Source organism: Crocodylus siamensis, chromosome 13, assembly GCF_052110815.1.
Source record: "Crocodylus siamensis isolate JL-2025a chromosome 13, ASM5211081v1, whole genome shotgun sequence".
NCBI classification, from domain to species: domain Eukaryota; kingdom Metazoa; phylum Chordata; order Crocodylia; family Crocodylidae; genus Crocodylus; species Crocodylus siamensis.
Window position 1 is genome coordinate 38,055,222 of NC_143407.1, and position 275,135 is coordinate 38,330,356.

At 51.6% G+C, this 275,135-nt stretch overlaps 13 protein-coding genes and 1 pseudogene across 26 annotated transcripts in view; 9 read left to right on the forward strand and 5 right to left on the reverse strand.

Annotated features, from left to right (window-relative positions):
- Positions 1-10,015: 10,015 nt before the first annotated feature.
- Positions 10,016-34,486, reverse strand: RPA1 (replication protein A1). The gene is made up of 17 exons (XM_090026625.1): positions 34,358-34,486; positions 33,903-33,950; positions 33,518-33,596; positions 32,919-33,027; positions 32,147-32,235; positions 28,035-28,127; positions 26,527-26,656; positions 25,588-25,690; positions 24,359-24,427; positions 24,023-24,215; positions 22,864-23,003; positions 21,025-21,173; positions 18,282-18,414; positions 17,379-17,555; positions 14,672-14,779; positions 11,466-11,552; positions 10,016-11,075 (listed from the first exon to the last, which is right to left on the reverse strand). The coding sequence occupies exons 1-17, from the start codon at positions 34,388-34,390 to the stop codon at positions 10,968-10,970; spliced, it is 1,848 nt and encodes a 615-aa protein (XP_089882751.1). The 5' UTR covers positions 34,391-34,486; the 3' UTR covers positions 10,016-10,967.
- Positions 34,487-34,537: 51 nt separating this feature from the next.
- On the forward strand, positions 34,538-42,200 carry SMYD4 (SET and MYND domain containing 4). 2 transcript variants are annotated; one of them, XM_090026624.1, is made up of 10 exons: positions 34,538-34,670; positions 34,769-34,913; positions 34,989-35,078; positions 35,202-36,366; positions 36,917-37,099; positions 37,390-37,559; positions 38,560-38,692; positions 39,150-39,266; positions 40,764-40,887; positions 41,531-42,200. In XM_090026624.1, the coding sequence occupies exons 1-10, from the start codon at positions 34,549-34,551 to the stop codon at positions 41,688-41,690; spliced, it is 2,409 nt and encodes an 802-aa protein (XP_089882750.1). In that variant the 5' UTR covers positions 34,538-34,548; the 3' UTR covers positions 41,691-42,200. The 2 variants fall into 2 exon arrangements, 1 of the variants encoding a protein (XP_089882750.1); XR_016439046.1 differs by lacking the exons at positions 38,560-38,692; positions 41,531-42,200.
- Positions 42,201-42,352: 152 nt separating this feature from the next.
- On the reverse strand, positions 42,353-49,696 carry SERPINF1 (serpin family F member 1). The gene is made up of 8 exons (XM_090026630.1): positions 49,558-49,696; positions 46,990-47,075; positions 46,348-46,549; positions 46,107-46,262; positions 45,068-45,271; positions 43,981-44,123; positions 43,141-43,351; positions 42,353-42,762 (listed from the first exon to the last, which is right to left on the reverse strand). The coding sequence occupies exons 2-8, from the start codon at positions 47,065-47,067 to the stop codon at positions 42,503-42,505; spliced, it is 1,254 nt and encodes a 417-aa protein (XP_089882756.1). The 5' UTR covers positions 47,068-47,075; positions 49,558-49,696; the 3' UTR covers positions 42,353-42,502.
- Positions 49,697-52,951: 3,255 nt separating this feature from the next.
- Positions 52,952-62,420, reverse strand: SERPINF2 (serpin family F member 2). Of its 2 annotated transcripts, XM_090026627.1 has the most exons (9): positions 62,321-62,420; positions 61,170-61,327; positions 60,278-60,340; positions 57,687-58,149; positions 57,245-57,388; positions 56,824-57,027; positions 55,809-55,951; positions 55,192-55,396; positions 52,952-54,144 (listed from the first exon to the last, which is right to left on the reverse strand). In XM_090026627.1, the coding sequence occupies exons 2-9, from the start codon at positions 61,230-61,232 to the stop codon at positions 53,819-53,821; spliced, it is 1,611 nt and encodes a 536-aa protein (XP_089882753.1). In that variant the 5' UTR covers positions 61,233-61,327; positions 62,321-62,420; the 3' UTR covers positions 52,952-53,818. The 2 variants fall into 2 exon arrangements, with proteins under 2 accessions (XP_089882753.1, XP_089882754.1); XM_090026628.1 differs by lacking the exon at positions 60,278-60,340.
- Positions 62,421-63,275: 855 nt separating this feature from the next.
- WDR81 (WD repeat domain 81) lies at positions 63,276-76,745 on the reverse strand. Of its 2 annotated transcripts, none has more exons than XM_090026621.1 (10): positions 76,631-76,745; positions 71,143-71,250; positions 70,761-70,951; positions 68,814-69,004; positions 68,398-68,563; positions 68,145-68,310; positions 67,111-67,809; positions 66,514-66,659; positions 66,173-66,352; positions 63,276-65,143 (listed from the first exon to the last, which is right to left on the reverse strand). In XM_090026621.1, exons 2-10 carry the CDS (start codon positions 71,234-71,236, stop codon positions 64,817-64,819), a joined length of 2,160 nt encoding a protein of 719 aa, XP_089882747.1. In that variant the 5' UTR covers positions 71,237-71,250; positions 76,631-76,745; the 3' UTR covers positions 63,276-64,816. The 2 variants fall into 2 exon arrangements, with proteins under 2 accessions (XP_089882747.1, XP_089882746.1); XM_090026620.1 differs by lacking the exon at positions 76,631-76,745 and adding an exon at positions 71,593-75,352.
- On the forward strand, positions 75,353-77,761 carry ABHD15 (abhydrolase domain containing 15). Its single transcript, XM_090026629.1, has 3 exons — positions 75,353-75,991; positions 76,665-77,017; positions 77,180-77,761. Exons 1-3 carry the CDS (start codon positions 75,575-75,577, stop codon positions 77,676-77,678), a joined length of 1,269 nt encoding a protein of 422 aa, XP_089882755.1. The 5' UTR covers positions 75,353-75,574; the 3' UTR covers positions 77,679-77,761.
- Positions 77,762-80,669: 2,908 nt separating this feature from the next.
- On the reverse strand, positions 80,670-87,890 carry LOC149854382 (apoptosis-inducing factor 3-like). Of its 2 annotated transcripts, XM_090026623.1 has the most exons (21): positions 87,427-87,560; positions 86,745-87,310; positions 85,703-86,027; positions 85,537-85,611; positions 85,334-85,443; positions 85,113-85,222; positions 84,740-84,784; positions 84,567-84,648; positions 84,333-84,445; positions 83,977-84,063; positions 83,587-83,678; positions 83,316-83,446; positions 82,911-83,026; positions 82,634-82,705; positions 82,455-82,518; positions 82,144-82,220; positions 81,951-82,068; positions 81,701-81,799; positions 81,323-81,398; positions 80,993-81,097; positions 80,670-80,890 (listed from the first exon to the last, which is right to left on the reverse strand). In XM_090026623.1, exons 2-21 carry the CDS (start codon positions 87,205-87,207, stop codon positions 80,824-80,826), a joined length of 2,427 nt encoding a protein of 808 aa, XP_089882749.1. In that variant the 5' UTR covers positions 87,208-87,310; positions 87,427-87,560; the 3' UTR covers positions 80,670-80,823. The 2 variants fall into 2 exon arrangements, with proteins under 2 accessions (XP_089882749.1, XP_089882748.1); XM_090026622.1 differs by having other exon boundaries at positions 86,745-87,890.
- A 131-nt stretch (positions 87,891-88,021) lies between these two features.
- On the forward strand, positions 88,022-107,762 carry PRPF8 (pre-mRNA processing factor 8). Its single transcript, XM_090026619.1, has 42 exons — positions 88,022-88,192; positions 88,272-88,440; positions 88,598-88,762; positions 88,854-89,072; positions 89,734-89,946; positions 90,239-90,364; positions 90,447-90,552; positions 91,453-91,643; positions 91,883-92,002; positions 92,082-92,271; positions 92,698-92,817; positions 93,187-93,321; positions 93,428-93,557; positions 93,954-94,150; positions 94,254-94,460; positions 94,544-94,707; positions 95,082-95,208; positions 95,346-95,538; positions 95,913-96,100; positions 96,248-96,486; positions 97,007-97,153; positions 97,442-97,652; positions 98,233-98,349; positions 98,431-98,678; positions 98,924-99,103; positions 99,737-99,872; positions 100,063-100,232; positions 100,596-100,725; positions 100,951-101,097; positions 101,372-101,532; positions 102,045-102,236; positions 102,547-102,784; positions 102,960-103,088; positions 103,744-103,857; positions 104,109-104,282; positions 104,574-104,767; positions 105,119-105,358; positions 105,445-105,586; positions 105,925-106,065; positions 106,392-106,531; positions 106,819-107,021; positions 107,381-107,762. Exons 1-42 carry the CDS (start codon positions 88,093-88,095, stop codon positions 107,533-107,535), a joined length of 7,008 nt encoding a protein of 2,335 aa, XP_089882745.1. The 5' UTR covers positions 88,022-88,092; the 3' UTR covers positions 107,536-107,762.
- Positions 107,763-108,011: 249 nt separating this feature from the next.
- Positions 108,012-122,943, forward strand: LOC149854384 (scavenger receptor class F member 1-like). 2 transcript variants are annotated; one of them, XM_090026669.1, is made up of 18 exons: positions 108,012-108,322; positions 108,408-108,529; positions 108,613-108,786; positions 109,155-109,318; positions 109,596-109,718; positions 111,996-112,094; positions 112,481-112,626; positions 114,023-114,224; positions 115,059-115,120; positions 115,278-115,379; positions 115,599-116,124; positions 117,168-117,386; positions 117,760-117,888; positions 117,964-118,067; positions 118,631-118,745; positions 119,206-119,330; positions 119,572-119,715; positions 120,291-122,943. In XM_090026669.1, exons 1-18 carry the CDS (start codon positions 108,025-108,027, stop codon positions 121,295-121,297), a joined length of 3,861 nt encoding a protein of 1,286 aa, XP_089882795.1. In that variant the 5' UTR covers positions 108,012-108,024; the 3' UTR covers positions 121,298-122,943. The 2 variants fall into 2 exon arrangements, with proteins under 2 accessions (XP_089882795.1, XP_089882796.1); XM_090026670.1 differs by lacking the exon at positions 111,996-112,094.
- Positions 122,944-123,084: 141 nt separating this feature from the next.
- On the forward strand, positions 123,085-150,835 carry SLC43A2 (solute carrier family 43 member 2). Its single transcript, XM_090026671.1, has 13 exons — positions 123,085-123,386; positions 128,232-128,436; positions 129,402-129,457; positions 129,781-129,857; positions 135,591-135,683; positions 136,582-136,715; positions 137,190-137,392; positions 138,025-138,171; positions 141,494-141,632; positions 142,701-142,833; positions 144,799-144,872; positions 146,355-146,478; positions 148,021-150,835. The coding sequence occupies exons 1-13, from the start codon at positions 123,227-123,229 to the stop codon at positions 148,180-148,182; spliced, it is 1,707 nt and encodes a 568-aa protein (XP_089882797.1). The 5' UTR covers positions 123,085-123,226; the 3' UTR covers positions 148,183-150,835.
- On the forward strand, positions 143,942-144,114 carry LOC149854386 (U2 spliceosomal RNA; annotated as a pseudogene).
- A 578-nt stretch (positions 150,836-151,413) lies between the features above and the next one.
- On the forward strand, positions 151,414-181,192 carry PITPNA (phosphatidylinositol transfer protein alpha). Its single transcript, XM_090026416.1, has 12 exons — positions 151,414-151,526; positions 154,615-154,645; positions 162,650-162,795; positions 163,705-163,800; positions 164,948-164,951; positions 168,747-168,821; positions 169,743-169,826; positions 173,022-173,099; positions 173,359-173,469; positions 176,320-176,442; positions 177,165-177,234; positions 179,475-181,192. The coding sequence occupies exons 1-11, from the start codon at positions 151,507-151,509 to the stop codon at positions 177,210-177,212; spliced, it is 816 nt and encodes a 271-aa protein (XP_089882542.1). The 5' UTR covers positions 151,414-151,506; the 3' UTR covers positions 177,213-177,234; positions 179,475-181,192.
- Positions 181,193-181,332: 140 nt separating this feature from the next.
- Positions 181,333-210,239, forward strand: INPP5K (inositol polyphosphate-5-phosphatase K). 5 transcript variants are annotated; one of them, XR_016439028.1, is made up of 15 exons: positions 181,333-181,532; positions 183,436-183,543; positions 184,575-184,683; positions 187,104-187,220; positions 189,290-189,465; positions 192,969-193,080; positions 193,773-193,882; positions 195,444-195,482; positions 195,606-195,632; positions 197,947-198,139; positions 198,851-198,988; positions 199,544-199,627; positions 200,779-200,883; positions 201,597-201,819; positions 208,965-210,239. XR_016439028.1 is itself a non-coding variant. In XM_090026413.1 (14 exons), exons 1-14 carry the CDS (start codon positions 181,492-181,494, stop codon positions 201,693-201,695), a joined length of 1,458 nt encoding a protein of 485 aa, XP_089882539.1. In that variant the 5' UTR covers positions 181,333-181,491; the 3' UTR covers positions 201,696-202,740. The 5 variants fall into 5 exon arrangements, 3 of the variants coding, with proteins under 3 accessions (XP_089882539.1, XP_089882540.1, XP_089882541.1); XR_016439029.1 differs by lacking the exon at positions 208,965-210,239 and having other exon boundaries at positions 199,544-199,651; positions 201,597-201,633; XM_090026413.1 differs by lacking the exon at positions 208,965-210,239 and having other exon boundaries at positions 201,597-202,740.
- Positions 210,240-219,120: 8,881 nt separating this feature from the next.
- The window catches only part of MYO1C (myosin IC), an 87,283-nt gene continuing 31,268 nt past the window's right edge, over positions 219,121-275,135 (forward strand). The window contains exons 1-8 of one of the 5 annotated variants that reach the window (XM_090024945.1): positions 219,121-219,295; positions 268,317-268,472; positions 269,007-269,122; positions 271,337-271,535; positions 272,467-272,547; positions 273,861-274,040; positions 274,401-274,499; positions 274,731-274,844. In XM_090024945.1, the coding sequence (XP_089881071.1) occupies positions 219,221-219,295; positions 268,317-268,472; positions 269,007-269,122; positions 271,337-271,535; positions 272,467-272,547; positions 273,861-274,040; positions 274,401-274,499; positions 274,731-274,844 (1,020 nt within the window). In that variant the 5' untranslated portion in view covers positions 219,121-219,220. Of the gene's footprint in view, positions 219,296-224,334; positions 224,454-224,479; positions 224,863-255,696; positions 255,824-265,024; positions 265,155-268,316; positions 268,473-269,006; positions 269,123-271,336; positions 271,536-272,466; positions 272,548-273,860; positions 274,041-274,400; positions 274,500-274,730; positions 274,845-275,135 lie in introns of those variants that run through there. The other 4 variants (XM_090024947.1, XM_090024943.1, XM_090024946.1 and 1 more) reach the window with 4 other exon arrangements.

Genomic DNA, 275,135 nt, shown 5'->3' on the forward strand with positions numbered 1-275,135 from the left:
ATTTTTAACGCAGATGTACGCCAACATTTTGTTTGATTTAGGCTTCTTTAGCTACTTGGGCAGCCCCTAGATTGTGATACTCTTTTGAAAGCAGAAAGGCGTACGTTTACCTTGCTTGCTTATTTAAACCTACCTGATTGCAGAGCTCCCTTCAAAGACCAAACCAAGATACCCTGGGCGTGCACAGAGCAGCCGGGGACAACGGGGTAGGGCAGGAAGGAGATCCTTGTATTTACTGGCGAGAACTGACCTTTTGCACATTAACCACTTATTTAATTTTTACTCTGCTGCTGTCTGAGCCATAAGAAAATGCCTCATAAACCAAGGGGATTGCGTGGAGATGCAGTAGCTGAGCCAGGCATATTTTAAAACTGGTACAAAATTACTATAACCTCCCTGGACAGGCAGCTCCTATCAGACAGCTAAAACAGGAAAGGTTTATGGCCTAAACCCCATTTCCAGAGGTTATTCCAGTGGCTGCACTTCTGGATCACCTTCAGCAACAGCTGAAGCCTAGGGCTGATCTGTCCTACTCATTCAGCCTAGAGACACTAACTGCTTTATGGAAAATTCAAACCAAGCTGCACGGTACTGTTTACTAAATCCTAGGTTGATCATTTAAATGTTTAAAATATGCACATGGTAATTCAGAGCTAATTACCCTGAGCACATTTGAAACATTTATGCCATCTTCTCTGGATCTTGTCTATTGATTGTGCACTGCTGCTACACTCTAGTGTTTATAAAAACTGCTTCAGTGAATTTACCTTCCTGTCGAAATCAGGTAGGCTCTGCCTCCTGCTGCTGGCTGGCACAGAGGACCCTCTTCCCTGCTCCCCGACATCGCGTGCCCATGCTTCGATCCGGCTTTTTACAGAGCTGGTGTCATGAGCAGGTAGCACTGCATGCAATTTCTTTTGGCTTCTTTATTCTTCCTGCCAGTTTAAAATCTCGACTGGCATATCCCTCTGAATTAAGGTCCTGGTGGTAGGATCCCACCCGCCCCTTTTCCTCAATCCCTGCAAATTTGCATTACTTTACAGAAGACTCTTGAAAATTCAGATTGTGTAGACTAACTTTTCCAAGTGTATAGCACCTCCAAAGAACCCAATAGAAATAAAAGGGCGAGGCTCCCGCAGCAACCTGAACGAGTAAGTAAGAACTTGGTAGATATGTAAACTGTCAGAGATTGAGACTCTTGAGCTTATGGGTTGGGACATGGGTATGAGACACACCCTCCCACTCTCCACTCCAATAAATTACCTCCAACCTGCCTTCGACTCACGGGTCAGGCACTGGCTCTCTGGAAAGACCTATAGCCAGTAAGTCTGGAAGTGGCTGAAGCAAAGGAGGACTGACATTGCTTCTCCAAATTATAAATTCGACTTCCCAATCTATCTGAATGGATTAACCTCAGACGTGAGATCCGGAATTTACAGATTCAGAATTCAGAAGCTATTATGAGTCAAGAGAAGGAATTAGCATTTGAGTTATAAATATGCTCCAGCAAGCTGACAGAGGTTGGCTTGCTACTCCCTTGCTTTTTGAAGACGGTGGCAATAGGCTTCCGGCACCAAGAGATACAAACCCAGGAAGGATTTCCACAGCCCCGCTGAAGTTTGATAGCAATATTAGCTGAAAGAACATTCCTCGTCCTCCTCCTCCCGAAGATAACTTACATAAGCCATCTGCCAAGGGAGAGTTTTCACTCTAATAATGCAAGAGATGGTCTTTGTCCAAATCAGATGATTATTCAGGGCCTTCTGAGGCGCTGTGTATCAGTTATTCCAATATTATCCCCTGCAGGATCTCCGCATCCAGTTGGATAAAAGCAGACAGGACCACCAGAAAGCAGACACGATATCTATGCACGGCTCAGTGGGGTAAACAGACACCAAATGCTCAAGCCAGTAAGTAGTGAAGGTACTAAATAATGGTACCAGCTATTCAGATTTTCTGCCAAGCAGTCACTGATTTAACTGGTAACAAGAGGCCTCGTACAATGAGAGACTTTCTTTGAGTGCTGACTTGAAAGCTCAAGTTTGGCAGGAGGCTATGCATGAAGGATGGGAAGACGGAAAAGCCAGTTTTACCTGGTAATCTGCTATGCTATTCCTGTCCTGTCTGGACTATGTTTCACGCATTAGGAGTATGTTGCATTCTCCCTGTTCGCTCTAGCTCTTTGATAACATAGGAGCTAATGGGGTCCATTATAGGCATGTGCAGAAGGTGGCTGTGGCATGCACATCAGTCTGTGAAAGACGTTAGCTTTCTAAACCGCCTAAACACCTTAATTCTTGAGCAAATTGGAAGGGCTGCATAGCTTTCCAGCCCCCTCCTGATGTGACAGCCGTGTGAGTGACAGGGCTCCACGCTAAAAGCCGGCACGTGCTCCTGCTGTAAACAGTACTGCTTTAGAAAAGGCAGCCTAGCAGGCTTGCACAAAGTGAGGCCGTTAGAATTTCTCTAATGAGGATTTCCAAGCACAAAAAAATCTATACAAATATTCTTACTACAGAAAAACTGCAAAAATCAACAGCTGCAGAAGTGAAATACGAGGTTACAACCCTCTCCAATTCAAGAGAAGATTATTAAAACAGCTATAAAGATGGTGTTGGCATCTCTTGAAATGAGTTTGTTAGATTCAGAAGAGGCAGTTACACATGACAAACCATTTTCTGTTTAATTAGAGGGTTCTGTGTGGAGCTCTTCCAGGCGGAGGAGGGGAGCAGATTGCGATACAGCATCGCCATTATGGGACGGCACCTTAATATTCAACTCGGTTCATATTCTTAACGGACCACGAAAAGAAAGAGAAGGTGGGCCTGTTTAGCAGGCTCTGGGGCTAAAAGTGCTCTTCAGAAGCCCTCTGAATAGGAACCAAGCAAGCGCCAGGCTTTGTGTGAGCGGCAGGACTGCAGGCGCTCATTCTCTCCAAAAAGCATGGCCTTCACGACCGTTTGACAACACAAGCAAACCTCTCCGAGGCGACGATGCCGGGAGATGAGTGAGGCCAGCTCTGCCCTTGCTTGGGAGCTTGCAGTTTTAACGAGGGGCGCAGGCGCTGGGTGCTCAGCCAGACAAGGACCTTGCTATTCACACCAAGACTCGGAAATAAGGGACCCCTGAAAAGAAACTCTAGCTAATACAAGTTAAATATAGGTTATGTGAGCTGCATTTTCAAGCACTAGGCGCGTTATTGGAGAAAGCTGTCATTTTTAATGACAGCACAAGCTCCAATTACCGGATCGCTGATACACTCGGGAGTTGGAAGAATTTTTTTTAAATTGCTTGAAATCTAAAAAAAAAAAAAACCCTTCGTTATCTGCTTCTGAATTGGATGTAAATAACTTTACCTGGTCTTAAGAAGTTTAACATTTGCACAGCGCACAAACAGCTTAAATCCATTTATAAAACGGAGCTTCAATTTCCTGGCAAATTATAGGTGGGTTATGATAATTTAACAATGGGAGAGAGTATGGAAAAGGGCAACAGGGAGTGGGGCTGAGGGTGGGCACCTGGATCAGAGGGAGACACCTGAGAGTGGCCTGGCAGTTTCTGGGTTAGCGTGTTATCTGAATCAAGCTCAGCAGAGACCACCCTCGAAGGACGAGACATTTGGGCGAGCGTTAGATCATGTCATGTCGTGACGGTGTCACGGCACCCAGGGAACGGCAGGCGGGTGCACCGGCAGCAAGACGGCATTGCTCTTCCGTGGCCCTCAGCCTTCTTTCCCGGAAGAAGAAAAGACCGCGGTGGCTTGACCCAAAGCTGCGCCACACTTCAAACCCAAGTCAGACCGTTTGGAATATAAGCGCGGCCTCCGCGCCCCGGTCTGCTGTAAAAATGGCAGAAGCGGTTATGCTGATGGAAGTCTCTTCGTAGTCATTTCCTTTCAGGGCTATCAAGATGTCTTTTGGATTTCCCTTGTTTTCTTCTCTGACTGACATCACCAAGGAGTAACAGTTCATGTAAAGCATAGCTCTGTCTGCAAATCTGTTTATAACAAATGGAAAGCTGTCTGGAGAGCTCTGATCTCTCAGTGAAAACATTTGAAGAGACCCAGACGCTAACAGGAGCAGCTTTGTGCTAAAAGCTTGTACAATAGGTGGAAAAGACAAATGCTGGAAATGTTAGTCCCCCACAGATAAATGAATGCCTGAGAGTCAGTAAGAGGAATAGCAGCTTCCTAGTTTGTTGCAAAGTGGGATTCGATCATTACCTGAAGAGGAACCCGTTTCTTTTTCTATAAATACAACTTCCAAGGCACATTGCCAAAACAACACAAAGTCAATATAGTTTTTCTATATGTGCTGCCAAACTTCACTTTTAGACAGTATATTAATTACATAGTCAATAATTGTGGGTTTCATTAGTGTATTAAATACCTCGATCAATAATATTTATACTTTGCAGAGACAGTCCTCAAAAGAAGGGCCCATTTTTGAACCTGCAGTTCAAAAAGTCAGTGCAACACACCAGAGACTCGCAGGGCTTTTAACAGAAAGCAGAAAACGTTGGAAATAGACAGAAATCACATTATCATCTTATTTTTTTTTCCTTTTGCATGAAGAGACACGAGGGAATTCAAGAACTATTTAAATTGAAGGGGAAACAATTAGGTTTTTTCTTAATTGCTTAACCATGATGTCACAGTGGACGTGACAGAAACATTAATCTCGTTCACTTATAGATCAGATCAGATAGAAGAGACGAGTAAAAAGGCAGATTGTGCTACTTCAAAGAGGAAGGTGAGATCTGAGGGTCAGAGTCTAGTTAGCAAACCCCTGGGAACACACTCGCGCTTGCTCCCTATTTGGCAGTCCACAAATGTGCAGCTCTGGAGCTGGCTTCTTTGTGGGATCGCTGCAGTCAAATACTGCAACACGACTGGTGTGCAAGAGCAATCGGCCTCTTCCTCCTTCAACCTGAGGCCTGGCATATTCTACAAAGGCTTAGTGATCAACTTTGCTATTCTTCCCCACAAGCACAGTGTCATCTCTCATGTGTGTCCTGGAAGTGCCTCTGCCCCTCCAAGCAACTTTTGTTGCCAGGTGCAGCGACAGCTATGAAAACGACAGACCTAGGTATAGCACGAAACCTGCCTGGGAAAGAAGTCTAACTTCCTCAGCCTTTGAGAACAGGGAGCATGTGGATAAAGAATATATACGATGAGAGAATCCACAGCTGCGGCCTGAAAGGCACAGACGACACGACCGTGTGAAAAGAAGCAGTTCTGGGCTGCGTCCCGGACCTACCGCCACCACGCCAGCCTGGATGGTACACAGCACCCCCTTGCAAGCAGCAACGAATACCTTCCTGGACCTCAGAGCCCCTCGTCAAACCAAACCCAGAGCTGCCAAGACAAAACTCACTAATGACAGGAGAGCTCAGGCAGACACCAGTACTAGCTTGGAAAAAAAAAAAAAGAAAAGATAAAAGTTGTTCAAGAGACTCAAATGTTGTTCCCCCTCTACAAACAGCAGTATGGAAGAAGCAGAAGAATTGCCTTTTGAAGAGATTGCTTTATAATGCTTTCTCTTTTGCCTATGACTGCCAATGTATGTTATTAAAATAAATCAATCTAGAAAGTGTCCCAAACGTATATTTTTGGCAGGACTAGCAAACAGAATTTCTAGCAACAAATCAATGCACTGCAAACAGAAAAAAGAAACAGATACCCAAGCATTCAAATGAAATACATAAACAATTTCAAATAATCTTTGCAAACAATCCAGTAACTGGTCATTTAAGCTAAATGCCTTTTACGAACAGTTTAAACTAAACATGGAAACATTAAGAACAAAAAAATCTGGGTTTTCCAGTCCACGTCCAAAACAAATTTTCTGGGCTGCTGGCACCCATCCCCCGCCTTGCCGTCACCCAGGGACAATATCAGCTAGCATCTCCATGACCAGCAGTGTTTAGCAATATTTACTGCATCATCCCTATGCTTACTGCCCTGTGCCTGACACCCCGCTCCTGCTCTCAGTCACAGGCTTTGAAAAGTGACCCAATATATTCACCATGCTGGGAGCTGCTGAACTGTCACAAAGCAGATCTTGTCCACTTCATATATTTATACATCTATTGATGGAAAAATGTAAGGAAGTTGTCACTTATCTTTCCTGTCTGAGAACCACTTAAACCAAACACCATCCGTCTGGCTGTCTACAGTGGCCTTGGCAGGGCTACCCTCACACCCCCTCCATACCTGTTGAAAAGCTGACCTTGATCAGGAGGGGGGGGCGGGAAAAAAACAAACTGTTCTCAGGCCTGCTGAATGGAGGGCAAGCCAGCTGGAGCAATGCAGGAGGCTAAAAGGTGCACAATGAGGAGCATCAAGATGCTCTGCACCTCCTGAGACAGCAACTGCTTCGTATCCTTTTGATGCAAAACCCCAGAGCACAGTCGCCATCGCACTGCACGGGCAATCCTCTCCATACGACCTGGGCCCTGGCAGGGCACTGGGCACAGCACAGCGCAGCATCCCGTCCCCTTGACTTGGGCATCAAACACGGCGAGTTACAAGTACATATGTGGGCCTGAGATCCAGCACATTTATTCTGGTTTTCTAGGTATGGCTTTAAATGTTTTAGAAGGTTCTGGTTTTATTACTGTTCAGCATTTTATCTCTGTGAAAACCACAACAGACTGTCATGACAAAAATCTGATTTCCTCTCCCACCCCTGCCAAAATCTCTAGATTCATACGTGTTGATGACTTATTTAACATCCATGGACACGTGCACGCAGCTCATTCACAGTCACAGCTTGTAACACGCAGCAGCCCACTGGAGCATACCGTCACAATGTGTTCTTAGGATTCCCTTTGCCTCGATGTCTACTTGTGCATTTTTCTCGTATCCAGTCGCTTGGCACTTTCTCTGCTTCCCCCTTTGCTTTACAGGTGCGCAAAGCAAAACATCAACAGTAGGAATTAGCGAGCTCTCCCAGATCAGCCTAGTCATGAATGTCCTTCCAGTCCACAGAACGCATATCCAGTCATCCCGCTCTTGGTCAGACAAGTTAAATCTTTCCAATCCGCTGTTCAGGTTACAGCTGTATGGCCAGGAAAACAAAGGATAAAGCTGGGTCTTTGAGAATTACAAATGGCATTGCATCCCCACAACTGTGAGTGTGCCAGTCCAGGAAAAACGGCCATCCTGCAGCTTTCTGATAAGTCCCATTTCCCCTAACGATGCAAGCATCATTTATCTGCTTTTGCTACCCTATATTAATGATGAGTGAGCTATCTATGGCGATCTGCCAAGACTTGCATTGCCATGGAAGAGAACCTCTTTATGCCCATGCACTCAGGAGTAAGGAGAGAGACAGATCAGGGAAATGGATCCCTGGCACAAAGGTGCAAAGGGTTGGAAGGGACCTTCTGGCTCAGGGAACCCGATCTCTCAAAGACTAACACATAACATAAGCCTGCTCGCATAGGGATCCAACTCCAGCTTTGAAGTCATTAGGTTTCTCTGTCCTCATTACTCTTATTTGGAGGCCGTTCGAGGAACTTCACTGCTGTGCTAATTAGAAAGCATCTATTCCCAGACTACACATATTTATGGCCAGTTTAGAACCCTTTCAATTCTTGTGCCAGAGTTGTATTTAAATGGCTTGTATATCAACTGTACATTTAGCCTCCAGCACATTCGCAGGCAAAAGTCATACTCCTTCTCAGTCTTGTCTGGCTAAGCTAAACAGGCCAACATTGTTTACTTTCCTCTTGGAAGAAATCCTTTCTTCTGACTGGACTTCTAACCCATCTTGGTACTTGTTCACATTAAGAAAGATGAATTCCAAGTTGTGAGACCAGATCGGTACTCCGAGATTGTCCTGAGCATGGCGTTAATGCACCCTGGTCTGTCCAGGAAACACCTTTGCTGAGATAGGTTATGATCACGTTCACTTTTTCACAGCTGCACCACACCAGTGGCTTATGGTCCCCTCTGATCAACAAGTACATCCAGTCACTTCTCCTCCTCACTAGTTCCCCATGGAGGAGCTCCCAACTTATAGCACCAATTGTTTAGTCCCTAAATGTATCGTCCTGCACATGGCACTAGCAAATTTCTTTCCATTTCTATTTCTCCACCCCTTAATGCCACTCCAGTTCTTCTTGTTTCCCAGTCTTCCGCTGTGTTCATCCTTTCCCACTGCACGCTAAGTTGCTAAATCCCTCCTTCTGAACATTGCCCAGAGACGACTCCCGGCAGTAAAACACACTACACATTGCTCCAGGCACCTGACTGACAATCACCCCTCTGCAGACCTTCCAGCACCAAACTCATTGCCCACTGACCCGTAACAGCCTGGACCATGAGCTTCCAGAGCACAACTGCCAGGCCTTTCTCCAATTTCAAATCAACTCCCTGCGATGAGCTCGGCGCACAGCTCTAGGACTGTGGCTTTTTGCCCCTTCTTCAAAAGTTCTGCCCAGGTTTGCCTTGTGAGGCCATCCCACTCCCCAGCGCTCACTTCGTAGTCCCACAAGTACCCATGAACAAATGGACAATGAATTTCTGCAGCACCTGGCAACTTTGCTTCACTGTCTGCATCATCCAGTCACCTTAAATTCTCATTTTCACTGCGGCACAACCAGCTGCTTGTGGAAGTCGCTGAAGTCCCCACAAATAGAGAACCAGACACTGGAAAAGAGACGCAAAAACTCCGCCGATCTGCACAGCATCTGCACTTGTGGCACGGAAAAGCGGATTATAGGATGCTGCTGAAGGAGCATGGGTATTTAAAAAAAAATCAGTGGAAGAAAGGCAGGTTATGCAAAAAATTGTGGGATACAACATTTCTCCTAAAAGTAGGCGTATCGGGTCAAGTTCCCACAATGCTCTACAAAAATCTTCCGCAGAGCGGCAGGCTGTACGGTGTTATGAGAATGCTGGAATACTGTTCCATGTTCAGCCCCTTTTTCTGGGGAACTTCTGGGGAAGTTGGACAGACGTCCAACTTCACTGGCATGTGCAATGTCAGAAGCGAGCACATGGTACTGTAAAACGCTCCAGCGTGGATGCAGCTGAACAGTGAGAGAAGTGGCCTAAAAGACTCGCTACACGGGAAAGCGTCATACTGTATTAACACCTTGTTTTCAGTAATCTCAGCTCAGGAGGGAAAGGAAGGGAATGGAAGGGAAGAGCAAAACTAAAAGACTAGTTGACAGAGTAGGTAGATAGATTATCACTCCTAACCCACAATTTGTCAATCCCAAGCAGTGTTGAAGACCATAATTTTCTAGTCAACACTATATAAACAAGGTCAGAGGGAAAAAGTGCTTCCATAAAAATTCTGAGGCATCAGCAAAAGAACCAATGCAACCCACTCACTATCTTCACAGTCCAGGAAGCAAAAAGGGGCTGCTCATACAGTTAATGGCCCTGGATTGATGCCCTTCACATCCATCAGAAACAGCACGTTTAGGTCCTAAATTAAAAGGGCACCTGAACTAACAAGACAAGCAGGATCTCTCCGGAGGTAGAGTGCACGGGATGAACGCACAAGACACCTCGGCATTATAGTGCCCAAAATAAAATTCAGTTTTGCTACCACACCAAGTGCAATACTGCCTGGTTGCTTGGAGCTGCGCAGCAAATGCCACGCTGTGAGCTGCAGCCGGGGAACACATAATTAATGTGATTAGGAGCACACAGAGCTAGCATGCTCTGCTGACTGAAAAGCCCAGTAGCATAATTACTGTTTTCTGTACTAGCTCACTGTCTGTACAAATCTCAAAGCCTGGTTAGTTTTAGACTGCTGTGTAAACGTCAATAAAAATCCCAGAAGTGCCAAATCATCAGCATTCTCAGGCACAGAAACGGTGAAAATATCACTGCATTTCCATGCTGCCAACATTAGGCAGATCTCCATTCCTCAGTCTAACCTTAGAGTTCGTAATAAGGTAACATCTTCCCCAAGTGAATGCTTATTATGGAAGCTAATTAATTGCTTTCCAGTAATGAGAAGTCTTTGGTGTTCAAAGAAAGCAGAATACACTATGCAGAAACTAAATACTGTTTATTGAAACAAAGCTGTAAAATAAAGCTCCCCCCCATTTAAAGACATGTTTCCGATTAACAGTAACAAACAAAACCAAAGAAACTGCGTACACAAACATAAGAAATATGTATAGGTAGGGAGCGTGAGCTATCAGCAGCCAAGAACACAATATTAATTGAAGTGAAAACTAAAGCAATGCTTTGTAGTTGCCTAGATTTCCCTGGGGGATGGAGAGTCAATGCTTATCAGCCTTCCTCAGAAGAGACAATTTTGATTAATATCAGACCCATCTGACTCAGACTATTAAGCCCTGAAGGAAGGATATTCTTCAGATATAAGAGATACGTCTTTGATTAATAATTCTACCATATTGCCATTCCAAGCATTAACAACTCCATGGCACCTGTGGAAAGAGAAAAGCCTTTGAATTCTAGGGAAGAGGACTGCCTCGTGCTAATAGACCTGTTCTCCGTGGTCTACATCACAAAGCTGCACGACACTCTCCCTCCTACCCTCTGCAGAACAAGTCAAAGTGCCATGGTTGTCACAAGTGTCTTGCATGTAAAACATACTGGTTATGTAATCTGGCTTTAAATCTATGAAGAAGAAAAAGTTACTTCAGACATGTGTACGCCTTGTCTAAAGGTAATGAAATCTTAACAGGTCAGTATGCCTATAGGAGCCAATGCTGTTTTGTCTAGACATTCCTCTTCAGCTCCATCATAGTTTAATAGTCAATGCTGGCATGGCCATTTGTTGCAGTTACACTAGTAGCATAACTGCACGAGGGAATCCATGAAATCATTTAGCCCACTAGACAGACTCCTATGCGCTGTGTAACTAATGCCAAACTGCCACGTAAATTGATTTTTTAAATCACCCCAAGTCCAGCTCTTTAGTTATTCTGTTAATGTTCTAGCTCCAGCTCGATCACCACCACCCTTCCTTCTTTCATGCTTGCTGCGCATTTTTTCTGATGCTCGTGATCAACCTCTTGCAGTGTTCTTTGTAGCTCACAGGCTTCACGTCTATCGCGGTAGCTTTAATCCGGGACTCGTCCTTTGAAAGAGAAAAGTGGTACGTAAGAGCAGAGGAGGGTTCTGTGCCCGAGGCCCTTTGTTCTAGGCTCTCCTTGTTCCATGTGGCTTCATTACCCTTGACAGAGTCAATTCAAGCATGAAGTTCTGGCTCCCAGACTTTATATCACATGAAAACAAAGCAACAAGCTAGATTTTGTTTATCACAGAAAGAAGTAGCGTCACAAAGTGACTCTGGCCCTTCTTTCCTTCCACGCTCCCATACTCAGGACAAATAGTGCTGAATGTCAGTGGAAACCCCTGGAGGCTGATCTTTCCCCATAAATAATGTAAAAGGAGGAAGCCATTTCCTATGAAGACTGATCTAGATGTTGCAAGCTATATGCCCTGTCTGCCTGGTGGGGGTACTTACGTTGTAAGTCTCCAGCTTGACTCGAATCTTGAACTCAAATGTGTTGAAGAGGGCATTTTGGAGCACTTCATCAAATGCCTGCTCATTCTGTGAGGATAAAGACAAAGGCATGAGTTGATGGCATTGCAAGTTTCCAGCTCCACCATCCACTCTCAGAATGACTCGGGTTTTGTAGAGCTTGAGGTAAAATTGAAACAGACTAGGTAAGTCAATGGAAAAATAAGAGTTCAGTAAAAGTATTTGGGGTGTTTGGAGGACTAGTCTTCCAGCAGATTGTTTTGGGCTCCGAAATTGTTGCTGAATTTTAATTTTTAAAATATGAAGTTTTTAGTCCAAAAGGAGAGAACTCTGGATTGGCCACGTGATGCGATACACAGCTGTCCTTGGTTTGCCCGAACCAATATGAAGTTCCCTTGGTGCTTCTTACCCGGGGTTAGATGTGATGCTTAATTACAGTGACTGAAGTGCCAACAGCTCGCCAGCCATTTCACTACTCAGTCTTAGACGTATTCAGTTTCTGTGTTTATCTAATGAGTCTGCATTCAGCCTGCACATCTCTGCGTTTTAGGACGTTTGAAAGGGAACTGCACAAGTGATGCATATTCTGCATCATTCAAAGACTCTTAAAATGACAAGACAAAGCACCCAACAGCAACAACAACAAAAAAGTACAGAGATTTCTTTAAATCCCATAGCCCCTGTGTGATATCAGTAAATAGGTATGAATGTCTTCATTATGCAGAAAGCATGCAATTGTCAGACCCAGGAGTTGAACCTACATCTTGCAGCTTGTAGGTCAAGGCTTTGCCCGTTCCCTCAAACTGCTGCTGCACCATGCATTCCCTATTTGTGTCTCAGTACTTCAGGAAGCACTACCCCACACCTGCCTGGCTCCTTCCATGGTCACTTGCAGAAAGGTAACATAGGTGGCAAGCAGGAGCCCAGTTCTACAGGCTGCACAATTAGGCACATCCATTCCTCAAGTGATTCTTTTCCTAACTGTCTCCAGGGCCTAAAGGATGAGATGCTACTCTCACCACACTCAAGACCTAGACTGCACTTCCAGCTTAATCAGTAGGACAAAAGAGAATGCTGCCATTACTGGACCAGTTGCCTCTTTAGACAGGGCCCTGCGTTTCCCCAAAAGCTTTGGCAACAAGGCCTGGACACAGCAGATCAGATGAAAGAGCCTGCAGAATAAGTGCAAAATGGCCTTTCCTGCCGTCATCCAATGCCCACCAAAATTAACTGAAAGACTTCCACTGACTCCAGAGGGTATCGTACTAGGCCCTCCAGGGAAAGAGGCCAGACCAGAAAGTACTGCAAGCATACCAAGCAAAATTTTGAAGGCCCATAAAACTGTCAAATCAAAACCAGTTTTCTGTGGAACACAGAGATATTTCTCCACCAAGCTACACTTCAGCTTTTTACCCTTAGCCCTTTCCACTAAACAGCTCTTCAGAAAAAGCACTGCAAGTTGTTTCTTTGGTAATTAATTCACTCCCTGCAATTCTCCTTGGACTCAAAAATGGCCAAAGCAGTCTTGCTCAGACTCAGGCAGAGACTAAGCATGGCTGACAAATGAGAGTTAGGATAACTGAAAACAGGGAGTTAAAATGAAAAAAAAAACAAAAAAAACCAACTACGCAAATTTAATCATGATAATGACCATCAACACACCTCACGGGGAACAGGTGAGTCACTCGCTACTCTGCTTCCAAAATAATCAGATAATTTATATAGCTGACAGCTAAAAATATGTTGGCTGGCCTGTACAGCAGGATTTATATCAGAGATGGGGTCCGGCAGGAGCTAACGTAGGTCAGTTTTGAATATACTTGGCTTAATAATGACCTGCCTGGTGTTTCAGACTGACACCCAACCATTTCAAAGGGAAATGAGCTGTGGTAGAAAAGAGGCACAAATAAATGGAAGAATATGCTGTCTTTTTTACTGAAGTTTAAATGGTTTATAGCCTACCCTAAAACTGTTCTGATCTGATGGGAAAGACTTTTAAAACTCCTCTCAGCAAACGATCCATTTAAAAAACTATTATTTTTGTAGGGCTCGCAAAAATTCATTCTGCTAAGCAGCGTCAGTAAAATTGGCCGTGGAAATGATCCAATGCTAAGGCGAACAACCAAACAGACAGCAAGGTTTCTGGCTTAGTCGCAACCTAGGTTATTTAGTCAGCTTTGCTTTAAACAAGCTTTTAAGAACACACTTGACATTTCTTCATATCGAGAAACATGAACAAAACTCTTCAAGACTCCTGAATGCTTAGTTGGGTGCAACAACGTAAATCCAGCCGCTCCTTTTACGGTACTCAGAGAATGTCATGCTTTTGACTGTTCAAGGACAGTTGGACACCAGTGCCTCCTGCAACTAATCAGCAGCCTCCCAGCTAAGGCTGTGAAGCCAGGGCTCACTAAGCAGCTGGAATATCTGCTGGTCCTCATGACAGCAAGGAAAATCTCAGCTGTTAGACATAGCAGGTTGGGGAAAAAGAATGCAGTCTACAGACAATGCTCAGACAGAGAATAATCCTGCAGGGGACAGACAACAAGAGCAGAGAACCCTGCCCTGACTCCTGGGCAGATACAATCCACCCCTGTAGAAGACAGCAGGTCAGGGAGAAGGGACATGACTGACGTGAACTTAGGCTGTTTTGAAGAAAAAGCTAAACGCCTAAAGAGACTCAACTCCTCAGGCTGGACAGCTTCACTGGTACTCCCTACCAGTTCAGCAAGGGTTAAAAAAAAAAAAAATGTCAAATTCCTGCAAACAGGTCTGAAGTTTCTCAGATACACCCTGCACATTCATTTTAACAAAGGAAGCACTGCCCTCAACAGGGGCTGTGCACACAGTAGTAAATGCCACTCTCCACTGCCATTAGCGGTACTGTGTGTGGATGTTACAGGATTAGGGCTAAGTGATTCAAAAACCCACAGAGAATCACAGGGTTGGAAGGGACCTCAAGTAGCATCTAAATCCAACACTGTTCCTAAACCAGCCCAGACAAATGCTTATTCACACACATTTCACACCATCTTTAAAATTACCTGTTACAGAGATGCCTCCTAAATAGGGGATCTGGAGAGGCAACAGGCCTTCATAAAGTAGCAACGTTTGCTATTATGGCTACCCGGTGGAAATAGAACCTCATATTCTAGATGTTTTTTAAAGGAGGAAGCTAATTGACTGACCTTTTCTTTTAGCTCTCCAAGGAAAGCAGTGTTTTGCCCAAGAATGACTTCTGCTGACTCCTGGAAACAAGTCACCCACTGAGTCTCCAGACAGTCTGCAATGATCACCTTAAGGAAAAAAAAAAGCCACAGACACTTCATCCAGATGCTTTTTATTCATGGAGATTCTCTTTAAAATTGAAGAGAGCTTTAAATTTTCAGTAAGTACATGTATTGCAGCTCCACGCATACCGCTTTTGTGAAGGCTTCTATTCAATGGTGACTGAAGTGCAAAAACCCTTTCGTGACTGTAATGACACAGTAGCACACTTCAACAGTAACTTGTGTTCAGTTACAAATCAGGGTCCAGGAAGGAGCCACCAAGATGATAAAACCAGGTACTCTGTGACTGCACACTGGGCATGGCTATGAAATACTAATGAAAATGTCACTCCAACAAACCCTTAGTTTCATAGTTAGTAGGGTCGGAAGGGACCCGAGCGGATCATCTAGTCCGACGCCCTGCCATGGCAGGAAAGAATACTGGGGTCAAACGACCCCAGCAAGGTGTTCATCTAACCTCCTCTTAAAGCCCCCCAGGGTAGGAGCCAGCACCACTTCACTTGGAAGATGGTTCCAGATCCTAGCCGCCCTGACCGTGAAGCAGCGCCTCCTGATGTCTAGTCTGAATCTCCCCTCTGCCAGCTTGTGACCATTATTCCTGATCACTCCTGGCGGTGCTCGGGGGAACAGGGACTCCCCCAATGCCTGCTGGTCCCCCCTGACTAGTTTGTAACAGGCCACTAGGTCCCCCCTCAGCCTTCTCTTGTGGAGGCTGAACAGGTTCAGGTCAAGGTGCGGCTGGCCTTCCTGACTGCATCCCCATGCTGCCGGCCCACGTTCATCTTGGAGACAATGATGACTCCAAGATCCTTTACTGCCTCTGCGCTGACGAGAAGGGAGTCCCCAGCCTGTAGGTATGGTCCTGGTTCTTCCTCCCAGGTGCAGCACCTTGCACTTGTCAGTGTTGAATCCCATCCTATTCTCGTCCGCCCACCCCTGTAACCTGTCCAGATCCAATTGCAGCCTACTCCTCCCTTCTAGCGTGCCCACATCCCCGCACATCTTAGTGTCATCAGCAAATGTGAACAGGTGCTTTTTACCCCCTTGTCCAAGTCACTGATGAAGACATTGAACAGTGCAGGCCCAAGGACCGAGCCCTGGGGGACCCACTGCCTACATCCCTCCAGGTCAAAAATGACCCGTCCACCACCGCTCTCTGGGTGCGGCCCTCCAGCCAGTTGGCGACACATCTGACTGTGTGGGTGCTGACACCACAGTTTCTTAATGAGAACGGGGTGAGAGACAGTGTCGAAGGACTTCCGAAAGTCCAGAAATACTATGTCCGCTGCTACCCCAGTGCAGCATGGCAATGAATGAGGTTAACAGCAAGAGGCACTGTGCCTTTTTTCATTCTGCTTAAAGAGCAGCAGAGGAGATGACTGACAACAGCCACACTGCACTCAGGCAGAAAAGGATGCATGTAGGAGCTTAGCATACCTACCTCATCTGGAAACTGAGACCGGCAATGGCAAACGTTCAAGATTTTTTGCTTGGGGTAACATACATGGTACCTTAAGCAGAACACTATGGGCGTCTCTAACTCAGATGCCCTACTTACGTATAAGAATAGACAGTCCAAGTGCTCTGCTTGGTGCTTTACCTGCCATCCACATCACCACCGCATATTCAAGAAATCATTCAAATCCAATTAAGGTGCACTGCCTCCATCTCAAACTACATTTTGCTCTGACACCTGGGCAGGAACAGCATGTAAAAAACTCATACTACCTCAAGAGCCCTGCAATAGCCAAGGACAATACAGGGGGAGGTAAAGATCAAGGACCAGTCTTTTGTGAATCTCTGGCTTCCGACAATAGGGCATTTGAAAACGGGAGACAAGTGGTCTGCAGTTCAGGAGTACCCTTCCCGCGTCCTTCCTACTCTCCACATAAGAGATTCTAATCCACAGGGTAGCTTGTACATCTCTAGATTTTCAGATGTAATTCCTGTTTGGAAGCACTGTTCATTTAATCCTATGTTAGCCGAAGTAATACTGCAATGATAGTTTTCCCTCCCTAAACAGACCCCCTGCACAGCACTTCTAAAAGCAAAGAAAACCTCTAATTTTCAGGCACTTTATAATGCAAAAGCTGAAAGACGGTTCAATGCTAGTGGTGCAAGCACACATCATGATAACGATTCGCAGACACAGTACGCTGAAGTAGGCTGCATTAATGCATGAGAGACAGAACAATACCTACAAAAGAATGAACTAAATATAGGTATCAGCTGTAAGAGTGCAATTACTGCTCTCCAGAAATGCCATTTTACATTAGTTTATCTTCATAACTGAAGAGGCGTGGGCCATCTGTACTTTGCACTGCATGCTACACTTAGAAACCAAAATCAACTCAGTTAGCTTGAAACTTTTTGGCAAAAAGAAAAGCTTAATTGATGCACAAAGAAACAAACTGCTAATCAGCTCAATGAAACCCTCCTTACATACTTGGTTACAGCCTATATGCTATTTACTGGCTATTTATCTGCAGGGACCATACATCGGAGCAGCTCTGATGCCCCAGTCTCACAAATAAAAGGGTTTGATTCGGTTTGTCCAAGGCATATAGTCGGCGAGCAACAGTATTTCAGCTAATCCTTTACTTACAAAGAGGATCATGCGATACTTGAAGTTGGGGAACTCGCGATTACATTTTTCACAGCGGTACAGTCCATTCTGTTGGTCTATCACTTTCTTATTGCAATCTTGAGCTGGGCAAGCCTGGTACATGCAGTTCTCTTTGCGCAGTTGTACCACTGTGGCCACACAGCTAAAATAATCCGCCTGCAAGAATGAGCATAATATAAAACGCAAACCACTGGGATCATTTCAATTCTGAATTCTGAACTAATTGGCAAGCATGTAGCCCCCTAGCTGGATTTTGATGACTAATAGGCTTAACAGGTACAGGTCACTGGGACGTGCAACTCAAGTCTTCTGTTGCCACTGCTCTTAGGCTCCATTAAGTTAAATGAAGCCCCTAAGGCAAGAATATTTTTAAATCTTCATTGAACCATGTTCTCAATCACTAGTTGATTAGACTGACTGAGTATATTTGCTTTCCCACCATACCTATTCAAACTGTGGAGCTAAGTGTACCATTCATTCTCTCATAAGATCTTGTTTTCATCCTCTCATCTTTTTGGGGGACTAACGTTACAAAAGGCAGAGAAAGATCCCTGCATTTGTGTTACAGTGAAACACTTGATCTGACTGCAGCTTGCAAGACAAAAGCCACAAGAATGGCCAGGCCAATGGTTCAAGGCCTCTCCTCTGACAATGGCCAGGACCACACTTCAAAAGAACGAGGTACTTCAAAATAGACAGTTAGGAAATAACCTGCCTATCACGATGCCATGACTCAGTATCTTGATTAACCCCTATGTAAACTTAATGAGACCAGACATCCTAGGAGGTTCATTAGATAACCTTCTAACAAACACCGTACCTTGGTAAAACCCAGTTCATTTTCTATGCAGAATACACAGATAGTGTCTAACTCTACTTTACCTTATCTCCTTGCCCTAAGTTCTCAGATTTAGATTCATACAGAGTTTTCCAAATGGCACTTCCTCCACCTGTTGATCCACCTCTCAGATCAGAGATTGAAGTACATTCCAAAGCCTGCCCTTCCGAGTCAAACCTGAAAAGACACACAAATTCCTCCTGTTTTGGAAAGCAGACCATATGAACTTACCCAAAGCTTATATTTAGTTTTGCGTGCTTAATAGAAGAGGGGGTTTTATCAATGACTTGCACAGGAAACAATTACAGTAACCTGTGTATACTGCACACTAAAATAGCATTTCAGGATAAGTTAATATTCTGTTTTAATTAGCACAGTATTTTATAACCTTAGAAAGGGGGGCAAATTCTGCTTTTCGTGACCACGACGGGTGTGCCAGCTAGCGGTCAAATGAGGCACTACATTCCTCTTAGAAGCAGCCAGATAACAAGATTTAAGGGCAACAGCACACTTGTATAATTAGAATTTAATTACATGATACTATTATTTTTGCTGCAGCTTTGAAAGAAAAGGAAAGATTGAGTTTAACCAATCATATTTCCTGTGTTAAAATAAGGATCTGTCCATCAGTGAGGCTGGTGCCACAAACCCTGCCCAGACGCTTTGTGATTTCAGTGGAGGAGCACATCTTTTGCAGCAGAAAGCTCATTTCAGCCATTTCAACCCTTCCACAGATCACCATCCATGAACAAATAGCCTACTTTTGAATGCAAATGTAGTTATCTTCCTGAAATACGCTGTTAAATAGGCTGCCGAGTGCATGTGTGTACGGCTAACAGTTTCAGAACCAAAAGCAGGCAGAGCAAAGGCAAGGGCTTTATAGGAAGATTAGTCTTGATCCATGTACGTTTTGTATGATGTTGAGGGAGACCCATGAGGAGAACTCATGGAAGGAAGGACTCCAGCTTGGCAACTGTCAAAACAGAACTAGGATTTGCAGAGGGAGGATAAAAAGCACACGCATTCTTCTAATGAAATCTGGTTTCAATGTCAACAGCTCTCAAGGCCCCAAGCTTGTCTCCCAACTCCTTTCTGACTGTGCCCAGTGGTGAATGAAAGGCTGAATTATGACCCTGTCTGTTCCCCGTTCCCAGATCAGAAAAGCCTGGGGCCACGTGGTGGGGGACAGACAAAACACCCTCCAACAGCTCAGTGACAAATCACACTGATAGTCTTACCAAATAGCTCTGTTGACCCATCTTCCAAAGGATGGAAGGTCAGTCATTATGAACCTGAACAAAACCCTGATACCTTTAAAGACTAAAGCAGAAGATCCCAAAGATCAAAGTGATTACTGATGCCCATCTCTCACTTCACTGAGGACGCAGAGAACCCGGTTTCACAGTGTTTGTTTAGCTTTCCCTAGGGTGGATTTGCAGTTCCTTTGGGAAGCTATGCACTGCTCCTCCCTACTGCCTCCACTGTATTCATATGCAGAACACCTTCAATTGATCAAAGGTTTGTGCATGTAAAGTCATCACTGGAATTCTACCTCAACTGTTGCTGGAGAATAACTCTAACTGCCACAAAGGTCTCAATTATAACCTGGATTAACTTGCTGAACAGTAGCTGCAAGCAGCCTGAAACACAATAATCAACAGAATTCCTCCCCATGTTAGTTACCCAGTTCATTCTGTATTATGTTGCAGTCTGCAGCTTTTTCTTTGTAACTTAATCCCAAATTCCTAGGAGAGTTAAACTCTCATCCTCATCTTTGAGACTATACACATCTGCTCTTATCTTTGATCTCATACACAAACACAGGACTGGAAGGAATCTCTCCCCACTCATCTTCCACCACACTCCTTCAGTTTCTTCCACAAGGCACCCTATACCAGGCCCTCCTCACCCCATTCAGGTCTCTTTTCAGACCGCACCTATTTTGCAGAGACCAAGCCTACACGTAGAAAAACAAACAAAAATGTTATAAGGAGCCCAGTGTATATATAAAACCCATAATCACTCATGATTTTTTATCCTCAAAACCTAGGAGGTATGGAACAACTATACCCATTTAACAGATCGAGAACACAGGCACTATTGCATTTCCAGATATGACTTGCCAGAGTTACAGAACAACCTGACTGCAGCAGGAACTGAATTCAGGACTCAAGTCCTAGTTCAGTGCCTTATCCACTAGACCTTCCTTCTCCTCTGGGAGTGCTGTACCTTACTGGAAGGACCTGGAATCTAGCAGCACTAACAGGCACCTCTGGAATCATACTATTTTGCTAATAAAATGTTCTTTTGCTATTAAACCACAAAGATTACCTGAGAAAGCAACAAGGGAGACACCGATACTTCAAGAAAGCTTTAAAAGCCAGAAAACAATACCCCCAACCCATACTAACTGAATCCATAAGATCTAGCAAAACACAAAGTCCACGGGAAAAAAAAATGTTCTCAGCTAAAACCCATAGAAGCAGAGTTGCTAAAAGTCTGATTTTATGCTGCCTTCCAAGGATCTGGGTCAGCACACACTGCTGCCACTCTAATTGCTTCTACTCCAATTCTTCAAGGTTTGTCATGGGATTAGAGGTTTGTCAGTTTAACAACTTTAAAACCAACCTCTCAGGACATGATGCCTCCAAGAGAAATAAAAATGCTTTTTCCTAGCCTCCAACCTTCTCTCCTCCTCTACTGCTCTGTAGACTGTTCTTTTGTAGGTTACGGAGGTAAGGGAAGTGAGAACAGTCAGAGTAAAGCAACACAAGCACATGGCCGTACCATCCTCGGAGTTTGAAAGCCTCTGGACTATCCGGGTTCATCACAAGCGTGCTTGAGCTCAAGACAGAGAGACTCCGGCCACCAAAATCAGAGACTCTGGCTCCTCTGATCGCCATGACAGGCTGTCTAGAACCATCAAATCTTTCAGCCTGTGAAGAGACAGAAAATATTAGTGGCATACTATGCAGTGGGTCGGGCCTGTGCCCATAATTCACAGATTGTGACAAAAAGACCAAAATTGCATCAGACTGCCTGGCTGTACTTAGCAGGTGCTATATCTAAGGTATGTCAGTGAGCCCTTGAAAGACAGTTATTAAATCACTGTTAAAGTGTTTTTAAGACATTGTTCTCCCATCTAATGGAGAGTCCCGGAGTCCTCAAATCCTACCATGTTTACAGTTAACTGGAGAACTAGTTTGGAAAGGGGGCGACTTCCGTCGAGAACAAAGGGCTTGAAAATGAATTTGTGGGAGACTTGCTAGGCAGCATCAACACATCGACTGGAGAACTTCAGTGGTCAGAGAGAAAATGCTGCTTTCAGGAGAGACAACCTTCTCATTTCTTTTACTCTCTAAGCCGAGTGCGCCTTATGCAGTTTTGTTTATGAAAAGCAAATGTATAACCAACATGTTTTTCTCTTTTTTTTTTTAATAAAATTTTGTTTCTATAAAATTCCTGTCCTCTGGGCATTTTCATGCAGATATTCCCAAGGAAGAAAGAGAGCCATGACCTCTCAAGAGAAGTTTGAAAGGAAAATAGTTTCTGAATAGCCATCAGATACAGGGTTTTATTCCGAGCAAGTTGTGCTGTCATTAGGCTGCAGCAAGTGAAGACAAGGGAAAATGTCAAAAAGTTTAAGAAAGAATATGGGCTGCCAGTGGTACTGGTAGCCCACATGGCCCAGAAAAAACATGGCAATGTGGTCTAGCACTTACAGCACCAATACCTGGATTCCTATCTTGCTTCTCCCAATAGCCAGCTGTGTGACCCTGGGAAAGTCACTTCCCCTCCAGGCCTCAGTTTCCCCATCTGTAAAACTGAGAGACTGGTATTGACCAACTTTGTGAAATGTGGAAATCCACCTGCAAACTGCAGTAGGCAGGAGCAAGGTAGCAGAGCCCTCCCCTACTCAGTGGTGAAGACTGAAGAACATGGCCAAGATTAAACACAGCAAGGGCCAATGTTTACGTTCAAGAAGTCTGGAGAGAGAGTACATCACCATGATCTCTCCTTGTGGCAGCAGACCAGTAATTCACTACCCAAACACTCTTCCCTGTAGCTTACTCGTCTTGTTATTGGGGGTAATGAGCTTCAAACTGAAATACTGATACCTGCAAAGGGTTAATTTAGCTCTTTATCACACTGTCTATTAGAAAATTTCACAAGTTTGTGAACACTTAGTTGCACAGCTTCTCTCCCCATTTTGCCACCTCCACCAAACACTGGCTTGGGTCAGGGTTCCAAGGAACCTGCCTTACAGATGAAGCTTGTCCCTGCCGGGCAGCTTTAGCCATTAGACTCTACGAATCAAAGAGCAACTCTTAACGCAATGCTGATGATCCTTCCTGAATCAGAAAGCTGTTTATCATCAACCTCTGCATTTGAGAGGCAGTGAATAGCAATGCTCACAACACACCAGACCAGCCACTGATAAACACAATTATTTGGATAAATATATAAAAAAAAACAGCCCGACTCATCTGGCTGAAGCCAAATAAGTCTCTTGCACCTCCCTAAATACTCAGGAGCTGCACTTCCTTGCCACCTGCCTCAATGACATCATATATCCAGTCCTCTTTCAATATAACTGAAGGCTGAAAACGGTAACAAAGCACATACCTCATCTCCCCATAGAGTTGTCGTCACCATCTTTCCAGATGTATCTATCAGATACACATTCCTCTTAGACACCTCCCTATTGGTAGATTTCACTGTAATTTTAGTGACATCATCATAGCTCTTACAGATTCCAATTATATCTGAAAAGTAGACATCATTCAGTTAGGACTGCTTGAAGGTCACAGCAGGAAAAGATAAGAAGACTAGAAAGGAATACTCAGTGTCAGATTATATCCTACAAGATCCTAAATTCCTATTTTAAAAAAAATCTTATATGTAAAATACAGGAAATATGCATATTAAAGTGAAAAGGTTCTTAGGGAAGAAATAGGTTTTGATTTTTATTCTGTTGATGAATTCTGCATTCACAAAAAAGTGTCACAAAAATTAAATCGATCAAGGTACTGCGCAATCTTCTAGCATTACACTTTGTGGAAACCCTTCATCTTGACCCTCCGGCACCACCTACTGTTCCAGCAGAAGTTTCTCAAGCAAGGTATTACAAATTGCTTATAACAAAGCTAGCCATCTGCTAGGAACAATGATGAGGGCAAAGACTCGCTTGTGATTCAAATTCACTTGAAAGGTAAGAGGCCAGTATACTCCTACCTGTATACGGCACTAACTGCTAACAAACCTATTGTTAAATCTCCTAATCAAACGCTTCTGAATCAACAGATTTCTCTCACATGCACACAAGTAATAATTTCTGCCTCACCAGTCTTCCATGTCATTTTTTCTAGTGTGATCTTCCCAAGTTAGAGGAAAAACTTCAGAGCTTCCAGCAAAGCAAACCAAAACTTGCATCCAAATGCCAGGATTTATGCCACAATCATTGCAGAGATAATTAGATGAGAAAGGTATGCATGCAGAATGAAAAACCAGTCTTCCTCTGTGCCTTGCTTGGAAAACTGATGATTGCAATACACGTACCTTCTTTCACTCTCTTTAATTTACAGTGCAAGTTGGCAGATAGAGTGCACGCTGTTCATACAAAAGGACCCAAACTCCCTCGTGGAGAAGCTACCAGAGGCATTCCTAAGGGCATGACCACTGAAGCAACATCTCAGTCCCACTGTGCTATGGATTATCCATCTCCTGTCCAGGTTCTTGGTGCCACAGGACCCATTTTAAGCCCCATCTTACCACATAGACTCACCTACAATTGAGTCTTTGCTTCTGTTCTCTAACTCAGAGATTGGTACAAAATCGAACTGAACAGAGGGAAGATGTTGGGAATCCTCACAGGGCAAAACCGAAGTCTCACTATTGAATGTAATCTCATAGTCATTCTTCACAGCTGAAAACTGCTTGTTAGCTGTCTTCAAATGTCCTTTGGTGAAGAAATACACCTGCAGGAGGAAACGATGAAATAGAAGAGACCCTCACTATTAGACACTGCACATGGCTAACATTTGCCACTAAACATCCGGGGTACTGCATAAACAGCTCTTTACTAGCTCATATCCGACTCTGAAAATAAATAATACTGTACCTTGTTCAATTCAATGATGGGAAAGAACTTGTCCACTTGATCACCGAACGCAGTAGCTCGAATCTCACCCTGAAAGAAAATGTGACAGCTGGTCAGAAATGAAATTCAGCATGCACATCTTTCCAATGCAGAATGGCACCATGCTTATAGCTGTGGAATATTCTGCAGGGCTAGCTCTAGGCACACAAGAAACAAACACTAAATGTCATACATTTGTAGGTATAGCTAGGATGACAACCTCTGTGGTTGACCACCAAATCTTATCTCCAAGTCCTGTTAAACCACATAAAACTCCTGAATATGGTTCAGTAATGAGTACAGTATATCATACTGTAACACAGAAACAGCTCCATACACATACATTCAAAGCCTGCAGCATTATGCTACCGATTAGGCAATATTTTTAGATATGTCATTTACCTCCACAAGTTAGAGGATGACACCAGACGTGAACAAAGCCTTTCCCCAAGTGATACTTAATGACAGAGTTGGATTTCTACTAGATAAGATGTTTGTGCAATAGAAATATTAAAAATTAAAACAACAACTACCAGTCAAAATTTAACAGCATGCAGAAAAGCGAAAGAAATGGCTGAGGACCAATGTGTCAGAGAAACTACGAACCACACATTTGGTACTAAAAATAATTTCACATACACAAACAACATTTTATGCAATGGGGAGGCTATAAATTTAATCAAGAGGTCTGAATGACAGATTAACCAGATCTTGGTCCCCTAAATACACCAGAGAAGGAATTTCCTTGTCATTCATTCATATACATTCCAATTTCCTAATTAAGATGAGTTTATTTGAAGTGTGCGTCTCCTTTGGACATCACATGGGTTATATAACAGCAATAGGATTTGTCTGCCAATCCAAGGGAGAGCACTGCAAAGCAGACATTACATTGTCTATTGATGGAGATACCAGATGCTGGCACTGTAATCATCTTCGCCGCATACCAATATCGGACAGTGCTGATAAAAGGTCACTTAAATGCCATGTTTATCACTCATTTTATATTAAATGAGCTAGATGGAAAAAGCAATGCATTTTACAGCTATGAGTGAATGAATGTGGAACTGTAAGATACATTTACATCCTGTAAAATACCCTTTTCACGTAAAAGATCTGCTCATTTCCTGTTCTCTGTCTTCACAAAAACATGAACTTTCTGCTCCAAACACTGCAGTACTTTGAGCCTACTGTAACAGATCAGCACTCACACTTTGATCAACTAGCTCTATGGAGAACAGCTTTCCTTCACCACGGGAATTGCTCCAGGTGCGGATCTGGCTTTTTTGGGTGACTCGAGCACATATGGTCCACCTAGAAACACAACAGTAAGAAACAGTGTCCCATGTCCTTTTTCAGAAGAGCCTGTTATCTCAGAAACTACAGACTTTAACACCTAAACATAAAACCTCACTTTCCATTGTAATTCAGTGATTCTTTAAAAAGGGTGTCTAGTCTGGCCCATGGAGACGGAATGCAGTTCTATAGAAGCAACGAGAGTTAAGAAAACAAGGCCCATAGGTAAACCATACAGAATGATAAAGCACTGAATGATTCTCCCACTTTAGAAACAAGCTTTTAATATTTCATTCGTCTCAGAACTATTCCCAAAGCAGCAGTTTGTCCTTAGTGAAAGGCCACGCTCAAACTCAAGAGCCCAATTTTAAGGTTCATAGTTTATCAGCTGTTAAGAACCAACACATCAGCTCATATAATTTAAGCTTCTGCCATTTCCAAAATGCTTTTAAACAGGACAGCATTTCTGCCGTAGCCAAGGGTGAAGGAGTTTATGGTAAAGCAAGTTAGCAGACTACGGAAAGGAAGCTTATAGTTAAACTTGTCAGTTGATTTTAAACCAATATACAAAGACCTCAATTTCAGCAGGGCCAGAAGACTTGGGAATCGTTTTACATGAGACAATCCAGAGTCTAAGCACAGAACACCAAAAAACAAAGGAACAAAGGGTAAGTACAAAATAACCCAGCACTGCTGCTTCTGAGAGTTGCTGGTACCAAGTGAATAATATTTAAAGAAGAATTATTCGACACATTTAACACAGTTTTTGGGAAGCAGAAATGTAACTTTAGGCAGAAATGTAGCTTCATGCATACACTATCTTTTGAACATAACTGATAAAGAGGATAACTCACTTGGATTGGTATGGGTTCAGACTGGCAATTGGTACCACCTTGGACTGTGATCCACCAGGCGTATTAAATAAGCTGGTACCAGTCGATTTACCAGACTCCTTTGAAGGTGCATAGTACTTAACAGTAGGACCTAGAAAGGAACACAAAAGTTCAGTTATGTTACCCGAGACAAAAATATGCGACTGTCCACCTTTGCCGTCTACGTATAAAAAAATAAGAGGAGAATATTGCCATGTGGTGGTGCCAAGCTTAGTACCACTATTAAACTACAGCAGAAGCTCTCACTAGGCTACAGGAAGATGCCCACAAATAGAAGTTTTGCCTAAATCTGTGTGGGCATTTTACTCTGGTATGTAGGCAGCAAATAAGAATATTAAAATTAATTCACTGCTCTAGAGTATTTCTACCATGTCACAAACAGCATCTGGTTTGTTACTGAAAACCATGCCAAAAGAGGAATGCTGCTCAACTCTTTTATGACTTTTACATCACAAGTGGACTAAGAATTGCAGCTATGGAGAAGGTGATCAGTTAAAGACATCAGCTAAGCATCCACTGATTAATCAGCAGTGACAAATCAGCATCACTCAGATCCGGCAAGCATAGCTTCAGCCCTGTATCTTCTCAGAGAACCACCAAGGAACAATGCCTCTTAACCAAATATGCTACTTTTCTGATTTTAGGTGCAGCTGCTAAATCTATATATCCTCTTTTATATACATATAATCTGTCACACTCAAAACCAAATTTACTTTAAAATTCTCTCATTTCAGCATCTCTCAAATATTTAAGTCGAGCTCAAGACAGGTCCAAGTCTTATTCAAAGCACAAACTCTGACTGAAAGAGGTTTTTTTTTATTTTAAAAATAAGTCTGCAGCTAGGCAGACAACTGAGATGCCAGTGTCAGCCCAGCATTATTTAAAATCTTCACCAGAAACTGGTATTTATAGAATCTCAACTAAATCTCAGTCCTGCAATATATGTTCGGCCTCAATAACTCAGCACTGATAACACACCCTTTTAGTCAGGTTGGAACCACAGCTTGTTTAGTTGTCTAGAGGGCATCATGGGGTTTCAAGTAATGATAAGGCATCACATAGGATGGATGTGCAACTTGTACAACTTCCCAAATGAGGTCCAGACTTTTTACTATGTTTTTTTCCTCAGACATTTTAAGATGCTCTCCACATTTGTCTCTGAAAGGAAGTTCTTTTGAAAAAAGATGTAACCTTTTGCTGCAAAAACTGAGATTCCAAAGATTTCTGTTCAGGGTTTTTCTCATAAATGAACGAGTGGGAAGCCATTATTTCTTTGTTGCTAAATATTTTTCCATCTTCTAGTTTACAGCTTTGTCTCTTTTCCTTGATATTTCTGAAGTGCTGTCCTGAAGCTGCCTCTACTCCTTGCTAAATGGGATTATCTAACTGGTTTTATTCTTAGTTGTAGACAAGTCAGACAACTCAATTCAACACTGCTAGTCAATAGTTAAAATACAGAAGTCCCTTACCTCCTGCTGCTGAGCTCCCATTCTGCTGCTGTGGTTTGCTGGGTGCTGTGTTGGCTGCTGAAGCTGAGGAACGCTGCTGCTGCTGTCCCTGGCCTGGTAATAAAAGGGGGAAATATCACTTAGTGCAGGAAACTTGAGATCAAAGCAATTAAAACTACCCTCACATACCTTTATGAGAACTCATTTTGTTGTCACAGGAGCACAACAGCACAGAACGTTCACTATCCTTTAAGCGTATCACAAGACTTGACAATAGTGAACCACCCTGACAAGGGACACAGCATGTAGGAAACTAGAAGAGGTCTCCAACGAGCAACAGCTTTCTGTTGTTATTTTAGAATAGCGATTCTCTGCCAGAGTTCTGCGGTACCATGGGATGCCATGAGATCCTTTTAAAGCACCATGGGATGGCCTAAAAATAAGAGCCCTGTCAAGTTTGCAAACACCTACACGATTCACAAATTAAAACCAGAGATTTCAAACAGAAGTCCATAGCGTCAAAAACATTCTGATCTCTTGTGGTCTTTCTGAGTTCTTTTCAACAGCATTGCCCTATTGTTTTTCTGTAGTCAAAAAAACCCAAGTAAAAGCTGAGACCTGACGTTTTTATGGGACGTTTTAAGTCTGAAAAGGTTGAGAACCACTGTTTACTGTTTCTACACACCTCTCCTTCTCTCAGAAGGACTTTTGTGCCATTCCATAACACATCACATGCAACCTCGTACAAACCTCCCTCTTGAAATGTAAAGAAAATGCCAAAAGTAGTACTGGATGAAGATCAACACAAGCCATAAAGAAACCTATGATATCTGGCTTTTAATATACCAGATATAGGAGGCACTTAGTTAGGGATGTTGGCCAGTATATCTGAGAATTCACTGCATTTCAGCTGCATGAAATGCCAGTCAACTGTAACTGTCTTATAGTTTTTAGCAAAGACTTTATATTATTGTCTCTTTTTTTTGTGTAACTGCCGCGCGGCACTCTCACATTTATGTAACCTTGAAGTGGACTGTTAATCAAAATGAATGCTTTGTACTTTTCTCCACTGGCATTAAGCTACACATGCGCATTCTGTAAATTTCATTTCTTATCTAAAAGTGTCATTTTTGCAGAAATGAAACTTATGTAGAAAATCTGCCTAGCAATAATTATGTAAAAGAAAATTATCCTATCTGTATACTATAGTTAGTGTCATAGAGGCAGTCCAACAAACATTTATAAAAGAGGCAAAAAGCAGGAAGCAGCAGAGACGACAACTGGAAAACTCTGTGGGCCTGATCACCCCGCAGACCGGTTCTCAGCCTCCCCGCCTGGGCGTATCCCAGCGAAGATAAAGGCCTCAGAAATCCGACAACTGACAACGATTCACTGTGTTACAGTATTGCTTTGTGTTTCCCAATTATGAGCCGTTGACCAGTTCTGGGACTTAAGGAGCCGGCAGCTGCACCTAGCTTTGGACTTGTTCCACTGTTGGAACGCAAGGGCTGGCTCTGGAACCTCGTGAACCAACGGACACCCTATAGAATATCCCATTCATGAGCTGTTGACCAGTTCTGGGACTACGGAGTCGGCAGCTGCTGGCTCTGGAACCCCGTGAACCAAGAGACCCCTTTAGTATCCGGCATACTGTAACTGAAGAAACATCGGAGACTCCGCTTCTCGACTGCCTCTCATCGTAGCTTAGACAGCATATCTACGCTCGCTATACTTGTATTTACTGCAACTTCGTTCCAACCGGCCTCCCCTCTTACTTGTAAGAGGGTGAGGCCAGGTGAGTGAATAAATCTTTTTATTTTACTCTATATCTACTCCGTAATAACTTTTATGACTAACATTCCATATCAATGAGCCGTTGACCAGTTCTGGGACTTAAGGAGTCGGCAGCCGCACCTAGCTTTGGACTTGTTCCACTGTTGGAACGCAAGGGCTGGCTCTGGAACCTCGTGAACCAACGGACACCCTATAGATTAAGAGACACTAACTACTTACTCTAAGTCGTCTACTTGTGCCAAGTCGGCGAACCTCGAGGGCGGCTAAGAGCTACCTCAATTCCGCCCCACAAGCCGCGCGCTCGCACAACTCCGCAAAGCCCGCGGCTCCCCTAAGCGGTGCCGGAGCCGCTAGCCCGGCATTTCGCCACATCAACCACAGGCACAAAAGTGGAATGTATAAGAAACAAGAAGCAGGAAATGATGTGTGCACAGAGCCGCCGGCACAGAGGGGAGGATAGAAACATAGCAGCCTAGAAACAGTGGGGTAGGAGGAGGGCACACAAGAAACTTGGTGGGGGGAACAGAGAAAAGCAAGCAGCCCTCGGGGCATGCAACATACTCAGCTTGTGGAAACAAAGCACCATCCTACCCCTAGTTTATTTTTAATCCCAACAAGGCTTTTACATAAAGGAAAACTGCTCGGTTAAGTGGTTACCACAGTATAGTCACAATGGTGAGCTGGTGACAGTTGTTTCCCTGGCAATAGACTGACGTCAAAATAGATCATGTATTTAGCTCCAAGATCCACTAGATGGAGAAGCTGGGCTTCACCCTTTACACCCAAAGTTTAGTTGTGTCAAATGCTCAAATTTCCAAATGAAAAAAATGCTCAGTTGTGGCCCTTATTCAGGGACCCAAATTCTTTCTGCACAGGAGACTCCTATGCCTATGAAATAAGAAAGCGTGCTAGGAAAAGGAAATACCTAAGGAATCTAAGATTACAAAGGATTCGGTATTAAATGAAGAGGTTTCTGAAAATTTGAGAAATATCACAAAGCTTTTCTTACTACTTATGCCTTTCTAATCTCTCATTAGCATTTTCACAAGAAAAACAGGCATATGTAGCTTTCAAAACTAAATCTAGAAAGCTGTGAAATGACCCACTGTCTCTAAGCAACAACATAACAACACCGAAACAGACAACCGCTCACAAGAAACATGCTATCATGTCACACAGGCAACTGGGAACACGTCAGCTGTGTACACAAGTCTGCGCAGTAAACACTGGTGTCTACAGCGATTCTACAATTCAGCAACATCTGAAAGTTTTTGAAGTAGTGATTAACTTTGTAACTGTCAAAAGGCAATTACATTGTTCAACTCACGTTCATGGGATATACGCTTCTTCCCCAAAATAAAGAGCAATAGAGAAGAATGGTCCACCTGGCACGAAGTGGGATCTTACAGCAACTAGTAAACTAGTTTTCTAGTCAGTGCAGCAGCTTGCTTGTCAATATGGGGGGTTTTTTCAGTCCTGCTACACAGGGTAGGCAAGTGTTACTCCTACAAACTACCAGGCAGGACAGTAACAATGGAAACAGAGTCTGTACATCTTTACCCTCTATTCTCTAAAAGGGACTATTCCTCCCATGCCACTGTGCCCCTCTCAGATTTCAACCTTTTATCTTCATAAATGTCAAGGACATCTGTTCAAAGAATATTCAGGCTTGTGTTTAAAATAACACACAATGTACTTCTCTCTACCCAATTTTGTTTTTTAATAACTGAATTTTTTTGTCTCAACTTTCAGACCCCCCAAGGGAAAAGCATACAAGCTGGAAAAAATATCCCACCTGAATGCTGCAGAGATCAAAACAAAAGATTAAAATGGAATCATGTAGGCAAAATTGTATCAGGATTCTACACCACACCCCCCAGTATGATAATTAGCTGTTTCTTTTTAATGGAGTAGTAACATCATGAAAATTCAAGACCTCCCCATACCAGATGGAGACAGAAACTGACCACTCAGCTTTGGGTTTGTATATTAAAGGGAGACACTATACAAAGGTTCCATGCACAGAACAGAGATTAAGGAACTGGAAATCATAGCTCTGGACAAGACAATTAGAGCCATGCAACTTAGGCATACAGTAGCAGTATGTCTAAAAAGACCAGAGGTTTGCGTGCTTGGATGACGCCAGGGCCCCTCTTAATTTTGGGATGGTTTAGACAATGACAACCCTCTCCAAAGGAGAGAGTAGATTAGATGACCAGCCCTGTTTTTCTATCACTTGAAATTTGACTCCCCTTTTTCATCAGAGTACACAGTTGAAAGACCAGCACAGCAGCAAGTCTCCAAAACAACAAAATGCCTTTGTGTGTAAAGTTACCTACCTTCATTGTATGGCACTGGATCACCAATATTTCCACGAACCACGTCAGCAGTGTGCAGAACCTCTAACTCCATCAATATAACCACTCTCCTAAAAACAGAACAGTTGGCAAGATACTCTATGGTTATCTGTCTTTGTCTGTCATAGGTTGCAAGTTTCATTTCTGCATATATAAAGGCACTACAATCACTATAGAATAGGTTCCCTGGGGAAAGTAATGTCGGGAGGAAACAGCTTCATTACCCACCAGTTTACAACATTCAGTAAATGCAAGCAGAAATGGTGTGGACTGAAACAAAACAACCTGAACAGTGCACGTGACACAGAGATGGGATAACAATTATTGCTATTTGCAAAGCCCTAAAAAACTGTGCCAGATTCCTTATATACTACCTGTCTTAAAAGTGCAGACTAAGTACAACTACGCATGCAATACAAAAGGCAACTTGAGGGAGAAGAGAAGGGTGGCAATAGAAGTTACCAAGATTTTGCACCTGCCTGAATTGCAAGTAATTTTGAAGGTTTTGTTACTTCGTCACAGACTGCAGTGGGGTGTTGGCGGAGAAAGCAGTCCCTTAGGTACGTCGGGCCCAGACAAATTGGTGAAAACTTTGAATTGCTCCCAGAAAACTATAAGGGAGCCAGTGCATACACTATGAGAACTGCCCTGGATACACCTATTTACTTCCCCCCCAAAGGCGCTTGAGCTCCTCTCTTCTACCCACTCATTCAGCCAATTCCGTGAACATAAATATTGAAACAAACATGAATACCTTCCATCTTTCAGGCTGTTAACAATGAACCTGTTCACCTGGCAGACACAGTGGGCAGACAAGCGCTCCTCTTCAACTAGAGAGTTCAGCTGTGTTGCCAACATAAAAGCTGCAAAAGAAAACAAAAACCCTTGGAAAGCTGCTAGCAGGTGACAGTCCTAAAATGGCTAATTGCAACTCCTATACTCAGATGAGTGGCACTGAATAGACCTAAGGTGTGCACATTATCACATATGCCAGCAAGTCATTTCTTGGCCATAAGCTGCATGTCAGCCACCCAAAGCTGGAGAACAGACTACAGCGTTCAGGCAGTGATTAACATAATCAGATGTGTAACAGCATGAAAAATGATTAAACCAAGCCGCTAATTCCTCTCAGATCTCAGCACATTTAGAAGACTCTGCTGATGATGGAACTGGTACCCACAGTTAACAAACATTTCAGGCGGTCCATGACAAGACATCAGAAAAAAGATGACCAACCCCAGAATGGAAACTGACAGCCTGCACCCACGCCCCTAACACCCCAGGGCCCTGCGCAGAAGCCTGGTGTCGACTCTGCCGCCGAGACAGGCACACTGACCCGCGCATTACACTTACAGGAGAGCGTGTTCACCCCATCGCTCATCAGCACGCGGTAGCGCGGAGGGCCGCTGCCTGTAGCAATAGCACGCGTGTTCTGCAAGGGAAAAGCAGGTGTCCTTAGGCCTTGCCCCACATTATTTGTGAAACAAACGGCAAGATGACACTTCTTCTGAAGACATGAATGGTAGAGTACTTTTTTTTTTTTTTTTTTTTTGGCTTTGCCAGCAACTAAAATGCATCATTATAGGCCAGGACCTCAGGAGCTTTGCACATGCAATCTGTTCCCCTGCCCAGCCTCCCCCCGCCCACTCGAGTCATGCCTCCGTGTGCACCCAGCCGACCCGCCCGCGCACGGAGCTGCGGCGACTGGGAGCAAGAAGACGCTTGTGCGAATACTCACAATGACTTGCAGCACAGGCTTGTTAACGGGCTCCCCCTGCATGATGGCCTGGAGAGGGGGGAAGAGAAAGGAGAAGGTCAGACTTGGCGCTGCTGGGGCAGGAATGGATGTGGGGAGAGAGACTGCAACTCCTTTCTCCCCTGCGGCCTCCAGCGTCTCTCAACCCGTCGTGAACGGGTCGTGAACGTGGTTTATACGCGGGTTTCCTTTCCTAGGGGTTTGGGTGGGAAGGGCCCTCAGCGGGTCCGAGCGCTGGGGGCACGCGGCCGGCGGCGAGGGCTGCTCGGCCCCCCGCACCCAGGGGCTGGGGCTGGGCGGGGCGGGGCGGGCCCTGGCCCGAGGGAAGGGCACCCGCCGGGTACACGGCCCCTGGCACGCTCCTGCCCGTGAAAGAGGAGCCGCCGCCGCCACGAGCCGGGCCGGCCGCGAGGAGCGGGAAACCCGAGAGCCCTCACCGCAATAGCGCCCGCGCTCAGACGCACAGCCATGGCGACACCAGCCCGCTCCCGCCGCGCCAAATCCCCCCGGAACGTGACCGGAAGTGCCGCACCGCGATTGACTGAGGTGCCGGAAGCGCCGGTGCCGTAGGACGGAAGTGCTGGGCTGTTATTGGTTGGGGCGTGGTCAGGCGGCCGTTGGGGGGGCCATGGGGCTGCCCGCGGAGCCGTGGCGGGCGCAGGTGGCGCGGCGCTGGGCGGCCCTGGAGCCGGCGCAGCGGGCGCAGGTCTCGGGCGCGGGCCCGCTACGGTGCTGCTGGCGGCTGCTGAGGTGGGCGGTGGGTCGGGGGCGGCGGCGATGGGGCGGCCCTCCCCTTTCCCTCCCCTCCCCTCCCCTCCTCTCCTCTCCTCTGATGCGCTGTCTCGCAGGCCCGAGGACGAGGCGTTGCTGCGGGCGCTATGTAGGCGGCGGGGTGCGGGCAAGGAGGCGGCGGCTGCTTCCTTCTACCGCCAGGCCGGCAACGCGCGGTTCCGCCGGGGCGACTTCGCGGCCGCCGCCGCGCTCTATTCCAAGGTAGGCCGCGCCACACCCACCCCCACCCCCAGGCCCTGTCCGGCCCGGCCCTGACTGCCGTCCCGCTGCCCGCAGGCCGTATCGCACGCAGCGCCCGGCAGCCCCGAGCTGCCCCTGTGCTTCGCCAACCGCTCAGCCGCGCTCTTCCGTCTGCAGCACCTGCAGGTGAGTCGTGCGCCCCGGCCTGGCCACCACATGCCGGGTGTGTGGGTAGTCTTCAGCTGTGCGGGCAGGGGTGGATGGTTGGATATTCCTCCCCTACTTTAAAGGCCTTGTTTTCTGCCCCAGGTTTGCTTGGAAGACATCGAGAGGGCTCTCGCCCAAGGCTACCCTGCCAGGCTGCAACCTAAGGTCCTGCTCCGGAAAGCGGAGTGCCTGCTGCTGCTGGGGCGGTCAGGGGACGCGGCGGAGGCCCTTGGTGTGGTGGAGAGTCAGGTCGCTGGGGACAAGGGTCTGATGGGTGCTGCATGCCACACCCTGCTGAGCCAGATTGAGCAGCTCCGAGCGCAAGCCCATGAGCAGGAGAGCGACCCGGCGCCAGTGTCTGTGGCACTTGACAAGGCCTGGGAAGGCTGGGTGTCCCTGGAACAGAATAGCCACCTCCCAGGTGCATCTTTGTCCGTGAGGCTGAGCTTTGATGCTTCCAGGGGACGTCACCTGGTGGCTGCCCAGGATATCCTGCCGGGGGAGAGCCTGTTGAACGAGGAGGCCTTTGTAAGCGTGCTTAACCCGGGGGAGCAAGTGCTGCCACCGGACAGTGTTGAAACCACATGGGATACCAGCATCACTAATGAGGACCTTTACTGTCACCACTGCTTAAAGCAGCTCTTGGCCTCTGTGCCCTGCAGAGGCTGTAGCTATGCGAAGTACTGCAGCCAGGAGTGTGCACAGCTGGCATGGGAGCGCTACCACAGGGTAGAGTGCTCCCTGGGGGCACTGCTGCTCACACTGGGGGTCTTCTGCCATGTTGCCCTAAGGACAGTTCTAGTGGCTGGATTTGCAGAGGTTAGCAGGTTGGTGAAGCAGGCTTACGGAAATGACCAGGAATTTCACACCGCTGAGACTGGCAGGGAATATGCTGATGAGACGCCAAACTCCAGATCTGGTACTGAGGGACCATGTGAGAAAGGGGAGTCCCCGATTCCTGGTTGTGATGGCCGTGGGCAGTACCAGAGTTCTTACCAAGCTGTCTTCCATCTTGTACCACATGCTGAAAAGCACAGCCCTGAGCACAAATTTCTTTGCTGCCTGAGCGTAGTAGCACTGTGCAAGAAACTGCAAGAAGCTGATCTGGAGGCCACCTTCCTTGGGCAGGACTCACCTGAGAGCCAGCACAAGGGGAAAGTGTGTGAGACGGTGTCCGCTGAGCTGGAGATTCTGGGAGAGGCCATGCTGAGGCATATGTTACAGCTACAGTGTAATGCACAAGCTGTGACTGGAATCCAGGAGTCAGGTTGGTGAGAAGCCTTAGGTTCTTTTCCCCTCCTGTCTTCGTTAGACTGTCCTGTGGGAGGAATGCACCTCCTTTAAAGAGTTCCCATTACCCTTGGCTAAGCGTCCCATTTCCTTAAAGCGCTGCAATCACTTTCACAGGGAAACATCTGTTTCACATCTCTAGGCCTAGCACAATATAGGGCTTGGAGACTGCTCCTTGCCTGCATGTGGAGGCTAAACATATGCTTCTCTAAATAAATGTATGTTTTAATACATGGCCAGTAACAAGCAAAACAAGATGTTTACAACTGTGTCCAGAAGGATGGAGTTTAGGAAATCTCTGATTCATCTTTGAATTTAAATAGGGAGCTGATTGTTGAAGATAAATGCTGTGTTGTTGGACTGTGAGGGTGGGAATTGCCAAATTTAGTTGAACAATTTTTTGTTATATTAGGTCTTCTTTACTATCAACTCTTTAAGACTAAGTGTAGTAACTGGCATAAAAGCACTGTAGGTTTGCTTTGTTGCATTTCCTGATCTGTTGCCGCTTTTTGTGTTTGTGTACCTAGGGTCTGGAGATGGTACTGTAGTAAACAGGGAGCAAGTACGTCTGGCCACAGCTTTCTTTCCTGTGCTCAGCCTTCTTAACCATTCCTGCAACCCCAGCACTAGTGTGATGTTCAGTGGGACAGCTGTCACAGTCAGAGCTTCACAGCCAATTCCAAGAGGGCAGGAGATTTTCCATTGCTATGGTATGTTATGGTCTCGCTTTTTCTGTACTACTTTCCTGGAATAATATGTAGAGTACATGAGTCGCCTTTCAACTATGACTTCCTTCCAGGATCCCAGTTCTAAATGATATTTATACACATGCACGCATGTAAGCACACACATCCCCCTCTCTTTCCCTCCTTCCCCACCTTATGGTCAGTGTATTTTATTTCTCTCATATTTTGACAAAGGTGGGGGTGGTTTTAGCTGGTAGTCGGGTACCTAGCTTCATGGTTTACATAATGCACTCTACTTTTATTTTCTTTTGCAGGGCCTCACAGATGCAGAATGGGGGCTGCTGAGAGACGGCAGCGACTTCTTTCTCAGTATTTCTTTGTGTGTCAATGCCAGGCCTGCCAAGAGGAGTTAGGGTCTGATATCACCTGCATACCATCCACAACAGACGCATTCTGCTGTCCCCACTGCCAAGCTTCAATGCAGGTAACTGTTCCAGAATGAAAACTTATGCAACTCTTTAAGTTTGTTGCATCCTGATTGCAAAATAACAGTGGAAAGTGGGAGTCTGAGTCTAGGACTTATGCTTCTGTGGCCTGTAGTGGTGCCGAATTTGAGGAAGTCCTCATTGTTCTCAAAGAAACCCCTCTGAAAGATTCTGGCTCGGACTCTTCCAGAATTTCCTGGGGGCATGTTTGCCAAGATCCTTGAGATGTTCCCAGGGTCTAGAACTAAGGAGAGGGTATTCACACAGAGACTGTCTAAGTTAGGTATAGCATATTCTGTGCAAAGGTGACTTAAAAAATAAGGTGGAGCTGTTGAGTCAGGCAGGAATAAGCACTGCAGGGTTGTATTATCTGGAGATTAGGTGGGTGTCTAACATCTCACTTTGCCTTGATCAGAATTGACTCAGTCTGGAAGCCTTGGTGGGACTGTGCCTACAGCTTCCTCTCTGTTGTCTGGGGAATGTGACACTTCAAAGGGACAGGTGCTTTTGTTTTAATGTGCAGCTGGGAAGCAGCAGTGCAATGGCCTTGTAAAGCAATTCAGGGGTGCAGAGGTAGAAAACTTAAAATTGCAGCATAGTCCACCTTCAGTGCACAGCCTCCAGACTGGAAAAGGCAATGTGCTTACCCAGCGGATACACTTAGCAAAATATAATATAAACAGTGCTCTTGAAGTACTGAGTGCTGGTAGTGGTTTGATGTTAGCTGCCATGAAACTTTTGTTCCCTTCGCTGGCTCCCCTTGTTGTTGAGACTACTAAGTTTCAGGATGGCATTTCTAAGCCCTCGGATGGCAAGCACGCCATCAGCTTCAAAGCTTCTAATAACAGCCTTTTTAGGTCTGCTAAGTGGTTCATATATGTACCTAACACTTGTTACAATGTAAGCAGTAGGCAACAGATCACTGCTGACTATAGTGCAACTGAGTGAATTCTGCTTATCCTCTGTGTGTGCGCAGAAGTGACTGACTGACTTCCACAGGGGGAAGACCTGCTCCAATGTTCCACTGAAGCCTGTGCACTTGCTGTCAGCAGGGATCGTCTCTCGGGGCGGTTACGGGACCTTCAGGGGCGAGTCGGGAGAGCATTGGAACTGCTCAAAGACAACAAGCTCGGTAGTAGTGGGCCCATCTGCTTTTGTGCTCATAATGAGCTGACCGGGGTCCAGAGTACGGATCCCAGCCATCAGATGGCAGTGTTGCCTGCACAGTTGGGTATTCCTGATAGGAAGCCAGAGCCTGCGGGTGGGGTAGAGGCTGTGCAAGTACTAGACTGTGAACAGTCTGATCTGTGGCAGGCTAAATGACCCATCTGGTACAGCAAGAGAGCCTGAGGAAATGTTTAAAGGTCAGGATCCCAGACCCTATTTTTCTTCTGGGTCCTAGCCCTGGTGACTTTGCATTAGGATAAAAGGCCTCCATGTCGATTGAAACAGAACTCTTACCTAATTCTGCAAGCCCAGCGTACAAAGTCAAGCCTGGAGGTGATGGGGAGAGTGTGGCTAGCTATGAGCTAGCACCTAGGATGGATTTGTATCTCTTATTAAAGTGCTTGTATATATTGAATTTACAGAGCAAGCTGTAGAGCTGCTGCTGATGTGCCTGATGGATGCCGAGCACTTCCTGTCCCCAAAGCATATGCTGATGGGAGAAATTGAGGATCATCTGGCTCGGGGTTATGCCAGCCTTGGTACAGTGCCCTTCTCATCTACAGTCTTGTGCAGGGTTGTGTGTGTGAGTGCACATGAACTCACATGCGCTTGGGCAGCTTGTGCATTTTGATATGATGGGGAGATGGTTCCCTGATTAGTCTATTTACTTTTCCTTCCTCCTGTCTCTTACTCTTATTGTATTTTGCAAATCTTGACAGCTCATTTTCCAGCAGCTGGAGACTGGCTCTGTGACTTTGAGCACCTCTGTTTCCCCCTCCTGTACAAGGAAGACGAGAACCCTTCTTCACATGTTTCGTAGTTGGTCGGGTCGGAAGGGACCCGAGCAGATCATCTAGTCCAACCCCCTGCCATGGCAGGAAAGAGTACTGGGGTCAAACGACCCCAGCAAGGTGTTCATCTAGCCTCCTCTTAAACACCCCCAGGGTAGGAGCCAGCACCACTTCTCTTAGAAGTTGGTTCCAGATCCTGGTTGCCCTGACAGTGAAGTAGCACCTCGTGAGGTCTAATCTGAATTTACCCTCTGCCAGCTTGTGACCGTTATTTCTAGTCACTCCTGACAGTGCTCGGGGGAGCAGGGACTCCCCCAATGCCTGCCGGTCCCCCTGACCGGTTCGTAAACGGCCATCGGATCCCCCCTCAGCCTTCTCTTGTGGAGGCTGAACAGGTTCAGGTCCCGTAGCCTCTCCTCGTAGGGCCTGCCCTGCTGCCCCCGATCATGGAGAGGGTCCAGAGGAGGCCACTCACATGTTGTCCACATCCCTCCTGAAGTGCGGCGCCCAGAACTGGACGCAGTACTCCAGCTGTGGCCTGACCAGAGTCATATAAAGCGGGAGGATCACCTCCTTGGACCTGCTCGAGATGCATCTGTAGATGCATGACAAGGAACAGTTGGCCTTCCTGACAGCTTTCCCATGCTATCGGCCCACGTTCATTTTGGCATCAATGATAACTCCAAGATCCTTCTCTGCCTCTGCACTGACGAGAAGGGAGTTCCCCAGCCTGTAGGTATGCTGCTGGTTCTTCCTCCCATGTGCAGTACCTTGCGCTTGTCAGTGTTGAAACCCATCCTATTCTCATCCACCCACCCCTGTAACCTGTCTAGGTCTGATTGCAGCCTATTCCTCCCTTCCAGCGTGCCCACTTCCCCCCACATCTTAGTGTCATCTGCGAATTTGAACAGGGGGCTTTTTACCCCCTCGTCCAAGTCACTGATGAAGATGTTGAACAGTGCAGGCCCAAGGACTGTAAATGGGAGAGGAACACTGGAAAAACCCTGGTTATACCCTGTTCACTCCCTTTCAGTATCAGCTCTGCCACTGTGTGACACAGGAGATTGGGAAAGATGGACTTATGGTCTGACCTAGTAAACGGAAGTTTTTATGTTCCCTGGGAGGTGGAGGGAAGGGGGACATGATCCTATGGGGCCTGGCTGCTAAAGGTTTGTAAAGTCCTTTTGAGTGTCTTTGGTAGGCGCTCTAGAAAGGGAGCTACAGTGATCCTTTTTTTCGTGACAGGGAAGTGGCAGGAAGCAGCCAGACACCTACGGAGCAGTATTCGGGTTGTGGAAGCATGTCATGGTTCATCCAGTGTGGAAATGGGTCACGAGCTCTTTAAGCTGGCACAGATCCTTTTCAATGGGTGAGAACCCAATTTCCTATCCATTCCTTGCGCTAGTTCACGTGCTTTATGTTTCTGAAATGGTGATGGGTCACGCAATCCTTGCCATGCGTATCTGAAATGGTGATGGGTCACGCAGTCCTTGACAGGGTTGGCTCGGTTGCAGGCTGCCTTCCAGGACTCCGAGAATCTGGCAGAGGGGCAACAGTTGTCCCTGACTCAATCAAATGCAAGCTGCCTTCAGTGGGCTGCTGGGGTCCATCACCACCAAATATTTTTGGCTCCCTTCAGGCTTCTTTTGTTCCCTTTGCTGTTGCAGCTGACACCCTTTTAAAGTGGTAGCACCACAGTTTATTTCCCTCTTATCATTCTCTTATTACCCAAGCAGCATTTCCTTGATTTTCCTGGCAGAGCCCCTCCCAACAGTTGACCTGACTGGACAGTCTCCCACCCTAACTGAGCACAGGTCACTTACCTGGCTTTGAAAGGGTGAGACTGGGTCTGTCCCCTACAAGCAGGCAAGTTAGTTGTTTGTCCTAGAGAACGTGAAGAAGAGTCTGATCTGGACTTCACCATTCCCCCCCCCACCTCATCCTTAGGTCAAGGAGATTGAGTGAATGGTTTAATTGAGTATATCATGCTCTCCTTCCTTCTCCATATTCAGGTTTGCAGTGTCAGAAGCTCTGAGCACAATTCAAAGAGCAGAGGAGGTTTTATCTGTGCACTGTGGCTCTGGGAGTGCCCAGGTCCAGGAACTGAAAGAGATGAAAGCCTGTTTGCTGGAGCTGCCCAGAAACCTCCTTCCCAGGACTGAAAATCCATAATGAGGGGAGCTGCAGTACTGAGCTCTCACCAGGGAACTGAGTTCTATGTGGTAAGGCGACCATGCAGCACCACCTGGGGACATGGAGCCTGGCTACAGGCTGGATGAATGCTGAATTGCACTCAAGTGAGAGCCAGAGTGAATGAAGTTGAACAGTGCTGAAATGGGAAAGGGTCTCCATGCGGCATTGGTGGAAGGGATGTCTTGGATGCTGCTGTATAATTTCCTAATGTTCTCTTGAGGCAAACACTTGAGATCCCATTATACAACTTCCTGAAGTTGATTCTTCCCTGTGGGTTGAATGTTATCCCCTGCCAACATGCCCTATTACGTGTTTTCAGCCACAGCAACACCACCTGCTGCTTGGCACGTTCATTCCCAAAAACGTGATTCACTGTGGGCTGAAGTGAGGGAGGCAGCGTGTTGGGAAATGCCACCTTAAATGCCACAAGAATTGGGGTCAAAACTGTGGGGCTTACTAGGGGGGGAGAGGGGAGATGTGCTGGAGGAACTAAGTACGAGGACTGGAGTTACGCTATAAGATGATGCAGGGGGAATCCAGTATGTACTGCACCACAGCTCAAAGCACAGGACACACGTTTACGTAACACTCTGGGGAACATGGCTGTGAGGGGCCCAATACAAACGAGATCAAGCTTGCCCTTTAAGGAAAGACTGGCACTCTGGGATCAATGCCAGAAGCTTTTATTGCAGCATGTAGGCATTCAATTTGCAAGTTTGGCCCCTGCAGCAGAGCGAGGAGCCAGCTTTCTTTCTAGTTACCACCTTCCTTGCAGGCTACTGTCAGAGGAGCTAAATGTTCCGGGGGTCCAGGATTTTGCCAATAAAGAATAGGGTTCCTGTGGCGTCATCTCGCAACACAAATAGGAAGGGTCTGTTCAGATGGTAGTCGAGGGGGAAGGTCAGGCGAGCAGCATTCACTCCAGGGTTTGGCGTAGAATTTGCACCATCTTCACTCAGTTCCAGAACCGTCTTGTGATGCACGTGAGAGAGCTTAATGGGTTTAGCAGACATCTTGCTAAAGTCAGGTGATATAAAGAGCTGCTGCAGCCCTGTAAGGAAGGAGAGAAGGGTCCATTAGCTGAAAGACTGCACTTTGTGGGAGAGGAGGTACAGTGCTTCAGTAAGGGGAAGATAGGGCCCCAGGTGGAGCTTTTGGAGGGAAAGGGAAATGGAAATGGTCCTTGCCTAGCTGAGAGGCAAGGGCCCCATGCACTTATTGAAGAAGTTGTATAAAGGCAGAAGAGGGAAGGAACTATTGGGAAGGGGAGGCTCTGTGCATGCAGGAGCTCAAAAGTGCTGGTGCAGTCTGTGTGCACAGCAACAGGCCTAACTGGTAACCAGTTGCTCCTTGTTCTCACTGAGCAGAAGCAGAGCTGCCCACTGCTCTGAGCCCCAGTTGCCTGCAGAGGGCAATGTTGTGTACGCACTCATTTCCTGCAGCGTGCTTCCCAGCGATTCCTCAAAGCTCAGCTTCAGCTTGGGCACACTTAGCACAGCATGGACAGTCTTCAGCTCCTTGTCTATGTCATGGACAAATTCAGAGGAGAGGCTTTCCTCAATCAGGGTGAGGTTCTGGGTCACCTTCAGTGGCAGGAAGAACATGGCACTAACACCCCCCGTCAGTGGCAGCTGAGCAATCTGGAAGAGCAGTTATAAAAGGCTCGGAGTTATGTCTGTGCTTGGCAGTAGAACTTCCCCAGTGCCAAGCTGCAAGCTCTGTACCTTATCTGGCTGCCCAGCTACTCCACACACATCTGCCTCCTGCCCTGCTTACCTGTTGCATAATAGGGTCCACCACATGCTCTGCAGTTCAAGCTTTTGCCTCTACCCTGAATCTCTCTGTGTGCCCTGACAGGGGACAGTGCTATTCCATAGTAAGTGAGAGGCTGTCTGCTGGAAGCCCTTCTCTTGAGTACCATGCATGGCATAGCATGAGCACAGTGGATGCTTTTCCACTTTCTAGAAGCAGCACTGAGTCTAGAAGCCTTGTGAGGAGCCAGCCAGCCCTACCCTGCTCTCCTTGTGTAGTCTGTGTACAGCTGAGCTGCTTATCACATGGTCACTGCAGATGGGGAGCTCTCGGAGCAAATGAAAGGCTGCTTGCTCTAGTTTAAAACCAGGGTCACAAGCATAGCAGTTATGGAGAGTCTGGTGGGAGGGACAGAGCTCTGACTCGCTAGAAGGGGCTGGGCATTGAGGGAAGATGCATCTTTCCTTAGACCTTCTACCCACATTAGCACTGGAGCTGCTTTCTGTCTTTGTCTGACCTTGCAGTTGAGTTCTGAGTCGAAGCCGTATCGCAGTATGGCCTTGGGGTCTGACATCATGGGCACCTTCACGGTTCTGTCTTCTTCCAGGTAGAAATCCTGCAGGGTAGTCTTGCTGGGGTCAAATTTAGCTGCCCAGTGCCCTAGTTTTAAAAATAAGCCAGAGAAGTTTGGAAATAAAGTAAATGAACGGGGGCTATTGCATATGCAGCTAATAGGAATGGTTCAGTGCTTCATGCATAAAAGGACTCCTGCTTCCAAGGCTCTGCTTTAGAAACTGGAGCATGATGGAGGCTATCAATAGCCAATTCCAGTCACGGGCTGTCTCAGCTTGGGCTTGTTGTGGCCAATTGTTCCCTTCCCTCCCATCTGAGCTTTGGCCAGATTGAAAGCAAGAAATCAGCCAACATGGGTGGAGGGGCAGCTGGGGTGAGCAGATGTTTGACTTGCGTAATTACAAAACTATTTTAAGTAGTATCAATTATTCATGCACAGAGAGAGTGTCTCTCCACACCCTTCATGTGTTTCTTGTTGTCTTGGACTGTCAGTTGGAACAAGGACTGCCTACCTCTCCTGGGGAGTTGCTCAGTTCAGCTTGGAACTGAACAAGGCCTCTGGACTCTGATTTTGTGAGCTACAAATCTGATTCCTTATCTGTACCATGCCAGGCAAAATTTTTACAGCTGTCACCTCCCTGTCTGAGCTTTCTTAGCTTTCTTTAGGTGAGAAGTTTGATTTAGGTGGTCTACAAGGTGCAAATCTACCCTGCGTTTTGCATGACTTCAGACGTACACAGCTGACTACCTCTCTTTATCTGCAGCAGCTATGCTGACAAGCTTTCATTTTCCTCCTTTTCTGGTCCCTTGTAAGTGGGTCAGACTATTTCCTGAGAACAGGAATGCCTTCCCTGAAAAATCTCTTCCTGTGTTCATCCAGCATGTGTCCCTTCTGCTTTGTGGAATTGTGTTCTGAGACATTTTCTGTTGCTCTGTCTTTCTGGCTATTTGGTGTGCTGTCCAGCACGAGACCCTTCCCTGTACTGGCATGCACTAAAGAAACCCTTTAATGCCATGCAGTAAAATCTTGCCTTTGAAATAAGCTGCTCCAGCAAGGAAGATGCTGACGTCTGTGGGCATGTTCTTCAGGAACCTTAAAATCTTCCCTTTGGTCTGCTGCCTTACCCAGTTGTTGAGCTCTTGGAGGTCTGCCTGGGGGTTGCCAGTCAGGATCTTGAGTCGTATTCTGTAGGCCTTCTCCAGCTGGCTTGGGAACCCAACCTTCATCCGTAGCTCTGAGGGGCAGAATAATTATTACAGCAGCTCCTTCCTCTATCGGAGAGTAGCCCATTGGCAATAGGGTGCAGCAAGCATCCCTCCTGAAATGAGTGCAGATCTGTGAGCCCTGGTCTGTGTGCTTTTTTTGCCACAAATGTACAAGCATTTGCAGAGCTGGACTGAGGCTGCATGAGAGAGATCCACTCCTTTCAGCCATGTCCTGTGGTGCTGTGCAGCAAAGCCCTTAACTAACTAGTAAAGATGTGGGATAGGAACAGAGAGCCTGCCACACAGCAGTATCTATCTTTAGCCCTCCCCACAGGCTTAAGTGTACTAAGAAGCTCAGATCCTTGGAACTGCCAAACTAATTGGGGGCAGAGGGGTTAGTGCAATCTTCAAAATGGCATTTCAGCTGGCTCCATAACTCCTATGTGACTGACCAGTCCTTAGTCAAGAGGACCATTAGCCTAAAACAAGGGGTATAATTGCATTGTCTGAGCAAAAATAGTTCTTGGGATGGGTAGGAGCATCTGCTGTGAGCTGAAGCAACCCAGTAGAATTGCCACAGCAAGTTCTTCCCAGGATCTTTGGGCTGCATCTCCCAGATACCCTGGTGTTAATGCATGCTTTCCAAAAACAGATCTAGGGAGTCATCCTGCCGTTGGAAGGTACAGTGCAATGATTACTGGCCAGAAGCAACCATTGGTATTGTGCTCAGCTCCATGGCATAGCCAGTGTCATCAGCGCTTGCTAACATTACCTTGACACTGTTCATCTGCCTGTTGCTTAGAGACACAGGCAAGGTTAAATCTGGCAGGCAAATTTTACGGAAAGGTGAAGAGGGGATTTTACTTCTCTCCAGGATAATGCGGAAGACACTTCTGAAGCCCTTCTCTGGAGCAGAGATGCTTGTCAGCAGTTCCTTGTAGGTGTTGTGGACTTCACCCTTGTTAAGCAGGTCATAGTAGAGAGCGCGAGAAATCAGGTCTTCTGTCCGCTGCCCAGCACCTACCGACCACAGGCAAAACAGCATGAGGCCCCTCCAATTGAACAGCTTGTAAAAGGAGGAGCGGCACCAGGATCAGGAACTTACCAAGGGAGAGACCAGAAAGTGCTGTAGCCACGCTGAATGGGGACAGCAGTACATTGGCAGTAGCAGTTTTGCCAGATTGCTGGCGATACAAGTCATAACCAAAGTTGGAGACTGCAGCTGCCAGTTTGTTCACTGGGGTCTTGTAGAAGGGATCTTCCTCTTCAGCTTCCCCTGTGTTGCCCTCATCAGGAGTTGCTGAGTCCTGGCAGAGGCAAGAAGCCTTTGTTTAGAGTTGCAGCTCAACAGGGTAGTCAAAGGGCTGGTTTGCCCTTGAAGTTCTCTGTGGATGTTCTTCTGTCAGCTAGGGCAGTATTGGCCTCATCTGACTGATGACAGGTGATGGGGGGTACTTTGCTTTGGGGATGTGACAGGAAGTTTTAGGCAGAGCTTGAAATAAACCCAACAGCAATTGTGTTCATCCCTCTTCTCCCTCCCCCTTTTGTTAACTGCAGGAGAGTCCACTGTGTCTTTGTCCTAGGCAGAGCAGGAATTCTTGTCCCACTTTACTGCTAAATATAGTCCAAGGTTGCACCTGGCAGAGCTAGAGGCTGGCACTTAATGTTCCTATTAAGAGTTTTAATTTGGAAACTTGCATGCTCCCAGTGTCTCCCATAGCTCTATGCTATTGTGTGTTCTACTCACCTGCTCGTTGGCGGAGTTCTGGGGACTGCCAGGGGAGGCCAAGAGGCCCAGGAGCAGGAAAACCAGTAGAGTCTGCATGCTAGAACCTAGAAGGAGAGCACGACAAGCACTTTAGCACCACTCATTCTGCCTAATAATTTGCCCCACCCAGCTCTGTCACCACTCTCTGCTGCGCCTAGGAAGGCTTATGCAAGGGGCCTGAAGCATTCACCTGATTAGCTGGGTTTTCTTTTCCTGTGTAGCCAAAGAGCCTCATCCTTTGCCTTCTTCAGCTAGGTCACCCACACCTGCTTTGAGCCTCTCCTGACCCCGGTGCACATGTGCATAAAGCAGGCTTATACATGTTTGTGATCCGAACCACATGAACTTGGATACCAAACTCCAAGGTCCTGCTGGGCACCAAGTCAGATCTGTATCCAGAAATTCATCTGTGTATTTTACAAGTGCAGTGCTTCAGTACTTCCAGAAACCAGCAAACAGAATCAGGATGGAGAAGAGATTCTTTAGTTCAGTTTCCTGCTTTCTCTCCACTTAGGTGTATGCTTAGATGATGGCAGAGCCTGCCTATGCACCTTACATCAAGTACCAGCATTGGAGGACCTCGGAGAGAATCTCGCTATGCAATATAGTGCATGGGGCAAAGCAGAGAAAAGGCAGGGTTTACTCAAGTTTCCTCATGGAAAGTAAGCTTCCCAGAGCTGACAGTCCTGTTCTGCAGAAATCTGATTTAACCTTTTCTCTGTCATTCCAGGCAGGCTCTGTACACTACTGTTTGGTTCAAAGGGCAGACTTTCACGCTAGGCACATGAGCATTACTGCAGAGCTATTCTGCCCTTCTGAACAGGCACCGTGGTGCCTGGGCGGAAACAGTGTTTATATAAAATCCCAGAAATTAAAGGAAGGGAGTTTATATTTAACTATGCTCTGTGATCCAAGGCAGCCAGTAAAGTAGGAGACTGCACATATGTTTCAAATTAAGTGCAGCTATAAAGCAAATATGGCTGTTGGTAGAAAGCACACTCTTAAAGCCACATGGCCACCACATCCATGACTTCAGAACAGCCTGTTCAGGCAGAACACTTCCCTCCAAGAGCGAGGCAGCTCCTCCAAACCCTTGCATCCCAAGATCTACCTCACCGTGGTAGCAGTTCTCCTTGAGAGAGACATGAAGACTCAACCCTGCTCCCACCAGTGCAGAGTAAACTTCAAGCTGGCCCCATGGTCTGATTTACAGATGATAGGTGTTTGTATCCATAGGCCTACCCACCTTGCCATCCTCCTCTGTCCAGCAGACTGGCATTCAGAGTGTCTAGTGCAGAAGATTGGCATCAAGTGGAGCTATACTATGATGTGATGCAGGAACTGCTTGGGAAGGGTGATGTGCTGGAGCGGAGATGGGAGGGAACCCCACATGCTGCATCTACACTAAGTAATTATACCATAGGGATCTTATAGGAGGCCTGCCCACGTGATTCAAGTGGGGAGAGAGGTGTGCTGGAGGGTGGCTGCCCCAAGCAGATTCCCCAATGCTTCATTTATGCCCAAAGTGAGAGATTTAGCTAGGGCTAGTCCTGAGAGTTGAGTTTTCCATAGCTGCTCTTTGAGAAAGGCTCTATATGCCTTCTGCTCCCAGCTATGCCATGCTCTTGGGAGCATTAGACTGAAGATTGGATTTCCAGATTGAATCAGCTCTGCCAAGATTGTCACCAGCTTAACATTTCTCAGACTTTGCCAAGAAAATGATTTCCACTTTAAAAAGACACGACCTCTGAGCTTGAATGGGCCTGAACATCTGGATTCTATTTACATGTTTCTGAAGTGCACAGACAAAGATGCAGATAGAAAAGGGCCTCATTGGTGCAGGGCTGGGGTGGGGTGGGCTGGGTTCTAGCATGACTTGAAAATCTATAGCTGGCTTTAAAAAGCAGGGGAAAGAGCAAGAGCAAGCAGTGTGTGTTGTTGGACTTGGACTGCTGGGAAACGAGCTGAGAAGATGCTTTCAGGCTGAGTGTCATCCCTTTCCCAAAACCCTGCAGGTGCAAAACAGTCTCATTCTTCCATTTTTTGGTGCCAGCAGTTACCAGCCTTCAAAGCAGATCACACTTTGGGGTGTCCTGCACCATCCTACTCATCGGGACCCCCTTACTCTGCCTGGGACTCCCCCAGTCACCCCACCCTGCAAGTCTGACTTCTGCAGCACCTTGCAGCCACCTCATCTCGATCAGCTTTCTGCTAGATTTGGTTTCTGCTGCCAGGAAACATCTTCCCAATGGCAGTATGGGCTCTAATTGGTGCCACACTCTGGCCCCTCCATGGTTGAATCTCAGACTGTTCAGGACCCTAGCAGACTTCTGTCACTCCAGTCTTCCAAGAGGAGCCCTGTGATGCCAGCTGGCCCCAGACCCTCTGTGAAGAGTCCCTCCTTCCAAAAAATTTTCACTTCCCAGACCCTCACTCCCATTTCCCAGACCCTGCAAGAGAGGCACCACCCTCTGCCCCACATTCTTGTGCCCTTCGCATCCTTCTGAATACTCCCCTTGCTTCTGGTTACAGGCAGTTGCTTCTTACCTCGGGCTCCTCTGGGCCAGTGCTGTCCTAAGTTACCAACCCTGGTGAGAGAGAAAGAGAAGTGGGGCAGTGCAGTTTATAACAGCCACATCTGCTATTTCGCTGCCTCCCAGCAGACTGCCCCAGCCCAGCCTTCAGCGAGCTTCAGGTTACAGCTTCCCAGGACTCTCTTAAAGTGGTCTGCTCTTGTTTTTGGTTTTGTGCTTGTGTCACTGGATTTTATTGGCTTTAACCCTGCCCTTTCTCCAGCTTCTGAAGCAAACGCCCCCTGTTTGCTCTGGACTGAGAACCAGCTACTCCCAGCTCTGGCACAAGTTCCCTGAATGACTTTGGGCAAGCTGTTTCCCCCTTGGTGCCTCAGATCTTCCTTCCCTATCTTGCAAGGGGTGTGAGCCTTTTTGTAAATAGCTTTGAGGTCCCTATCTGGAATGTGCTATAGCAGCAATAATAGAGCAGCAGCTTTAACTCAGCAAGAGGCTGGCAAATCAATAGCAGCATCCAGGAACTGGTTTGAAGCCATTAAGGGGCTGTATCCAGGAGTGATGAAGACAGACCTAACAAGAATAGCTTGATATGCTTAGTGAACAGGGGGCAGCCAGGACTGCCCTAAGTGTCTTACCAGCAGTTCTCTGCACAGCCCCTTGACAGGGGGGAAATGCTGCGAGGGTATTGGAGGCTGCTGTACCAGACCACATAATCTGGGGTTGCCCTGGCATTTCTCCCTGGTGGGCTGCAGACCTTATTCCTGAAGCAGTGAGAAGTATAGCACTGGCTTTTGTAAACGTGCAGTGTTCTCTACAGCCCCTCAGCTAATGGAAAGAAGAGGTGACTTAGAGAACAGGGGGCTCTGATCTGGAAAAGCAAATCAATGACTCCCCATTTCTTGTGGTTCACTGCTTCTTCCCCGGTCACGCCCAAAGGGGAGACGACCCCCTTGCTGAGCAGCGATGAGATGAGCAGCTGTGGCCTTCTGGGAAACTGTAAGTAGAGATCTGTGGAGATGACCTTGTATTTTTTGCCCGTTATGCCCACATGAGGCTGAGCAGTGTTGGTCATTAAAAAGTAAAATTCCTCTTCCCATGTCATTGTTTCGTTTTCTTCAGTATTTGCATTTGGCACCGAAATACTTCCTGTGGCAGGCCCTGGGGTAATTCTTCCTAAAGCTTAGTCTATACAAGAAAGTGGTACCAGTTCAAGTACATCTTGGTTTTAAACCAGTTCAGTTAAACCTGGATTAAGAGCTGCAAATATCCTTCTATTGGCTTAATCCAGGCTTATTTTGGCAGAGTATAAATTAATCGGGGCTTGTCTACATACAGAGTTGCGGCAGCTTAGCGAAAGGCCGAACTTTAAATAAATGTAGCTAACACCATGCAAACCACCATGTTGTCATCTGAAGGTCTCAGGCCATGCGGCTTAGGCAGTGTTTGGCTTTATATCATGGACATTCAGTATATCACTCCTGAGCTTACTTTGGTGAGCAAGTTCAATGACATTTCCAGTTATGAAGTTAGCAAGAAATATTTCTGTAATCACTGCACCCTCTGGGAAGATTGCTGCACAGAGCAGAGGCCTAGCTGTCTAACATGGAGTCAGGGGCCAACACAGTACTAAGTGGTGCAAGATCATTGACCTGAGATGAGAGGGCTTGAGCCTGGATATCATTATTACTTCCCACTCTCCTCTTGAGACCCTCAAAGCCCTGTGCAGAATCTCATGGTTTATATTGCTGTAGTCAATTGTTTGTTAACTGCATGTGGTACAATCAGAGCAGGGGGTGGTCACTGGAATAGTGTGAAGACAATGGGGGGGAGGATGCACAGGAGGAAAGCAAGAGAGTTTGGCAAAGTGAATGGGAGTAGGAAGGAAGAAAACCAAATTGCACAGGGTGTTGAGGATGAAGAAGCGCTTGCCTTCTACAGACAGTTTGCTGGAGTGCAGAGGTGTGAAAGGGAAAGAAGTGACCTTAACTTGGTCTGGAGTACAGCAAGGTGGGACTCCAGGAGGCTGGAGAGCAGGAGGGTGCTATAGCCAAGGCAGGAACTACCTTAAGCGTGGACAAGTGCCTCTAAGTGAAGGGCATAATTCAGATGAAATGTTCCCTGTGGACTGGTGCTCGACCCTAGTAATAGGTTTGGTTTCGTGTGGGTTTACTTGTTACTTACATAGTCCGGTAATTATACCCTCTTATTGAAGAGTAAAGGCCAGCACATGGGTCACAGGACTAGGAATTATTCTTAGATGTTTTCCCCCCTTAGACTTGGAGTCTGCATAAAACATGCATGGGTCTGTTGGTAATTGCAGGGTTGGGCTAGCTGCCTTTTTATGTACTCCCCTATGTCCACAGAGTTCATAGTCGGTGAATCCATCTGCCTCATCCTGTACACGATCAAAACTGTGGGACATTCAGTGAGGAAGATTTCCCCAGGCACCCTCCTCTTGCAGTATGGCTGAGGCACGACTTGTCAGGAACAGTTACTATGTGAACAGGGAAATGTTGAGAAAGTGGCACTGCGGCTTTGTAGCTACCATTGTGCAAAAAGATAATGGCAGGAATTCTTCCTAAAAGCCGGATGAGATGTGGCACAGGCTCTACCATGAACAACAGTAAGTGGGTTTGAGGAACCCCCTGGAGCAGCAAGGCTGAAGTAATTCAGACTTTGCTGCTTTGGTAGCAATTGCTGTTTCTACAAAACATGAATCTTAGGCTGCAGCATTCATCAAACACGTGAACTTTTTCAGAGTAGGGATCCAATGAGCTGCCCCAACTTCAGACAGAAGTGAAGTTCTAGGTAGATTGTGCTCAGACTGGCTAAAGGCAGCGTGATTCAGTACAAAGAGAGACACCCTTCTCCTGAAAAGCGTTATGGGCATGTAGCATTGTTCTGCATGCCCAGAAGCACCCTATATGGTGGATAAATCACACACAGGCTGTACCACACCCGATTATACACCTTGCCCCATTATATTCAGTAACCCGCCACTAGCCAGTACTAATTCCCACCCTACTGCACCTGGTCAGCTGTGCACTGCAGCTTACGGGTGAAGTGCCTCAGACTTGTGCAGTGTTTGGTCCATGCTGACTGATGTCAGGGTGCTTCTCCCTCCCTTTGGGCCACCTACAGCACTAGACTCTCTACGTGCTGCAGCTGAGAGTCCCACAGGTGAGCAGGAAGCATCTGTACTTACTGGCCATTAACCTTATTCCATGGCCTGTTGCTCTGATGATGTGTGCTGGGTAAGCGAAAGGGTCCAGCCGGTTCTCATGCACTCCTCATAACCTTACCCCCTTCATCAAGCCCAGCCAGCCCTCTTCTTCCTTCTGTTTTCAGTCCTCTGCTCATTTGCTGTCCTCCCCTTCCCCTTTCCTCTACCTGTTGGGTCTCTCAGGGTGACACCTCAGCCAGATAACATCTGCTTCACATGTTTATTAGTCTGCTAACATAAAATTACTAAAAAACACTTTACAAAAGATGCCTCAAAAATCCAGTGTGGCCTAAGTCCCCCAGAGACAGAAGCGTTTTCTCAGACAGGAGGCTGGTGGTGGGAATAGAAGGAAAGTTGCCTGCTTGCCGTCCCACGCCAAGGCCCCATCCAACAGGGCCAGGGCAGGGTTGCTCAAAGAAACCTCAGCCTGGGACGTGGCTGTGACTCGCTCCCAGGGAGAATACTGCTTGCTGCTAACTCATCTGACGTAGCTGCTGTTTGGCTCGCTTGTGACTGATGAGCAAGTGCATATGTTACTGACTGCCCTGAGAGAAGAGGAAGTGGGGGGCTCGGGGAGAGGCAGCCTTGCTCTCTCTGTTGTCCTGGTTGTCAGAATGAGTCTAGACCTTGCAGGTACCAGGGCTGCTGCTTGAGAGCAGTGCTGAAGGGCAGGCCTGCGCAGCGGGGGCACGCGGGCAGAAGTAAAGCAAGGAGAGGCAAGTCCCCTGGGTCAGCCCTGTAAGGGTGGCCAAGAGAGGCCTCCTAGCAGGGATGCTAAGTAAGTGGTCCGCTGAAGCAAAGGCTCAGTCCCTTCAGCACTGAGGCCTCTGGAAAGTGAATCTAAGCAGACCGAGCTTCTCAGGCTGGCATGGAGGGCTCAGTGGAGGGGCCTGTCAGGGCTGGCACAGGGGACTGCTAGAGGGGTCTATAAAGAAACCAGGAAAGGGCTGCCTCCAAGGACCAGTGCAGAGAAGGCCCTTAGAGGAAGCCCCAACAGGAGAGGCCTCCCTTGGCTAGTACAGAGGGTCAAAGAGGCGGCAGTCCCAGGAGTCCCTTATTTGGGGGGGGAGTCTTTGAGGCCAGATTTCACATCAGACACGTCTTCTGGCTCTTTCCTTTGCTGGGCAGCACTGGGGTTGGGGTTCTGGATTTTGCCCACAAAGAGAGGGATGCCCGTTATCTCCTCAAAGATGATGAAGAGAAAGGGTCGGTCAAGGCTAAAAGTGGACAGTGACCGTGACAGCATAACGCTGGTGGCAGCTGATGCCTCCACCCCTTCCTCTGCCAGCTCCAAGGTAGACTGGTGCTGGATGCTTGACACCAGGAGAGGCTCATCGGTGATTTTCTGTAGATCGGGGGCTGAAAATAGTTCCTTGAGGCCTGAAATTAAACCAAACTGGAGTCAAACGGAAACCCATCTGCTGTCCAGCTCCGTGTCACGGCATGCCATTAGCTCAGACATTCCCTTTATCCCTGGAGTGGAAGAGGAAGCAGCAGCCTGACCAAACAGTTACTGTGGAGTTACACAACACCAGGGTCTGGACAGTGAATCATAGCAGACTCCAGAGAAGAGAAGAGGCAGGCAGGGAAAGCAAACATAAATCTCTAGCCAGATTCACCAGTCCCTCCCTGTTGGGAGAGGCAAACAAACAGTTTTCATGCAGACTATATAGCCATCTGGAGGATTTAATGCTCTTGCCTGCACCTTAGTACCTGACCATTTGTCAAATGAAATCAGTAGCAATTCTAAAAGTTCCAGATGGACTTCATGCAGTTGCTGACACTCTTCTTTTCGGGGGGAAGAAGCTCTGCTTGGAGTATTTTTTTTGTTTGTTGGTAGGTGTTGCTCGTTTTCAAATCGGTCATTTGGGTAGAATGAGGACACACACTGCAAATCTCATTCTTGCTATACTGAAAGTGTTTTTCTAAACAGGAAGGTTTCCCAGTATTTCATAAAGATATTCAGCTTCTGTTTTTAATCTCATCTGGAAGTTGATTCCACACCCAGATCCCTTCAACAAAGAGCACACTCTGCCCTGGTTTCACACACTGTCTTGGCCTTTGTGACCTACATCGCCTTGGCAGTTCATACATCCCAACCACTGAGTTAATAAAGGTACAAAGTAGGCAAGGGAAAGTGTTGGTCTTTGATGAGGTTGAAAGTGTGATGGGAAATAAGAGCGGGGAGATCAGGAGACTAACAGATGTCATGACTTGCACAGTTGGTGCAAAAAAGGAGAGCTACTTTTTTGCACCAACTGTGGCTGCACCTTGTTGGGGAATAAGGAAAAGACAGTTGCTAACAGGTAGAGGAATGCAGAAATGAATGTCATTGAGGCTGCCTGGAGCAAGTTTGGTGGTGGGGATTGACATAGGGATGGTGGTTTTGAGTTTTGGTGCACAGATGATAAGTGGGAGTGACCTTACCTAGCCGGCTGAGGACTTGGTTGAGCTCCAGCTTGTAATCTACATGCATTTTGGGCATCTTCACCAGGGTGGGCTTCTCTTTGGGGAAGCGGCCACGAAGCTTGTCATGGCTGATGTTCTCCAGCACGTCCGAGACATTCCACCCAAACTGGTTTGGGACAATGGCTACAAAACTCATGTTGCCCTTAAAGGGAAACCTGGCCACCTGGAAACAAGCCAAGCCAAAGAATGGGTAGAACAGGAAACAAGCAAGCAAAGGCCCTGAGCACCTCCATCATATCCTCAATAGGTTCTTATGTTCTTACACTTGCAGTGGCCCTGCTCCACAGGGATCCTCCTGCTCCCAGTTCCCTTGAGGGGATTCAGTCTCCCTGGTCCTCCCAGACCTGCAGATGCACAAGCCTCATTAGGTCCCATCTAGTATGTGCCCATGGGGTATTTTCCCAGTAGCTTTGAGAGGATAGATTTTACATCCTTTCTGAGGACAGGCTCAAAGAAGGTGTCCTACACCTGTGAGCAGGTGCTGTCTTCTCAGAGCAAGTGGATGCAGCAGAAGAATGGCAGTGATAGTGGGGCACTGGTACAGCAGCCTTGCCGCACCCCCGACAGATGCTCACCTGCATTTCCAGGGAGTCCAATGTAAACCAACTCAGGGAGTATTTCTGGGCTTTCATCATCTCCACAGAGACCATGAACTTGTCATTAAGGTGGAACATATCTGGACCTGTCAGGCTGGCATCAAACTTGTTCCTCCAAAATCCTGTCCAGAAACATGTAGAAATCAGTAAAGCCAGGCTAGAATGGAAAACCAAGAGAGAGGCCTGCCTGTGCTCCTTTCACCCTGCCATCAGCGCTCAGGTCTGTGGACATTGCTGTGCAGGGACAAAATAAACCCTGCCATGCAGAGAGAACCATGACCGCAGGGTGTCCTTATCTTCAGGAGAGACTGCATGGAGTAGAGGGGTGAGACCGGGCCTGATCAGCCCTGCCCCACCTCAGCTTGGGGAGAAAGCTGCACACTGTGGGATGAAGCAGTGAATGTCTGTGGACTGCTATGAAAATAAAGAGCCTGGGGTCCAAGCTGCATGCTCGTATGAGGGACTCCCCTTGCATGATGGGCAAGCTCAAGTTAGCTATTGAGGAAAAGGCAGAAACCTGAAGTAGCAGCTAGCAACACGGGGACGGAGGAGAGAGGCCAGCGGCAGTGACCCAAGCACTGTGTCTGCAGGAGTGGCAGTGGGTTTCTGTGCGAGTTGAAGAATGCTCCTAGCAGCAAAGTACATCCAGCCTGCAGGGATTTGGGGGAGGATCTGGGTGGACCTGGCCAGGGCTCAGCAGAAGTCACCTGAAGGAATCCTGGTTGGCACCTGCTGGAATATGCACACCCCGCCTCTGGTGTGCGTATTCATCTAATTCTGAGCATGGGTAGGAAGACAGGAGTCTTCACTGTAGTGCTCTGACTGAGAAGGGGAGCTGCAACCGTGGAGGGGGAGGAAGAGACATCTAGCCAAGTGAGAAAGAGATGAAAGAAGAGCCGCTCAGACCCACAGAACTGCTGCATCTGGAGACAGCCAGTGGAGCCATAGCGCTTCTCTAGGATGGAGAGGCCTTGGGGAGCATGCTAGCACACACCTCGGAAGTAGACAGCGTTGAGCAAGAGCATCACCATGCTATCGGGGAGCTGAGACAGGAAGGAGGAGATATGCCCCTTTGTCACCTCCTTTACCCATTTGTTTATGGCTATGAGATCATCCTCCTTGTTTCCAGACAGGGTCACAGGCTTCGCTCCATAGAATCTCTCCGAGTTCTCCAGAAATTTCTCTTTAACCTCAAGTCCTGTGGGAGAAGAACTGGACATGAGGTCACCAGGCCCTGATGAAACTCAGCAAAATCAGCCAGACCAGGTGCAGCCCAGCTCCCTCAGCAGACAGGAAGGGCATCCCCAAGGACTGCTTCAGGAAGCAGACACGTCTCCCTTTGCCGTTGGCATGCCTGTGTGTATGTGCAAGTGTCACAGACCTCCCAGCGTGAAGGTGCTTTTCCCTGCTCTCACCTTTCTGCAGATACAGCTGGGAAGCCACGCTGAGCATGGACTCTGTGAGCACTCTGCGGATGCTGCTCAGCGTGTGGTGGAGGCAGGGCACTGACTTCAGGTGCATTGCCTCCAGCAGATGCTTCTCTGTCTGGTTTTCTGCTCCTGAAAGGCAAGGTCAGGTTCCAGTTCACAGTGCTGTCTGGAAGGGATGGATGCCCCTTCATGACTGGATGGCTTGTGTCCTCCCAAGAAGCATTGGTGGCACTCAGCATGGGATAGCGAGACCAGCTTCAAGTGAGGGCAGCCCAGGTGTTCTGGTTAAAGCAAGCCACAGGATCAAGCTCTGGGGCAGAGGATGCTGTGCTGAACATCTGCATTTTTGGATGCCGACTACCAGTGCTTCTTTGAGAAGGAGCACCGTGGAGCATGAGAGCTCAACTGTTTAAAATGAAGGCATTACCTAGTGCCAGGTGGGAAAGCGCCAGAGTGATGCTGAGGGGAGAGAGGACCACATTGGGTTGGCTGTTCTCCAGCTCGACCTCTTGCAGGAGATCAGCGGTGAATTTCATCAAGCCATCTGCTAGCTTCCTTATTCTTTGCTGAGATATGTTGCAGTTTCTCTCTTCATCCTCTTCCTCCTCGTCAGAGGAATCCATTTCTTGTCCTTCCAGCACTTGTTCATGACTTCCCCCTGTCCCAGGCACAGGTTCGCCCTCTGGGCTTGTGAAGTTGTCTCTACACACTGTGGTGGTGGTGGTAGTAGTGGGTGTGAGTGGTGATGTGGGTCCATGAATGTCCTCCCAGGTGTCACTGGTAGAGTCTGACACTGCAGCGTTTGGCAGGGTTGACACAGCTGCAGGCAAAGTAACGCTGGTGGGAGTGGGCTGCAGGTCCTGCCCTGAGGTTCCAGTCACTTCATGCCCCTGGGAAGGAACAGGAGAATTGCACTGAGAGAAAGCAGAAGAATGGAGCTGGGTCCTTTGATGCTTTCATGGACCTAGCAAGCAGCTCGACCTGGCTGGGAGGCAAATGGTCCCAGTGTGTGGTGGTGAGGAAGCCATGGCATGTGGTTAGCAGGCTCAGGCTCCTGACTCTGTTGTTAAATGTAAGAGAGGGCAGGAGCTGGAGCAGCCACCTGAGAGGTCACCAACACCCTCAGCTGTGATACGGGCTACAGGGAAGAGCAGAGGGACCATCTGGTGAAACCATTGCTGCCTCTGAGGTGACATGGAATTAGGAACCTGCACGCGGCCCCTGCACCTACTGACTACGACATGTAGACATTGCCTTGGGTGGCACCTGCTCTGGTCTGCCTAATGCTCACAGCCTGGCCCTGGCCAGTCCTTGCCTCTGCCCTGCTGTCAGGTCATGGGTCACGCGGAGGGGCCCTTCTCTGGGCAGTGTGCGTGGTGCAGGGTTTACCACTATGCCCTGCAGGGATAAAGCAGCTATTTCAGATGCCTTGGCACAGGCTTGGAAAAACAGGACATAGCTTATTCCCAAGAAAGTCCAGGAGAAGCAGAGACATCCAGCACATTCACTAGCTCCTCCCTGCCCACACTCAGGGCGTCAAACACCAAGTGAACACGTGGCTGCATCTCAGCTTCCTTCAGTTAAATGCCTCAGGCAAACATGCTTCTCCTGGGCAGGACGAGTCTTCTGGGCCCAGTCCTCTTTCTTCACATAAGCTTCCCCTGTGCCTCCGCTGCTTTGCAGTCCTAGTCTCCTCAGACACAAACTCACCTTTTTTCCATGCTTCTTAGGATGGCAGCCATCCCTGCTGGTGTCACAGGCTCACCCCCTCTCTGCAGAAATATCCCCCCCAGCATCTATCCCCTATCACCTTGTCTATTCTGCTTCAACCCCTTTTTCTCCTATCCCCTCCCATCCTGGTTGTGGCGTGTGCAGAATACTGCTCCCCCCCTGCTCACACAGATGTATGTAGTCACATCATCGCTTCCCCAGCCCCTCTCAGCTAGTTCTGTATTCAGCTCAGCACCCAGTTCAAATCTTAAACTGGTGTGGATTTGTTCCAACCGATGTCACAGTTCCCGTTAGAGGACCTCCTTCCCTCTCCTTTCCATGCCGTGTCAGCAGCCTGGTCTGCAGCCGTGGCAGTCTGCAGCTGCTTCTCTGAATGTCTGTGTTCTTTTGGCCTTCTGCTTCTGCAGCCCTGCTCACTTTTTGGAGAGAGTCTGCCCTCACTAGCTGTGCACGACAAACCTTCCCTTCAGAACAGCAGGAGGTGAAAGAGGAAGTCCTGGGACCTTCTTGCAGAGATCAGTCTCTCAGCCAAGACTGCTTCTTGAATCCTCATGTACTCTCAGCATCGCTCCTCTGCCCTGAGCGTCATGGACAAAGGGGAACCTGAGTTCTGGGCAACTACTGTGCCCATGAAAGCCAGTCGCCAGTAGTGGTGCTTGCAACTACTCACCTAAATGACTGGGGCCCCATCTGTCAAGCACTGAATGCGTATGCTTAGCCTTTCCTGTGGGAGTTGTCCCTCTGCACACCCTAGGATTGCTCCCTGCAGAACAGCAGCATTCTCCCCGAATGCCTTGCAGGAGCTCAGCCTGGCACCCAGCAACTGCAGGATCAGGAGCAAGGTCGGAGCAATGGGGTGGCCTTAGATACAGGCCTTTCCTGCCCTTGCCTGCAGCGGGTAATTCTCCCCACCCTCTCCTGCTGGGCTGCGACTGGGGGCTTAGTTCACCAGTCAGTCCCTTCACACACCAGCTTCCATCACAGATGCCACCTCCTGCCCACTTGCTTTAGGCTGGTTTTTTCAAACAGCATGAGAAGCGAGATGTCCAGGTCCCATTAGTCAGTGGGATCTGGGCACCTGGCTCCCAGAGACACCTTGGAGCATCTCAGCCTGAGCAGCTCTGGGACACAGTGGGCAGAGAGGACTTGGCACGCTGTAGCTGGGCCTGCTCTTTGCCGCAGGTGTGTGCAGGTGTCACTGGCAGGGCCCACCCTACACTAAGATGAGCTGGGGGAGATTTGGAAATACCCTGCAATAACCTCATTTGGGAGCCAGTCCTGTCTTACCTGAGAGCTGTCCTGGTGAAGTGAAGGGGTAAAATCCATCTCTAGGGCATATGCCAAAGGGCACTGCAAGAGAAAACCCAGAGGCAAAGCTGAAGGGAAAGGGAAGGGGCCTGGATTTGGGCGAAAGACACACCCTCTGGCCCACCTCCTGCCACATCCCCTAGGATCATAGGGAAGTTGGTCTGGAAGAGACCTCACAAGGTCATCTAGTTCAGCCCCTTCTCCCAGGCTAGGTCAGAGGCTGCTCTTTCCTCTTTTCTTCCCCCCGCATGGCACCCATAGCTTTCTGGAGCATGGATAGATCTTTCCAGCAAACAGCAGCAGCAGAAGGGTCTGTGGGTGGGTGATGAAAATGTTCAGAGGCCTGCAGAGAGCCCCATGGCAGGAGAATGCAAGACTGAGCCCGTTTAGGTTGGAGGGGGACAAAACAGGTCCAAGTGTGACTCAGGCACTCCTGTATACCTGCCATCTCAATACACAACTGGGTGGCAGATTTAAAATGGGTAGAAGGAACTTTGTTTACACAGTGCCCCACTAACCCCTGCAGGTCGTGGCCACGAGACGTCACCAGAGCCTAGGCCCCAGGGAACCGGGGTGTAAATCTCTGGGTACCAGGAATGCCTGCGGCCTCACAGAACGGAGGAGAGGGAAGGAGGACTAGACAGCCTCCTGCTCAGCGCATGAGCCAGCCCCCGTCCAAATGGGCCAGACAGAAGTGTGGCTCCATCATTGTCCTTTCTGGGGTTTCTTCTTCAGAGCCTTTCACTGCTGGCTGCACATGGAGAGTGGACCCTGCCCTGAGTCCACTGGAGTCTGTGCGCCCCGTTCCTTGCACTGCCCCAGCACAGGCAGAGGAGATGCCCGGCAGGACAGGAGAAGGGCAGCAACTTACCCATGGGCGGTGGTGCAGAGCAGACAGGCAGAGCAGCAGCAGACCCCGGAGCAGCACCGCCATCCTTCCAGGATGCCAGAGGCAGCAGAGGTACGCGAAGGCACTCCCAGGCCCCCCTACCGCTTGTCAACTGTGAGCAGAGCCTGCCCGGTTCCCTTCTGCAAACAGCAGGAAGCAATTAGCCCAGGGGTGGGGATCAAACTCAGGAGCCAGGGGGAGAAGCAGGGGCTACAGACAAGCTGCTAGGAAGGCCACCCTGGGCGGCAGCAGCAGGCAAGGGGAGCAGGCGTGAGGCAGCACTGGAGCCCGGGGGGCACTGCTGGACAGTCTGCCCCGGCCCGTTGCCAGCCCCTCTCACCCCAGCCCGGCCGGACGGGAATCTACAGCCTCCAAATGCTCCCAAATGAAATCTGCCCCCAAGGGCAAAGGGAGAGATGAGGAGCCCCCTTCAACCCCTTGTACACTGCACTGGGGTAGGGAACAGGACTCTCCGATGGTGCGAGATGGGAACCCAGGCAGCCCTGCCCCTGTCCCAGCCTGGGCCATCTCCTCTCTGTAGCCTCCTTTGGCACGGCAGCACTGACCTGCCTCCCCGGGGCCGCAGAGAGCCCTGGGGCTTTGCTGACAGGCAGTGCAGGGACCTCCCCTTCCCCGCACTCGCTGCATGTTGTCTCCTTACTGGAAAGCACAGCTTCTCCCCTCCCACGCTCTGTTCCTGTCCCCTGGGGGCCTGCCAGTGCTGCTGGCATGGCCCACCCTTGCCTCTACCCGAGCTTGGCCCCATCCTGGCCCTGGGGCAGTTTTCCTCCCCTGTGCTTGCAACGGCTCCCCATACCGGGTACTGAGCCCACATCGCCCCCACAACACAGCCAACTTCCTGCAGTTTGGCTTCTGCTTGCTGGGCCCTCCATGGCCCAGGCAGAAATGCTGGGCTGCAGCTGTGCAGGGTGACTGACAGGTGGAGGGAGAAGAGCTAGATGCCACTTCAGCCCCCAACATCTAACAGGTTCCCCTGCCCATGCAACCCTGTGTGTCCCTCCAGCCCCTGGCCAAACTTGCCCTCCCTGAGCCAGTCACACACACAGGGGTCCTCTTCACTGGAGAAGCCCCCCAGCTTGCTGGTGAATCCCCCCAGCCCAGGTACTCCGTACCTCGGGTTCCTCGACGTCCACCTCACTGCCAGCACTCGCTCTAGCCCAGCCAGGAGCTCTGCAGGGGCGAATGCAGCCCCTGGTCCAGCCCACATCTGCCCCGCCTGGTGAGAGGCATGGCCATCAGTACCACCCCCTTATTTGAGGATTTTTTCTCCTTTCAGCAAATATTGACCTACTGCATCCGGCTAAACATTTGTTCTAGGATTGGGAGCGTATGCGTGTTTTTTGCAGTGGGGGGGTCCAGGCTGCTGCACCCTAAACACAGGGGACCCCACATTTTCCAGCTTGTGCTACCCCAGAAAGTTCCTGGAGCAGAAGGGACCAGTGGAGTCTCTTGCTTCTAAGTGAGAGCTGCCCTCTCCAAGGGGTCTGTGCCCAGGCTGGCAGCTCAGCCCCTGGTGCCTGGCCTCCAAGCAGAGGCACAGGCCAACATTGTGTGGCATCACAGTCTCTCCCCCCTGTTAGGACTCTGCAGGGAAGTCCAGCTTTCTCCAATGGGTGTCCAGCTTGCTCCTATTCCTGCTGCAGGACAGATAGGACTCTGGCCCGTCTCATGGCAAGGACCCAGGTGGCCGTTGCAGCGCATCCAAGCAGGAAGTAGAGAGGCTTCAGCCTGTGGTTGCAGTGCTCAGCCTAAGTGGCTCAGAGGAGGCTGGGTTTTCTGTACAGGAAGCACTTAACCCTCAATTCAGCACAGTGTGAGGCAGCTGCCTGCCAGGGAAAGGAAAGCAGGGCTAGCCCATGCACACCCGGGTGTAGGTGCAAACCCCAGCCCAGGGCCGGGAGCCCCACCTCTGCGCTAGGCAGACTCTTTCTGCAGGAGGCCTGAAAGTATGGGCTCTAAAGGCACCCAGAGCAACCAGCCTGGCGTGCTGCACAGCTCACACCCCACCCTGCTGTGCTCAGCCTGCAGCAGGCCTCTTGCCCCAGCCCACAGAAAAGCTCCTCTGTCTCTCTTTCAAAGGGTTTATTAGAATAAATATTTACATCTATTGCAAATGGTTAATAGACAACAAGGGACTGAGAGCTCCCTCCAAAGTGGAAGGACAGCAAGGGACCCAGCACTACCTCCCCTTCCGTGCAAGCACAGGACAGCCAGGGTTTGGGGTTTCCCCAACAGCAGGCAGCTCAGGGGCTTGCAAGCAGCACCCACATGCCCCCACAGCAGCTGGAGGTACCCAGCTGCTGCTAGTTACCCCCTACCAGGCACACAGGCCTTTCAGCCCCACATTCAGGCCCTCAGCAGGGGCTTGATCAGCTCAAAGGGCTGCAGCTGAACCAAGCTGCGGGGCTGGGTAGGCAGCTACCCTTGGCAGTGGCCCTAGGGGGTTTTCTACCCCTTCCTTGGGCATTTACCTTCATAGGCACTGCTGCCTGGAGGGCCTGCTCCAGCCCCTGTCCCAGAGAAGTGGGGGCAGGAGACAGAGCTCTGGGGAGGGTAGCAGAGGCACAGGGCAGGCTGGGTCCACACTATCCTGGTCCTAACCCTGTCAGGACAGGGAGGGAGCCCTGACAAGCAGGGGTACTGGGACTCCCAGGACAGTGATTAAACTCCACCTCCCTCAGCAGAAGGTGCCTGCACCACTTTGTTCCACAGCAAACCCCCATCAGGCCCCAGGGCCCCCAGAGCCCAACAGTGCATGAAAGGAGCCAGCAGCAGCAAGGTGTCCACACCTGCTACCCCAGGAGGCAATGCCTAGAGCCCGGGCCTGAATCCCTACACACAGGTCTGCCTTCCGGCTTCCCTTGACAGAGGGGACTGCCCCACTTCCCAGGGCAGCCCCCACTGCAGGTGCATTTCCAGACAGAGCAGGGCAGTGTCAGGGGTTTGAGACTCGGGTGAAGAGCTGGCTCCAATACCCTCCTCCTCCTAGTCAGGGAGAAGCCTCAGTGGGTGTCACGAAGGGTCCCAGGGGAGGGGGGAAAGGGGGGAAGTGAACAGAACTGCAGCAGAGCATAAAGCTGTTCCTCTGAGCCTTCCAGGCACTGGGCTTGCATTTTGCTGCCCTGCACACCCCAGAGGGAAGTGGTGGTGGTTCCCAGGCCCAGCTCACACCAGCCCTGGGCAGGTGTCCAGAGACCCTGAGCTGGAGTGTGCAGGGGCAGTGCACTTCTCTCACCAAGGGCTGCCTCTCACCCCCCCTCCTGGGGGGAGGAGAGAGGATGCCCCGGTCCACTTGGTCTAGAGAGCAGCTCAGTCCCCAGGGAGTCAGGCACATGCGGTGTGGGAGGCTCCAGGCCTCGACAGGGGCAGTGACCTACAGTGCCCAGCAGTAGCGGAGGTTTCTCCATTATGGCTTTTCTGGAGGCAGGCAGGGGTTGGGAGTAATCTGCCGAGCACTCATGAACAAGAGCCTTTCCCTGCATCTCATAAGCACGGCTTCTCGCCCAGCCCCCAGGAGCAGACGCTGCCCCTTGACTTCTACTGCTGGAGTTGTCAGGACTGGGCGCAGGCTCCTGACAGGGCGCCGGGCAGGCAGCCCGCGGCGGTTGCTATGCCAGGAGACGTATCACGCCGTTATCAGAGCCCAGGAGCAGGTGGCATTTGGTGGGCAGCACGGCCAGGCTGGTGAGGGTGCCGCGGAAGTTCTCGGAGCTCAGCTTGGTGGTGCTGACTGGCAGGGCCAAGGGCTCCAACATGGAGTAAACGCCAATCTTGTTGGCCACGGTGCCGGTCACCACCTCGCTGCCATAGAGGTCGAACGCGTGCACGGGGTCGGAGGCCGACTTGTACTGGTGCAGAGGCTTCTGCTCCAGCTCCTTCCAGACGATCAGGGAGTGGTCAGAGGAGGAGCTGATGAGCATGTTGCCCTCCGCAGCCTGTGGGAGAGGATGAGAAGGGGCAGTGAGCAAGGCTTCTGCACAAAATTGCAGCCCTAGCCCGAGAGAACTGGCACCAGTCAGCAGAAGCCGACCCTGCCAACAAGCCCAGCAGCGGCTCCCTCAGGCAGCCTGCCAGCTGCATCTGCCATGGGCCCTTTGTACCGTCCCCTTTTCTCCCAGCACAGGCACTCAGGACGGTACCAGCCTCACCAGCACCGAGCCACCTGTCCTCAGATGTTCCCAAGCCGAGCACAGCAGGGCCACGGGTCACTCCAGCAGCTGGCACCCCCCCAACGGTGCGGCCTGCTCATTTGGGGCCTGGGGCACCAGGGCTTTGCCTCCCCTCTCCCCCGCCCCAGGAGACCTGAAGACATCCTGGGTTATCCCTTCCTCAGAGCACCCCAGCCCCTGACTGAGCTGCCCCTTGGGAGACACCACATGCCTGAATTACCCCTCCCACCCAGGGTGCAGGGGTGGGGGGGCCTCATCCTGGCTGTGGGACGCCCAGCGCCCAGGACAGCAGAGAGCTGCGGCTTTGTACTCCAGCGAGAGATTAAAACAGCCCACGCAGCCAAACTTTGCTTAACCCACGCTAGGTCAAGGACACCACCCCCAGCCTGCTGCCCCAGGGTGGGTAAATATGGACAAGAGTTACTCATTAGAACGAGGCCCTGGGATGGGGAGGAGGGGCAGCCCCCTGCCTTCCCTAGGTCACACATGGCTTCCAGGCAGCACATGGCCCAGCTGGAGCAGGGGCAAGAGCCCCTGGCAACCCCAGCCCTATGGGTCCAGCTGGGGAAGGAGGCAGGAGCAGCCCCCCGAGAACCATCCACCAGGGATAGGAGCCGCAAGGGTGGAGAGAGGAGGAGACTGCCTGGTGTACCTACCCCCTCCTCCCTGCTCCAGCACCAGAGAGGCCACAAGCTCCAGCCTGAGCCACTATGGTGCGCCCATACTGCTGCCGTACACATCCCACAAACCCTGGGACATGGGCAGCCCGGCCCCTGCCCAGCCCCAGCCTCTCACCTTTATCTGCAGGATATCTCCCTCGTGGGCAGGCCACCCCCGCAGGATGAGCCCCGTCCTGGTGTCCAGCAACACGACAAACCCGGATGAAAAGCCAGCCACAACGCTGCGGCCGCTGGGGCTGACGGCCAGGCAGCGGATGAGCCCAGCGCTCGCCCCGCTGGCCAGGCGGAACTCGTGCTGCGGAGACAGAGCCACGAGCACAGATCATCACCAGTCGCTGGGACATGGTGGGGACAGGGCGCCTGGGCTCAGCAGCCCCATCTCAGGCAAACCCCAGCACGTACGACCCGAGGCAGCAACAACAGCAGCCCCCGTGTACGTGAGAGAGCGCCCGCTACCTGTATCCCTGGCTTCCTGTGGTCGAAGAAGCGCAGCACAGAGTCTGCGCTGGCCACGGAGATGCTGCTGTGCGGGGGTGGCATAGTAGTCATGGCTGTGATGGGGACCTTGCTGTCCAGTGCATCGAAGGTCCGGACGAGCTTGCCTTTGGGAAGGATAAGAGGCCATGAGTGTGGTGGGAGGTGCTGGACCCTGCCCTGCAGCTGGGCAGACTTCACAACCTGCCCAGGCTGGTAGCCCCCGGCACCTGAGCGCAAGTCCAGGCCTTCCCCAAGGCTCACCCTGGGGCCAGCAAGGAGGGGAGAGAGGAAAGGAAGCCCCCCACCCATTCCCAGCACAGGCTGCAAGGGAACAGGCTTGGACCCATGATGTGGGACCCTCGCAGTCTAGCTTCCTGCCTTCAGTAGTGGCTGTGTAGCCTGCTACTTCCCCAGGATGCCTGGTAAGAGGCATCAACCACCTCCTTCTCCAGAGATGGAGTAAGACTTCCCGAGGAAGGCCCCAGGCTCGCTCCCCTCCACGCAGCTGACCAGCATGCCCCAGCTTGCTGCCCTGGCTCAGCCTTCTCCTCCCTCCCACCCCACCCCACGCCTTACCCGTGAACTGGTCCCAGATGTGGACGGTGCCGTCACAGCTCACCACCTGCTGTGCGGCCTCCAGCTGGCCCACAAAGAAGACCGACTTTTTGTGCTGCGTATATGTGAGCCGCGGCTCAACCTCACTAGTGCCGTCTCCACAGTTGTAGAGGGGCCACAAGCGGACTGTCTTGTCCTTGCTGCCACTCAGGAAGAAGTCCTCAGTGCCCAGCGGGGCCACACACTTGATGGCCCCCAGATGGCCCGAGAAGCTCTGCAGCTTGATCTGGTGGAAGTGGAAGCGGGAGTCGTGCTGACTCACGCCGATCTCATACTGCCAGTAGGCCAGCCAGTTCCCACACAGCATGTGGGCACTGCGTGGCAGGTCCTGCTTCAGGGCGTTCTCCTCGCTAGCCGAGCTGGGAGCGAAGCCGCCCACCCGGGTGCAAAAGCCCAGCGAGCCAGCGCCATCGTGCTGTGGCTCCACGGGGACCTGGATGCGGTTCCCCACCAGCACGCTCCCAAAGGTGCCTGAGCGACTGTCTTCTGGGTGGCCAGAGAAGGGGTCAAGGCCTCGAGTATCTGTGTCTGCACAGACTGTGTTCACTGCCGGCTCCTGGCTGGCCAGGTGTAGGCTCTTTGGGTTCATGCTCTCCAGGTAGAGGCCAGCCAGCCGCTCGATCAGCACATGGTTGGGAACAATCGTCTGGATGACATCCCCTGGAAAACACAGGTCAGGACCCCAAGCTAAGGAATCTCTTCTCCAGCCTCACGCCCTCTCCCACAGGAGCAGACCTGGGGCCAGCACAGGGCCCACGCAGGATCCAGGGTTCTGGCCAGACAACCAGCCATGGCCAGGGGCCCAGCACAAGAGGCACGGACAGCGTCCCTTCCCCTGCACATACGGGGAGACCTACGGCACCCAAGGGGTTGCTCCCATCAGCCAGCCTTGCCTGCAGCTGGGGTGCACAGGCCCCAGAGCAGGCAGGCATGCAGCGTGCCAGGCAAGGAGCCCCGGCATGAAGTCCTTGCTACACAGAGCAGCGGCACCATACCAAGCAGGCAGGAGAAGGGGATGTATGTGGTGTAGGCCATCTCGGGGTTGAAGACTGTCTGCAGCTCTGCCAGCACAGCCGGGTCCAGAGGCAGCAGCCCCCTATCAGAAGGAGATGTCTCCAGGCTGGGGTTCTTCCCGCGGCTCAGTGACTCCAGCATCAGGCCCTGAACGAGAGGAAGCCAGAGGATATTCAGGGAGTTCGGGCGCTCCCACTCACTGCCCTCCATGCAAAGGCCAAGGAAGTCACTTACCTGATCTGGAAGCTCCTGAAGCAGCGAGAAGGCCCCAAAGAAGGTTCCTACCGTGTCACTGAGGTGCTGCTGCACCATCTCCTGCCCAATCCGTAAGCAGATCAGGGCAATGAGGCTGATGGTCTTGATGCACAGGACAACGCGGGCCTGAGCCCCGCTGGGGAACCTGTGGAGGACACCAGTCATCACCCTGCCCCGGGTCACCGCCTCTTGCCCACTCCGTGCTTCCGACGCTGCAGGAGGCAGCGTCAAAGGGCAGTTGAGGAGGAGCCCTGTACACAGCAGACGCAGACCCCGGGGAGCATGTGGATTGGGGTGGGACAGCCCCACACCCCTGTTCGGAGATCAACCAGCGAGTGCCCATGTCTTCGTTGGAGCCAGGCCTGGCCCTGGGAGCAGAGGCTTCCTGCACTTACCCAATGGCAGGGGAGGTAAGGAAGCCCAGCACGGGCAGCAGCACCTCCTGGCTGATCTTAGGGAGGATGTCCATCAGGGTGGTGTCCGAAAGGCACACAATGATCTTCTGGGTCAGGGTCATGGCTGCCAGGAGCCCAGCCTCCTTCCGGCTGTTCAGTCGGCTAGCACCCGACCCGCTGCTGGGGGCAACCTGCAACAGCAGACAGGAACTGAGGGCCCCAGGGTGATCTCTGTTTCCCCTTCATTGCACAGGGGGTGCCACTGGGAGCTGCCCCTGCACCCATAAAACCTGTGCCTGGGACAGCCAGGTTTATGCCTCCTGCTTCTCCCCTTGCAGAGACCAACAAAGGACCTGGAGACCTTGGCAGCTGGAATATCCCAGGAACTGACTCCAGACAGCCATGTACACAAGTCATATCAGGATCCAGCTCCAGCTCGTGGCCCATTCCAAGGAACCTCTGCAGCTGCTGAGGAGCTGGAAGGACAGCCCGTGGCCAGAACTGCAGAGGTGAGGCTGGGAATGCAAGTAACCGTGTGCCTAGAGAGCTCAGAGCAAGAGGACAGTAACTGCAGCCTGGGCATCCTCCACACTGGCTGCAGCAATGCTGAAAAGCATCATCTGTGCTCGCTGTAGAGGCAGGACATGCCCTCTGTAGAGCAACCCTGTTCATTTACACTCCCAGCCAAGACAAACTTCTGCCAAAACCCTGGAGTTTGTACTGAAAGCTGAACACTTCTCAGCTACTGCTTCTACTCAGGCAAGATATTTCTGTGCACCCTTCTCCTCTTCCAGGTCCATTCAAGGTACTGCACGCATCTTTGTTATCCCTCAAAAAAACTTAAACCAACACAAAAAAACCCAACCCTCTTGAGGCCAAGCACCTGCACGGGTGGCCAGAGTGTTTATTCCATCTGCAGCTTCAAAGTTTCATCACTTTGACACCAAGTTGCCAAAAACTGCTCTGCAACAATGGGGCCAACTGTTCTGTCCCCCGCACCCCGATGCACTATTTGGAGTTATAAAAAAGCCTCCCCCTAAGCTAAAGCTGAACATTCATCAGCTTTCATAGCTAGAAGCTGCAGTCACCAATCCTCAGCTGGGTGCAGAAGCCGAAAATCCCTCCAGTGCAGAATAGTCACAAGGCAGGGACAGGATATGCTCTAAGATGCCCCTGTGCAAGCCACCAGCCACTTCAGTGGTTGAAAGCTGTCCAAAGACATGGCTGAAATCACACTTTGATACACCTTTCCCCCACAAACGGCATCAGTGTCACTGCAGTTCATCAGGAACGACCGTCTTTGCTACCTCAAGCTTTCTGAACGACATGAAAACAAGGCTAGCAAAATCATTACCAGCACTCTTCACGTAGCCAGAAATGGCACGCAGGAAACAGACATCACTAACCAGTAGGGGGAAAACACGGGAAAGGATTCTCGTCCTCTTCCCCCTGCCAAACATATCAGACTGCAATTCTGGTTCGGCCGTGCGCGCCACCTGCACAGATGGCAAACAGCAGAGCCTGGAAGTCTTGCCACTGGTTGGTATGCAGATGAAAGGCAGACTCCTCCAGCCCCTCCTTGGCCTGTACACAGCACAGAGCTCCGAAGCATCAGCCCTGGGATAACTAAAGGCTTCTCAGCAGAGTGGTCCCGAGGACCAAAAGAAAGCAAACGCCAGCTCCCGGGAGTGGGAGCGTTTGCTCTGGTCTCAGGAAAGCGCTCTCTCTGCCATCTCCCAGCCACAAAGCAGCACAGTGGGCCCTGCTCAGCCACCCTGGCCAAGGGTCAAAAGCAGCCGAGGCGCACGCCCCTAAGAGCAGAGGGTTTCGCACAGGAGGCACAAGACAAGCGAGTGTGCAGCAGACTGGCCTCCCACACGCTTGCAGCACTAGTGCTCTTCCTCTCCCCCACCCTGGAAGGCAGGAGGTGAAGCAAGCCCCACTGACCAGGTAGCTGATGTAGGGCAGGTACTGGTAGGTGAGAACGGGCTCTCCATACAGGTGCGCCACACACATGAGGCAGGCCAGGACCGGCTTGGACACCTGGTCCCCCAGCACTGGCCGCTTCTGGTAGATGTTCCCTCCGTTCAGGGGACCGTTTTCATCAGTGTTCGGTGCAAACTGCTGTCTGGCTGGACCTGCCAGGGGAAAGAGAAAGGGCCAGCGAGTCAAGCCACTGCTTTGCCCCCGATGCTCCAGCCCGTGGCCTGCTTTGCCCAGTCGTGCACGCCAGGCAGGCACCCACACCCTCCCGGTGCAGGGCAGCATCCGCAGCAGGCAACCCGGAGACAAGGCCCTCCAGCCGCTGCCCAGGAGGGGTGGGCCGTACCGATATAGCAGGACGTGAGCAGGCGGAGCAGGTTCCTGGCAATGTACCGCGATGTCACCGTAGGGCCCAGCCTGGCCGAGAGCCACCGCACCATCTTACAGGCCGTGTCTGCAAGCAAACGCACAATTGCAAGTGCACAGCGTGGGACAGAGAGATTAGCTATCACTCAAACGCAAGGCAGCCAGGGCCCCAGGGCGCAGTCTGATGGAGAACCCCTCCAGAGCTCCCCGCCCACTAACTCCAGAGCTACAGCCCAGCTCCTTCCACCCACCGCCCAGCCCAGCCCAGCCCAGCCCAGCCCAGCAGTACCACACGGGCACTGCCCACCACCACTTTCTGAAAGACTAGTCTGTCCAGGGCCAGACACGCCCCAGTCACCTTCCCCAGGCTCCAGGTGCCCCTGGGACGGCACCCGTTTCCCCTCTCACCCCCTCACCAGGGGGCCCTTACCCAGGAGGATTGTCTGCTCTTTGTCTTCCAAATGATCCTGCAGCTCCTGCTCTGGCTCCGGCTCCGGCTCCTGCTCCTCCCCTGGCTCACTGTGGTCATCAGCCAGGGCAGCGTCCACAGAGCTGCCAGTGTCTTCAGGCAGGCTCAGCTCAGCAACCACCGTGGCATCATCGTGCTCTTCTTCTTCCTCCTCCTCCTCCTCCTGCTGCTGCTGCTCCTCCTCCTCCTCCTCCTCCTCCTCGTCTTCGCTCTGCTTCAGGTCTTGGCTGCTGCCCATGGACTTCAGGCTGCTCTTATCCTTCTGGGAATCCCCATCAGCAGGCCGGTCCTCTCCCAGCGAGACCTCACTGGCGCTGCTCTTGTCACTCAGCCGCCCGAGGCTGAGCAGCTCCTGCTCCTGGGGCTGCAGCGACTCGCCCACATAGAGGCCACTCTGGAAGTCCTCACCCTCGGGCAGGTAGGCCTGGTCATGGAAGCTGACACCCGACGTGTAATCCAGGAGGTCGAGCGTCACAGAGCCATGATCTACGTCCATTTTGATCTCCTCCCCAAAAGCACAAGACACTGGGCTGCCCCCTCCACTGTCTTCATCCTCTGCGGCTCCCAGCAGGGCCTTGCTTTCCTCCTGGGAGCTCTCAATGCCCACGAGAACCTGCAGGATGTGGGGCAGCAGGTTGGAGAGGAAGGACTGCAGCCCCAAGCGCACGATTAGCTGGGCCACGAAGCAGTCCGTGTACAGGTAGAAGCGGCCGTGCAGGTAGCAGGGGTTCTCGTACGCACCGATCAAGGGCTTGAGCAGATACTTATTTGTATTCTTTGGGCCCAAAGCTTTGGCAATGGGCTCGAAGAGATACCACGCAGTGTAGACTGCCGCGTTCTCCTCGGACATCAGGGACAGGATGAAGGGCAGCAGGATCTCCAGGCCCTCGGGAGTGATTTCACAGAGAATCTCTTCCAGCTGCTGCCACAGCCGGAAGACAAGCTCACGGCCCTGACCTTCATCCTCCACCTTCCTGGACTGGTAGGTGAAAATGAACCTGTGCAAAGCAGGGAAGTAGGGTGGGAAGGGAACGATTGAGCTAAAGGGGCTAAGGAGCTGCAAGGGGCAGGGCGGCGGGAGGCCTTGGGACACAGGCTCGTATTCAAACAGCTGGACCCTGCTCCTGGCCCCCGGGCTTTTCAGCAGCCTCCCCACAGGCACGCTCAGCTGCAGCAAGACACCCAGCACGTGCTGGAGCGGCGCCGGGACTTCCTTTGGATAGTACCGGCAGAGGTTGCGGACCATCAGGAACCGCTCCAGCAGCGACGCATCTGGCTTCAAGGCGCGAATCCTTGGGGCGAACACCAGCTCAGCAACCAGGACCCCCAGTGCCTGCATGTCTCTCTGGAACAGGTCTGAGAGGCCCAAGGGCGGCTCCACCTCCAGCTGCTCCATGAGCTCTATCTCGCTGTTCAGGCCTCTGACCAGGAAGTTGTCCAGCTTCTCCAGCTCCTCCAGGGCCTGCAGCGGATTGAACCCTTCTGGAAGCGCAATCTTCATCTCACCCCTGTCAGTCTGGTCCATGCCGCCGGGCTTGCTCCTTTGAGTCGGCCGGGTGCTGGGAGCTTTGCCCTCTGCAGCCGTGGCGGGGAGGCCGGGGGGGTGAGCTGAAGGGGTGCCGGGGCAGGACTGGTCAGCTGCTCTGCCTGCGGCAGGAATGGACTCCAGAGCCTCGGTGCCCTGCTCCAAGTCGTCCTCGGTGCTGACAGCCTTGTCTCCAGACCAGCTGGTCTCACTGGGGACGGCCTCCATGACCAGCCCATCAGGCCCCTCGGCTGCCTGGGCCTGGGAATCCTCCGGGGCCAGCGCCTCTCCGATGTTCTGGACGAGAGGCCGAGCAATGACCGGTGCAACGGCAGGCGTATAGACAGGTCCCGCCATGCGCCGGGGGTGCGGCTGGTCGAAGAGCTGCACCACCCCGTAGGTGGTCAGGTGCGTGTGGTTGTCCACCAGGTGCAGGCAGACGTTCTTCTCCTTGACGGCATCCTTCCCCTGCAGCTTGTAGCCGAACGTGAGGTCGATCCAGTGGTGGAGGTCCTGGGAGACCTCCCGACTCTCCAGCAGCGCGCGGTGCACGTCCACAAACTCCTCGCAGGAGCCGCACCAGGCCGGCACGTCCAGGTCAGGCATGTCGGGATGGATGGACTTGAAGATGGTGGGGTCTGTGAAGAACTCGGGGATGCACTCGTCAGGGGTCCAGCTCTGCATGCGCTCCATGCTGGCCGGGTACTCGTTGGGCTCCCACTGGGACCGCACGTGGCAGCACAGCACGGCCTTGGGCGTCCTGCGGGCAGTGTACACGTAGTAGGTGATGTCTGAGAGCACGTCAGAGATGTGGTGGGGCACGTGGAGCTGCTCCCCGCTCAGCCCGCCCGCCACAAATGCCTGTTTGGTCATCTCGTAGGTGAAGTCCAGCTGCTTGTCGCCCTTGTTGAGGCGGAACTTGGACTTCCTGAGGTCCCGGAACTTGCCGTTGCGGCTGGTGAAGTCCACCACCCAGGGCAGGACGGGATGGTAGTTGGGGTCCCCCAGCCGGCGCCCAGCCAGGCGGTTCAGCTGCATAAGGTAGTGGAAATTGCTAATGCGCCCGTGCACCCAGTCCAGCACCAGGTCCCTGAGCTCCTGCTGGCAGGCCACGCACCTGGCCGCCTGCCCCGCTTGTGGCACGGGCCTGCCCTTCCCAGCCCCCTGCTCCTCACCAGCTCTCGAGGAGCCCTCCGTCTCCAGCGGCCTCTCGTACCCACCGAGGCGGACCCTCAGGCGGCTGCACAGCTTCTCGTCCACGGCCACGTCGCGCAGGGAGAAGGGGCCGCAGGCCAGCCCCGCCTGGTGACAGGCCTTCATGGCCTGCAGCACGTGGAAGAGGAGGAAGAGGACCTTGGCGTGGCTGTTGGCGAGCTTGGCGGGGCTGAAGGTGACGATGTCGTGCAAGCAGAACTGCACGTAGGGGTGGATGACGTACAGCGTGTCAGCGGACTCGAGGAGGGCCTCGGCGCGCAGGAGGCTGGGGCAGGCGGCGGGCTCCCGGGCAGCGGCAGCGGCCTCCCTGGCCGGAGACGCGCCCCGGCCCAGCTGCAGCAGCGGGCAGCCGTAGAGCCTCTGCAGCGCGGCGCGGAGCGCGTCCAGGGCCGGCACGGCGGGCGGCGCGGGCGCGGGGCAGTAGGGCGGCACGTGCCGGCGGTGCGCCCGGCGCCACAGGTCGCGGCAGTTCTGGGCGGCGACGCGCCGCAGGAACCCGTGCAGCGTCTCGGGCCGCTCGTCCGGGCCGCCCTGCGGCAGGGCCAGGGGGTAGGCCAGCCGCTCCTTCCTCAGCCCGTGGATCTCCACCCGGGTCCAGCCGGGCGGCAGCTTCCGCACGGAGTGCTGCAGCAGCGTGCGCACCTCCAGCTCGCCCAGCCCCTCGGGCCGCGGGCACGGCCCCGGCAGCGCGCGGCGCTCCCGCAGGCTGCCCACCCAGCGCGCCGGCACCAGGGCGACGACGTGCGGGCCCTGCCCGGCGGCGCCCAGCTGCCGGCGGTCGAGGCCCAGGTCCCTCTCCACCCTGCGCAGGAAGTCCTCCGTGCCGGCCGCATCGCGCCCCATGCCGCCCGGGCGGCGGCGGAAGCGGCCCCGAGCCCGAGCCCTTGGCGGCGGCGGCGGCGGGCCCGGCCACGGCGGATCAGCTGACGCCGGTCACATGAGCGCGCGCCGGCACCGCCGCTCCACGTGCCGCCGCCCCCGGGCGGGGCGGGGCCCCCCGGGCCGAGCCCGGCCCCCGGGAGACGCTGCCCGCTGCACGGGGCAGGGCCGCGGGGCGCCCGGGCAGCCCTCGGCACAGCCCGGCCCTGCTCCCCGCGGGCCCCCGGCCCGCGCCGCGGGAGGGAGCGCCAGCCCGCGGCTGTGGGGGCTCAGCGCCGCGCAGCCCCTGGGGGAGCCGGCCCGGCAGCAGGCTCTGTGCCGGCCATGCTGGCCTGGGCCGGCGTGCTGGGCCTCCTGCTGCTCCTGCTGTGGGGGGCTTGGGCGCAGCTCGGGCAGGGGGCCGGCCCCCGCGGCTCTGGCCTGCAGCTGGTCTGCAAGCCCTCGGCACTCGCCACCCACCTGGAGACCCGCTGCCGGAGCCTGAGAGGCTCCTGGGGAGCCCACTGGGCATGGAGGGCCCTGCCTTCCCTGCAGAGCCTGGCCAGCCTGGCGGGGCCCGTGGACGGCCAGGTGCATTTCGTGCGGAACCACCTGCAGCTGCACGACGAGGGCTTGGTGGCCCTGGACTGGGTGGTGGGACCGTGCCCCCAGCCCAGGAGACAGGTGTCCAGCGCCCGCGGCACCCCGGTCCTGCTGCTGGTCCCCAACTCCTTTGGGAAGATCACACGCAATGTCAGCAAGGTAAGAGCATGCGTGGGGCAGCAGCGACGCGGGGCAGCGCCCTGTGCGCCAGGCCGGCTGTGGCACCAGCTCGTGCGGGGACCAAAGGTCGGGTGCTCTCCCTTGCACCTGCACCACGGGGACAGGGACGTTGGCTTCTGGCTGCAGCCCCGGGCAAGGGGCATGGAGGGCTGGCCAGGCTCTTCTGGCACCTTGTGGAGAGAGACATGCCCGGCAGGGCAGGGCTAGAGCAGGGGGAGGCAGATGAGCAGGCACTCACTGACGTGACAGCTGCCAGTGCTGCCTGTGGGGGCACGGGTCTGAGCACCTTGGGAACCAGACCCAAGGAGTGTTTGGGGGGCCCCTGGGCTGCGGTGCCCAGCAGCGAGCCCACGGTGGCTCAGGTAGCCAAAGAGGGGCCGTGAAGCTCTTTCCTGGGGCTGGGGAGGGGCCCCAAAGGCAAGGACTAGCCGAACCTGCGCGGCCACGAGGCTACAGCTGTCGGGTGGAGGTCGGTCTGCGCCCCGTGTCCTTTGAACGCCCCCCGGACTGACAGCAGGAGGCTGAGACCTGCCTGCAGGGGCAGGGGCAGGGGCAGGGCTGCGGCCCCGCGGGATCCTGAGGGCTTCTCCCCTGCGGTACGGTAGGTAGCGACTCTACCTCCCAGCACTGCCCCGTGCTCTGTTGCTTCCAGCTCTGCCACCTGGCACTGCTTCGAGGCTACCGCCCCGTCGTCTTCAACCGCCGCGGCCACAACGGCTGCCCGCTGAGCACCGCCCGGCTGCAGGCCTACGGGGATGCCGCTGACCTCCGGGAAGCCATCCAGTACATCCGCTACCGCTGCCCTGAGGCCCAGCTCTTTGCGGTGGGGGAGAGCACGGGCGCAGGCCTCCTGTTCTCCTACCTGGGGGAGTGCGGTTCTTCCAGCAGCGTGACGGCAGCTGCCTGCATCTCCCCCATCCTCAGCCCTCGGGAGTGGATGGAGGCCCGGTGTCCCTGGCCCTGGCAGCAACTCCTGCTCTGCTACCAGAAGGTTTGGCTTAGCCGGTGAGTGCCGGCAGCTCGCGGTGTCCGGGGTGGGCAGGAGCAGCCCGGGCTCCGCGGGTAGGGGCTCCTTCCTGCGCTGGAGCAGGGGCTCAGCCCCGGGCACCGGTGCGTCCGGCTCTGTGACTTGATGGCGGAGCTGATGGCCCCGTCTGTCCCCGCCAGGTTTGCCACGGTGCTGGCCGAGGCCGTGCGGCCGGGGAGCGTCTCCCGGAGCCGATCGCTGCGGGAGCTGGAAGAGGCCGTGTTCTGCCAGGCCCAGTCCTGGGACTCGTACTGGGAGAGGAATGAGCCTCTGCGGGACGTGGATGAGGTGGCCACCCCGGTGCTGTGCATCTGCAGCCAGGATGACCCGGTGTGCGGGGGCCCCGGGGGCGCGCCGCCCCGCGAGCTGTTCGAGACCAACCCCTACCTCTTCCTCGCGCTCGCCCCGGGCGGAGGCCACTGCGGCTTCTTCCGGGACGGCCTGTGCAGCTCCTTCTGGAGCCACGAGCTGCTGCTGGACTTCTTCCAGGCCACCGTGGACTTCCTCCTCCCGGAGAAGCCGAGCAGCCAGGCCAGGAGGAGAGGGGCGCGAGCCGCCCCCGGCCCCTGCGGGCCGGACTCCTGTCGCCCCCGGGGCCGCGGCAGCCCGCGCGGCCGGCAGCGCTCCTACACCCGCTGAGAGCCCTGCCCGCACCCGCGCGCGGGGTGGCCCGGCCGCGGCCCCCGCCTTGTAAGCACCAAACAGCGAGTCAGTGCCCTGAGCCCCGTGGTCCGAGCGGTGTTGCGGCAGGGGCTAGGCTGGGCTGGGGGGCGCGGAGGAGCGCGCATGGCTGCGGGGCCCGGGGCTCCCCGTGCGGGGGTCTCGGGCGGGGCGGGGAGGCGGAAGCGGCGCGGGGCTTTCCCGCGGGTCGGGACCCCGGCTCGGGCGCTGCCCCCTAAACAAGCGGGGGGGATGACGTTGCCGCGATCAGCTGGTGGCGCGCTGACGTCACTGTGACGTCAAGGCGGCCCGGGGCTCAGCTGCGGCGGCGATCCGCTACGCGGCACGGCTGAGGCACCGGCTAGAGGAGGCTCCTTCTTGCCCGGGGGTCGCTGGGGCCGGGGCCGAGGCCGCAGGAAGGGGGGGAGGCTCTTGCCCTTTAACACCCCCCCTGCCGCGTCACTCTGGAAAATGCCAACTCACAGCGCGCGGGGCAGGTCGGGAGCGCGGCCCCCGAACTACGCCCCCCACAATGCTCCGCGGCGGGGTGACGCCAAATGGTTCTGGGCCGCCGGCGCTCCTGATTGGGTGAGGCCAGCGCCAGGGAGAGGGCGGGCCAGGGCTCGGGGTGTGCTTCGCTATTGGTGAGGGCACCGGCTGCTGGGCGGGGTCCCCCCGCTCCTCGGCCTTCTGGCTGGCTGTTAGCAGTGTCCGTCAAGGGGCGAGGCGGGCGCGGCGACCGCGGGGCGAGGCCCTGCCGGAGGGCGTTGGGCGCTGATTGGCCGCGGCCGCAGCCGGTGGGTGGCTGCGTCACGGCTCCGCCAGCTGATCACACCCGGAGCCGGCGAGTGCGGGCGCGGGGCCGGGCGGGGCGCAGGACTTGCAGCGACACGGGGGCGGCTGGGCTCCGGCGGTGTCGGGACTGGGGCCGTCCGAGGGTGGCGGTGGCGGGGCTGGGGCTGGGGCCGGGGCCGGGGCCGGGGCTGGGGCTGGGGCTGGGGCGGGCCGGGCCGTCCGAAGGTGGCGGGGCCGCGGCCGGGCGGGTCAAGAACTTCCAGCGCGCCCGCATCCTGCGGGCGGCCCTGGGGCGGCGGGGGAAGGTGACCTTTTCTGCCCGGCCCGGCCCGGCCCGGCCCGTGCCCCGGCCCGTCTGACGCGGGTCCGCCGCAGGGCGCGGCGCGGAGCTCCCCGAGCCTTGCGCGGGCGGGCCCTGGCCCGTGTGCCCCGGCAGCACCCCGAGGGCCGCGCCGCGCCGCGCCGGGGCACACGGGGCCGGGCCGAAGTTCCTGCTGACTCACGCTGGAGCCGCGCGGGGCGGGCGGGGGTGGGGCTCGGCTCGGCTCGGCTCCGGCGCTGGAACAAAGTTGCGGCGGGGCCCGGGGCCGGGGCCGGGGCCGCAGACGCCGGAATGCGGAGCAGCTGGGCCCGGCACGCGGGGAATGCTCGGCATCCGCCCGCCTGGACCCGCGCCCGCGCTCCTCCGCCGGTAAGTGCGGGCCGGGGGGCAGCCGCGCGCGGCCTTGGTGCGGCGGCGGGAATGAGTCGGCGAATCTGCCCGACGCCAAGGCCCCCGGCTCCGCCGCGCTGCCACGTGCCCGGGGCGAGGCGCCGCCGGGCCGGGCGTGCGAGTCGGTGCCCCCAGCCCCGTGCCCGCTCTGACTCTGCTTCCTCTGCAGCGCCCGCCCGCCCGCCCGTGCCCTGGCCGCCCCGCAGCAGTTCTTCAGTGGCATGCTTTACGTCCTGTGCCAGCTAAAGCTGCCAGTTGAAGAACTGTTGACCGTGGCCACTCTCTGCTCGGCCCCGGGCTGTGGGAGGCAGCCAGACCCAGCGCTGGGAGCGCCAGACGGGTGAGTCTGCTCTTCCCCGCGTTCTCTTGTGGGCCCTGGGGCGGCTCTGCCCAACTTCCGAGGGAAGTGGTGCTGGCTCCTACCCTGGGGGGCTTTGAGAAGAGGCTGGATGCCTACCTGGCTGGACTCATTTGAGTCTAGTATTTTCTCCCGCCCAGGCGGGGGGCCGGACTTGAAGATCTACAAGGTCCCTTTGACCCAACTTCTATGGTTCTGGGACTCTGTGCCCGTGGGCGCATGGACCCCCGTGGGGCCACACTGGCCCCAGGGAGCTGGTGCTGCTCTGGCTCCCCGCTGTGCTGTGGCCAGGTGATGCTGGGGCGGCTTGCAGGGAAGAAGAGACGGAGGCCAGACTGGCCGCGGGGCAGGGCGAGCTGCCAGCCCCCGAGCTGGGTCTGGAGCGGCGGGAGGGGCGTGGGCTCCGTGTGGGCCCAGCCCTGCTCTGGCGCAGGGTGACTCAGCAGCTCCCTCTGCCGCAGCTGCCTGGGGCCGGCTGCGCTGGAGGCAGCGAGCAGTGCCAGCCCGGCCTGGCCCCTGCCCCGGTCAAGGCTTGGCAGGCGCGGGCGTCCGTGGGCCACGAGTCCCCTTGGCGCAGCTGGAAGCAAGTGGCGCAGCCCCGGGCTCTGGTGCTGCCTCCTGCTCGGTCAGGCCCAGCGGCCATGCCTGGGGCTGGGTGCCAGGCAGGATGAGCCCGAGGGGCAGGGCTGCACTCCTGCCCCTGTTCAGGCCAGGCACGGGGGAAGCTGGGCTCCATGCCAGGGCTGTCGGGGAGCTCCCTGGCTGCTTGTGCCACCTGCTGCCGGCCAGGCTCCCTCAGTGCTGGGCCAGGTTCCTGGCTGGACGCAGGGGGAGAGCTCAGCCGCAGCACCCCCTACTCCCAAGGCTGGGTCTGTGCTGGAGTGGAGGGGAGGAAGGCCCTGACCCAGTGTGGGGGGCTAGGGCACGGGGTATCTGTGGCGTTCGGCCCCTGCCTGTCTGTGTTTCTGCTTCCTCGGTGTAGGAGCTGCTGCCACCTTGGGAAGGGCCTGCCTGGCCCTGAGGAGGGAGAGCCCGTGTTGCACCCCTCACCCTGGCCCAGCCGGTGCTGTGAGCTGTAGCAGCCCTGTCCTGCGGGTGGGCTGTGGGGGCAAGCGCAGGGCCCCTCCTGGGCCTGGGCTGGGCGCTGGCTCTTGCCCCCGCACGCAGAGATGGAGGCGGCACCGGTTGCTCAGTTGGTTTTTGGTCTTTATTTGTCCCAGACCCTGCGGCAATGGGGGTGGGAGGGCTGCAGTACAGGACTAGGAGCCTCTCTCGGCCGTGGCGCTCTCGGGCTGGGACCTCTCCAGCCAGGCGGCCCAGGAGCACCTGCAAGAAAGACACGAGGAAGTGCGGGGCCTGGGCTTGGCCAGAGGCTGCAGGACCAGCCCTCGCACCGCGGGCAGGGGCTGACACGAGTTGGCTACTTACTCGGCCTCCTCCTTAGAAATGATTTTCCCGGCATAGAGGGCCTCTGCCACCATGGCCACCATGGGGTCGCACTTCAGGCTGGCAGCTGCAGTCACGTAACCATCCCTGAAGGAGGGAGGTGTCAAGGAGGAGGCCCTGTACCACCCCCTTTCCCCCAGGGGTGCGTGCCCACGTGCCGCTGGCCCCAGGGCCTGGGTCTGCCCTGCCCGGGGTGACGGTGGCAGAGAGCCAGAGTGCCCAGGGCCTCGGGGGCAGTGAGGGCACAAGCTCCTGGCTGCTCCCAGCTGGGGCCCCCCCCGGAGCCAGCCCGTGCAGCTGCCCAGCGCTTACTTGATGTAGAAGATCACAAACTTCTGCTTCTCCAGGCTTCCCTTCACCACTGTCTCCGTGAAGCCTTTCCCAGAGCCTGAGGACAAGGAGAAGGGTGAGGGCAGGGCCTGGCCTGCCTGTGGGCGGCTGCCACCCAGGGTCAGCCACTGAGGATGGGCAGGGAAGGCAGGGCAGGCTGCCGGGTGCCCCCAAGCCCGGAGCTGGGGCCCTGCCAAGCAGCCAGAGTCCTGACGCTGGTTCCCCCGCTGCCGAGGGGCAGGGGGCAGGTCCTCCAGCCCAGCCCAGAGCAGGGCCAGGGCAGGGGGTCTGCACCATGCCCCCAGAACCTGCAAACAGGTGGAACGAGGGTGTGGGGCTGTGCCCACGTGGCCTCCCCACCTGCATAGCGGATGCTCGTCCCAAGCAGCACGGTCCAGAAGAAGGGCACGGTGTGCAGGGGCGACTGCTTCTTCAGCATGTTCAGTGCAGCCACGTGACCTGCAACATGCCCCAGCCGGGCAGCCGTTCACTCTTGCCCATGCTGGGCAGGAGGCCTTGGCCTCCAGGCTCCTGGCCCGGTGCGGGCTGCGGCTTGAGCCTGGGCATTGGAGTTTGCCCCACTGCCCTGTCCCGTGCTCTGACCCCTCACCGTGCGCTTGAGCCACCTGCCAGTGGTAGATGCTGGTTCTCTCTCCACCCAGCAGTGCGACCGGGAAGGCGACCACGTCCCCTGCTGCGAAGACGTTCAGGATGTTGGTCTTCATGAGCTGTGAGGGGACAGGAGCAGTCAGGGGGTGCAGGCAGGAACAAGCGTGGCACAGCTGCAACCTCGGCACACGCACCAGGTCCACCAGGACGGCACCGCGGGCGTCCAGGGCAACTGGGCTGCCCTTCAGGAACTCGGAGGCCGGGGAGACGCCTGGGGCAGATAGAAGAGGGTGAGTGGAGGGAGCTGGTCCCGGTGCCCAGAGCTGAGTGCGGAGCCCGTGCCTCGCTTGGAGCAGCAGGTCCCCCGTGGCCCCTGGGGAGGGGCCTGGGGCAGGACAGTGACGGCCGAGCATGCCTGGGGCAGCCTGTGGGCTGGTGTCCAGCCAGCGCTGCCTAGGGGCCAGGCTGCAGCCCTGGGACAAGGGGAATGGGGGGCATCGCTTACCTATTCCTACCACCACCACGTCAGCCGGCAGCTTCTTCCCGCTGTCCAGGATGGCCTCTGTGACCTGGGAAGAGGCCGCAGCCAGCTGAGGCCCTGCCCAGCCCCCAGCAATCCCCACCCCAGTGTCACGAGAGCCGTGGTGCCCTTGGAGATGCTGGGCATGGGCGGCCGGGACTGACCTTCCCATCCTCTCCGCGCAGCTCCCAGACTTGGCTCTTCATGTAGAACTTCACCCCGCGGCCCTGCAGCATCTGCAGGGAGAGCAGTGACCAGGCCGTGCCCCTCCTCCAGGCGCCACACACCGGGGAGCGCTGGCCCGAGGGCTGCCCGCCCATGGCTTGGGACACGGCCCCGGGGAGTGGGTGGGCCAGGGTGTCCCTCGCGTGGGCAGGCTGGCACAGAGCAGCCGTGTGCTTGTGAGGGGTGGGTGCCGCAACGGAGCGAGGAGACTCTCACCTTCATGGCAACTTGCCCGACCTGGGGTCCCAGTGCCTCCTGGAACGGGACCGCCTCCCTCTCCACCACAGAGATGGTGCTGGCCTTGTCCGAGAGGAAGGAAGCCACCTCCATCCCTGTGAGCGGGGATGCCCTGGGGTGACGCCCACCCCTGGCCCCGGGGAACCCTCTACCTCCGGGCTCCTCCAGCTGCTTTGGGCCCCCCTCCCTGCCCCCACCAGCCCTGTGCGGGAGTGGCGGGAGGGAAGGAGCTGCTCGTGTTCCCTGGCTGCAGCTGCCATCAGGCCCGCTCGCGGGCAAAGTCACCCCACAGCTGCTGGCAGCACTTGCCAGGGCCCTGGCCCAGCCATGCCACAGCCAGGGCAGGGCTCCACCAACACACCCTCCCCCAGGGCCCGTGCCCACCAATGAACGACGCGCCCACGATCACCAGCCTCTTGCCAGTAGCCAGCTCCAAAATCTGGTTGGCATCTTCTATGGTCTGGAGGAAGCGCACGTTGTGCAGGTCTGCGCCTGGGCACTTGAGCGGCTTGGGGCTGGAAGGGGGGGACAGGGCGGCCTGTTCGCACTCTGCCACGTGCACCGAAGGGCAGGGCCGTGGGCGCTGGGTGACCCCCGGTCCTGCGCTCCCAGGTAAGGAGGCCGTGCCCCCCCCACACGGTGTCTGCCTACTCACCGGCTGCCCGTGGCAATCAGGAGCTGGTCGTACCGCTGGGAGGACCCATCCTTGAACTGGGCCTTCTGCCCCTTTGTGTCAATGGACACTGCCTGCAGGCATGGGCCCTGCTCCCTTAGGGTCTACCACTGGGGCACGGGCTGTACAGGCCTCCCTCCAAAGTGCCCCAGTCCCCCCTCCCTCCATGCCCCCCACGCAGGGGCCAGGTGCTGTCCAGGCAGCAACCCCAGAGCTGGGACCAGCCTGCACCCGGGCACCCCCACGCGCACAGCTGCTCGTGCTGTTCGTGTGCATGCCCAGGCAGAGTTGCACATGGCCCCACCGCCCCTGCCCCGGGGGGGATGCTGGCTTCAAGCCAGCTGCTGCTGAGCACCCGTCTCACTCCGTCACCTCCTTCTCCGTCCAGACTTCGATGTCATGCGCCGTGAAGAACTCCGGCGCCCGCAGGTAGATTCTCTCAGCCCTGACCCCCATATCCTGGGAGCAGACAGAGCAGAGGCACAGGCAGGAGCGAGGGGTCGTCCCCACGCTCCCGCCATCCTGATAGCAAGGGCTAGATGGGGTCACCACCCTGGGGCATTTCTTGCATCTGCCTCTCAGGGTGGCAGTTCCCCCCATCTGCAGAAAGCGCCGGGCCCAGCCTGCAGGGCTTGGCTGAGGCTGCAGCACAGGCCTGCGTGCCTGGAGGGCGCAGAGCCAGGCCCTTGGGGCTCTGCCCTGTCCTCATGGCCCCTCCATGCATGCACCTTGCTCAGCCGGGTCCTGTCGTAAGGCACGTGCCTTTCCTTGGTCACCAGGATGATCCTGCCTGTGAACCCCTCCTGCCGCAGCGTTTCCGCACAGACCAGCGAGGCTGGGCCTGAGGGAGGAAGGGTCTGAGGCCTGCCCTGCTGCCCGGGCAGGCAGGAGAAGGGTCCAGCGTGGCTGGGGAGCGCCGAGGCCGGGGTCCCAGTGGGGTGCAGTGGCCCTGCCCTGCGCACCTCCGCCCAGCAGCAGTGCCGTGGTCTGGTTGAGCCTGCAGCGCTTGCTCATGTCCTTCAGCCACCGGCTGCTCTCCAGGTCCTGGAAGAAAGGGGGTCAGGGAAGGCGAGCAGTGGCCCTTGCCCCACGCAGGGCTGCGGCTGCAGGAGGTGGGGGGCAGTGAGGCGGGTACCTTTTTCCTGGCTGTAATAAACACCTTCCCATCTTCCACTTTCACCTGCAGGACGGGAGGAGAGCCGGAGGTCAGAGCTGCGCTGGTGTCCGGTGGGCCAAGGCGCTGGGCAGGGGCTGGCCAGGGCAGGCTCTGCAGTGGTACCCTGACGGCCGGCGCTTCCCCTGGGGCCATGGGCTTGTTTTGTGTGGGAAAGGTAGCTTTGTGCATTGTCCCCCTGCGTGGGCTTTGGCATGGACACCTGGGGCCAGGCCAGGCGCCCCCCGGGGAGCAGAGCAGCCCCACAGCTACAGGATCTAACACAGAGCCGGGCCAGGCGTCCGGACAGCTGGGGCTGGGACAAGGTGGAGGCCGGGGCAGCGCCCGCAGTCACCTGGAAGGAGGGCAGGCAGTCCAGAGTCGGGTACTCCTCGATGTCCCCGGTCTTGATGTCAAAGCAGGCCCCGTGCCAGGGGCAGCGCAGCCTGTCGCCCTTCAGGACTCCTGCAAGGCGGCCGCCAGGCGGGCGTGAGCTGTGGGAGCCGGCTGGCCCCGCGTCCCTGCCACGAGGGCAGGAGCTGCGCTCTGCTGCAGGCGCCGGCCACCGCTCCTCACCTTGGCACAGGGGCGCTCCGGCGTGCGGGCAGCGGCTGCCCAGGGCCCAGAGCCGCGTCCCGCTCCGCACCAGCAGCGCCGGGAAGCCCGCCACCTCCACCTCCCGCAGCCTGCGGCACGGCGGGGGCGCTGAGCAGGGCCTGGGCGCGGCGGGGAGCCCCCGCCTGGGCCCCGTCCCCGTCCCCGTCCCGGCGGGCACTCACTCGCCGTCGCGCACGTCGCCCTCGTGGCACACCTCCTGCGTGACCGTGTCGCCGGCGCCGGCGGCTGCCTGCGGGCTGAGCGTGGGGCAGGGCGCGGTGAGCGCGGGGCGCGCGCGGCCAGACCCGCCCCGCCGGCGCCCGCATCCGCGCGGCCGGGGCTACTCACCTGCTCCCGCGCTGCGCCGCTGTCTCCATCGCCGCGCCTGCCGGGGGCGGCCGGGCCGGCGCTACTTGTAGCCGCCGCCGCCGCCCACGGCGCGTCGCGTTGCACAAGGTGCGGGGCGGGCCGGCGCGCCCGCCCCCCTGGCCATCACGTGCGGAGCTCCCGGCAGGACCGGCTGCGCACGCAGGCGCCCCGCACCCCGCCGCCCGGCGCACCTCCGCTCCCGCACGGGGCTCGGGCGGCTCCTGCCCCGGGCCAGGGACGCTGGCGCCGCGCGGGGCTTGTTGCCACCCTCCTGCGGGTCCCCGAGGGCAGGAGCTTGCTGACTCTGCCAGAGAAGTTGCTTAGCTGCAGAGAAAGCAGCAGCACGACTGGTTCTCCAACAGGCGCTGTTGTTTACTTATTTAATTTGTATCCCAGCCAAATCTGCCGAAACTCATTCTAAATCCCGGAGTCCAAACCTGCGAGTGGCCCTGCTACCCACAGGCATCCTCCTTCCACACCTGGGGCTTCAGATGTTTCCAAAACCTTTGGCGGCCATCCTACTTGCAGGTCCGAGCCCAGGGATTTGGGGCTTGCATGCCCCCAAGTTTTCCTTCCCTCGGCCATAAGACCCCAGGAGCAAGCAAGGGAGGAGACCCCCATTCTCATGAACTGGGCTTAAAGCTGCCGCTCCTCAGTGGGCGTTGAACCACCCCAGAAGAGCAGTTCTCCCGTGGTGCGGTTCAGGCAAACTGCCTTCTTGGACACCGCTACATGGTATTTCCCCTGCCCGGTTAAGCATCACCATGCTTGTCCTGAGCCTTCCAGAGGCCGAGACACGCAACAAGGTGCAAACCGGAGGCGTAAATCAGAGACATAGGAGCTGTGGGGATCAGGACCCCAACTAAGACAAAGGCATTGTCTGTCCAGCCACCCTGGCTGAGCGTCTGTCCAGCTACTGGCTGGGGACAGCACACGCTTTGGGCACTACTGGAGGGATGTGGTAGCCAGGATGGTCCAGAGCACATGAGAGCAGCAAAGATACTTTAGGGTGATCTCTTACTGGATAAAAGATCCAGCGAGAGAGACCCCCAGCAAAACTCCAGGTCTCTTGAGTGTCCTTCAGCATGGCAGGGGAAGGAGGGCTGCACCTCGTCGGGGACGGTGTGAGGCAAGGCCGGACGCGGGACATGGGACGAGCTGACGGCCGGAGCTCCAGAAGGAGCAGCAGGCAGAGGCAAGTGTGGCAGCCTCCTCCCGCTCCTGCTCCTGCTGCCTGGTGCGCGGGCCCTCCTCCAGCCTTGGCCAAGGTGTTTGAGTCCCCTCTTCCTCCAGGGTCGCGGGCTCTCAAATGCTTCCCCGTGCCTGTGAGCTGGGCTAATAAAAGGTATGGTCTCTGAACCAAGAGCTCTAGTTTTGCATTCCCAATCCTGGAGAAGCTGCAGAAACGCGGTCGCCAGGAGCGAGCTGGTCTCTGAGGAGCACGCGGGGTCGCACCGCGGCTTTGCTCCGCAGCGGGTGCACATCCGCCGCAGTGGGCCCAAGGGGAGCCGACGACCTCCGCTGCTCCGTGTGCCAAGCTGAGACGCCCTGCGCTGCCCGCAGGCTCCCGACGCCAGTTCACGGGCTCTAAAGCCGAGAGCTTGTTTTGAGCAGAGCCGGGATAAAAAACCTGGGCCTTTGCCTGATTCAGCCGGCTCCTGCTTGCCTGCAGAGAGGGCCAGGGGAGCGGGGCGGTGACTCACGGGCGTGTGGAAATAAACTGGCTGGAGCTGACTTCTGAAACGCGGGTGAAGGCGGGTGTGAGATGCCCGGCAGGCGAGCCGCTCGCTGGGCTTCACCCGTGCAGATGTGAGCGGGGCGTGCGACCGGACGGCTGCGCGCGGGGCCGGGGCCCTGCCTGCGGGGCTGCCCCTCTGCCTGCGTTTCGGGGACGGTGCCGGCTCGTGGCCCCGGTCGATGCCGAGCGAGGCCTGCTGCGCACGGCGGAGAGCGGCAACGGGGCTGAGCCTGGTGGCTGCAGGCGGAGCGGGGGCCCGGAATATCAGCGGCAGCCCTGTCTCTTCCCCGCCCGCGTGCAGCCGTGCAGGGCACGAGTCCGAGTACCCCCGGCCCCTCGCACCCCGGCCGCACGTGGCAGGCGACATCCGCCCACACCCACCGATCAGGAAGAGCCCAACGGTGCTTAGGGCTATCCCGGAAGTATATCCTAATGTGTGACCCCCCCCGCCCTCCTCTTCCGCCCAGGGTGCCCGCCTCCTCCCCGCGCGAGTGCTCTGATAGGCTGTCTTTCCTCTCCGTCTCGGAACCCGAGACCTCACTGGTGCAGGCGCTGCCCCGCCCCCTGGCTGCGTCCGGGTGGCTGTCGCGGGCCGCCATTGCGGAGCGGAGCGGGGTGGGCAAGCGGGGTCATGGCCGCCGTGTTCCCGTACCGCGCGGGCTGCGCGCCCGTGCCTAGCCCGCTGGCGCCGCTGCCCGACTACATGTCAGAGGAGAAGCTGCAGGAGAAAGGTGCGTGGCGGGGCCGGGGGGGAGAGGGAGGTGCGTGGCCGGGGCGATCGGGCCTAACTCGGTTCCCGCGTGTCCGCAGCCCGCAAGTGGCAGCAGCTGCAGGCGAAGCGCTACGCGGAGAAGAGGAAGTTCGGGTTCGTGGACGCGCAGAAGGAGGATATGCCGCCCGAGCACGTCCGTAAGATCATCCGCGACCACGGCGACATGACCAACAGGAAGTTCCGGCACGACAAGCGGGTCTACCTGGGGTGAGTGCGCGCCCAACGGCCCTGCACCGCACAGCACCGCTTGGTGCGTCGCGGGGCGCTGCCGCCTGCGGGAGGCACGCCCCAGTCCTGGGAGCTGTCGTGGGGTGGTTGTGGCCGCAGGAGCAGCGGTTCCTAGCAGGAGCGATTCTGTCCACAGGGCCCTCAAGTACATGCCTCACGCCGTGCTGAAGCTGCTGGAGAACATGCCAATGCCGTGGGAGCAGATCCGCGACGTGCCGGTGCTGTACCACATCACGGGCGCCATCTCCTTCGTGAATGAGATCCCGTGGGTCATCGAGCCCGTGTACATCGCGCAGTGGGGGTGAGCTGCTGCGGCCCTTGGCCCTGGGGGGGCTGGGGGTTGTCTTGAACTGGCAGGATGGGCCAGGTCTAATGGTGGCGGGTTGTGCCAGGTCCATGTGGATCATGATGAGACGCGAGAAGAGAGACCGGCGTCACTTCAAAAGGATGCGGTTCCCTCCCTTTGACGATGAGGAGCCGCCTCTCGACTATGCTGACAACATCCTGGATGTGGAGCCGCTGGAAGCCATTCAGCTGGAGCTGGACCCAGAGGAAGATGCTCCTGTCCTGGACTGGTTCTATGACCACCAGCCCCTGAAAGACAACAGGAAGTGAGTGCCCTTTCTCAGTACGTTTTATTGCAGTGTCATGCGGCACTGCCAAAATGTTTAGCCGTAGGGAGGAGAGCAGCAGGGTGCACGGGGGAGCATGCTGCTCTGGGGAAATCGGAGTGTGAAAGTTGTCCTGGGACCTTCCGTGTCCATGGAGAGCACACGGGACCCGGGTATTTTGGAGTTCTTTCTGGCCAGATTTCTGCAATGAGATGAAACTCAGCGTATCTTCCAGGCAAGCACAAAGGACTGAAACTGGAGTCAGAGCAGTGTTTCTAGAGAATTTCATGTATGCTATTTAGAGAGCATTGTCTGCTGCGAACAGGCCGGCTGCATTATGCTTTGGCCAGCCAAACCTCCTGGGGAAAATTGCGTTGGCACATTGTGCTGTCTGGGAGGTTGCTGGCTATGGTCCCAAGTGTTAACATCTAAATCTTGGGTATGGGGCAAACAGGGGAGTTTGCTCAGTAGCAGGTGGAAGTGTGCTGTTGTCTGGAGGGGGCTGGAATAAACACGCAATCTTCCCTTTTTTTGCGGAGGGAACGGTGAGATAATTCGCTTTCCCATTTCCGGTAAATGGGATAGGGCAGAGAAGGTGTTTGAAGGGTTCAGTTGCCTTCTGGCTTGGCAGTGACTGGTCAGTGCGGTGCTTTCCTTGCAGGTATGTGAATGGTTCCACATACCAGCGCTGGCAGTTCACTCTCCCCATGATGTCCACCTTATACCGCCTAGCCAATCAGCTGCTGACGGATCTTGTGGACGACAACTACTTCTATCTGTTTGACCTGAAGGCCTTCTTCACTTCCAAGGCCTTGAACATGGCTATTCCCGGGGGTCCAAAGTTTGAGCCTCTTGTTCGAGACATTAACCTGCAGTAAGTGCTGAGCTGGGGACAGGAGGGAAGATGGGTGCTGCCTGGACTGGGAGCAGACTCCTCAGTGTGCTGCGTGATTTGTCCCAGGCCGAATGCTGTTGGGCGGCTCCTGGCAGCAAGGTAGTCGTGCATTTGGGTAGATGCTTGTTTCTTTAGAGGCTGAATCGGTATTCAAGTGGGGGAGGAGGTGGAATGTGAGGACACTGCAAATGCTGACTCTGCTGTTTTGGTCCCTGACCTTTGCTTGCACTGCACTCTGCATTCTCACCAAATGGCCTCTTTCTTGTCAAAGGGATGAAGACTGGAACGAATTCAACGACATCAACAAAATCATCATTAGGCAGCCCATCAGGACAGAGTACAAAATTGCTTTCCCGTACCTATACAACAACCTGCCACATCACGTGCATCTGACCTGGTAAGTACTGCCCTGTCTGCTGTCTGGGGTATATGGGGGGTTTGTACAGGCAAGATGCACTAACGCTTTGCACGTGTTGCAGGTATCATACGCCAAATGTGGTCTTCATTAAAACGGAAGATCCGGACTTACCAGCTTTCTACTTTGATCCATTGATCAATCCAATCTCTCACAGGCACTCTGTCAAGGTGAGTTACTGCCTGTGAGCCAGGGGGGCACTGGACTGGGAGAAAGGAGCCCTGGTTTGGAGCCTCGTGTTGAGGGAAGGGGCTTTGGCATAGCGTAATGACTTTGCCTCATGTGGTAGCCAACGCAAAGTGCCAGGGAAAATGATACGCCTGTTTGTAAAAGCCTTGATCTTCAGTCCTGTCTACAAAGGGGTGTGATCCTTCCTGACCCCAACCAGCGAACAAGGGCATGACTCCAAGCAGTAGGATGATCATCTCTCCGGCACTGCAAACGAGTCTAGTTCATGTACAAATCTCTGATCTCTTTTGAGCTCCGCTAATATGCTTCTGCCTTCGCAGTGTGCACCTGTGACTTCGAGAGTGTAGTTATAGCATTAGCTTTGTCTCCATACCTGCTCTTGGCATCCTGTCAATCACCGAATGTAGGAATAGGACCCCATACGTATACTATTTTGCTGACATATAAAATAGAGGATTCTATTTTCTCTTTTTGTTCTTGTCATTAAGATAATTTAGTTCGGAATGTTCTGTTGCCATTCCCTACTAACTTTTCTGCTTTATCCAGTACCTATTCTCCGCTTGAGTTGACCACAAACTGTCCTCGCTATTCAGTCTTAGGAGTGTTATTTTTACATAACAACTATTCTTTAGCCTCTTTATAATGCATTTCAGCATTTTATTCACAACGTTGCTTTAAAGAGTGGTGGGACAGGCATCAACTGCATTAAGTCCAGAGGTCAATGCTGATTCGTAGCTGTTGGCATGTAGAAGCTTTTGCAAAGTGATCCCCAGTATTCAGTGCTGTTTCTCTTGCATTTCTTGCTCCACTGTGTAGTTAGGACTTCTGTGGGGCTGAGCTGAAGCAGCTTCAGGACTGATTCTCTCTGGTACGTGTTTTAGAGCCAGGAGCCATTGCCTGATGATGATGAAGAGTTTGAGTTACCAGAATTTGTGGAACCTTTCCTGAAAGACACACCACTGTATACAGACAACACGGCCAATGGCATTGCACTGCTGTGGGCCCCTCGGCCCTTCAACCTGAGATCTGGCAGGACACGCAGAGCTCTTGACATCCCGCTGGTCAAGAACTGGTAATGTTTCTTTATGGGATGTTAGTGTCTGTGATGTTGGAGGGGGTTCCACCCCAGCTTGCTGGTGAACCTGACTCAGTTGGGCTCAAGGTACTGAGGCAGTGCTGCTTCTGCTCAGCCTGTCTGGAGACTTTGCAAAGCTTCTGCAGCGTAGTCTGTCTCTGGGGAAACTGTTTCCACTGTGGGGAGTGGAAATAAGCATTACCTGGAGTCATGAAGCATGTGTCTTTTGTGCTCAGGTATCGGGAGCATTGCCCAGCTGGGCAGCCAGTGAAAGTGAGGGTCTCCTACCAGAAACTGCTGAAGTACTATGTTCTGAATGCGCTCAAGCACAGACCCCCTAAAGCTCAGAAGAAGAGGTAAGTGGTGGTCTGTTCCTCTGGAAACTTCCCCAACTCCTTTTGGGATGCAGCTGATTCTGTTCTCTCCTCTCTCCAGGTACCTGTTTCGCTCCTTCAAGGCCACAAAATTCTTCCAGTCAACAAAGCTGGACTGGGTAGAAGTAGGGCTGCAGGTTTGCCGCCAGGGATACAACATGCTGAACTTGCTGATCCACAGAAAGAACCTCAACTATCTCCATCTGGACTACAACTTCAATCTCAAACCAGTCAAGACCCTCACCACCAAGGTACTAGTCCATTCCCGGCTTCAGCAGTGTTGCTAGCTCAGATGCATCTGTTTGGTTCTGCAGTAATCTACCAAGAAGGTCTTGGATGGCTAACATAACGACCTCAGGTGTCCATTCTCGATTCTGCACTGGCCATCAGGATCAACCTCTTTGGTGACTTGCATAGGTTCCTGAGCCAATGCTCCATTCCCAGGGAGGCACTGGGGAGAATTGGTTGTGTGATGAATGCCGGGTCTGTAGCAATGCTGTGAAGCTTACCTTGTGCTGATCAGTTCAGTTAGTAACTGACAGAGAAGGGGTTTGCAAAAGCTGCTGCTGCTGATCCTGAGAGGTGCACTTTGCAAACTGGGTGAACGAGTGGAAGCTGCCTGGCCATTACATAGCAATACATTCTCTAAACCCTGCTCTTGCTATCTCTCTTGACAGGAAAGGAAGAAGTCTCGTTTTGGTAATGCTTTCCATCTGTGCAGAGAGGTGCTGCGTCTGACCAAATTGGTGGTGGATAGCCATGTCCAGTACAGACTGGGAAACGTGGATGCGTTCCAGGTATGCCTAATTCGGTAACAGAAGGAGCTGGGAGGGCCAGGCTGTTTAACTTTTGGGGTACGTGAATGCTACTGGCAGTTGTAAGCGTGAAGGGGAAGGGGAGCAGGAAAAATGTGCGTGCATCTTTTATTGCCTGATTGGAATACATGGCATAACAGCATACAGCACAGTTAGGGGTTGTCTCAGGCAGAGACACTGCTCAGTCAGAAACCTCTGCCATTGCTGGCCCAGCTATGTGGGTGGGGGGCCAAGAGGCCTGTAGGGGTTTTGCTCTTAATAGCGCACTCTGCTCCCAAAAGAGAAATCATTGTGGCTTTGGGAGTGATGTGGCATGCATTGCCATCCCTTGTCGTGGTTCTTGTATTTCAGCTGGCTGACGGCTTGCAGTATATCTTTGCCCATGTGGGACAGCTGACAGGGATGTACAGATACAAGTACAAACTGATGAGGCAGATTCGTATGTGCAAGGACCTGAAGCATCTCATTTACTACAGGTTTAATACGGTGAGTGGTGCTTCCCTCCAGCAGGGCCTCTCACAGCGCAGTGACATGAGAAGGGAGGGTTTCTGGGGCGTCACTAGATAACCTGTGGGAATTGTTTTATCTTTAGGGGCCTGTGGGGAAGGGTCCTGGCTGTGGCTTCTGGGCCCCAGGCTGGCGGGTATGGCTGTTCTTCATGAGAGGCATCACTCCACTGTTGGAGCGGTGGCTGGGGAACCTGCTGGCCAGGCAGTTTGAGGGTGAGTACAATACTGGTGCTTGTGCACTGAAAGTGAATGCCTTCATTCGTGAGCTCTGACCCCAGCCTTCTACTCCTTGGAAAGTATATAATACTTTGTGCCCAGCTTTCCTTTTAATGCTAACAGCAATTTCTTACCGCAGCAGGAAACATTAGCTTTGTAACAACCCAAAAGATGCTCCAGGTATAACTGGAATGTTCTGGTTAATGGCAATCCATGGGGCTCTGGCCTGGGAACTATATCAGCGCTGTGGCCTTGATCATGGGAAGTTTCACTTCAGCTGGGTCTTGTGCTATGGAAGTTTTGCATGTCTTTGGATGTGGCTTCCATACTGGGAGGAAAAGGGGTGCAGTCCCCAGTGCTCTCCACACTCATGAGAGGTGTCCTCTCTCCCAGGTCGTCACTCAAAGGGCGTTGCAAAGACCGTCACCAAGCAGCGTGTGGAGTCCCACTTTGACCTGGAGCTGAGAGCCGCAGTTATGCATGACATCCTGGACATGATGCCAGAAGGGATCAAGCAGAACAAAGCTAGGACCATCTTGCAGCACTTGAGCGAAGCCTGGCGCTGCTGGAAGGCCAACATCCCTTGGAAGGTCTGTCCCTTGCCTGGCCCCGCTCTCCAGTACACTGGAGTCAGTCAGGGCAAGATCTGTGCTTATTGAGGCTTACACCCCTAACCCTAGTGCTCTTCTGTAGGTCCCTGGGCTGCCAACTCCCATTGAAAACATGATCCTGAGATATGTGAAGGCAAAGGCTGACTGGTGGACTAACACTGCACACTACAATCGAGAGCGGATCCGCCGGGGTGCCACCGTGGACAAGACTGTGTGCAAGAAGAACCTGGGCCGGCTGACCAGGCTGTACCTGAAAGCTGAGCAGGAGAGGCAGCATAACTACCTGAAGGTAGGGTGGGGGACTGCTAGCCCTTGGGACTGCCTGGTGGGGTGCGGCTGGGCATTGAGATTGCTGCCTTGACTTGTTTGCAGGATGGTCCCTACATCACTGCGGAGGAGGCAGTTGCTGTGTATACCACCACAGTGCACTGGCTGGAAAGTAGGAGATTTTCACCCATTCCATTCCCCCCGCTCTCCTACAAGCATGACACCAAGCTGCTCATCCTGGCCCTGGAGAGGCTGAAGGAAGCCTACAGGTAAAGAGAAGAGACGCTGCTGATGGCTGAGGGTCTGACATCTGCCTTTGGAAAGGTTATTGGGCCACGTGGCTGTCAATTCTTCCTACCGTTGAAGACCAAGGGAAGTTTTTCTTGATGGACTAGTAAACCTTACAGCATTGAGGTTTTTTTGGTGTGGCTCTTCTGGAGTTTTCCCCAAGGCTCCGCTAAGAGGGTGGGAACATGTTTCCATCTCTCTGGAGGTTGCTGGGCAGCTTGGGGACATGGAAGAGAAGTGGTTACAGGACCCATTGCTCTAGTTACATTGTAGAGAATCTGCCCTTCCTGGAGTGCAGCAGCGAATGGTCCATCACCCTGTGCCCAGACCTACAAGCTGTTTCCTTTGTTTTCAGTGTGAAATCCCGTCTGAATCAGTCACAGAGAGAGGAGCTGGGTCTGATCGAACAGGCCTACGATAACCCCCATGAAGCTCTGTCCAGAATCAAGCGACACCTTCTCACCCAGAGAGCTTTCAAAGAGGTAAGTGCCTTGGCGAGACCTAGTTCATCAAGAGTTACCTTCCTTCCTTGAGACCAGATTGTACTTAGAATTGGTCCTGGACAGACTCTACTTGCTAGTCTGTATTGTGAACAGTCGCTTTGTCTGTTCTTGACTAGGTGGGCATTGAGTTCATGGACCTCTACAGCCACTTGGTTCCTGTGTACGATGTTGAGCCCCTGGAGAAGATTACAGATGCCTATCTGGATCAGTACTTGTGGTATGAGGCTGACAAGCGAAGACTCTTCCCTCCGTGGATCAAACCAGCTGACACTGAACCTCCCCCACTGTTGGTGTACAAGTGGTGCCAAGGTGAGCAAGGACACTTGTGCACACATGAGTTCTGCATGGTGATCAGCCACTTGTGCCTAGAAAGCAGCTGAAATTGTATATTCTGGGTCCCTGTAGCTTGTCAGCACTGGAGTTGGTCGTTCTGTTGCTGCTGGAGGGTGGGCTCAGTAAGATAAAAATGACATGGAAATGAAGCTCCTGTCTCGAGCCCCACAGGCCCCCAAGGACTCGTGACTAAGAAGAGTCCCTGTTTTTCTGCAGATATCTCCATAAAGGATTAGAGGGTCTAAAGGAGGGAGCAGGGACCCTTGAAAGTGTACAGGGGTCTAGGAGGAAGCTACTGCAGCATCGGTAGTATCATTTCTAATCCTGCTGACTTGTTCGTGTTGCTTCAGGCATTAACAATCTGCAGGATGTCTGGGAAACGAGCGAGGGTGAATGTAACGTGATGCTGGAGTCTCGATTTGAGAAGATGTATGAGAAGATTGACTTGACACTGCTCAACAGGCTCCTGCGTCTCATTGTTGATCATAACATTGCTGACTACATGACAGCCAAGAACAACGTGGTGATCAACTACAAGGTGGCGCCTGGTCATTGATTATGGAGGGGGCAAGTGGTGGCAGGAGGAGTGGGGACAAGGCTGGTGGGAGGAGAGAGGTTCTGTTTGTATGAGGGCTCGGAGTGCTTGGCAAAGTCAGATGCTCACAGTTCCCTTCTGTTTCCTCAGGACATGAATCACACCAATTCCTACGGGATTATTCGGGGCCTGCAGTTTGCTTCCTTTATTGTTCAGTATTATGGGCTGGTGATGGACCTCCTGGTGCTGGGGCTTCACCGAGCTAGTGAGATGGCCGGCCCACCCCAGATGCCAAATGACTTCCTCAGCTTCCAAGACATTGCCACAGAGGTGGCCCATCCCATCCGCCTCTTCTGCAGATACATTGACCGAATTCACATCTTTTTCAGGTATGAGGCCTCCCCTGGGCTTCTGTGACTTCCTTCTGCGTGCCCTAGCATGTGCCCCCAGGGAAGGCATGGCCAGGATGGCAGGGGCATGCCAGGTGATGGTTCAGAAGCCTGCCATTTCTTTCCTAGCTGGCTGAGTCGTGGAAGGAGTGGTGCAGTAACACAGCTATAATGTGTGGGGTTACCTCCAGACTGAGGCCTTGAAAGAGCAGAGCAGGGGCTGGGAGCACCAAGGGCTCTCTCAGACACTGCACGATTCAGCACCACCCTGCCCTGCCCACAGGCCTCCAGGGCACGGGGTCCAACTGAGAGACATGAAGCATTTGCCTGTCTTTGTAAAACTGATCCGGTCCCCATTGATTTCTGCTGGTCTTGACTTGCAATAACCAATCTGGCCTCTTGAGCTTGTCTCGACTGTTCCACAGTGCTAAGTGAGGAGTTCACAAATATGCTTCTGCTACTTGCTGTCTTGGGGATGTCCAGGTGTCCAGTGCAGTCATCCTGTGCTGTGTGTTTCCAGGTTTACGGCAGATGAGGCGAGGGACTTGATCCAGCGCTACCTGACCGAGCATCCTGACCCCAACAATGAGAACATTGTGGGTTACAACAACAAGAAGTGCTGGCCCCGTGACGCCCGCATGAGGCTTATGAAGCATGATGTGAATCTGTAAGTCATTGGGTGGGATGAGGGACTGGATTTGGGTGTAGGGCACTGGCTCTGCTGGAGACGTCTTGCACTACAGCATGGCCTTGAGCTGGCACAGCACAGCGCTCTCTCAGTGGAGCAATGGTTTAAGGCTTGTGCCATAGTCCTGGATTTGGGACTGTGAGTGGTGGGTGTTAAGGATATGCTGCTGGGAGGGACCAGGAATTGAAGGCCTGGCCAAGGTCTGTATTTTGCCTCAGAGTGGGCTTGGCCAGTCGTTCTAGAGACTAATTGTTCTTTGCTTTCCAGGGGCCGTGCTGTGTTCTGGGACATCAAGAACCGCCTGCCTCGCTCAGTCACTACCGTGCAGTGGGAGAACAGCTTTGTTTCAGTCTATAGCAAAGACAACCCCAATCTTCTGTTTAACATGTGCGGCTTTGAGTGCCGAATCCTGCCCAAATGCCGCACCAGCTACGAGGAGTTCACGCACAAGGACGGCGTGTGGAACTTACAGAATGAGGTACGGGCATGCTGCTGGCAGGCTTATGGTGGTACTCCATGTGGCGAGTGGTAGCAGCGATCTGTGCTGGCATCAAAACAGGGCTCTATTTTATTGCTCTAGAGTAGGGCTAAGGTGCTTTCGTGCCCATAGAGGTTGGTGCACCCTAGAGATGGGCAGCTAGGCTTTCCTGTGTTAGAGTGCATGCTAGAGTCAAGAGGCTGGCTGGGTTCAGCCTTCTCCAAAAGATGCTGAAGCTATGAATGGGGCTGAGCATGGGCTGGAGCTGGGAAGATCGAGAAATGAGGAAGCCTGTGCTGACACCAAGAAAAGTCCTGAACCACTGTGTGGGTGCAGAAAAGGAGGGGGCCTCCTGTGTGCTGTGTGCGTCCTTCTCCCAGAAAGCAAGTGTCCATCTCGAGGCAGTTCTTCTAGAATCATTGGGTTGGAAAGGCACCTCAGGGGTTATTGGGTTTAATCCTCTGCAGGAACATTACCCCTGCTACTCTTGGCCTCAGAGAAGGTGTCCCACCATGAGGTGCTGGTCGCTGGGGGACAGCTCCTCGTGTGGCTGAACCAGTTGTCCTCATGCCTATTCCAGGTGACCAAGGAACGCACTGCTCAGTGCTTCCTGCGTGTGGATGATGAGTCGATGCAGAGGTTTCACAACCGTGTGCGGCAGATCCTCATGGCTTCCGGCTCCACGACCTTCACTAAGGTAAGGAGGGGGACGGCTGAGCTGGCTTTCCTCAGGCACCAGAGAACGTCCAGGGACCTGACCCCTTGCTCCTGTCTGTAGATCGTGAACAAATGGAACACGGCCCTGATCGGCCTGATGACCTATTTCCGGGAGGCTGTTGTGAACACTCAGGAGCTGCTTGACCTGCTGGTGAAGTGTGAGAACAAGATTCAGACCCGGATCAAGATCGGCCTGAACTCCAAGATGCCGAGCCGCTTCCCCCCTGTGGTGTTCTACACCCCCAAGGAGCTGGGCGGGCTGGGCATGCTGTCCATGGGCCACGTCCTCATCCCCCAGTCTGACCTGAGGTTTGTTGCACTGCTGTACCCCAGGCCCCAAGAAGGGAAGGGAAACAGCTGTTCTGGAAGTGCTGCTTACATCTTGGTCTGTGGGAGAATTTGCAGGGTTTATCAGGGCCTTCCAGCCTGGCGGAGTGCTGGGGAATTGCCTTGCTACAGGGCCACATCTTCCATCACAGGCACTGGTAGTGTACTCTTGTCAGGACAGTCTTGCCAGCTTTCTCACTTGATGCCTCTGCCTCTTTTTGCTGCAGGTGGTCCAAGCAGACAGACGTGGGCATCACTCACTTCCGCTCAGGAATGAGCCATGAGGAGGACCAGCTGATTCCAAATCTGTACCGCTACATCCAGCCATGGGAGAGCGAGTTCATTGATTCACAGAGGGTGTGGGCAGAATATGCACTCAAGAGGCAGGAAGCTATTGCCCAGAACAGGTTTGTTTCCACTGGTGTTCAGAGATGCAGCTCTTGTAGAGGAGGGACTGGGAATATCATGATGACACCTGACACCTTGCTGGGGCCTAAAGGGTTCTGTAGATCCCTATCCTTATCTCCCAGCGTAGGTGGAGCCAGCCCCTGCAGAGCTAAAAAGGGCACGGGTTACAGTTTGCAGTGTAGAGGAGGTTCACTGTGTTAGTCTGACTTTGGGCAGAAGGCACTTGAGATTAACTGGTTCTGGGAGGCATGAGGTTCTGTAGGCATCTAAAGTGTTCTGGTGTGTTGTGCAAGGACTGCCCTAAGTCCATGTCTTCTCTTAGCGACATGCAGGATAAGGACAAATCAGTGTTACACGTGTAAAGGCAGCTTTTCCTTTTGGCTCTTTGCTTCCACGGAAAGCAGATTTCAGCCTAAGGCATGTGCCTTTGTTCAGAGCAGTTTGAGCCTGTGAATGCTTCTAACTGCAAAGCCTCTGTCCCCTACTAGAAGCCCTGGGGCTTGGATGTTGCTGATCAGTTGGAAAGTTTTGACCTAAATGCAGTATTATGGACTTGGAGGGTAACAAAACCAGTCAATTTCTCTCTCTCTCTCTCTCTCTCTCTCTCTCTCTCTCTCTCTCTTTCCCCCAAGGCGTCTGACACTGGAGGATCTGGAGGACTCGTGGGACAGGGGAATTCCTCGCATTAACACTCTTTTCCAGAAAGACCGTCACACACTAGCTTATGATAAAGGCTGGAGGGTCAGGACAGACTTCAAACAGTACCAGGTGCCAAGTGGGACTTGCTCTGAGGGGTTGGAGCAGTGGATGGGAGGGAGTAGTTGGTCATCTGACTTAGTGCCATCAGCACTGTGGTGACCTGTGGTGCTGCTGTTCTAAGTGGTGGGCCTGAGCAGGGATCCTCTTCTGACACTAGTCTGGGGCTAATTGGCTGACATCCTGCTTCTGTCATGCCCAGGTCCTGAAACAGAACCCGTTTTGGTGGACTCATCAGCGCCATGACGGGAAGCTTTGGAACTTGAACAACTACCGCACAGACATGATCCAGGCACTGGGCGGAGTGGAGGGGATCCTGGAGCACACCCTCTTCAAGGGGACCTACTTCCCCACCTGGGAGGGTCTTTTCTGGTAAGGGGAGGCCCTGCTCTGGTGGGAGGTGCCTGCAAGCAGGCTCTTGCTGCGCATCGTGGGAGTCCTGGCTTGCACTGTAATGCTTTAGGTGAAGTTCATCCAGCTGCTTTCCAGTAGGCCACCTGGCCCAAGTGTAGCTCTGCTGTGAGGTCGCATAGGAAGCCTGTGGGTGGGATGTTGCTTGAATTCCTTTGTAATCCCCTGGAGGGTGCTTGCAGAAAGCTCTCTGCCACTCATCGTGTTAATGCTTCCCCACTTCTTCTTTCCTTGTACATGGCTCTTGCTTCATGGGCATACTGTTGTGTCCTGCCCTGGGAAGAAGGACTTTCTTGCAGAGCTGATGAACTCTTTTCCTTCTAGGGAGAAGGCCAGTGGCTTTGAGGAGTCCATGAAGTGGAAGAAGCTGACGAATGCCCAAAGATCGGGTTTGAACCAGATCCCCAACAGAAGATTCACCTTGTGGTGGTCTCCCACCATTAACAGAGCTAACGTAAGCCTCCCCAGCCTGCCTCCACGGACGCCTGTGTCACGCTAGAGAGAAGTGAAGTGAGCTGTGGGGAGGAGGCTGTTTAACTGTCTTTAGAGCCCTCTAAATGACAGCTGCACATTTGGATATCAGTGAAAGTGTGTACTAGCAGCAGCAGCAGCTAGCTTGATCAGACCTGGGCCTCAGCCATGCCTCTTCTCACTTTCATGTGACGCTTTCTCTTGCCAGGTCTATGTCGGTTTCCAGGTGCAGCTGGATTTGACTGGAATCTTCATGCATGGCAAGATCCCCACGCTGAAGATTTCCCTCATTCAGATCTTCCGAGCCCACTTGTGGCAGAAGATCCATGAGAGCATTGTGATGGATTTGTGTCAAGTACGTGGGGATGGGGGAAGTACAGGTATCTGTGGTGCTGAGGGAGGGTCCTTGTTGACCCAGCAGGAAGCTGATGAAGGAAGCCCTTTTCAGTTTCCTGATACCCTGGGAGTGGAATTCATTGACCCCTGCAGCTGCTGGTTGCATCTCTGGGAATGGAAGAAAGTGAGGTTGTCTGTATCCCCTGGGGCTTTGCCTGGAGCTCTGTGTGGAGGTGTTCCCCTGCTCCCCTTGTGCTTAGTGCTCCCAACTCTTCCAACTGCTTTCTCCCCAGGTGTTTGATCAGGAGCTGGATGCCCTTGAGATTGAGACTGTGCAGAAGGAGACCATCCACCCCAGGAAGTCCTATAAGATGAACTCCTCCTGTGCAGATATCCTCCTCTTCGCCTCCTACAAATGGAACGTGTCACGGCCATCACTGCTCGCAGACTCCAAGTAGGTGCTCTCTGTTCTCCCCTCCCTGCCAGTTTTGGGGCACGGGTGAGCGGCCATCCTGAGCAGCAGTTCAAGGGGCCCGTCTTGAAGCGCGGCACTTGTACTGCGCACAGCATGAACCACCATGCTGTCTGTGACCTGCTGGGTCACCACTTAATGTTGTGGGGTCTCAAGACTGGACAGAGTGGACCAGAGTGGTTCTTTGCCGTGCTGTGCGCACTGGGTGTCATTCTTCTCGGTCCTGATTGGAGGCTTCCCTCAGGGCAGATGTATTCTGTCAAGAAAAAATAGCAGAGTTGGGCAATCTGGTGCTGAACCCCTCAGCTGGGGAATTCTTCCCCTTCTCCCATCAGGCATCTCTGCGCTCAGCTGGCTAAGCAAAGTCTCCTCACACTTGGGTTGTGCTTTCATGTGTTTAGTGATGGCTTCAGTGCTCAGACTGCAGTAACTGCTCTGCCAGTGCAGGAGGGCCCTGGTGAGGTAGGAGGGAGTGACTTGTTTGTCTCCTGCAGGGATGTGATGGACAGCACCACCACTCAGAAATACTGGATTGACATCCAGCTGCGCTGGGGAGATTATGACTCCCATGATATCGAGCGCTATGCGAGAGCCAAGTTCTTGGATTACACCACAGACAACATGAGTATCTACCCTTCTCCCACTGGCGTGCTTATTGCCATTGACTTGGCCTACAACCTGCACAGGTGAGACCTTTCACCCCTCTGCTCTAAAGCCTGTCTTGTGAAAGCTGTTTTGTCAGGCCTCTGAGCCTCGGTGCACAGAGCAGTCCCTGCTATGAGGCACCTGTATTCCATTAGCCAAGCGGAGGGGGTGAGGCAGGAAGGATGAAGTGAACAGGGAGGGAGCCACACACGCCTGTGAAGTGAGGGACCAGGCTCTGGGTTGCTTCTCTGAAAAGAGGCCTGTATGTGACTGTTGCTGCCGCTCTGGTCCCCACCCAAAGAGGCAGAGGCCCTTGCTGATGCAGTGCTGCTTGTGTCTTTTTCTTTTCAGTGCTTATGGAAACTGGTTCCCCGGGAGCAAGCCCCTGATCCAGCAGGCCATGGCCAAGATCATGAAGGCCAACCCTGCCCTGTACGTGCTGAGAGAGCGAATCCGGAAGGGGCTGCAGCTGTACTCCTCAGAGCCCACGGAGCCCTACCTCTCCTCCCAGAACTATGGGGAACTCTTCTCTAACCAGATCATCTGGTTTGTGGATGACACCAATGTGTACAGAGTCACTATCCACAAAGTGAGTGTGGGACAGTGGGGCTCCAAGGTCTGGGTAGTTCTGGGGTATAGAGGATAGGCTCTGGGGTCATGGAGGGCACTGGCATGGCAGCCTGCAGTGCTTATGCAGACTCTCTTGTGCTGTATGTGTGGGTTTGTGGCTCAGTGCAGAGTTTTCCCCGGCTTGTTTTTCACAGACCTTTGAAGGAAACTTGACCACAAAGCCCATCAACGGGGCCATTTTCATCTTCAACCCCAGGACAGGGCAGCTCTTCCTGAAGATCATTCACACCTCTGTATGGGCAGGACAGAAGCGTCTGGGCCAGGTGAGGGCCAGGTGGCCTGCCGGAGTCGGGGAGACAGTTGCATCCTGCTTCTGGGCGTCCATGTGAGAGGATGGATCCATGTGGCATACTGCCGGGTCTGGGGAACCAGCATCCCTAGCCAAGCCTGGAGCACTGTTCCAACACAGAGATCCAGCCTTGTCCACCAGGACACCTTCACTTCTGTGTTAAAATGGGCATTGGTGGGGCTCTGAGGGCTGCATCCCTAAGGAGGGTCCCTGGGCTGGGCGTCTCACCATGGTCTCATCATGCAGCAGCAGGGCTTGGGACACAGGACGGTTGTGGAGGGCTGACAGCATCTGCCGCTGCTGAAGGGTTATCTGGCCCTCCCAGACGGTGCTGTTGATGCTACATGATGAGAGGGCAGGGCAGGCTGGGTCAAGCCTAGGGGCACTGATTGCCAGCTGCCTCTAGAGGCAAGCTAATGGCTGGGAGGTGGGGATGGAGCTGAGCGAGATGCTCCTGCTCACTCTTGTGACTGCCCTGCCTGATCAGCCACAGAGGGGGGGCCATAGGGTCGCCGCACACTTCTCGGCTCAAGCTGTGGTGTTTGCTGTTAACAACCTAGGTGAAAGGCCAGAAAAGAGTGTGTGTGGCGGGGGTGGTGCGTGTGCTCTAACTCTGCTTTCCTCTGCAGCTGGCAAAGTGGAAGACTGCTGAAGAAGTGGCTGCCCTGATTCGCTCCCTCCCTGTGGAGGAACAGCCCAAGCAGATCATCGTCACCAGGAAGGGCATGCTGGACCCTCTTGAGGTAAAGGATCCGATATGGTAGTGATGGGCACTTCTGTGGAGTTGCTCTGGTGGAGGGTAGGGCTTACCTGCCATGCTGCAAAGTGCCGCAGGCAAGGATGAGGTCTGCATATGTGATGTATCAGCAATGCAGCCCTCAGGCAGCCCCACACTGAGCCCTGGTGCTGGGTTCTGCAGTCCCCACCTGGGAGAGAAGCAGGTGGTGACTGGGCAAGGCTGGCGTGGGCTCATTCCTGCCCTCTGTGGCTCCAGGTGCACTTGCTAGACTTCCCCAACATTGTGATCAAAGGCTCGGAGCTGCAGCTGCCCTTCCAGGCCTGCCTGAAAGTGGAGAAGTTTGGGGACCTCATCTTGAAGGCTACTGAGCCGCAGATGGTTCTGTTCAACCTCTATGACGACTGGCTGAAAACAATCTCCTCCTACACGGTAAGGGCATCACTGTGAGTGCTGTGCCTGCACTGCCAGCTCACAAAGAGCATGTAGCCCATTGAGGGCAGAGCCTGGGGTCCCCTTTGTGCCTGCTGCAGGCTGAACTAGTGTTGTCAGGCAGTCCCGGTCGTGTGTGGGTTTCCTGTCTAGCGAGCATCAGGTCGCTTCATGTCCTGCCCGTTGCACCTGGAGCCACAGGTGTTGTGTCTCCTGGAGTGGGAGCACGGTGCCAGGCTCCTACACACTGGGCTCTCCTTGCTGAGCAGCTGCATGTTTCTTCTCCTGCAGGCCTTCTCACGTTTGATTCTGATTCTCCGGGCACTGCATGTGAACAACGACCGAGCCAAAGTGATCCTGAAGCCAGACAAGACCACCATAACAGAGCCGCATCACATATGGCCCACCCTGACAGACGAGGAGTGGATCAAGGTGGAGGTGCAGCTCAAGGACCTGATCCTTGCAGACTATGGCAAGAAAAACAAGTAAGTGTCCGAGATTGCCAGGAATGGGTCTAGTCACCAGCCTGTGGGCCTCTTCTCTGCCCCAGGGACTAGGCTGCAGGGAGGAGGAGAGGCCTGCTGGGAACCTTGGCCTTGCCTGCTTTCTCACCTGAAGCTAGGGGTCAGCAGGGAAGCTAACTCTTGCTGTTAGTTGGACCCCATGTCCTGGAGGCCTGTAGGCAGGGCGGGGTGGTGCTGAATCGTGCAGTGTCTGAGAGCCCTTGGTGCTCTCAGCACCTGCTCTGCTCCTGCAGGCAGGTGTTCTGAGCCTGCCATGGGGTGTGCGTCTGCAGGGAGTGTTTTGGAGATGCTGACACGGGAAATCTCTTTCAGTGTGAATGTGGCGTCCCTGACACAGTCAGAAATTCGAGATATCATCCTTGGCATGGAGATCTCTGCCCCCTCTCAGCAGCGGCAGCAGATTGCGGAGATTGAGAAGCAGACCAAAGAACAGTCGCAGCTCACAGCCACGCAGACCCGCACTGTTAACAAGCATGGCGACGAGATCATCACTTCCACGACCAGCAACTACGAAACCCAGACCTTCTCCTCCAAGACAGAGTGGCGAGTCAGGTGGGTAGAGGGGCAGGTGGGGCTTGCTGTCCTGTGGGGCAGGCAGAGATCTCTTCAGCTGCTGGATAACCCCCTCCCTTTCGCAGAGCGATCTCTGCTGCCAATCTCCACTTGAGAACAAACCACATCTATGTCTCCTCTGATGACATCAAGGAAACAGGCTACACCTACATCCTCCCCAAGAACGTGCTGAAGAAGTTCATCTGCATCTCTGACCTGCGGGCCCAGGTGAGTCTTAGGCAGTGAACCTGTGCTCAGTGGCTCGCTCCAGCTGCTGGCGTCAGGGCAGTCGAGTCAGGGGGGCTGCATCCACCTCATTCTCCCAAGGCCAGGCTGGAAGAGCTGTGGCCTGCTGCTGTCTGCCCAGTTCCCTGAGCGGAAGCAGGAGTTTGGATAAGGCTATACACAGCCCCTGGGTTCCAGCTGTGCTCCTGCGGCTGCATGTTGCCACTCTCCAGCTTGGGACAGTGCTCAGACAGAGGGCTGTTAGTCTTGGGAGTGGAGGCTGGGGTGGCTGGCCCAGTCCCCCAGGGGCATCAAAGTACTCATTGTGTGTGTGTTCCTAGATTGCGGGGTACCTGTATGGAGTGAGCCCTCCAGATAACCCCCAAGTGAAGGAGATCCGGTGCATCGTGATGGTGCCCCAGTGGGGAACTCACCAGACTGTGCACCTCCCTGGCCAGCTGCCACAGCACGAGTACCTCAAGGTGAGTCTGACTGCTCTGGGCCTCGCAGGGGGCTGGGAGGCACCTTCAGTAGCCTCGTAGCAAAGGCCTGAGCATAGAGAATGAGATCTTGCCTGTATGCTTGCGTTGCAGGCTGCATGGGGGCCTCTTCCCCAGGGTCGGTGCTCTCCTACTACTTGGTGGGTGCTGGACTCTGAGGACAGAGGCTCAGGTCCCCCTCGCACCCCTGGACTCTGGTTATCCTCTCTGGGAGGGAGAGTTCATTTGCAGTCATGCTTTGTTCTGTGGTGGAATCGGGCTGTGGCTGGGGGGAACTCACAGCATCTAATGCCTCCTTCCTTCATTAGGAAATGGAGCCCCTTGGGTGGATTCACACTCAGCCAAACGAGTCGCCTCAGCTCTCCCCACAGGACGTCACCACCCACGCCAAGGTCATGGCTGACAACCCCTCTTGGGATGGGGAGAAGACCATCATCATTACCTGCAGGTAAGGCATGTGGCCAGAGCTACCAGAAGTGCTGCCTGGGTCTGGCACCTGCAGCCTGCCTGCCCCAGGCACAGACCAGAGCTGGAGCCCCTGCTGCTGGCAGTGGAGGGCACGGGCTGCTCCGGAGAACTTGGGGCTTCAGTCTGTATGTGCTGAACCAGCGGCTCTCACCTGGAGCTAAAGGGAGAGCTCTGCTGGCTGGTGTGGTGTGAGCAAGGAGGCGGAGGCCCGGCTTCTCCAGGCACATTGTCTCCTGGCTGCTCACTGCTGTCCCTCCTGCTCTGCAGCTTCACCCCCGGTTCCTGCACGCTGACGGCCTACAAGCTGACTCCCAGCGGCTACGAGTGGGGCAGGCAGAACACGGACAAGGGCAACAACCCCAAGGGCTACCTGCCTTCCCACTACGAGCGGGTGCAGATGCTGCTATCGGACCGCTTCCTCGGCTTCTTCATGGTGCCAGCGCAGGGCTCCTGGAACTACAACTTCATGGGTGAGGCAGCCGGCAGGGACCTCGGCGCGGGGAGGGGAAGGGGCGGGGAGGGAAGGAGCTGTCCAGCGCAGCAGCGGTGCTGCTCTCAGCCCCTTGCCGGCCGTGCTGGCTGCTGCCTTGAGCCTGCTCGTGCATCGTGGAGACGGGTCAGTTCACGGGAGGCCAGCTTGCCTGTGGCACTGGGGTTACAGCAAGCCCTTGCAGCAGAAGGGCTGGGCAGGGGCTGCAGGAGGCCTGGGGAGAAAGGAGGGAAGCCCGGGGCTGATGGCAGCTCTTGCCTTTGAGCAAACTCGAAGGCTAAGGGGGGGGCAGCAGGGCTGCAAGCTCAGGCCTGGGACTAAAGCACTGCCTGCTTCCAGGTGTCCGTCACGACCCCAACATGAAGTACGAGCTGCAGCTGGCAAACCCCAAGGAGTTCTACCACGAGGTCCATCGCCCCTCGCACTTCCTCAACTTCGCCCTGCTGCAGGAAGGGGAGGTCTACTCGGCAGACAGAGAGGATCTCTACGCGTAGCCCCCAGCCCTGCAGAGACTCGGTGCTGTTGATATTCAACAGCGTGTTCCAGGCCCCGGGGCACTGGCTGTCGGGGGGCCCCCTCATCTCGTGTAGCTTGTGTTTGCTGCTTTTTAGATGCTTCTGTGTCCAGTCCCTGATGGCAGCGTGCGTGCAACGTGTGTACCAGTTTTGGATGTTCTTTGTAGTTTCAGAGAATAGCTCAATAAATTTTATATCCATAGGAACCAGCCCTGTCTGTGTCCTGGGGGGAGGAGGCTTGTCCCTCTCTGTCTGTGCTGCACTGCCTGCCGGGGCCGGGAGCAGGGCTCCCCCCGGGGCGCCGGTGCTGCGGCGCCGAGCCGGGCAGATGCGGGGCGGCAGTGAAGGCCGAGCCCTGGGGGGCGGGGCGGGGCGGGGCGGGGGGGGGCCGCGCGGGCGGGGCGGGGCCGCGCAGGCGCGGCTTTAACCGCGGGGGGGGGGCGCGGCGGGGCGGGGCCGCTGTGGGGCATGGCGGAGCCGCTGTGGCGCACGCCAGCCGCGCGCCTGGCGCCGGGCCACGTGTACCGCATGGCGGGGGCGCTGGGCGCCGAGCTGCAGCGCCTGTCGGGCCGCTTCGGCGCGGAGGCGGTGGCCGGGCTGGTGCCGCAGGTGGTCCGGCTGCTGGAGCTGCTCGAGGCGCTGGTGGGCGCGGCGGGGGCCCAGCCCGAGGCGGAGCCGGCGGCGGCGGCGGCGCTGCGGGCGCGGCTGGCCGAGCTGCAGGACGAGAGCCGGGAGCTGCGGGCGCGGCTGGCCCGGGCGCACGAGGGTAGGCAGGCGGGCGGGGCGGGGCGGGGCGGGGGTGCCTGAGCGGCCGCGGCCGCAGCTCAGGCGCGCTCTGGCCCCCGGTGCAGACGGCGCGGCGTGCCAGGAGCGGGAAGTCATGCTGCGCTTGAAGGAGGTGGTGGACAAGCAGCGGGACGAGATTCGCGCGCAGTCCCACGAGATCCTCCGCAGGAGCCGGGACACCGAAGCGGTAAGAGGCGCCGGCCGGCGCGGGGCGCGGCTGCAGGCACGCCTGCCCTGGCGCCTCACGCCCGGCTGCGCCCGGCTTTCCAGCTGCAGGAGCAGCTCGCCCGCTTCATGTCCATGAACGAGGACCTGCGCGGCAAGCTGGCTGTGACGCAGGCCCAGCTCCGGGGCGCGCTGGACAAGAGCGGCAACCCGGAGACCGCCGCGCCGCCCAGCCAGCGGGAGCAGGAGCAGCCGGCGGGCGCCCCCGGGCCCAGCGCGGTGAGTGGCTGGGGCGGAGCGAGGCCCCTGCTGCGTTCTGCGCGGAGTCCGGCGCCCTGGCCCCAGGGCTGCAGGGAGGGGCTGACCCAGCCCCGTGTCGGAGCCGGGCTGGAGCCACCGCGATCTCCTCTGGGGGCGGTTGGGCCCAGGGCTCCCTCCCGCAGCACGTGCCTGTTCGGGGAGGGGGCGCGGGAGGATCCCAGGTGCGTGGCCTCCCCGGCAGCCACAGCGGCCAGGAGCTGAGCTAAGCCTTGGCTCGAATCCCCCGGCTAGGGCGCAGCCTAAGGCTCGGTGCAGGGGCTGGGAATCGGCCACCTGGCCCCGCTCTGCCTTCGCCGCCTGCTCAGCTCTCCCTTTTTCGGTCCTAGGCCGGGATCACCTTGCCTGGGGAGGAGCTGCAGCCGTGCGACCGAGCCACCAGCTCTGCTGACGCAGGCTTCTCCAAGGAGGAGCTGCAGCAGATCCTGCAGGAGAGGAACGAACTCAAGACCAGCCTGTTCCTGGTGCAGGAGGAGCTGGCCTACTACCAGCGGTGAGTCGGGCTGCGGCCCTGCCTGCCCGGTCCAGGGCACGGCACGCACCCTGGGAGCGCTGGGGAGGGCAGGTGCCGTGTGGCTTGTGCCCGATGGTCACTTCCCTTGCGCAGCTGAGCCCTTGGCTTGGGGTGGTCGGTGCCATGCTAACCCCCAGGTCCTGCCCTGAGGGGAGCGCAGCTCTGGGCGACCCTTTCCTCTGCTTCTGGCTCTGTATGGCCTTGCGAGGCCTTCAGCCCAGCCTGGCCCTGAGTGCTGCCTGCCCCGTTCCTGCAGGGAGCTGTTGAACCAAGAGCACGTCCCTGGGCTGCTGCTGGACGCCATGAAGTCTGTTGTCAAGAGACAGAAGAAAAAAATCCGAGCCAAGATGCTGGGGACAGCGGAGGAGCCGGCGAGCAGGTGAGTCCGGCCGGCGGCGGGGCTGGGCACCGGGGCTGGGGCAGCTCTGGCTCCAGCTCCGCCCGCGCCTGGACGGACTCTGGCTCGGCCCGGCCTGTGACGCGCTGCCTGCTGCAGCGCTGAAGGACTGGGCTGAGGGGCCGCCGGGGCAGGCATGCCCTGCCTTGCCCTGCTGCCCCCGGACGGGCCCGCTCCAGCCTGCGGGTGGACTTCGTAAGCTGCTCACGGCTGGCGCTGCGCGGCTCGCCGAGGAACTCTGCTCAGCTTGTCACCCCACCGTGGGGCCACGCTGCTGGATACTGCTCATCACTGCCACGGGGCTTGGCCCCGCGGGGGGGGCTGTGGCAGCCCCAAGCGCCGTGTGGCACTGGCCATGTGCAGGCCCCTGCCCCGGCTGTCGGAGGCCCCGGCGGGCGCCACTGAGGACAGCCGTGAAGAGCTCCCAGGACAGTGGGATCCATGGGTGGTGCTGGCAGGTCTGCAGGGAAGGGCTTGCTTGTGCTTGCTGCTTGGGGACCGCTTATGCGGGGGGCCAGGTCCCCGGCACGCTCTCCGCTGCACGCACGGGGCTGCATGTGCTCAGGGCTGCATGCACTGCAGGGGCGCGGGGTGGGGCTGTCTGGTGTGCATGTTGCTGGCTTTTAAGTGCCTAATAAAGGGGCCCAGCTTTTCTACAAGGCTTTCCTCCTGCTGCTGCTTCCTGCGGGTCGGGGAGGGGAAGGAAGCAATCCACCCTGTCAAGGGTGAGGGACCAGCACCCCCTCCCAGGGCTCCTGTTTCTGGCCCCCTGGACTGGGCAGGTGGAGGGGAAGCCTTACCTGGGGGGCAGCCACGTTGTTTGGGGCCCTGCGTCTGGCAGGAGGTGGGCAGCCCTCTAGAGCTGGCACGGCAGGCCTGGACAGCCCAGAGGGCACTGTCTCGGGGCCCCGCCCTGGTGCTGCTGCAGCCCTCCAGCAGCCCCCTGCCCTGCTGTGCCCTGCCTTGCCCTGGCAGCGTGACCTCCCCAGCTCTGGGCAAGCTACATGCTGCAGGAGCTGAGTGCTCTGGGATGATGTGTGCACTCTGCCCGGCTCTCCTGTACAGGGGGTATCTTGCCCTGCCCTGCTCACCAAGCAGCCCCCAGCCTGCCGTCAGGGGCAGGGTGCTCTGGCTCCTGTGTCGTGGCCTTGTGCTCTCAGGGGCTGCAGCTGCCTCAGCTGCTGCCCATGTGGCTCTGTCCCTCCTGGCCATGGGGAGCGCCTTGTCCTTTATCTGCCAGCTGCTCAGGCTTTGTCTTCCCCAGCCCCGTCCTGGGCATCGCAGGCTGGCTACACTGACCAGACGCTGGGCCAAGAGCCGCGTGCGGCTGTGGTGCAGCCAAGGGCAGGTGACCTCCCCACCCTGGTGACCCAAGTGCCAGGCTGTCGCCCCTCTCAGGCAAGCAGCCAGGCTTGTGCCTCGGCCCTGCCGAAGCTCTCCTAGAGCTGGGTCCTTGCACAGGTTCTTCCCTGGGCCCAAAGCTATCCTGGCTGCAGCTACTGAGCGTAGCTGCCTTCCTCACTGTGCCTGGCCTCAAGGCTTGGCCGGGCCCTGCTAGCACAGGCCCCACGCCCCAGGCACATGTACTGTGTTCGGCCCCTGCCTTGCAGCATCTGCGACACTGGGGTCTCCATACAGGGACGGCGCCCTCAGGCAGGGCTGGAGCCTGTCTGTGCTGGGGCTGCCATGCAATAACCTCTGGGGACAGACTCTGCCGCCAGCAAGGGAGGGCTTGCCCTGCCCCCCCGGGATGGACAGACGGCAAACAACTCGCCCCTGGAGCCATGTTGGCTAGCTGGAGATGGGGGCAGAGGCACTGCTTGGGGAGGACTGGGCAGCGGGAGAGCCCTGGCTGCAGGAGCTCTCGCTTGGGTCGTGGGAGTGTCCCTCGCACTCCATGAATCTGCCCTGGGCTGAAAGGGCACGTGCAAATGTGTGCGTGGCTTCCAGCAGCATGTGCTGCGCAACAGAAAGAGCAGCACGTGTGCCCAGCTAGTGGCAGGAAAGGAGCCTGGGGGCATATCTGCTGACTGAGATGCGGGTGCTCCCTGGCCGTGAGGACCGTGGGGCTCAGCAGTCTCCAGATGTGGCAGGGACGCCCGTCGCTGCAGAGAGGGCTGCGACCCCAGGGGCTGTTTCTAGCTCAGCGGCCACGGCGGCCACTCCGTGCCCTGGGACAGGAGGCAGCAGCCCCGTGGCCTCAGTCTCTTCCCTGCTCGGGGTCTTGGCCCCAGGTCTGACTTCTCCTTTGCACGCTAGTGGTGATGATGATGAAGATGATGACAAGGGCTCATGGCTCCCGGCACCCGAAGCACGCGGTGTGGGCTCTCAGACCCCTGGCTCCAAAATAAGAAGCTTGTAAGTCTCTCCCGAGACTGCGGCTGTGGGGGCACAAAGGCGGGTGGCCTGGGGCCAGGGTGGGGAGGAGCTCCATGGCAGCGGGAGGAAGGAGCGCCCTGAGGCACCAGCTGCGGTGGCAGTACCAGCCTGGGCTGTTCCTGCGCACGTGCCTGTGCGGCACAGGGCCTGGCAGTGGAGCTGCCGGTAGATGGTGCCCACGGCGCAGCACGGCCCGTGTCAGAGCTGCCCCGGTGCCAGACGGCTGCTCCGGGCACTTGGCCGGTGCCTCCCAGGCGGTGACAGGGCAGCTCTCGCCACTGCTTGGCTCAGCTCCAGCACCTGCACCTCGGGCCCCTGGGAGCCTGCCCCCCACTCACCCATGGGCTCTCCTGGTTTTCCTGCAGCTTTGGCCTGTGGTATCGTGGCAGCAGCAGCTCGGACGCTTCCAGGCCAGGCAGCGCTGGAGTGTGGGAAATCATTGACTCGCAGGATATGTGCGGGGAGCAGGATAGACGTGAGCCTGTAGCTAGTGCCCCCGGCGAGCCAGCGAGTGAGTGACCGGGGACCTGGCCTGGCCCAGCTGCGGCCCTCTCCCTCCACCCGGTGCCCAGGACGCGCTCCCGGACAACACGGTGGCCTCGGCTGTGCTTGGGGCGTTGCTCTCCATGTCGCAGAGCCCATTCCCACCGTGGCTGCAGAGGCAGCGTTGGAGCAAGTTCCAGCATGGGGCATCCTCACCACTGCTCTGATGGTGCTGGGCAGCAACTCGCAGCCCAGTGTCCCCATGCTGCGCATCCCCACCTGTTCCCGTCGCCAGCCCGGACACATCCAGCTGCCGGACGACTGCCTTGGCTTTGTGCCCTCTGTGCCAGTGCTGTGCCTTGTGTCCCAGGAGCAGGACGAGGCGCGTTCCCCACGGCAGCAGGTTGGCTCAGCCGTGCAGGCAGTGTGGGACGTGGATGTGTTGCCAGGCCTTGGGGTCCAGCCTGTTGGCTGACGAGATTGTGGCCAGGATGCTGCTTTCTTGCTGTGGGCCTGGGATCAGCCCCAGAAATAAACCCGTCGGGTGCTGCGCTGTGCCCGGCATCCCGAGCTGTGCCCGTGTTCTCGGTGGCTGGCCGTGCCCGCGGCTGGCGGGGAGGCTGTCGACGCCCCGGCAGGTCGTGCCGGCAGCAAGGGCCGTCTTGTTACGGAGTCACCTCTGGCTGCCCCGTGCCTGGCTGCTCCCTGCGGTGCCAGCTGAGGGTCCAGCCTTCACCTTGGCCCCAGAAGGCTGTTACCTGGGCACCTGCTGGGCACATGGCAGAGCCCCCTCCCCAGTGCTGGCAGGGAGCTGCCTTGTCTGGTCGGTGTTTGCTGCTCTTGTGGCTCCAGTCCCGGAGGGGTTGCAGCCCAGAAAGTGCCTGGGGGTGCCGCCGGCCCGGTGGCCCCCGACCTGCTCCACGTCATGCTCACGGGGCAGGAAAAAGATGTTTCCTGTGCATCCGCTGCTGTGGCGCCAGGAGAGGTGGCTGAACGGTGGGGGCTGGAGACATGCCAGCCCGGTCCGTGCAGCTCGTGCTGGCTTCCAGGGGGGTGAGGCTGGTGGAGGCCTAGGCCTTTCCCACAGCTCCATCGTGCCCCAGAGGCCGGATGCACGAGGCCGTGTTGTGCCTGCCTGGCCCTTGGGGGTGGCAGCACCCAGGGCTGTGCCCAGGGTGAGGGAAAAGGTATGAGGCGCATGGAGGAGCCAGGCGGCGCAAGGCCTCCCTTGTGCCCGGCTCAGCGCAGCAGGGTGCAGGCTCAGGCTGAGGCACTGGGAAGCTCTGGCCTCTGTCTGTCGTGCGGGCATCTGGCTTGGGCCAGCAGTGAGGCAAAGGCCTGGGGAAAGCCCGTGTGAGCCCAGCCTGCCTCCCTGCCCCCTTGGCGCGGGGCTTTCTCACCTCCTCCCTCCCGCGTTTCCTCAGGAAGCAGAAAGGAGGAAACTCAAAGCCAGGGAGAGGAAGCAGGCGAACCGGAGGAGACGGGCAGGCTGGACGGCGAGCACTGCGCTGGGCAGCCCGGCATGGCGCGGCTGCGGGTGCTGTTCTGCCTCCAGCTCCTGCCCTGGGCCTGGGGCTCCGCGCAGGAGCTGGACGCAGCCGGGAGGAACGTGTGCGCGGACGAGAGGTAGGACGATGGCCGGGCGGTGGGACGCGGGGAGGGGAATGCGCCCTTGGCCGTGGCACAGGATGGGCGAGGGTGGGAGGCAGCCGCACTCGTGGGGTGGGGAAGGGGCCTGGTACCACAGGTCATGCGGGGGGGCAGAGCAGCTGACCGGTGCCTGGGCGATGGACTTGTACTGGTCAGGAGTGGAGCAGGACGCTTGTAGGTGTTGCATAGCCCAGGCCCGGGCATAGGCCCGGCGATACTGTGTGGCCACTGGCTCCCCACGGTGCTACGTGGCGCCTGTGCAGAGCCAGGCAGCCCCGTCCCTCAGAGCCACCCTGGGCACGTGGGATCTGAGGGGGGGGTCTCGTGTCCTTGCCCAGCCCCATGCAGGGGCTGGGCGGCCGTGTCTCTGGCCCAGGCTCTTGGAGGCTGGGGATCCCTGCAGGTGCCGGCTCTGACCTGCCCTCGGGCCCTCGTCGCCCATCCCGCCTGTGGCGGCAGAGCCCTGTGCTGCTCCCGCCTCGCCAGGGAGCTGTTCGCGGGGCCGAGGCTGTGGAGCCCCAGTGCCTGGCGGGGGCGGGCCGCGGGCCGTGGTGCCACGCAGGCAGGGCTTGGCCACCGGGCCAGGCACCCCCACCCCCAGCTTCCCGCCTGCGCTGGCTCCCTGCCCGGGGCCCTGCCTCCACGCGCTCCCGTCCTCCGCTTGCCCCAGGGCCCGGCCTCGGCCTCGGCCTCCTTCCGGCCCAAGCCCTGTGGATTTCCAGGCTGCACCATCTCCGGGCAGCGTGTGGCTCCCTACAGCAGCCCTGCGGCCTGCACCCGGCTGGGGCTCACGATGTGCTCTCCCTGCAGTGTCCTCACGGGCCTGGCGTGCTGCCCCGGCTGGAGGCAGGAAGGCAGGGAGTGCCCGGCTGGTGAGTGACCAGGCTTCAGCCCTGCAGGGTGCCCAGTGGGGCTGGCGGGCTGCCAGCTCTCGGGGACGGGGTTACGGCAGGCCAGGGGTGCCTGGCTGGGATGGACGGGGCTGGGCGTGGGAGTGCTGCGCTGAGCTGCCCGTTGCTGCTGTGACAGCACTGTGCGAGGGTGAGGACGCCTGCGCGGCCGACGAGGTGTGTGTGAAGCCGGGGGTCTGCCGCTGCAAGCCTGGCTTCTTCGGGGCCCACTGCAGCTCCCGTGAGTACGGCGGGGCCGGAGGAAGGGGTTGGGGGATGGGCCCACCTCCTCCCCGCCCCACAGGCGCAGACAGATGGGCGCAGCCGTTCCCATTGCCCGACGGCCTCGGTGGCGGGCAGCTCCTGTCCTGTGCCTCTCCCGTGGTGCAGGGGCCCTGTGGAGCTGCCCACTGGCCCTGGCGCAGCCCCGGCTCCAGCTGCTTTCCTCTTCCCTTCGCAGGCTGCCCTGACCAGTACTGGGGCCCTGACTGCAAGCAGAGCTGTCTGTGCCACCCGCACGGGAAGTGCAACCCTGCCACCGGCCACTGCACGTGCTATGCCAATCGCTGGGGATCTCTCTGCCAGTTCCCATGCCCGTGCGGGCCTCACGGTCGCTGCCACCCCCTCACCGGAGCTTGCCTGTGCGAGCCGGGCTGGTGGGCACCGACCTGCAAGCGGCAGTGTCAGTGCAACCTGTCTGGCTCCCGCTGCGACCCCGCCACCGGGCAGTGCCTCTGTGCCCAAGGCTGGTGGGGCAGGCGGTGCAGCTTTCCGTGCTCCTGCCACCTCTCCCCGTGCGCCCAGGACTCGGGGAAGTGCGAGTGCAAGGTGGGGTCCTGGGGCACGTCATGCCAGCACCAGTGTGACTGCCTGCACGGGAGCTGCAGCCCTCTCACTGGGTCCTGTACCTGCAGCCCTGGCTACCAGGGCAGGAGCTGCAGGGACCCCTGCCCAGCCGGGCACTATGGACTGCAGTGCAGGCACAGGTAAGAGCAGCGCTGCTCTGCACCGGCTCCCGGGAGGGGCTGCCCAAGAGCCCCACAGCCCAGCCACGCTGGGGGAGGTCAGTGCTGGGACCTGAGCCTGGCTCTTGCCCAGGAAGGAGCGAGAGGAAGCTGTGCCGGGGTTGGGAGGCAGGCTGAACAACCGCACGTGCCCCTGGGGAGTCCTTGTCGTGGACTGTTGGCCAGGGTGGAGGAACAGGCGGCTCAGTTCTCCATGGGGCAGCCCCATAGGGTAACTGCCTGACCCGAATTGGGCTGGACAGTCCCGAAATGGGCGCATAAAGTTGTGATCCCAGGCTGCGGGACAGCATGTGACCCAGACTGGCGGTATTGTGCAGGGATCAGGGTTTTCCGTTCGCAGCGGGATATGTTGCCCCTGCAGGCGGGTAGTTCCAGCAGTGCGGGGCTGCCCGGGGTGCAGGGGGAGTGGGGTGCAGGGGCACCGCGTGTGTGCACGCACACGCGCATGTGGCAGCCAGGCAGCGTGGAGAGCAGCTTTGCAGGTAGGCTGGGGGTGGGGGCGCAAATTGAGGCCCCCACCGTGAAGGAGGGAGTGGGGCTGGGGCTGGGGCTGGGGGTGCTAACCGCTGGGGCAGCGATGCAGGGACATGGGGCTGGCCAGAGCGGGGTCCCGTGGGACTTGGAGCCCCGAGTCCACAGCCGGCAGCCAGGGGGGAGAGGAGGCGGGCATGCGTCCTGCCTTCCTGTTGTGACACGGTGCTGTCGCCCCACGGCTCTGCCGCGTGCTGGCTCCGCCGGCCCAGGGAGGTCTCGTCGGGCCGCTGCTGCCAACCCCAGGGACTGCACGGGGCATTGCCCGCGGGGTGGAGCTGTGTGCTGGCGGCGCGGGGGAGGCTGTGGGGGGTTCCCGGAGGCACGTGGCAAGGTGGTCCCGGCTCCAGTGTCGGGTCATCGATGGCTGGGGTGCTGCTGCGTGGGGCAGAGGACTGGGGCCTCCGCTGCCTCCTGGTCCAGCCCCGCTACCTGCCGCACTGATCACCCCCTTCCCGCTGATCACCCGGCAGCTGCGGGCGCTGCAAGCAGAGCCAGCCCTGCTCGCCCACGGATGGGTTGTGCCTGGCGTGCGAGCCGGGCTGGAACGGGACCCTGTGCAACCAGCCCTGCCTGCCTGGACGCTACGGGGAGAACTGTTCCCAGGCCTGTCCCCAGTGCCGGGGTGGGGAGACCTGCCACCCGGAGACCGGCACCTGCCAGGACTGCGATCCCGGCTGGACAGGACCCAGGTACAGGCCCTGCGCGGGGCAGGACGGGGCCGCCAGCTCCTTTCTGGTCTCAGGCGTGTGCAGGGAGCATGTGGGAGCTCCCCCTCCCCCCCCAGAGACCCGACTCTGGCCCTGCTAGTCGCCCACAAAACCGTGATCGCTGGTGCCCTCAGGCAAGGGGAGCAGAGGCAGTCCTGCACCCTGTGAGGCCCTTATACTAGTATCCTCGTGCCCGCAGGCTCTCCCGGTCTCCCAGCTCCTCGGTGCTGTCGGCGTCTGTGCTCCCAGAGGGGTGGGATGGGGCAGGCTGTGCTGTGAGCCCGTCAAACCGGGTGCAGAGCAGGGTGCATCCCAGCCTTGGTCTGCTTGCCAGTCCTGTCTGATCTCCCCGCAGGTGCGATGCACCCTGCCCGGATGGCATGTTTGGGGACAGGTGCCAGGTCCCGTGCCCAGTGTGCCTCAATGGGCGCTGCGACCCGGTGTCTGGGGAGTGCGTCTGCCAGGCTGGCTACTGGGGCAGCAGGTAAGAGCAAGGGGCTCATGGGGCAGAGCCAGCCCGTTCCCACAGGGCCTCTCCCATCTCTCTCTGTCCCCACAGCTGCAATGAGACCTGCCGGGACGGGTTCTTTGGCATGAACTGCTCGTCCCCCTGCCTGTGTGTGGGGGGCCCCTGCCACCCGCTCTCCGGGGACTGTGCATTCGGTGAGTGACGCCCTGCCCTGCCCTGCCCGCACCACTTCCCTCGTTTCCCGGAACCAGCAGCTCCTGCTCCTCGGCCTCTGTTCCCACCTCCGTGGCTTTGGCTTCCTGCCGCAGCCCCCTCCCCGTGGGCCAGATGGATGTGCCTGGCACGCCAGGCTCTGCGCTGGGGGAGAGAAGGGCCCACTTCTGCAGAGCTTTACCTGGACTGCAGCCCTTGCTCTGTTGCCGGGTCTGTGCCCAGCCTGCGGGCAGGCAGCGCTGTCATCCAGAGCGTGTGAGCAAGGGCAGGGCCACCCGCCCGCTTCTGCGGCAGAGTTGTTCCTCCAAGCCCGCCCCAGCGATGAGAGGGACCCAGGCTTGACGCTCCCTGGCCATCAGCGGGGCGCATTGCTCTGCCTGTTGCGGGGGCCAAGGCCAGTGCTGGGCAGGGGTCCCAAACTGTGCTGGCCCCGTCCCAGGGGCCTGGTGCTGCTTGGCACTTGCTGGGCTGCAGCTGCTGTCGCTTGGCCCTGCTGCGCTGGCAGTCCAGGACCTCACCCCGGGCTGCCTGGCCTCTCCTGCAGGGTCTCGCCACCAGGGCGCCCTGATCGCAGGCGTGCTCGTCCCACTGCTGCTCCTGCTGCTCTGCATCGCCTGCTGCTGCTGCTGCGGGACCGGCCCAGCGGAGGCGAGGGACAGGTACCTGGAGGAGCTGCCTGGGGCAGGGAGGGGAGCGGCTACGGGCTCTGGGCTGGCCCGGGCCAAGCAGAGCCACCCGAGGCATGAAGAGGAGCGGTAGCGGCTCCCCCTGAGCCGAGGCCTGGGGGACTTGTGTGCTCCCGCTGAAGCCCATTGTACTGCGCTGCGCCTCCCTGAGTTGCCCGCTCGTCCTCCTGGGTAAGTCGGCCCAGGGCCCCAGCACTCGAGCCTGGGCAGAGCCGGGGTGTCTCAGCTCTGGGCTGTGGGAACGTGCGGACCCATCGGCATCCCCCGTAGCATCCAGATCTGGGCCGCTTCCTGCAGTGACCTGCAGATGTGCAGACGGGCCCCCCGGGACTCGCGCAAGGGGCAGAGGTGGGGTTGCTGCCTGGGGGCAGGGAGCTCCCCCCCGCCAGGAGCCGGGCTTCTCCACCTGCTCTGCTCTGTTCCTGCTCCCCAGGGCAGCCGCAGCTGACGCAGACGTGCTGTCCCGAATGAAGCACCACGTGCAGGGTGTGCTGGGCAACCTCAGCTCCATGCTGCCTTGCTTCTCGCTGGGGGGCTACAAGCTCCCCCGGGTCACAGGTAAGAGCAGGCTGTGGGCTCTGCCTTGCCTTGTCGGGCCTTCGCAGCCGGGGTGGAGCCGCCTCCTGGCACGCGGGGGCTGGGCTGGGCTGGGCGCACCCCGAGCTTTGCCCACCCCTTTCAACCAGCACCACCATGCGCGAGCGAGCGACTGCCCCAGAGGTGGTGCAGCCCGTGGGCAGCGGGGAGGTGGCAGCCAGCCTGGCGCGGCGTCCCGATGGGGTTGCTCCTTCCCTTGCAGTCTCGCACCACGACGCCGAGATGCCCTTCAACCCCAGCTTCATCGAGCCGCCCTCTGCGGCCTGGGCCTCGGACAGCTCCTTCTCCTCCTTCGACTCGGATGACGACGGCCCGGCCTACTGCGTCCCTGCCCTTGCCGTGGAAGGTAATGTTGCCGTGCTTGGGCGCTCTCTCCGACCCCTGGGCGAGTCTCCCTGCGGCAGTCGGTCCCCTGGCGCACAGGCCTTTGTGCGGGGTGACTTTTGCTGCCTGCACACATGGGGTTGGGCTGGGGGGTCAGCCCTGGGAAATGGCACTTGCTGGGTCTCCTGCTACGTGAAGCTCCAAATTTTTCTGTCTCTGCACAGTCTGCTCAGGGCTGCTGCAGTGGGTGTCCGAGCTGTGCACCCCCAGACGCTGTTGATCTCGAAAGCTGCTCTCTGGAGCCAGCTCGGGGCACCTGGGCATCCACAGCAGCCCCGCGTTAGGCCTGCGTTGGGCCCCCCATGGATGTGTGGGAGCCTTCCGGCCCAGCGCCTTCCCCTCCACCCTGCCCCATAAACCCAGAGCCTGTCGGTGGGTGAAGGAGATGTGACCCCAGTAGCTCTTGTGCTGGGAGCTACGGCCCCCTGGAGCCCTGCCTGTGGCCAGGAGCAGATGGCCACGTGATGTGACCTTGACCCCGTGGCAGGGGGTCCCGTCATGTGCTGGGAGCCTTCACCCCCCCTTCCTTGTCCTCAGACGTGCCAGCAGGCTCTGAGCCTCAGGAAGGCGGCTCCCCAAGGAGCGAGTTGCCCGACGCAATGGCCTTTAACTCGGAAGAGGTCTCCCAGCCGTTCATCATCCCCCGCACGTCCAGCATTGCCAAGGCCAAGAGGCCCTCGGTGTCGTTTGCTGAAGGCACGAAGTTTGGCCCTCAGTGTAGAAGCGGCTCTGTGGAGATGCCCAGCGCCTCCCGGAAGCCCAAGGCCTCTTGGGGTCTCCCCAAGGCCCCCCCGGCCGACGCGGAGGAGAGTGCCCAGCCAGGTGGGCAGCCCAACGACTACGAAAACGCAGAGCCCATTGCCACGGGTGAAGACAGCCACCGGCCCTCGCCCCGGAGCACCCCAGGGGGCCGGAGGAGGGTGGTGTCCAGCACCCGGCATGTGGCCCAGAGGGTGGAGGCCCTCGAGGCAGCGTCGAAGCTGGAGCAGAACGTCACGACGATTTACATGACGGTGGGCACGGCGAGGAGGGGCACCCGGCACAGCGGGGGCAGCCGAGGGAGCGGAGAGGGGCCAGTGCAGGCGGTTCTCAAACGGCTGGGCAGTTTCCAGAGAGGGAAGAGGGCCTCCAAGGAGGAGCCCAAAGTGCGCAGAGGCCCCGAGAGCATCCAGAAGCCTCCCCGCCGGGCCCGGGGCCAGGAGAGGGACTCCACCCCCACCTCTCCCCAGCAGAGAGAGGGCACCAAGAGCCTAGGCCCCGGCACCACTGAGCCCCCCGCAGAGCCACAGCAGCACCGTCCTGGGCAGAGGCCATCTCCTGTCCCCGCAACGCCTGGGGTTTGGGACGCGGAGGCCCAGGGGGAAGACGAGGCCGAGCGGAGCGAGGGTCCCAAGCGCGCTGGAAAGCTGGAAGCAGACGGAGAGGCGGCAGCTGAGGAAGAGGAGCCGAAGTACGAGAACGTGACTCCCTATCGCAGCACCCTGCCGAGCAGCCCCTCGGGCGAGCCCCAGGCCGCCACCGCAGAACATGAGGCCAGCCCCTGAGACCCGCGGGGCCAAACCCTGCCCTGCTGCTGCCCTCAGCCTCCCGCAGCAGAGCCCGAGCCAGAGCCGGGCGGGCCTGCAGCTCCTCCGCCCCCAGACTTCCCTGCCGGACACGCTGCGCTAGCTGGATCCGCGCCTCGTGCCTCCCTTGAGCCCGTGCCCCAGGTCAGGGGCCGCGTTGTGCTCCCAGCAGGCAGCCTGCCCAGCACAGCACTGGCCCCTGCTGCGCCACGGTGACCTACGTGTGCAGGGGGCTCATTGCCAGGCACGGGCGCTGGTCAGACATGACTGCACCGCAACTGCGTGGAAAGCCTGGGCGCTGACCTTGGTTCAGCTGCTCCTGGGCTTCCCCCTGCGCGGGGGATGCCCAGGCTTCCCAGGCCGCCACCTCGGCTCTGCAGGTGGGAGGGTGGTTTGGCTCCCCCGGGCTTGCTGCAGCTGGCAAGGTGCAGCTTCTCCAGGCATCCCGCTGCCTGCCAGGGCTGCCCCTGCTCCCCGGGCCCTGGGAGCCTAGCCCCTGGCCTCCACAGCTCCCCCGTCTGGGGCTGCCTCGCTGCCTGCAACTTCTGCTGCCTCGGGGGTGCGGGCAGGACCTGCTGCATGGGCCCATTTAGGAGTGGCCCCCTGGGCCCGCGTGCTGTGAGCTCCGGGACGGGACTGGTTCAAGGGCGCACGTGCCACCGCAACGGCTGGTCGGGGCCCGCAGCCACGTACCCGGCCCGCCGTCCTGGGGAGGCTTGCGGGAACGGGAGTGCTGGCGTGGAGGGGGGCTTTTTGGTTCACTGTGCTGCCTGGGGATGGAAGCAGCCCGGCAACGGTTAATGTTAGCTGCGGCAACGCGGGCTCCCGCGGGTCTCCCGAGCCGCAGTGCACTCGTGCCCCAGTCCCTCTAGCTCCAGCCCCTGTGAAACGTGGTGCTGCTGTGGCACCCGGGCCCTGGGGCTGGGCTTGCCCGCGTGTAAGGGGGCTGCATGCTGTGAGCAAGAGGGGGACTCCTGTCCATCGGGGCCTGGGTCCAGCGCCACCCAGCCACGGCGCTGTCCTGCAGTGCAGCGCTGCTGGCGCCACGAGGCTCGGGGCCCCGGGCAGCGGCCTCGCTCCCGCCCTGGGGCTTCGTGCCGCGCTGTCCTGGCGGTCGGGATTCAGCGCGTGTGACTGCAGCCGCGAGCGGCGGGGCTGGGAATGCCTGGGGGCGAGGACGCTCCTGCCGTGGGCAGTAATCCTGTGCTGAGGGTGCTGGATCGTGTCTGAGGGCGGCCAGGTTCAAGCCCTCCCCGCTCCGCCCGGCATGCAGCGCGGCTCCGGCGCCGCGGCCGCGGCGGCTGCTTCCCGGCCGGGGCCGCGGCGGTGCCGGGCAGGGGATTTCCTGTTTTGCAGTCGCGGTGGGCGCGAGACCTGCCCTGGGCCCAGGCTGCGGCGTGCGCCCAGCCCCCGGGCCCGCCGCCTTCTCTTTGGCGGATACTTTACTGCAGGGGCCGGGAAGCAGCCTGTTTCTGAGGAGCCGGCGTGCCTCCGAGCCGCCGGCCCCGGGTGACGACTGCCCCTGTGCGCCCGGGCTCGGGGCCGGCGGCAGCGCGCTGGCCTCCCGCCGGCAGGAGCACGGCCCCGCCGAGGAGATCTTCACCCTGATTAAAATGTCTTCTGTGCCCGCGGCTGCCGTTTGCTCCGCGTTTCCCGGCGCGGGGGGCGGGCGCTGCGGCCGGCAGGCGGCGCCGGGTGCGGGGGATGCGCGGGGCGGGGCGGGAGCGGCGCGGATTGGCGGGAGCCTGTTTCTAGCCCCGCCGCAGCCAATCCGCGCCCGCCGCTGTTTTCTGGCAGGGCCGGATAAAAGCACCGGCTGCGGCCGCGCGCCGCGAGCCCGGCGGTGCGTCTCCGCGCCCACAGGCCCGGCCGGCCCGAGACGAGACGAGCGCCGCCCGCCCGCCCGCCATGGCCCCCACGCTGGCCGCGGCGCACCGGCGCCGCTGGTGGATGGCCTGCACGGCCGTGCTGGAGAACCTGCTCTTCTCCGCCGTGCTGCTGGGCTGGGGCTCGCTGCTCATCATGCTCAAGTCCGAGGGGTTTTACTCCTACCTGTGTCACGAGCCAGGTAAGGACGGCCCGGCCTGGGCCGGAATCGGGGCCCCGCCATCACCCCCGCAGCGGCGGCCTGAAGGCGCTGCGCCAGGCCCGCCATCGCTCTGGCGCTTGTGGCCCCTCTCCCGGGCCTCGGGCCGCGACGTAGCCACGGCCCCCAGGCTTCCCGGCGCCGCCCACTGCAGGGGGCTAAAGTGCTATTTGTGCAGCACTCGGATGGGGCCCGTGAAACTCTTTCCAAGCCTCGCGGAAGGGCCGAGTTAATTATTTGAGGGGACCACCGGGAAGCCTGACAGCTGGCACGGCCAGCGCTGCTTGGCCTGCTTGCCGTCAGCTGAGCCTCAGCAGAGCCAGGTGGAAGGGACCTGTCGGCTCCTCCTTGCGCCAGAGCTGGGGTGGGGGTGGCTCCGGCCTGGGCCCTCGTGCACCCAGACGAGGTTTTGAGAGCTCAGCAGAAGCCGCTGGCCAGGTGAGGCTCTTGCGCGGGGGGCCGGAGCTCCTGGACGAGCGCTTCGCCTGCGTAGGGGATGCACTTTGGACGCTGAGTCAGTCTTTGACTCAAGCTCTCCTCTTCTGCTCAGGGCAGGGCAACTTGAGTCCTGCTCAGCATAAAGGGTGCCTGGGTGGCGAGAGCCGGAGGAGCCGGGCAGGTGATGCTGCACGTTCCCTCTGCTTTTTGAGGCTGCCCCTTCATGTGGCCTGGGCCAGTCCTGCTGCTTCCTCAAGCCCCACTCTTTATTTGCACCTGCTCAGCTATGTCCTGGGGGCAACTGAACACTGAAGGTGGGTGGGGGTCTCCACAACACAGCCAAGCTTCTGGCCACTTTCTGCCTCCTCTGTAGTTTCCCTAGCACTGCCACAGCATGGGGGGACTCGTAAGAGCCACCTCGGGCACCTGTCCGTTGACCTGGGGACTGTGGTACAGGCGGACCTCCGTGAAGACGGGAGCACATCGCCCTTCCCAGCACAGCGAGCAGCCAGGGAGGAATGGAGATTGTGGGAGCCATAAACCTAGGCTGTGACCTTTCAGCGTTTGCCACTAGTTCATGCCGATCACAAATGAATGTTTCCTAATGAGCTCAGGGTTACTGGCTGGGCTTTCCCCTTCATCAGCAAAAGTGTGTTCCTTGCGATGGTACCTTCAGACCTTGCCCCTGCCACTGCCTTCTTGCTGGAGGTTTCAACATCTGGGCTGTCGTCCAGAAGGGGTGGGTGCAGCCTGGGCTCTGCCCAGCTGTGCTGCCAGCGAGGGCAATGCTGGGTGCCCGAGGGACCTGGAGCGTCGGGGGGGCCGGTGGTGGGTGACGTGAGCGCTGCAGCAGGGCCTGTGCCAAGGACCCGATGTCCTGGCTGGGCGCCTCTCCAGCCCGTGCTCTGGGAAGTGCCATGTGTAGGAGTCTGAGTGCTGCCCTTTGCTCCCACCTTTAATTGTAGTATCGGTCGCCCTTCGACCTGTTGAACCAGCATCTTCTGCTCCGAGCAAGTGCTGATTTTGCACGTGTTATCTGGGCACGCAGCCCTTATCAGCCACTTCTGGGGCACTGGAACCCGACGGGGGGAGGCAGGGATCTCCTGCTGCCTCCATGCTGCTGCCACGGCTGGCAGGCTCAAGGTCAAGGCCTCTGCAAGGCAGGTCATAAAGTCCTTGAACTTGGCATGGTGCTTGTGAGGAGCAGAGAGGAACGGGCAGCGAGCCAGACAGCCCGGTTGGTATGCTGCAGTGGGGCAGCAAGGAGCTAGGTAGCCGCCAGGCTGCAGGACTGCCCAGGAGCCCTACAGACCCGGAGTGGGAGGAAGTGGGAGGAAAAGGCCAGCTGTGGCCGGTTGGCTCATTCAGTGCCAAACTACAGGCCGTGGCTGTGGGGCCCGGCTGAGTCCTCAGCTGGGAGGATGCAGCCTGGGTGCGCTGCCAGCAGGAGGTCCAGCCCGGGCCTTGACATGAGCAGAGCCAACCTGCGGCGGGCTCGGGTGGGTGGCCAGGAGCTTTCCCGTGTGCTGTGACCGGGCTCCGCGTGGGCGGGTGGCTGGGCTGGTTCTCCCGGCTGCTGTCCGGTGACCACGCTGGTGCCACCTGCTGCGAGTGACTCAGCCGCGCGCCGGCCTCGTCACCAGCCGGTGCTCCCGGCTGCACTTGCGTGCCCCACATATGCGTGCCCCACATACGGTGCCGCAGCCTAGCAGCGAGGGGCAGGGCCCTGGCCCAGCCGCCTCCGCCACCTGCTGCCGGATCCTCCCTGGTGCCTCAGGGCAAGCTCTGCTTTCTCTGGCGTGGTGTTTTGTCTGCCCAGCGCCGCACTTGGGCGGCTCCTCGGGGTTGGGAATCACCTGCGAGCAGATGACTTGCAGGGCCACTGTGGCTCCATGCCCAGGGCTCTGCCGAGTGCCCTGTCAGCCCCGCGGTGGGGGGCCGTCTCCCTGCACCAGTTTCGTTCCCGAGGCTGAGCCCCACGTGGCCTCCCCCGCTTGGCTTCTGCCCCTCGCGCTGCTCTCTCTGCTTGTCCAGCCCATGTAACCTGCACGCTCATGCTAAAGGGCAATTCAGGCCTGGCCTGTGACCTGCTCATCTTTCAGCCCCTTCCTGAGGGGAGCTGCCCCTCTGCTTCATGTGCGCGGCCAGAAGGACAAGGCTGCTGTTGCTGAGCCTCCTTATCCCCCCAGCCCAGCCCAGCCCAGCCCTGTGGCTCTCTCTGGAGTGCTGACACGGGGATTTGCTGCTGTTTTGTCTAATGTTGCCTTGTTTGGCCGAGTCCAGCCTTTCTCCCACATCTGTTTCCTGAGACTGCGTCTCTGTGGATAGCCCCCAAGTGCTGACGCTCCTGCTGAAGTGGCCCCTTGATCCTTGGCTTGCCACGAGGGACTTGCAAGGGTTCACTCACATCTACAAATGACTTCTACAAGGGACGGTGGACTGGGGTGGCAGGGGACAGAAGCCCTGGGGCTGGAGCTGAAACCCCCTTGTGAAAGGGACGTGGTCCAGTGAAGGTGGGGTAGGGAATGACCTCTGTCATCCAGCCCAGTGTGGGGATCCTCTTGGGCTGCAGGAACAAATGCCTGGATGTGACTATATGGGGGGAGGCAGTGGAGGGGACGGGGAAAAGGCCAGGCCAGGTACTGGAGGGGACAACAGAGTCAACCTGCTGGCTGCTTGCCAAGGCGATCAGGACCTATTAGGAGAGGTGTTAACAGAGGAAACCCAGATGACACTGGTGTGGGTTCTCCAACGCGGGGCATCCTGCAGGCACGTGGCCACTGGAAAGCCACTAGGCAGGTGCACGGACCTCGGCATCGCTGACCTTTCCCAGGCAGCTGGAGCGGGAGCAGACTCCACGTTTATGCGCGGATCGGTCCAGCCCGGCCCCGCAGCGGTAAGCCAAGATGCACAGCTGTAACTGGAGGGGGTGGTGCTCTCACCCTGCCTGCCTGGCGAGGGGCTGGGCAGCAGGACTGCAGAGAAGGGCTAGATGAGAGGGATGGGCAATGACTTGTCCAGCCATTAGCGCGATGTGCCCCAAAGGCAGGTGACCGTCTTGGCCATTGCTTGCATGGTGGTTCCATCTCCTCTTGGCACCGGTCAGACGCTGCTGGGAGCATGTTCGGCCGTGGGCACTCTTCTCATCCCGCGTGGAGCCTGGGCGTGCTCCTGCTGCCGGGCTCGCTGGTTAGCAGTCTGGTGCAAACCGGGGCTGTTTCCGTTCTGAGCTCTGCCTTTGAAAGAGCTGGTTTGCTCCGGCAGCAGAAAGACCAGGTCCCTCGTCAGGCCAGGCAAGCTTACGTGAATCCAAAGTAAAGCCTGGGAAAAGGCGTGCGTCAGCAGCTCGTGGATAATGGGAACTGCACAACGCTCTTCTTTCTGCTTGAGAGCTTCGAAGCTTTCTGGGCTGTGCCAGAGCCCAAAAGCCTGACAAGAGGCAGTGAAACGTCTGCTGCTGGGAAGGGGGAAATAGGCTGGCTGTGGACTCTTGCCAGCTGCCCTGACTCTGCAGTCGCTGGGCTGACCGAGGTGAACACCGGTGGCGTGTCCCATGGGAGTTTGCCCCGGTGTCCTTTATCCCAAGGCAGAAACAGAAGGAGATGGGACGGACAGTTTGGGCAGTGTGGCTGGGTCGGTTGTCTGCAGCGTAAGCAGCGGTGTCGGCAGCAGGAGGCAGCTGCCAGGTTTAGAGCGAGGACGGCAGATAGCGAGCGGGAGGCTGGCTCAGGCAGGCTGGGGACAGCTGTCATGGGGACGAGCTGGGAATTTGGCTTTTCGGCCGTCCATTGAGATTGGCTGCTGCTCCGTGGCCCCTGCCGCAGGGCAGGGAGTTGTGCAAAAGTGGCCGGCAGGAAGGGAGGTCCCTTCAGGTGACCGGGGCTGGTCTGCATGGTGGCCAAGGCAGCGGTTGCCGAATGGCCGATAGCTCACATTGCCGCTTGTTTTTGTGCCGGCCCTTGTGTAGCAGCCCCCGGGTCTGGACCAACTGGCACGTGGGGCCGGCAGGGATGCCCTGGGCAGGCCCCTGCTGTCAGCACCATCCCTTTTGTAACCCGGACAAGCTCCACCCTAAAAGCAGTGCTTCCTCTGCTCTTCTCCCGCTGCCCCTTTGGGGAGGCTGTTCCAGGACCCCACTGCTTAGGCGAGGTCAAAAACCCTGCTCCGCTTCCTAGCCTGTGTTTATTCCTGCACAGCGGGTGTCTGCTTGTTCTGGGCCAGTGCTCTTTGTTCACTTCTTTTCAGCCGGGGCATGTGAGGCAATCGCAGTCTACCTGCAGTCGTGTGACAGGGTCCTGTGGGCTGCCCTGCTCACCCCTGCACGGTGCCCATCTCGGCGCTGCCTTTCCCCCCGTGCCTTCTGACCCTGCTTCATTTTGTCCCGTCTAGAGAATGCCACCAACAGCTTGGCACCCGACAACAGCACGAAGCAGGAGCACGTGCTCCGGATGAATGGGTGGCTGAGCTGCACGGAGCAGGATGAAATGCTGAACCTGGCCTTTACTGTGGGGTCCTTCTTGCTGAGTGCCATCACGCTGCCCCTGGGGATCGTCATGGACAAGTATGGCCCTCGCAAGCTGCGTCTGCTTGGCAGGTGAGTGTCCCAGGACCTGGCTGCTGGTGCAGCGCTACAGCTTGTACCTGGCTCTCGGACTGCACCTGTTGGTCTGGGGCACCGCTGCCAGCTGCTGCAGGATGGGGCTGGAAGCCTCCCTGGCCCTGCCAGTGGTGTGAGGGTGGTGCTAGGGTGGGGTGGCCTCATTCAGCAGGTAAGTGTGCACGCTGTGCTGTGCTGCAGAGGGAAGGGACCAGGCCTCCGGTCTGTGCTCCCAGCATCTCTGTTGTCTCTGCTTCCTGGCAATGAAGGCCTTGGGGAGAGCAGGGCAATCCCAGTAGCCCCAAGGCCGCCCCAAGTTGACGGACCAGCCTGGTGCTGCCAAAGGTGCCGTATCCCAGGAGACATACCAAGGGCGGGCTGGCCTGATGTCTGGCACATCTGGCAAGGGCCAGGGGGCTCGTGCCAGGGGCAGGTGTCTCCTGCTTGCCTGACTTCCCCTGTGCTTCCAAGGGCAAAGGGAGGGAGTGCATGCACCCCCATTCATCCTGGGCCAGTGGTGCTTGTGCTGACAGCAACTGCGATAAGACCCGGGGCAGGGGAGGGGGTGACCGTGTTTCCGTTGGGGTAAACAGGTCTCGGGCAAAGGTCCTCACTTCTTGAGTCATACCTGGAGCCAGGCCAGTAGCTGGGCAGTGCTGTTCAGGAGGTGGCCAGCAGCTGCCTGGCAGCCGTAGGACGGGAAAGGGGCCAGGGCTGTGCCCAGGTCGGAGGGGAAGGGCTGCACCTTCCAGTCACCTCGGGTGAGGGATGGGAATTACCCTAAAGGACACTGCCAGGGGCACAGCCTCCACCCATTGCTCTGAGCATCTCCAAAGCAACCTCTCTTCCCTCTTCCCCAGCTTCTGCTAGTCTTGGGCGAGCCCAGAGGAAGCCAGGGCAGCATCGTTCGTCTGTGATGCGGGGGGTCTGGCATGTGACTGTTGGTGTTGTTTCTCTTTCAGCGCCTGCTTTGCCGTGTCCTGTCTGCTGATTGCATATGGAGCCAGCAACCCGCAGTGTAAGTGCCTGGCTGGGCTGGCGTGACCTCGGGGGCTCAGGTGCACAGAAGGCAGGGGGTCAGATGGGCTTTAAGACCATGGCATGTGGCCAGGCCATAGCACCCACCAGGAGCTGCAGAGACCTGCCTGGGCTGCCGCATCCCCGAGGCAGCAGCCTTGTGGGCCTGCAAGCACCCCAACCTGACCGAGTCCCTGTCCTGCCAACCAGCTGTGAGCCCGGGCTAGGGGGCACGTGTGCAGCTAGCACAAGCCACGTTGCTCCTGGGATGGGATCTGGGGCTGTGGGAGCTCGGGCAGTCAGTGCTCTTGTCTTCCCCTGTAGCGCTGTCAGTGCTGATCTTCATCGCGCTGGCCCTGAACGGCTTCGGCGGGATGTGCATGACCTTCACCTCCCTCACCGTAAGTGCAGACAGCCTTGCCCCGGCCGCCACCCCCGGCAGGGCGCTGTGGGCAGGGGTCTTGTCCTTCTGATCGGTGGGTCGGTGAGCCGAGACGTGGCCCAGGCAAGCAAAGGGGTCCTCAGCCCTGGCTGCCTGGAGCGGATTCACGCTCCTTCCTACTGGGGTGTGGCCAGGTGGTTGCCTTTGGCTCTGGACCTAGAAGGCCTGGTGTTGACCGGCTGTCCCTGGGCCACTGCTGGCCACACGTGTGGCGGCACCAGGTGTGGGTCTGGCTGGGGCAGGAGCACGGGGTCCTGCAGGCAGGCGGGCGCTGTGGGGGAAGGCGAATCTCCCGGCTAGAGAGCAGCTCTGTTGCTGCACAGCTGGCTGATGTGGCCGCTGCCGCAGTTGCAGGAGGGTTGCTGCCATGAGCCTTTGGCCCTAGGCTTCGTCCTCGCCTAGGGGCGAGTCCCTCTGCGGTGCTGACAGTGTGCAGAAGAGCCGTGTTGCCCAACGCCCGGCTCCATCTGTGCTGCCGGCGTGGGGCTGTTGACTTAGCCCATTGATCGGCGCAGAGACGCAGTTGGTGGCTTCTGCGTTCGAGGCTCGTGTTGCTTGGAGATGGAAGCAGACTCGTTCTCAAAGCATTTTCCACCTCATTACCCTGATCCTTGTCAGTGCAGCTGGAGCTGGAGAGCAATCCCAGCAGCTCGGGGAACAGAACAGATTCCCACAGCGGTGGTGGAAAATGTCTCGGGGGGGCTGGGCCCAGGTTGTCCTTGTGCTGCCGCCGAGCTGGTCTCTCTGGGTGTGGGGTGGGCACGGACGGAGCCGCAGGCAGCGGTGGGCAAAGGCAGGGCGAGGCTGCGTGCAGCCTGCGCTTGGAGCTGCCACGCAGCCCTTACAGCTGTGGAGCCAAAGCCTTTCAATAATGCATGTACATAGATGGGCTCTAACCTCAGCCCTGGCCCCTGCTCCACAGAGTTGTGGGAAGTGGAGGATGAGGCGGGGAGGAAAGCTGTGGCCATGGGGGAGAGGAGCCTGTGGCCAGAGCAGCGACAGGACGAGCAGAGAGCAACGAGCAAGGAGATGTGAAGGAGATGGGGTTGATGTGGAGGGGCTCACGGGGGATCCTGGACGTGGAAAGAGTAAGAAAGCCAGAGGGGAGCGGGGGGCGTTTGCGCCCTGAGCTGCCTTTGTCCCCTGCCAGGGGCCGAGGGCCTGGGTAGCAGTTACGCTGGTTACGGATGGGTGCTGCCTCTGCGAATGCCACAAAGGGCGCAGGGTGGAAACCTTGTCTGACTCTGGCTGCAAGTGCTGGAGGCGTTGCTGAGTCTCGAGCCATCTACGAGACGGGCAGCGAGCAAGAACAGCAGCTGGGGGCCCAGGGGCAGAGCCTCAGGGCTAATGGTTGTGGGGGGAGCTACACACGGAGCAGTGCCCGAGCAGCAGCCCCCGGGGCTCCTCTGCACAACGGCCCGTCTTAGCAGGAGCCCGGGAGCGTGGCTGCGGGCCCCGCGCTCCAGACCAGGCCCTGGCATCGCTCGTGTCCTCAGGCCTGCGAGGCTGGCTCCTTGCATGCCCAGGAACTCAGCAGCGGTCTGAGCAGGAAATCTCTCCCACGCAAAGGCAGGAGAGAGCCGGTGCGGGGCCCTCCCAGCTGCGGCTCCGGGGGAGAGAGAAGCGGGAGCGAATGCTCTGGAGGCAGCTGCGATCCTCCCAGCAATGCCCGCAGGTCGGGCGTGGTGGGAACCTTGCACCCTTCGGAGGTGCCCGAAGCAGCGGGGAGGGAGACGCAGAGGCAGGAGGAAGCGAGCGCGCAGGAAGGAGACGTGAAGGTCTCCAGCACTGCTCAGTGCCTGGCCAGGTGCTGCAGCTCGGCTCCCAGCTGGAGCAAGCTCGACGTGCCCAGAGGAGTCTGTTCTGGGCCAGGCAGGCACCGACTGCCCGTGCACTCGCTCGCAGGTCCTGGAGCGCAGACAAGGTGACCTCCCTGCCAGCTGCGGCGACCAGCCCAGCTGCCGGGCTGTTCCCCCGCCCCACGACCGGTTTTGTGTGGTCAGAACTTGCTGCGTCTGGGCAGGATGGCCGCGGAGGGGAGGCCGGCTCTTGCTCAGGCTCGAGGCAGGGGTGCCCTGTGGCTGCTCGGGGAGCGCAGGCCGTGTGGGGGCTGCGTGGCTACTACGCTGGCTGGTCCTGGCGGGTGTGGAGCAGGGGCTGGTGGGGTCAGATGCCCCGGGGCTGGGGAAGGGGAAACAGTGGCAGCAGCATGAGAGGCTGGGGGTGGAGGGGCAGGATCTGGCGCAGCGTGGGTGCAGTTCTGTGCCGCTCACCTTCCCGGGGTGCGATGAAGGAGAGGGCAGCTGCCCAGGGACTCCGGAGGGCCAAGGCTGGAGCAGGCTTGGGGGTGCCGCCTGGGGGGTGGGGCGGGGTTTGGTGCTTCAGCATGGGAGAGGTTCCCGGGAGTGCCCTGCGCTTCGCTCACGTACACGCAGACTTGTAAGAGCAAGTGGATCGGGGCTGGTGGCTGAAGCCAGACAGCTTTGTGGAGGGGAATAAATGTGTGATAAATGGCCACAAAGAGCCTTTCATGGGTCGCAGCCGGCAGCATTGGGGAGCCAGGGAAAAGCAGCTGCGTGTTTTCAAGGCGAGCGAGGTGGAAGGCACGCCGGTGCCCTCGGCAGCCCCTCTGCAGCGCGTGGCTGCGCTGGGAAACGCGGCAGCCTGGCGCTCCTGCGGGAGCGGAGCCGAGGCCCGTGGCCGGCCCCGCCGCCTGCGCGGGAGGATGTTCCTGCGGCGAGTCTGTGCTAGGCGGCTGCTTTCAGGAGACGGCAGGGTTGCGACACTCGCAGAACGAAAAACTTCTCTATGGCTACAGCTTTGTGGGGCTTCCTCCTGGAGCCTGGTGCTCCCGGTAGCCTGGGCTCGTCTGTCTCTGTTTTAAAACCAGCTCTTCCCTGCAGAAGTCCCGGTGTTGTAGCCCCAAGCTCTCAGCAGGCTTCCAGCGGGGTTTCTCCATTGCAAGCCCCCACGCAGAGTGGGGATTGCGTCTGGAAGGGTGGGGAGACAGCGAGGAATGACTCGGGGCTGCAGAGGCCCCTTGCGAGGTGAGAGACCAGGGAAGCTGAATCCTCTTCTCAGGGCCGAGATCCCCCTGCGGGGCTGTGCCTCTGGGGCTGGAGGCTCTTCAGTCTCTCACGCTCCAGATCTCCGGAGGCAGCAGCTGGGGCTGAGGCAGGACAAAGTCTGTCAGCCCGGAAGCGCAGGTGACCCCGGCGGTTGCTGGCCAGCAGCAGCGCTTGGGAAGCTGGGTCGGACGTTTGCAGGGGACCTGCTCAGGCTCTGCCGCCTGTTCTGAGCTGGATGCGGGAGGTCAGATCCGAGCGCTGCGGCAGCTCCTGGTCTCGCCCCCCGTGGAAGAGCGGTGCGTTGGGCGCCTGCGTGTCCTTGGGCTTTCTGTGCCTTCTGTTGAGCTCTTCCTCCACCTGCAAGACCTGAAAAAATGACCTCCCATTCAGCTGCAAAAGCCAAGGTCCTTGCATGATCCCTGCGCATGTTTGCGTGCAGAGCCAGATGCCATGAGCCGGCAGCCCCGGGGTCAGCAGAGCCTCTGAGGAAGCTGGATGTGAATTCCTGGCTCCTTGGGGGGGGCGGTTCCTCCTAGGAGCAGACTTCTTTCAAATGGCCTCGGATGCAGGTGCTTGGCCAGGGCTGGCCATGCTGTGGGAGCTCTTCTGACCACACCCACTGGGTGCCCAGCTCTTCAGCTGCTGGCTTGCTACTGACACGGGCTGGGGCATCTGGGCTTTCCCAAAACGGGGCCCTCGTGCAGAGGGGGCAGGGGTCCTGCCCTCGCTCTCGGGGCAGGGCTGCAGCTCTGCCACCAGACACCTCGCCAGCCCTGGCTGGAAGGTCACCTGGCTGCAGATCTGGCTCCCTGCGGTGTGAAGGGCCCTTTGTGGCCTCCGGAGAGAGCCGAGCTGCAGCAGCTGTGTGTGTGGGGAGCCCTGGCTTCGGTTCCACTGCAGCAGCTGCTGTTGTGGCTGTTACGGAGGATTTAGTTGGGATCCGGCTGTTTCTGAAGCTGGGTAAACAGCTGAACTCTGCCTGGTGATAAGGACCAGCCCCTTAGAGCAGCGTGTGGGGGTTACGGCGGGGCAGGCGCCGTGCCAGCATGTGTGTGTGGGTTGCTGCATGCAAAGGGGGCAGCTCTGCCTGGTCAGACCCCCGTCTGCTGCCGTGCGAGGCATCTTGGCCGCCAGCCTGGGTGCAGATATCGGGTTTGGGTTTGCCTGGCTGCTGCCCGGCTCCCTCGGGATTCCCCAGAAGACTTGCCGGTCTCCACACGTCATCGCTGCTGCTTTTGCTTCTGCTTCTGCCTCTGCTCCGGGGTTATTTGAGGACCTGGAGGCTGTGCCGCATGTGGAGCTCGGCTCTGCAGAGAGGCAGCAGTGATTAAGCCGAGCCAGGCAAAGTGGGCGCTCCTGCCGGAGGCGCGTGTACCACAACGCTGCAGAGCAGAAACGTGCTGCCCCAGTTCCCAGCCCCACCGTGCCTGGCATGCCGTCTTGAGGCAATGCTGGTCATCTCTCCATTAGTCTGACTTGCTTGTGAGAGCGCCAGGCAGCGGGTGAAGGGGGTGCGGCACTCGGTCTTTGCCATAGGAGCTGCGGGGTCTGCTGCAGGCACGGCCATTAGACCCGAGCTGGCTCACAGCTGCATGTGGAGGCAGCGTTTTGCCCTGCACAGGCTCCTGCAGGCGCTGGTTTCAGTGACTCCTGCAGCCCCGACCCCGACGGCTCCCTTGAGAACCTGCCCGCACAGACTAGCGGGCACGGGCAGCGTCCCTCTGCTTGACACGAGGGCTGGGGCCTTCCCGCTGTGGGCTGCGCTCTGCGCAGGCCCCTCTGAGCGGAGGGCAGCTGGCCAGCCTCGGCCTGGCCCGTGACCTGCGCCTCGGGTGCCGGGGTAGCAGTGGCGGGCCGTCGGACATCCGTGCAACTTGCTAAGTGAGGCAGGTCTCCCTTGCACCTGAAGTGCTGGGGGCGGGAGCCAGGCCTGGGCAGACACCTCTGCCCTGCACATCCGGCCTGTCCTGAGTTCACCTCTATGGCACCTTTGCTTTCCCACGTGGACTGGGTGACATGTGAGGCTTGTCTCCCTCCCCTAAGTCTGGGAGCAGGACCCAGGCAGGGAATGGTGTGTCCCATGGGTGGGGACGGGCTATTCTGCCAGCAGGCATCTGTGAACTGGAAAAGGGGCGACTGCTGCAGATAGGATGGGCCTGTAGTGTTCGGTGGGGGGTAAAGGAAAGCTGGTGGTCACAGCCATGGGGCGGGGCCAGCGGGGGTGTGGTGGCAAGGCTCACATGCTGCTACCTGGAAGGTAACTTACAGCCAAAGGCAAGTTAAGGGCCGAGCCTGCTCTATGGGGCAACCGCGGTGGGGAGACCACTTGCATGCTCCTTTCGTGGGCAAGGGTCCCCTTTCTGCTGCAATACATGACCAGTCGGTCCTCTGACCACTTGGGTAAGGGGCCCGTGTAGAGGGTGCTGGGAGGGAGAGCCGCGCGGCAGAGCAGAGCTGAGCTGAGCCTCCCTGCGGCCCAGGGGCTGGGGTGCAAAGCCAGGTGGTTTGCAGCAGCAGGCGGCTTCTGCCACTGCCGAGATGCAGAGGCTGAAATCTGGGGGCCGGGGCCACGCGCAGCTTCCCACCTGCTCTGGCCTTCAGCCAGCTCTTTCTCTTCCCTGCAGCTGCCCAACATGTTTGGCGACCTGCGCTCCACGTTCATCGCGTTGATGATTGGCTCCTACGCTTCGTCTGCTGTTACGTTTCCAGGGATTAAGGTGAGGATGTGGACTGCCTTCCAATCAGGTGGCCACGTCTTGGGCTCCTGCAGTGGGAAAGCAGTAGGAGCACTTAGCCCTGGTTGCACGGGACCGGCTGCACTTTGCCATCGAGTCACCGTGAGATGGTTGTGGCAGCCCCCCACTGCCTCCTGAGGCATAGAGGCCACGTGGGCTAAAGCCATGTTGTGATGACGAGGGCTCCAGCAACGCCTTCAGCTGGGAGCCCTAAAGCTTGCCCAGGTGCTCTGTGTAAGCTGTGAGGTGGCTGCAGTGCAAAATCTCCAAGTCGTGGGATCGCTGTGTTCACAGTTATTCCCCCTCCTCTCGTGTGACAAGGAATTCCCTCCTGCCCACCCTTGTCCCCTGAGTCACAAAAACAGACCAGCAGTAATCCGGCAGCTGCTGGGAGTGTAGCACAGCTGCAGCCTGGGCTCCAGCCGGGCAGGCCAGAGCCTTGTGGAGAGCCCCTGGCTTCCTGCTCACGTGTGCATGTGGGCGCTACAGTGCAAGGCTCCCACGGCGGTGATGGGGACAGGGACTCCTGCAGTCCCAGGCTGTGGTGGGATCCAGTGATGCTCTCCAGCCCTGCCGGAAAATTTTAGCAGGCCGCTCTTGGAAGGCTGCCTTGCTGCTGACCCTGCCGGGCATTGGTTGCAGCAGGGGCTGCTCCTGCTGTAGCTGAGGGGGAAGATGTGTGCGCAAACTCATGCAAAGCGTAGCTGGGGTCACAGGCTGCATTGTCAAATCCCTCCACCCTCCTCCTGGGTATGTCCTTCGTCACCGTGCAACCCTGTCCTGAAGTCCCCCGCCCCAGCCGTTCCCTTCAGATTCTCTTTCAGAGCATGAAAGGATCCAGTCGTTCTGTCTTCTGATGACGATCTTCTTGTTTCTCTAGGTTATATACGACTTCGGCTTCTCCTTCATCCTTATCCTGACAGTTTGGGCATGCTGTGCTGGGCTGGTGTTCTTCAACTGCTTCTTCAACTGGCCCCTGGAGCCCTTCCCAGGGCCAGAAGACATGGACTACACGTAAGTGCCACCATCCTGTGCTTGTAGTCATTGCTAGACTGGACCCAGCCAGAGACCCATGCAGGTCTTTATCCCCTCTAGCGAGTGCCAGCACCAGCCACTCCAGAGGACAGGAACTGCTGGCTGACTTCCCATCTGAGAAGCGAGGGTGGTATCTGTGAGGGGTCTGTCCCGGGGAGTGTGACTGGCTGGTCAAGGCAAGGCCTCTCCTGGAGTCCAGGGCTTCTTGAGGAAGGTCCCTGCCAGGCAAAGCCCCGGTTCTGTGGTTCCTGCTGAGCATCGCTGCTGATCTGGCGGTGGCAGAGGGTGTGGTGTGTCCCGGACCAGGTGCTTGGGGTTCCTTAGGTCTCTGCCTCTCCTTACAAATCCACCGAGTGCTCTCTGGGAAGCCTCCCATGACTGCGGTGCCTTAAGTGTGCCTGCAAACCTCAGCCCCATGTTGCAGCGCTCTCCCTCCTTCCTGTCGCCAAACAGGGTGAAGATCAAGTTCAGCTGGCTGGGATTTGACCACAAAATCACAGGAAAACAGTTCTACAAGCAGGTGACTACGGTGGGGCGTCGGCTCAGCGTGGGGAGCTCCATGAAGAGCCCCAAAGAGCTGGCAGCCTTGCAAGATGGTAACAAGCTCTGCCTGTCGACAGTGGACCTGGAAGTGAAGTGTCAGCCAGATAATGCAGGTACCGTCCCCCAGGTCTACATATGGGACACTCCTCACCGGGCAGGGGCCACCCCAGGATCAGTGTATGGCTTGCGTGTCCCTTGGGCCCTGGAACAGGAGCTATGCATGTGCATGGCGTGTGATGCCCCTCTGCAGGGGGACGTACCTGCCTGTGTGCCCCCACAAGTGTCCAGTAAGTGTAGGTCGAGTGACCTTGGGCACACGCAGGTGCTCAGTGGTTGGCTCTGCGTGGGAGCCCGCAGGCCAGAAAGACCTGGCGTAGGAACAGGTTTTGCTGAAGCAGGCTGCCGCAGCTGCGAGCAGCTGGGCAGACTCCCCGGGAACTGGGTCAAGGCCAGTGACTCAGGTTCCCTCCTGCCTTGTTGTTGATGCCCTGGATTCACCCGGGCTTCTCCGGTAACCGGAGTGGGGCCTGCTCAGCGCTGACAGGCGCTTGTTTTCTTCCCCTCTGCTGAGATTCAAGAGGCCGAAATGCACTGGTTAGCTGCTGGCTCTGGCCCCATGGGCTGTTGTGCTGGGTATGGGGTAGCAGCAGACGGTTGTGAGGGCATCCTGGTGCGAGGGGGAGGGCAGTCGGGAGCCTGCCCCAGCACAGACTCACGGCCCTGGCCCTGGCCCTGTCTCCTGCAGCCTCCCCGTCATTCATGCACAGCGTCTTCAGCCCTATCCTGCTGCTCAGCCTCATCACCATGTGCGTCACTCAGCTGCGACTCATCTTCTACATGGGCGCCATGAACAACATCCTGGAGTTCCTCGTGGATGGAGACCAGGAGCAAGGTAGGCTACCACGGAGACTTGTTGCTGCTTCCCTGGGAGCGCAGGCAGGGCTGGCTCCTCCGCTTCTCGGGCTGCTTGTTAGTCTGCAGGCGCCAGCCTGTTCCTGGCCTTGCTCAGGCTGGCTGGTCAGGCGGTCGCTGACGGCCACCAGCAGCTGCTGTCATGGTCTGGTGGGTGGCCGAGACCTGCCAAAAGCAGAGGGGCAGCAAGGTGAACACTTGAATGTCAAGCTAATTATAATGAGGCTTCTGTTAATGCTGTCCCACATTGTGTCCCCAGACAGGGGTGACTGAGTTTGGCAGGTCAGGGAGGGCCATGCTAATGCAATACTCTTCCATGGGGAAACCTGTTCCCGCGTTATCCGTGTTCTTTATCTCGAGCGCAGAAGGGAGAGCAGCTGACTTCAGCTGCTGGGGGTCAAGGGCCGGACTTTGCAGTAACTCGGCTGAAAGCACGGAGGGGAAATGATGTCATGGCAGTCTTGCGCTGTTGCTGTGCGTCTAGGAGGCTGAGTGGCAGCCTCTGCCTGTATTTATAGCTCCTGATTCAGTGAACAAAGCAAACAGGAAAGAGTACATTAGTTTGCTGCTTGAAAATACCCTGAATTGCAAAACAAGGCAAAGCCCATTTCTGAGTAGTGAGATCCAGTTCAGACTTGTTAAATCTGGATTGCGTGAGGCTGATAAATCAAGAAGCCTCTCTGGAAAACAAGAGCAGGCGCTGGAGGAGGCGGGGCGCCTGCCCCGGCACTCCAGGGATCACTTTGTTCCTCTTGTCAAGTGCTTGACAGCCCCACGCTCGGCCCTTTATCTCCCGGGTCAAGAGGCCAGTCTGAAGCAGTAAACAGGACGAGCCCCAGGGTGGGAGCCTTGCCCAGCTGGGGTCTGGTCCTCTCCTCACCACTATCTTACCCTTCTGCTGTCCTCCACCTTGCCGCCATTTGGCTCTGGGCTTGTTCTGGTTTTGTTCTCTGCTGCGGTTAGTGTTGGGGACCGTTCTTGTTCTCTTGCTATGACTCGGACCAGCACCCGCGATGGCTGGAGTGATGAGCTCGGGCTCAAACAGGCTGGCATCTATTTCTAGATTTTCCCCCCGTGCAGCTGGGGCTTGCTGTACTAGGCTCTGCCTTAGTTTCCATGGTATCGGGGAAGCAGAAGAATGGTCTCAAGTCTTGGCGCTCTGGGCTGCGTTGCTTTTGTCTGCATGCAGACCGGCAGAAATCTGCTTTGAACGGGCGGAGGGAAGGGTCGTGCCTTTGCCCTTGCTCTGAACCCTTTGATGGGCTGCTCCGTTCTGGGGCTGCTCCCTGGCACCACTCTCCCCAGCACTGAGCTGGGTAAGGAGAGGGCTGTGTGGCTCTCGCCATGTTGTCGGGGGCACGGGGAACATAAAGGTTTCTTTGGGACTAGAGCAGGCGAAGGGGGTGGCAGAGGGAAGCTGGAACAGGAGAGCAGTCTTTGGGCTGTGGTGCCTGGTTCCCAGAGGGCTGGGTAGGTGTGTGTACTACTGGGATCCAGGCCTGGCCCTGGTGGGACAAAGCTGAGGATTGACACTGCTTACCTTTAAAAGATAAGTGCTTCCAGGAGGTCTTTACATATTAAAGGACTGCCTAATCCTGCTGTCCACTCTCCATGCTGCCTCCCTCCCCACCCCCCCAGGGTGTTTGCCTGTGCCTCGCCTTCCAGTCCTGTGGAAGAAGCAGGCTTCTTCTGGCAAACCCTATTATTTGGGTAGCTGGGAGAGAGGTGCCAAAAATCTTGTCTGACATCTTTTGCAACTGGGTAGGTGATCCCATAAATGGCATTGCCAAACAAAGTCTGCTGCTTGTTTACTCTCTGGGTTGTCTGCCTACAAGACCCAGGCCACGGCAGCATCTTGGGCACCAGCCAGGATCAGGTCCCTTGGCACGGGGTGCCAAACAGGTACCGATGTGCATGTTCCCTGCCCTAGGGAGCTTGCAGCTAAAGGAGGCAACACTGGAAGCGTGCAGGTATGTGTGTGTGTGCACCTCCTGTTTGTGTGCACCTCCAAAGACCTCTGCCACCCCACCCCACCCCGAAGCATTGCTCTGCCTACTGGGAGCCTCCCTGTAGAGGAGGAGGGAGGAGGTCATGAGATGGGAGAGGGCATATTTTCAAGCCAGGGGCCAGTCTGTCTGCCTGCGTGGCCCTGCGTTTGCTGTGGAGAACAAGGTCTTGCCCCCTCCTCAGTTTATCTTCACTCTTGATCCAAACTCCATGGGCAGCGAGGATTAGGGGTGCTATGGGCTTGTTTCCTGCTGCATTACAGACGCACGGGAGAGATGAGGAAGGACGGGACCAGGTCCTTCTCAGTCCTGTTCTGCTTGCGGTGGTGCAAGCGTGTGGGCTCAGTGCTGAGACGAGCAGTTTCAGAGGCACATTCTCATTCCAGACTTGCATTGCTTGGACTCTGATTCACTCCCCCCACTTGCGCTCAGGCACAAACCCACATCATGTGAGATGAGAGGGGAAGTGGAAAATGCGTTGAGAAGAAGTCTGACACGCCAGTTTTTGGGGCGGCAGCATTTCCACCCCGGCACTGCCCAGCTCTCCCACAGGCAGCAGGGAGCTCCACCATGGTGGGGGGGTGGGGGACGTGGAGCTGGTGGCAGCTCTGTGGGCTGCATGCAGCCTGCCTTGGTCTGTCTTGGCGTTCCCGCTGCTAACCTCTGCTTTCTCTTACTTGCTTTCTTGCTGCTCTGCTGTCTTGCCTTCCTGGTACAGTGATGGCCACTGGTAAGCCGGGAGTCTTGCATGTCTAACGTTCCCGTTGTCTCTGCAGCCCGACTGACTGCTGCAGAGTGGCTGCGCAATACATGTGTGAAGCTACCTGTCTCAGGGTGGGGGAAGGCTGTGGTAGCAGTGCTAAGGGCATGGGTCCCTGTCAGGAGCACCGATTGACCCTTTGCTGGTTCAGTGCCCTCCCCTCCTTAACTGTGTTGCTGACACCAGCGTGGGTGACTGAGCAGAGCAGGAGCTGCCAGGCCCTGCTGATTGCTGTTGTTGTGACTCGCCTGAGAGGAGGCCCTGAGGGATCCTCCCCCGCACTAGGTGCCATCCCTCCGGGGCCTGGTGCCTGCTGGCCTGATGCTCGGTGCTGGAGCAGCACCATGGCTGGTGCAGACTTGAGTCACGCATTTGCCCCAGTCCTGCTGTATGCTAGGACTGAAGTCGGAAGGGGCCTCCGTCCTTGCCTTGCCTTGACCAGGTCACTGAGCAGCCTCACCAGGGAGGAAGTGACCGGCTGACGGCTGGCCCTGCTCTGGGCCCCTTTGGCACTGACATACTCTTTTCCTCTGCAGTGAGTCTCTACACCTCCATCTTCGGGGTTTTGCAGCTGCTCTGCTTGATGACAGCCCCCGTGATCGGATACATCATGGACTGGAAGCTGAAGGAGTGTGACGATAGCCCTGAAGGGAACGAGGAGACTGATGCAAAGCTGTACGTAGCGCAGATGGCAGGTTCAGTCGCGAGGCTGTGGAGCTGAGCTCAGTTAATGTTGACCCTTTCCAACTTGCACTGAGTGAGCCCGCGCGGACCTTAGAACCGTTGACAATGAGGGTGGAAGGGACCTCAGGGGGTCCCATCCAGTCCAAACCCTGCTCCAAGCAGGACCAGCCCCAACTGCATCATCCCGGCCAGAGCTTTGTCTAGCCGGGTCTTCAAAACCTCCAAGGATGGAGACTCCACCACTGCTCCGGGTAACTTGTTCCAGTGCTTTACTACCCTCCTAGTGAGAGTGCATTCCTAATATCTAAGCTCAACTTCCCTTGCTGCAGTTTGAGCCCATGGCTCCTTGTCTTGTCATCTGCCCCCACTGAGAACAGCCCAGCTCCGTCCTCTTTGCAGCCCCCCTGCAGGGAATTGAAGGCTGCTTTCAAATCCCGCTGCAGTCTTCCCTTCTCCAAACTAAATCAGCCCAGTTCCTCTCATCTTTCCTTGCAAGTTACGTCCCCCAGCCCCTGAACCATTTTCGTTGCCCTCTGCTGGACTCTCTCCAATGTGTCCACATCCTTTCTGTAGTGGGGGCCCACAACTGGACACAGGACTCCAGATGTGGCCTCCCCAGTGCTGAATAGAGGGGAAGAATCACTTTCCTTGCTCTGCTGACAACGCTCCTACCGATGCAGCCCAGGATGCCGTTGGCCTTCTTGGCAACAAGGGCACACTGCTGGCTCATATCTAGCTTCCTGTCCCCAGTTCCCCCAGGTCCTGTTCTGCAGATCTGCTGCCAAGCCAGTCGCCCCCAGCCTGCACTGCACTGGTGCATGGGATTGTTTGTCCTAAGTGCAGGACTTTGCACTTGTCCTTATTGAACCTCTTGTTCAGCAAGATTGACTGGGCTAGTCCCTTACAATCAAAGGTGCCACTTCTAGGCTCAAGTAGAAGTCTAGGCTGGGCAAGAGGTTTTGGGTTGCTTGTGTAGCCTGCTATCACTTGGGCTCCTCCCCAAGAGAGCCAGTCACTGCAGCAGGGGCCAGTGTGATGCATTCCTTGCTCTCCCTTCAGAGGCGGCAAGAAAAAAAAAAGAGGCGACCGCCAGATCCAGAAGATCTCCAATGCCACTAGAGCCTTTGCCTTCACTAACCTGCTGCTGGTCGGATTTGGGGTTACCTGTCTCATCCCGAACCTGGCGCTGCAGGTGGGTATTTGAGGGCAATGGGGCACTGGAGCGTGAAAGCTCTGACCAAGTTGCTTGTTCATCCAGAGCAAAGCAAGGCCCCACAGCCTTGGGGCTGCACTGGGGTCTGCTTCTCCCTAGCATGGGTGGACGTCCACAAACAGCTGTCTCCTGCGCGGTGCTTCTCTACATCCCTCCTTCCCCCCTCCTAACCCAGCATCGTCTCCTCGGACAAGTGGGGTCTGCTAGGTGGGAGGGGGAACCTGCCTCTCTGCAGCCTGGCCGCCCCCTCCCCCAGCAGATGCATGGTGCAGCCGCCTTTTGCCCATGCCAGGCACTGGGGGAAATAGCGACTTGCCCTGTTGTTCTCCATGAGAAGCAGAGCTAGAAACTTCTGTTAGAAACCGAGCCCAAGAGCCTTGTCCTGGCCTGAGCCTGGAAGCCGGAGCCTGGGACATGACGCGTATCTTGAGGCTCGCTGTTCAGTTGGCCCCAGCCAGCAGTGGGGAAAGGCTGGGGGCCACAGGGGTCCCTGGACAGGGTCATGCTGGGCTGGTCCTGGAAGGGGCTGCTGGAGCAGGTGGTTGGACTCCGTGCAGTGGCAAGAACAGTGCTGCTCGCACCTCCTGAAGCTGCTGCTTGGGCTGTCTGTCGACTTGGGCAGGTGTCAAAACTGTTTCAGAATCCACCCGTTTTCAGGCCTTGCTTCACAAGCGCGAGGCATAGTGACACTCTCCTCCCCCATTCTCTGGTGCTGCCTGGCCCCTCTAGGCTTGAGCTCCGGGTAACCAGGGACTGTGGAGAGCTGCAACACAGAGCAGCAGGAGTCCCCGTGGTGCCTGTTCCAGCCATGTGTGCGTTCAGCGGTGCCTGCTCCCACCCAGTGGCACTGGTGGGGGGCGGGATGATGCACTTGAAACATTTGGCTTCTAGCACCACCTCGGCCAGGGGAGGAATGAGGTGTTGTCAGCAAAGTGCATGCGAGGGAGGGGAGGGGGCCAGCTGAACTGGGGCACCGAGTGAGGAAGCGGGGCAAAGCCACGAGTAGGCAGGTCTTCCTGTCTCTGTTCTCCACACCACTGACCCGGGAGAGCCCGTTGCACAGACACACACTTACCTGGCAGGGGAGACACCATGATCAATCAGGTGGTTTTCCCAGGGTAATTGTCTCTGATATGTCCTCTATAGGAGGTCTATGTTGAGCAGATTCTTTTTGGTATTGGGTGGTGGAACTGGAGCGTGCTCCATCCACTCCATGCATTGACCTGGTATTGCAGTGCTTCCAGGACGGGTGCAAAAAAACAGGGGGGAAAAAAAAAAAAAAAGTCTCCAATCCTGGTGCCGGGGCTCAGCCACACAAACCCCTGATGCTCCGCACGTTTGCTCTGCAGGGGCCAGCTGGGGGTCGGGCAGGCTCTCGGGAGCAGAAGAAGAGTTGCAGTGGGGCACAGTGCCGAGAGGGGGTGTGCAGGCTGTTCTCTAATGCTGGTGTAGAGCTGGGAGCAGTGCCGACCCAGGACCCCTGCTCTGACTGGAGAGTTTTGCACGTGTTAATTTTTTTAAGCATTATCCAAACCCAAAGGAAGCCCCTGGGACTGAGTCGACGCTGCCTATGTAGTTGGCATTCCCATGCTCCTCTGCATAAGGCACTTTTAAAACTCATGCTTCCAAATTTGAGCATTCTCCCCTCCATGGCACGGGGGGATGCTGCCGATTTTTTGGGCACATGGTGATTGGCGTCATGGGAGAAAAGAGTGCAGGGTCTCTGGTTCCCCTTGCGTTTTCACCTTGGCGGAGCTGGTATGTGGTGCTTACCCCACAGTAAAGTGCTGCCTTCATAGAGTGGCCTGTGTCTCTGCGTAAGCTGTGCTTCTCGCCCTCCCCTGCCCCAGGAAGGTTCGTGTCTGCTGGTGCAAGCAGCCACCTGAGCCCACCCTTGTGCCGGACTGGCGCTCAGCACGGCCTTTTTTTCTGCTTCTCTTTCAGATCCTCTCCTTCATTTTGCACACGATTGTGAGGGGGTTCATCCACTCGGCAGTGGGAGGCCTCTATGCAGCTGTGTAAGTCTGTCCATGCTCACATCCGTGTGGCTGCCCTGCAGGTGGGATTCCCCAAGCTGCCTGGGTGGGAGTGGATGTGCCACGGGGAGGGATTCCTGTCGGAAGGGACGACAAAGTCGGCCCATCAGTTGCGGGGCTCCTGTGGGATGCGACAGCAGCAGGACCGCTGGGTACCAGACGTTGGTCTTCCTCACTTACGTGATGTTGGCCCTATTTACATCATTTCTGGGCTGAAGCGAGCACAGCTGCATATGGTGCGGCACTCAGGTGGGAGGCAGGGTCTCTAGCATGTAGCATAAAAAGCTGGAAACTTCTTTTTGACTTGATGCAGCATATGTAGTTGCAAGTCTGTCCTGGAAAAATACTGGTCAGGGCACCCTGACTTGTGCGGCATGTTGCCAGTCTCCTTTTTGAATGTGGCTAAAATTTCTAGATATTTATCAGCTTGTCAGAGCATCGCTCAAGATAGAGTTCACGAAACCTGCACATTTTTCTCAGCTGCATAATTTTTTCTGCATCTACAGTATAAAAGTTTTCTTGGAACAACTTCCATGTTGTCTTCCAAAACGCTGGATTTGCTTGTGATGGGCAGATGCGTTTCCTGGGCCATGAGTTCTTAAACTGAGATCCAGAAGAATCGGTAACTTCTCTCTCCTGCAGATGGGGAAGGAGTTAGGAACAGGGCAGGTGAATGCTAAGGGGCTAATTTAAATGCTGCACAATGATGTGCAGACAAAGGCCTTATTAATCTGGTCCTGAGACTTGTTTTCCATTAATAATATCTGCTACTCGGCGCTTTCCAATCAAGATGGTTTAATTTGATATGGGAACAGACTTGTCCCCAAGGAGGAAGTGCGGCTGGCGTATGTTGACACACACAGGCTTTCTGTGACTTCAGAGCAAGTGCTGTGGGAATGGCAGAGATGGCCCAGCCCCAAGCGTTGGCCCCACCAGACACGTGGGGCTGCTCAGATGGAGGCTGTTTTCTGAAGGTCATTCCTGTTCTCGGTTCTCTAGCCTAGACCAAGTTGCTTCTACCGCTTGCGTGGTTGGTTTGTTTTCTTTGGGGCCTGAGCACTGTTCCCCATGGTGTTGTACAAGGCAGCTGAGCTGGGCTCCAGCACCTGTGTGCAGGTGCTTCAAACAGGTCTTGGTTTATTAAAGACTGGAGCAGTCGATGGTCCAGGCAAGAAGCACACCTGAATCTGAGAACTTGGGCTGAGAATGTGCGAAGTGGGGCGTTCATCCCTGCACACGCTCCTTCTGCGTGTTCAGGAAGACGACCATGTGAACAAAGAGCGACATTTAGATTGGGAGTGCAGCTGTCCTGAACTCTGCCTTCACGTTCCCCGGAGAAAGCGATGCCCGGTGCCAAGTGCTGCATGGATGATGAGCTGGGGCAGGGGCCCAGAGCGATGTCCCAATTAGCATGGAGGAGTCAGGGTGACACATGGGCAACACTGATGCTTTCTGTTTTGACAGGTATCCGTCCACCCAGTTTGGCAGCCTGACGGGACTGCAGTCGTTGGTCAGTGCCCTCTTTGCTCTTCTGCAGCAGCCTCTGTTTCTGGCCATGACAGGACCTTTGAAAGGAGACCCTCTTTGGGTAAGGAAGGGAGGGATAGGTGTAGCCCTCCAGCTAGCTGCCTGGGGTTGGTGGTGGTGACTCCTTTTTAATGGAATTAACTGAGGTGAAGGGGATCCCACACGTGGACAGTCCTGGAGGTGACTGGCTAGAGGAGCTGTACTTGGGTAAGATGTGCCACATCTGGTCTGACTGGGGTCTTGCATCAGACAGGGGCTGGTACCTGGAAGAAAGCAACCCGTGCTTGCTGTTGCTTCTGAGATTATTTTAAGGATTCCTTCCTCATGCCCAGCCTGTGCACTAGAGGCCTGGGTGGCATTCCTGTAGCATCAGGGAAAGGTGCAGTCGGAAGAGGGGTTAAATCTAGGCCAAGTTTTGACAGGAGCCCAGTAGCCAATGACCAGCCTGTGTGAGCAGGACCGTGGGGAAGTGCTGGATAGACTGCGCGGGAAGCAGGCATGCGGAGAAGCCCGTTTGCATGGCCAGGACTGTGAATCTGGTACAGAGCACTGCCATGGGCGTCGCATCAGCCGCAAGCTGTGGAAAACCTGGTCCTGGGGCCACAGGCTGATTCTGGGATGAGAAGAACGTGTAAACTGGGGCTTTGCTCCATGAACAGCGTCTCGTCCCCTCTGCATGCAGCTATTCTGCCTCGTTCAAAGAGGTCAGGGCTTCTGGGTGCTCTTGCACCGGTCTCCTTGGCTTTGCTTCCCTCCAGTGCATCAAAGAGATGAGCTGTTCTTAGAAGTCCATTGTTTACTTGGTCAAACGCCCTTAGCCCCACAGTGGATGTAAATAGCCCGAGCTGCAGCACTGCTCTCTCATGCCAGAGTGCGCAGCGTTCGCAGTGAGATGACTTGCGCGGTGGAGAGGACGAGTGGGACTGATGCTCCAGTATTCCTAGAGAGCGCCGGGCTGCCTGGTTGTACTAATGCTGCTGTGAAGGCTGGGTGGCTAGGATAGGGCCCAGGGATGGTGTCCTGTAGTGAACTTGTCCTGGCTCAGGGCTCTGTCTTCACAGCAGTGGTAGGCTGTATCAGCAGGCCCGCAAGGCTGTGCTGGAGGCTTGGGATTGAAGACAGAGCAAACACAGTCAAACTGAGCAGGAAGAGGCTTAGCTTTACAGTACGCAGCCAGCACTCAAGCCATTTCTGCAAGTCCTACGTGTATCCTGAGAGAGTATCGCTGGGCTGTAGGCTGGCACTCTTGGCGTAGAAATGCCCCAGCCTCAGCTCTGCTGCTGCCCCTCTCATGAGCATCTGAGGAATTAAGATGGTAGTGTTACTGAGTGATGACCCAGGAAAGTGGGTCTGTAGACTGCCCAGGCCACTGCCCTGCCCACTGCATCCAGCAGGAGACTCTCAGACGTGGTCTGCACATACCGACTTGCTTTGCAGCATTGGCTAGCAGAGTGCTCTGGACACTGCCATGTAACTAAAATGGCCAGGAAATCATTGCAGACGGAACAGGAGGCTGAGTTAGACAGGCCAGGCCTTGGCTTTCACGAGTGGGTGAGTATCTTCGTCCTGCCTTCCCTAATGCTGCTTGTCTCTGTTTCTGCAGGTGAACGTTGGTTTGCTCGGAGTGAGCATGCTGGGATTCTGCCTGCCTCTCTATCTGATCTGCTATAAACGCAGGCTAGAGAGAGAGAGGCAGCAGAGGAGTGATGATGCCAAGCTCTTCCTTAAAATTAACGGAACTCCAAATGAGGAAGCCTTTGTTTAAGCCGGTGCATCAAATGCAGCCTCCTTTTGCCATGTCTGCGGGGTCTAGACACCTTTGGCCCAACCATACTTTCTCCCCGGGCTCTGCCAGTCCTGCGCAGCCTGGTCTTCACTCTGACCAGGATCAGACTATTTCTCAAACTCGTGGCCAGAGGAGCCCCCTCACTTCTTGAGAACCCAGAACATTTTCTGCTTTTATACAGGCTGCATCGATTTGTTGCATCTTAAACTCTTCTTCCCTGGCCATGCCACTTCCCAGCAGCAGGACCTGTGCATTGCAGGGAGCCAGAGAGCAGAAACCAAGATGGCCATTTGTTGAAGTCTCAAACCCAGTGAGCTGCAGTCCGTCGTGCCACCCCATTCTGACTGGCACTGTCTTAGCTGCAGAAAACCTGCATATTCCTCTCCTCCCTGAGGCTTGGTTGCAGGACTACTGTCCTTTGCTTGATATCCTTGTGCTGGACACGCTGGTTCTGTCCCCTGTATCCCAGACCTTCCTGAGAAGAGAAAGAGGATTTCCTGCCACAAGCAGGTGTTCAGTTTGTTGCTAAGTGTTGGCTGCTGCATTGAGAACTCCTGGGGGTGTGTGTGTGCGCATGTGTGATTAAAGGAGGCTGAGCCATGGGGGATGCTACCCACGCCAGGATGAAACGCCTCTGTGGCTGTCCTGCCCCTTCTCCCACCCCTGTAATCCTTCTCTGTGTGGTGACTAGTTCCAGTCCTCAGCAGTTTAAGTGGGAACTGGGCCTTGCTGGCTCTGAAGTGTTTTTGAGACTTGTTTTGCCACCTCCTCCACTCACAGTGACTCTTGGGGAAGAGCAAGAGCTACTACTAAGGGAGTAAAGCTGAAACACTTCTTGGGAGCTGGGCCCTGCCTTCCTGTGTGCAGGGGCTGAGTTCGGCTGCGGCTGAGAACAAACCGTGCTGAACTCTGGTTGCATGTGGTAACTGGATCCTGTGAGCACATGGCGGATGCACTGAGTAACGCAGTTCCACAAAATCTTGGCTGGACTTCACATCTGTAGCCTCTTAAGATTGTGTACTCCAAGACGGCCAGTAACCCCTCAGCTGCTGAGCACCAGTTTACCTGTCACTCACCAAACGGCTGCCAGCTGGCAGCAAGAAGAGCCTCGGGCTGCTTGTGCGCTGCTGGGCAGAGCACGTGCGGATGACTTGGAAGAGCAGTAAGCATGGCTGGGTGCCCCGCGAGCTCTAGGCTGTGCTGTGGAGGGAGCAGAACACAAAGGGAACTCTCGTGCTGCCGATCGCTTCCTATTCTGCACCTTCCCTGTGGCTCGTCCTTACCAGTTACTGCCCGCCCTAGCCCCCCAACCTTTAACCCTCTTGCTGTTGCAGTCTGCAACTAAGGCTTGTGTGTGCGGGGCTCAGATGTGGCCATGCTGCCAGCTGTGGGCTGGGGGAGTCTGCACTGATCCTGGCACCACTGGCAGGTCTGCACCAGAGCTCTTGCCAGCTGAGCCATGCTCCAAGTTGCAGAGACAAAAAACTCGTGACCCACCTGATGCCCATGGCAGACACAGATTGGTGCTTTGGGAACTGCCAGCATGCAGAGGGGCTCCAGCGTTAGGCACCAGGGCACAGTCCTTAACAGTACCCCTCCGAGTCAGGCACACTGCTGTTGTCAACCTACCAACTTCACCCCGGGGCTGAGAAACAGTGCATCTGACCACTGCCTCGGATGTAGGTATTCACAAAATGCATGCAGATTCCTTCACTACAGGCTGGATGCACAGCAGGTGCGCAGCTCTGCCCGGCCCTTGCCATTTTAATAGTTCTGCTTCTTGTCTTAGCAGAGCCAGGGAAAGAAATCTCATCATGCTCTTGCACTGCCAGTGCAAAACGATTAAATCGCCTTGTAGAGCAGCAGCACCCTCTAGCGCTCCTGAACTGCACTCTTCCCATGGTCTGTGCAGGACGCGGAACGAGTCTCTCGTTCCCGATGCTTGTCTCTGAAGAGACTCTTGCCACTGAGTATTTTACACATGGTCGTAACGTGTGGGTTTTTACATGTTGCCTCTGTCGATTTGTCACCATCCTGCTGTCAACCCTACCTTTTGATTCAAAAGTTTCACCTTACTAAAGACAGACAAGGTTTTTGGGTACATCTGGTATCTTTTATTAGACCAACTCGAATAATTGCAAATATTCTTCTGGGCAGGCTTTTGGGTACAAATACCCTGTGTTGGGCTGAGAAAGCATTTGCAGGTAATCTGTGCTCTTCCTGCATGGAATGAGTAGCAAAGAAGCCATTTTTCCAACTATTTAGTCGGTCTAATAAAAGCTACCTGATTTACCCAAAGCACCGTGTCTGCCTGTGTCCTCAGACCAACCTGCCTACAGCCTATTCACCTTCCTAGAGTTTTCTGCAGATACTTTACTGCCCCCTTCAAGCGAAAGCACCCCGGGGAAGTGCAGCTCACCATGGCCCCATGCCCATAGGGTAAGGGGCTCCAGCCCGTGCCTGGAACAAACAATCGTGGACCATCCTTGGGGTGGTGGGCAGCTGGCCGCGCCCTGCGTTGCCTCTCGTTACTGCATCTCAACACTCCCGTGTGGCCTGCCTGTCCGCCCTTCAGCTGTGATGGGGCAAGGAAAGATCAAATATCTGTTTCAGTAAACTGAGGCTGAGACGAGGCGGTGTGGCTCGCCGTGTGTTTGATGGGGCTTGCCCGCCCGCCGGGGACCCGTGTGGCCAATGTATGGGACCAAGCCTGCCCAGACGTACTAGTTTTCGGAGGGGGCGTGCACAGTGCTCACCGAAAACCAGTCCTCCCCCCGGAGCTCGCAGGGCCGCTCCTGGGAACACGAGCCGGACTCCGTGGTTTGGCACAGACCCCCCACCCCCCGGGCACGAGACCTTTGCCGAAACGCGGCGGGCTGGAAGTGCGGGACTGGGGGGCGCGGGGAATGCCTCCCTCAGGCCGGGGCGCTCGGCCCCGACAGCTCTGCGGCGACGCGGCCAAACCTCGCGGGGGAGCCGGGGCCCCCGCCCGTTGTAACAGGACCCGCTGCGCTGCGCTGCGCTGCTCTGACACCGGGCGGGGCGGGCACGAGACCTGCGCGCAGAGCGCCGGGGCCGGCGGCTTCAACCCGCGCGCGCGGGCCGGGACACCCACTCGCAGGCAGCGCGCGTCCGCCCGGCCCACATACGCGCCGGCTGGCCCCGCCCCGCGCGGTGAGGTCAGCGCGCGCGCGACGCCGTGACGCAGTGGTTGCTGCAGAGACGCCCCGCCCCCTCTCGGTCCGCGGTGCGGCTTGCGGGGCAGCGCCGTCGCCTTCCGCGGGACCGGCCGCCGCCGCCGCCATGGTGCTGCTCAAGGAGTAGTGAGTGCGGGGGGGACTCCTTTGCGGCCGGGCCCGCCTCCGCCCCGGTGCCTGCGGGACTGATTTGTCCCCCCCTCCCCCCCGGAACGGTGACCGGCCGCTGCACCGGCCCCGTCCTGCCTCGTGCGCGCCTCGCTGCCCGCTCCCTCCGGCCGGTCTCGGGCCCCCACCGGCACTTGCTGTCCCCCGGAAGCGCCGGCCCTGCTCCCCGCCCGGCCCGGCCCCGCGGGGCCTTGTCCCGTCCCGTCCCGCCCCGCCCCGTCCTGTGGCCCGGGCCGGCGGCTCCGCGGCAGGGAGCTCGCCCGGGGCCCGTCGCCGCGCAGAGGACGCGTGAAGGGCTCGTGCTGCAGCTCCGTGCGCTTCGCGTCCCCGCCCGGCCCCGCCGCCGCCGCAGGCTGCTCCCGCTCCGCCGGCTGGTCCGGCGGGGCTTCCCTCGCTTGCCGGGGCTCCCGCTGGAGCAGACTCCCGCCCGGGTCGTCCCACCGGTACGCGTGCTGCGAGCCTTGTCGCGGGACGTGGGCTCCCGCTGGCGCGGGGCTCGTAGGGAGCGGTGTCGTGGCGGGATGCTGCGGTGCTCCCCCGCCGGCTCTGCGGGGGACTTGGGTTGCCTCTGTCCTTTCTCTCAACCGCGCTGGCTGCAGCGTTGTCCTCCGTGTTTGCAGCTCGCGTCTAGCTGTCTGTCGCGCGGCGGGCCGGCTGCACCGTGTCTCACGGGGAAGCGCTGGGTGTAACGGTGCTTGTCCGCCTGTCCTGGGGCACTTCCTCGATAGCTCGTAGCCCGGTCCGAGCTGTTCGTGTTGGAGCCTGCCCGCGCACCTTGTGGGCTCGGAGGCCAAGGTGCGACCCAGAAGGCAATCTGAATGCAAGGCTTCACTTCCCACTTCCTACGGGAGGAGATAACAAAACTGATCTCCTTTGTGAAGGCTTCAAAATGTGATGAGGAGCCTTATGTAAGAGCTGGCCTTGGCCACCGCAGCACAGGTCACCCTTACTGCAGCGAGGCCTGTGGGGTCACACCATGGCCGTGGTCGTCTGCATGGGCTGCGCCTGCCCGGGGTCGACTAGAGCCGAAGGGGACCGGATGGGGTGGCACACAGCCCCCTTTCATATGCGGAGTGAGATCAATCTGAAACGCAGCTGGGCTTCTCCCCATCTCCTGCTCCAAGCCCGCGGGCCTTTCTCTCCCCTGCTCCAGTCCGAGTTCACGGTAGCTCACGGTAGCTCACGGTCCTCCTGTGAATTACTAACATGCTTGAATCCCCCCCGGCTTTTTTCTTTTTTTTTTCTCTCCCCTTTGTCGCTTCATACTGTTTAATTTCATCCCGTATCGGTTATCCTAGTCCTGAAGGTCACTCTATCCTTTCCATGGGATATTCCACTCCTCTTTGGTATTAAAACTGTCTCCCTACTTCTTTTCATCAGCGTGCTCCTACTTTTGGTGCCAAGGTTATTGATAAATGCATCAAATTGCATCAGTCCCAGGACTGCTCTTTAAGGCTGTACCCTTGCAATTGGAAACTTCATTATATCCCCACATCTTCCATTTAGCCAGCTCACACCGACTCTTACGTGTCCTTTACAAGTCCATGTCCTTTCCAGCTGAACTAATATATAATCACCATATAATCTTGTCTTGATGAATAAAGTATTTGATGCCTGCTGTGTTTCACTTGCTTAGAAACTGGTCATCTAATCGAGTTGGGCTGGCATCATCTGTCTTTGGTAAACCTATTCCGTCTTTTATGTCCATGTTCTTATTGTTTTTCTCCTTCAGAACTCATTCTGTAAAACCCTCCGTGCTATCGGCATGGTAGTGACTGCTATTTCGTAGACTGTAAGGCCAGAAGGGACCTCGGAAGATCCTTGGGTCCAGCCCTCTGCACCAGGCAGGAAAGGTGATGGGGGGGGTGGGGGGCAGGTGACCCTGGCAAAGTGACTAGTCCGGTCTCCTCTTGAAGACTTCCAGGGTCAGCGATTGCACCACCTCTGGAGAAAGCATATTCCACAGTCTGGATGCCCAGACTGTGAAGAAGTTTTTCCTAATATTGAGCCTGAATTGATCTTCCAGGAGTTTGTGGCCATTAATCCTGGTTTTCCCCTCAAGTGTCCTGGTGAGCAGTTGCTCACTGAGCTCTTGATGTATGATTCTTGCTTGTACTGGCTTTTTCTCCCACTTAAATATAGGTAAGGCTTCTTGTCAGTTATATGGGATGTCCCCTATAGAAAATGGAGACAAAATGTTTCTTTTGTGCGCATGGTGATTGTCTTGAATCTCCACCTCATCCTCACTGGGTAACTGTCCCACTGCTTTCCTTATTCTTACTTCTGAAGTACCTTCTGTTAAATGTTGCAGTGCCCTTGGCGTTTGCAATTCGCACTGTACAGTCCTGTTGGTGCTGAGTCTCTCTCTCTTTTCTGCAGAAGACCTCAAGGAAACTGCAGGGTCCAAGGGGAAGTGGTATTTGTGATTGGGTGTAGTAATGGCTAGTCTTCCATTCTTTTTCAGGTCAGCCCTGAAAAAAATAAATGCTCCAGCATTGTGGGTAGTATGGCAGCTGCTAACTGGGCCAGACCTAAAACCTAGCCCTCCCTGCTAGTAAAAATCCAATGACAGGTCTTGCTAAGAAGCTGGAATGGAGCTGGAATGTATTTAGATAATTATATTCTGCCTCTCTTCTCCAACCCTCCTTCAGAAGAATCTGTTGTATCTGGGATCTTGCTTCACTTCCTGCCAAGCTCTTGGGCACTGTTACTGTGTCGCGTCCTGCTAAACAGCTGTGGAATTCAGTGGTGGGTGGAGTGATTAATTTGCCAGTGGAGCACCCTGAAAAATGTCTAGTCCATGTTGGTGTTTGATTTCTTATGTCATTTATGCCTATGGATCCTATCCTAGACCAGTTTGAGTTGCCTGGGGAGCAGAGAGCAGCAAGTGCTGTGCTAGAAGGGAGGAGGTGTATAGCCAGGTGTATGAGCTGAGGTCTGGGAGCAGCCAGGAACAGGGGCTGCCATGTCTGTGGTGGGGGTATGTGCTTTAAGCACGGAGGTCAAGAGGGCTGCAGTTCACCACCTGTTTTGTGTTCTCTTGCAGTCGTGTCGTTCTGCCTGTGTCCGTTGAGGAGGTAAGTCCTTTTCCTGCTGCTTCCTTTCAGGAATTTATTTAAGCAAAACTGTACTGGCACTTGCCACCAGTTCCCAAAAGCCAAGGGATGCAAAGCAGAGAGAGACCCACCTTCAGGGTAATCCTAAAACAATGGAGTTGGTAATTTTAAGAATGGGGCTAGCTCTTCCACTGGCTTACTGAAAGACTTTGGGGAAAATAACTTCATTTCCCCTCTCGCTAGGTGAGGGATATGATACTGTCCTGTAAAGTGCTTTCTGATTGGATTGAAAATGCTTAGACAAGCAGTAAGTACTAACAGATAACCTTGACTTGCCAGATTGTTACAATGCCCAACTTCCTTGTCTAACATAATTAGCTTTTCTTTGTGAAGTAAGGAGGAAGCTGTAGTATGAACTCTGAGGTTGTTCTTACCTATGTGAGCAAGGGCCCTTGTGTTCTAAAACTGTCAGGTTGGAGTGATAAGCCCTCTTAAGCTAGATGTTGAGGTTTTCAAGATTAACAGTGCTGAAGATTAAAGATTAAAAAGATTTAAAATGAATAACAGCACCTTCAGCACTAGTGTAGACCCAGCTTTGCAAACTTCACGCTGAAGGCATGTCTGGGTGGAATAGTTTCACCAATTATACTGATGTAAGCTAAAGTGAATTCGGACTGGAACGGAGTGGACAGTCTTTGTTCCATGATATAAGTGGCTTCTGTGGCTTGGCAAGTAGACTTGTAAAGTAAATCAAAGGTGTGCATATCGAATAAGATGAGGCCTGTATACAAATGCAGCTTTTTGGTATAAGTGCCCACATTTCTACTCAAGGAAAGTATTCCGAGGCTGTGGCACATCTAGGGGCACTGTGGAACACAGTAACTTCTCATTGGTTTAAATTCCCACCTTGGTTTATATCATTTTCTTTTCTGTGTAGACAAGCGCTAAGGTTCTTTTGTGGGCTACGAGAGGATGAGCTGAAGCAGGAAATCAGATTTTCAGGTGTTAAGGAGGCTTTCAATCTGATTAAGCTAACTTGTTTAAAAATATACCTTTTGGCCATGATGATAAAACCTTAAGCCCTGCCTAGACTAAGATTGGGCACAAACATGCGATTACCCCTTCAATCCTAGTGCAGGTAAATCAGCTATGGTGAACATGTTGGTAGACGGGTACAGAGGTGCGTCGAGTTACTTTTGTTGGGTAAATGCTCAGGCCACATAGTTTTTCTCAGAATACAGAATGTGACATTGGTGTCCACTGATGTGGTACAATGAGTCCCATAGATGCTCAGTCTTGACACAGTGACCTCATGTTTCCTTCCTTCTCTGCAGGTGATATTGAAAGTGGCTTCCCTGTAGTTGAGACAGATCCCCTTTCCAAGAATGTGATTGCGCGAGTCTCGGTCTGACTTCCTGTAGCAGTACTGGAAAGCTTGTCCTGTCTGCTTAACCAGTTCAATCACTGTTGGTGCTAGACAACAGGACTGGCTTGGATCACCCCTCGTTGTGAGCATGTTATTCTAATGCAGATTGTGATCTGTGTGCGCAGCCTAATGCAGTGCATTGTTCTTCTTTATGTATCTCTGTTAAGCATTAGGATGTTGGTTTTTTTAGTGTTGACAGTGTTTACAGTTCAAGAGTGTCTTTGTCCCAGAGTGTTCACAGCCTGATACACCAGGGAACACAGACTTCCCTGCAAAGGAAATATAAATCTTTTAAACAAATGATTAGTGCTATGTACTTGGCAATAATCTAGCTGCTGTGGAAGGCACTGACTTGAGGCTTATGTGAGTAGTTGGTGGATAAGGCAAAATGCCTGAAAATGATCAGATAAGACTTTGAACAACCATAAAAACTCTTTTTCGGGGTTCCAGTTACATGTTCTGTTCCCCTTTTTTTGAGACCTGAGTTCGCAAAGATGCCCCGTCTGCATAGTGAATTGCTTTTTGTCCAGTAAAACACACTTCTGAACAAAATAAGTAGGTTACATGTCCCCCCCTCAAATTCCTAAAGCACTTAATTGTGTTTTAGAGCAGTTGCAGCAATCATGTTATCAAAGGCCTCTCTGTTTTATAAGACAAGTCTAACACAGAGCAAATACTGTCTCTGCTCTTTTAGGGCTTGCAGTTGGGCAGATCTTATTTGGGGGAAGGGAAAACATTCCACTTGTATTTTCTTATGCCTGGTCCTAACTGCTGGAGAGAGGGGGGGTTCTGGGAACAGGTATTCGCATCGGAGAGACTGAGCACTGGACAGCTGTGCAGAACCTGCTTCTCATGCAGTTCCTTGAGATCTGCACTCTGCCATCGACTGACCTCACATCTGGTGATTGCTTCTTTCTCCCTTGTGCTCCTCAGCACTGCTCCTGCAGAGAGATTCTACCAGGCACAGTCGTACTTCCCGAGACTATGTGCAGAGCTAGAGGGTGAATGACTGACTCCAGTCCCACAGCACTTTTGTATAGCAGAAAATCTACCTTGGGATAGACTTATTCCTTGGTGGGCTGTAGTATAAAACTTTTAATTTGAGCTGTTGAGGTCTACGGCTTGCTGTGGTAAAAACTGAGAGCCAAGTGCTTTCTGTTCATGACTAAAAAAGCTGTAAGGTATGGCTGGGCTTACGGAGCTTTGCTAGCATACCTAATGGTGACCTGATTTCTTGTAGCAGCCCATCCACTAGGCCAGTATGATAAATCTAGCTCTTCTGGTGCCTCATGGTTTTCTGATCTTGACAAGTAAGTATGGAGATGTATGTAGCATATTGATTTGACAACAGGGCTGGTTAGTAAAAGAACAGAAATATTCCCTTGAGTAGAGGAAAAAGCAGCCTCATGTTAATTCCTCCTTGAAATCCACTGATATTGCTTGCTTTTCTAATGACAGCCCTTTGAGTAGGCAGGGTAATACTGTGTCTATAGATGGCTTTTTTGCTTTTTTTTTTTTTTCTTCTTGGTCCAGAAGCTGAGAGCTGGTAGTGGCAGACGTCTGGTCCTTCCTTAGTGCCCACCTGCATCTCCTATACTTAATGTGTGAAAGATTTCCAAGCAGTTTAAAAGAGAAGGAAGTCTGACAGTAGTAATAAAGGGTGAGCAAAATCACGTCACTTCATTCCCTTCCTCAGTGGGACCTGTGCTAGGAAAAGCTGCTAATTATCTTTGAAAATCCTGCCTATGTAAAGGCAGTTGGCACCTGATTGCACCGAGGCATGGAAAATGCCAAAATATGCAAGCCCATGCGTTGCCTGGGGCTCAGCTTTTTACCCATGTATACACCTCCACTTCTAACAGAACTGAAACGTGGCATTGAAGAAACCAGCATAGGAAGAGTGAAGCACAAACAGGGGACTTGCTGTAGCCAGATGAAGCTTATCTTAGTATAAAGACTGGAAAAGCATCATAGGGTTCTAGCAATTTACCCTCCTAAGCTAATGATCCGTGAAGAAGCTCAATGCTTTGGCTAGTCTTTTGGAAGAGGTAGTGTTGTCTCTGCCCACCCCACTCAGCCTAACTCATCCGCTTGTGAGGAAGAGTCTTCTGACCTTGCTTGATACTGGAGTCCCATTGTCCTTCACTTTGTTTGGTAGCCTGTTTGGAAGCGGGTGATGCAAAGAGCCGGAGGAGTGCTTCCCTTCTTTTCCTGCATCGGATGCAACTTAGGAAGTCGCAGAGAGGATGGCTAAAAAATGTCAACATGCTCAGCGGCCTGAATTTCACTGTATTGTGCTCTGCATGAAGCCTCTTGGCAGCGAATGGTGATGCTTAAGGGATAAACGGGCTGTTTTTGTTTTTGTTTTTGTTGCTTTTTAATCTGGCAGAGCTGGCCCTGGGGTGGGAGGGAGTGGCAAGAGCTTAGTAATGCTCTGAGTTGCAGGAGAGGGAAAGTTTACCAAGCCTCAGAAAATCCCTCAAGAGGGAATGCATGTATTGCCTTCTGCTTAGGCCACTGGACCCATCATCCTGATGTGATATTAAGCTCAGTCAGGATCCTCCACTTTGGTGTGCTGTTGGGCCTGCATTATTCACTCTCATAAACGGGATGTATTCAGTTTTGTGTATGGCTGCCATGGTTATGTAGCATCTTGGGGAAACAGATGGGATGATGAGATGGGAAATTGGATCAAACTCTGTTTTGACAGATAGGTACAAATTTTAACCTGCAAGTTCTGGCGGGTGGGACACTTATTGTATTAACAGTCATCTGAGGACAAGGGCTGACCTGTGTGATACAATAGCAAAAAAGGCAGTGGTTGTAAAGTGACATACGCTGAAGTGGAGAGTGGACCACTCCTCACTGCATAGGTCTGCTGTGATGTGCTTGGGGCACATCCTCCACCTCTGGGCACTACTCTCCCAGAAAACCGTTAATTCGCTGGACAGGGTGTGGGGAAAATACACAGACAAGACACTCCTAGGAGCAGTGGCTTCTGAGATGGGGAAAACGAGGCTGATACTTAAACTTATCCAAGTAACGAATAAGATGATAAGTTACAGTCTATGAATACTAGGGAGCTAGAAGCCCTGGCAGGTTGAGGAAGGGCCAGGAAGAAGAAGTAGAAGGAGAAGTAGAAGGAATAAGAAGAGAGCCTAGTAGGCTCCCAGGCCAGCCTGGATATGATGGAGACTAGAAATGCTTCCCTGGTTTTGTCTCTTGTCTGGAAAACCTTTCCTTTCCATGTGGCAGGCAGAACAGGGTAGCACCTTTAGAGACTGAAGTGCTGCCCTGCCCTGCCTGACTTCATGCCAACATGGCTAATTACCCCTCTCTTTCCATGTGGTGCTTGAGTCTTTGGCTTTCCTGATACTTGCTGTACCATCTTTGGGTGTGTGGACTTGAGCTGTGCTGTGTGTGTATGTGTGTGTGTGTGGGGGGGGGGGGCGTGTCTGACGAGCTGCTGCTTGGAAAGCGTTGTTACGGTGTTAGAGCTGTGTGTGTACCAGTTTAGTGCCTTTCTGTTCTTTTTACATGGTAAGGAGCTTGCCAAACACAGACTTGTTAAAATTTCGCAACGGAGTTCAGAGCTGCTTCCGGGCAGGGTGGGGTACTGTTCCCAAGGAGGGTGGCTGTGTTGCATTCAGACCATCTGGGTAATATGCAGGGGTCAGAGTCCACTGTAAGGGACCTTGCCACCCAGACCCAGCTGGGCAGATGGCGGTTGTGGAAGAAAAGGGAGAGTCGCTAAGACGGGGCAAGGTGTGTTGCCCGCTCTCCGTACAGTAGTAGGATTCAGACTTCTGGTGAGCCGAGTCCCTTTCTGTTTGGTGCCCCCAGCAGACCCTGTGGGTTCTGTTCTTATTTAACTGACCAATTTATCTGAGCCTCCTTCCCATGTATCAATGGAATTAAAGGATCAGAAATAACAGGGAAGATTAAAGGGTGAAGATGCCAAGCCACAGGGCTGATCCTCTTAGTGCCTGAACTTTGACTCTTGTATCTAAAGGAAGGGATGAATGGGCGAATGAGACGGTGTTACTAAAGGGGATTAGTCTGAGCTGCCTGGAGGCCTCTCCTGAGACTGTTGAGCAAGGGAAGCCACTCGGTCCTCCCCTCTCTTAGGTTGCGGTCATGAAGTTGACAGTGTCTCTCATACGGGAAGCACAATCCATTTTCTGATTTAAACTCTTGTTCTTCTGTTCTGCAGCTCAGCTCAGCTTCTCCAAGCAGGCGTAGTATTCTGTTTTTATGGGTCAGCCCTAGGCAGCTGCAAGGAAGGCAGTGTGTGAAATGTCAGGAGATGGGGCATGCTGATACGGGATGAAACACAGCCTGCTAGTGGTGGTGAGGGAGCTGCCTAGTATTAATTCAGAAGCAGTGTGTGGTGCCCATATAACTTGAAGTGACCTGACAGCAGTTTCCATTACACTGGGCAGGGGGAGATGGATTTCTACAAACTGTTTCATTAAAGGAAATGTCTGTTCAGAAGTGTTCCTAACAGGTGAATGAATGGGCTAAATGTGCTGCTTGACAGCTCTGGGTGGTGTCTACCTTAGTGCAGAGCACCTTGTTTGGCTCCCATCTAGCGTGCTTTCTGCCTTCTCCCAGGCTACCCTTAAAAGAGACCTAGACATTCCCTTGCCACATCACCCTCCATTTGGTGGAAATGGGGGTTTGCTTTTGTTTTCTGATTTGGTCTCATTTCAACACCCCTTTTAGGGCAAAAAACCCCGTCAGACTAAGAGTCTGTTTGTTGCTCTAATCTAAAATAACGACGTAGAATGATTTCCCTAACTGCTGCTGCCTCCTCAGCAGGTGTGGGGACTGCACTTGCTGCCTTTGTGTTGGAAGCTGTTGATCAGCACTCTGCTCCTCCAGTGTGAGCTGTAGGTCTGTGGAGTGACGGCTGCTCCCCATTCCTGCTCCTGCAGAATTTCACCTCTCCCTTAGTGCAGTGCTCACTCTCTCTGGGTGAGGAAAGTGGGGCTTGGGCATTGTGTTTCATTGCATTTGTTGCACATCAACAAAATTGCTAATTTTTGGTCTACCTAGAATTTTGCCAGCTACCTCTTCCAGTAGACCCTTGTATTTACTGCCTTTGGCAATGGTTTTACTTCTTCGAAATGTTGCTTTTCCATCTGCAACCCAAACATCTCACTTCCTCCTAATGTCCCAATGTCTTTTGCCTTGGGGCAGCTCCACTGACTGCATATCAGCTTCAGAAAAGTCCTGTGTAGATTTTTCAGTTGATTATGTCCCTCTTGGCAAGCTTTTGCATTCTCTCCTCTGTCCCTGCATATTGACTTGCCATTGCTGCTGTTGAGTCGATCTCTTTGCAACAACTGCCATCCAGAACATGCATCTTAATCTGCCTTTTCCCTTGCCTGTACATCTGAATTTCTCTCTGTTGTTCTGTAAGGCATCTGGGGGAGAACTGGCATCTGGGAGAGAAAGATGCTATCTATGTAGCAGGAAGCAGTTTTGAATTTAGTGATCAGTACTGATGGGAAGAAAGGCTACAGCTGTCAAATGAGTCTTCAGCAGACTGAAAGATGATCTAAGGCTGCAGTGCTGCTGCATGTTCAAGCTCCTATGTCCTACCTATTAGGAATTGAATGACAATGGCCAGAAGGAGGACACAGTGCAGAGTGTCTGCCTAAGGGATGGGTCAGTGTTGTTTTTTTGGGGGGGGCAGATCCAAACATTTGAACTAGGAGTAATTTGCCAGCCAGGAGCTGATGGTGAAGGCAGAAGGCAAGAGAGGAAGGATGAAGGAAGAAAGTGGGGGGGTTAGCTGAGGGGTGAAGTGGGGGAAGGCTAAGAGAAGAGGAGGAGAAGTAGATTGTGGAGGACCTTAGAGGTGAGAACAGAAAGCTTGAATTTAGTTGAGGTGGTGAATGGGAATTGTGTGATGGGATTTTAAGTGGGGCTGGACGGGGTCATGTTCTTTGCATTGTTCTTTACCACAGTTTTGGACACATTGGGAAGGCCAAAGGGGGATCCTGCTATAACAAAGCCAGTCAAAGATGTCTGTATTCCATTGTTAAATGTATAAAGAATGGGATTCAAGACCAAATCATAAAGTGCTTATGGATCCTCCTGGACCCAAGTGCCCTATCCTTGTTGGGGGTAGCTTGCCATTTGCAGTACATATACAGTGTGTCGGAACTGAGCAGCAGGGGCATCTAGTTTTTGTGTCATACAGAAATGAATCAGGCTGAATATGGCGCAGCTGGCCTCTTCTCAGCACTTATGTCAGCCAGATGCTCCAGTCCTTTCCCACTCCTGATCATCTATGACTTTTTTCATTTGTTGAGTTGCTTTAAGGCAGAGTTTGGGATAACTTGGCTGGTGGTCACATTCTCCTCCAAGTTTACAGAGGGAGTTATGAATGTGATGGTGCTTAGAGGCAGAGCAGGTATAAAGGAGATGTCCAGTCCTGGTCACTTGAATTCTTCATTTTGGTTTAAATTTAACACGCTTGAACATTATGTGGGAGATCTCATGTACTTCAGTCCCTGTCTGTTTGCAATATGACTGTAATGACCCCTTGTAAATCATGACTACTACAATAATGTCTTTCCTACCCTCAGTATCAAGTGGGGCAGCTGTACTCTGTGGCAGAAGCCAGCAAAAACGAAACTGGTGGAGGTGAAGGAGTGGAAGTTCTTGTGAATGAACCCTATGAGAGAGATGGAGAATGTGGCCAGTACACACACAAGATCTACCACTTGCAGAGGTACATATCGTGGTGAAACGGTCCATTTCTGGCAGTGAGTGGGAATAAAAGGAGGGAAACTGGAGAAATGGTAAATAATTTAAGGAGCTACCCAGGTTTCAGATCATTCAAACCTCTGTAGATTCATAGCAACTGGGAGTAAGGAATTGACCTCGCCTGCCTGCTGCTACGGAGAGGAATCTTGAAATTTCTTGTTGCACTGAGACAGTGAGTAACCAAAGGGACTAAAGAACTTGGCTACCATTGGAAGAGAAGTTCAGAGCTGATGCTAGGACCTGGACTCGTGAGCTGGTGAGAAGGCCAAGGAAAGCTTGTCAGTCCAGTTTTTGCCGAAGTTTGGTGCATGGATTTGAGAGATGAATTCAGACGCTTTCTACACTTTGGTAGATCATTGTCATGGAGACTAGGCAGAAATAGCAGTCACAAGCTGAGTAGGAAAGAACACTGGATTTCCAGTGCTGTTGAGCCATTGACATTAGAGCAGGCTACTGGTCAGTTGGGCTAAATGGTGATACTAATAGACTCTCCTTCCGTATCAAACATGGCTAATGTCCTGAGAAATCCAGGTGCCACTAAGTTTACTTATAGTTCGTTTTGTCAGCATTTTAACTGTGAAACTTGGCTAGAAAAATGCTTCCAAGGTATCAGCCTGTGTTTATCAAGTGAAGCCTTGCTCTGCTGTACTGCACAAATGTGGGGTGTCCCTTAACCCTTGTGCATTCAGCTGGTGTCTAAAGGGATCTTAGCAATTACGGAGGCAGTCACACAAGTGTAAACGCTCATAGGGCACTGAGGTTTAAATTTCAGGGTAGGTATGTTCAGTGTCTCGAGCAGTGCCACTGGCATTTAGTTGTACAAACAAAAAAAACTTGTTTTGTTTCTCTTTCTTTCTCCCTCTACATGATGTAGCAAAGTACCATCGTTTGTGAGAATGTTGGCCCCCGAGGGAGCCCTCAATATCCATGAGAAGGCGTGGAACGCTTACCCTTACTGCAGGACTGGTGAGTGCCAGGGGAAGGGCTGCTTGTGGGTACTCTTTCTTCTTTGGGGATGAACATTGTGGTGGTTCAACTTCTGCCTTCCATTTGTCTTCTGAGCCATTTTCTGCAGTCCAGGAAAATAGGAATTTTGTGCCAGCAGTGGTCGCAACAAGTTCATGGCTGATATAAGATTGCAGAGCTCTTGATGAAAAAACAGCAGGGTGTCCACGGTAGACCAGAGAGCTGGTGAGCAGGTCACAAAGCAAGAGAAGTGTGCGCCAATTGCACTGTAGGGTTGGAGGAATGGGTTTTGGGGCCTGTGAGAGAACCACATGAGAGAAGCTGCTGCGTATTCAAGTACAGCGCAAAAGATATGGAGCAAGAGAAAATCCTGGTTTTTTTCATAGTTTCACGGTCGGGTCGGAAGGGACCTGAGCAGATCATCAAGTCCGACCCCCTGCCATGGCAGGAAAGGGTACTGGGGTTAAATGTCTTAATGTAGGGGAAAGCGAACAACTTTATTAGAGATCAAAGGGGAGTCAAGCTTGACTGGAGCAGCCCACTTCATTTGTTTTTTTGGAAGAGCAAAGCTTGACACTTCTAACTTGAAAGTCTTTACTAGCAAGTGTAGTTACTTCTCTTCTGAACTCCGGTGCTGTGGTCTGGCGCTTGCCGGGAAGGGGTAATGAGGTGGCTGAGCTCCTTTCTGTTCTTTACACTGCCTTGCTGGGGAATGAAATGGAGACAGTTTGGGTAGTCCTAAATTGTGGTTCCCACAGCAAGAGTCACTTGGCCTCCTCATGGTTACATAATATATTTGGGGTTACACTTTCTGCTGTTAATTTTCTTTGAAGGTAAACGTGCTGTGTGCAGAAGTGCATGGCTGTGGGAGCTGTAAATGTAATAGTTTCATGACCTTTGTACTTTGATTTTCCTAACTGGGTGGTTTAATTGCTTTTTAATATTGAGTTCTCTTGATTTTTATAAAGAGAGGTTAACAGGGGACTTGGAGAAATAAAAAAAAATTAAAAAGCTGGGGTACCCCAACCTGTGCAGCTACATTCACTGAGGTGAAGTTTCTGATACAGTGTTCAAATATAGAGGATATGTACAAGTGTGCATCACATGGAGCTCTGTGCCTGTTGGCATTTCAGGAGACCAAAATCTGTGAGGCGAGTTCAAATGATCGCAACACCGAGGAGCCCTCACTGATGATGGTTTCAGTGGACATTCATAGCCAATGCTATGTAGTTGTTGGAACAATTATCCATATATATCTAGTCAACTTTTTTACATTTAGCAAAGCTTCACTGAGATTTTTCTTGCACCTAGATACCACGGTTAGTTCCTATACAAGGAAAATATAAAGGGGGTATGGTTATGTTATGGACATGGTTTTTTGTTTTGTTTTTTTCTGTGAAGGCCTTATTGTATTACTAAGAAAAAAGTCAGGATGCTGAAATAGTAGCTGTTATTCACAGCTATTTTTTCTCATTTTTATGCATTGCATCTTGTTTTCATTCATTGTAGATCATGAATACATACCAGTTGACTTCACTTTCTGCTTTTGGCTTAACTGTGCTGAGCGTTTGGACGCAAACATTGTAAAGACTATTTAATCCCATAACAATGTTCTAGCACCTGAAATCATGCAAACATTTGTACTGGTTTTTCACAGCCAATTTAAGAAAACCAAGTGTTCAGCCTTTACACCCTGATTGTTGTTCTTCCCTTCCCCCCCCCCCCCCAAAAAAAAAAAAAAAGCTTACACAATGTTGTTGAATTAACAAAGAGCATGAAAACAGCTGAACTATTTCTCCATCTGTCCCACTGGTACTCTGCCCCTCTTTCCAGACCAGCCATAACCTATGTGCTGAGTGCAAATACATGGCTGTCTAGGCCAAACTTTGATAGCTTGAATGGTAAGCTGAGAACAGCAGCATAAGATTTGTGTGGTTTTGGTGGGTTTTTTGTTTTTTGTTTTTTTGCAGGGGGGTGGGTTCCCTCCAAATATAACTAATGTCAGTCTGATATGGGTTTGAAATTGCATCACTGTGGGGGCTGGAGCAGAAGGCAGACTGCACCAGCACTTGTGCGGGGGTTGGTAGAAAAATCTGTTTCAGGAAAATCTGCAGGTCTGACTTAAATACTCGGAAATGCAGTGCTGGAACCTTTTATTATGTTCATTAATACAGAGCAGGAGGTTAGAACTTACCTGCTGTTAGGTAGGTGGTTTGTCCTTACAAGGGTGAGTGCAAGTATTTAGGTCACCAGTGGAATAGTTTGCATGGGCTCTTGTTAATATCCTACTTGTGCACAGCACAAAAGGCTACACAGCTGAGTTGGGGTTGGCATGGTAAGGGCTTGAATACCTGGATTGGTGAAAAAGCAACCGTTGTAAAAGCTCATGGACTGCCTGTCCTCGGACATGATGGAGTGTAACATCTGTCTGAGGCACAGTGGGACAGCCTTACACTTTCTGGGTTATGTCTGTTTGTTTTTTTCCTTTGCTTTTGCAGCTAAATAGTGACCTGGGTATTCACATCATACCCTATAATTGAGGAAATATTGAAATGATGGTGAGGTATTTGAGAGTAGGGAATGTCAGAATTAAGGTTACCTGCAATTCTATAGCCTAGTGCACTTTTTAAAATGTACATGATCACAGGTATGGTGCCATGTACGTGAGACTACTTTGCATGCCCCTTCCTCACTTAGTGTAGAAGATGCACCTTCTGTAGAGACTGTCGGGAAGGGAGAGCAGTTGGAGTCCTGTGCACAGGCTCCGAAGAGGACTGTTCTGTCCTAAGCGCTTCCACAGAATGATTGTTGTTGTTGCTGTTTGCTGTATTGGATGAGTCACTTGCCTGTTCTTTTTGGACGTGGCAACTAGCTGCATGGTCCTTGTTCTCTGTGTGTCAGTTAAAGATGCCAGTGGCCCAGCTAGGCTGTGACTTGAGTCCTTTGTTCATTTTCCAGCCCTGTTGTACAGTTAATCTCTGTGCCTGTGTTCCCTCCTTATGAAGGAGGGTGATAAGTCTCTCTCCTGTGGGAGGGAGCTGTCACTGTGAGGTACTCTGATTCTCCAGGCACAGGTAACATGGAAAAATCATATAAGCAAATAAAGTTATTCATTTGGGTATTATTGTGTGTATAACTGCACGTATAAAATAAGTAAAATTTCATACATGTTAAATAAGGACACGTGCAGGTTACGCTGGTACAAGAGTACTTGTACTTGTGCATATGACACTCCTCAGACTGGTTATGGTGTCTTCCTGTCTGTCAAAAACCTTAACGTTGGTTCAACAAAATAGTCTCCTTGGAAGAAATGGAGTGTCGAGTTGTAGTGTCAGATTTTGCTGGCTTCTTTTAACTCTTTGGAAACCATGTGTTTTATAATGGAAACACTGACATGCTGGGAGGCCTTGAGATAGATGGACTGGACTCTGGCTGTTACAGGATCTTCGGTTGCTTTTCTCTGTTGAATAATTGAGACTCGCTGTCCAAGGAGTCTGATTACCGTGAGCAAGAGGGATGCAGAGGGCAAGGAGTCCAGTTACCACATCCAGGAGTGATGAGGTCTGTACTGGCCTGACATCCAGTGTGCACTCACTTGCACAACTGCAGAGAGGCTTCTTGTCTGCAAGCTGAAGGAGAATTGGTAAAATACAGTCAGCTGATCAAACCGATTCCATTCTCTGATCCAGCTGGATGGAGTCCAGAGTGCAAACAGTGGCAGTACATAATTAAATGCTGCTGTTCTGGGTTTCACCATAGCTGAGAATTTGCAGAGGGCTTTCAGCGGGATGGAACTAAGTGACTTCTGACAGATGATCTACTGGGCTTGCTGCTTCAACAAAACTGGCAGCTCCCCAGAACTTTGCCAGAAGTGTCCCCTTCTTGCCGGTAATGGGTGGAGGGTGGCTGCCGCTGTAACTTGTCTTTCTCATTAAAGTACTGTATCTCTTTCTTTTCATGTGTCGCTTTCTTGGAGCAGTTATTACAGTAAGTATGGTTTTTATTAGCGATTTCTTGTTTAGAAGTGTGTGTCAGCCTGCCTGGAATGAGACACCTAGGGTTATGCCTGACTTGAGCTAATGGCACTGCCACTTTGTCAGTTGGTGGATCACATGGGTGAGGAACTGGGTCTGATTCTCCTGTGGGGTCTCCTTACTAAAGGATAGAGATGCCTCTTCATTTAGTGCAGGGACAGGACACTGAATGCAGTGGAACTAAATATTATAGAAAATCAATGAGCTAAACAGGGCAAATCCATGGCTTCCCTTGTGCAGTGTGGTGCTAGGAGTGATTTGCCTTTTGAATTATTATTTGTGTTGCCTTAATATAGCAAGTGCTTCTTTACTTTCTACTGTCTTTTAACACCCCCGATGCTTCTGCAGTTATGAAGTGGCACCTCTAGACTCCTCTCTTGCTAGTCGTCACTGCTAGAAGCTGAATTATTTTGCTCACTGGCATGAAACTAGCGGAGGAAAAAGCTCTGCATGCCACACTGATTTACAGACAGAGGACCACATCTATAGGGGCAGTCTCAAATCCAGTGCTGGATCAATATACTATCTTTAGAAAGGCAACTTCTGCCCTCTTCCACCCCTGTGATCTAATTGAAACAGTATTGAGAGTGACAGTGTCTCAACTGTCTGTTAAACAGTCTTCTCTTTCGTGTTTCTTTACCCGTACTTAAAAAAGTCTTGCTCTGGAGCAGTGAAGCACAAGTGTTTTGCATGTGCATAGCTTCACACGCATTTATTCTTGCACCTCCCAATTGGTAACATTGTAGGGTGCTTTCAGAAATGCTTACACAGGCAAGAATCAAAGTCCTGATATCTGCACAGTCTAACCCAGGGATGGTAACTGGGAAGACTTCAGTACCGCAGTTCGGTTAATAATAAGATAACAGTAGTCTCTTGAGTCAAAGCAAACAGCCAAATGCTCTTCTTTCTCTGGCAGAATGAGTACATGAAAGATGACTTTCTTATCAAAATTGAAACCTGGCACAAACCAGACCTTGGCACACAGGAGAATGTAAGTACATGCGGGACTTTGAGGTGCTAAATGGTTAGATATGTTGCTTGTCCTGCTTGAATTCTGTATTGTGGTACTGTAATCTGTTTTCATTCTCTTCATGTTCTTTGAATCAGTGCAGCTTATGCCAGGCTAACAAGGGAGACCATGGCCTCTGAGAACCCTCCTGGCTACTCTGGGCAACAGGGATGGTTAGAGACTTGGGAGAGAACAAATGGCTAGGACTTTTTAGCTTAGAAAGGAGAGACCTGGGTGGTATGATAGAGGCCATGAATGGTGTGGAGAAGATAAATAAGAATCTCTTATTTGCCATCTCTCTCAGTACTAGCACTAGGGGACATGCAATGAACCATTTCAGACAAAGGAAAGGAAGTTGTTTAACACAGCATGCAATTCACTTATGGAGCTCTTTGCCACAAGCTGATGTTGTAGAGGCTTACAATCTAACCAGGTTCAAAAGAGGATAGGTTCATCAGTGGGTGTTAAACGTGATATAGGACTGTGGTCTCTCTTACTTCTGGAAGATGTAAGGGAAGATGAGTAAGTGACAGATCGGTTTGAATAGGCCCTGAATATTTTTTCCCTTTGCTTTGCTCTATGCCACAATACTGGGCTAGGTGGACTTGGGGTCTCACCCAGTATAGCTTTTCTTATGTTCTTGTGAAGCAAACGGATGCTTATTGAAATTGTGCCATCACAGCTGCTGTGCAGAAATTGTTGTTGGTATGCATGTTTACCTCGGTGTTCATTTCCTTTGCTGAATTCATATTTCTGTATTGCTGATGACTGCCTTTTTACTCTCACCCTGGAGAAGAGAGCATCAGGTGCTTGGATCTCTCTCTCTGTCTCTGCTCTTTACGGTAATTTGCAGTAGGAGGGCTATGCAGCTGTGAATTACAGATCTGGCTACTACTTCTGCAGGTTCACAAACTGGAGCCGGATGTATGGAAGAATGTAGAAGCAATTTATATAGACATAGCAGATCGGAGTCAAGTGCTTCCCAAGGTATGGTAGGTGGGTAAGAGTTCTTTGATGTGATGGGCATTTAGTATGTCCGAAGAATGATATCTGCAACTGTACTGTCTGAAACCTGCCACAGCCTTCAGGAACTGGGTGGTAAAGAGAGAGGAGGCAGGGAGGAAGACGAGTGTTCTTTAAGCGGGGCAATGCAGACTATGCGGCAGGGGAAAAAAAGGCAATTATGGACAGTTCCGATGGACACTTATAACTGCATATCTAATGGCCACATTCTGCAGTGGTGGGCGGGCATAGTAAAAATACTTGTTTCACTCTATGGTTTATCTCCATGTAGCACTAAAGTTGTTCAGAACACTTTGTCACAGCAAGGAGTGATGCTGTCACTCCCCTGGAGAGCTTAGATCCTAGAGCAGGGGGTGCTGTACACCGTGGCTTGTGGGCCATCCAACCTGAGGAGTCATGTCATCCAGTCCACAGGGCTCCCTTCAGGTCTGTACATGTGGTGGGGGAGTGGTGGCAATTAACTCTGCCACTGCTCCCCCACAGATAAATTTTGAAGCCCTGCGTGTGTTGGGATTGGGCCCTGGCTGGGCCAGTACTGTGTGCTGGATTGGTACCCATGAACCAAACTGGCACCACTTATCTGGCCACAGGGTGAAAAGGTTGGCCACCACTGGCCTAGATCATGACTTCAAACTGTGGGAAAGAAGTATGCAGAATCATGCAGTGATGTGTAATGTCCTTGAACAGGGAGTTTGAACACGGGAAGGAGGTTTGCAAAACATGTAGGAAAAAGTGTGTGAGGGGTGGGGAAAATTACTTTTAGTACCTGGTTTGACTTGCTCCTGTTTCCACCTCCACTTTTCAAGCAGTGGAGGGAAAATGGGAGAGTCCAAATCAGCTAGATCAAATGGCTTCTTTTATGACTGATGCCAAGGACAACCTATGACAGTTGTGATATTAGACCTGAATTTAATATATTTTTAAAAATATTGCTCAGACCTTTGCACTTGAAATAACACCTCGTTTAAGTTCCTTTCTCAATTGCTTTCTCATGTTGATAGATTGTTATATAATACTGTTGTGTCACTTGCCAGAAGACAAGAATCCAAATCACTTAATGTCAATGGCTACAGTTTTCCAACTTGTTTTAAAACACACTCTACTTTGCCAGGCCTCTAAAATGCTAAAAGTGTGAACCCATAAATCCTTCCACTCGGAGCAAGCCTGAAGCTTTACTATTATGCTTATTAAATCTACTTCGCTACAAGGTTCAACAAGGCACAACAACACCAGCCCCTCACTGCGTGACCAAGGTGGCATGTATACAACAAGCAATAGAATGAAATGACTGTGCTCATTTCCTCTCCCTATAATACAACAGTATGACTGAGTAAATAAGTTGTACTTTTTTTTAACAACCTTCTTCCAACTTAGATCCACAACAGATGTGGTGTTTATATTACAGCACTTGTTTTGTGCAATCATGTAATTAATGCCCTGTTTTACAAAGTGCTACAATTGCCAAGAAACTGTAAGACCTTATTTCTACCCTGAAAACTGCCAGTGTAAAAATGGGATTGTGAAGTTTCCCATCTACTGTTCTAGTTTCCAACTCAAACATGCTCAGCTTGAGTAATAAAAAATGACATTGGTACTTGCCTTGCATCAGAACAGACTGAGATTCATCCTGGCTTGTATTAATATTTTTACACGTGCTCCAGGAGTGCGGGGCGGGGGGGAGCAGGTGCCTTATTTAGAGCAGCTCTGAGAGCCGCTCTGATTATAGTGCCCAGAACATCTCGTGCATCGGCATCCCTGCTCTTCAAAAAGGTGGCGGGGGGTGCTTTAGATAAAGCTCGTCAAACAACCTTTAGATAAAGTGTCCCTGCTGCCATGCTGAAATGTGGGGGCGCTGATGCAAGATGCGGAGACTGGCTGGAGTGCGGTAATTGCCACGCTCCAGCAGACACTATTAATAGTCTGCTTTGATGTGCTTTAATTACAGCATGTCGGAGCAGCATCCTGGCTCGTGTATAGGCGGCACCCTCTGTTTTCCAGTATTAGGCTGGTTGCTGAGCTCTTATCTGAGTTAAATCCTGTAACTTCATCCCTGGAATTTTTCAAGAGCAGGTTAGACAGACGCTTGGCTGGGGTGGTTTAGTCGGATAATCCTACCTTGGTCATGGGGCTAGACTACATGACCTCACAAAATCTCTCAGTCTTACTTTCTATAAGCCAGTGTTTCTGATGGGGTGCCATAGGTGCATTAGTTATGGATCTGTGAATGAAACGTGCTGGATTTTCTGTTCTACAGCATTTCCGTGCTCTCAGTATTCCGGTGATACCCAGAGTGTCACTAAAGCCCAGTAGCTGTGATTTGTAATAGATAAGAAAACCACCACTTGCCATTTTTTATTTGGCATTGGGTGGGGAGCCTTTTGCATACACTTTGATCATGTCTTCCAGCTTTTCTCTGCCTATTGGGGTAAGCTTCTTTTAATGAAGAGTTAGACTTTCACTTGACTATAGGACTTGAGGAAGCTGAGATTTTTAAGAAGCACTAAATATCTCCAGACACCTACTGAGAGTTGGTGATGCGGCATTCTTAGTTTGTCTCACTACAGCTGTAGTGCAGCTCTGCATGCTGGAATATCCAATACTTAAACTGCTCAATGGACTTTGGCTTCTAATTCAACTCGGCTGTGTCATTATAAGAAGCTGGAGTCCCAAAGCAGTTGCTGTGGAAAATTTGTATTATAAGCTATTGAAAAGAAGGGATGCATCGTAAGCACATGTACAAGGGAGAGTGTTCTGACAAGGGAACCATGCTGTTTGTGTAGCAGTTACTGAAACTGGTGCTGGCACATATATAAGACACCTGCCCAGACAGCCACAGCCCTACCCCATGTGTGGGGATACCCCACAAGCTGTGTACAGTCTCATAGCAGATACCATATACCAATTGTTTTGGTGGGGTAACAAGGGGAATGAACTTGATCATGCTTTGACACAGCTAGGGCACAGCATAGGGAAAAGGGAGGATGAATTAGGTTTTTAAAGTAGTCTTTGGCTATTTTTTTAATCCTTGTGAAAAGTGGTCCCAAGAAGGACTTTGAGGATGTTAACTGAGTACAGGAGCGTGAAGCACTGTGCAATGCTGAAATGCTGCTGCACTCTTCTGAAGTAATTGTGGTTAAGCTTTGTTTGTCTGTATGACAGGATTACAAACCAGAAGAAGATCCAGCAAAGTTTAAATCTGTCAAGACTGGACGTGGACCTCTAGGCACCAACTGGAAGGTGTGGATTTCATTATTTCTGTGCATGACATTTGCTATCATGACTGACAAATTGTTTGCTGGATTTAGAGGAATGAATGGGCTTGTGTTGTGTGGAGCACTGTCTGTACAAGTAATAGAGACACCCATACCTACGTCAGTAGAAGGGCTTATATACGTGCACTAGATGGGAGGGTTATTTTGTTCCGGGGGTCATGTCTTAAAGCTTACAAAGAATGTCTGACTCTAAGCAATCATTCAAACTGCTTGTATCTTTGCAGAAGGAGCTGGGGAAGCAGACAGACTGTCCCTATATGTGCGCTTACAAACTGGTAACAGTGAAATTCAAATGGTGGGGTCTGCAAAACAAAGTTGAGAACTTCATACAGAAGGTGAGTGTGCCAGCGGGTGGTTTCCAATCAGCATAAAGTGCCAGGGGATTCTAGTTGGTATAAGTAAAACAAACTCTGAGCAAAGTGATACCACACTGCTCCTTTCTCAGCTGGTTTTCATTGTTGAAAGGCAAATGCAGCTTTCTGATGTGGTGAGTAAGCTGAGGTGAAAACGGGGTGAAGGCAAGATGTTTCAGTTTTTCCATGTGGTAAATCTGTGAAGGTCACAGATTTCATAGACATTAGGGCTGGAAGGGACCCCGGACGATCATCGAGTCCAGCCCCCCGCCTGAAGGCAGGAAGTCGGCCTGGGTCGTAGGATCCTAGCAAGATAAGCATCCAATTTTTTCTTGAAGGTGTTCAATGTAGGTGCTTGAACCACCTCCAATGGCAGGCTGTTCCAGACCTTGGGGGCTCGGACAGTAAGGACATTCTTCCTTATGTCCAGCCTGAAATGGTCTTGCAGTAGTTTATAACTGTTTGACCTCGTCATCCCTTGGGGCGCTCTGGTGAACAAACGTTCCCCCAGGTCCTGGTGGGCACCCCCGATAAACTTATAGGTGGCCATCAGATCACCCCTGCACCTGCGCTTTTCCAGGCTAAAGAGCCCCATAGCTCTCAGCCTGTCAGCTCAAAACTTCTGGACTTGATTACACCATGTATCTCAAAGTAAAACTGAAGTAGTCCATGCTTCTGTGGTCCAGTCAAAATGGCTAATGCTATTAGCACAGTATCCATAGACATAATGTCACAGCCTCATGAATGAAGAATTGTGTTCAGGTCACCATATGAGCAGGCTTGCACTAGCAAGAGATGCATTTCTTTGGAATTTGAGACTCCAGGTGATTTGTACAAACTTTATCAGGTACCGGTCCTGGCTCCAAGAGCAGCTCAAGTTGTATAAGGAGAAGTTGGTTGCTTTTCAGTGCCCTCAGTACCCCAAACTGGGGACTGCAAGCACGTGACTCCACGGACCACACAAGGTGCTTGTACATGTGATTAAAATTGGCTTTTTAAAGCAGCTTAATTGCCCGTTTGCGCTGCTTTAATGGAGTCACTGTTTATACCTCCGGTGGCACATTTCATTTTAATTTCATCACTATGTACATGTGTGATGGCGTATTTTGCTTTAAATGACCTTGTTATGAAGCAAGGACAGTTTTGTTTGGTTTTTTTCCCTCCTAGAGCCTGCCTGACTGCCTCTCCCGCAGCCAGGGGCAAGTTGCTGGTGAGCCTTGAGCTGCAGGGGGGCCCGGTCCTTCCCTTTGTGGTGGTGGCACCCCCCCAGGCAGCATGTGCTGGCTAGCAGCCCACCTGGGTAGTCCTGGGGGGTGCCGTGCCATGGAGGAAAGGACTGGGGCCCCTGCTGCTTGGGGACTGCTCAGCCCTCTGTCAGCTTGCCACCTAACTATGGGAGAGGCAGGTAGGTGGTGGTGATTTGGGGGGGGCGGGGTTGAGACCCTCACTGCTCTTCCTTCCTTCCAGAGCCTGCTCACAGCTGTAGGGGGTGAGGGAGGTGAGCTGATTGTGGGGTGGGGGGGGGCTTGTCACTGATCTGACAAGTCCTTTAACTGAAACTGTGGGTTTTTAATCGACACAATTAAAAACCCACAGTTTCAATTTAGGGAGAAGTAAACCCTGTCACTTGTACAAGTAGCCATACACATTAATTCACATGAATGCCCTATCTTATCATACCATCCCCTTCATAAACCTTGCCAGAAGTGATTTGGATTCTGTGCTCTTTGCACTTTGGAATGGCCTTCCAAGCAAAACCCACTCTTCTGACTGGCAGCTAGATGTCTCCTTAAGTGTATCCATCAGTGGTTGTGGCTGGTTGGCTTCATGTTAATGTTGTTTTTCAGCTTCAAAAGCACTTCCCCTCTAGTGTTAATTCCAGACGCATGCTTTTATAAAGGGTGACAAAATCTCTTTTGTCAAACTAAGCAAGCCAAGCTCCTGTAATCTCCTTTTATGAGGAAAGGTCTGAATTCCCTTCACTTCCTTAGTGACCTTTCTTTGAACCTGTCCCCGTTTGAGGTTAATCTCTCCCCCCACCGCCCTGAACATTGACCAGGACTGCACCCAGTATTCTAGATGGAATCTGTCCACTGCCTTTCGAATGGTATTAGTAGCTCCTTTTCTCTGTGGACCGCATTCCACCTAACATACCTCCTCAATTATGTCACCCTTTTTCAGAGCTGTGTTCCACTGGCAACTTGTGGTCATGACGTGATTGACCAGTATACCAGGCTCCACTCTTTTCAGTCTCTAGTCGATGCCCTGCGTCTCTTCCCCAGTCCTGTAACCAAAGTTCTTGTTGTTGGCCTCTAAGTATCTGATTTTTTTGCCCCTCATACTGTTAAACTTAGTTCCATTTCTAATACCTACTCCCAAACCTGCTGTGTAGTCCACGTACTATGTTGGTAACACTCCAGTTTTCCAGAAACATTGGTTCAGAAGTCTCTTATTGCATACGCCTTAGCTACATACCCAGATTCCTTGGGTTCTTGCTGGACATTTTGAAAGCTCAAAACTTGCATCCCAATGTCCATACTTCCTGCGATGACAGTGGGATTTTATGGATTAAGAACAAGTAGCAGTAAATATGCCTGTGTCTTCTGGTGTCTGAAGTATGGCAACGCAGTCGATTCCCTTAATGGGTACGAGGAGTTGGAGGCTGCTCTTTGACCTAGCACAGTTTGTGATGCATGGCTCTTTGTGAAGAATGCATTTTAGCACATTAATGGGTTAGACCTAAACAACGTCATGCCAGGAGTAAATACCACTGCACTCTGTACAATTCTTACCCCTGAGCCATTATCTCTTTTGTTCCTTCTATCTTTGCAGCAAGAGAAGCGTCTTTTTACAAATTTCCATCGGCAGCTGTTCTGCTGGCTTGATAAGTGGGTTGATCTGACAATGGAGGACATTCGCAGAATGGAAGAGGAAACCAAGAGACAGCTGGATGAGGTCAGTGGAGAGGAGGACGGGTGTGACCTGCGAGACTATCTGAGGCTCAATCTCTGTTGTCAGGTCTAGGGTGAGGAGAGGGAAAGGCCGGCTTCTTGATGCTGCTTAGCATGCTTTCATGCTGCAGTCTGGGTGATCACATCTGCCTTACTTTCTCTAGGGTTTTCTCTTGTAATTGGCATGGACTTGTAATAGTAGACCAATAAATACATTGTCCCATGGATAATTTAGGAGATCCAAGGGACCTTTCATTGACTCCTTTAAAAACAAGGAGGATGTCTTACCTGATGCTTCTCGATCCACCGAATCCCATGAGCTATCAAAAAGAATTGGTCCTTCAAACAGTTCCTCAGCCCTGGGTATAACCAGCAAGGAGCAATGTGCTCCCTACTATGAGGAAGGTGTGCATGGGGCTGGAGTTCTCATTTGTCTTGTCATGAATGTTCCTTGCGATTCTTCTATTTTATAAATGTACTTGATTCTAGTACAATGTATGTTCTGCTGTTTTGATTGTGGATCCTAAAAGATGATGTGGCTTGGCTAAAACTAGTATCATGACATGCACAATGTGGACTGATAGACTTCAGCCTTTTTACAGTAGGACAGTTCACAGATACACGAGACCCTGTTTCTGAGGCAAATAACTCCTCTTTATAACTTATCTGATAAACTAACACCAGGATGTTGGATCAAATGGCTGAAGCTTCTGCTTTCTATTTCAGATGAGAGAAAAGGATCCTGTAAAAGGAATGTCAGCTGCAGATGACTAACGTGGCTTCCTCCTTGTGCACTGTACGTACCCAGCGAATCTGCCATGATTTTTTTTCTGGTTTTGTGTGCAAAAATGTTACAGGGAAATGCACAGAAGTCAGAAGTCTGTGGTGTTGCTTATTGCCTCTGATAATTAGGGACCTACCTAAATCGTGGCAAGGCAGGAGTTTTTGCAGCCTGCGTGCAGAGCCGATTTCACAGGCATTTTGCGACAGCCTTACCCCTAGATGCTGATTGGCAGAGAGGCCTGGGAGGGGGGAGGGATGAAGAGGCAGCCACCATCTTGACTGCTGGCTGCTCTTGGTGCCATCCCACCCCTCAGGGCTGATTGGTGGGGAGGCCCTGGCGGGGGATGAGGGGGCAGCTACTATCTTGTCTTCATGCCACCCTGCCAGCCAGTGTCTTCCCCTCCCAGCAGCCAGGGCCACTGGCTCCCTTGGAGCCAGTACTTTATTGTTAAGTTTTTTTTGTTGATTTCATGGGCAGTCCCAGATTTTGCCATTTCTGTGAAATCTGCGAAACTGCAAATTAAGTAGGTCCCTGTTGATAATTAATAGACTTCACTGTGAGTTAAAATCATTCCGAAACAAGAAAATAAATTCAAACGGTCTGAACACACACACATGTGCGTGCACACATTAAAGCATCATATCAGAACAGTAAATGGAAAAGTGCACTGGTACCTTATTTACATGTAAGGCACCTGTCCTTTTGGGTACTGTGCAGAGGCCCTTCTTGGCAATCTGAAATAATGAATGCGCTTGTCACAACATTGCCATTTTAGTTATTTGAGGGAGGGTTGCTAAAGAGCATGTCCAGCAGTGGTCATTACCAGTGGGGGAGTGCTAGGATATCTGAATAAAATGGGAGGTTGGGGGTATTTTTATTTCTTATTTTGCATTTCCTATGTGGAGGAAATGTGGAGACGGAGGGCACAGTTATCTCTTATCCGTAGATTAGCTGCATTTACATTTATTTATCTGGATGGCATTAGTTTTCCCACAGTCCTCTCTGTGCTCTGCAAGCACTGGAAGAAGCTGACTTTGGCTTAAAGGAAAAAAATAAAAATGGCTGGGGGTCAAAGAAGCATGCTATCTTAATCTTGCTTTCTGTTAATATTTAAAGAGTTGTGACCTAGGCAGTATGCTGTTTTATAGTTCTGATCCAGCCTGGCATGTACAACCCCAGGTGGCTTAAATTTTAAGTTTAAAACAACTAAAATGCTGGCCGTGTCTTACCTATGACCTCTTAACACTGTGACCCTAACTTCTTATCCAGCTGTGTACAGAGAACAAAGCTGGGTTCAGCCCAAAAGAACAAACTATTGCAGTTTACCAGACAGATTCAGCAAGAAAGGAAGTGAAGGACGGGCAAGCAGTGTTAATAGGACGCTAGAGATCACTCTTAAGTCCTCATTTTATTTGCTTTTACTAAATTTCTGGTTGCACTTTGTTGTGCAACCAGCAAACAAAACCCTGCAGTATAGGGCAGTGCCTTTTCATGTGGACAGGTCAGAAATTCAAAAAAGTCATTAACATTAGGAGAACTGGGTGATGCCACCCTCTTTCTAGCTACAGTTGGAGGCAGAGGGGAAACCAGGCATAGCCCTTGGCAAGGGTGTGATCCTAGCCCCTTGTGCTCCTGCTCCCCCAACTGGATTCTCTTCCATTCCCTTCCCTTGGCGTGCTCGCTGCTGGCTGGTCTGAGTCACTTGCCCAACCTTTGGGCTTCTGGATATTGTTTCAGTTTTCATCAGCAAACTTGATAGAGCTACTAGTTGAATTCATTACCTTCAAACTTCATTTACAGCACTGCTTGCTTACTCCCTTTTCTGATGGCACAGGCATAGGAAACGAGCCGGTGGCCTTCTAGGAATGCTGGGGTTGTTTGGGAGGCAGCAAATAAACATGTGCTATTTTAAAGGCAGGCAAGGTTCTTTGGATAAATCTGATATATTGTATCAGACCAACTATTTGAGCCTTTGCCTGCCTATGCCCTTAGACCAGCATGACTACAATGTATACCCCTGCTTTATAAAATAGTTTCCTTTGCCAGTCTTCACAGACAGGCTCTGGATTGGACTGGGTGCAAGGTTAGATCCGAGACATGTTGATGGGACAGGTGGAGTAGCCTGCAGGGCCACTTCCCCTGCCAAAAGTCAGTGTGGCTAAATGACTGTAATCTTTAGGACGGCATCTTAACTGGCACCTGTAATTTCAGACATGGTTTTAAAATTTGTTCCTGGTGTCTCTTTTTCCTAGTTTGCAAGACAGTCAGCAGGAAGGCCTGGGGATTCCACCCTCTTGACTGATGGACCATCTCTGGATCAAGCCTTTCTATATCCAATCGGCAGGCGATTTTAAATCTCCCATAGCTAATTCTAGATGCCCTTTAATATTGTGAGCAAATAGACTGTCTGGTACTAAGCACTCCAATGTTAGCACGTATGTGAAGGAGGTAGCTCCTTGGAGACGTGTGACTTAGAGATTGCTGTATTTACGACTCCTCCCTCCTTTTTTTCACTGTGTTCAGACCAATTTCCATGTGGCCCTGTTTGAGTTCCAAGTGACATTTTTAGCTGAAATAGTCTTGTGATGTGGTGATTTAGATCTTTTTTTGTTTGTTTGTTTGTTTTTTAAACTGGGATAAACTGCCACCTTTTCCTGCCCAGCCCTTCACCATTCTTTGAGTTTCCATTTGGAGAGGAGAATTGTCAGTATTTATTATCAAGTGCAAAGCCATCCCACAAAACGCTGGGCTCCCAGGGTAACGAATTTTACTGGCATAGCCTTCAAAAAGCAGTCAAGAATTGTCAGGTCTGGATCCTGGCCTGCTGTTAAGATACCACCATACATGGCCCTTGCGTAGCCCCACCTGGTCTCGCATAAACATGCATGACTTACAGGGACTGACCAGCAAGTATCCTTAGTGTGTGAATGTAGAGTCCCACAATCCATCGCTGTTGAGCTGTGGTCTAGCTGTGCGTGGTCTCCTCGGTGCTTGGAACCATGCTGCTGCTCTCTAGTTGTATATGAATCAGCCTTACAAAATTATTATGAAAATGTACTGGGCGAGTGTCGCACTCTTGGCCCACACTGTACAAAGACTGATCAGAATTTGTGAAATTGACACTACTTCATTTGTCCATAAATGCTCATTATTATTTTTTTTATGGACAAGACAGTATATTGCAAGGCTGGTATGTGTAGTAATCTCCATATTCAATCACGTTCAGGTGCCTGAGTCTGTGCTGCTGTTCTGCAATAACACTTCTGTTCATTCAACTTGACGTAAGGTTTGCTATTACTTATTTTGCTTTTTTATGCTGTAAAAAGGCAAGTTTGTAAGATCCAGGACTGACTCCACAAGACGCTTGCAATTTCTTGAGCTGGAAAGGACATTGCCGAGGGGTAGAAGATAGCTTCGTGTACTGAGCGGACTCTGAAATTTAGACTGTTGCTATCTTTGTGTTGATGATCTCAGCTTTAGACAATCAGACGAGCAGGACAGAATCACGTACGTCGTGCTTTATTAAATACACGAGGAAACAGGAGTAGGAGAAGCGAGGTGGAGGCCAGTGTTTTCCTTGTAGCGGGTCCTGCGCATTCAGATCCGCTCCCTTGCCATGGCGGGCTGCAGGCGCGTGAAGCGCGGACGCCGAGAGCAGCCAGGTCTCTCCCGAGCCGCGCTGGCTTTACGCCGTCCCTCCGGCCCCGGGGCCAGGCAGGCGGCTCTGACCCCCTGTGCCAGAGCCCGGAGGGGCGGGAGGCAGAGCGGCTTGTCGGGCAGTCCCTGGACAGGGGGCAGTTTATCCCTGACCTGTTTTTTTTTCTGTTCTAGTTTGTTCTTTTGCCTTACTGCTGTTCAAAGTGCAATAAGCTCTGACCGTGCCGGTAACGGGCCGCCCCCCGCGGTGATACCGGGGGGGTTGGGGGGGGCAAGCTCCCGAGGCAGAAGTAAAACCGAGTCGTTATCATCACGTGCTGTCCGTTCTTGACGTGCGCCTGTGGGCCCCACCCACTTCCCACGCTGGGTGGGGGAGGCAGCGCATGCGCGGGCCGGCCCGCGGCGTCGGCTAGTGCCGCCCGCCGGTTGGCGGAGGCCGCAGTGACGGCCGGGGGGCGGGGCGGGGCTCGGGCTTGTTTGTGTCACGTGAGCCGAGCGCCCTTCCGGCTGCCGCTGGCCAATGGCGGCGCTCGTCTCTGCGGGGGCGGGGCGCGGCGGCCGCTGAGGGGCGCGGGTAGCAGCTAGGGGCTGCAGTCGCCGTCGTGTCGCGGGATGGAGCCCGGAGCCCCGGCGCCGCCCGCCCGCGCGCTCAGGTGAGGTCCGCTGGGGTGGGGTAGGCCGGGCCGGGGAGAAGACTCGCTCCCTGGAGTCGAGCTGCGCCCCGCCGGGCAGCTCGGGCCTGCCACTGCCCGCGGTGCCGGCAATGCGGGGTCCTCAGCGACAGGGGCCCAGTCGCCCCCTCCTGGAGGCGGTGGCGGAGGAGAGTGGGTTGGAGGGGCGCGTCGGGCCGGGCCGCTGCACCGCGCAGCAGGACTCGCACGCACACCGGGTCCCGCAGCCCCGGGCTCGGCCCTCCTGCGCGGGTCTCCAACACGGGCCTCGGCTGACCCTGCCCAGCCCCAGCCCAAGGAACTTCGGCCAGGCTCGTCCCCACATCTGCGCTCCCCTGGCCTTTGCTGCAAGTACTTGCCCCAGGGCCCGGCCGCGGGGTGGGGATCCACCGGATCCAGGGTTTCCGTATTGGCTTACGTCTTCTTCCCCTTCAGGGTTTGAAACTCAGTTTTGGGGGGTTCATGGCTTTGCTGGCCTTGTGAATCCCCTCCAGCTGGGCTTCTGACCATGCAAGCAGTCTGTCTCTTTGGGAGTACGAAGGGCACTTGCCCGAGTGAACAGGCCGCAGATTGCTAGTACCAGCTGGCTGTGGAAGACCGAGTGGCTTCAGGGTAACTCGTGGCAAGGAAGAATGTTTCAGTGGGTCGGACCTTGGGCTGGGACTCAAGAGATTCAGTCTGAGTTTCCTGCTCTTCTGCATGCTTCCTTTGTGCTTTGGGCAAATCTTTGTGGACTGGTAGTGAAATTAGAATAAGAGACGATAGAAATATAAGCTTTTATGATCATGCATTCAAGATTCATTAGGTACTTAGGTATGTTAACACGGACAGTGTGAAAATTGAAAATAGGCGGAAATTAGTAGCACAGCATTTTAAAGGCCACTTGCAATGTTGTAATATCGGGGGAAAGCCCTTTGTCACAAAACTCAAGGGCAGAGCCAGCGTTTTAGACCCTAACTAAATATGTAACTGTTGGGGCATCTTGGAGACTGCTTATGAAGAACAGTTCAGGGCTGTGTGCCTTTTCCCTAACGTTGGACGGAGCCAAGTAGTGCATGTGCCTACAAATCGGAGATTACATTTCTGCTAGCCATGGGTAAAAGCATGTGATTTGAGCTTTAAGAGTATTTATTATTCAGTGATTCAAGCTTATGGATTTCACAGTATTACATCTCTGAGGAAGAAATGGTTCAGTTCATGAGGTGAGACGCAACTCAAGTCTGTGCAAAATGTTACCGTGGAACCAACTTCAGTGCTGCATTTCTTTTAGCCTTGTAACTGCACCTGCCCTTTTATCCAGGGTGCAGGGCTGAATTTCATGTGTGTTTTAAAAACCTGGTATGAAGGGCCCTGTTGCTATGTCCCTGAGGGTTGTTCTGTGCCTAGGATCTGAAGGGTAGTGTGGCTGGCACTTTGGATTATTTCTGTTGCTGTTTTGCTGGAGTGGCATCTTTGCGTAATGAAGATGCGCTTCAGAATTTGCCAGCCCTTTGCTTGTCTGATTTTTGAAAAGCCTGCACAACTTACACAACCGCTCTGCAAGTTTCAGCAGCACAGGGTTCAAGCAGCTGCTTACAGCCCTGGCAGCGACTGGCTTGGGTCCTGGCCTGGGTGGAGAACGTCAGCTCGGATGAAGAAGCTTACGAGGAAGTCTTTTGCAAGATAGATGAAGTTCTCCTGCCTTGAGGGAAAGCCTGAAGAAAGAGTTCAGGCTTCATTCTCTCAATGACCTTATGTTAAGCTACTAGTTAGCTTTTATGACCGTTTTAAATTTCTCATCTTGTTTTCCTGTAGATGGGAGCTTCGCAGTGGGATGTGGGATCCTGTTGTGTTTACATGTTCACACCTCAGTTTTTGTGTGGCCTCATTTTACTTTTTCTTGTAGATTGCACATAGTAACCTGGAATGTTGGCACAGCTTCCCCCCCTCCTGATGTCACTGACTTACTTCAGCTCAGTTCACAGGCCATGGACATGGATATGTATGTTATTGGGTAGGTATATATTAAAGGAAGTTCTAGAGAGGGTGCTTCAAGTTTACTGCCCATATATTGGGTTTTGGTGACTTGCTCAGAGCTTTTGAAGAGTTGCTATTACTGTGATGGCTGTTCAAAGGTGACTAAGCTCCCAACAGGTGTCTCGTAATATCACTAACTGCAAAGGCTAAAAGCTAAGGGCTGTGAATGGAGTTTGTGAATGTTGTGATGGCTGGCTGGATTGCTTGTGTCCTCAACTCTCTTCTTCCATCTTGTGACAGAACTGAGCCATGCTCTCTAAATACATACAACACATCCAAAATGATTCCCCATAGGAAAAGTGTCCAGTGAATGAGTATAGAATTGCTTAGGGCACAGAATAAATAGTGGAGAAGGTTTTCCAATAACCATAAAGAATCAGAGTACGTTTCTATTCTAGTCTAACACCGTCACAAAAGTGAGTGCTACAGGCCCTGATAAATGGCTTGCTTACTCAAAAAAAAAAACTTCAGGGTTTAAAAATGTCTACGTCACTGGCAGTTGTTAACCATTCTGCCCTGCACAGTTGATCAAAGAAACTGGGGGAGCGTGTGCTTGAGCAGAATCACCCTGCCTACTATGTTAGTTAAGATGTTTGTATCCTTAGGCTTGTATTACCCCAAGACTCTGCCAACAGAGAGGTGATCTACCCAAAGCATCCTTTACTCAAATCAGCCTTTTCTCCATCCTTTGGCTAAATTGCATTAGTGCTTCATCACATGTCACCTGTTGCACAGTAGCTTCTGTCCGTCTGGGTTAGCTTTAAGTTCTGACGCTGAGTGTTGTTAAGCCCCTGTGACTTTCCTATTTTGACACTACCTATATGGATGGGTTACATTGCTTCTCAGGTCAGATCAGAATGAAAGGCTAGTGTACCTGCTTTTGGAGAGGTTTACTTGGATGCCATGGTTCTAGCCTTCGCTTTTTGTCCCATTGTGGAGTTTTGAGGATTCTGTCGGAATCTAAGGCTAGGCTGAGCACAGGGTCTGAGTAAACCCCGGTGTCTTCAGTTTACAGGAGGTGAACTCGAAGATTGTGAATTTCCTTTCTGATATGGCATTTGATGATCCATGGAGCACTTTCTTCATGGATGTTCTTTCTCCTTTGGGTTATATCAAGGTAAGTACTTTGTTCAATAATTAGTCTAGCACAGGATAAATGTGTCCTTGACATCTTCACCCATTTTTCTTGGCTCAAAATGATTTCTGTAATAGGTGTGTGCATGCTTTGGCAGCTGGTATTCTGTGCAAAGACTATTGGCGTCTACAGAAATGCACTCAAGTCCCGCTGAGGCAATTCTCTGTTGGGCTCATGTCCTACTCACTTGTTTTTACAGGCATTTGGAGATATTTGTCCCTGATTTTTGGCAGCCTTGGTTTTAGCAACAAGAATTGCATGTGTGGGCTTTCATTTCTCATTCTGAATGGGGGCTTGTTAACATTTTGTAGTGGACGTGCCAGTAAATTCTCTCCTGAAGCTATTTGTGTGGTTGCCACCACCATAGAGCCAGCGCTGTAGAACCATGCAGCCAGGATCTCCATTGGCATTGCTTGTGTTTTAATGAGTTTAAATTCCCAAGGAATAGAGAAATTAATTTTAGCTCAACTTTTAGTTAAATCCACCCATGTGCAACATATCACTTGAGGCCACAATGGGTATAGCTTTCTTCTTTGGTTTTAGAAAATGTTTTGCTCTGTGCATCCTCTTGGAACTGTAATGTAGTTTCTGCTAATGTAATCTACTGGAGCACCTTGTTTCATTACAATTATTTTAATCAATGACTGTGATTTCCATGGTGCTTGATTAAGCTATTTTGTACCTGTAATACGAGTGGAAATACCCTGCCTTTGAAGTGGGGGGGGGCGGAAAATGTAATGAGTGTTTAGTTAATTTGTGAAAAGGTTTTGCTGATGGTGAGGAAGGGTCTGGAATTTCATAAAGACAGCTTGGGTGACACAACTGCTAATTTAGCAAAAAAGATGGTGTTAAGCATCTAATTTAGACAGTTTTACAGAAGAATGAAGCTTCTTTTCAGTCCTGAATGAGGAGTGTAAGAGACGCTGTATTCCAAGGATGTAGTACGTCTTAAGTACAGGTGAGAGCAGTGTTTCTGATAATCGAACACAACGTGGTCACAAAGTAAAACTAGATGTTTGAAAATCTGATGCAGTTGATGTTAATTTCTGTATGTTACCAAATTTTTCATGAACCGTCTGTCTCCAGAGAAGATCAGCACCATGTTTTGGGACAGCAGAATGAAGGCAAAAACTGGCTTTTTCCAGATCTCATAGAGCAGAGTCTGCTCTTCAGCATTACTCACTCTCCTTGTAAACTCTGCAGCTCGAGCTTTAACTCCTTCACAGCTTGTGATGTGGGAATGAATCTAGAATTCAGTGCTGCATGACTGCAAATTGCTTCTCATTTACCAACCACACAGTCTAGCACCTACTAAAAGATCTAATCAGACTGTTTGGTGATATAGTGGTTCAGTTACCACTCTTCACTTCAGCCCAAGGTGAAAGTAATCTGTACTAGAGAAATCTTGTTATCTGCAAGTTCTTGATAGAATGGGGAGTAGCACTAAACTGCGAGTCCTTGGGCTCAATTTTGTGTCTTATGTCATTAAGATAGCTATGTATTTTGACCGAGCTGAAATCCATAATTTCCTAACTAGATTTCTGTCTAGACATTTATTTCTGGCAATAATTGGATGGTTGCATGGCTGGAAACTATAGGCTAATGAGACAGTAACAGATTAAAAGCTGGTCTTCGGAAGCTGTCATATTTTTCATATCATTCATATTTTGAGGCCAGGTCGTATATGGAAAATAAATGTATATTAGAAAGACTGGGGTGGGGATACTGGGGTATTCAGTAACATGAAACACTTTGTTAGCTTCACCAGAGTCGGACAATTCAGGACAGAGTCCTTGAATCTTCGAATTACAAGCTACTTGGTGCAAATATGTTCTGAAGTCGCTGACAATACTTGCTGCTCAATCTGATGCACCCTACTGGGCCATGCCTTTTAGAGAGTGGGTGCTGAGTCATTTCTAAAATGCTCCAGTCATCAGTTCTGTGCTGTTTATTGTAACAGAAATGTTTATTAAATAGTTGTACCTTCTCAGGTTCTGAAAACTAATCCTCAGTTGTTGAAATGTTCCACTTTCCTCCAAGTTCTTCAGTATCATTATGCATTTTCAGGGAAAAATATCCACAATCCATGAAAAGCTCAAAAATTTAAGGGCAGCATACTATTGACTTCAACTGCAGCGTTAGTAATGACGAACACAGTGCTGATCAATTTCATACTGCATAAAAGCAATCTGTTTTTAACATGCAAGTGCTGTTGGCCATTGGGGCAGCAAGTACTTCTGGTTCTTTCTCACAGGTCAAACTTGCCATAGACAATACAGGGGATGAAGTATATATCATTCTTTGGGTAAAGCTTTCCGTGGAAGAAAGTTTAAGTAGTCATGGAATTCACAGGTACCTCTAGAACTGATCGTGGCTCTCCTTTTTTTTTTTGTCTTTTGCAGCTCTCCGCCATTCGCATGCAGGGATTACTCCTTCTGGTCTTTGTGAAGCATGCTCATGTCCCCTTTATACGGGACATTCACACTCATTATACTCGCACGGGCCTCTATGGATATTGGGTAAAGAATATCTGAGAGCTGGCTGCACTGGGTACTGGGCGATTACTAGGGATCCTGGCTTTCTCTGTTTAACCCCTGCCCTCCTCCTCCCCCTCCCCTCCCCCCCCCCCAATTCTCTGATAACACTCCCCCCCGTCTGCATTTTTCGGCAATTAAAATCAAACACCATTGGATATATAGTATTAGTTGAACACCATGTTTTAATGATATATTTATGATTCTAAAGCAGTTTGGAAGCCTGCCAGTGCCTCAGTCGTTAAAATAAATTCTAAATACCTCTATATTTAGAGGGCCGCACCCAGAGGGTGGTAGTGGATGGGTCCTTCTCAACCTGGAAGGACGTGGGCAGTGGGGTCCCCCAGGGCTTGGTCCTTGGGCCCGCACTGTTCAACATCTTCATCAGTGACTTGGACGAGGGGGTAAAAAGCCCCCTGTTCAAATTTGCTGATCACACTAAGATGTGGGCACGCTAAAAGGGAGGAATAGGCTGCAATTGGACCTGGACAGGTTACAGGGGTGGGCGGACGAGAATAGGATGGGATTCAACACTGACAAGTGCAAGGTGCTGCACCTGGGGAGGAACAACCGGCACCATACCTACAGGTTGGGGAACTCCCCTCTTGTCAGCACGGAGGCAGAAAAGGATCTTGGAGTCGTCATTGACTCCAAGATGAACATGGGCCGGCAGTGTGGGGAGGCAGTCGGGAAGGCCAACCGTACCTTGTCAAGCATCCACAGATGCATCTCGAGCAGGTCCAGGGAGGTGATCCTCCCCCTCTATGCAGCACTGGTCAGGCCGCAGCTGAAGTACTGCGTCCAGTTCTGGGCGGCTCACTTCAAGAGGGACGTGGACAGCATGGAGAGGGTCCAGAGGAGGCCACTCGCACGATCAGGGGACAGCAGGACGGGCCCTATGAGGAGAGGCTGCGGGACCTGAACCTGTTCAGCCTTCATAAGAGAAGGCTGAGGGGGGATGTAGTGGCCTGTTACAAACTAGTCAGGGGGGATCAGCAGGCATTGGGGGAGTCCCTGTTCCCCCGAGCACTGCCAGGAGTGACCAGGAATAATGGTCACAAGCTGGCGGAGGGTAGATTTAGGCTGGATATCAGGCGGCACTAGTTCATCGTCAAGGCGGCTAGGATCCAGAACCAACTTCCAATAGAAGTGGTGCTGGCTCCTACCCTGGGGGTCTTTAAGAGGAAGCTAGGTGAACACCTTGCTGGGGTCGTTTGACCCCAGTACTCTTTCCTGCCATGGCAGGGGTCGGACTAGATGATCTACTCGGGTCCCTTCCGACCCTAGAAACTATGAAACTATATTTTGGCATTTTGTTCTTGATTTTTTTATCATGGAAAATCAGAGTTCGCCCTGCCCCCTTCGCTCACCAGGACACGGTCCAGGTGTGGCTGTCCTCTCCTTCCGCTACTTTGTGGTGCTGAGTAACCCTGATATGCCGGTGTCCTGCCCCTGCTGTTGCCTCTCGCTCTCAAGCCACAGCCTCCCCAGATATGTTGCAGGCCCGCCCCCCGCTAGCTGCCTGTGCCTCTGACCTGGGTCCTGCCCCGCTGGGCAGCACCCCCAACCCTAGCCGCCAACCTTGCCCCACTCCCTCACCATGGCTGCCGCTGCCTCAGTCTATGCCCTCCACACTCCCTGCCGACTTACCTGTGGGAGCTTTCCCCGCAGATTCCTGCATTTTTCTCTCTTAAAGGGGAAAACCTGCATTTATCTGCAGCAAACAGAAAACCTGGATACCTGCAGCTTACGTGATGAGGGCTTCTGAGGGATGTATTGGAGAGGGCTGTGCTTTTATTTGGCAGTGAATGTGCTGGTGATAATTAAGGCCAGCAGGGACCGGTATGATTACCCACCATGACCTTTTAGAATTTCACCAGTTTACTGACTGAGACTTCTGACTATAACTTGAATGCTGCCTCTAATTTAAAAACAACTGAAACTGTTGCTTCAATAAAAAAATAAAGAGTTTGAAATGTCATAGTTTGTAGTAATGGATGTATCTGCACTTCGTGATAATATCTTCAAAGAGCACTGTTCCTTTTCCATGTCAGGGGAACAAAGGAGGAGTCACAATTCGCCTTTCTCTTTATGGCCATACGATCTGCTTCATAAACTGCCATTTGCCAGCTCACATAGAGAATACAGATCAGCGACTGGATAACTGTGAGAAAATTCTGGAAATGCAGCAGTTTGAAGGAGAGAATGTACCAGGTGTCTTAGATCATGAGTGAGTGTGGTTTTATTTCTGAGTTACTTCTGAGATAATGGTATTTGTCATTGTCTTATTTCCTTGATGCGAAGGTAGAATTCTGTCTAGGGAATTTTAAGTCTCTTCAACGGATGTATTTCCTGAACCCTATGTGACAGGGCTGGAAAAGATCTTTTAGAACAGGGGTGGACAACCGTTTGTAAACTCAGGCTGCGGCTTGCACCCAGCAGGTGCCACAAACTCCCCTTCCCCTCTGGCTGCTCCAGCCACAGTGAGCAGAGGCTGCAGCAAGAAAAAGCAGCCCTTCACCTGGGCTGGAGCATCAGGAAGCTGGCTGGAGCATCAGGAAGCCATAGGTGTGCCCTTAGCAAAAAAAAAATACAGACTGGATTTGACCTGTGTGAGCAGCCTGCAGGCAACAGGTTGCTGACCCCTGTTTGTAGGGCAGGGTTGTCCTTGCCACCAGTCCTGTTGTATTGCATTGGGTAAATGAATGTGAAGTCCTTTACAAGCTCAAAAAACACGCACGTACTGAGAGGTTCCTTCAGTTCAGTGACAGATGGTTTTTGTTTTTAAGATGAATGTCTTTGCATTGTATTTGTGCAGTTTATTCTGCCATGTGGATTTGTTAGACTGTTAAGCGATAAAACATCGTCATCCTTGGTGTCTTGTCACATTATTTTGTTACCCTTAGAATTGTACCTTCACTCTGACTTTTAACTTAAATATGCCATCAGTTGGTTGAGGTGGTTAATCTAAGTTGTTATGCTTTAATTTTACAGGAACTGTGTAAAATGGTTTAAAGAACAGATATAGAAGTAATGGCCTGGAGCTGGAATGGAATCTTGTGTTGGAGCCGGCAGTTGCTCATAGTATTGTAGTTAAGGCTGAAACAAGCTTTCATCGTGAGAGGAATTCTTTAAAAAAGATACATGTATACGTCATAAATTCCAGAATCAATCTGGGGCAAAACTTTTACAACTATTTGAATTTTTGATGGTGGTTTGATGGAAATTAGACTAATGTATATAAAGCAGTAGAATTCAGTTTGGAAACGTTGCAGTATTTTCCTTCCTTTTTTCCTTTATTCCTTTTGTAAGAAATCTAAAACAATGTGAGATCTGCATATTGCTTCTCATGTCCTGGGAAACGTTAAGCAGGAAATATTTGTGACAATGTTTTATTGTCAGTTTTTCTCCATAGCTGAAAAGGAATAAACTTGTCATGTTCAGCTGTGGCAACAATACGCATCTGTTCAATGAAACCTTTTTTAGAGAGACTTTCTTGCCAGGTAAACTGTGCTGGGGAGATGCTATAGAAAAACCCCTCTCTTCTCTAATGATGGCAGCTTGTTTTCATGTGCTTGCACCAGCTTTTTTATTGACCAAGGCCATGAACTTCAACTCTGTATAGTAGTCAAGCACAGGCTTCCATCCCATTCCACAAATAAGTAACAGAGAGATTAAACAAGATTACATCTACTTTGGTAATCCTGACAGGATGCATGATTTTGAGATCAGGGATCAGATCCTAATCGCACTGTTACTGCTTGCCGGTGCAATGGGAGCCTGGAATCATGAGCACCACAAGGTGAAAGCCAAGTTGTTGGTGAACCAATGTAGTCTAGGGACTGGGACTGACAAGCAGCTGATTGTCAGCTCCACCCCCGGGACCAGACTGGAGCTTCCAGCCAGCTGTAGTGTAGTCCCCAGGGCTGGGACCTGCAGCCAAGCTGATTGTTGGTCCCAGCTCTTAAGCTGGCGGGAGACTGGTATAGTCCTGGGGTTGGGAAAGCTGTCAGCCAAGCCCCGTCACGCAGCCAGCATCAGGCTGTGTGATGGGGGACCCTGCCATATGTTCAGTTTAAGGTACGATGGAAAGCAAATGCAAAATTTATTAAACTTTTTGTGGTATAATTTTGTGGCTGGTTTTGTGGTACCGTTAATTTCCTGGGTTTATGGCTGGGTTACTATTCAAGCTGTCGTTTAACGGGTTAATCGTATCTTAAGTGTAACATCTGGTAGAGGCCACAGCATTCCCGGTACTGGGGTGAAACCTAGGACTGCTGATCTCCGATACGCAATATTTGTCTAGCAAACGATTGTGTAACCTACATGGGAACGCATCTTAAGTGATTCTTAAGGTGGCTGAAGTAAAGGAGACTGTCCAGTACTCATTGCTCAAGTGATAGTCCTGAAGTTCCAGGATTCAAACTCATTTTGACCCATGGGAGGGAAGGTTACAGTTGAAGGCATCAGACTTCTTCAGATTTTATAGGGTTTTTTTACATTTCATTCATTTGATTGATCGATTGATTTCTTTTGTCCCAGGCCTTAGGAATTTAAACCCTCTGTGGTATGCCAAGCCTATGTACAGAACTCTGCAAATTGAAGTTTCATAGTTAGTAGGGTTGGAAGGGACCTGAGCAGGTCATCAAGTCCAACCCCCTGCCATGGCAGGAAAGAGTCCTGGGGTCAAATGACCCCAAGCAAGTATTGCTAGCTGGGCTTTGTTTATGTTAAGATTCCACTAGAGCATGCTCCTTCAGTGCAGATTATCAAAAGTGTGGGAACTGGAAGTTGTGGAAAAGGCATCCTGCTTTCCTTGCCACTTTCATGTTGTCTACAACACTGCTAATAATGCTCTCCACTGCTTCATAATTAATGTCACGTGCAACTCCATCACATACAATAATAGCATGTAGCCCGTGTTTAAGAAATTACACTCTGCTGCAAAACTGCCAGTCATCTAAGAGTCTCTTGTGGTTAGCTGTGTTAATCTGTTCATACCACAAATTCCAAATGCTTTGGGAGTTATTCTGTCTTCATATTCCTGGAACTGCTGTTTAAACCTGCACTGTACCACATTTTGCTAGAGTGATAGGAGTATAAGCCTTATGGAGAGCTGCCATTTGTTATAAATGGCATGACAAGAAAGGTGAAAGGGCAAGAAATGGAGATTTTTTTCCATTTAAAGTCTTTCAGTCCCTTTGAAATTTGGGGGTGGTGGGCTTGTCCTGTAATCTTTGGGAGAGACTTTGTTTTTTGGGAGAGACCTTGTTTCCCCGAGCGCTCCCTGGCATAACAAGGAATAATGGCCACAAGTTGTTGGAGGGAGGTTTAGATTAGACATCTGTAAGAACGACTTCACGGTCAGGGCGGCTAGGATCTGGAACCAACTTCCAAGGGAAGTGGTGCTGGCTTCTACCCTGGGGGGCTTTAAGAGGAGGCTTGATGCCTACCTGGCTGGGATCATTTGAGCCCAGTTTTTTCTCCTGCCCAGGGCAGGGGGTCAGACTTGGAGATCTACAAGGTCCCTCCCGACCCGACTTCTATGATTCTATGATAACTGTCACTAAATAAAGCTCTTTTTAGTGGCATTTAGATTAGACATTAAGAAAATAAGCAATGGAGTAACCTATATTTCAAAATTGTTTTCCCTTCCTATGTTCACAGTCCCCTGAAACAGATGCCTTTATGATGGAGTTATAATCACTTACTATGTTTTTCCTTTTTTTTAAGCCTTCTCTTCTGGTTTGGAGATCTTAACTTCCGAATAGCAGATCATGGAATGCATTTTGTCCGAGAGTCGATAAATAAGTGCCGATACAACTTGCTATGGGAAAAGGATCAGGTATTGTCTGTCTCGAATCCTCTCCTGATTCTAGTGCAAATATGTCTTAGCTATTGTGTCGTGTTAACGCTTACTGCTGTTACTTTTCCTGTCGGTGCTGTTTATATCCCTTGATGAGAGAGCTGATGCTGGGCAGATGAATACCTAATTTACCTAATATTAATTAGGTGTTATGCACTTATTCTTTTTATGCACGTATTCTTGTCTTAGTCTATATTGGAAGTTGCTTAGCTGTGTAGGAACTCTTGCATTTCAGTTCCAAATACCATTAAGAAGTGGACTACTTATTTCTTGCTTCATTAACTTTCTAACTTGGCCCTAGTGCTAGGTCCCGATTGCAGCTTTCTCTGGACCTTGCTGGCTTGCAAATTGTCCTGTTAGCTTGATTTTTTTTTTTTTTCTGTTTCTTCCATCCTATTTAAAATACTGAAATGCTTTGGTTCTAGCATTCTGTTATATTCTGAATAGCTGTTAAGTATTTCTAAGAAGTGTAGATAAAAGGCTATAGTCATAGTCTCTGTTCATATACTCTATTTTCTTTCTCAAGTATGTTTCACTAAATAAAACATCAGTTATTATTGTGAGAAGTTTCTTCCTCTCTTTCATGAATGCTTTTTTTTTCAACTTCAATTTTAATTTTTGATTTAAATACTGTTCTTTACAGCATTGTCCATCATTATATTTCTTTTCAGTTAAATATGGCGAAGAAGAAGGAATCCTTTCTCAAAGAATTCATGGAGGGTCCTCTGCAGTTTAAACCTACCTACAAGTTTGATCTTTACACAGATGTGTATGACACCAGGTAAAAACACGATTGATTTGCGTTCAGGCAGGAAGTAGTCTGTTAAGAAGAACCCTGTGCCCCAAAGGTATCAGTTGGATCCAAAACGTAATCTTAGTTTTGTTTTGTTTTTTTCCTCCAAATTGTTGTTTGACTATGAGGCTGTTGCATACATTAATTTTGCTGCCCATTCTGTGGGCACTGCTGAATAAATACATACTTCTGGGTTTTGAAGTCACATGAGGAGTGAACGTGCCAACACTGGCCTGAGTGTGCATTTGGGAAAACCAGGTGGATGGTGCAAATTCCACTTTTTTTTTCTAAACAATTGTTTTCAGGTGCTCAGTCATATTAAAACACCGTTGCTTTTGAAGTTCCCCTTTTCAGGCCAAAGGTAACCTTTTTTCCTTTATAGCTTAAAAAAATCAAGAGAAGATCATAATGGTCATTAAGTCTCATCTCTTACTTGAACCATATTATAGCAGTTCCTTTCAGCTAAGAATTCCTGCATTTGTACCAGTGATTCATGGCTTAACTGTAACTTCTAGAAAGAGATCGTCACCAAGAGACTCCATGTCTACTATATCCCTTGACAAGCTGTTTTAATGGTTCATTACTGATAACATAAATTTGCTACTTGTGCTTTCCAGTTAGATTTTCCCCTCCTTCAACTTCTAGTTATTAGCTTTTGTTATGCCTGTGAGAGTATACTGCTTACTTAAGCAATGGTTTATAATGATTTCCATATTTTGTATTTCATTTTTTGTACATCCTAATAGTCTTTTGTTTGCTTTTTAACTATGGTTGCACAGTGATGCCTCCATTTATTTTTGATTGGTGGTAGATTAGTTTAGAAACTGGCAAGTTTTACACTATTCTTTCCAATATGCCTTACCTTCCTTTTGCCATAATTTGTTTTTATCTGCCATTGCGTTGCCCACTTAGCTAACTCGGTGAGTTCCTTCTAAAGATCCTGTGGTCAGGTTTGCACTGCTGACTTCGGCTGGCAAAGCTGCTTGGTCGGGGTGCAGTAAAATGGGATGCCTGACTGACACATGGGTGTGCTGCTAAAAGCTCCTAGTTTAGACGTAGTTACACCAACAACAGCAGAGTGTTGCCAGTGCTAGTGTTCTACCCTAGAAGCACTTTGAAGTATAGTAAGAGGCAACTCTATCAACAGATGGCTCCCAATGTAAATCTCCTTTTATTCATTTTTTTTCCAAATTAATATATTAAACAGCGTATCTGGGTAAAAATGGACTGTTTATTCTAACTGTGTGTTCTTCCTTTTTAGCTCATTTCAGGTTTCATAGTATTCAGAAGTGCAGGCTGTAAGAATTTTTAAAAAGTATGAATACAGTCCAAGCTAGACAGATAATTTATCCTAACTTTATAAATTGTACTTGGCAAGTAATAACTTGCAAAGGTTAACAAAATGGCCTGAAGGTATAAATGGATAATTGTACAAAACTGTTTAGCTGTGATTCATTATTTTCCTCAATTGTGGTGTTGGATGAAGCTACTATTGGGAAATTACAGAAGTTAATTTCTTTATTTTTTGTTGTTGCTTTAAATATTCCAGAAAAGCATTTTCAAGCAACATTTTTATAAAGATTTTAAGGTATTTACTCTTTTTCTCTAATTGCTTTAAACCTTAGTTGATTTTCCTACATGATACATTTAAATGGAAGAGTTGATTCTTGGCCAACAGGAGTTTTGTACTGATCTTTATTTTTATTTCCAGGGAGCAGAAGACGCTCTTTTGGTTTAAGTAAGAAGATAACTCTTTGGATTTCGTAGATTGTAAATATTTTAGAAGCGAAGCGAAGCTCACGCCGAGATTTTTTTTTTTTTTTTTAATTTGAGCCTTGTGTAATATTTAAAAAAAAAAAAAACCTGCTTGCTTCTAATCTTTCTGAAGGAATTAACTGAATGTTGTTAAGTTATAGCTTTGTCTCTTCTGCTGTACCACTAAGACAATCACCAAAATTATTCATAATTTACTAATCTCGATCAAAAACGCTGCACTCTAACTAAGCACAAAGGGATAGGTGTACTGGGACCAGCCATAATTCCAGTAATGAGTAAAGTATGCATTATTATCTACACTTGACAAATCCTAATACAGTAACGTAGAATTGGGAGGGAGCTCCTAGGCCATAAAGTCTGCTTCCCCAGTATTTCATGGGACTGTAGGTTACTTAATCTGAATATTGTGACCGTTCTTTACGACTTCCTGGAAGGTATACTTCAATATCTTTATTGTGTACATTAAGTTCTTTAAGGTTAATGGATTTTTTTTTTTTTGACTTCCTGAAGGGAGAACAGGGCCCCATGCTTTTTTTTTTTTCCCCCCAAGTGTACTTACAAAGGATGATTCAGACCTGGTCAGTAATTCAGCATCATTCAATGCAGAGATGCCGTGTGTGTGTCCACTGAAAGATGCTGAATATACAAAGATGCATATTTATTGAAAGGTCCTGAATGTGTACATATAAAAAATATGTGTGTGTGCACATGTGCATGCATATAAAATTCTGGCTACTCTGCTGAATAGAGGGGCACACTTTTTAGCTTCCCTTTTTTATGTGGTTATGCCATGTCACCAGGGAAAATGGAGAATGCAATAATACTTTTTGTTTTGTTTTGTTTTTGCTCTTCATTTGGTATTGCTTTACACACCAGAGCAGACAAAGTGACAGAAATCTTCATAAGCTGCAGTATGTATTATTACTAGTATATATGGGTTTTTTTTTCTCTTTTATATACAGTTACTTAATCTCTCCATCTCCAATTTGAAATGAGTCAGACTTAAGCATGGGTAGGAGAAAAAGTGTACTTGTTTTTTAAACTGCCTCTCTTGTTTAATCTAATTTGAGGTTTGGCGTTACCAGACTGGCAGTTTTCCTTGTACACCTTGCTTTTTTAATCTTTATAATTTGATCCAATCTATTAATTCCTCTTTCATAGGGTATGAGCTCTTCTCCATTTCACTTTGAAGTGATACACCCATATGAGATTGCTGATACAATACAGAAACAAACTCTTAAACTGTCTTGGTTGCAGTTAGACGTTGCAAGCAACTCAAGTGCAAGGATCTGCTGACCTCAGACAAAGTTTTCTCTTGTGACTGTTATAAAGCTTTATATTATGGGAAAACTTGTATCCCAAGTGTAGAAGTTGTTAGAAAAGCCTGGCGGGTAGTGTTGAGCAAGTTATTACCGTCTCTTCTTCATACCAGATGAGGCTGGAAAAGCTACGTAACTGGCATCAGTCAAAGTCTCCAGCTGGATGTTGAGACAATTACTCTGTCCTTTTAAAAAAAAAAAAAAATAACAGAATTAAGAGTAAACGTTTTAAACAAGCAAATATATACCAAGGTTAATATTCTAGTGCAATTAAGCCAGGAGCGGCCAACCTGTAATATGTGCCACAAGTAGCAGAGGTAGCCTGTGTATATGGCAGATTGGGGCAGAGACAGGCAGTACAATGGGAGATAAGGCAGGACGCAGAATCCAAAGCAGCAAATCAGGCATGGAGGACAAGGAAGGAAGCAGAAAGCGGAGCAGGAGATTAGGCAGGCAAAGGGAATTAGCATGGCACTTGGAGGTTGTAAGGCTAATCTGTGGCATGGCTACCAAATAAAGTTTGGCCCCTGTTACAGTAAGCCCTAGGCAGGAAAGGGCTGAGGGTTGCCAGTCACTTCCCGATGGCCCCAGGCTTGAGTTTGAGCGACTGTAGAAATTGTCCCAAAGGCATGCATGCTCTTGCAGTGAGTTTTAGGAGAAAGCATCGTTTCCTCTTTGAAACTGACTAACCTAGTCCAACACTCCCCCTTTATTTTACTTCCGTCTGCTTACAGGGGTTCTTAAAAGCTGATCTTTTATGATAAAGTTCAGCTGACAACTAGGTTGTACCTATGTTAGAGCAGACCTGTAAAATGAAGTTTGGAAGTGGTTGCTTTGGACATTGTTGTTGTAGCTTTCTGACAGTGTCTCAACTTTGAATAGATACTATGTGGCTTTTTAGCTTCTGGCAACTTTGTTTTCTTTTTCCTTTTACTCTTCCCGCTTCTGTTTTTCTAGTGGGAAGAAACGAAAGCCAGCGTGGACTGATCGGATTCTTTGGAGAGTAAAGAATCTCTGTTCGTATGTGTTGAAGGAAGGAGAATTGCCCCAAAAGGAGCAGGCAGTCTCTGTGACTTTGAAGAACTATATCAGTCACATGAGCTATGGCATCAGTGATCACAAACCCGTTACAGGGACCTTTGGGCTTGAGGTACAGTTCTGCTTCAACACTGGAAGCCAACATTTCACCATTCCTATTCTTGTTAACATTACCGCTTCTTAAAATTAATCCTGTTGTACAGAATCTCATTCTTTTTTGTAAGTCTTAGCCAGGATGAAAGGCACATGTAGAAGGGTGCAGCCCAGGAAGTTCAAACAGAGGTACTTTCTGCGCCTCTTGGCAACTGTGCCAGGCACTGCCATACTAAAATACTGCACTTGCACAGCATGCACTGCTTTCCTGAAGGGAGCCACTGAGAAGCAGAGGTTACTGGCCTGCCATACCAAGGTAGCTCCACTGCTTCTGGTTTGGGAAGCGGTAACCGGAGGGGGGCCGAGTGTGCTGCTGCCTAGTTGTGCAGTGTAAATATTCCCATATTCTCCTTAAGTTACAAAATGTTGCACTGATTCTTCTACAGATGGACAGTGGATTTCATCCACAAACTGTTCATCTTATGGTGACAATGTTCTCTTCTTAATGGCTTCCTCTTCCTGAAACGCAGCTTGCACAGACGGAGGCTTTTCAAGGCTTCTGTCATTTTTAAGAACTTTCCCATGGAATATGCTTGCTGTGTTCCTGTTGTCCATTTGCTTCTGTGAAACTGAGTGCCCTACAGCAAGCTTAGCACAGAATCAATAACTCTACTGTAGCTGATGGGTATGAAAAGTTGCATTACTTAAAACTATTTTTCCCTGTGCCTAGATGAAGCCTTTTGTGTCTGTTCCATTGGTCACTGTGAATCCTGAGGGTGAGTGGAATGCTGAGCGAGACGTTCTGATCAGCTATTCCACAGTCCCCAAATTTCCCAGCAGTACCTGGGACTGGATTGGGCTCTACAAGGTGATACTACCCTAACATTGCCTCTCTCTAAAAATTAATTGTCTTTACTGTAACATTGTATGGTTCTTACAACTGGAGTTCTGAAACTGGTGGTTCCTGCTTACTGATTCTTTCAATATATGTGGAACCATCCACCTCTTGGTTTAGTTACTAACATATCAGCGGGACAGAAAAACAAAGGTTTTTATTATTCCTAAAAAATAATATTAGCTAAAAGTAGCGAGTTGCTCAAAATGTGCTGAGCACAAAGCATGGTGTATAATGGCCTCTTCCCCAATGTGCCTACATTTCAAAAGTAGATCTGGTGTAATTAATTTAATTAGGAACAACAAAATGAAAGAAGGTTAGGTAGAGGGATTGGGGTTAAGAAATCTCACAAAGACAAATTATTGGTAAGGTTCAGTGGATGTCTTTGAAAATGAATGTACGTTTTTAGTTAGTTTCTAGTAATATACTGACAAGTTGACAAGTCCCCTAGTTTGAAGCTTTCCTCGTTTCCCCAGCCTGTCTTGTTTTCTCTTTTGGAGGACTGATGTCTCCTCTTTTCCTTTGCAGGTGACCTTTAAGCATGTGAATGACTATGTGACTTATGCCTGGGTGAAAGATGATGAAATTTCCTTCACTGAAGATACTAATCTAGTGAGGCAAATATAAAATCTCGATGTGGGTAATATAATGGCGTTAAGGGAGTCCTCCACCCTACTCGTTTTCAGAATTTTGCGTCCCACATTCTCTATGCAGTCTCAGCTAGCTGGCAGCAGAGTTAGCCTTTGTTGTCCATCTTTCTGCCTGCTACATAGTTTAAAAGGGTGATTCAGCATACTTGCACTGTTTCTTTTCCTCTCCTAGTCTGAGAGTGCTACTGAAAGAATGCTTTATTTGGCTGGCTCCTCTCATATTTGAAATGACCCACCATTGCATACCAGACTGTTGTTTGAATGAGACGGTCTCTTGATCAAGTCTGGTCCCGTCTTTTTAGTAGCTGGCTTGACCCCTTTTATACTTGGCCACTAGGGTTGTTTGTTTCCCTTTGGATAGTGTGTGGTTTCGTTAGGGTGGTAATAAATGTCTGATTTAACACAGATTTTTCATAATCTTCATCAGACCTTTCTCGTCATGGATCATTTTGATCCATCCTTTTATCAGATGATTTAATTTGTTTCTCACTGAAAGCTTTCTAGTTGCATTTGTTTAAAGTAACTAAAGTGAGATTTAGTTCCAGAAGTTTTTATTAAAAAAACAAACAAACAGTTCCAGACTATATGCAAATTGATGGGGACATTGTTGATTTGTTGGCAAAATGAGTGGCAGTGTACTAATTAGATGTTCTGGTTTAATACTGCAGAATATACATAAAACTTTTGCCAAAAGTAGTTGCGGTGGTGAAAGTACCACAGTAGACTCTGGCCCTTATGGAAGCCTAGGATAATTTTTATTTAACTTTGTCTTTAATTACTTTAATTACTTTGCATGAGTATGATCTTACTAGCAAAGAGGAATTCTTGTCAGGCAAGAGACAGGTGAGTTGTAATGCGCAGCAAAGGGCAAAGAGCAGCAAATTATAACTGAATCTGTCTTTTTAGCGTGCTCTGTAGAGGCTATGATGCAATGAAAGACCAATTACTCTTAGGCTTTCTGGAAGAACGATGAGGCCCTCACTGCTGAATGAGTAATTAATGGGTTAGAGGTGGCTTAGTATTAAATATTGCGTTTTAAGTCCATGAATAGCAAAGGCAGCTTGTTAGTTGCTTTGTCTGTGATTGCTAATGGAAGTCTCTCTCTGTTACCAGGTTTACATGAGTGCCAATGAAATCCCCCACGCAGGAGGAGAGTTTCTGCTTTGTTTTTATAGCCACGCTTTTCAATCGGTAGTTGGCATTAGCCAACCTTTCCAGGTAAGATGATTTGGAATTTGTTAATGCTGAAGAGAGGGGGGTTTTTTGTTTTGTTTTTTGTGGCTTTCCCCTTGGTAACTACTCAGATCAGCTTTCAGCCAGTATTTATCCAGGGGACTTGCAAAACTGGTATGTAGAGGTAAACTGTGAGGAAAAGAAGCTACTAATGTCCAAAGGAATCTGGGGGATTTTGCATCAGCATGTCTTAGTGAAACAGCACGCAGACAAAGAGTTTATATGTAGGTTACAGTTTAGTTGTTGCAGTGTGGAATTAGAGCTACCCGATTTAGTGAGTTCTTAATATTTGTGGCTTGCTCCCTGTATTGGGGAGAAAATATTACAGATGCAGCATTTCAGCTGAATCTGAATTCAAGATTTCCTGTGGGTTGCTACCAATGGATACCAACAGTTTATAAAGTCTTTGGCTGTCAAATGGGTGGGGTCACAATGTGTTGTATAGATGTGGGAAACTAAAGCAAGAAAGCTGTTTGGCAAGCCTTGCTTTCTTTATATAATGTAGTCGGGGCCCTTAGTGAGCAAGTTGAGATTTTTCCCCTCTGGTTTCAAAGAATCACATCAGGGAAATACTCACAGTGATCAATATTTGCTGCTTTTCTCTGTTCTCAGCAACTCTTTGTAGGGCGTTTTCGAATAATTGCATGCTGTTCCTAGATGCGGGTGTCGGACTTTTAAAAACATGCCCTTTCTTTCAGATTCAAGCAACCAAGATATCGACAGAGAAGGATCTAGCACAGGAAGATATCTGTGGAATGGAGAGGCCTTATAACCCTGAGTCGCACATTGAATTCTGAAGTCTAAAGAGGCATTTAGTGCTATTGATTCAGGAGTCAGAGATGCTTACCTCCCTTGTTTCTTAGTGAATATAGAATTTTCTTCTGTAGAAGATGGAGTCAGGCAGTGCAGAGGGTCCCTCAGGTAGGGTTTTCCAGTTTGTAGACTTTGAAAGGCTCAGTAGAAAATAATTGTTATGAAAACAAATATTTATGTGTCACCATGAGAGGTAACTCTGGTAGCCCTGCACTGGACCAGAAATGTAATAATAGCTTCTGACGAGTGCTGGCCACTATAAAATAATAGTAGAAAACTGTTCTAGTGATTTAAATCTGAATAAGTTGCATTCCATGGCAATTTCAGAATCTGCTGCTTTTTGTTCTGTATAGAGGTTATTTTTAGTAATGGTGAAACTCACTGTAATGTAACCACTTACTTACTGACTTGGACTTTTATTGTTTCAGAATTTAAGTGAAATTATTTTAAAACAAAATTTTATTTATAAGATATAGTTATTGAACTTATTTTAAAGTGTTTGGCAGTTGAGTAAAGATATCAGCTAATGGCATATTTGATGGAAGCTACCCACTGTGGGACAACACAAGTCATCCAGGAAAAGAGTCTCTGAGTCACAGAGAGTTTCTTTGTCTGCAGATACATCTTGCTCCTGTCCCATACTTCAGTCATAATCCTTCTGCAAAATGTCTGTTTGCAACATTAAAGATAAGCACCTACCCAACAAACCACATTTTTATGCGATTCTCGATGCCTCTTGAAGGTCTGTTGCTTTTAATTCATGTAGGAATCTGCCTGTTCCCCCACAGACGGACTGCACTTTGTACACGCCACCATCTTGTAGTCAAATGAAGGTCACATGATATTCAAATTTTTACAAAACCCTTTTCTGTCGCTTAACAAATTTAAGGCAGTAGTTTTCAGGCTGTGGTCCATGGAGGACTTGTTGGCGAGGAGTGGATTGGTCATATATTGCTAATTGTCCTTGTTTCTGACTGTCAGATTGTATTAAAAGAAGCAAAGACCACATTAAATACTGTCCTGATATCATTCTTCCCTGTAAACTGTTACTGGTTGTATCAAAGCATTAGCAGTCTTTACAATCACAGAAGGGAAGAGGGGGAGTTGTGTGAAACATTTGGAGGCCATTTAGACAGTTGCATGGGATCTTAGGTGGAAGGGCTGCTTCAGGAGAAGCATGCTCATTGCCTCCCCCAGTCTAAAGAAGGCATACCACTTAAAATCCCTCCCCTTTGTGGTAAGTAATTTTGAGGCTGTTTGCTGCTGTGTGTTGTTTTCAGTGAATGCAGTGGAAGCCTGATCTGAACATTAGGACATGAAGGAGGTTAAAGTATGTATTTTGGAGGGTGGGATAAGGAAGCTTTTTTTTTTTTCTCCCCTCCTGATTATTTTGGTATGAAGTTTTGTTTTAAGATTAAATCTGCTTTTTAACATGTTGTAGTTACAGTGGTTGTAAAATATCATTGTGGGTTGAGATGATATTGGCTGTTTGCTGGTTATTTTGTCAGAGTTCAGGATGAGATTCTATCTCTTTTATTTTTGGCCTTCCAAATAGTTTGATATATCGTGTGCCAACTACTAATCTCGCACTCTGGCATTGATTTATTTGCCAAGAGCCAGTGCTGTTAGAAGCTTATGTTTTCTAGTACGTCAGCTACAGCGGCTGTAAGGTTTGCCATGTGTAATACTGTTTTGAAATCAAGATGCACCAAATCTGTTGTCACACTTGTGCTGTTGTCATGTAAACTTTGTTTTACGCCAGAAAGGATTTTCAGGGCTTTTCATTTCCATTGACAATTTATGGTGGTTCTGAGTCCCACTCCTGTTGACCAGGTGCATGTCCCATTTCTGAGTATCTTTGGAGAGATCTTGGAGAAGGGAGCTGGGAAACTTGCACAGTCTTAACACTTGAGTAATTTAACATCTTCTGGAGGTCGTTGTCTCTTCGGTCACTGGAGGTGGAAATTCTTTGTAAACTGGGGTTTTGCATCACAGGTCTTTGAAAAAGACCAAGAAGTTACAACTTCTGACAGTAATACTTTTAGGCACTGTATCAAGCTTGATAGTGAGATACTTTGTATCGTTGTATAGTCCTTTGTTAAGAGCTATTGAAATACTAGAAAATTAATTTTAAATATTGTTAGTAGCCTTTATTCCTGAAGGATTTTTAAATATTATTTCATGACCAGTATCATACAACTTCTTGATGGAATTTTAGTTTTCTTAGACGTGTTTAATTGAATTTCATAGCAGATGCCTACTTTTTTCGTGTACCAGTTTAGTCTGAACTAAATTTTGGCAACAGAGGTCATGAAGTACTCTAATTAGTTCTAGTATTTTGCAAACCAGCTGAAGGCTGCTTTTTGGGGGTGGGGAGAGAGACTGTGGTGAGGAGGAGGTTTCCTTTGCATTGCATTTTGTCCCTGTGTCAGTAATAATACATGCACTGTAAGGCAGGAGATCATGGTAGATAGGGGCCAAGGGCACACACATACATGCATACATACATAAAATACATATGTCTCCTTTTGAAAAAAATAGATTCATCATTGTATGTTTAAAGTACTTGAAATGGATAGCTGGCTTGTTTTGCATCTGTTCTCCCAAGGATCATTACGGTAATGCTGAATTGCCAGCTGAACGTTATAACCAAAAAAAGGCCCCTACTGTAGTATGGCTACTTACAGTTTCGGAAAGCCTTATTACACACTTTATTAGTGTTGTTTTATTTTTTGTATCACTTCTTAATTCTGGATCGTGCCAGGTGGCAAGGAGGTTTCTGATACTTAAACAAGTCAAAACTGTATTCCATGTGGATGATGAGCATGATTCAGGTTCAACCACAGTTGATCCAAATGCGATTCCATTATTTTAGTGTAGTTGTTTCTGCATGTGCCAGGAAAAACAAAAACAACCTGGGCATGACTGGGCGGTGAATGTCAAGGGCTATAGGCTGTACAGGAGGGACAGGATAGGAAGGAGAGGTGGGGGCACTCTATATCAAGGAGGAATAGACATCCTCGTCAATTAGCAAGGAGTCAGGGGAGGGGCACACTGAGGTGCTTTGGGTTAGAGCACAAGGCAGTCGAGGGGAGAGAGACTTAACGGCGGGGGTCTGCTACAGACCTCCCAACCAGGGGGAAGAGCTCGATCAGGAATTCTTGGGTCAGCTCACAGAGGTGGCGAAGGCTAGGGATGTGGTAGTCATGGGGGACCTGAACTTCCGGGATATCTGCTGGGAAGAGCAGTCAGCCAGGTCTGACCGCTCACGTAGATTCTTAGACAGAGTGCAGGCCCTCCCTCTAACCCAGGAGGTGCACAGCCCCACCAGGGGAGATGCCTTGTTGGACCTAGTGCTGGCCACGGGTGATGACCTGGTGCGGGGGCTGGGGGTGCTCAACTACCTGGGCGACAGCGGTCATCGCCTGCTGGAGTTCACCATCCAGCACAAGGTGGCAAAGGCATGCGGTAAGGCAGCAGCCCTAGACTTTAGGAGGGCAAACTTCAATGAGCTAAGGAGGATAGTTGGGGATGCACTGAGGTCCCGGAGGGGAGGGGAGCCAGATGTGCAAGGAGAGTGGCTGCTCCTTAAGGAGGCGATCCTCCAAACCTAAAGGAAGGTAATCCCAACGAGGATCAAAGGGAGCAGGAGAGCACACGAGCCTCCATGGCTCACTAAAAGCATCTGGGAATGTCTCCTTGCTAAAAAGGAGGTGTATACCCAATGGAAAGAAGGGGTCATCACCAAGGATGATCTATTCTGCAGTCGCTCAAGGTTGTAGGGGGGCAGTTAGGAAGGCCAAGGCAAAGATGGAATTAGGACTAGCTTCTCAGATTAAAGACAATAAGAAGTCCTTTTTTAAATACATAGGGGGCAAGAAGAAGGTCCCGGGTAACGTGGGGCCCTTGCAGGACGCGTTGGGAAATTTGGTCGTCACACCAGATGGCAAAGCTAACGTGTTTAACGATTTCTTTGCCTCTGTCTTCCTAAGTAGGGACCTGAACAGCCACCTCCCTGCTGGGCCCCCCTCGGGCCCCAGGGCAGGCACACCTGGGCCAAAGGTTAGTGTGGAACTAGTTAGGGGGCTTCTGGAGGGGCTGGACGTGTTCAAGTCAGCCGGCCCGGACAATCTCCACGCTAGAGTCCTAAAGGAATTGGCCAAGGTCATTGCAGGACCCCTGGCAGGGCTGTACGAGCACTTGTGGTGCTCTAGTGTGGTCCCAGAGGACTGGAAGAGGGCCAACGTGGTTCCCATCTTCAAAAAGGGGAGGAAGGAGGACCCAGGAAACTATAGGCCAGTTAGTCTTACCTCCATCCTAGGCAAGCTGTTTGAGAAAATTATGCTGGCACACATCCATGAGGGGCCAGTGGGGGACTGCATGCTTGGGGGCAACCAACACGGGTTTATCAGTGGCAGGTCCTGTCAGACCAACCTGGTGGCCTTTTACGATCAGATCACCAGATCATTAGATGCGGGGGTAGCAGTGGACGTCGTCTTCCTGGACTTCCGGAAGGCCTTCGACACTGTCTCTCACCCCGTTCTCATTCAGAAACTGGGGGACTGTGGTGTCGACCCCTACACAGTCAATTGGGTCGCCAACTGGCTGGTGGGCCGCAGCCAGAGGGTGGTAGTGGATGGCTCCTTCTCATCCTGGAGGGATGTAGGCAGTGGGGTCCCCCAGGGCTCGGTCCTCGGGCCCGCACTGTTCGACGTCTTCATCAGTGATCTGGACGAGGGGGTAAAAAGCCCCCTGTTCAAGTTTGTTGATGACACTAAGATGTTGGGGGATGTGGGCACACTAGAAGGAAGCATCAGGCTTCAATCAGACCTAGACAGGTTACAAGGGTGGGCAGATGAGAATAGGATGGGCTTCAACACAGACAAGTACAAGGTGCTGCACCTGGGGAGGAACAACAGGCACCATACCTACAGGTTGGGGAACTCCCCTCTTGTCAGGACAGAGGCGGAAAAGGATCTCGGAGTCGTCATTGACTCCAAGATGAACATGGGCCGGCAGTGTGGGGACGCGGTCAGGAAGGCTTACTGCACCCTGTCATGCATCCACAGAGCATCTCGAGCAGGTCCAAGGAGGTGATCCTCCCTCTCTATGCGGCACTGGTCAGGCCGCAGCTGGAGTACTGCGTCCAGTTCTGGGCGCCACACTTCAGGAGGGATGTGGACAGCATGGAGAGGGTCCAGAGGAGGCCACTCGCATGATCAGGGGACAGCAGGGCAGGCCCTGTGGAGGCTGAACAGGTTCAGGTCCCGTAGCTTCTCCTCACAAGAGAAGGCTGAGGGGGATCTAGTGGCCTGTTATAAACTAGTCAGAGGGGATCAGCAGGCATTGGGGGGAGTCCCTGTTTCCCCCAAGCACCGCCAGGAGTGACCAGGAATGACGGTCACAAGCCGGCAGAGGGTAGGTTTAGGTTAGATATCAGGAAGCGCTAGTTCACGGTCAGGGCGGCTAGGATCTGGAACCAACTTCCAAGAGAAGTGGTGCTGGCTCCTACCCTGGGGGTCTTTAAGAGGAGGCTAGATGAACACCTTGCTGGGGTTGTTTGACCCCAGTACTCTTTCCTGCCATGGCAGGGGGTCAGACTAGATGATCTGCTCAGGTCCCTTCTGACCCTAGAAACTATGAAACCTTGAATATTAGTGGAATTATGTTTCCTGAATCCCCGAAAGAATATCAAATGTTCTGGAAGTTCCATCAGGGGTGGTTTTATACAACACAGTGATGCCCCGTGCTTGTCTTAATGCCTTTCTGTAAATTATTGAGAGGGGGGAAAAAAAGGTGATATAGAAATGCACAGAATGGAGAAAATGGCTGATGGGTGAAACTTATTTTTTTTTTCTTTGTAATTACCATTAACATTAATATTTGAAAGGACTTTCAGACACCGTTCTCCAACCTGGGATAAAATTTCTTCTCTTAAGTAGTACGGCAGGATATCAGAGGTAGTGGAAGCCTCCTTGCCCTACCTTGGATGGTAGAAGGTAAAAGCAAATTTAAATTCTTCAGAGCCTTCCACAGGCTCAGAGATCTTTAGGAAGCTAAATTAATTCCCAGTTCTTCAGGGAAAGACAGAATTCTGAGGGAAGGAAGGTATCAGATGATGAGGGCAAGGTGTAGCCAACTTATAGGAACTGCTAAAAACAAATAGGCTGCTATGGACTCCCTCCTCCCCTGCCCTCCTGCTAGGGAAACCTAAAGCTGATTGCTAATTGAGAATATGGAGGATTTGCTAGTTTTAAAGTATACATGTCTTGCACAGGATTGTCTGTGTTGCATTCCCTTCTAAAATGTCCACCACAGAATTAAAATAACATCCACGTGATTAGTCATCAGCTGCAGCAACAGTCCCTCGATGCAAGGATGACAGTCTTCCAGGAAATAGGGATGTCATTGGTAAGTCAGTAGAAGACTGAGGAGACTGATCCAAGATCCACGTGTTCAGTTGCAGACGTGGGCCATAGTCTGGGAGGAAGAAGTAGATCCTGGCGATATCAATCACAGCTCTTTCCGGTTTTTGCCTCTCTCCTCTAGCTGCAGCCACAGGGAGGCAAGTTTGCTCAAAATGATCAGTGCCTTATTGTGCTATTGGGCATGGTTTTGTGTTTGACTCTCCCAGGTATTGATATTAATATTGCGTGATTATATTCTTAGTGAATGTAGCTAATGTATTGTACGTTAAATTCTTAATCTGCTGTTTTGGTCTAAATAAAGGTTGATTGGAACTTTCTTATTTTATTTGTCTTGAATTGAACAAATTGCCACAATCTTTAGGATGTTTATAAACCGGTAGTACAGTATGATTGTAAGTGCCCAATAAATTAATCTATTAATAAAATCTGCTTTGAGCCTTTTGGTGGGGGGGAAACAACCTATAGCAAGTCGGCTTTTCTGTCCCTACAACAAACAAGATTTGTAGAAGTCAGTCAGGCCCATGTACATTCCTTCTTAAAATTTAAACTGAAAGGACAGTTTTCTTGTTATTGCCCAGTTGGTCTAATAAAATATATCATTTTGGAACCAAGAATTCTAGGGTTTTTTGTATGTCTTTTTTTAAGTTCTAGCATTTATTGTTATCAGGAGAAATTAATTGTGCCACATGGTGGCATCACTGAGCTCACCTGCTTTTTTTCCTTGCATTGAACAATTTCAAATAAGAAAGGGGATGCCTATTTGATTTGAAGTTTCTGGGGTTTTCTTTTCTTTTTTAATAAGGAATGTACCTTTTGAAATTGCAGATTCACAGAAGTTCAGGGCTGGAAGGGGTCTCATGAGATCATCGGGTCCAGCCCCCTGCTCTGGGCAGGAAAGACTGCAGAGGACACAGCCCCAGCGAGGTGTGCTTCCAGTCTCCTGTTGAAGATCTCCAGGGTCGGTGCCTGCACCGCCCCCACTGGGAGTCTGTTCAGAGTCTGATGACATGAACCCTGAAGACATTTTTCCTTGTATCCAGTCTGAAACCTTCTCCTAGGAGTTTACGACCGTTGCTCTTGGTTTTCCCCTGGGGTGCTTTGGTGAATAGTTGCTTGCCTAGCCCCTGCTGCTCTCCCACGATTATATTTGTAAGCTGCCACCAAATCCCCCAAAGTCTTCTCTTTTCTAGCCTTTCCTCATAGTGTAGTCTAGTCTAATGACATTATGTTCGAGCCTAATTAGGCTCTACTGGAGTGTTGGCATGCGACAGGTATTTGAAATTCTTAATTTGCTTGCTGACAAGTTGCTCTACTAGTATGTAAAATACTAACAGAACTGCCCCAGCTGTCCTCACTTCAAGGTACCCAGTTGTTTGCACAGTCTTCCTCCAAGTCCATCATTTAAATAGTGCCCATGACCATTTGTCTAAACATTAATTTCAAGCTCCAGCTATCAGCTTGTTGCTATCCTTTGTCTGCGGACCCCCTGTCCTCTTGCTTTTGTATAAGAAGTTTGATCTTGCACAGGATAGGGTGCATCACATGATTTGATGAATTGACAAGTTGAAGATTTTGTTCTTTCAGGCTGAACTTTCCTAGGACTAGTCACTGTCACAGGTGAATTTTGTCTGTCTCTCCAAATCAGAAATGGTTCAGCTCTGCGAGTGCTAAGAATAAGAATTTGTTATAGTTGTAGTTTTCATTTTAGTGCTAACTTTTAATTAGCACTGAATTGGCTGAGGGGTGCTAGAAAGCTGGAAGTAAAATGGCCTTTTTTAAAGGAATGTTGAGGGTGCAGCTGAAGGCTAGCTTGAGAATTTTTTCTTTTCTTTTAAACGGGTCCAGGTACCAGGCATACATAAAAAAAAAAAAAAAAAAAAAAGAGAGAGAGAGAAAGGAAGTCCTTTTCTAAACCAAAAGAAAAACATTAAAAACATTTGTGCCTACTGAGAAGTAAAATGAACATGGGAAGAATGCTTATTCTGTGCAGTGAAGTATATAAATAGACCTTTTTGACCTACATGGCTATAAACTACATGGCACTGCAGGTACTTGACATGCGCTTCACCCTGAATAAAGCAAGGGCTCCGTAAGGATTCCTTCCGTTCACTTTCTGTTGAACCATGTGTCCTGTCTCTTTCTGCGTCTCCCTCTCCTCTGGCACCGCAAAATATGTAATGTGTGTTTATAATGTAGAAGCATATTTAGCTTAGTTAACTAGGCACTACCAAGATTGTGTGGATGGATGTGCGCGCGCATAACATGGTAAAAACCATACACGCACATATACAAAAGTAAAAATTGGCAGACCAGGCTATGAACACTTTTTTGCTTTAAAGGCTGGCCTAGCTGTTGATGGATCACGTGCTGTAGCATAGTTGTCATGCAGACATTTTCTCACATTGATTCTTAGTTTTGGCCCAAACCCCTATCTTCTTTTGAGGAAACAGAACAAAAGAAGACACTCAAAGCAGCTTCTCAGCTCCAGTAAGCTTATTTGATACCAGTGCAGACAATAGAGCTGTATAAGTTTATGTGAGTCAAAGAATGGTTTGAAACACCAGGTGGAAGTTTTCCCTCAAATTTTGGCTACTCTTTCTGAGCAATGAAACGATCTCATTATATCCTGTGTGGCTATTAAACTGCCAGTCCCGAAGGTAATGAAACTTTACGTATTATATTTTCAGCAACATAAACTGTTTAGTTTGAATTGTTCTGTTTGTTGTTTTTTTAATATCCTGATGGGGTTTTATTTTGTAGGATAGGAAGTGAGGCATAAACAGTCATTTTCACTTACAAAAAGTCCACTTAGCTAACTGAAGTACAAAGAGAGTTATCGAATTATGAGTTTTCAGTGTAATAGTCCTAAAATACGGTGAGATCAAGGACTGAAGGAGTGGAACTGCCCGTTTATGTCGGCTCAAAGACTATTTCTGTACAAGAGAGATATTTAGGATTTTTAAAAATAATAGGCCTGATCATTGCCCATTCTGTCTGCTTTTCACTGCAGTGCTGTTGTGAAATAGCCAACCCCCACCCCCAACTGTTTTATTAAGCACCATGAAAATGTGCTTGTACTGAGAACTTCTGTGAGCACTGTAGCAAAAAGGATATGGTAAAGTAGAGATAGCAAATGTTTTGACTTTTCTTGATTTTGATTGTAGCCGGAACGCTTGTGGACAAGACAGTGTCTTGCCTCAGTGTACTTACTGGTGTTCAAAATATTTTGTTTTTCCTTTTATTCTTGGTTTTATTTCTCTTTTCTTCTGTGATTGATCCATTCTTTCCCACACTGTGTTGGATAAACCCAGAAAATGCCAAGAGTCCGAGCAAACATTCCTAAAATCCTGTACTGAGGTCTGATTGAACAGAACACTTAACCATGTATGTAAGTAGCTGTACTTGAAGCTAAGCATGTGCTTAAATACGTTTCTGAATCCAGACCCATCTAATGCAGAGGTTTCAAATTCACATTCTTTAATTCCAGAGATGGTGTCGTATTGAGACACCTGTGGATGAAGCATCAAGATTTTCAGTTGCAGGGTCATGTAATGCTCCTCCAGTCAAAGTAAGCTGTTCAAAGAATTGTTAAACAAGCTACCTACTAGATGTGTCTACGTGTGTACTTTACTGTGGAGTTGACTAATTAATTCTGCAGTAAAGCATCACCATTTACCCATTCGGTGCTATTAGGCCACAGTAAACTCATTAACTCCACTGTAGGCTAGTACTGGCCAGTACTAGCCTACGGTGGAGTTAGTTTAGTGCACTGCACTGAAAAGATGACAGGAAGGAGTAGTAAGGACAGACTAGAAGGTGGAAAAGATAGTTTTAGCAGTGTGAGTGGATCAGAGAGGGATGACTTATTTCAGGATGGTGGTAATCCAGGCATGAGATAAGGGTATAGTAAAGGTCTTTTGACATCAGATGGAAAGCTGGATTTTCAGTGTATTGTAGAAGAATATATAGCAGGATTTGAGCACAGGCTGTATTAGGGCAGGGGGAATATTAAAAAAAAAAAAAATTGAAAATGTGAAAAATAAACCAAATGTCACAGCAGAGTGCAACAGGTGCATCTGCTAACAAGAACATGCACTTTCTATATTTGAAATGTATTTGCTTGTGCAAATCGGATACCAAGTAACTTACAGTTATTTACAATGTATTTAAACTTAGTTACAAATGCAGGCACCTCATTCTGAAAACAATTATCTGATGCAGAAGTATGCACTGGAAGTGTTACAGTGAGATTTGAAAATTTGCCCATATGTCGTCTTTTGCATAACAGAAACATATACTGCATCACATACTTCACCAGAAGCATCAATGGTTATAGTTATAGAAATGGTAGTAATGGTGCAACATTACCTAATATAAATATGTGCCAGGTAGCACATCACAAATTACTGAAGAGTGCATTGATAAAAATATTAATTTTCAGATATCTTACAGAAAGACATTCTGGTCCTTGGTGAGCAATGGCATGAATTAGTGGACAGACTAATGGCTATGGGATAGCTGGTCTTGAATTTTAATCCTGGTTTTAATCAGTACTGGTTTGGAGTGAGTTGCTTAACCTCTCTGTAGTCCAAATTTTGATCTTATTTTCAGGGACATGGATCTATTAGAAGTACACTGTACTTATCTGCATTTGTATTTTGTGCTTTTCTAATGCCTTGTCATATTTCTCTCTAAAACACTCTTGGAAGGTAGGGAAATAATATTACTCTCATTTTTAGATGGGGAACTATGAAACAGAAAAGGTGACCCAGATCCAAGGGAGGAGAGACATTCTGTCTGTGCTGGAGTCCTTTTGGGACTTCAGTATAGTGTAGAGACATTTGAACTAGGCTTAAGTTAAGTAGGAGGCAGGACAGGGTGACGTGCAACTCAGAGAGGCATGAGCTTTTGTAGGCCATAGTCTACTCTGTCAGCTGCTTTGCTGACAATCTAATCAAGTAGGCTATAGCAAAAGTAAAAAGTACAAAGGCTCATGCCTCTCCTTGCCCTGCCCTTCTACTATACTTCAGACTAACGTGGCTAATCACCCGTCTCTAGGTTTAAACTAATTAGCTAAATGCTGCAGTGCTGCAAGGAGAACAATGAAGGCTAATTTACTCGCTTGGTCTCTCACCCTAAGATATTTTTGAACTGGGATTCGGATGGATTTTAGATGCTTATTATTTTTAGTGTATTATTTTATTTTGAGATACAGTGGCTGAAAGAGTAAAAACTTTCACTCTTTACTTGTGCTCCTGCTCTGACATTCATTATTCCTTTCCTCAAGGATCACATAAGAATCTCAGGCATCTTACACAAGGATCAGGATTCTGCTAACAAAGTCTAGACGCCTCCAAGTTGGGCATCTTGAATATCTGTGGTGGAACAGGATTTGAACACACATTTCTGAAATCCTACTGTTATAACCAATTATCCTTTCTTTCTTATAGTGGTCTGTAAACTCATTTCCCTTCTGTGAAGCATTGGCCATGATAGAAGACGTATGCCAGGTTAGATGGATGTTTGGTCTGCTTTTTGCTTCCGTTCTTATTTTAAAGTGTTCTTGTCTTCATTAAATGCTGGCGTTACTTGTTTGTATTAAATAGAAGGCAAAGGCCCAGCTAGGAAAAAAAATTCTGTTGGAGGAGGGTGCTGTACAGATGTACGTGTAAAAGGCAACTTTGGAGCAGGGGCAAGATGCAATGTACCAGGCTATAGGTTGACAAAGGGCCAAGGAGAGGGAGGATGGAGCGGCATTCGTAGCCTAGGTGTATATAAAATTTGTGGATAAAGAGCATGTTTTTTTTGTTCGAGTGAGAGGCACAATATCCAAGTACTTTTGAGCACCTTTGTAGTCCAAGAATGTTGGCTATACTCCTGTGATGTACATGTCCATGTCTTTTAATATCAGAGACATATCTTTGAGAGAGAGAAATCCTCCCCCTTTCCTCGTAGATTTAGTTCTTTCACTTACCCCATGTATAATGTGTCTGATGCTTGTATTTGTGAGACTCGAGTCATTTTAAATGCCTGTTGGCAGGCAGTGCAGAGCAGAGCACTGGCCCACCTATTCAGAAGGCAGATATTTATAGAGGGCTTTTGCACATAGCTCCAACAACATCCTGTTAAGACATCCATCTGGGAGGGACTTATCCTTGCTGTGCTTCTGGAGGACAAGCTTTTCTCCTTTCTGTCTGTGTTGCCAGCTCCCATCGCTTAACTGCGGTTCTCGTAATCCTTGGGATTTTTGAATGAGGGGGTTGAAGTTGGGGGTTGGTAAGGAAGGTCCTTGACAGTGTAGATAAGTGGCTTATGTCTGAAACAGAGGATGGGGTACCAGACAAGGAATGCACAGAGGGTGTGAAATGGCCAAAATGATTGGATATGAACATTAACTTGCTCATATTCCTGGTGGAATATAAGCAGGGCAAGACTGCATTTGTCAAGGCTACAGGAAAGGTTGCACTAATCAGGTTGTGAAATGTCAGAGTTATTGCTGTGTGGATAGATAAGAAAGGTATTTTCTTAGACATAATTTGCCAAATGAATCTTCAAGATTTAGCCAGAGCTTGGATAAAAGGTATCTAGAGAGAGGACCAAACTGATGATCAGGTTATGAATCTGAGTGAGAACTGGATGGCTGTATTGTCTACTGCAGTTGTGAGAAGGTAGGGGAGGGATTAAAAGAGCTCTCTTCTAGCTATGTTGAAGTCTTTTAGTTGTCTATAAAATATCAAAGAAACAAGCCAAGTTTAGAGAGAAGGAGATGGGTCCAGAGCAGGGTGGTAAATGAGTGAATTGTCAGCAGAGAGATGGGAGCTCTGAAGTGATTATCCAGAGATGTGAGAGGAGGAGGAAGAAGTGTCCCACAGAGTCCACGCAGAAAGGTGGCTGGGGTCGGGGGAGGAAGATAGTCCAAACGAAACCCTGGAGAAGTCTCTGGAGAGCTCAGAGGAAAACCAGAAGTCAAGCCTGGGAACCAAGGGAGGATGAGGTGTCACTGAGTGGAGCGTGGCTGGCTCTGGTGAAGCTAGCGGAGGTTGGGCAGGGAGGAGCATGAGCGCTGTTTTGGAGATTTGGTTGGAAAGAGGTCACTGGAGACTTTGGCAAGGGTGGTTTTCATGGAGCGCAAGAGGTTGAAGTCAGGTTGGAAAGGGTGTGGGATGGAGCTGGATGGGGCGGTGGGGGCCGGGGGGTGTCTCCCTGTTGCATCTAATAGGTCTCATTTTTTTAAAAGATTTAATATTTTAATATTTCAGTATAAATTGCTACTCACCACTTATGCCCATGAGAGTAACTAGTCCTAGCTTAGTGCAGTGGCAGGGCACTTTTCTGTTTTCTGTTAAAATACAAAAGGAACTTTAACCAGTACATCTTTATTTAGCTCCTGTGCTAGATATTTCTGCTTCTCGGCTCACTGCCTGATGCACAGTGTATCTCTGTATATAGATAGCACCACTTTGTATAAACAGGAAATGTTTCTAAGATGTCTTGCTTGTTTTTTAGACCCTAAAAATACACTCCGATAACGGCTATTGTCTATACTAGCGCCACTTCCTCTTTAGCGCCTTTAGCAGTGACACTTGGATGGGCCTGCCCTAATTAATATGCTGCACTGGAAGGGGCTAGTTCAAGGAAGCTTGAATTATGTTTTCCTTGTACGAGAAATTCCTTGTATTTTGATTGCCCCTCCCGATAGGACAACTATTTCAGCTCATTCTTTTCTACCATGGGTATGTCAGATTTTCTACCTAAATGTGATGAAGTGAGGCAGTCTCTTTCAAAATATCAGGCAGTGAAGTTCACAGACGGCTCTAGGCACTCATCACTATGTGCCTATTATGTTCTTAACAGACTTCTAGCTGATACTCTTGAGAAACAGAGCATGCACCAGTTTTTCATATCTTTTTTTCCCCCTTGCTTCTCCATTATTATTCTTCCTACACCTGTTTTTAAAGAGAATGAAACATCTTGTATTCCAGGAAAAGTAGGATTGAATGGAAGCATTTGAGGCCAGCGGCCTAGATGTATAGTCTGTCTTCCAATTCCCATCTTTGGATCTTGCTGTTTCGGTGAGAGGCCCAAACTTCAAAATGGAGTTCAGGCTACTGTAGATTAGTTCAGACTTCTGTAACTGCTTTGTCAAGACATAGGGAGACCTGATTAGTCTAGGCAGGACAGGCAGTTTAATTGCTGTAGCAACTAGATCAACAGGGAAAGCTATTCAGATTTTTACCTGTCTAGTAGCTTGAGAGAGAGAGATTGCATTGCTTACAAAAGAATCCTTTCTCCTCTCTACCACAGAGCTTACTACAGTTAACTGTAGCAATGCCATTAGACCTTCAAACTAATGAATGGAGGGAAAATCAAGCAAGTCTGAATAAGGTATTTGACATGCAGGCTAGAGAGAAGAGTCACTGGAGGAAAAAACAGTGAAGTGAGAGAGGAGGTCTTAATGTCTTGCCCTAGTTTGTTCCCATGTCTAAGACAGGAGGGGAAATGTATAAGAGATTCTGTAAGAATTAAAAATGTGAACTTGCAGAAAGAAATCGATATACACCCATTACAATGAAATATGACAATTTTAGGCATGGACAGACATTTCCTTGGAGCAGTTTAAGAAAGGGGAAGAGGAGCTAGTATTCAGGAGCAGGTGGCAGTTGTTGGACTCAACCCCATAGAGATACAGACGTGTTAAATATTAGGTTGGATATTAGGAAAAACTACTTCATGGTAAGGGTGGCCAGAGCCTGGAATAGGCTTCCCAGAGAGGTGGTGCTCTCACCTTCCCTGGAGATCTTCAAGAGGAGACTGGATAGGCACCTGGCTGGGGTCTTATGACCCCTGCTACCCCCAGTGCTCCTTCCTGCCCATGGCAGGGGGTCGGAGTAGATGATCTGTCTAGGTCCCTTCCAACTCAGTGATTCTGTGATTCTATGATCCACCTTTGCCCCTGGACAAAGCAGGATTCAAGTTGAAGTGGTTTTGCTACATTTATAGTGCTGCAGGCTCAGGCACAAAATTGTCCCAAGGGAACGTTCCTCCGTACCCAATGACTAGCCCTGCCACTCGCTTCAACTGAGACCATCTGTCTGTTCTGACAGGGTGAGAATGTTTGCCTAGTAAAAGATACTACCCAGCATTGCTTTCTTGCATAGTCCTTGAACCAGCATGGGTATGGCAACACTGACCTGCTCAAACAACATCAGTCCTACCCAGTGGTGCGTCTACACATGACACTACGGTGACATAACATTGACAGGCAAAAACCGTGATGCCACAGAAAGCAGATCAGACAGCAAGCAGCAGAAAGCAGAGCAGTAGAGTGGGCAGGGAGTAGAGCAGCAGTCCAGGCAGGGAGCAGAAGGAAGAAGAGCAGATCAGGCAGAGGAAGGTGCCACTTGGGGAGGATGTGCAGCTTATTTGTGACACCTGCCAAAAAGGTTGGCCCCAGTGTTATAGATGAACGGAATCAGAGTTGCATATACTTTCTTGAGCAAGAGCTCACAATGCATGACCCTTGCCTGAGAGACTGTTCATATTTTGATCTCTTCTGTGTCTTCTCTTCCACGGGTGTCCTCTCCTAGTCATAACTTCTCGTTCCCATCTCCCTTTCTGGTTTTTGTCTTCTCTTGTTTTCAGAATTTTTTCATATCATTCTAAGATGTGCTTCAAAGGATTTGAATCAAATGGTACATATGCGTTGTAGATACGATGGGGAGATACAATTAGGTAACATTCCCCGGTGGTGAAAACATAACTGTCCCAACCGCAGAAATGATACAATGATTATTTTTACTCCAAAAATAAGTAGCCTGGATTTGCAGCCAGTAACTCCTGTTTTTGTAAAAGGCCTTTAATAATACCTTGGCAAGAAATGGTTCTTAAGATAAGAATCATCTTTCTTTTTGCGTAATACTTAAGGATAAATTGATTATTTTCATCTGAAAAAAATCAGTAATTCCAAAGATGAAAAATCGCAGAGCAGGAACAAGCTGTTTCTCTGCAGATATAAAATAGTGTCACAAATTATCTTGCCATTTTTCCTTGTAAGCCTATTCAATTTTGGGTGGCGTTTCAGATGTATGTAGCTATAAATGTTTATGATCTGGGTATCCTCTGTTACAAGTCTTCTCATCTGGAGTTGGTTCTTGCTCAGAATAAGACTAAAGGCCCAAACGTGGCTGCACAGAGTAGACTGAACCAAAAAAAACCCCTGCTCTTGCAATATCTGGCATGTAGCCTTCTGGTTGGTAATCTTTTTTTTGGTCTGTCCAGTGTTACCTGTTTTTGGGGATTTGCAGACCGCAGGTGCCAGCTGGGGTGCATGGCAGTGTCTGCTTCTGTTGGGGAGGATGATGTTTAAAGTGCAGCCAGGTGGTGCGTTGATGGATGCCTCAAAATGTAATATATTGTGCTTTTTCTTAAATCAGGCCTTGCCAACAGTTTTTTTCCTGCTGTAATGAAAGTAGGAAAACATTTGTATAGTTTTTTTGGAAGTTTCTTTATGGCAGTAAACTTTTGCTGCTGCTAGAATTGGTCAGCTATGCTGAGCTAAAGTACAGTGCACAGTAATTTGGAGAACTTGCTATCGTGGGAACTGTTGGTATTTCCTGTTGCCCCATGTCTTTAAATCCAACGTCTTGGAGTCCAACACAGAAAATTTTTCCGGTACAAAATCTCAGGGTGGTGCTTACGGAGTTCACTGTACAACATTTCTGTGCCAACAACTGTCAAGTTGCATCCATAGCAACCTGACTTTTCTGCGTCCCCCGGGGCTGAAATGGACCATCTACACAGTTAACAGCAATAAACACAGACATAAATTAATGGGTCTTGGAACTGCCTTGACATGCTGTAACAATCCAGAGTTTAGTGGAAACTAGTGCTTGAACTTGATTGTAGTTTGGACTCCCATCTCCATTTAGTATAAATGTGAGGAACTGGCTCTTCCACTCACACTCGAGCTTCTGGATCAAAGAGCCCACTTAGTCTCTTGTTTCAGGGGATCCTGCTGCTGTTCCTTGATGCCAGTACTATCCTGTGAAGGACGGAGACGTCGCTAATTTAGTACTGGAAGGATGGAACTGCAAATTGAGTATGTTCCCACAGGAGAAATCATCCGTGTGGTCAGTCGGAATGGAGGACGCAAGACTGTAAGTCTGTGTTTCTTACTGTTCTGTTTTCACCTCCTGCTCTAGAGTTACTGTCAAGGTTACCAATTAACTTACCTTTGAGAGCGATCTGAAGATGAGCTTTGGCAGTTGCTTCATTAATGATTGCAGCCGTGATTTCAACAGACACGGTAAATTCATTAACAATTAAATTAATGATACTAAAAGGGAAAGCAAACGGCTGGAAATCAGGGAAATAGCAAAAGAAGTACATTCGTGCAGTGTAGTAGTCAGTCCATAGTGAACGTGAGCTGTAGTTACAACGGGGTTATCGCTGTGCAGAGCTCAGTAGATAACATCAGAATTTGGCAGAACCTTGCAAAACAATGAAGTGGGGAAAAAAGATTTTAGAAAGGCTTTTAGGCAGCTTCAGTAATCGCTGCCCATGTTGCCATTAGGTTCATAAGTTAGAAATATAATCCAAAACTCATTAAAAACGGTAATGGTAAGAATGGAAGAAAGCAAGATGAAAGTTGCCATCGTGCTTGTGAACTGGGTACTGAATCTAGTTAATGCGTGGTTACTGAATGGTGGTACATCCTAGACTCTTGTTTTTATGTTCACTGTTAATGGCATACCAATGTCACTCGGCTATTGATGTATTATCCAGTGTGGAAAGCGGAGCTAAATACTTCTGAGGAGTCCCAGTTTGTATTTTTTTTTTTTTTTAAACTAAAATGTTTCACTTCTCAGATCTCTACCTAGTGGCAGTGTTTTATTTAGACTATTTATGTACAGCATTCAGTCTTCTGACTCTTGGTGCAAATTTGACAGAAAACGAGCTAAAATAAAAGGGGCATTTGAGAGAAGGGTTTAAGGCTTCTGCATGACTTGTCTGGACCTCTGACAGTCAAGGGACAAGTGGTAAGTTTTGCTTTGGTTTTGAGTTTTTGTTCTTATTGTCGAGGTGTTTTCTAGCTACAAAATGGCGATTGGTAGTTCTGCTGAATTAATAGAGCGCACTAGGATTAGCTGCATTGTATCTGAGGTGAGCGTACTTCCCTTTAAAGGAAACTCGTATTTTGCTGCTTTCCATTTCTGCGTTACCCTTGGTCTGTATGTACTTGAGGTACTTGAGAGACAACTGGGCAGTTCAGTAGTTATTTATAAAGTTACTTAAACTAAGTAATTCCATGTTTAAATCAAGTTGTGTGTGTTACAAACTAGTCAGGGGGGATCAGCAGGCACTGGGGAAGTCCCTGTTCCCCCAAGCACCGCCAGGAGTGACCAGGAATAATGGTCACAGGCTGGCAGAGGGGAGATTTAGGCTAGGTATCAGGAGGTGCTACTTCACCGTCAGGGCGGCTGGGGTCTGGAACCAACTTCCAAGAGAAGTGGTGATGGCTCCTACCCTGGGGGTCTTTAAGTGGAGGTTAGATGAACACCTTGCTGGGGTCGTTTGACCCCAGTACTCTTTCCTGCCATGGCAGGGCGTCGGACTTGATGATCTACTCAGGTCCCTTCCGACCCTAGAAACTATGAAACTATGTATGCCCCATCTGAGGTACTTGGGTGCTTCCCACTAGCATAATATCTAGGCTCCTTGCAATTTTAAAAATATATTCATCCTGACAGCACACCATGAGGTTGGGAATATTATGTTCTTGTTTGTAGTCCCACAGCAAACCTTTGGAATGGCTAATTGGGCCTTGGTTGCTCATAGTCGTCCATGTTTGTCCTCAGAGGTGGAACATCCTTCCTCTCTTGTTGCTTTCTGCAGTAATTTGTAAGCATAAGTTTCCATTGCTCTGGACATAGCAATTTTTTTATGTAGCCCTTGGTTTTACTGTACATTTCTATTATTCGTGTGGCATCTATTATACATCCCTCCAACACTGATAGCAGGAGTATTTTGTGCAGGGGCCTCACCTGGTGAAGCAACCACTAATGTTATTTTGGCTTCCTATGATTGCCTTTTCACTAAGTCATTTAAAATGCCCCCTTGAAAACTGAACAACCTGGCTAGCGTGCAGATCACACGTGCAAATGGACCCTGGGTGGCCAGTCTCCCCCAGAGAGACGTGTTCCCTCCAAATTCAGCTGGAATGGTGGTTCCCTTAGCGATCCAGAGGGGAGGTGAGAGAGGGAGAAGCTGTCACTTTAGGCATTTAAAACAAAATACTGAAAGTGCAGAAACCAAATTGCTGGTCTGAGAACCGCATGTGCTGTGGAGACGCTTTTTATATCGGGAACTAGAGAACGGGTTAATCAACCATCTGGTCCAGCAGTGGTTGGAGGAGTTTTAGTAAGTGGACATGCTATGTTTTCAGTAACCTTAGGTTTGTAAGTGAGAATATGTGGACCTTTCAGAGATAAATGGTTCTGGCAGAGCTTAGTTCTCCTATTTCAGCAGGACGTACCACACTGCTCCAGCTGATGGGTCTAGAATTTCCTCTAGATGTTGATCGGCCTGCAGTCAAGTCTGCCTCATTACCATCGCCTTAGCATGTATACCTGGGGAGAGGAAAGCTGAACTGCAGTGAATTCAGAGCATGCTAGTGATCATGTAGGGCCTTTGCACCTGTCTCGCAATTGATGCGAAACTGCCACTAACAGGCATCCTTACTGGCAATTGTAAAAGGGGCAGTAATGTCCCGGATCCCAGCAACTGAACTTTACACCCCAGGGATCCTTCCAGAAGCTGGAGAAGGCCTGTTTCGAGACCAGTGTAGAGAAATTTAGACCAATGCTAAACGGGTTCTTTTGATTAAGCATTATTTTCTTTGTTCCCTCTCTCACTTTTCTGCTGGGAAATAAACATACATTCAAATTGAAAGGAAATGCAGGGGAAATGCAGCTGTGCTCTAGAGCATTAGTTCTACCTCTCAGCAAAAGGGGTCGTTTAAGTATACCTCTGTCTCCGTCTGACCTTGCTGGTTTTTTCAGTTTGGTGACGACTAATCGTTTTAGAAATATAAGAACTGCCATTTACTGATTCAGGCCATAGGTCTATCTTGCCCAGTATCTTGTGTCACGCAGAGGGAGTGCTTTACTGCAGCTGACTAACTGGCTCCACAGTGAAGCGTCCCTGTCTACACATGAAGCGGTATTAGGGTGCAGGAAATTAACTCCACCATAGGATAGTACTGTCCCTGACTGAAATGCATGTGTATATTGTGACTGGGGCACCAGGGTGCTAAAGTGTGGGGCTAGGCGATAAGCACTCTCGCACCCTCCCCGTGCCCCAGCCAGCCCCTCCACCGCCACCGCCACCACCACCCAGCGCCTGGGGCTGCCCCCCTGGGCCCCCTGCCAGCCCGGGGCTGCTCGGTCCCGGCTCAAACTGCTGTGGGCCCAAGTGCATGTGCAGACGCTGTGCCCAGGAGCAGCTGACTCTGGTGCGGACTGTGCCAGAGTTTATCATGCCACTGGGACGGCATGTGTAGATGCACCCACCCTGGCAGAGTGGATGCTGAAAGGGAGAATGGATAACGTATAACCAGGGTTTTTTCTATCGTTCCTTTCCCGCTTGCAGCCTCTAGCATTTAGGGCCTAGGAAGCAGGGATACAGCCTCTGAATCTCAAACTTCCACGTTCAGTAGCTACTGATGCCATTTTCCTCCAAGGATGTGTCCGGTCCCTTTTTGAATCTGGCTCAGCTGTCATTTTCCACAACATTGTCTGGCAATGAGTTCCACACTTTTTACTTGCACGCTGTGATAAAAAAAATCTTTATGCAGTGATCTAGTGAACTGGGCAGATGTAATAAAGTACAGTGTCAGGTTTATGAAATGTGTGTTGTGTGAAACGCTTTGCTTGTGGACATGTTGAAGTGTCCAGGAAAATGAGTTACCGTTTTAAGTAAACCAGGAATTAGAGAATTATGACGCTTAGTTTTTGTTTAGTCTGCCTTCCTTAAAGGCTGACGCTCTCTCTTCACTGTTAGGCAATGAAGCTGTAGATGCCACGGAGGACTTCTCCTTGTGAGGCAAGAAAAAAGCAGGGCTTAGAGATGTGGTAGACCTGCTTGTAGCTGAAGGTAGGGAAGTACGTCGTGTACTAGTCAGTTGTCATGGTTCCTTCTTTTCATCGTATGAGATGCGTGACAACAGTGATGGCTCCAGCTGTGCAGAAACAAAAGCAAAACGTCACAGATATTCTGCTGTAAGTTTCCATCTTTTTTCCCCTCGGCCACTCAAAAGGCAGACGGAATCATCAAGAATATGCATGAAAAGAAGCAAAAATAACTTGCTAAGGAAGAGAAATAGGATCGGGATGACGACAGAAAGCACAGTTACTGGGGTGTAGTTGTCTCTTCCCTTTTCCCTACTAAACACCACTGCATGCAGGATGCACAGGTGAAATGAAATGGCAAGAAATGAAAAAGAGAAGGGGACTCTCCTTGAGTGGCAGTCCAAAGGTGTGCAGCTAAGATCAGCATTGGAGGAGAAGAGTAAGGCACTGGGGAATGGGCAGTGGAGCCACGAATGTGCTGCCGGCTGTCACCTGAGCCCAGGCTGTCGGTGTGCGTGCACTGTGGAAAGAGGCTTACCTGTAGCATAGACCAGCGGCTGAGCTACCTGCCGATGTTGGCTTGCTTTTAAATTTTTGTCTTGCTGGAGGAAATACGTATTTTCATTTACACAGAATAAAGCCTCTCAGAAGTTTAAGAATCCAACACTGCTTCTTCTACAACATTTGTTCAATGAAGTCTGCTTTTCTAATGGAGTAGGTGGGGTCAGTTGGCATTGTTTCACACGCTAATCTGAAAACTCAAATGCAGGAAGAGTAATCTGGAAAGGTTTTCATCTGGTAGATCTCTCGGGCATCTGGGACGCTGACTCAAGCGTTCCAAGAGAGGATGGAAGACAAGAAGGTGGCGCCGACGGAAAACAGAGGAAGAAGGCACCTACCCCACAGATTTAAAGTAGCTCAAATTCTGCGTTCGGTAACGGTAGTTTGAACCAAAGTCTGTGGAAATTCAGACTGGCAATGGCCGAGGCTCCTACATCCTTAGCCTAAGACCTGGAGCGAAGCTGTTAGAATGAGGAAACTGTGAAATACTCAGTGACTGAAGAGAACCGCCCAGAACGGAGAGGCCCGCCAGAGCCTGGTGGAAAGGCTGCAAAGCGTTGGAGGCCCTTCCTACAAAGGGACACTCCGGTACGCGCGCAATGACAGGCTGATCCTTCGGTACCAGGTGAACCAAACAGTGAGGCTCTTGACCCCTCGCGCCCGGACCGTTTCCGGTGCATGGCAGCAGAGGCCGGAGCCGGACGGCAGGCGCGCAGACGCTGTCCTTCCGCGGGAGGAGAGCGTTGTGGCCCCAGCCCCGGCGGTTTTGTTGCCCTCCGCTGGACGTGCTCCAGCGTGTGTAGCGGGGCCCGACGCTGGGCGCAGGCCCCAGACGCGGCCTCCCCCGCGCCAGGCCGGGCCGGGCCGGGCCGGGCGCCGCAGGTGCGGGCGGGGCGGGGCGGGGCGGGGCGGGGCGGCGCAGTCCGCATGCCCGGCGCACGGACATGCTCACTGGGGCGAGCCCGGCCCCGCTCCCGCTCCCGCTCCCGCCGCCGCCGCCGCCGCCCTCCCCGGCCCGGCCGGGCCCATCGCCGGTGAGCTGGCGGCGCGCCCGGGGCACGTGTCCCCGGGGAGGAGGGGGCGAGGGGGGGCCGGCCAGCACGTGGCTGTAGCGGGCAGGGGCGGCGGGGAAGGGGCTCCCGCGGGTGCGCTGTGGTGTGAAGCTTTGCTTCATCTGCCTTCGTGATGCCGGGAGCTGTGCACCCCCCTCCCGCGCTCAAACCGGCTCCGCTTTTAGAAACTTCTCCCATCTCCCAACACTGCCTGGTTCACGTTGTCCTCCTCCTCCTCAAGGCCCGTGCTGCCTCTCCTTTCCTTTGGGCATTTGCTGGCACATCTCTTCTTGGCCTTCTCTGCTCTAGACTAATGAATCCCGGTTCTTCCTGCCTGACCTCATAGCCTATTTTCCAGCTGTCTGTTCATTTTTGTTGCTTTCCTTCAGACCCTGTCCAGTTTGTTCATAACTTTCTCGAACTTGAGACTGGGCCAGGCGTAAATGGAGCAATACTGTGTGTGCACAGGGTTTTCTGCACCAAAGGACCTTGTTGAACCGTACTCGGTTAATGATTCAGTCCAGCTCGGCAGTGCTGTCCTTACCTGTTTTGTGCTTTGTGCATGCGATTGTTCCTTGCTAAGTTTAGTGCTTTGCACTTTTCCTTACTGAAATTCAGGTTGTCTGTCATAGGGGTGTAGGTTGCAGCCGTGTTGGTCTAAGGACATGGGCAGACAAGGTTCTTTGGGTGAAGCTGATACCTTTTATTAGACCAGCTTAAATGGTTGGAATTTTTTCCCCCCCAACTAATTAAGTTGCTCTAATAAAAGATATCAACTTCACCCAAAGAACCTTGTCTGCCATTTTGTCGTCAGGCCCTTTTCCCACTTAATCAAGGCCATTTTGAGGCCTATTCCTATCCTTGTCAAAGAGCAGCAAAGCACATGCTTGTGATAGCCCAACAACCTGTGGAGCAGGGGCTGCCCCCCTCCCCAGCACGGTGCCAGACTCAGGCATGCAGAGGCGTTTTGCTTGGTGCACGTGCCTCGGGGTGCGTGGCGGAGAAGGGGCCGGGCTGCCGCAACAAGGCTTGGGTCCCTTGCACTCTGCCGCGTCTGCCCCGACACGCCAACATCTTACAAGTCCTGGGCATTTTTGGCACTCTGCCCCAAAAAGTTGTTGACCCCTGCTTCGGAGTTGTTCATGGCTCAGGAGGACCCGTACTTCAGAGCTCCATTGACTGCAGTGGGTTTTGTGTTTTGTTGTTTTTTAACAAGCGGGTTATTCAACCAAACGAACAAACAAAAAACCAAACGAGCAAACAAAGAGAAAAACAGCTCTGCAGCAGAAAGTGTCCAAGACGACTTAATTTGTTAATGGCATTTGTTTTACTGTTGTCTTTGTCAGAAATGTCATGATAGTGTCTTGTTCTTTAGTAGGCAGACAGGTCTCAGATCATTTTGAGAGCAGAGACCCTGCATGAAATAGAGGGCAGTAAAATATACAGTTTCAGACTTTGATTTGATTTGTCTTTTTTTGTTGTTGTTGATTCCAAGCTTAATGATCAGTTTCTTTTAGTGTAACGGTGAGCTGCTGATATGGTTAATCTTTCAAAAAACATAAAGTCCACTAGAATAGAGTAGTTCTAAACCACAGAAATAAAAGGAAAGTCTTTTCTCCAGTCTAAAATATTTCCGTGTAGCGCTACAAATCACATTTTTATGAGCTTGCTAACAGTTACCAGTAAGTTTTACATTGCACAGTCTGCACTGAGTCAGTGTTTATTCAGGGAAATGGCTTTCAACTGTGAGACTTGTTTGTTAGCTTTAATAACTGAAACATTCAGACCCACACATTATAAAGCACTATCCCTGGTCACATTTTTGAGAGAAAGATGAGAGATATTTGAAACATTTAAGTAATGGTGTGTTATACACCGTGTTTCTGGCTGAAGCAGACACTGATATGGCCAACAGGGTAGATTTAAAGAAAGAAAAGACTGTTACACAGCCAGAGGTTTTTTGCAGCCTTTGGAGAACTTCCCTAAAGCGATACAAAGAAGCGTAGCAGCCTTCTTTCCCATTAACTCGTCACCAGCCTTCAGTAACAGGTTGGGCTCTGCCTCCCGGATCTGGTTGGCAGTTCCGAACTGATTCCTCTGCATGCTGGGAGGGAAACCACACCTCTGTCGTCCTGCCAAAAGGTCTGCATCCAACTTCAAACTCGGATGTCAACACAGACGACACTTTTGCCTTGTTTTGTGGTAACGGCGAAGTTAACAGGGAGTGGCTTAGTGCTTTTCTTCTTAGCTCTTTCTTTGCCCCTGTGCACGCATGGGGGAGGTGCTTTTTTTTTTTTTTTTTTTAAGAGCACATGTGGTTTTTCTTCCCCCATTGGTTCTGCTGAGTTGTAATAATCATTATTTATACAACAAATACTTTCAGTGCACTGTACAAACATTATCTGATGAGGAAAACACTGTGATGCATGTGTTATCTTCCAGTTTGGGTGACTGTAGAGGGGGCCAGCAGATGTCTGCTGATCCTTTAAGAGTGGATCGGACTATCAGCCGCCCGTGAGAAGAACAACTGGACACTTAAAGAGTAAAAGTTTCTTGAAGATGGTTCAAGTCTCCAGGTTTTTGGAGATTTGTGGTCAGTTCCTCCTTCAAAGTAGTGCACCGTAAAGAATTACCGAAGGCATGGTGTGAGATTCAGAGCTACCTGATAACTGGGAAATTTTAGAAAGGAGAGTCACTTTGACAATGCATCTCACCTTCCAAATGACTGAAAAACGTACTTGAAAAATCTGCCAGATACAGAACCAAAATAAACTCAGCTCTAATGTTTAACAACCTCTTGAGAATCTCCAGGGTCGTGGAACTTTTGTACTGGGTTTGCAAATCTTTAATCACTTAATAGGCATTTCTCTTGTCTACTTCTATCTTTACTATTTATTTATGCATGAATGTTACTCTCTTTTTGATTTAAAGCCATGGCTGGGGGTTGGGGAATCGCAAGCAGTTCTGGCAAAGTGAGAAGAGTAAAGACGGGTAGGACCTGACAGTGGTAAAGGGGCGGGAGCACAGTCAGAAGCTTTGCCTCTGATCTTAGATTGCCTCAGTCTGGCAAGCTGCTGGTCAAGGACTGGAAACAGAACCATACAGAGCCCTGGGTAAGAGCCAGAACATCTGCTGCTGATTAAACAGGTGTGGTGGATTTCATGTCATCCTGGTCCTAATGGAAGTAGTGTCTTTTTGGGAAAGGCTTCACATGGTTCAACTGGTATGCACTCTATGTACATTCAGTCAGATTTGCTTGCTTTAGTCACAAAATGGAAACTTTGCATTCCTATCAGCTGAGTTAACTGATGATTTGGATGGTAGAATAAAGAGTTCCCTGAGCAGATTTGCAGAGGACACAAAGGATTGCAAATACACTGGAGGACAAGAAAACAATTTAGAAAGATCTTGATAAATTGGAAAGCTGGGCTAGAGCCAAGAGGATGAAGTTCAATGCTGGCAAATGCAAGGTGCCGCACCATTGGAAGAATAAATCAAAAACACAAATACAAAATGGGTGACGGCTGACTGGATGAGGCCGCGGAACAGTGAGGCGGTGCAATAGATGCTGTAGGGAGATTGTAGAATCTTTTTTAGCATTGGAGGTTTTCAGGAAGATTTGGATAAGCATTGGTTAGGGGTGACCTAGGAGTAGCAGTGTCTAAAACATTCTGCAAAGAGCAGCAAGTGGGAGCCCAGGAGCCTCCCCCACGTGCATTGCTGGGAGATCACAGGAGGACCTCTGCAGCCCAGACCAGGTGGAAAGTGGAAAGGACCATGCTCGGCAGCAGTAGAATGAAACAGAGCTCCAAAAACACCTTGGTTATGAAATAAGATTAAAGGAGCTGACATAAGTTCATGGAGGGGATAAGATGACAAAAAGGGGAATTTTTGCTCTCCAGTTGACATGGGTGATATGTGGGGCTGTTTGCGGTCTCCAAGGTGCAGAGCAGTGTGGAGGGTGTTTGGGTTTTTCTGACGCTGGGCTTTTCTGGTTGCCATGTGGGACTGGGAGGGAATCGCCCCCCCCCCCCTTGTTGCAGCAAGTTTCTGGTTGGGGTGCAGATTTTGTCTGGGGTGTTCCTTCCTGGTCTAAAACTCCCAAATTCCTGGTTAGAGGTCTTGCACCTCTGCTTGGGGTTAGAGCAATCGTCCCACTTGGGATCAGGAACGTATTTTACCCCATTGTCACACCAGGGTAGATTATCGGGGGTTTTGCCTTCTGCAGCAGGGGAGTTGTTTTCCTTGTTGTGTATTTTAACAAACACTTCCTGTCCTTGAAGTTGTAGGACGTTGACAGTGCCCTCATCCCCCTGCTTTGCGTGTGGCAAGTTAGGCCATTCTGGATGTTTTAGGGCAGAGTTGCTCAGAAATAGAAGAATAGCTTAGACAAATGCCTGTAGAGGATGCACTGCCCTATGCAGGGGGTGAACTAGATGCGGCCTGCTGAGGTCCCTTCCAGCCCTACTTCTCTACGATCCCAGAACACTGCAGCGCTGTGAGTGTAGGTGGGAGTCTTTCACAGCTTTCGTATAGTCAGCAGAATATTAACTCGGGCTACATCTGCACTAGGGAACACTTTATCAGGTTGGGCATACTAACACGATTTATTGGCAAAAGGCTTGTAATGGTGAATGCAGCTGCACCGTGTACTGGTAAGGTAGGGTCACCTCCGAGAAGTGAAACAAGCTATATCGGTACAGCACAGCTTTGCAAGTGGAAACTGCCAGGGGCTTCAGCCGGCACAGCTCAGTGATCCCACCTACTCGCAGCCGGGAGCTCCGCCGCTATGCTGGCAGAAGCCTGCAGAGTTGCCTGGCCCATCTCATTTTGCTCTTGTTTACATCTGTACAACCTCCTGATGTAGCAGAGCCATTGTCCTCATGACGAGGCTGAGGAAAATGAGGCTTGGCGTAATGAAAGGATATCCGAATGTGTAAACATGCTCGGAGACATTGCCTGTTTCTCATCTCCGAGGGTGTTGCCTTAGTTTCAGCTGCTGTAAGTCAGGTAAGGTGAATTGTCCCGTGAGTTACGTGAAGTCTTGTTTTTAGAGATGAGTTGTAGTGCTGTCCCTGGCATTTTAGGCTTCACCCTCCGTTAGAGTAATGTCTTTAAAGTCGCTAAGTAGATAATCTTAACTCATGAGCTCACTGCAGAAACACTGAGGAAGAAACTGCTGCCTGTCTTACCCAGGGAATGGAGAAGGGTAGGAATGATTTGGGAGGGCATGATTTTGGCACCTTTATTGGCTATTTTCCAGATGCAAGTGAACAGTGGAGTTCCTACAAAATGAAACTATTCCTTCCAGGCTTAAATAACTGTGCAAATGGCCATTTGAGCAGCAGAAGTTTACAGCGTAGTTCAGTGTTGTTTTCAAACCTCCTGCTTTGTTAGATATTTTTATAAGAGAAATTGCTCATTTGGAACTCCAGCAAATCCGAGCTGGCGGGGGATGGAGCGGGGGAGAGTGGAATCAGCCGGACCGGGTAGTTACAGGGGGAGTTTGTTCTGGAGCGTGGAAACCTCGGGGCCCTCTTCCGCTCTAGAAACTGAGAGGGGTGTGGTTAGGAGGAGGAGAAGCAGGAAAGCAGTGAGAACAGTAATCCGCGTGTGTCTGGTTGATAAAGGCATTGCAGGGAGGTAAGGACAGGAATGCCAGGCTGGGGCTGGGAGATGGGCAGTCCTTGATGCAGAAGCTCCAGGTGTGACAGTACAGTTTCTTTCCTTGGGCTGAAACCCACCCCTCCCCTCCCCTCCCCTCTGCTCAACCTCTTCCCCTACACACATTTGTGTCCAACTGGCTGTGTGAGAGGCTTCTTCCAAATTTCAGGTCCTGGCAGTGTTTACCTGGCAGTTAATATTCAGCAAGGTCTCTCAGCTCAGATCCAGCCACGCTGAGGAATCCTCCACTCGGTGCAGTGTGGGATAGGCATGTGCTGTACGTTCAAGCTAAAGCCCTGGGTGGGATTCAGGTGCTGCACTTATGACTGTTTACTTACCCTTTTCAGAAGTTAAGTTGGCTCTTTGGCATCCAGTGACTTTTTGCCTGAAATGCTAATTGTCTTCCATCTGAGATAAACAGCCTCTCTCAAAGGATCTCATGGGCGAAAGTGGGGGTGCTTTTACTTGGGTGTCTTTCCAGGAGTGAAATACTTTCTGAGGGCCGTGTGGTAGGGACATTGCTTTCACAAAAGTAGTTCTGCTTTTGGCAAAGGTCCCTTTCGCTCTGGGTAAGTGAAGAAGGCAGGTTCTAGTAATCAAGACGAGGAATAGCTCTTCCTGGTTTGGCACCTTGCCCTCTGTTTTGCATATTCAGGTTGGATAACCTGTCTAATGGTGTGCTGAGCTTTAAGAGTCTGGTAATGCCATGCTTTCACTGGCCATAATCCAGTAGATCTTACTTTCAAGCCATTTATTCAAGCTCCTAACTGTCTAGACAATGGAGGTATGCTGAAGAGAGTCAGAGTAAAATAGCAAAGAAACAGACACCTCTCCTCCCCCCTTCCCCCCCCCAAGTTTAAGCAGTCTGGATGTACTGGGATTGCATTCCTCCATGGGATTAGGAGATGAGTCACTGAAATGCAGGCAATGATAAGACAGAGCCTGAAGCAGCCTCTATCCCCAGTGTGGACACGGAGCCCAGCATCAGTGCACCTTGTTCCTGAAGCATCTTCCTATTGCCTTGGTGGTCTTACGAGGATAAGTAGCAACAGGCAATCTTATCATGCAGTTACTTGGCATGGGTGCAGTGATGGGGAGTATTAGATGGACGCATTTCACACACAAAGTCAAAGTAACTTCTGTATGAAGTTCAGATTTTGGACTTTGGGTTTGAAGTCCCTTATATTTGTGTTTAATTATTCTGAGGGTGCAAATCTGAGGACAGACACCAGGGTTTACTTGCATCCTGGAGGATTTGGGTGATCTTAGAATTTGTACCTCAATTCTGAAGCTTTCAGAAGATTGGGAGATGGGGAAGAGGGAACACGGATGGCTAAACAGCATGAGGCTGTGGAGGCCCTTTCTGTTCCCAAGTAAGTTTCCCTTTCCTGAAGAAGGACCATCTTTCTTTGTCTGTTGTGGGATGCATTTGCCCCACTTCCTCCCATGTAGTGTCTCCAGGGGGCATTTTCTTTCCACTCTCTATATCGGGGGTGGCCAGCCTGCAACACGAGTCCCATGGATAGCCTCCGAGGACGGCACATGACAGATCAAGGAGGGGATAGGGCAGGGAGCAAAGCCTAGGGAGCAGAAAGCAGAGGCTGAAGAAGGGAATTGGCATGGCACTCAGGGAAGATGCACGGCTAATTAGTGGTATGCCTACCAAGAGGTTGGCCCCCGCTACTTCCTATCCTGGGGACATGCTTTGTACCCCTCATGTATCCGTGACATGTGGTACTGGTTGACTGGATGTGCTCCCCCACCCAGTTGCTGGGTATTGCTTCTTGAAGGTAGTGGGAACATTTGTAGAATATAGGATGTTTTATAGGCTGCTAGGGAGATACTGGAGGTGTTCTTATGGCCTGGCGTGTAGGTCTGGGGCTGAATGGCTGGCTGTGTCAAGCTCGCAGCACCAAAGCCAGTGAGCACTGAGTTTGACCATCTGGTTGGGATCCAAATGCCGATTAGCTATCTTCCAGATTTACTGTTTAAGATTTGCAAGACAGAATAAGCAAAACCAGGATAAAGCTTCCGAGCAGCTGCTTCTACATAGAATGAAAGCACAATATACTGAGGTGTGACTCTGAAGCCCAACACTGGTAGAAAAGGGAATTTCAGACTTTGCGAAGATTAGTGCTATAGCAGTGGTGCAGCCGTGGATAAACTGCAGGGAAAGAACAGTAGCTGTACATCCTTGCTTCTGTGAGCTGTTTTCTGTCCCAGTAACTCTCTAGAATGGGGAATCTATAAAGTCTTCAGACAATGTCCATGGGCTTCCTGTTGGAGATGCTAGGCATCCTGGGAACGTGAAGGTCTCTTTCATTCCCTCTGTGCATGCAGTTTTCCCTTCTCTCTCCATTGTCCGTTATCAGAGGGGAAGCCGGGCAGGCCGGAATACCGAGGAGCTTCTGCGCACGCAGAAGATAGCACCCACTGGTTCCTGTTTTGCCACTCCTTTTCCATTATGGAAAGTACGATTAAAGTCAGTCCTCCTCCCCTGACTGCATGAACCATGCGCACACAGACGCCGATGCCAGACTCCCTTCATTCCATGCTGCTGACCTCAAACAGGGCTTGCTCTGACAAGCTGGAAATGGAGGGTGGCAGCTCCATCAGCAGCCCAAAGGCTGTATCTTCACTAGACGCTTTCCTTGCAATTTCTCACTCGTGTAGTTCTGGTGGGAGTGCTCATGCGTACCAGGTATGAGGAGCTACTGTTTCACTAAGCTTTGTATTGTGTAACATTTTTCAGAAAACCGGGCAATGGGGATGTTAACTACTGATCCCTTGCCGGTATGAGAGAGTCCACCATTGTTCCTGTGTCTCATGCTCATAAACCAGGGGCTAAGCTTTGAATCCCTTGCTGTCCAGGTAGTGCCTAGGCTGCCCTACAGCAGTCCATAGCAGATTGTTTAAGCCACACAACAGCCCTGTGCTGGGTAACAAGTAATATCTCTGTTGTAAGCAGCGGGAAATCTGTGCAGAGGTGACATGACTTTAAGCCAAGATGAGACAGCAGTTCACCAGTAGGGTAGAGAGCAGAAGACAATACTCTGGACTTGTGCTCCTCTCTTCTGACCACTTTTTCGCTCTATTTGGATAATGGCAGTGGTGGGGATGCATAAAACAACACACATATCTCTCTTGCTAATAGTGGTAGAGACCATATAGCCAGGGGGGCAGGAAAGTGCCAGATGGTGCCAGTGCTGTAACTCTGAGATTTTGATGGGGGAGTGGTTCTCAAACTGTGGTTATGAACTGTTTTAGACCCCAGACCCCTTCAAAACTTTTCAAAATTCAGTGGCATCCCATTAAAAAAATATATAAATGCATTATGAATATTTCAGTATAAACATTACAGTTATATTGCTAATCCATATGACATTAATTGATTATATAATTATATTATATTCACCCCATTTCTACCTGGCCATGGTAGAGGTGTTCCTGTGCTGGGCATCTCCTCCAGAGCCAGATTGGGAAGTGGCTTTGGAGGAGTGCATGCTGTTTCTGCAGCGCTTCCCAGTCCAGCCCTGCACGGCGTCTCCCGGAAGAGGTATGTGGGGTAGTGGAACTGTCTCGCATACCTCTCTGTCGAGCCATTTTGGAAACAACCTGAAAAGTGGCTGTAGGAGAATGTCATGCGAGCCTGCCAGCTTCAAATGATGCGGGCAGGTGTAGCTTTGTCCTGCAGCCACTTCTTGGTTCAGTTCTGACATGCTTGCTGAAAACAGGGGGGGCTGTGGGGCAGTATCACCCCATGTGGTGGGAGCACCGACATCGCAGTGCCCTGGCAGGTTGTTGTGGCACACCGGTTGAGAGCTACTCAGAAAAGAGCACCAGAAGTACGTTTCCTCTCTTGCTCAGTCTGCAGAATATGTAACTCCAGGTGGCACCTCCATAATTCATGAGACCTCTCTTTACCATTTGTTTTAATTACCTGTGGCACTGCATAGAAAACAGATTAATTATGTTTTTGAGCCAAGTAGTTCAGCCACCTAGGGCTTCCTGTTTGCTTTTCTGACCTAACGCTACAAACATTTTGCTCCAACTAACTTTAGGAGTAGTGTTCGTGCACCGTGCTGGACCGGCTGGCTCGAGGCACTGTCCAGCCCTGTGATTCTGTGCACTAAACCAAGTCTTTGGGACTTTTAGTTCGTCTCTTTACTCCCTGATCCAGCACAACTGAAGCTAGTGGCAAAGCTCCCATTGACTTTCCTGTTGCAAGATCCATTTCAGCATACCTCTTACCACAGTGCTTAGTTCTTTCTTTTTGTGCATTCTGGTTTGTTTCAGAGCAGTGGTTCTCAGCCTTTTCAGAGTCGGGCATTGCCTACCCCTTTTTTGAATGTGGCGGCGTGTCTGGTTGAGAACCGGTGTTGGTGCTGCTTCATCTTACCTCAGTGCTTCTCTGTATGGTGTTGATGCTTTCAGGGAAACAAAAGTATTCGCTGTGCCACCAGCCTGAAAAGGGCTGTGGCACGTGCACACACTCCTCCTGCGTTAGGGCTCTCTGATACCCTAAACCAGGACAGGAGGGCTGACTCAGGCCGTAGCTCTTCCTGTTCCAGCCCTTGGTTGAGAAGCGTTGGTTTAGAAGCCCCTCAAAACAGTCTGTGTAACAGGTTTCCTGGTAAAAGACTGTTGAGAGAAGCTGTAATACAGTTATTTGGGCTGGAGGGCCACTGAAGGAGCGTTGGCAGCACGTGGGAGGAGGATGCTGACTCGGCCTCGGTCCCCTGTCATGGCTGTTTATATCACGTGGTGTGGTGGGGGCAGGGGGCTGCTAGTTGATCCTGTCCAGCCCTGTCCCCCCCCAACACATTGCTGGGAACGTGGGACAGAGTGGGTGGGTGGGTGGGACCTCTGTGGAGAGCAGCCTGGGACCCCCACAGGCAGGGTGCAAGGAATGGGCCTGCAGCCAGGCAGGGAGCAGTGTCTGGGAGCGGGGCGGGCGAGCAGGGCTAGGGTCAGGATGGTGGGGTGGTGACAGTGTGGGGTCAGGGCCCGGGGTAGAGCCATGATCTGCTCCCCACACATCCCTGTGACAGTTGCAGGGATGTGCAGGGAGCGATCCTGGCCCCAGCCCCACCTGCCTGCCCCACTCTTGGACACTGCTCCCCACCGCCCCGCCCCATCCCATCCACCTGGCCAAGTGTGCCTTGCCTGCAGGGGTCCTGGGCGGGTCTCCATGAGACCCTGCCCACCTGCTGCATCTGGTGCCCCCGGCAGTGGGTGCAGGGCAAAGGGGCTGGGGTGCCCGGGTCGCCGCGTCAGAGACACTGGCAGTGGCAGCTAGAAGGAGCCAACACTGTAGGGGCTGCTGGAAAGTTCAGTCCAACTGCTGTGCTGCCCCCACTCAGCCCTGTGGACTGCAGTTCCCGGCGTGCCTGAGAGCTGTGTGCAGGGGCAGGGCAGGCTACGCTCCACTCCAAGTTGGTACCTCTGCACCTGGGGCGGCAAGACGGGCTGCACGCACCATGACCTCGGCTGCCTCTGTGCCTGGGCTAAATGGGGCCAAGGGACCTGCTGCGGGCCGGAGAGAATCGCTTGGCAGGCCGGATCTGGCCCACGGGCCGTATTTTGCCCATCCCTGCTTTTATATCTCCGTTATTTACAGCAGGTTTTTGCTCAAGAGAAGCAATACCCTAAGGCTAGGGAAATGCTTTTTTGTTGTTCTGTGCAGTTCCATTTGACTTCAACTGAGCTGTAAATCTGTTTTAAAAATAGCCGTGTCTTCTTTTGCTTGCTTGCCTCTGGATAATTTTGGACGCCTGCCAAAATAACTGAAGGGAGGGATCTGAGGACTGACTCATGTCATTGCAACAGTGGTAGCAGCAGACATGACTGGGAACATCTGGGGACTGCTGGAATGGAGCATTTTGGACACTATGTGGGGTGAAACTTCCTTCTGCCCTGTTTTGTGCATGCCCTACAATAGTCGTCAGTTATGCAATCACACAACATACCTTTTCCCTCCCTCCCGTGGATCCTTGTCATCTTCAGGGTACAAGATAGAAACGCAACGGGACAGAAAAAGAGTAGTGTAGGAAACTGTGAAAGCTCCATTTAGTAACTTTTTAAAGTACTTGGATTTGCAACCAGAGCCTTGTAACTTTTGCACACTTGGGCAGGTAAGGGAACCCCGGTACACTCTGAAGATGTCTGACATGATAAAGGAGATATTCTACGAAAAGACCCTCTACACAGTTCTGCTTGTGGTCAAAGCCTCACACATTCATAGCACATCTGGACCAAACGCCATTGCAACAGCAGCTACATTTTGTGGCAACATCATCTTATTTTATTATTATAAAATACTTGTCATTCTCATGCCGCACACTCCTACGCACACTGATGTTGTTCAATGTTGAAAATTTTCATTGCCATAGAATTTGCCTGATATTTTCAGCAGTGATTGTGTGCATGTGCGTGCGTGTATGCTCTTTTATTCTTTGTCTGTAGGCCTTGGCTCCCTCAGTGTTACCGAGGCAGCCTAGTGCTCTTTACACCGTTAGTTGTAATCCAGGGATGTGGGGAAATTGTAGGCTGCAGCAGCAGCTCACTTCCCATACTAGCCAAACTTAGGCTGCTGCCCTTGCCTTCAAGTGGGCAGCATGACTCACTGGTCTACGGTTTGGGCTTTCTTTTCTCCCTCCTGACCATGTGATGGACACCAAATCTGGCTCTGTGGGCTCCTGCTGAATGAACAGCTCTCCTTGCCTTAACAAAGCCTGCTTTTTTTTTAGGCCACTGATCATAGTCTTTTTCAGCTTGGGAACAAGGGCAGGACAGACGGACAGATGTTATAAGTAATCTCACGTGCCAGAATAATAGCACCACCCATAAGAAGAAAAGGCAGAATCTTGGGGTCATGCTTCTACCCCCACCTTCAGGAGGCTGTGCAGCCCCCCTGAAAATGAATATGCTCCTCTGTTTGGACCTACCAGTCTTTCCCAAAAGGGTCTTTTAGTCCGAGCACACTCTAGTCTGGGAAGTGAAGCTGTCCTTCACTTCTCAGGCAAGAGTTTTCAGAGCATCCGTGGTTGTTCCTGCTGCTGCCTTGGAGGGGCCGTGAGGCTTGCCCAGGTTGGGCTGAACAAAGGCTTCCAGGCATTCCTGGGCTTTGTCGCTCTGGTGATCCTGTAGCTACCTGTGTCAGTGGCATGCAGACCAGGACAGATTAAATTTGTAAGCCTTCTTATTTCTTAATCACTTTTCTGCCTCTCCTGGGATGACAAGAGGGCATCCTCCATGCATACCAGTGGCACAGGTTTCTGTTCTTTCTTACCCCTCCTTAGCTGTGAGTCATGAGGCTTTTCCTGTTTCTGTGACAGAAAGGTTTGTTGGCAACCTGGTTCTGCCATTTCCTGAGCACTAGGATATTTCAGGACACTCCTAGTGCCTTTGGGTGATGCAACCTGCACAACTGTGTTGCAGCCAAATGACAAACTACTGGGGTGGCTGTAGGGATGCCTGATAGAATCTCTGTTTGTGTTGGTGACTGTTAGATGTCAGAAAAAAGACTGCCTTTGGCATCTTTGTGCCAGAGGGTAAATAGCTGTTCTATTTATGAAGACTTCTTAAACCGTTCTATGAAATCTAGCTGATTCTTTGGCAAGGATTCGCAAGCTACTTCTGCTACTTGTATTAGAGCCTGAGAAGGAATATGGACATGGCTCGGGTTGCCTAGGCCAGTATTTCTCAGCGTTGGGGGTGTCTGTGCATCTGGAAGGCAGAAAGAACTTGTCAGGAAGGCATTGTTGTGGTGGGGTGGAACAAATTACCCTATGCATCTCCATGGGCGCATCCACACATGCAAGCATATGTGCTTGTAGCAGCTCAAATAAAAGTGGTGCAAATATGAGCTGGGGCTTTTTGCCTCTGAGCACATGCTCAGAGATGCACTTTGTTGTGGAGCAAATTGTGCTGCTCAGGGCAAAATAACTCTGCCTGGCTCTTCCTGGATCTGCAGCCAGGAGGAGCTAGAGCCTGAGGCAGTACCTGTGCTGTCCCCAGCAGTATAAAAAGCTGCCCTGTCCTGGCCCCATCCATACAAAAAGCTGCCCTGGCAAGCAGATCAGGGCTATTCGCTCTCTGGGGCTTGCTGCTTGGTACCTGGGAACATTACCCCTTCTGCCAGCTGGACTGCTGTAGCAGCATCCCAAATCCATTTTGAAAAATACTGCAAAATCCATGTTTTTCCAAAATTAACACAAAAGACCACACACACACCCCTAGGGAGAGAGAGAGGCAGCAATCAGTTGGGCAATGCTTTATTGGTATATTTACAATGTTAAAGCAACGTGGAAGCCTACCAGTGTCTCTGTCATCATGATAAAATAAATTCTAAATACCAGTATGTGTTGATGTGTACTTTTGGTTTTCTTCCCACATGATGGGTGTGTGATAGGGGGATGTGGTGTGTGCAGGAAAGGGTGTGGGGGAAGGTGTGTGTGTGTGTGTGTGTGTGTGTGTGTGTGTGTGTGTGTGTGTGTGGAGGGATGTGGGGTTTGCAGAAAAGGGGTGGGAAGGATTGTGGGGGAAGTTGGGTGGGTGTGTGTGGAGGGGTGTGGGTAGGTGTAGGGCAATTGCTGGGGGGACTGTGGGTGTGGAGGACCTTGTGGGGGTCTGCTCAGGAGGGGTGGGTCCCCTGGCTCCCACAGGGTGCAGCCCCCCCACAGCACATGAAATGCCTCCCCCCTGCAGGGCCCCAGCCCCCCTGCCCAGGGCCCCAGGGCCCATAACTTACCTTTAGCAGCAGCAGTGGGAATGGGGCGCTCTGAGCCATGGCGGCAAGACCCAGCGCAGCACGCAGGGACCATGCACGCAGGGTCCCTGCCAGCCCTGGGCCCAGCCTGGCTGGGCAGCAGAGGGACCCTGAGGGTGGCAGGACTTGGCTGGCCAGGGATCTGGGGGGAGGGGCCGGGCAGAGATCAGGGGGCTGGCGGGGGGAGGGGCTGGGCCAGGCCGGGCTGGGGGAGTGGATGGGGCTGGCGGGGGTCCCCCCCATGGTCCCCCCGAACCCCTTACTGACCTCACTGGAGCCCTGGTGCTGAACGCGTGGCTTGGCCAGCCGCGTGTTTCAGCACCAGGGCAAGGGGCCAACTGTGGAGACGCTCTGGCAGCCAGAGCATCTCCCTGGAGGACCCCACCTCCAGTTGACTCTGGGCATGGTCCAGGACTCTGCCCTGCCCCGCTTTTTTTTGTTTTGGTTTTTTTAGAGCTCTGGATACGGGGTCTAATTTTCTCCCCGTGCTGCAAACTTGCAGCGTTGGGAACATTTTTTCATTCCCACACGTGCCTCTTGCCCCGCCTCAAAAGGATTTGAGTGGGGCAAGAGGCACGTGAGCGCTCGTCTGGAAGAGCCTATGGATGCCTGACCGAATACCTCTCATTCTGAGTGGGCCGTTAACATGGAGTGGGTCTGAAGTATGAAGCAGCATTGACCTTTTTCCAGAAGGATCAGATGTTAAGAGTTTGGGAAATATCGTGGGTCATCTTCTTGAGTATGAGATAATGGAAAAGGAGATGGCACAGTTACTTTTTAGTTGCATCTACAACACATGTTTCAAAAGTCTGTCTGCTCCCCTCTTGGTCCTGTGCTTGGCTTGGGGAAGGATGGCTTCTGTTAAATGTAAAAAAAGAATTAGGCTTATGAGAAACTGAAAGGTCTCAAGATGCAACTGTGAGGTTGGTCACATTTACTTGGTTGGTGTGAATAAAAAGCTATCTTGAACAACACCCTTAACCCAGTGGCTTCTACCCTCCTTTTCAGAAATGACACAAGAGACAGGGTAAAGAGAAGCACTTCAGACGGTCCAGCTGTAGTAATTTGCCCACATGCTCCTCTTGTCTGCTAGCCTTCAGACCTGCTATGTTGCCAGATAGCCAGTCTGCACTGCATGTCTGTTTTCTCTTCCTTTCCTTTTAAAGACTTTAGGCCATTTCTTTATTGCATAGGTTGTAATCGCCGCAGATAAATGAGTAGTGTGTATCACATATCTTGTGTACAAGGGTCAGTTCTACCATACAAGCCTTCCCTCCTGTCACTTTTCATAATGGGCTCGTTCTTCGACATTTAAGATTTCCTTGGAACGAGCAACAAGGCCAAGTGCTTTTGATCTTTTTCTCTCTTGAGAGAGACACAGCATGCTCTTAATAGGCTGGAGCAAGTGACCTCTTTTTGCTTTTTCAAAGCGACCCAGTTGCTTTGCCGGTGGACAGAAAGAAGCAACAATACAGAACCAGCTCATAATAATTGCCCTACTTTGGCGTGACTGGAATCTGGTTATGGTGGGGAACAAAGGTGGTGGCAGTGATTCAACTCTGACCGCACAACAGACTCTTCCTCTGTGTATCACCAGAATACCACTCTGCAGGTTGTGCTGATGTTCAAATTACTGATTGTGTGTGTTCCTGGCACTCCTCTGGGTTTGTGGAGCTTGACTCCATCATGCTCCTGGCTGTGGTAGGATGGGGTAGTGGGGAGAGAAACAGAGGGTGGTAGCTACCAAACAACACCCATTTTCTAGCACCAAAATGAGAAGTCCCACAGTAAAATCTGGATCTTTACGATCCTCCTTTGCTTTTCTTAAGAATGCGATATACTTAAAGTGCAATAAGTCCCAACTATGGATAGCATTAAACCTGTATAAAAGCACTTATATTTCTGTCTTTCCCTCAATTTAAGGGTTATGCTGATGAGGCATCTTCATATCAGTACAGTGTTCATACTGGGAACTTATATAATGGATCCTGTAGGGGTCTCTGCCTCAGGTAGGCTCTTCATTTGTAAATGAATCGGTGCTAAGGATCCCAAAAGTGGAAGCAAAGAGAACAAGCTGGCAAGAGAGGAAGTGTCATACCAGCAGTTTGAGTCCTTTGTCGGACAGTTTTTAGATGGGGGGAGGTCCCTGGGCAAACCTCATCTATTGGTGTTGTCAAATGCCCTGAATTGGGAAGGCATTCTTGTCCGCTGTGCTGAGCTGGAATTATTCTGCCTCACGGCTTTGATAAGGACCGTGGCTGTGGCCTGTTCTGTAGCATGGCAGAACATCCTATTACAGTCCAGGAAACTGGAGATATTCTTGGAAGCAGAAAAGTTTTTGACTTTGTGCAATTGATAACAGCCGTTCTCCACGTTCTACTTACCTACTCGGTCATCATCATGCTAACATAAAAGGGTGCCAGGGTGACCCTGCTGGGTGCTACACTCTCCCTCTCCCCCTCAGCCCCAGTCATGGAGATCTCACAGTCTGAAAGACACAAGCAGACAAAGGGTTGGTAATTAGGACACCAGCAGTTCAATGTAGTATTGAGCAAACTATGTTCTGCTTATTTCCTTTCATGGGTTTAATTAGGGAATAATGGGGTCAAGAAATGCACTTGGAGCTCATCACCCGTGCAGCTATGATCAAGCAGGTAGGTTTGTGTGTATCATGGCACAAGTCAGTCATTTTCAGGGAGAGATTTGAGAAGGGATCAGCTGACGGCTTTACTGTCTGGACATCCCATTATAAACAGATGCCTTGAAGGACTGGTGAATATGTTCTTCTGGCTTGCAGGCTTATCCTCAAGTGGGAGCTACACTTCTTACTGTCAGAGTGCACAGACTTGCCGCTCGAGCCATTAGAGTGCTCTTTGTCTTACCTGTCACTAAAGACAGCTGTCTTAATTGCAGTTGCATTTTATCCTTTCGTAACTAAGAAAAAAGGCACTCATGCCAGGCACGCACCAGACTGCTTCAGCTGGAACTCGGAACATGACACGCAGTTTCCCAATATGCCAGACCTCATTTTCATTCAGGAGTTAAACACTGCTTTGTCAGAGGATCCAAGCTTCCTAAATACCGTTGCCTGCTTTTCAAAAATACCAGGCTTGTAGCTTTTCAGGACTGTTAAAGGGATGTAAATACTTATACAAACTATTTAAATGGAGTGGGTAATGTATTAGACCTGTGCATGTGCTAGCCAAGATGACAGTACGTTGTGGTGTGGGAGCTGTATTAAGGAATAAGACATCCTTCGTGTCACCACATGGCAAATCCTTTTTAGAAATCTATAGAGCCTCTTACCTGCAGTTCACATGTGTTGTTTATAGCCCAAATGCCCTCCAAAGGCATACTGTTGTATTTAAATGTTCTGCTCCTTTGGGGGGCAGTCCTTGGATCTCTGTTCAGTTTCCTGGGGCTGGTATCGCTTTCTACACCGGTCTGCAGAGGTGGAAAAGCAGGCACGCTCTATCGACACTCTTTAGGGAGTTGCTTCTTCATGTTCACAGTTCCTGTCCATCATCTTGTTTTTGGTGTTCTACCTTAAGGATTGGAAGGTCTGGTTCACATACCTTCCTACCGAGTTAGCTTTCTTGGTTGACTAAGTAAGAACTAATTTGCCATATTAATCCAAAGCCAGGAAGAAGGCAGGGTAGAGGTGCACCTTCTAGACTTACTATAGAGATGCGTAAGATTATGAGCCTGAGCTCACTTGATCAGATGCTGAAAGCTCAGGCTCACAAAAGCGTGTGCATCTCTGATGCAGTCAGTCTAAGGTGCATCTCTACCCTGCCTTCTGCCCAGGAAAGCAGTAATATTGACATTTGAGTAGTTTTTAGATTTCAGATTGAACCTACTGAAATGAATTGGACATCTGCTATTTTCCAGGCTGTTAGTCTCAGGTAGACCTTTTTAAAAAAATCAGTTATGCTCCTTTTATGTTTTCAGGATTTTGTTTGAAACCCAAGATGTATATTACACGGACACAAATGCATAATAACAATAAATGAAACAAGTGGGAACATTTTCATTTTTTCTCCTCTCTCAAGAACTGAAATTGAGGGCTACAGTGTGGCAGTTGCATTCACAGCAAATGAATGTTTAAGAAGTTGTGGGATATACATCATTTGGTAATGATGAGTTATTGACCTCCCCTTGCTCTTAACATGCTCAGCAGTGCTGAAAGTAGGGGGCCAGTGCACGCATCCTCAGGAGGCCTCAAATGCCTCTACACAAACGCTCATAGTATGGGAAACAAGCAGGAGGAACTCACCCTCCTGCTAGCCGACACCAACTTGGACATAGTGGGGCTCACTGAAACATAGTGGGACCCAGCGCATGACTGGATGGTGAATATCAAGGGCTTTAGGCTGTACAGGAGGGACAGGACAGGGAGGAAAGGCGGGGTCATGGCGCTCTACGTCAAGGAGGAATACCCATCCTCACCAGGTAGCACAGTCAGAGGAGGGGCACACTGAAGTGCTCTGGGTTAGGATACAAGGCAGTTGAGGGGAAAGATTTAACGGTGGGGATCTACTACAGACCACCCGACCACGGGGAAAAGCTAGACCGGGAATTCTTCAGTCAGCTCACGGAGGTCGTTAGGTCCAAGGACGTGGTCATCATGGGGGACCTGAACTTCCCGGACATCTGCTGGGAAGAGCAATCAGCCAGGTCTGACCGCTCACGTAGGTCCCTAGCCCAAATGCAGGACCTCCATCTAACCCAGGAGGTGCACAGCTCCACTGGGGAGACGCCTTGTTGGACCTGGTGCTGGCCACGGGTGACGACCTGGTGAGGGGGCTGCGGCTGCTCGACCCCCTGGGTGACAGCGATCATCGCCTGCTGGGAGTCACCATCTGGCGGAAGGTGGCAAAGGCCTGCAACAAGGCAGCACCCCAGATTTCAGGAGGGCGGACTTCAATGAGCTAAGGAGACTAGTCGGGGAAGCACTGAGGTCCCGGAGGGGAGGGGAGGGGAGCCAGGTGTCCAAGAAGAGTGGTCACTCCTTAAGGAGACGATCCTCCAAGCTCAAAGGGAGGTAATCCCAACATGAATCAAAGGGGCAGGAGGGCACAAAAGCCCCCATGGCTCACCAAAAGCATCCGGGAATGTCTCCTAGCTAAAAGGGAGGCGCACACCCAATGGCAGGGAGGGGACATCCCCAGGGAGGACTATAGTGCAGTTGTTCGGGGCTGCAGGGGGGCAGGCAGGAAGGCCAAGGCGGAGATGGGACTGGGACTCGTGGCCCGGATCAAGGACAACAAGAAGTCCTTCTTTAAATACACTGGGGGCAAAAAGAAGGTTCCAGGTAACTTGGGGCCCCTGCAGGACACGCTAGGAAATTTGGTCATCACACCAGATGACAAAGCCAACGTATTTAATGACTTCTTTGCCTCCATTTTCCTGAGCAGGGACCGGAACAGCCACCCCCCCCCCGGGCCCCCGTCAGACTCCAGGGGAGGTGGACCCAGGCCCAGGGTCAGGGAGGATCTAGTCAGGGAACGTCTGGAGGGACAGGATGTGTTCAAATCAGCGGGTCCGGATGATCTCCACCCCCGAGTGCTGAGGGAATTAGCTGCGGTCATTGTGGGACCCCTGGCACAGCTGTACGAGCACTCGTGGTGCTCTGGTGTGGTGCCAGAGGACTGGAAGAGGGCCAGTGTGGTTCCCATCTTCAATAAGGGGAGGAAGGAGGACCCGGGGAACTATAGGCCAGTTAGTCTTACCTCGGTCCTGGGTAAGCTTTTTGAGAGAATTACCCTGGCACATGTCCACGAGGGGCCAGGGGGGAGGTTATGCTTCATTCGAGGCAGGTCCTGTCAGACCAACCTGGTGGGCTTCCACGACCAGGTCACCAAATCCTTAGACGCAGGGGTAGCAGTGGACATCGTCTTCCTGGACTTTCGGAAGGCCTTCGACACTGTCTCTCACCCTGTTCTCATTCAGAAACTGGGGGACTGTGGTGTGGACACCCGCACAGTCAGATGTGTCACCAACTGGCCGGAGGGCCACACCCAGAGAGCGGTGGTGGACGGGTCATCCGACCTGGAGGGACGTGGGCAGTGGGGTCCCCCAGGGCTCGGTCCTCGGGCCCGCACTGTTCAACATCTTCATCCGTGATTTGGACGAGTGGGTAAAAAGCACCCTGTTCAAATTTGCTGATGACAGTAAGATGTGGAGGGATGTGGGCATGCTAGAAGGGAGGAACAGGCTGCAATTGAACCTAGATAGGTTACAGGGGTAGGTGGACGAGAACAGGATGGGTTTCAACACTGACAAGTGTAAGGTGCTGCACCTGGGGAAGAATAACCAGCAGCATACCTACAGGCTGGGGAACTCCCTTCTCATCAGCGCAGAGGCAGAAAAGGATCTTGGAGTCATCATTGATGCCAAGATGAACATGGGCCGGCAGTGTGGGGAGGCAGTCAGGAAGGCCAACCGTACCTTGTCGGGCATCCACAGATGCATCTCGAGCAGGTCCAGGGAGGTGATCCTCCCCCTCTATGCGGCACTGGTCAGGCTGCGGCTGGAGTACTGCGTCCAGTTCTGGGCACCGCGCTTCAGGGGGGATGTGGACAACACGGAGAGGGTCCAGAAGAGGCCACTCACATGATCGGGGGCAGCAGGGCAGGCCCTATGAGGAGAGGCTACGGGACCTGAACCTGTTCAGCCTCCACAAGAGAAGGCTGAGGGGGATCTAGTGGCCTGTTACAAACCAGTCAGGGGGGACCAGCAGGCACTGGGGGAGTCCCTGTTCCCCCGAGCACTGCCAGGAGTGACCAGGAATAACGGTCACAAGCTGGTGGAGGGGAGATTCAGACTAGACATCAGGAGGCGCGACTTCACGGTCAGGGCGGCTAGGGTCTGGAACCAGCTTCTAAGAGAAGTGGTGCTGGCTCCTACCCTGGGGGGCTTTAAGAGGAGGTTAGATAAACACCTTGCTGGCTTCGTTTGACCTCAGCGCTCCTTCCTGCCATGGTAGGGGGTCAGACTTGTTGATCTGGTCAGGTCCCTTCCGACCCTAGAAACTATGAAACTATGCTGATTCCTCTTGATACTGGCACAGGCCAAATCCTTCGTTTCATTTCTCCCAGGATTAGACTTTCTGAAACTGAACAAACAACCTCACTGTCCAAGATGTGACAGTAGGGAAACCACACATTTAGAGTTTGCATTTAGAATTGGGACTTTGTACCAACCTGTTCTTGAATACACAAGGGATTGCTTATCTGCCCTCTCTGTTCATTGTCAGTGTCCCAAGATGGTTGTTTTCCTGAAATTAATTAGCTTTCACATACTAATGACTGCAGACAGCAGCAGCATAGGCTGCCTCTCGGAACTGGTTCACAGTAATTATACCATGTGGATGGGGCAATATAGTATCCGGATTGTATAGGAGACATACAGAATATTCTCCAAAATTTGTTAGTCAGTTTTGTGCAAATTAAGTAATGGTGGTTTGTACAGCAAGGTTCAGGTTCCAGGGGCAGCCATAGCACCCGCTGGTGACTGCAGTACTGCAGTGTCCTTGCCCCGGCTTGAGCTCTAGGGTGCCCTGCCCTCCTCACTTGGCTGCCTCACCTTGATGTGTTTAATTGAGAGGGAGGCTGCCTGCGGGTCCTAGAGTGAGCACCAGCAGTCCCTCCTGGACCCTGCTGGTCTCCCTTAAGCTGAGTGGGCACTCTTGTCCTGTCTGTGCCCTGGGGCTCCTGTAGCCTTAAGGGCCAATTAGTGGCTCTGACCACCCTTACACAGCACCTATGCTTCACAGATGTTCCTATGCAGTTGTTCTCGTCTCGGCCTGTACTGCTTTTTTTTTTTTTTGCTGGCCCCTCAGGCTCTAGTCCACTGTGCCAGAATGAGCTTCTGGGCTCCAGCCCATCTCTTCCATGGAGCCTGAGCCCCACGACTCTGGTATCAGTCCTTCTTGGACATCCTTGGCTCACTGTCTGGGCCCCTGGCCCTGCCTCTGCCCAGCTCTGGGCCCCGAGCCTCTGGCAGCTCTCTCTGCCTGGGCTTCTGGCTCGGTCTCCACCTGGCTCTGGGCACTGGGCCTGCTTTAGCTTTCTTGGTTGCCACCTGCTTTCGGGCCAAAGCTCACTCAGTGTCCTGGGCTCTTAGCCTTTGGAGGGCTCAGGTGCCGTTAGGACCTCCTCTGACCTCCCCTAGTGCCACACCCAAACCATTGGATTAAACTGGAACAATGGCACGAGCACGCTGGCCCTAGGCTTATATGGAGCCTGAGCTCTGCTTCTTCCGGCCAGGTGGTGCTCCCTGAGCAGGGGTTTCTGGTTAGGGCCTGAAGTCTGGTTTCCGTGGCAGCTTATCACTGCTGGAGCAGCCTCCCTGCTGCGCCGAGCAGGCTGTGCCCCACGGGCCTCTTCCCTTGCAGCCAGCTCTCCCAGGCAGAGTGCTCCTATCTGGCCGCAGGCGTGCCCCTTCCCCGTGATGGGCAGCTCCCTGCCCGGGCAGCAGCATTTGTTTGCTGCTTGCCTTCTTGTGGCTAGCCCCTGTTCGGCTCCTGCTGCCTTTTCTCTCAGTAAAGTAACGGGAGCCTAAGACTCCCTGTTACAGTTTGTCAGTCAGAACTGAAAATTAGAAACAAATGTTTAGGAAGGCAGAGATCAAAGAGCAGTTTAAATGTCTTCAGGGATTAATAAATCCATGATGACAGGCTGAATGTTAAATACTACCAGGAAGGAATTGTTAGATGAGAGGAAAAGCGTTAAGTCCCATTTGGGACCCATCCTTTTTTTTTGTCATGTAGCCTTTTGACAGGGTCCAGGTTTGAGTGTCTGGTGGAAGTCCATTTGAGGGCCAGGCTAAAGTGAAAGATTAAAAGCCCCCTCTGGGAAGCAAGCATAGACTAGCAAAGCCTTTGGCTGCATCTCCTGTAGGAAGCTCAGCAGTCTGTAATCTTCAAACAAGATAACAGAAAGCAGCACTTCTCTCTAGAGCTCTCCGCACTGCCGGCTGGTCAGCAAGCCCTCCTTTCAGGTTATGCTGAGGTGCCTCCAGCAGGTTCAGCTCAGGGGTATCCTGCCAGCTGACACCTTGGAAATCCCTATTGGGCTTTGACCACCAGGAAAAACTCTGTGGCCCTGTTGCCATATCCCTGTTATATACCTGTCCATGAGGCACAGGAGGACCTGGGAAGGCTGTGGGTACAAAATGCTTGTACACACTGCCACAAACCTGCAGTCTTGTCAACAGAAAAGTCTTGTGTGCTTAAGATGTCTGGGGATTTAGACCTAACTCACTGCCATGGTATCTGTGGGGCTACATTGGTTTGTTATCGCAACAAATCTTGGCTAGCTGGGAAAAACTATGGCCTTCCTCAAGATAAGAGTAAGGATGGAAGCTGATACTCATCGCCAGGAAGTATAGTGGAACATGCCTCTTAGCTCGCTTCCTTTTGCAGCATTTATTATAGGAACTCCCTTTTTGTAACTCGCCTTGTGGGGTTTGCAGCGAGTCACGTGCCGGTCTAAGAGCGATGCTGCAGCCAGAATTACATGGGTTATAATTATTAACTTATTTGAAATTTACATCATTCTTTATAGCTAAGGATGATATGTCGCTGCTCGTGAAATGTCAGTGCATGAAAGTGTATGGGAGCACAAAGTGGGGAACACTCGTGCCTTCTCCTTATCAGTGGATGCTGCAGGTTAGGGCTAAGGCCACGCTGTGGGCTGCACCAGTGCAAGCCACAGGCCACCCAAGTGCACCATGCCGTTGCAAGGGTGGCCCTGCCCTGGCCTGCCCCTAGCTGCTTCACAAGCCCCTTGGCCTCAACCTCGGCTCCCCAGCCACAAGCTCCCCCGGCACTGGGAGCTGTGCCATGCTGCCTTGTTCCATGGGGTGGGGGCAGGAAGTGGAAGCCAGAGGAGGGATGGGGAGAGCAGAGACCCGGGCTACTGCTGCAGCTGGAGTCATAGGGAGAGTGCTGCCCAGGTGCCCGTCATCCTAGAAATCCCAGAGGCAAAACTAATCATGGAGAGATGGATGTCCTTCTGGCAGATGTCAAACAAACACTGCAGCGCAAGACAAAGACGCAGTACAGGCCATTCTGCAGGGATTGTTTTATGACTCCATTTTACTCCCTGCTTCCTCCTTACATGGATGAACAGAGAGGCACACAGCACTTCTTACCAGTTTACTCAGATCTCCCCATGCTGCCAGGCATACTTTTGGTGGTGGGAAGAGTGCTGGTGTTCAGGGAGGAATCGCTGAATTTGAGGCATCCATGTTTACTGCTTCTGCCTCTGTGCGAGGAGTTGCCCCATGTACCTTCGCCTTTTGGGAGGCTACCCTTGGGATGAGATCCATTCCGAAAGGTGCACTTTCCTTTCCAGTACATATTTTGTCTGCTGATCATTTCCCAGTTTGCAAAAGATTATAGTGCTGATTTGGCCTTATATAGTTATTTCCTGTTATTAGAAACATTCCCCTGGGTTCTTGCTGGGGGAGTAGCAGAGGGAAATCCTGTTTCCTACATCTAAAATGCAGGGATGGCAGCACTTTTCTCACACTCCATAGCCAGTATCCATGGGGCAGGGAGGCTGTGTCTTGTAGTCTCAGGGTCTACATAAAATGGGTTTTTCCAGAAAGCTGGAGTTCCTGTTCTTGTTTTCCCATGTAGTTGGCAATGCTGAGACATACCGTTTACTCTGTCTTTCTCACTCTGCTATCTTGTCTCTGGGTATGAAAGTTCCTAATGCTTTGCCCGTGTAAGTGAGTGAATGACTGTATCAGCCTTTGGAGCGAGGAGAAGCTTGATAATGAGGAAGGAGTGGGTTCTGCTCTGGGAGTGTGCAGAGTGTGCTTTCAGAAAAGAGATTGCCTGCTGAGAGCATTGAGATACGCACAGACCTTGGATGCTTAACTTTTCCTGTGAAAACATTTTTTCCCCTTAAAAGGAAGATGTGGCTCCTGCTACTGGGAGAGACTGTTTGCGAAAGCAGTCATGAGGAATGCGTACCAGCTGAACTGAGTCAGACTGTTTGCTTTAATGGCTCTTTGAAATCCTTCTAGTTCTTGCCTCAGACTGAAAAGAGCTTCCCAAACTGCTTGCACAAACTCAAGGCAAAAGAGCACACTACATATTTTTATTATTGGGAGTGAATGGAACTGAAGGATTCAAAATAAATGGGCAAGTGGGGCATTTCTGTCAAATTCTCTTACCAGGCAGCTGGTAGCAATTACCAGAGCTCTGGGCATGTGAGTGAGGGCCATGGGACAGCCACATCCAGGGTGGTGACTGACGGCACGTGGAATGCACGGGTTGCTTTCATGTGGCATGAAGGGACTTTTAAAGGTGTGGAGCTTGTTCTGAGGCCATCATTAGTGGCAGCTATGCAATTCCTGATTCACTGATTGAGTAGAAAACAAGAATGCATGCAGAGCTCTTTGGCTTATTAAGCCGTTCTGGTTTCTGTATTCACCCAAGTGAACAGGGAGGCTATTTCTGTATATGTGCCATAGCCAGAGTTAAATACCAGTTGTTCTGCTTGTCCAGACTAATGCAAGTCTTCTGTACGGGACCTGCCACATACATAGCTACACAGTGAATCTCATTAAACAAGTCCAAACAAAGGTGTGTCTCTTTCCTCCAACTCCACAACTTTTGGGTTATGCATATTTACTTGTGGAAGAACTGGATGATGAAACCTGCATCCTCACTGTTGAAACAGCATGGATACTGCCACTCTCAGCCATTTTAAAAAAATAGTTTGATTTTTGGCTTCTGGCTTTTAACGTTAGGTTACATAGGTATTGCATTTTCAGGTTTTTTCTCTGCAACCTTGAAAGCTGATTTTCCTAATGACAGGGCTTCCACGAGCTGGTACTTTAAGACTAGCAATGTTATGATGAGGGTCCCAACAAACCAAAGGAACTGGCAATGTTGGGTCTTCCTTTATATTGCAGATGTACTGGGCCTTGGCTTTTGGTCTGATTTTTCTCAAGCAAGTAATTTCATAACTAGAGTCTATTGGCTAAGAAATGGCGTGTCCCCAGGGCCATACAGCCTGAACCCGTGCTCTCTCACTGCGTGGTTCCTGTGAGGCAGACATTTTTCACAGGTTATTGTCAGCCACAGCAGCCCCTCACGATCAAGGATGATCACTCCCGTGGGTCGAGTAGAGCTGCAGATGAGTCCGTTGATAGCTATCCAAGAAGGCCTGTCCTAGAGCCGCAGGCTCTCTGGCAGACACCACAGGTGGTGGTTAAAGGGAGGGTCGGACCATGGATTTCTCAGTTTTATTTGCTTTCCTTCCTTTTCTGTCCTTTTTCTGCCTCCAGGGTGAGACCATTTTCCTCAAAGGAAGATGTAGCTTCTGTCGCAAGGGGTCTCCATGTAGCCCTGCCCCAGGCTAGTTTTCCCCAAATTGTGATGTCAATCTCACACTCAGTGTTTGCCTTCAGGGTGTCCTAGCTTGTGTGGGAGAGGCTGGTACTGATGGCATCTACCCGGAGGTTGAGAGATGATTTTGGGATGTATGCGTTCTCTTCAACCAGGCAACAGAATCTGCAGAGAAAAAAAAAATCACACAAGAACGGTGCAACACTGGGGCTTCCCTGCATGCAGCCAGGGGTGCAGCCTTGTAGACCAGTGAGCCTCTTGGAGCAGGGCTGGCAGGAAGAGTTTCCTGTCCCCTTGCTTGCAATGTGAATTTGTGCAGGGGTCAGTTGCTTATCAACAGTGAGCAGATCTGTCCCAGGGCTCTCTCTTCCCAGGCTTCAGTGAGTCACTCCTTGTTGGAGGAGTGGAAAACCTGATTTGCATCTCTGCTGTGTAGGAGCACTGGAACTAGTTAGCCGTCCTTAGCATGAGGCACAGGTTGGCACTGACCTTAGCATAGCTGGAATGGAAGGCTTGCTCATATCGCTTTGGAGCCACGTCACTCAGGAAGCAATGTTTTAGACAAATCCTGTCTGTCTGGGCTTCCTGACCTGTTCTCATGTGCCTCCTGTTGGTGCTGTCCTAACTCAGAGCACGCTCCTCCCCGTAAGAGCTGGGTGTCTTTTGGGTATCGAGAGTGAAGAGTCTGAAAAAGTTCCTTTGTACAAAAATGCCAAGATGCTCTTGGAGAACTTTTTGGCAGAAGCTTGTCCACAAGGATATTATTCTATGGCAACGTGGCTTCTACTTCCTGTTGTAGTTTAATCCCTGCTCTGCCAGCTCTCTCTCTGCATGCTGGTTATTTTGTTCATGGTTGTAGCTTCCTCTTATCTGTGCATTAGGTGCTGTAAGATTAATATATGTTGCATTACATTTTGTGTGTGGTTTGGAGCCTTACACTAGAGCAAATGTAACACCAGAGACAGAAGACCTCAAACCTCACAGAGGTCCCCATTTAGTTCAGGGCAGGGAGGTGGTTCTTACACTTGTATGCATCTGCGGTGGTCTGTTTTGGACTCTCCCCTGTTCATTAACATTCCTGTTAGCACCTCACGCCGGTTCTTTCAAAGGGAATGGTAGGAGAGGGAATGGTAGGCAGGCAGCGGTGAATGTGGTGTGCCAGTCTCCTGGGTGCTGCTCACATGGAGAGGGAGAAGTAAGTACTCTCTGCCTCCAGAGACTTGCAGTTTCGGCCCGGGCTGTCCAGCTGGAGGCTTGCAGGCCGCTCATGGCATGCAAGGGGTTAATTTGCAGCCCCTGGCCCTTGGCCCTGGGGCTGTTTCCCCACATCACTCTGGCTGCAGCAGGTTTTCTGGGCTCCCGCGTCCTGGGGACAAGGCAGGGCTGTCTGTAGTGCTGTGGGAACCTGGGGACTGGGCTCCTGCACCCACACAATGCATCAGAGAGTGGGGGGGCAGGTCATGGCTTGCAGCCTGTGTGCTGTTTGGCCCTCGCCCATGGAGAAGTTAGACAGGTCTGTGCCAAGGTATACATGTTGATAGTGGGGATGTGAAAACGCCTCTTACCCAGAGCTGATTCCAGGTAAGGCAGCGCTCGTGCAGACTTCCAGCAGGCCATTTCTTCAGTCTTGGAGCTAAGATCATGGATTAAGAGAGCAGTCTGAAGTAGAATAAGGACCAGGTAAGAAACTGTCAGCTGCTGATCTCTGGGATGCTTTTCAGGCTCTTCCCGTTGTGATAAGTAGGTGGAGCCTATGGAAGGTCGTGCTTCTCTGAATTAGTTCAGGGGTGGGCGATTATTTTGGCCTGAGGGTCACACAGGGAGTTTTGATGAGTCCTGGGTTAGCACTCCCCCGTCTCCCGGCCCCCAGCTCCCCCACAGCAACTCCCCGTGGGTTTTGGGTGGGTGGGGAGCAGTGTTTAGGAGTGGGACAGGTGGCTGAGGCTAGGATCATGGGGCTGGGTTGCTGGGCAGTAACAGCTCAGGGCCGGGGTCCAGGACGAGCTGCAGTCTGCTGCCTGTATGCCCCTACCCTCCAGGGGAGGTGGGGGGGCGCGTCCCAGGAGCCAGCAAGGTGAGGGAGGAGGGGGAGGTGGGGAGACGTGCAGCAGAGCTCGCCCAGGCGTGTGGCTGCCCCCCACCCACGCTCTGCATGGGGCTGAGCCCTGCTCGCTCCCACCCGGGGCAGCCCACGCCACACTCCCAGCCACGCCCACTGGCCTGGTCCCAGCCTCAGCCTATTTAGGTCATAACCACAAGATCAGACATTTGATCACAATTTTCTTTTCTTTTTCTTTTTTTTAATATCAGAGAAAGTAAAACATTTCTCTGATTGTGGTTTAGCTCACTGTATTGGTGCTACGTACATGCCGAGAAAAGATTATGAGAATTATAGAACAATAAAATTATTATAGCAACATCCCATATATTGCTGCTCTGCTCTTACAGGTGCCTCTTCTTTTTTCTTCAGCTCCTGTCCTGGACGCTTGCTTTTAAAACTGGAGACCTTTCCCAAATAAGGCTACAGGACTTGGTTTTAATCTTTTCTCATGGCCTTGCTCCCTTTTATACAGTGACAGTACCTATTTCATAAGGCAGAGAAAGTGGGTTGCTGTCTAATGCTCATGACTTCCGTGGGCATGCATTTCTGAATTGTTGTGACCTCAGTTTTCTTGGAGTGACTGGTTATACTTTGTCTTGAAGCTGTTTATTTAATGTAGGCTTATTATCCATGGTGGTCCTTCTCAGATGACCCCTTTTACCATATGACCCCTTTGTTGGCTACAAAGGTCTCTTCTGGGTTAACTTTATACAAAAGTGTGGCAAAATACAAAGCAGAGGAGTTTTTAGACATGTTATACTTGCTCTTCCTGGCTGGCTGTTGTTGAACAATGCTCAAACAACTAGAAGCAAATATCCACTGTGTGCGAGTTTCCCAAATATCTATCAGTTGTACAGAAACATTGAACATTCTGGTTTGGGTTTGTGCCACTGTCCAAACAGGCACTGCTTTCAAAAAGCTGCTTGGTAAGTCCTGATAGATAGGGCAGACGCACATTGTCTCATGACTGTTTCCAATTGCAAGAGAACACAATGCATTTGTTCCATCTAATCTCTAATATGTTTTTTTAATGATCCAAGTATGAACAGTGCCTGGCACTTTGGGTGATCCCGTAGCCTTAATCTGCCTTGCTCTCAATCTAATGGCCCAGGTGGAGTTGATTCCCTTCAGGAGTCTGCTTGGCCTCCAGCACAGCGCTTGCGGGGAGGAAGGCAGAGTGGGGGCTGACTCCCTCCCACAGTGAAATGCCTGGAAGTTACCTGGAAGCCCCTGTTGGCAGCAGTCCTACAGTATCTGGAGCAAGTGTCAGGTGTCCCATCTGCACTGGTGCATTCCTGGCTTTGGGGAGCCCCAGGGCAAGACAATTTTGGCACGACACGTGGCTAGGGAGCTGTGCAAAACCCCTGCAAAGACGGGCAAGCCAGCTGTCTCTTTCAGCCATCCCTTTGATGTGCTGGGACTATGATGGAAGCTGCAGCTTCAGATGGGGGAGCCCCTGCTGTGGCCATGCAGGTCAGAGGGAGTTGGAGTTTGCTTCAGTGTAGCCCCCTTGCTCTTGCTCCAGTTTTTAGCTGCCTTTCTGAAGGCAACGTTTGTCGCAGTCGAGCCTGTCTGTCTTCTCTCCTTCCCTTCTTCCCTTTGTTCTTCCTGGCTTTTTCCTCCTTTCCTGTGGTTTTGAGTTGCAGGCTCTGGCCCAGGGTTTCCTGCTTCTTTGATTCCTCTTCTTTCCATTTCTGCCTGTCATTAGGCAGCTCGGGCTCCCTACTCAGACAGCTGGCTGCGTTTATCTTGGGTTTCAGCACTCGGTCTGTGCGTCTGTCTCTCTCATTTTGCTATTTAGAAGGGGAGGAGAATTCCTTTCGCTCTCCTCATTTGTAAAACACCCTCTCCAGAAGGCTCCAGTAGGAGCTGAGTAGGCGGGAGGGCGTGAGTCCTGACTGTGCCAAAAATGTCATAAAAAAAGCAGCTGACAGAAGAGAGAATTTGTCCTCAGACTTTGCTTTAAGAAGCAGCAGAACTGGGTCTCTCAAAGTGCTGTGGGAACAGGAAGAGGGCAGAAATGAAGTTCAGGGCCGTGGTAAGATTTTTAACTCTTTTGTTCTTCTGCAGTCCATTCAGCCTGAGGGTGTTTCAGGCAGAATATCTTATAGAGAACTCCTGCTTGAGATTTGGGGTGGGGCTTGAAGGGGTGTTGAGGATGAGTTGCACAGAGGGTTGCAAGAGACTAGGGTTGGTCTGTACCAGAGCACTGCCAGGGTGGAAAGAGGCACATGCGTCTTCTGTGTTCAGGGGAGTGCTTTCTCTGTGTTTCTCAGTGACTTGGGCCTTATCTCTCTGCCAGCCACCATGTCAAGGACAGAAAACACAGTTTTGTGGCCTGTTTCCACCCTGCTCCCTAAGGGTGTGTCTTATGGTAGGACAACTTGTAGCCAGGAAGTCTGCATCGGTATTGTGGACGTTCCAGAGAAGGGTAACAAGAATGATCTAGGAAAAATACCACCCTTGACAAGTCTGAAAAGCCTGGAATGGTTATCTAGCAGGGAGACAAATAGGAGGGAACATAACAGCGCATACAATAGGCTAGAGAAAGCACGGTGGGGATTCCTGTCCTCCCCATCTCCTAGCCCAAGAACAAGAGGATATGCAGTTAATTTCAAGGTTGGCAAACCGAGGCAAGGGAATGCATGTTTGCCTAGTGCATAATTAGACAGTAGAACTCCACTGAGGCTGAAACGCATCAAACTCCAGCAAGGAGATTCATAGATGTTAAATGGGCACGTGTATGTGCAAGAATGTCCAAAGCTTATACTTAAGGTTGGTTACCAACCTCTCGTTGAAACCCAGAGGCGTAAGGTTGCAAACTGTCAGGGATTCAGAGGAGGCCTACTTTGGAGGCAGGTTATCTCATACCTTGCTACAGCGGAAGTCTCTTGCACTGTCCTGTGTTCGATCTGCTTGAAACAGAAGACTGGAGTAGGGGGGCTCGGCTCTTCTCCAGAACGCCCCTCTGTATTATTTTAGACGCAGGGTATTCTCATTAGTGGGAGACTGCTGGTGTGCTAACAACTTGCTGGGGTCCTTTGACCCTAGCTGACTTCCTGCCCCTGGGGCAGGGGGCTGGACTTGATGATCTTTGAGGTCCCTTGCAGCCCCAAAGTCTATGACATCTATGAACATCAGCTAACATTAATAGTGTGGGCTTTGACATATGATAATTCTGCCTGAGTCTTATCACCTCTGGAGCTGACGTTATTGGCAGCACCAACACAAGTGCCCTGCTTACTGTAGCAGAGTGCTGATGTCCCTCTTTCCTCCCATCTATAGACAAGGCCTCTGAGACCACGGGGTGCTCTCAGGAAGGTGTATCATCTCCTCAGAGCCCACGAGGCCTAGGAAAGGCGTCCTCCACGGTGGATGCAGGGAGCTGTGTTCTCAGGGTGCAGCTTGTAGCAGGAAACGAGCAGCTGATCCTGTCTGGTTTAGTGCTTGTCGGGCTGTTGTCTGATGCTCCCTCTAAGAAAAAGAGGGAGTAGAAGAGTCCTTTGTGCTCACTGAGAGGCATGCTCCAATGCTGGCTCTGCCTGGACCAGATTGTTTTCTGAAGACCATCATGACATCAGATTGTTCTGAGGGACGTGGGGACTAGGTGGTGTCCAGCTCAGAGAAGGTGCTGGTTAGATGTGGGGCCCCAGTGGCATGAGCTAAGGGTAGCAATGAGGGAAGAGGCCGTGGTGTTGAGAGAGAAATACAGCAGCACTTTGGAGGGGACAGCAGAGCTGGGGCTGTAGCACTAGTGGTGATTTGAGGCCGGCTTGGAGGGGGGGCTAGTGGCCACAGTGATCCAAGTGGGCGATTGGTGCACGGCCTGCCTGTCTCGCTTTCATATACTGTACCCTCTCTGCCTGACTTTGAAGTCCACAAAAAGTCTTGTGTAACCATCTGTAAACTTGTCATGGGTCCCAAGGCTCATGACCTAAGTTCACATGTAATGCCATCATGGATGCCAAAACCAGCAGCATATATTAAAAACAACAACAACAACAACAACAAGAAGCTAGGACAGTTGTGCTACCTACTAAGCAAAAAGATGCCCACTCCCTAAATGCAAACACCCAGGATGTTGCTCTTGCAGCCTCACTGATCTTTCTGCTTGCTTCATTTTTTTTACCGCTGTTTTATATTTAGCTTGTGGACTCACTCGCTGTCTTTTGACTCCCTTCTTAAAACTTCTTGTTCTTTCCATTGCTGAGCTCTGTGCCAGACTTGTCTAGTTCCTGCTTGCTTTAAAACAAAGAAAACAAAATCAACAACATGGTTATAAAGCATAGAAGCAAATATAGCATCTGCTTTTTTCTTTTTATATAAGCAGTATTGCCTTCCCTTTGCTTCTGGTGTGTCAGTATTCGTTATCTCAGTTAGATTGTGAACTTGGTGAGGTAGAAGTCTTGCAGTCTTCAAACATCAAAGTTCCAAACATTTGACACTGTATAAATGGTAATAATGGGTCGCAATAACTGCGACTTTATTTACCAAAAATACTAAATTCCTTTCTTTATGCTTGCAGTCTTATCTGCTTCCTGCTGCATCCCCTTCATTTATATCTGCAACACAACCAGCATGATTCCTTTTCCACTTCGCACTGGAGGCAGTTAAAGGGATATGAAGCTCAAGTGGCAAAGACAGGTTCCACATCTCCAGCTTGAAAAAGAAAAGCTTCTGGTGGGCAGGTTACAGAAAACTTTGCTAAGGCAAAATAAGTCTTTTTTTCCCCTTCAGCCTGTCACTTGTATTTCTAAAGTGCTCGTTATTTAGTGGTTTAAATATGGAACCTCCTTTGTTTGTTTTTAAAGGAGTTGGCTAAGGGAGTGGCATTCCTCTGCCTCAGCCGTTTCCCAGAGTCATGTGTCTTGGAAGTGAATTCCCTCCCCACTTGGTGATCTGGAGGGCAACATCAGGAACAGAAATCCAGATTCTGAGCACGTGGCAGTGTGGAGGGCCCTGTGCTTCCAGTAACATCCCGGTCCAGACTCCAGGCCTTCTCCTCTGACTCCTTTGGTAGACATTGCTAGGAAGGAGAGAGCAAGTCTGTTGGGAGCAGCCACTGAGCAAGGCTGCCACGGTCCCATTTATTCCTCCAAGGTAGTGCCAACCCTGAATTCCAGGACCGATGATCCCTGCTGCGTGTTTGTCAAAACTCTGATCTTTTGTTGTTGTCTGTCTGAAGTGACTAAAGACCATTAGACATAGTCTTGCACTAAATCAGTGGTGTCAACCTGCAACTCACTAAGCCTCATGTGTCCTTTGAGTAGTTCAAATGCAGCTCCTGAAGAAAGCCATGTAACAGCAAGTGTATTATCTGAGCTGGGGCACTGTGCAAATCGTTGACCCAGCATGTGCATCTCAAAAGCATCCCTTTGGCTCTTGCCTTGTCAAGTCTGGCTGCCCCTGTACTAGATGTCCTTTCTTTCTTTTGAGGCTACAATTGTCAATTTTTCTTCTTTTTAAACATTTTTTAAAAAGATGCATATGCAGAATGAGAATCATCTTAAAAATTAGCTTTGAGCCAATGCAGCATCTCTTAAAAGCGGGCTATCATTACAAAAGACACTGCCGTGCCTTCAGTGAGAGTTCTCTTCTGCCGTAGCTACTGGTCATATGTTAAGCATCTGATGAAGTGGACTTAAGTTCACAAAAGCTCATGCTCTTTCTGTGCATCTTATTTAGTTGCCCTGTAAAGGCGTGACTCTACCTTTCCCTATGCTAAGTAACATGATATTTCTTGTCCCTATACTGTGTAACTTCCTGTGGCTTATAGCAGGGCTGCGCACTTTGATGATCACTGTCCAGGAAGGGCCTTGCATGTGGATGGAAGACTGCCTGCCTGACTTGGTTACTCATCCCTGATTTTAATGGCTGCTTTATTTAGTTGCCTTCTCACTGTCCTCTTCGTCTGTAGGAACTCACTGATCTGCACACTGTACAATCCCAGAACCTCGCGTGTGCTAAAGTGCTGAGGCTCATGCTAAATCAAGTGACTTGTTCTCCTGCTGCTGCCCAGCTGGGGCCTGCAAGTGTCTCTTTCCTTGGCTACAGAGTGCAGTGGAGATCGGGGAAAAGTCTTTCCAGGTGTTCATATGACAATATCTATTGAAAAATGTGACACTAGTTGGTGACGGCTTCATTGTCACCTCCAATGTAACTGTCTGTAGCATCAATAACTGTTCATTCTGTCTGGCTTCTTGCCAGCTGTAAGGAATCAACCTGGGTTTCCCTTCATGTCCATGTTTGGACTTTGTCTCCCCGCCTTTTCTCCTTCTTCAGGAGCTGGTTCTGGAATTGCTGGTTGAGCCTATTTAATATTGGTATTAGGATGAATGTGCCTGACTTGCAGTGGAGTGGCAGCCTTCTAATAGCTTTCTGCTGAATAGATATTATCCAGCAAGTAGAGCAGTGCATTATGGCAGATGTTCAAATGTGAGCATCGATTTGTTGTGTTGTAATCTCATTGGGTTTGAACAGGACTTGTGTTTCTAGATGCTGTAGGTGACCTTAAAGCCTTCCTCCACTATATAGCCCCACTCGCTGTTTGGGTTCTTCAAGGGACTCTCAGAATCCACACAGGCCTCAAGAAGAGAGGGTTGCCAGAGGCACTGGGCTGATGGTTGTTTTGAGTTTAGTTGTCACTTGCTCTTAAATGAGTAGAAACTTTTTAATCCTTTGCTGGTCTTTCTTTGCTTCTTTGAGATTGGTTGTCCAGTCACCTTTTCCTGGAGGCTCCAAAATGCTGTGGTTTGGAAATCCTGATGCAAAAGGAGACTCTCGTGGCCAGACTGCAGTATGCAGTCCTGCCCAGCACTCGGGCAGGGCAGTAAGTGGAGGTTCCCAGAACACATTGTACCTGTATTTTCCCCTTTGCATGCTGCAAGAAATCTGAGCTCATCCTCTTCAGTTACAGTGGGAAATCTTATAGAAAATCTCAAAGTGACTTGAAAAAAAAAGTCACTGAAGAAACATTTGGGAGTTTGCTGGACGGTGGATAGAAAGCACCGTGGTTGCTTTGGCGACATGCTTTGGGAGTCAGAAGCCCCAGGTCATGGGGCATCTTTTTCCTATTTCATCACTTAAACAAGCTAAAAGTAAAATATGTTTCCATCCCACAACACTATGTAATGAGTCACCTAAAACAGTGGTTTTTATCAGCCCTCAAGAAGCAGCACTGTGCATTCAAGTGCCATTGCATTCAGTGGAACTAAATCCTGTGGAGACCAACTCTGATCCTTCAAGCTGGCCCTATGAGTGAAAGCACAGGTGAGGCTCTCAGCTTGCCTAAATCAGTGTTGCTGCATGGCGCTGTACCCGTTTACATCGCTGAAAGTCCCGCTCAAGGCATAATTACAGAGAAGAAAAGACCTGTGGAAGACGTGCCACTTGAATTGCACTGGCCCAGAACTAACTGCTTTTGCCTGCCTGGCTCTGCGCCACAGTTGTGTTGACTCTTCTGGAGAAGCGATTAGAAGCACAGAGGGTTAAAATAGACTAGGGATGACTCCCCTGAGACTGTACCCAATTGCAAGTTCAGGAAAATCCAGCCTGCAGCTGTGTTAGTTGTGCAGCTCCCTGAGTGGAAGGCCAGGGACTGCAATGCAATGTTTCATAGTTGGTCAGGTTGGAAGGGACCCGAGCAGATCATCAAATCCGACCCCCTGCCACGGCAGGAAAGACCCCAGCAAGGTGTACATCTAGCCTCCTCTTAAAGACCCCCAGGGTAGGAGCCAGCACCACTTTTCTTGGAAGTTGGTTCCAGACCCTAGCCGCCCTGACGGTGAAGTTGCGCCTCCTGATGTCTAGTCTGAATTTACCCTCTGCCAGCTTGTGACCGTTATTTCTAGTCACTCCTGGCGGTGCTCGGGGGAGCAGGGACTCCCCCAATGCCTGCTGATCCCCCCTGACTAGTTTGTAACAGGCCACTAGATCCCCCTCAGCCTTCTCTTGTGGAGGCTGAACAGGTTCAGGTCCCGTAGCCTCTCCTCGTAGGGCCTGCCCTGCTGCCCCCGATCATGCGAGTGGCCTCTTCTGGACGCTCTCCATGCTGTCCACATCCCTCCTGAAGTGCGGCCTCCAGACCTGGACGCAGTCCTCCAGCTGCGGCCTGACCAGCGCCGCATAGAGGGGGAGGATCACCTCCTTGGACCTGCTCGAGATGCATCTGTGGATGCACGACAAGGTGCGGCTGGCCTTCCTGACTGCCTCCCCGCACTGCCGGCCCATGGTCATCTTGGCATCGATGATGACTCCAAGATCCTTTTCTGCCTCTGCACTGACAAGAAGAGAGTTCCCCAGCCTGTAGGTATGGTGCCGGTTGTTCCTCACAGGTGCAGCACCTTGCACTTGTCAGTGTTGAAACCCATCCTGTTCTCGTCCACGCACCCCTGTAACCTGTCTAGGTCTGATTGCAGCCTATTCCTCCCTTCTAGTGTGCCCACTTCCTCCCATATCTCTGAGTCATCAGCAAATTTGAGCAGGGTGCTTTTTACCCCCTCGTCCAAGTCGCTGATGAAGATGTTGAGCAGTGCGGGCCCGAGGACCGAGCCCTGGGGGACCCACTGCCCACGTCCCTCCAGGTCGAAAATGACCGTCCACCACCGCTCTCTGGGTGCGGCCCTCAGGTTAGGTGCTTAGGAGGGCAGTCTGAGAGAGGAGGCTCAGGCTCTCTAGAGTCTACTAACTGTACAGTCAGGGCGATCAGATAGATTGCTGGGAATTCGGGACCCCCGCCCCCCTCGTTAGTTCTCAGTGGGCATGAGGCCCACCCTCAGTCCCTGCCCTGCCAGCAATGCATCACATCTTTAGCTTTGTTCCACCCACACTTGTAACACAGTACCTATTCTTACAGTGTTGCAGAAACAGGTGTTACTTCATCTTGGATATTGTCTTTGGACCAAAGTGGAGCTTTCTAGATACTTTGGAAGATGTGGTTTCCCCTGGTTGTGGCAAGTGCCTGCCATGTCTGCAAAGCATTTCTTGACCAATTCCAGAATGGTTCCTTTGTCTCATAAGTGATCCCAGTACTCCTGTGACTACACCGCCGCAGAGTTAGCCTCGGCAGTGTTTCTGCTTGCACAGTTTTGCAAAGATGCTGTTGTGAAGCGGATATGGGACAGAGACCGCACCAAGAGATTTGAATCTACAGTCCACATAGAGGGAGAGGGAGAGAGAGGGTGTTTCTCTCCCTCTCTCAACCTGCCAAGTCTAGTAGGATCCCAGTTGTTTATCCCTTATAACTTGTTGTGAACCAAAAGAAAAACAAGTTTTGGGTGGAGACAGGAAGCCAGGGAGCAGACCCCCCTGCCCCCCATAGGTAACATCATATTGAGTCATTCTCTGTCTTGAATACCTTTTCGATTTGTCAGTAGGTAAGAGAAACCATCCCCTTCTGGTTTCCCAAAAACTAGGGAATATGATGTCCTCTGTTCAAAGTGGAAGTGCCACTGATGCCAGTGAAATTTTGTTCCAAATCAAAAGGAGAATATATGACCCTTATGTCCATTTGCTAGTTTCAGCTTCCAGCTCTTGGATCTTGTGTCCTTTTCTGTTGGACTAGAGTAGCTAACATTCTAGTTATCTTTTCTTTAGCAACATATTGTCAAATCTGTTATCATTCAGTGGGAAAACTCATTCCCCTTTAGGATCCCTGTAAGTTCTGATATTTAATTCTTTTCATTCTGTATTCTCCTTTTCTCTCTCCCCATTTTTTGCCCTCTGCAGCCTTTTCTGTAGCAGTATCCAGTTTTCATCCAGATGCAATACTTTTGCATCCCATCTACTGAAATGTTGCGTAGCAGAATAGTTAAAGCTGTAGTGTTACATTTGGAAGTGAACAGCCCCGTACAACAAAGAATGGCACAGAGAAGTACAAGCTGCTCAGCCATTGTTCCAGATTTCTGGCCCACTCAGTTTGCACTGAGTTATGCTTAGAATCTGTCTTAACATCTCGGAAGGCACAGAGCTCTAAATTTAAGCTTAGACTGTGTCACGTGGGCTGGCAAATATATTTAGGAAGCTAGACCAGGTCTGTGGGCCCATTTATTTAGTGCTCAGCTGCAAATTGAAGCCATGTGACTGCACCTGATTTATTGTTTAAAACCTAAACTCAGTTAAGACAAAAAAAGTGTGAAAATAAACATAGCCACTTTGTTCCTGATGAGCCAGAACCCTAGGAACTGAAAGAGTAAGACATACACTGAGGAAGGTAGAAGGTACTTATCTGTAAGTGCCAGCCTCAGAAGGCATATCTGAAGAAAAGGATTCTTTCTTACGAAGGACTGATTCCTCTTTCTTTCATATTGGATATGCTCGGTTTGCATTGATGTGTCCTGAACTTTAGGGGGTGGCTGATGAAAACGGTTGAATCTGTTAAGTATTTCTTCTTTTCTTTTCGTTTTTTCCCTGTGAAAGTCTCCAGAAGTCTGGTAGCGTATGGTCTGTCGTAGCTGGGATGGCCCAGAAATTAGGCAAGAGGCAAGGATTTTTTAGGATGATGTCTTTTCTTGGACCAACTGTGTAGTGGGGATAGAGCTAGACAAGCTTTTGAATGTCTTGCATGTTATTTAATTCTATCCCAACTACAGAGTTGGTCCAGTAAAAGATATTACCCAAAGGAATCCTTGCCCTTCAGAATGATGTAAATTTGGATTAAGTATGTAGGTGTGGGCATTTGGAGAGCTATAGGTACATAGGACGTAAGAAAAGAAAGCCATGCCTGGGTCCTTCCACAGACAGTAATTCCATTCATAAATGTGTCAGGCCCCATTTGAAAATGTGCATTTGGGGCTTTGTGTGGTGGGTTGTGTTTTTTTCCCCCCCACTGCTGATCTTATTGAAAAGGTTAAACATTCTCTTCCAGCTTCCTGCCTATATTTATTTATGGCCAGTTTATATTAATTTGTTCCTGTGCCAGCATAGTCCTTTAGTTTTGGAAAAATCTTGGCATATTACTTGAGTGAAGTGGTCTAGAGCTATGCTGGAGCCTTTGGCTATTTGTGGGATCATGTTCTTGTGGCTGGATATGAAAGAGGCTACATGGAGTGTATTTAACGAAATGGAAAAAAAATGAAAAGCATCGGTGAATGAGTGTTAGAGATGGAAGAAGCTGATGGGTTCCATATATTTGGTTCCCCAGTGGTCTTTTATGAACTGTTCCCTATTGTACATATTTATTGTACTGCATTGTTGTATTCCAGTCTGCTAAGTGCTGTCTGTACATGTGCGGGATGATGTCATCATTGCCCCGACGAGCTCTCCGTGGAAATGTCCATGTTGTCAGCTCAGCTCACCAGCACTGTCAAGTGGGAACCGGGCTTTCAACAAGAAGGGATGTTCTTGGGACATAAAATCATTTCCTTTAACAGGTACCATCTTAGCGGCGCTCACTTTGTTAGATAGCAGGATGTCTGGGCTATGGTGCATGTATCCTTCGCTGGGTATGTATAGTACCCAGTGCAACACAACTCTGATCTTGGCTGGGCTTTCTCGGTGAGATGCGTTCCCAAATTGAAGGATTCAGAACTGGAGGGCAAAACTGCGGCAATCAGCTTTAAATTGGAAGAGATTTAGCTTTAAAATTGTAAGGTTCTAAAAAATAAAATCTAGCAAGCTTTTTGTTGGCATTTGTTTTTAAAACACTTCAGGTTATGTTTGAGTCAGGTGGCCAGGGCTATATTTTTTGAATGAATATTGGGAGGCTTCTGTAGTTAGAGGACCCCCCAAAAGCTGGTGCTTTAAGAAATTCGGCAAATATGCAAACTTTGACAGTTATGAGCTGGTAGCACCAGGTACTACCATAATGCTAATAATTTAAATTTGATATTTTTTTTACATCCACTATTGATCAGTTTTGTAAAATCACCAGTCTAACATTCTTATCCCACAGTCTGAAGTTATGAGCCCAAGTCCCAAAAGCCTCGACTCATCCCCTGTCCGGGCGGACTGGCTTTTCATTTTTCCGCCAGCTTCAGCCATGTGTTCAGGATAGCTGCATTATGAATACAAAGTCTGTTACTAAATGACTTCCGGAGTACATTACCAACTGCGTTATTCACGTTCATATTTCAGTTAGTAAAAAAAGCCCGTTCTAGGTGTAGGTGACAGTGTTCCAGGCGGGCCAGGTTGCCGCATTGGCATGCCCTGGAACTAGGGTCTAGTTTTCTGCAGGGTACAGACTGGCGGTTGTCATCCGCTGCCGTTCCTCATCTTGGAATCACTTTCTACATTGTTGACTTCTTGGTTTCTCACATTTGTTCGGGGTGAAATTGTGCTGTGCCCCAGGGGTGCGCAGGAGAGGAGAAGTTACCCCTCTCACACTCATACACCCACTCTTATACCCTACATGTTTCCTTCTCTTCTGTGATGACTTGATGGGGCAAGAGACATAGGGAGCTTGTCTCTGCCATGTTTCTTCTTTTTTTGTAGCCTTTGCCTGCTCTGCAAACAGTGCCTACTGTGAGTGCAACAACTTTCTTCTCTGTGTCTCGTGCCAGCTAGAGCATCTGTCATATTAAATACCTTACCTAAAAATGCAACTTGCCTGTCTGTTCAGCCTAGCCATTTTAAAGAGCTCTGTGGCACTTTTTGATGCAGTTATTTGGAGGAAACATGAAGCTGCTCTATGCGTTAACTTTCAGAATACTTAGTAGTGCCTGTGCAAACAATGCTTTGCCTTCCCTGCTCTTACTGAATGGTATATCAAAAGAATGTGGTTAGAGTCTCGCAGCAGAAACCACGCAAAAGTCTGGTTTAATGTCACCTCTCAGGAAATCCTGACAGACGAGAAGTCTTCTTACTGGTGAGGGCGGCGTTCTCTGAAGGGAGTCCTGCTACATCAATGAGACTTGTGCTCCTCAAACTGCAGTCGGGGGGGGGGGGTCCTGCATGGTGGGCTTTTCCACAGCAAGATACTGAGGCGGCATAAAGAGACTCCAACTCCTGCTGGGAGTATCTGCCGAAGCATAGCAGGGCATGCTGCCGAGGAGGGGGAAGCAGCCGGCAGAGTTCTAGGTCGTGGTTAGGAGTGTGAAAAGGTACAGAAGAAATCCCTTTCCCTTGCAGTCTGTGTTTATAGAGGAATCATCATTTGGTTTGGGCTGCAGGCAGAAATCAGAAGCAATGCCTGGCTTTGATGAGGACTTTGTCCTCCTCTGATTAGTCTATTGCAGTAACACTGGGGGGGGGCACTCTAGGTCAAGTCAGGTGTCTCAGCTGTGTGGAGCATGACATCCAAATCTTGTAAATTCTCCTTGAGAGGCGAGCAGTGGCATGGCCCTTACGCTGGGCTCAGTCCTGGATTTCTTTTCCAGAAGAAAATCTCAGCTGAACTTCATCTCTCTAAATCATTTGTGGCATCAGTAGGATCTCTTGGTGAGCAAGAAACTGAAGTTCAGATCTATCCAATGGCATATTCCAGAAGGGCACAAACTGGAGTATCCTCTCTCACCATGTGCCCTGTGTAAAATGGAAGTAGGTTCATGGGATGCATCAGAAGTACAGCAGGGCGTTTGAGCGATTGTCTCTCTAAGTCCTGAAGAGAAACTGTTAGGATACTTGGCAAATTCATCATACTATTGCAGATAGTAATTTCTCATCCAGTGTTGAACAGAGAAGGAAGTGCAGAAAGAACTGTCTGATACAGATAAACTGCTGTGTCCCAGTTAACTTCTGATGAGACTGACTGGACTGCACAGGAAAGACTTGATCCACAGAGGGCAGGGTTATTTATCTCTCTGCATCGCTGTCAGAGGGAAACTTATCTTCTGACTTGCTGAAAAAGGTTGACTTCCCCAGTGTATGGGGAGTATTAAAATTGCTGCAAGAGAGAAGTGAATGTACACAGGAGGTTGGGAATCACTAATAGTCACTTCTCCTGGGTCCTAAACTTCAGAGGTTTCTCAGTAGATATCGTGCTGAATGTGTGTGTGGCTTAACGGGTTCTGTAATGTGAGGACACAGACCCAGGAGACAAATAATCGATGTTTGGGACCCAGAAGTCTGCTTATCTCAAGGGGTCAGACCTCAGGGCATTTCAAGGAAAGAAATTACCTCTGCTGCTTTTCAGAATCACTCTTACCAAACAATCCTTGGGGAAACGTGGAGTCGGTTTTGCTCTCCTTTGCCATGTCTTCCCGAGACACTGACGGTGCAGTCATTACTAAACCAGAGTTACTTTGCGGTACTGGCACTAAATGGCTTTTTCATGACCCTGACTGTGCAGTAGCTCAAGACTACCGTGCAGCAGTGTCACATCACAGTTGCTGCCACACGACACATCAGCGCCTCGTGTAGACATGGCCCTTAGGAAGTTTACTTGACCCTGTTCTGTTACTGATTGGAGTTTTAACAGTACAGTAACTTTCTCCCAGAGCTTACCCATCTTCTGTCAAACTGTCCACTGCAAGTGTAAAGTGATGGGAGTTTGCTGTACTAAGAGTTCCTTTGTGTAGTCTGTTCTTGTTGATTTTTGTGGGTTGCATGTCAGGGAAGGCTCAGCCTGTTGGCTTACTTTTTGGTTTTGGTTGCAGGGAGCAGGGAGTAACGGTATCCGGATGACAATGGAGAGTGCTTTGACAGCCCGTGACCGTGTTGGGGTTCAGGATTTCGTCCTGCTTGAGAACTTCACCAGCGAAGCAGCTTTCATTGAAAACCTGCGTAAACGATTCAAGGAGAATCTGATCTATGTGAGTACAATAAAGGACAGATGCAGCAATTTGTGGTGCTGGCATGGGTTTTGAACATGGTAGCATCTATCCGCTCCCGTTCACCTGCCATTGCGTATCGAGTGTAGAGCCCAGTTCTCAGGCGTATTTAACACGTGCAGCTCCAGCTGACTTCAGTTGGAGGTATGATTACTCAGCACTACTGAAAATGTATTCTTTTTTGGTTTTCAACAAACCAAGGCTTAAGCTGAATCACAAATAATGGTTTGAAGGGTTAAAAATAACCTGGTGCTCAAACTGCAATGCAGGGATAGCGAGAAGCACTAATGTAGTTTTACTATTGCGTGGCGCATCCTGAATTCTCACATTCGCTACTTGTGAGTGTTTCTTTAGTTCCCCAAGGTATGCACCGTTTCTGCGGCTAGCAGCATTCCAGGTGCTTTTGCTGCAGGTGGAGTCTGAAACCCTGCCTGGGATTCTGAAATCATTTGTCAGGCTTTGGTAGAAGCAGAAGCTAGCTTTTGTGTAATCTCTCGTCCTCCTGCTCTTTTTCAGACATACATTGGCTCAGTCCTAGTGTCAGTAAACCCATACAAGGAGTTGGAAATCTATAGCAAACAACACATGGAACGATACCGTGGCGTCAGCTTCTATGAAGTGTCTCCCCACCTGTAAGTGGCCTGTGGGTAAATGGTACCCTTTGTGCCATTCCCACCTGGCATGTTTTAATTCCAGCATTCAGAAAGCCAAGGAACATGGCTCGCATTACTATCCTCCAAACGCAGCCCTGGTGTAAGTGGGTATAACAGGAATCCTCTGTGGGGTGTGGTGTCAAGCTCTTCTGTTCGCTTTTCCTTCCAAGGAGGGGGAGTTAGCTCCTTCCTGGCCACATGATATGAATCCGAGAGGAATCTGAGCTGCTGCCCCAGCCCAGGCAGGACTAAAGACCTCAGGGTCTGAGGGTTGTTTAGTATTTAGACGTTCTGGTTCTAAGTTTCCCTTTGCTGCTCTGCAGTTTATTCGGTATACAGCTAACTGGGGAAAGGGAATGCGTGTGATGATTTTTTTCCTACCTTCTCTGTTACTACTTGACCAATATTTATCTGCTATTTCCCTTGTTGCTAAGATACCACAAGCCCTTCAGAACAAGGAATGTATTTATTTACATGGCCTGATGAATGTTCCCAGTTTTCGGGGAGGGAGGGGGATTAAAAAAAGCAGCAGCTTGAAGCTATTTTTGAAAGTAACTAATTTTTTCTGTTGGGCCGAAAAAAAAGAGGATGAGTCTAAGAGCACCTGGCTGAGCAGGGTGATTCACAGCCCAGGGCCCTGTTCTAAGACGTTTCCTGAGGACCTGCTTACAATAGGCTTTGGAAGGATGGTGAATAATAGTGGGGATAACAAACACCCCTACATAAATGGAATATTTTACAAAATGTAAAGTATGCAAGGCTGTCAGTCTTCCCTTGTACTTGAGGAGATAATTAGCCTACAGAAGAGGATACTGCCAAGAGGCAAATTTATAAATTGCATTTTGGTTTTATCTTTTTTCAATGATTTTGATAGGAAAGTGGTCCAGAAGTAAAATTTTGATGGCGAGGCCCTGCAAAAAAAAGGAACGTGCTGTGGTTTCGGTAGCAGTAGAAATTGCTGCTTTCAGATTGTCCTTTCTTTGCATTGAATCTAAAGAGAAATCCTCAGCCTAGTTCTCTGGGTTCTTCCATATCTGGCTGAGTCCCCCTTCTTGGCCACTCCACCATCAGATTGCTGCTAAGGAATCCCCAGGCCTGTTAAGTATCCAGTCTGGGCAGTCCAGGTACTGCCCATATCTTGGGGTCTTTGGTAGCATGGTGTTGAGGCTCAGGCCCTCTGTCTTGCACACCTTCTCCTGAGCTCTGGAAACCATGACCTAATTGCCTGTACTTGGAATCCAGCGATGATTTTCAGATCCAGTGCCATAGCTTAAGTGCGTGCTTTCCAAGAATCCCAGAGAAGGTGTTAGCCTTCATTTATGGCTTAATTCTTTAGGATCTACATGGCATGTGCAAACAAATGCACAAAAACGGTGCATGGATTTTTTAAAAGCAACTTGATTTCACTTTGAAAAGAATAGAGCAGAAGACATTGTAAGTGATTGGAAACCAAGCTTCCTGAACGCAGCCCCTTTACTCTGGTTTATTTTTTGCCTGGGGGTTGAAAGGATGGGGGGATAGATTGTCCTGAAACAGAGAAGTTTGCCACATACTGCATTGGCTTTCTGTTTCAGGCAGCTCTCCTTTGGGTTAAACAGGTGAAAATGACCAAAGAGGTAAATGGCTCAGTGCCTTTTATAACCTTTCAGGCTTTTTGTCAGGTGACTTCCTGATCAGTACCAGCAAATGATCACAGCCTTCTGCCACATGAGTTCAAGCCAAGGTGATCTCTTCCTCCTTGACAGACCAGTTGTCTTTTGTAGGAACTAACTTGTGACACCCCCCCAGGTATTTGTAGCTGAATACAACGCCAGCTCTGTGTAACAGCCTTTGGTTGCTAGGTCTATTCTACCGCCCTTTGGCACATCAGCAGATCGTGGAGGTAAAAACACAACAAAGAAGCTAAATTTGTGCATCGTTGGCAGCCTGGCAGATACAGTCAGACTCCATGCCCTCACAGAGAGTTTATGAACTGCAGAAAATGAGAAGTCTTGGGTTGGGGGTTATGAGTCCAGACAGACTCAGTTCTCTAAGAGCTATCCCTGCCCAAAGTGTAAGAATGCCCTGGCTGGAGCTTGCGGTTCTACCGTTTATAGGTGTGACTGTATGGATAATCCAGGTGTCTAGCTGGCGGTTCTCTGACCTTTATGTTTTTGGAAGCTGGCTTAATTTCCCCTTATTATTGTTTCCTAGTTATGCTATTGCTGACAATTCATACCGTTCCCTTCGCACGGAGAGGAAGGACCAGTGTATCCTGATATCTGGGGAGAGTGGAGCTGGCAAGACTGAGGCCACCAAGAAGATCCTGCAGTACTATGCAGTGACCTGTCCAGCCAGTGACCAAGTTGAGATGGTGAAAGACCGCCTCCTACAGTCCAACCCAGTCCTAGAGGTAATTCAGTGCACACAGTATGGATGTTGGGCAGCTGCATCCCCTGATTTACACCTGGATAAACAGCAGTGGTGGATCTTATGCACCACTGATCGCTGTTGTCCAGTCTGTAGCAGCCTTACCTGTCACTGTTTCTACCACCTGTTCAAAACAGTGTGGTGTGGGAGGGGGTTGGACATATGGGAAGAAGATGACTGTCAAGCCTGGGCCTGTGACTGTTGTGTACAGGGTAATGTGCTTCTGTTAGTCAGGGCTGTCCCAACTTCCAGGCAGCCAGGAGCAGCATGCCACATGGGTCCCAAATTCAGGGGGCTGTAGGTATGCCCCACTTCCACAGCATGAGCAGCCTGGCTCCCTTGTCTCCCAGTTGCATGGGCTGCCCCAGCACTGGTGGCTCAATTCTCCCCTGCCATACGTGTAGCAACTGCCCCCCTCTCCCAGCTGCACGCACTACCTACCTGCAGTGTGCGCAGGCTCCCTTCTTTGCCCCAGGGGCCGCTTGCACATTCCAGTCCTCTCTCGGGTGCGGCAGCAGGAGCGGATGGGGAGGGGAAATGGCAGCGGGGTGGGAGCCTATGGCCTGGGCTGCATGCTAACCCTTAAGGGGCTGCCAGTTGGACAGCCCTGTGTTAAGTCATATGGGTATGGAGGAAAAACTTCTAACAAAACTTTTCAACTAGACTGCTTTCCTGGTGGAGAGAAACACAATAACAGGCCCAAGCAGGGTGACAGCCTGATGCTTACAGTATGGCTGCAGCTCCCAAAATCAGTTTGAGGAACTCCCTGCTTTTTCCTTAGACTCCCATTGAAAAGGGGGAACCTGGCAAAGAAGCCATGGGCACCTTTGAAAAATATTTCAAAGCGCTACGTTTGGGTATTCCCTTTCTTCGAGGATCTTTATTTGTTTCTTTTTGGTGCCTTCTTATTTCAGGCATTTGGAAATGCAAAAACTCTTCGCAATGATAACTCCAGCCGATTTGGGAAATACATGGATGTGCAGTTTGATTACCGGGTAAAAGCCTTTTCTGTATGGAGAGACTAGTCCCAGTTTGTAGTTCAGTTCTGTGCCTGAGGGTGCTGTTCATATTGGCATCTATTTTCCACGGCCCAAAAAACCAAGGAAATGGTTCCATTTTCATTCCTTTGCATGGACCCCTGTACCATAGATAAAACCTTGTACGAACAAAAAATAGTAAACACTGTAATTGCCTCTCTGTGCTTATGCTTTGCAAATCACTCTTGTTTGAATGGTGATGCCCTTTCTGTTATAGAGCTATTGCAGTTTTTTCTTGAATGCTACAGGGAAATGTTAATTCCCCCCCCCCCCCCCCCCCCCCCCCGAACTCGAAAAAATAAAGGTCTTGGACTTTGGTTGTATACTGGGTTATACACCCATTGAACTGCAGCCTCTTTTAAAAAGGAATTCAGATCAACTCGGTTTAAATCCAAAATCAGACTTTTGGGGTATTTAAATATTCTAGGCCCCTGGTTTTGTTTTGCAAACTGACACAATACTCTGGGGCTGAAAAAAGGAAAGACTTTACTTTTATTTTCTTTATGTATAAGTAACTAGTGGAATGCACTACCACTAGACATCAGTAGAAAAGGTGTAATAGGGTTCAGAGAATGCTTCAGCTTATATTGATACTGAAAACATCTGCACTTTAGATAAGTATTAGAAATACTTTATTAGTATGAGAAATACACCCATATTTAAATACACTGACACAGAAGCCCTAAGTGGGAGATGTTGTCTGATCATACACCTAGACACACACAGGAGGGCAGAGTTGAGCTTGCATAGGCAACCTTAACTTTAGCATATCATTATTTTTATACAGCTTTAGCCCATTACCTCGTCTTTGTTCCCTAAATTGCCAAAATGTCACACACTTGAATCTAGCATGATAATCTATCTGATAGATATACGTCTAAACTCTTTTTTTAAAGTTTCTTGATAAGTAACCCCTCCATGTTCTGTCGCCCTTCTCCGGACCTTTTCTGCTGTCGTCTTTCGGAGAAGGGGTAAATAGAAGGGACCACAATATGCCGCACGTGAGCTGTAACAGTATATGTTTCACAGCATTACATTTGTGTTTCATTTAACATTTTGGCTTTAATATATTCTAAGGAAGTTCAAAAGTTCAAATGGCCACCTTGTATTTTTGGATTCTGAGACAGCTCGGTATAAAATGACAGAAATTATGTCTGTACTTTGTAGCTTATTCTTTCAAAACCCTCTGTCTTTGATATTCTGCCATCAGAGAATCAAGGGGATTTTCCTTTGTACCTGTGAACTATTCCAGTTTATCTGCTTTGGTTTAGGGAGCCCCTGTTGGAGGTCACATCCTGAACTACTTACTGGAGAAATCTCGGGTCGTCCATCAGAATCACGGGGAGAGGAACTTCCATATTTTCTACCAGCTTTTAGATGGAGGAGAAGAGGAGCTCTTGCGAAGGCTGGGCCTTGAGAAGAACCCCCAACAATACCCCTACTTAGTGAAGGTATGAACAGAATCCATTTTTGCCAGTTCTTTGATTTGATACTCTCTAAAGGGAGCATCTGTTTGCTAATTGGAAAGGTTAATAGCGATGAGTATTGCTGACCGTCTGTCCTGTAGGATAAATGTATTCTGTAATGTATTTCCCAGCACGAGAGGTGGCAGGTAACACATGTTGGAGTTGTATGGCTTATGTCAACTGGGGGTATGGCCAGAGGGGGTGTGGGCTCGCGCACAGTGGCGGTACATGGCTCGCACACATCTGCCGGGGTTACGCCTACTAAAAAAAGTTGAAACCCCCTAGCCTATGGGAACAATATGTCGGACTATCCAACCTTACTTTTCTCAAAATCTTTTGTTTTAGGGTCACTGTGCAAGGGTCAGTTCTATCAATGATAAAAATGACTGGAAGGTTGTGAGAAAGGCCCTGTCCATTATCAACTTTAATGACAACGACGTGGAGGTAAGAGGTGTCTTGCAGCGCACCTGATTCTCCCTTTGCCCCCGAGATTATCCTTCATGGTTTGTTCTGGCAGCTGCCCTGACGCTAATTGTGCAGATATCTCCAGCTGATGGGTGCCAGCTAGTGGTCCCCAGTTCCCTGTTCCTACCTCCCCCATAACACATACACAATAGTGTTTAATTCCTTTTATATTCACAGTTTCGTGACCATGTTTCTGCTGTTTTGTACTAGGATTTGCTGAGCATTGTAGCTAGTGTGCTGCACCTGGGGAATGTGCAATTTGCTGCTGATGAACAAGGCAATGCTCAGGTGACCACAGAAAATCAGATTAAATATCTGGCCAGAGTAAGTACAAACCCTAGGACGTTGTCCCTGGAGTGCTGTATTTGCACCGTTACATTATTCCAGGATAAGACTCAATAGCTGTCAAAGCTTGACATTTATTAAATGGACATAATTAAATGAAAATGTGTTTTTTCTATTTAAAATAATTAAAACCAGAGCCTGAAGATCATATTCGACTCCTTTTAGCCAGTGTAAAAATGCTGGCCAATGTATATGCTGTTCATAAGGGATAAAACACTTTTGCAGTAGTTTTAATTGTATAATGTCAATCAGTGCGAAAAAAAAAATGCT

Excerpts from the sequence above, each read along its gene's own strand:
- LOC149854382 (XM_090026622.1), bottom strand. The coding sequence starts at position 87,828 with ATGTCGCCTGCCACGTGCGGCCGGGGTGCGAGGGGCCGGGGGTACTCG. Across the intron at positions 81,399-81,700 it reads GACGAGCATCCGCTATGCAG|GCTCTGGGAAAGGCTTCACG; the intron begins GTGGGGAGGCCA and ends CCTTGTCCTCAG. Across the intron at positions 81,098-81,322 it reads TTTGTGATCTTCTACATCAA|GGATGGTTACGTGACTGCAG; the intron begins GTAAGCGCTGGG and ends TCCCTCCTTCAG.
- SMYD4 (XM_090026624.1), top strand. The coding sequence starts at position 34,549 with ATGGGGCTGCCCGCGGAGCCGTGGCGGGCGCAGGTGGCGCGGCGCTGG. Across the intron at positions 34,671-34,768 it reads TGCTGCTGGCGGCTGCTGAG|GCCCGAGGACGAGGCGTTGC; the intron begins GTGGGCGGTGGG and ends GCTGTCTCGCAG. Across the intron at positions 35,079-35,201 it reads TCCGTCTGCAGCACCTGCAG|GTTTGCTTGGAAGACATCGA; the intron begins GTGAGTCGTGCG and ends TTTCTGCCCCAG.
- SLC43A2 (XM_090026671.1), top strand. The coding sequence starts at position 123,227 with ATGGCCCCCACGCTGGCCGCGGCGCACCGGCGCCGCTGGTGGATGGCC. Across the intron at positions 128,437-129,401 it reads AAGCTGCGTCTGCTTGGCAG|CGCCTGCTTTGCCGTGTCCT; the intron begins GTGAGTGTCCCA and ends TTTCTCTTTCAG. Across the intron at positions 129,858-135,590 it reads TGACCTTCACCTCCCTCACC|CTGCCCAACATGTTTGGCGA; the intron begins GTAAGTGCAGAC and ends TCTTCCCTGCAG.
- PRPF8 (XM_090026619.1), top strand. The coding sequence starts at position 88,093 with ATGGCCGCCGTGTTCCCGTACCGCGCGGGCTGCGCGCCCGTGCCTAGC. Across the intron at positions 95,539-95,912 it reads GGTGTACAAGTGGTGCCAAG|GCATTAACAATCTGCAGGAT; the intron begins GTGAGCAAGGAC and ends GTGTTGCTTCAG. Across the intron at positions 96,487-97,006 it reads CGAATTCACATCTTTTTCAG|GTTTACGGCAGATGAGGCGA; the intron begins GTATGAGGCCTC and ends GTGTGTTTCCAG.
- RPA1 (XM_090026625.1), bottom strand. The coding sequence starts at position 34,390 with ATGGCTGTGCGTCTGAGCGCGGGCGCTATTGCG. Across the intron at positions 25,691-26,526 it reads CTGAACCCATACCAATCCAA|GTGGACCATATGTGCTCGAG; the intron begins GTGAGTTATCCT and ends TTGTGTTTCTAG. Across the intron at positions 14,780-17,378 it reads AGTATCGCATGATCCTCTTT|GTGATCATTGCAGACTGTCT; the intron begins GTAAGTAAAGGA and ends TTTTTCCTTAAG.
- WDR81 (XM_090026620.1), bottom strand. The coding sequence starts at position 75,214 with ATGGGGCGCGATGCGGCCGGCACGGAGGACTTCCTGCGCAGGGTGGAG. Across the intron at positions 70,952-71,142 it reads GCTCACGTCCTGCTATATCG|GTCCAGCCAGACAGCAGTTT; the intron begins GTACGGCCCACC and ends TTCCCCTGGCAG. Across the intron at positions 65,144-66,172 it reads GAGATATCCTGCAGATAAAG|GCTGCGGAGGGCAACATGCT; the intron begins GTGAGAGGCTGG and ends CCTCTCCCACAG.
- ABHD15 (XM_090026629.1), top strand. The coding sequence starts at position 75,575 with ATGCTGGCCTGGGCCGGCGTGCTGGGCCTCCTGCTGCTCCTGCTGTGG. Across the intron at positions 75,992-76,664 it reads TCACACGCAATGTCAGCAAG|CTCTGCCACCTGGCACTGCT; the intron begins GTAAGAGCATGC and ends TGTTGCTTCCAG. Across the intron at positions 77,018-77,179 it reads CAGAAGGTTTGGCTTAGCCG|GTTTGCCACGGTGCTGGCCG; the intron begins GTGAGTGCCGGC and ends TGTCCCCGCCAG.
- SERPINF2 (XM_090026627.1), bottom strand. The coding sequence starts at position 61,232 with ATGGCGGTGCTGCTCCGGGGTCTGCTGCTGCTCTGCCTGTCTGCTCTG. Across the intron at positions 57,028-57,244 it reads CCAGCTGTATCTGCAGAAAG|GACTTGAGGTTAAAGAGAAA; the intron begins GTGAGAGCAGGG and ends CTTCTCCCACAG. Across the intron at positions 55,397-55,808 it reads TGGACTCCCTGGAAATGCAG|GTGGCCAGGTTTCCCTTTAA; the intron begins GTGAGCATCTGT and ends GCTTGTTTCCAG.
- LOC149854384 (XM_090026669.1), top strand. The coding sequence starts at position 108,025 with ATGGCGGAGCCGCTGTGGCGCACGCCAGCCGCGCGCCTGGCGCCGGGC. Across the intron at positions 108,530-108,612 it reads GGAGCCGGGACACCGAAGCG|CTGCAGGAGCAGCTCGCCCG; the intron begins GTAAGAGGCGCC and ends CCGGCTTTCCAG. Across the intron at positions 109,719-111,995 it reads GCGGAGGAGCCGGCGAGCAG|TGGTGATGATGATGAAGATG; the intron begins GTGAGTCCGGCC and ends TTTGCACGCTAG.
- PITPNA (XM_090026416.1), top strand. The coding sequence starts at position 151,507 with ATGGTGCTGCTCAAGGAGTA. Across the intron at positions 151,527-154,614 it reads ATGGTGCTGCTCAAGGAGTA|TCGTGTCGTTCTGCCTGTGT; the intron begins GTGAGTGCGGGG and ends GTTCTCTTGCAG. Across the intron at positions 154,646-162,649 it reads TGCCTGTGTCCGTTGAGGAG|TATCAAGTGGGGCAGCTGTA; the intron begins GTAAGTCCTTTT and ends TCCTACCCTCAG.
- SERPINF1 (XM_090026630.1), bottom strand. The coding sequence starts at position 47,067 with ATGCAGACTCTACTGGTTTTCCTGCTCCTGGGCCTCTTGGCCTCCCCT. Across the intron at positions 45,272-46,106 it reads CCGCATTATCCTGGAGAGAA|AGCTACGGATGAAGGTTGGG; the intron begins GTAAAATCCCCT and ends TCTGCCCCTCAG. Across the intron at positions 42,763-43,140 it reads AAGCACGCTGCAGGAAATGA|GGCTGCAGCAGCTCTTTATA; the intron begins GTGCGTACACAA and ends CCTTCCTTACAG.
- INPP5K (XM_090026413.1), top strand. The coding sequence starts at position 181,492 with ATGGAGCCCGGAGCCCCGGCGCCGCCCGCCCGCGCGCTCAG. Across the intron at positions 195,483-195,605 it reads ATTTTTATAAAGATTTTAAG|GGAGCAGAAGACGCTCTTTT; the intron begins GTATTTACTCTT and ends TTTTATTTCCAG. Across the intron at positions 200,884-201,596 it reads GCATTAGCCAACCTTTCCAG|ATTCAAGCAACCAAGATATC; the intron begins GTAAGATGATTT and ends CCTTTCTTTCAG.